The following is a 288,358-nucleotide window of genomic DNA, read 5'->3' as shown; positions in this document are numbered from 1 at the left end:
AAAACTACAGAAAAATCTATGGCTACATTCCCATCCATATCAGGAAAAGCTGAGTGTGGCACTTAGACTTCCACTCTTGTGAGCCTGTAAGGAGGTGCCCTACCACCCCTGGTGGGATGGTATCAAAGAAGGCCAAGTAAGACGTAAGGACTTTCATTCCCACTGGATGGCAACGAAGCCCATCACCAGAGAGGCTAGTGGAGATTGAACTTTTACATCTACTCAGCATTAAAAAAGTGCCCTACCCACTCCCCACTGGAGTGGTTTCAGGAGAGCCTAGTGGGGATAATGTCTTTCACCATCACCCAGTGGTTATAAGGCCACCCCCACCATAGTATCAATGGCAATCACATGGAGAGATCTAACAATAATAATGACACTCCCCTTGAGGGTCAATGGAGGCTGAGCAGAGAATCTGGACTCTTATCTCTCTACCTGGCAATAATGAAGCAGCCCCTCTCCTTCCACTGTAGGAGTGGTGTCACAGAAAGGCAGCTAACACAGAAGATTTAAATAAGATTCAGAGTCTCATACATATTATGAACATGTCCTCGTTTAAATAAAAAATTGCTCATGATCAAGGACCAAGAAAATCTCAAACTTAATGAAAAAAGATAATCAGTTGATGGCAGCACCAAGAAAAAGGAGACGTTAGAATGATCTTACAAGGATTTTAAAGCAGCCATGGTATAAATACTTCAACAGGTAATTGCAAACATGCTGGAAACAAATTAAAAATTAAAATGCCTCAAGAAAAGATTAGAAAGTCCCAGTAAAGAAAGAAAAGATATAGAGAGCCAAGTGGATATTTTATAAGAGAAAAATATAATAACCATAATTTTAAAGACTTATGTGCTCAGTGGCAAAATGGAAGGCCGAGGAGAAAACTCAGGAACTGCAAAATGAACAATAAAAATTACCCAGCCTGAAAAACAGAGAGAAACTAAACAAACAAAAAAATAAAAAACAGTTAACAGAGCCTCAGAGACATGTTGAGACTATAACAAAAGATCTAACATTTGTATCATTGGAGCTCTGAAAGTAGAGGAGAAAGAGGTCAGGGCTAAAAAAGTACTCAAAAAAGTAATGGCTGAAACCATCCCAAATTTGGCGGAAAAAAAAAGCATAAACCTACAGATTCAAGAAGCTGAGCAACCCCAAAAGGATAAGCCCAAAGAACTACATGCTAAGACACATCTTAATCAAACTTCTAAAAACTAAAGATAAATTAAAAACTCTGAAAGCAGCCATTGAAAAATGACACCTTACCTATAGGGAAAAAATAATTAGAATTATAACAGAACTCTCCCCAGAAATCATGAAGGCCAGGAAAACGTGGCACTACATCTTCTAAGTCCTGAAAGAAAAGAACTATCAACCTAGAATCCTATGCTAGCAGAAATATACTTCAGAAATGACGGGGGAATCATGACATTCTCAGATGAAGGAAAGCTAATAGAATTTGTCACCAGCTGACTTACCTTAAATAAATGGTCAAAGGATGTCCTTTTCAATACAAAGAAAACAATAGAAGAAGAAACTCTAGAAGACTGGGAAGGAAGAGAGAACGTGGCAAGGAAAACTATGGGTAAGTAAATAGGCTTTCCTGTTGAGTTTTCTAAATTATGTTTGGCATTTGAGGAAACATTATAGTACTATTGTACTTCTAAATATATGTAGAGAAAATATTTAAGATATTATATATATTACAAACATGAGAAGATAAAGAGACATAAAGGGGAGGTAAGGTTTCTATAAATCACTTGAACTAATTTATACCTAAAGATACCACTAAAAAGCTATATAAAGCCATATGCTCAAAAACACTATAGACAAATGAAAATGGAATTATCTTTTAGAGATATTCAAGTAGTATACAGGAAGGCAGGAAAAAGAAAACAGGGAGATGAAGAAATGGGAAAAACAAATGATAAACACAAACTACAATGGCAGACAAGTTTAACATATTAATACTTATAATATTTGAAAGAAACACAGGAAATTTACTTTTATGTGAAAATTAAGCAACACACTCTTAAATAACTAATTATATAAACTAGATGAAATTGAAGAACATAAACTTCCAAAAGGGACTCATGAAGAAATAGAAAATCTGAGTAGATTGATAATAAGAGATTGAATCAGTAATTTAAAACTTCCCACAAAAAGAAGCCCAGGCCCTGATGGCTTCATGGTGAATTCTACCAAACATTTAAAGGAAACAACACCAATTCTTCACAAACTCTTCCAAAATGGAAGAGCACGAAACACATTTCAACTCATTCTGAGTCCAGTATTACTCTGATACCAGAGTGGACCAAAGCATTACAGAAAACTACAGACCAAATCTAACACCTATTTAAGATAAAAAACACTCAACGCTATGGAATAGAATGGAACTTTCATAACTTGATATAAATTATCTACAAAAAAGCCACAACTAGCATCACACTTAGTGGTGAGAGGCTGAATGCTTTCCCCATAAGATCAGGAACAAGACAAGGATTTCTACTCTTATCACTTCTATTTAGCATTATACTGGGGCTTCTAACCAGGTCAATGAGTCAAGGAAATTAAAGAATACAGATCTGAAATAAAGAAAGTAAACTCTATTTAAAGATTCCATAATCTTGAATGTAGAAAATCATAAGTAATACAAAAAAGCTATTAGAGTTAATGAGTTCAAGTTTATAGGACACAAGTGCAATATACAAAAATTCAGTTATATTTGTAAACACTAGCATGAATAATCTGAAAATGAAATCAAGAACACAGTTTTATTCACAATAGTACCAAAAAGAGTAAAACACTTTTAATAATCTAACAAAATAAGTGTAAAACTTTCACACTTAAATTACAAAACAACCCATCGAAACCCCTGCTGTCAGTTTTGCAGACATTGACAAGCTGACCTTAAAATTTATATGGAAATTCAAGGGACCTAGAACAGCCAAGATACTCTTGGAAAGAAGAATAAAGTTGGGGAATTTATACTCTTAGATTTCAAAAATCTTCTACATTACTACAGTAATCAAGACAATATCGTACTGACATAGGATAAACATACAGATCAATGGAACAGAACTGGAAATCAAGAAAAAAGCTCACATTTATTGTCAATTATTTTTTGGCAAGGATGCCAAGACAATATACAGGTGAAAGAATAGTCTTTTCAACAAATGTTGCTGAGGCAACTGGATTTTCACGTGCAAAAAAAAAAATCAAGTTGAGCCCCTACTTCACACCAGGTAGGGGAATTAACTCAAAATGTATCACAGAACTAAGTGTAAGAGCTAAAAGTGTAAATCTCTCATAAGAAATCATAAGTATAAATCTTTATGACTTTTGATTAAGTAATGGTTTCTTAAACACGACACCAAAAGCACAAGCAACCATATTAAAAAAATAGATAAATTGGATTTCATCATAATTAAAAATTTTCATGCTTCAAAGTATACCATAAAGAAAGTGAAAAGACAATCCAGACAATGGAAGAACATATTTGCAAAACACCTGAAAATGGTCTTATATCTAGAATACATAAAGAACACTTATAGCCCAACAATAAAAAAACAGTTAAAAATGGGCAAATAATTTGAATAGACATTTCTCCAAAGAATATACACAAATGCCTGATAAACACATAAAAAGATGCTCATTAGCTATTAAGGAACTGTAAATCACAACCAAAGTGAGACTTCACTTCACACCCACTAGGATGACTATAATAAAAATGACAGACAATAGCAAGTGTTGACAAGTATGTAGAGAATTCAGAACCCTCAGACATTAATCACAGGGATTTAAGATTGTGCAGCCATCGTGAGAAAAAATTTGACTCAAAATATTAAAAACAGAATTACCACATAACCTAGTATTTCCACTCCTAGGTATATACCCAGGAGAGTTGAAAACACATGTCCACACAAAAGCATGTACACAAATGTTCATAGCAGCATTATTCATAATAATCAGAAAGTGGAAACAACCCAAATTGCCCTTCAGCTGATGCCTAGACATACGAAATATGGTATATCCATACAACATAATATGATCCAGCCATAAAAAGCAATAAGGTATGTGGATGAATCTTGAAAAAAGTATGCCAAGTGAAAGAGCTCAGACACAAATGGCTAATTCATACGAATAGAAAGTAGTTTACTGGGGGAAGTGACTGCTAATGTGTATCTTTTAGGGTTTCTTTTTGAGATGATGAAAATGTTCCAAAATTAGATAGTAGTGATGATTGCACAACTTTGTGAGTATACTTTAAAACTTCGAACTGTACTTTTAAAAGGATGAATTTCATACTGCGTAAATGATATCTCAATAAAGCTGCTATTTTTAAAAATGCATAGGCACAAATAACATCCCTCCAGTCATGGAGCTTTATAAAACCACTTTACATAGACTTTCTCAGTATAGATCACTCAGGAAATACAGTGGATTAGAAACATGAACACAAATAGAGAGAGCTTTTAATAAAATAAAACAACCATTTCTTTTAAGATGAGATATTAATAAACTACAAGTTCCCTTTGTGCTTCCTACTTGTACAATAGTCTTAAATTTATTATTTGGCCAGCAATGCCAATAGAAGTTGACAGCAGCAATATTCTCAATAAACCTATTAGCTGATTCTGCTGAATTTTAGTTAAACATACTCCTGCATATAGCTAGTTTCATTTTCCTACTTTGTAAGTAGTTATAACTCATTAATACTTTTAACAAATATAACTCATATTCCCATCGATCTCTTTTTTATGATTCCATTTATTGACACCTCACAATAATTCCATTGTTTTTTTTTTTTCAATTTATTTTTGGCCACGTTGGGTCTTTGTTGCTGTGCAGGCTTTCTCTAGTTGCAGCGAGCAGGGGCTATTCTTCGCTGCGGTGCATGGCCTTCTCATTGCGGTGACTTCTCTTGTTGTGGAGCAAGGGCTCTAGGCGTGTGGGCTTCAGTAGTTTTGGTGCCTAGGCTCAGTAGTTGTGGCGTGGGTTCTAAAGTGCAAGCTCAGTAGTTGTGGTGCACGGGCTTAGTTGCTCTGTGGCATGTGGGATCTTCCCAGACCAGGGCTCGAACCCGTGTCCCCTGCATTGGCAGGCAGATTCTTAACCACTGCGCCACCAGGGAAGTCCCTCCATTACTTCTTAAGTCATGCTAATAACTTACATTCAAAATTAACTTTTGTTTATAATGTATTTTATCAGAAGGTTAGCTGTGGTTTATTTAGGAGAAAATGCAAGACACAAGGCCTAAACACTCTATTACTGTAATACTATTCTGTTTCTATTGCTTTTAATTCTACATTAAAATTTAAGTACTCTAACTCTTGGGAGAAAGAACAATTTACTTCATACTACATATCAGGTAAGACTGAGAAGTTCAGCTTAAGTCAAAAAAAACTGTATTCTTCTCTAACATAAAAGAAGTCCATGACTGGTACAGTGGCCTCACAATGTATACTTCTAGCTCTCTTCATTCCATTCTTTCATTCAGTCACAATTTTACACACACTTATAATTCTAAGAATAAAAAGGGCAAACCATATTGAAATGATTATCATCCTCCATAAACAGTGAAATAATTGTCCTCATTACATATGCATGAGATGCATATCATTACTTCTTAAAAATTAATTTTTAAATGAAAATATATCTACCCAAGTTTAAAAATCAAACATTATTAATATGTTTATTATACTAATAGTAAGAAAAATCCTGATATTAAAAACCGTCTTCTGGCCTGTCCCTCCCTATTTACCAGTTATTACCCGGGGGCAACCACTTTCAAGTCTTTAGCTGTTTCTTCTGATATTTATATCCACTTATCTAAATAGAAAATTTATACTATTTCTTCTTAATTCAATCATTTTCTCATTATCTATTGCCTTCCCCTTATGGTAGTTAAGAAGATATCTCTCTACTCTACTTCCTCTAATCTCACCTTCCCCATTCCCTCAAAACAGTTGTATCGATTAGGGGTTTTTTTGGTTAAAGTAATAGTCACAGTTCACATTATTAAGACACCTATATCACTCCTTGTATCTCCCTTCTTGTCCAGTTTTTTGTTTCTGCTATAGTTATTCATTTTCTCATCGGCTTAGTTTTCTATGTAAGCATTACAATTATTCCATGCTGCTGTGAATTTGTCAAATAAGCTATCAATAATTTTCTCCTAATATTCAAACACATCAAATAATCTATCATTTGTATTTACTTCCTGGAACATCCTCCCTTCCTCATGCAGCTTTCTGCTCTGATTGTAGAGTTGTGTTCCCTAGACAGAGAACAGAGGCTTTCCAGGAACTTCCTTTGCTATTGTTCTCTCTAGGATCCTTCTTTTCTGGACCCCTTGCCTTACTTTCTTTTTTATTGAATCCCTCATTTTGCTGAACGAGGAACATCCTCTTGCTTGAGTTGTTGTTGTTGCCATTATTATTACTGGATGCCTAGAAATGACACTTTTATGACATTTTATTTTACCCTTATACTTGATTTATTTTTTTTGCCTGGGTACAGAATTCTAGGTTAAAAAAATAGTGTTTGTTTTTTTTTTCTCAGAAGTTTGAGGGCATTCACTTCTAGTATCTAGTTGAGAGTTGTTGGTTAAAAATATGATGAAATTCTGAATCCCATTTTTTTGCTAATTGATGTATCCTTCACTTTGGAAGCTGTAGTGACTTCTCTTTATCCTGGTGTTTGTCTTGGTGGTGTGACTTGCTGATGGTCTTTTTCATTTGTTTTCCTGGGACCATCAAGGAGCCCTTTCAGTTTTCAGAATGATGTACTTTCCTTGATATATTCTACTGATAATTTTGTCCCTTCTTTTTTTCTGTCCTTTTTTCTGGACTTGTACCTACTCTTACTTAGATATTGGACCTCCTAGATCAGAATAGTCATTTTCTTATTTTATCTGACCTATTTTCCATCTTTTTGTCCTGTGTTTCCCTTTGAATGATTACCTTGACTTTATCTTCCTTGGTTTCAGTGCCTTACCCTCACACCATCCTGTTTCTGTGCTTGTTCTGAACTGTCCCTAGTCCTGCATAAAGGATATATTAGTCAGTGTTCTCCAGAGAACAGAACCAATAGTGTGTATATTATATGACAGAGGAGTTTATTTTAAAGAATTGGCTCACGCAATTGGTTGGGGTAGGGGTGGCGGGGGGGCGCTTTAAGCCTGAAATTCGCAGAGCAGGCTGGCTTGCAGGCTGGAAGTTGTAACAGGAGTTGATGTTGTATCTTGAATCTGAAAGCAGTCTGGAAGCAGAAAAACATACCTAGGTCTTGCCTCTTAAGGCCTTCAACTGATTGGGTGGGGCCCACCTACATTATGGCAAGTAATCTGCTTCAGTCAAAGGTTATTAAAACATAACCACAAATCTGATTTCTTTTTCTATGAGTTTGTTTTTAAAGTATAATTGACCTGCAACACTATGTTAGTTCCTGTTACAAAATATAGTAATTCAGTATTTCTATACATTTCAAAATGATCACCATGTTAAGTCTAGTTACCATCTGTCACCATGCAAAGATACTATATAATTATAGACTATATTCCCCACACTGTACACTTCATACCCGTGACTCATTTATTTTGCAGCTGGAAGTTTATACCTCTTAATTTTCCGCACCTATTTCTCTCCTTCCCTCTCTACCCCCCTTTCTGGCAACCACCTGTTTGTACTCTGAATCTATGGCTCTGTTTCTATTTTTTTATGTTTGTTCGTGTGTTTTGTTTTTTATATTCCATGTATAGGTGAAATGATACAGTATTTGTCTTTCTCTGTTTGGCTTATTTCACTTAACATAATACCCTCTAGATCCATCCACATTGTCACAAATGGCAAGATTTCATTCTTTTTTATGGCTGAGTAATATTCCATTATATAATATATCACATCTTTTTTATCCATTCATCTATTGATAGGCACTTAGGTTGCTTCCGTATCTTCGCCACTGTAAATAATGTTGCAATGAACATAGACATGCATATATCTTTTCAAATTAGTGTTTTCATTTTATTCAGATAAATACCCAGGAGTGGAACTGCTGGATTGTATGCCAAAATATAGTTCTATTTTTAGTTTTTTGAGGAATCTCCGTACTGTTTTCCATAGTGGCTGTACCAACTTACATTCCCATCAACAGTGCAGTGGGCTCCCTTTTCTCCACATCCTTGCCAATATTTGTTTGCTGTCATTTTGATAACAGCCATTCTGATAGGTGTGAGATATCTCACTGTGGTTTTGATTTGCATTTCCCTGATGATTAGTGATGTTGAGCATCTTTTCATGTGCCTGTTTGCCATCTGTATGTCTTCTTTGGAAAAATGTCTGTCTAGAACCTCTGCCCATTTTTTAAATCAGGTTTTCATGTTGAGTTATATGAGCTCTTTGTGTATTTTGGATATTATCCCCTTGTCAGACATATCATTTGCAAATATCTTCTCCCATTCAGTAGACAGACTTTTCATTTTGTTAATAGTTTCCTTTGCTGTGCAAAACCTGTTTAGTTTAATGTAGTCCCTTTGTTTATTTTTGCTTTTGTTTCCCATGACTGAGGAAACAGACCCCCCAAAAATATTAATAAGACTAACGTAAAACAGCATACTGCCTATGTTTTCTTCTAGAAATTTTATGGTTTCAAGTCTTACATTTAAGTCTTTAATCCATTTTGAATTTATTTTTGTTCATGCTGTCATACATATATATTTTTTAATGATACTTCCAATTCCAATTCAATGTCACAGATTTTTCCCTCTTCCATATTTGTATCTTTTGTTTTCCACAGTGAGAACCTGGTTCCTAACAACGTCAATATCTGTATTCATTTGCTCATACTCCTATGATATTTCTAAAATAGATTCTGAGTTTCTACACCCATATGTAGACATTCCCTTCCTATGCTGTAAGTCAAACTTCAAAACTAGCATAACTTTTTTCAGGACACTAACAAATGATTTTATCAATTAGTCTGCTTTCAGCTATAAAAAGGAGAAAACCCTGATTCAAGGTGTCTTTAAAGTAACAAAGTTATTTATTTATTTATTTGCTTGACAAATGCTGAGTACCTACCATGCACCAGCTACTGATCTAGGCTTTGGAGATATAACTGTGAACAAAACAATGTCCTTGCTTCATAGTGTTTACATTTTGGTGGGAATGCAGACAATAAGTAAACAAACGAATGAATACAATATTTTATTATGTAACTGGAAGTTCATTGTAGGGTATGTGCTCCAGAGTTGGTATGTGAATTGTCAACTATGCTCCCACTCACCTTGCTCTAATCTGTGATCCTTGGTACCAGCTACATATTCGGGTAGGTAGCAATATGGATGCAAAATTGCCTGATATCTATCCTTTCAGTGAAAAAAGGTAAGCTATTCCTTCTTGTTGCTCTCATTTGAGAGACAGAAAAGTTTTCCCAGATCCCTCAGTTGCCTTTTCTTCACAAGATCAGGGTCACACATCCATTTCTGAACTAATTATTAGTCAGGAAAAAAAGGAATTATTGGCTTAGAAAAATAATCTAAGATGGAATGGATGTTGGTGAGTCAACTGCACTGTCTACTTCAATGGCTTTACACTAATGTATGCATAATAAATAGATTTTAAATGTAAAGGTAGTTTTTAGTAAATGGCTTTTTTAAAAAATATATTTTCTCTATTATAGAAGTCCCTGGAGAGAGAGGGGAAAAATGGATTCAGAGGATTTCATCACCCCTCTTTTATTGATTGATAATAAACAAATATTAAATAGCTCTCTTTGAGAATCTTCTTTGTGTCTTATTTTATTACAATCTTCCTGGATAATTTTTCCTTCCAATTTCAATTAATTTGAAAACAATCTAGTCATAAATTTATTATAAGGAGAAGTCATAGCTTCAACTAACTTTTTAAATATATTCCCAGTATTAGACATTATGTGGAAAGTACATTCATACAAGGAAGTCATTTAATTTCTGACACATAGACCAAAAGGCAAACTAATTAAATTCAGTTTGATAAACATAAAATGTAGCTATTTTATAGTAGGAATGGGTACTTTTTCTGTATTTGTTGCTGAGAATACATGATTTATTTTATATTTATTTATTAGAATCCATACCAGTTGAAACAGTTGAAAACTTCACTTGCTTTGCTTGAGTCCACTTTGCATTAATATTATGGTTGGTTTCCAGGAAAGATATTTATTACTAACAACAGTGAGTATTTTTAACTAGCACTACATTGGTTGCATCTAAGTAATGCTTCACTGCTGTGCCAAGAAAACACTGGCAACATTGTTTAAAAGCAAACTAATTTTTAAAAGAGTATCTAGTATAGATATTTAATATTTACTAATGTCATCTTTATTTCTGGATTTAACGTTTATAAAGTATGCTAGTAGGCTTAACTCTGAGTAACATACATACTTAAGAGTGTAAGAAAAGAAGGTAGAGAATATTTCTGATTTTCACTAATTATTATGTGTCTTTTGAGTACTACAAATGAGTGAGAGCTAGAAATAGAGAGGGTATGAGTGCTAAGGAATTGCATCACATATAGGTTTCCTTTTAAAATCAACACACAAATTGAAAATCAAGATGAGAATACTATTGAATATGATGTTAGCTGTGGGCTTATCATATACGGCCTTTACTATGTTGAGGTATGTTCCCTCTGTGCCCACTTTCTGGAGAGTTTCTGTCATAAATGAATGTTGAATTTTATCAAAGGCTTTTCTGCATCTATTGAGATGATCATATGGTTTTTATTCTTCAATTTGTTAATGTGGTGTATCACACTGATTGATTTGTGGATACTGAAAATAGAGAAAAGCTGAAAGCATTTCCTCTAAGATCAGGAACAAGACAAGGATGTCCATTCTCGCCACTTTTATTCAACATAGTTCTAGAAGTCCCAGCCACAGCAATCAGAGAAGAAAAATTTTTTTAAAGGAATCCAAATTGGAAAAGAGGAAGTAAAACTGTCAGTGTTTCCAGATGACATGATACTATGCATAGAAAATCCTAAAGATGCTACCAGAAAACTATTAGAGCTCATCAATGAATTTGGTACAAGTTGCAGGACACAAAATTAATACACAGAAATATCTTGCATTTGTATACACTAACAACAAAAGAAAGAGAAATTAAAGAAACAATCCCATTTACCATCACATCAAAAAGAATAAAATGCCTAGGAATAAACCTACCTAAGGAGGTAAAAGACCTGTACTCAGAAAACTATAAGATGCTGGTGAAAGAAAACAAAGATGACACAAACAGATGGAAAGATATACTGTGTTTTTGTATTGGAAGAATCTATATTGTCAAAATGACTATACTACTGAAAGAAATCTACAGACTCAATGCAATCCTTATCAAATTATCAATGGCATTTTTCAAAGAAATAGAACAAAAATTTTTACAATTTGTACAGAAACACAAAAGACCCTGAGTAGCCAAAGCAATCTTGAGAAAGAAAAATGGAGCTGGAAGAATCAGGCTCTCTGACTTCAGACTATACTGCAAAGCTACAGTCATCAAAACAGTATGGTACTGGCACAAAAACAGAAATACAGAGCAATGGAACAGGATAGAAAGCCCAGAAAAAAACCCATGCATCTACAGTCAATTAATCTATGACAAAGGAAGCAAGGATATACAATGGAGAAAAGACAGTCTCTTCAATAAGTGGTGCTGGGAAAACCGGACAGCTGCATGCTAAAGAATGAAATTAGAACATTCCCTAACACCATACACAAAAATAAACTCAAAATGGATCAAAGACCTAAATGTAAGACTAGACACTATAAAACTCTTAGAGGAAAACATAGGCAGAACACTCTTTGACATAAATCACAGCAACATCTTTTTTGATCCACCTCTTAGATTATGAAAATAAAAACAAAAATAAACAACATGAGACCTAATCAAATTTAAAAATTTTGCACGCAAAAGAAACCATAAACAAAATGAAAAGACAACCTACTAAATGAGAGAAAATATATGCAAACGAAGCGACCAACAAGGGATTAATCTCCAAAATACACAACAGCTCATGCAGTTCAATATCAAAAAAAACAGACAACTCAATCAAAAAACGGGCAGATGATCTAAATAGACATTTCACCAAATAATATATACAGATGGCCAACAGGCACATGAAAAGATGCTCAACATCACTAATTATTAGAGAAATGCAAATCAAAACTACAATGAGGTATCACCTCACCCTGGTCAGAATGGCCATCATCAAAAAGTCTACAAATAATAAATGCTGTAGAGGGTGTGGAGAAAAAGAAACCCTCCTACACTGTCGGTGAGAATGTAATTTGGTGCAGACAGTATGGAGGACAGTATGGAGGTTCCTTAAAAAACTAAAAATAGGGCTTCCCTGGTGGTGCAGTGGTTGAGAGTCCGCCTGCCGATGCAGGGGACATGGGTTCATGCCCCGGTCCGGGAAGATCCCACATGCCGCTGAGCGGCTGGGCCCGTGAGCCATGGCTGCTGAGCCTGCGTGTCTGGAGCCTGTGCTCTGCAACAGGAGAGGCCACAGCAGTAAGAGGCCCACGTACCACAAAAAAATAAAAAATAAATAAATAAAATAAAAATAGAGATACCATATGATGCTGCCATCCCACTCCTGGGCATATATCCAGAGAAAAACATAATTCGAAAAGATACATGCACCCTAATGCTCACTGCAGCACTATTTACAATAGCCAAGACATGGAAACACCCTAAGTGACCATCAACAGATGAATGGATAAAGAAGATGTGGTATATTTATACAATGAAATATTACTCATCCATAAAAAAAGAATGAAATAATACCATTTGCAGCAACATGGATAGACCTAGAGATTATCATACTAAGTGAAATAAGCCAGAGAAGGACAAATGTCATATGATATCACTTATATGTGGAATCTAAAAACAAAAAAAGAAAAAAGATACAAATGAACTTATATACAAAACAGAAAAACAAAAACCAAAATTTTTCTTTGGCCAAAGAAAAGAAATTAATGGTTACCAAAGGGGTAAGGGGGGAGGGATAAATTAGGAGTTTAACATATACACACTGCTATATATAAAATAGATAACCAACAAGGACATACTGTATGGCACAGGGAACTATATTCAATATTTTGTAATAAGCTATAAGGGAAAAGAATCTGAAAAAAAGGTATATATGTATGTATAACTGAACCACTTTGCTGTATACCTGAAACTAACACAACACTGTAAATCAACTATACTTCAATAAAAGAAAAAAAATATGAGACTTCTGTAAGTATAAAGCCTTCAATGCCACTAATAATCTTTGTTTTAGCTTTTTGCATATTATTTATGAGCTAAGAAGATTAAAATGATATTAATCTTATCAGAAATTTCTACCTAAGTTAGTGCTGCATTCTACCAAATAGTTATCTTGAAAAGCAATGCTTCTCCTTCAGTGATGCTGCTTTTCCATATTATTCCATTTGTAACGCCTCTTTTTAGAATCCTTATGGTATACATGAGAAACTGGTTTAATTGCATTAAAGTCATGTCTTTTTCTCCCCACAAATGTTATTTTACAGTTTGATCACCACATAATCACACATCGTTTGCTCATGTCTCCATTAGATTTGGATCCAAGTGACATTCAGTCATTCAAAAAATAAGTAGATAAAATCTATCCTCAGTAGAGGAAAGTTTGCTTATCTTGGTCATTACTTTGAAGATAAAATACTCACTTGAATCTCACAATACTGAAAGTTGTGGGGAAAAGACTCATTTTCAAATATTTAAACACTGAACACATAAAAAATCAGTGCCTCAAGTAAATAATGGTATCGCCTGGAATATTACATATACGTATATTATTCCTACGATCATAAAGGATGCTGATAGGGAGGGTTAAGTGTGGTTTTAGTATTTGAAACAAATACTAAATACATATGACAGGAATTGCAGTTCTCCCAGTTGGTGCCTTATTGGACACTCTCCCACTCTCCCAGCCTTTCTGGGAGCTGAGATTATTTTTTGACACTTGCTTATATTTGTAGCATGGAGAGTTGAGAGATGTTTTATCTCAGAACTTTTTATTCTGTAACACACTCTTTTGTGTCTCGAGAAGATGGTGTAACAAGATGTGAAGTGGAATTATTTTAGTCTTAGTTTGGTTAAGTCCTGAAGTCAGCATTTCTACTACTCCTCGCAATAAGACTGCCTATGCACGACTTAGAAAGGAGATGCCAGAACACTAGTTCTTGACCCTTGGTTCCTCACTCCTTCAAGGTTTATAGTATAGAGGCTAAAACACCGGAGACTAGAAGATTTGTCCACAGAAAATTATCTATGGGCTATGAGTTCCATCCTACCCTCAGTAGAGGATAGTGGGGCATTTGAACCTCATTTTAAGTCTAGGAAAAGGTGCTTCAAGAGACCATGTGTCTTCTGGATGTTCAGTGAGGTACTTATGGGTGCGGGACTCAAATCTGAAAAATCTAAAGCTTTATGGTTCTAGCTGCCCTGAATGCTGAGTAAGATATTGAAGATGGCCAGCATTCCCAGAGCTTGTTGAGGTAAAGGATGCATGACTACTTCCTGTGGAACAAAAGTGGGCCACTCGAGCAAGCAAGCAAACTGGGGCCTCACTTAGATCTTGGCCAAGAGAGCCGCATGGAGGTGTGAGGCGACACTGCAGAGCACACGGGGAGTGTACTACTGGTGCCTCAGGGCGGAGCAAAACATATAAATGACTATTGGAAACACATAAATCGATTTTTGAAACAGATACAGTAATTCATTGCAAAAGATCTTGAAGAGAAAGATTCCCAGTATTGCAAGGTCTCTGGAGAACCCAAAAATCATCCCACAAGAAAAGTGTCAGTTTTAAACCTCTACCAGACACAGAGGACACTACCACCAGCTCAGGACAATCTCAGTCAGGTGAGAACTTAAGCTGCCATTCACCTCTCCTGTCTCGCAGAGACAGTCAGATGGTGGGGGAGGGGCACTGTAGGCAAGAAAATAATAATCACAAGACCACCAGGCCCTGTTTTCCACTGCAGTTAGCCCACTTGACATAGGCATGTGTTCAAAGTGACCAGAAAAAGCCTTGAACTTCCTCTAGGTTTTATTCAATGAGGAGTGGCCAAAAAAAAAGTATAGTTGCCTAGAACAGGTTTGAATATGCAGTGGGAAAAAGTTTAAAATACTTTTCTTATTATCTTTGTGAGTCCAACTTATTCTGTATAACTGTTTCAATAGTCTTTTTGTTGATATAATGCCAGAATTATACTTCTTTTACTCAAATCCAAAAGTTGTTTTCAAAAGAAGATGATACCCTCTGGGCTGAAATCAATGACAGTGCTAGGCCGCCAAAATAGGAAAAGGAAGAAGATAACTTGCCACATACACCTACTATATGCCAGGACCTGTGCCCAACAGTTTACATACATTATCTGATCCTCGTGGTGATTTTAGGGGAAAAGTGTCATGATGCCCATTTTATCATCGAAGAGACCAAGGTTCAGGGAAGTCATATTTTTTTTGGTCAGGTAGCTAATTAGTGCCAGAGGCAGGATTCAATCCACATCTGTCTAGCCTGCCTTTCTCTTTACATCCTATGAGACAGCATGCAGCCAGCCCCCAGGCCCCAGTCCTTCCATCTACCCATCCTGCGGAATCCACCTTCTACTCCTCTCCCCTCCCCTTCCACTTGGTCATGATGCAGCCTATCATGCCAGCCCTTTCCTTGTAGAACTAGGGAGAAGGAAAAATGTAGAAAAGGACATAAATAGTGAAGAAGAAAGCCACAGCAAAACAGCCCTGCCAGCCCCTCTCGGACCCAGTGTCCAGGTACCCTCTCCCCTGATTCTCTATACTCCACACGTACTGACTGTTATGAGCAAATCAGGCATAGTCCCATTTTGGATCTTTTGCACTGAGAGCCTTCTCTTCCTCCAAATATATGCAGGGCTAATTCTCTCATTTCCTACTCCTCAACGAGGCAATACCACCTCTTTTAGGTCTGTACTAATCATCCTACTTAAAATTGTAATCGGTTCCACACTCTACAGCTCTGATTCCTCTTGCCTAGAGCTGTTGTTTTGTTTTGTTTTTTCCATAGCCTTTATCACTTTCCAACAGTTGCTTATTCATTATGTTCATTATTTATGGTCTCTCCCCTTCACTAGAATGTGAAATCCGTGGGGCTGTTAGGAAACCATTGACGGAAACCGCCCACCCTGGCCAGGCATGATAATAACTGCTTGCATGAGTTGTCTCACAACAGGAGGTCCTGATAAGGAACACAGTGCTGCTGCCACAAACAAACCAGAAGAATTCGGGTGGGGCCAAAAGGAGGGAGGAGACGCCAGCCCATAATATGTCCTGCCAAAATCCCAGAAACCCTCAAGATAGAATCCATCTTGACTGAGAGATGTGCGTGCCACCAGGAAGGATCCTGAGTCAGACCAAATATGGGCAGAGGCAAGATGATTGGCCAGAGACAGCCCATAAACTAAATCCATTACCATAAAACCTGAGACTGCGAGCCACATGGCAGAGCAGTTCTCCTGGGTGCCCTTACCCCGCTGCTCTCCTCCCAGGTGCACCTTCCCAATAAAGCCTTTTTTTTTTTAAAGAAATATGCTTTATTTTTTTATTTCCAATAAAGTCTTTTGTTTTGCCAGTACGTCTGTCTCTTCAGACAATTCATTTCCGAGTGTTAGACAGGAGCCCACTCTCAGGCCCTGGAAGGGGTCCCCCTTCCGGTAACAAGGCCACAGATTTTGTCATTACTCTACCCCAACCCTCTAAAAGATTGCCTGGTACACTTGTAGGCGTGTACCATATATTGAGGAAATGAATTACTGAATACTAACTTATAGCCCCTACAGGAATTATCACAACTACTTTGACTTCCTGGCACCTTGCTTTTAGTTTTTTGCTCTGCTTCACTTGTTGGGATTCCAGTAATATTCTTGAAACGGCTCATTCTGAGGTTTCCACTTTATCCTATCAGACCTGTCTAGGTTTCAGCTGTAAAGTCCCTTGATTTTGTTCATCTCAATATTGATTGAGCTCCTGCCCTCATTCCGATAAGTATTTGTTAAAGTCAAGTGACATGAAAAAGATCTTAATTTTCATAACACTTAATACAGTAAACATATTTTAGGTTTTATAAATTATGTCCACTGCTTTTGATAGACGTGTAAATGTCAACAAAAAACATACTAGTTTTTATCACAATAAATTTTGATATATGAGTAAATTCTAGTATTTACTAGGTAAGCTCTTTCCAAAATTTTACATTGATTTCTGATTCCACTTTATAATTAAAATATAGGCATGAACAAACATTTACATGTAATATTTGGTAGCTGAATTTGCATAAAACTCAGAAATAAATATGTGCATGTGAGATTGGAATAAAATAAGTTTAACATTGTCTATGGCTGTAAAATTCATAATCTTTGATCCTACAATGAAAGATTTGCAGAGAAAATTATGTATTCAAGACCATTCCCACGTGGATCCATTTAGTGCAACTTTACTTGCAAGAATCTGTAAAAATGCTAATAAACCACATTTCTCACCAGCTTAGATCTAGCTCTTTACTTGTTTCTGGCTTTGAGGTAACTTGAAATAGGCAATATAGTGTCACCATGGGTAATGAATGATGCATGCATGAAATAGTGACCTTAAAACAGCACATTTCTCTTAAAGGAATCAATTTACACATCATTGCTTCTTAAATTTTACGAGCAATTATGTATCATGTCTTTCCTATATAAATGATAGAAAATCTATTTTAATCAACATTAATTTCCATGAAATTGTAAATTTGTTAGTGTCCATTAACAAGGATAAAGCAGATATTGGAAATAGTTTTAAGAAAATAAAGAATTTAAGGAAAAATACAGCAAATGTATAGGAAAAATGCACTTTGCTTCAAAAGTTAAATGTTTCGGGAAAAATACAGGAAATCTCAGCAATGTACCTGGGGAAGAACATTATTAGCAATCCTAAAAGATTCTCCAAATGCAGGTATGTTCAGAAGGTACTTTTGTAAATTAGAAGAATCTCCATTACTTGCCAAAACAGAGCATATTACTATATTTCAAGTAACTAGCCACATAGGATTTTTGTTTTCTCCCTTTAAATACTTTCTTCCAGTTTCAGTCTTACAGAATCAGAGTTTGATGCACTGTTATTAATTGGTTGCTTAACCATAGTAATCCAGTAATTCCTGTTGGCAATGCAGTGAAGGTGAATAAACTGTAGATAGATTTAGATTTCCACTCTTGATTTGCTATTCCTTTGCAAATATCCTCAACTTTCTTTGCAAATATCATCAACTTCCTTGCCAAAACAAAATAAAAACAAAACCATTCTAACCCTAATGAACCCAACTATCCACTTCCTTTTTTCTGGACTCATTCAGCATATTATAGAAGGGGTTCGATCACAAAACCAAGCAGACTGGTATCACTATAAATTTGTTCTCACAAAACTCAAATGAGTACTTACCACCACCTGAAAATCTCACCACAGTCCTGTAAGTTTACTCTTCCATTGTCTCTAATCATTATTTCATACATTTAATGATCTCCCTTTATGTCCTTTACCACCACCATCCCTGCATTCTTCAGTTGATAACTTTGCCTTATACATCATGTAGGAAGAAGTTATCAGACAAGAAGGGATTCACCTTCCTTCCAGCAGGTCTGCAGTTTTGAGCTTAGGCTCTGGGTCAAATCCCATTTCATTATTTACTAGCTGTGGAACCTGGGCAAAGTGCTTATACTTTTTGTGTCCCATGTATGAAATGATGATAATACCAATCTTACAAATTCTGATGTAAGAATTTCTTCCTTATCATTTTGTTTATTAACCTATAGAGCAAATTTTACTATATAGCATGAGTTTGTTTCAAAAAAGTATTGCTTTCTCTGTCCCATCTTCTGCCCCATCCAAGCCAGCAGCTGGACTTCCCACATAGTGGAAACTTTGATGTAACTAGATTTAATTTGTTTATTTTCCAGTCATTACCTGTGTAACTCTGGTAAAGTTATTTAACATCTTTGAGCCTGTTCTCTCATCCATAAAGCTGATATGATAATACCTATCTCCAAAAGATTGTGGTTAGGGTTATATCAATGACATGTACAAAGCATCCAGTACGTAGACATTCCATAGATGTAAGTTCCCAGTTCCTAAATACCCAAGATACCATATATAGTGTAATTTCCCAAGATTTTCATCCAAATCCCCATCGATTTTTCACGTTTAAGCTCAAATGTTATTTTAGAAGGCAAATAAACCTGAGAAGTGTGTCAAATCTCTTTCTTCAGAAGGCCCATGAAGCACCTGGGGAGCTTACTCAAAATGCAAATTCCAGGGCCCCCACTCACTGACATTTGATTCAAAAGACGTGGAGCGAACCCAGGAATCTGCATGTTGATAAAGCCAACAGGGTGAATCATGTTCCATTAACTTCATTCTGAAGACCAGTTTTATGATGCATCTAAGTCTGGGACATAGAAATATTTTCAACCCTCCAAGTGTTCGAGTTTGCTAAAAGTGACAAATGAGCTGACGCTTCCTCAACATGCACGTTTATTTCATTAAGAGTTGAGGGCTTATTCATGCTGCTTTATGAAATGAACTTACCATTAAACTTAGGAGAAATAGAGCAATTCCCTTCCCAAAGGCACCTCGCATCAGCCTATAAATAGGCCTTCTAAGTTGTACATGAATCTTAACCCCTATACCTGTACTTACTCTCTAGGAAGTCTACCCACCAATGAGAAGAGTGATATTATAGATTTATATGTTTCAGAAATAATACATTTCCTGAAAAAAAAATCTACTAGTTCTCATAAGACCGACGTGTAAGCTTGTATTTCATAAAGGATATACGTTAGAATAAGCATTACTACATAGTAATCATGGGATATAAAAATACCAAGAACAAGAAATGGAAGAGTGAGGTAGATAAACATTTTATGTAACTTAAAAAAAAATTCGGGCTTCACTCGTGGCACAGTGGTTAAGAATCCGCCTGCCAATGCGGGGGACACAGGTTCGAGCCCTGGTCCGGGAAGATCCCACATGCTGTGGAGCAACTAAGCCCGTGCGCCACAATTACTGAGCCTGCGCTCTACAGCACGCGAGCCACAACTACTGAGCCCGCGAGCCGCAAGTACTGAAGCTTGCATGCCTAGAGCCCTTGCTCCACAACAAGAGAAGCCACTGCAATGAGAAGCCTGTGCACTTCAACGAAGAGTATCCCCCACTCGCTGCAACTACAGAAAAGCCCATGCACAACAATGAAGACCCAACACAGTCAAAAAATAATAATAAGATTTTTTTCTAAAAAGTCACAAACATCTCTTTATAAATCAGTGCCAAACCACCACCTTATTCTTTTAATGATTGACATCAAACATTTTAAATATCAAAGACTTCATAGGTAAAAGTCATTTAGTTGTCTCTTTTTGAAACCAAAAATGAAAAAGAAAATTGAATATCAAGTTATTATAAGCATAAAAACCTATTAAGACTATAAGAAATAACCCTCAGATGCCATATGTATGCAACAAGCATCCCAGAGTTGCTTTGGCTTTTTTATAAATATATGATTGATTTTTGCTTACTCCATAAAATATTTTTAAAAAGATGATTAAACTGCATAAATGTATAATACTTACATTGATAAGTATAAATTTAGTCTGTAAGACATGAAAGATGAAATTTATATGTTTCCATCTTACTTTATAGGGATGTTTTTCTCCAGATAGGTGGAATAGTGTTCTGATTTTTGCATTTATAACTAAAATGACTCAAAGACATGTTGTCTTTGGTTCTTGAAGTGTCAGAAAAAATATTTTAACCTCTGGAAGCTGTCTTAGATTCTTGCTTCTTGATGCTGAAACTAAGGCAAATTTTCTCTCATGTAATTTAGAGAAACTGAAAAGTAAGGCTGAAAAGAACCCTGGTCCTTGAAGGGCCTGCTCCTTTCCATGTCTGACTTTAGAAGTCTACTTGTCCTTTAGGATCCAATAGAAAGGATTCCTCCTATGAAATCAACCCAGTCAAAAGTATTTCTGAACACCTTTAACAATTTTTTTTTAACACAAATGCCAATGCATTGCCCTAAATATTCTAAATCACCCTTGATCTATCACAGACCATATCAAATTGGTCACCAAACCCCAAATCTCAAAAAGATTTCATCTATCTATTCTCCACTTGCCATTCTCACTGGTGTGCCCTTTGTGCCAACACTCTCTTATTGACCACCTGAAAATAACGCACCCATCTCTTACACACCCCTAGGCTTTTGGTCTCTCGTGCTGTGTATTCTGTCTTAACACTGCAGTCATCTTAAACTATACTAAAATATAAAAATGGACACAACATCTAGTCTTCATGGTCCAGCCCATGCTGCATCCATCTTCTCATGTGCTCACATACACCAATCTACTTTCTCATCTCACAAAGCTCCTTGCCTCCCAGGATACCCACCCAAGGTATTCTGTTTATTTTTGCTTTTTTATGAATGACTTTGCATATTATATTTTCTCTCCCTCAAATGACAGTATTTAGTTTATTTATCGTCTATCCTGCAACACCCTTGGGAAGTTCCAACGAACATTTCAAAAGAATATTCCAGCATAAGGGATAGCAGGAACAAAGAACCTTAAAAAATGAACTTAGTATCTTCAGAGTTATTACAAAAAGGAGGCTAGTAAGGCTGAAGTAGAGTGAGCATGAAATGAGAAGAGGAGGGAGACGAGCTGAAATAATATCTGAGATTTGAAGATATATAGTTTTGGAGATCATTATTTTATTTTACTATTCTATAAAGAAACAAGAAGGAGTTGGAGGGTTTAAAACAGGGAAGTGATGTTATCTAACATAGATTTTAAAAATCGCTTAAATTCTGTGTGGAGAATAGATTGTAAGAAACATAGGGAGTTGTCAGTGAGGAAAAGGGAGAAATCAACGAATATTTACAATTTATACTCTTCATCAATATCACACTGCAGAAAGACATATGTAGACAGGAGTCAGTTAGTTATTCAGTGCAATGATATTAAGTGCCTACAATGAATGAGAGTCTGTGCTTGGGGGAAAGAGTGTTTAACTTGGAGTTGGAGAGGTATGATTCAACTCCTGGTTCCACTGCTTGCAAGCTATGTGACCCTCGGAAAATTATATAACCTCTGAAAGCCTGAGTGTCATCACCTACAAAATAGATGAAGATTCGATGAGGATTAAATGGACAGATTTAGCACGTTGCCGGGCACTTGATAATTATTTTGCTAATTTAGTGTAGTAGTAACTACATTAAATCAGTGGCAGTTGGACATTTTATCAGTTTTTAGGAATGCTTCAAGATGCAACAAACTCAATGAAATTACTGCTCCTCTCAACATACATTTAACAACCTTGGTTCTACAGAAAAGATCAAGAATCATGACTTGCTCTTCATTTTCATTTTCCTTGGGGACTTTTGTCGTTTTTTCACTATGACACATTAAAACAAAGGAAAGAAGTTCTTCTGTTTCATGCTCGTTGAGGGTAAATATCTGCAAATAGAATTGAATTTGATGTACCAAGTTTCCACATAAATTAGACTTCAATTTTTACCATGATATTCTTTCCAATATCATAGAATTGGAGCATGGAGAAAGAACTAATAATACACTGTAACTGCCACAAATGTCATTTTGTTACAATTTAATACAGCTCAGTAGTGGGACTTGTCCAGAAAATTTTATAATTTTTCATATAAAACATAACTGGTAGTATTCCAGAAAATACATATTCCTCTTTTTGATAAAACTATACTTGAAATGAAAATAGTTTAGAAGCATAAACTTTACTGTAGGATGTTCATTTTGCATATTAATAATTTACATGTAAAAAGAGTTGCTTATTCTAGAAGAAAAAATGATAGTTTTCTGTTAATTTTTGAAGAAAAATAATGTCTACAAATAAATGCCCAAATTTTAAGACCAAGAAACAATTTGGCCATTATGGAAGCTCTAGTTACAAGCTTTGTAAGAAATTAACTAAAAATGAAGAAAAGGGTGTTGTTCCCTTGGCCTATCTCTAACCCTACCCCATGCCATGTGCATGGAAATGGGCACCAGGCACACACATTTTGTGTTCTGAGAGGCATGTTTCCTTTCACGTAGGCTGTAGGTAGGAACAGTGATGACCCGGGGTGGGGGACAAAGAAATTGTAAAGTGAAGCTAGAAGTGTTTGGATCCCTAAAGAAAATGAGTCTGTGAATACTTATGACCCTGAAAAGAAAAGGGAAAGGAGAACATTCACTTTACTGATTATCCAAGAAAAATACAACTAGAAGAAGATATGACAGAAGTAATTTGTGGAATAGCTGAGATAGATTTGAAGTGGCCAAATCCAGAAGAGGTGTAAGAGCACAGTGCATGGCCAGGAACAAAGGACTCAAAGATTGGAAGATTCATTGTCTCTCCCTGGTAACTCTGAGGTGAAACGCATTCTGGGACTTCAAGAAACTGTGTGACCCAGTAGTACTGTATGTCACTGTAAGACTGTAAGACAGATTATTCATTATTCCCTGGCAAATTTTGTGTGAAGAGTGCTTACAAATGTAACACTCCCAATCAAGTTGTCCAATAGAATGTGCTTTTGTTGCACAAGTATTGTTTCTATCCTACCATATGCCAAAGCTCCTATAGGTAAGAGGCACCTCCGGTAGAAAAGAAACGTGACTATAATTTTTCTTTATTAATTATCTATTTTATACATATTAGTGTATATATGTCAATCTCAATCTCCCAATTCATCCCACAAAATGTGACTATAATTGATGCACTTGAAGAAATATTTCTGGAAGAAATATTTCCCACCATGGACCCAATATTATCTGCTATCAGTTGTAAGGAACTTGAAGATTAAAATATATCTTCTCAGTATCTTTCATTCTTTTAATGAGTTTGAGAAATAATGAAAAAAATTCTTGGCTTTATATTCAAAAGCCCAGATTTAGGTTTACAACAGAAAAGATTCTGAAAGATACATGATCCAGTGGTTTGTGTGCTACCTCACACACTAAACTCAATATACCTGAATCTTTTTCAGATTATCTCTAGATTCTGTTCCATATTCTACAATTATTAGGACTTAATATATAGTCCAAGATCTACAAATAGGTGCATCAATTTGGATTAGGCAGGTTTTGGGGGATGCAATCTTATTTTGGATAATAAAGGAAGACAACTATGGCTGACAAGAATTGAGGAATGATAGAAAATAGGTAATTATCCATGAATGTGACCTGTGTTTGGAGTGAAATAACTCAACATAATAGGGTTTCTTGATTAAAATGATGAATTCAAATATAAGTTTTGTTCTTAGTAGGTATATGGCATTACTAAATTTACTTAAATAATTTACTTTAAATTTACTTATCATCTCTGAATCTTTTAAGTAACATCTGGAGACGGAGGATTTACTGAGTTCTTTGATTGGTTTTAAATCCTCTGACATTAGGAAATATGTAAGTCTTATTCATCCCTATAGTTTCAATACCTACCAAAAACACCTGCCCAACGTTCAGCACAGTTACAGAGTCCTTAAAATGGCCTATAACGTCTTAGATGACTTTCTCACTTTATCACCTATTCTCTTCCTCCTTTACCATATGGGACTCTTCCTTTATCTCAAATACATCAAACTTGCCACTACCTCAGAGTATTTTATTTGCTGTTTCCTTCTCCTGAACTCCCTTCACCCAAATATCTAACTGATTCACTTCCTTACTTCCGTTAGACACTGCTCAAATGACATAATTATCACAAGGTCTTCTCTGGAAACTGTAAAAAAAAAAAAGCACCTACCACATACTTTAACCTTCCTTACTCCCTATCCTTCTTACCCAGTTTTATTTTTTCATAGAGCTTTAAAATATATGGTATATTATATATTTCTAGTTCATTAATTCACTGTTTACCACTGGAATATAAGATGTCAAGGCAAAGTATTCGCTAATTGATTTGTATGTATTGTCACTAGTAAATGGAAAAGCCAGGATGTAAATATAAGCTTGATTGAAAAGCATGTATCTGTGTGTGTGTTCTGAGGTAATACAGTTTCCCGTAATTTCCTAGAGTGAAACATTTCCACTGCTTTTGTGCATTTATATCATATTGTAGCTATCTGAGCTAAAATATCACCTCATATATCTACACAATACTTAGAACAGTATTAAGTAATAGTTTGTATTTAGTAGTATATATTGACCGAAAGAAATTAATAAATGATTTTCTTCTGGGCCTTTTGTACAGAAATAAATTACTATTATATTAGAATATTTCTATTTTATGATACTTCTGTGCCTTAAAATCCATTCTCTTAAAATTTCTTAAGTACTCAATAATGATTCTTGAGAAAGAGAGACAGAGACAGAGAGAGCTCCAAATATCTTCAAAGGGCCTTTTGAGGCTTTAGCTGAATATTCATCACTGCATATGTGTGAAGGAACTACTGAAGCTGGTAAAAGAATGACTAGAAAAGATTTGAGAGACCAATCTCTGGATATCTCACAGGGCTGAGAAGAGTTCCTGCTCCCATTAGCCATAGTGGAAAATCTCATGATTTGGGGGTACTGGGGAGAATACCCAGAAGGGTTTTGTTTCAATAGTGGGAAAAATTAGGCTTGTATGAAATGTTATTCTGGCCCTGCTTAACAAAGTTTAAAATCAACATCTGAAATTAATAATTAAACTCTTCCTGCTAGGTGAATCCCAGAAAAAATGCTTAAGAGTTATTTATAAAAAATACCTTTACGCAATAAGGTAAAATTCACAATGTCTTGTCTCCAGTAAAAAATTACCAGGCATGCAAAGAGGCAAGAATATGTGGCCCATATGAGGAGAAAAATCAATCAATCAAAATCAACCCAGAAATGTTGCAGATAATAGAATTAATGGAAAAGAACAATAAATCAGCTATTATACCTGGAATACATAAATGAACAGTTTATGTAGAGAGATGAAAATCAAACTTCATCTCCAGCAGATCTGTCGTACAAAAAATATGTAGTAGAAATTCCCTCAGGCAGAAGGAAAGTGACAACAGTTGAATATCTCTATCTACACAAATGATGAGCATCAGAAATGGTAACTACATGGGTAATATAAAAGATTTTTAAATTATGATTTACATCGATTTAAAAAATTTGATGTAGAACAAAAGAAATATAACATATGTAGAAGTGAAATGTATGACACGTATAACACAAAATCTAGAATGCGATAAATGGAAGTATAATTTTGAAGGTTGTCATACTAAAGGGGAAGAATATAACTTGAGTGTAGGCTGTGATAAGGTAAAGATGTGAACAGTAACACTGAAGCAACCACTGAGAGAGTTAATAATCCAACCAAGGAGATTAAATTAACTTATAAACAATACTCAATCCAAAATAAGGCAAGGAAAAAAAAAGAAAATGAGAATTAAGAAAATTAAAAATAAATAGAAAACAAATAGGAAAGTATTATAATTAAACTTAGTCTTATTAATAATCACATTAAATGTAAATGGTCTAAACACACCACTGCATAGAGCTTTTCAGAATGGATAAAAAAAAAAATGAAGACCCCATTCCATACTGCCTACAAGAGATCTTGCTTTAAATATAAAGACACAACTAACTTGAAAGTAAAAGAATGGGAAAACATGTTAACAGTAATCAAAAGAAATCTGGAGTTTATATATTAATATTAGACAAAATGTATTTGAAAATGATATGTGAGTCAGTTCATACAGAGAATACAACTAAATACTTATGAACCTAATAAAACACATGAAACAAAAACTTATAAAACTATAAAGAGAAATAGACATATCTATAATTTTAGTATAAAATTTCATACTCCTCTCACAATAATTGATAGAAAAAGTAGTCACAGAAATTGGTAAAGTTATAGGATATTTGAACAACGTTTCAACCATTTTAACCCACTTCATATTTACTGAATGCTCCACCCAGGAAAAAGTAGAATAAACATCTGTTAGAAGTGCACCACGTACCATAAGCTAACACATATACATGGAATCTAAAAAAAAAAAAAAAATGGTTCTGAAGAACCTAAGGGCAGGACAGGAATAAAGACGCAGACATAGAGAATGGACTTGAGGACACGGGGAGGGGGAAGGGTAAGCTGGGACGAAGTGAGAGAGTGGCATGGACATATATACACACTACCAAATGTAAAATAGACAGCTAGTGGGAAGCAGCCGCAAAGCACAGGGAGATCAGCTCAGTGCTTTGTGTCCACTTAGAGAGATGGGATAGGGAGGGTGGGAGGGAGATGCAAGAGGGAGGAGATACGGGGATATATGTATATGTATAGCTGATTCACTTTGTTATACAGCAGAAACTAACGCACCATTGTAAAGCAATTATCCTCCAATAAAGATGTTAAAAAAAAGAAGTGCACCAAGTAAGATAGTATTCTGTGCCATAAAAAGACTAAGTAAATATAAAGGCCTTCATGAAAAGCTCAAACGTATATCTACCATATGACACAGCTATTACACTCAAGTATTTACTGAAGAGAAATGGAAATGTATTTCTGTACAAAGAATTGTACACAAATGCCCATAGCTATTCAGTTGTTAATAGCCCAAACTGGAAGCATCCTAAATGTCAACAACATGTAAATAGATAAATAAATTGCACTATATCTATAATACTTTTCAGCAATAAAAAGCAATGAATTCTTGACACACACAAAAACATAGATAAATCTCAGAATAATTATGCTGAGGGAAAGAAACCAAAGAGAGTACATATTGTGTGATTCCTATTATATAAAATTCTAGAAAATACAAACTAACTAATAGTAACAGAAAACAGATCAGTGGTTGCTTAGGGAAAAGAAATAAGGGCAGGAGGAATAAATTGCAACGAGGCCTGAGAAGCCTTTTGGGTGTGATTAATATTTCATTTTCTTGATTGTGGAGTTAGTTTTATGGTTGTACATATACATCAAAATGTCAAACTATACACTCTAAATATGTGTAGTTTATTGCACGTCAGTTATAACTTCGATAGAGCTGTTCTAATAAAATAGCCATCTATATGACCTCCTGAAAAACATCATTGAGGTATTTGAAATTTATACACAAAAATCTAAAGAATACCATGGTCAAAAGAAATGACCAACAAAATACAGGATCACTTATTTTCTAAAGTTGCCCCTTCATTAACTTATCCAGAAGAAACAAAAATAATGGAAGGATTTTATCATGATACTTATGAAATATTCCCTGGGAATAATTCAGGCTTACAGGAACATGCTTTCATGATTTAAACCTCTAGTGACGTTAAGTGCACAGCAGAAGTAATTCATTTAATGGTTCCTCAGTGACCTAAAAGAATGAACACACCTGTCAAGGTTTCTAACCAAGTCTTATGCCAGAAGAAGGAAACTGACAAAAAAAAGCTTTTCCTTTTTAATTTTCATTAACCCTCACAAAATTACAAAGGCATATTAGTCTAATGTAGTTCCAGATTTACATGAATTACACATAGATTAACAGTGCTTATTTTTTTTTTTTTTGCGAATTCCTGCATCAAATTACTTTTGTTTGGGAGTTGGATATAAATTTTGCATTTCTTATAAGTAATTAAACATAGGTTGTCTTTTCTTAGATTACTAATGTCCTTTGGATCTTTCATTTTAATAAGCTTGGTGACTTTTCCTTGTTTAGCTCTCATGTGCCAAATGCTGAATTCTCTAACAGAAAGATAATTAGAAGGAAAAAAAAATCCTGGTGGCACCAATAAGATTTCAAACAGGTTTAATAATGCCATTCTACCAATATTCAGCATATCTTTTGCTACTATATTTTAATATCTGTATCCTATATGTAAAGATGCCATAAGTCAATAAAAAAAACATGAGTAAACAGTGATTTAATGAATGTGGAACAAATGAATAAAAACATTCGACTAAAGTATAAATTTCATATTTATGGTTTAGTAGGGCAGAACTGGACTAGGTATTAAAAGAACTAAATTTTGAACCATGATTTACCCTTTATAAGTTATGTGACTGAGCAGTGCAATATGCTATTGCCATTCTTCTCAATGTCAGAATCATTGTTTTAAGATTATTTCATAATATTCTGTTTCATGAATGTACCATGATTAACTTCACAACTTCCCTAATTTGGGACGTTTAAGTGATATCCAAGCATTACCTCCTCCACCCATAGAGTTACAAGTAGTAATATGGTAATTAGTTTTCATAGTGGTCTGTACACAGCAATATTCTCACTTCCATAACATTCATATATCAAGATAGGCCACAAATCCCATTGATGTGAAAATGAGACGCATGGTCAGTCAGAAAACCAAAAGCTCCTCAAGATAGAAATTAAACAAAGCACATATGACCCAAAATGGTTCCACCTCTAATTCCCGATTCTTTCATCATCAGCCTCTCCAACACCATGCCTTTTGTTCCCTAATGGGCCATGATCTTTCGTGCTTCTGTGCCTTTGCACATGTGGCATCCCCTCTCCTAGAAACCACTTCCCTACTCCTCCACTCCACGTGGCAAAATATGACTTACTTTTCAAAGTTCAGCTGAAATGTGCCTTTTTGATTACTCCCCAGTTCTCCAAATTGATTTAGTTACTTCTTCCTTTGTTGTCCTCAGTTTTTACCTCTCATATAATCCTATATGCTCAGTAAGATTTAGACCAGATTCTTTGAAACAACATATGTCCAGTTCTGAAGACTCACTAGTCTTGCAGCTGAATAAAAGTCAATGATTTTGGGACTTCCCTGGTGGTGCAGTGGTTAAGAATCCGCCTGCCAATGCAGGGGACATGGATTCGATCCATGGTCTGGGAAGATCCTCCATGTCATGGAGCAACTAAGCCCGTGCACCACAACTACTGAGCCTGTGCTCTAGAACCTGCAAGCCACAACTACTGAGCCTGTGCACCACAACTACTGAAGCCCGTGAGCCTAGAGCCAGTGCTCCGCAACAAGAGAAGCCACCGTGATGAGAAACCCACGCACCACAATGAAGAGTAGCCCCCTGTTGCTGCAACTAGAGAAAACCCGTGCAGCAACAAAGGCACAACGCAGCCAAAAATAAATAAATAAATAAAATAAAATTTAAAAAGTCAATGACTTTAAATTTAATTGGTGTAATGGACTGAATGCTTATATCTCCCTCAAAATGTATCTGTTGAAATCCTAACCAAATGATGGTATTATGAGATGGGGCCTTTGGGAGGTGATTAAGTGGATCCTTCATGAATGAGATTAGTGCTCTTATAAAAGAGTCCCAGAGAGCCCTCTCCCCCCTTCTCCCATGTGAGAACACAGTGAGAAGATAGCCACCTATGATCCAGGAAGTGGACTGTCACCAGACACAAAATCTACCAAATCTCCTGCCTCCTTGATCTTGGACTTCCCAGCCTCCAGAACATGAAAAATAAATGTCTGTTGCTTAAGCCACCCAGTCTATGAAATTTTATTACAGCAGCCCAAACAGAACGTATTGGTGATTGACACAAAAAAAAAAAGGAGAGGAAGACATGAGATAAGGAGGCAAAGAAAAGTTTATTATCCTACAGGGTGATTTGTCCTACAGGGTGGAATAATTCACATTCCCTCCACACTAGTTCTTAGAATATTTTAATTTGTTTGTCAATGTAAAAATCTACTTTTTCAGAGCCTTAAAAAAAACCAAGTCAGAACTTTTTCTTCAGTGTCCACCAAATGAGCAAAAAAAAAAAACCCCAGAAAACTATCCTCTAACATTGAAATCAACAGTGCAGAAACCTGGGGGTGAAAGTGAGGCTGAAGGTGGGGGACAGAGCAGGGGAGCAGAAACATGATTATAGACCACAGACAAGCTTGCCTTTTCCCATCTTCCAGGAGAATGTGAGTGTCAAGGACAAAGCCTATAATATTAGTAACTGGACTTCGGAGTATGGAGAGAGGAATAATGGGTATGATTATTAGGGCAAGCAATGACAGTCATTTCAATTAGCACAGGCACCAATAAAAACAAAATTGGAAATAAAAACAAGACAAAATCAACATGAAATTAACAAAAGTAGCCCCTCCCACTCTTACATGTCAAGAGTGTAACCTTACTGGTTTCTGAGCTGATAAACTGTCCTCAGAGTTGTATACTTTGCTTTACAAATAGCAATAAATAGGTCTGCAGTTTAACCCAAATCTTTAGTAAAACAAGTTTTACATTTATTTTTATAATAAGCTTATTATTTGTTTCTGTCTAGAGTACCTATTTAAGAACCAAATAGATTTAAGGTTCTTAACACCTAAATGTATAGACCCAATCTGATGACTGCAACCATACCTCAGAAAAAGCCAATTGCCCCTAATTTGGTTGATAGTTATGGAAGACCTGAAAATTGATTAGGTGCAGTTATGGAAGCCTGAAGGAGTTTCCCAGGGGAAGCCATATATCTAGATAATTCCCAAGGAACTTGAGTTTCATAAGAAATTATTACTGAAGAGTTTTGGGATCTAATGGTATTTATTATATTAACAGAAAACACATAAGCTCTAATTGTAGGTCAGAAATTAAGATGTGAAACAAGGAAGTCTGCTTCCTCTTAGAGAATCTTACAGTACAGATCTTACAAACTACAGAAAAATCTCAAGTCTGAGATTTAAATTTCTATCTGTGTTCTAAAAAATACAGAGTCAAAGTCATATGCTGCTAGGAAAAAGTGGTCAAAATGTGAACCTTCAAAAAGGAGTATTGCATATTTATGGAGAATAAATTTTATACTGTAAATTATAAATAACGTACTATAAATTAATTTAATATGATAATGTTTTAAGTACTTTTATCTTTATTATGTATTACATAATACATTTTAATATAGGAAGATAATTTTTTATTTAAAGTTTGGCCATCCATCAGGGATTAAAGGCTTTTTAAAAATCTGCCTTTTTGGTACATGTTTTTTTTTTTTAAATCTCAAGATAATGTATCTGTAGGTCAAATATCTACAATTTTACATGGTTTAACCCCCAAATAATAATCTAATGAATATAACTGCAAACACAATAAAAATAATTTTATAAAATATAAAAAGAAATTGTCCTCCAAGGAGGACAAAATGAGAATGTTGAGGCAGCTAAACTGAATAATTACAGAAAGCCAAAGGCCAAAATATGCTGCATATTGCATTAGTATTTTTAATATATTCTAAAACTGAATTGTATAGCTGAGCCCATGGGTTGCATTTTAAAGAAAGAAAGAACCTGCTAAAAATCAAATTTTCAGTATTTCCTCTGCTTAGGGATTTAGTCACAAAACTGTCAATATCATCATTAAATCAGCATCAACAATATGAAACATTTGTATTTTACATATTATGTCATGAAGTGGTTCATAGTAAATCTCTCAGTGATAATGGATTCCAAAGTGTCAGATATGTTAAACATATTTTCCTCATATACTATAAAACTTACCTGCAAACGTAAGAAAATTATACCATGAATTGTGTTAAAAATTGGCTAACCAGTTGTTTTATAAATCAAGTCATTCATATTATGAGAAAATAGAAATTGAATTTCAAATAATAAAAAGTATATATTTGGGGGCTTTTGGTTACATACAGTTTACGAAGATCTTTTAACCATAAATACACACTTTGTCTTTCACCTTACATGTTTTAATTTGAGCTAGCCACAAAGGATCTCACTTAAAATGTCCTAGGAGGGATATTCTGTTTTATTTTCACTATATTAAAGTCTTTCAAAGTTTTTCTTTTGCCATGTCTACCAGAAGGAATCCCATTACACAGCTACAGGAAGAAAGACAGGATGTGAGAGAGAGGGCAAAGTAGGAAGGAGACCTTCTGAAGTCAGATTGCTTTCATAGGCAAAAAGTTCCTTCGTAGGAGTAAAAATGGTGAAATTATGTTGATATGTCACATTTATCTAGCACTCAATTTTCAAAATACTTTCTGTACTCTACCTTATGTGCAGAGAGGGTTAGATGTATAGTACGTTATCAAGTATCAAATGTCAACATGGCAAACGACAGACAAGGCACTGGACCGAGATACAAAACAAACTAATAGGTAGATAAGTAGGTAGGTAAGTGATAGAGGAGATTTCTTCTAGAGCCTATACCAGGACATAAAAATTGGTTTGTCTAGAGCATGAATTAATGCTATATGTTATTATATACTATATGACTATGCAGTCATACACAGTTAATTTTCTATATTATATTTTAACACTTTATAGTCACATGTAACAGTTATTTTCTACACCCAAAATTAGAGTACTCTTGGCATTAATAATTAACCAAAGCTATCTAACACAAACACACAGCATAACCTAGTCTTCATAATTAAACATTAAATCCAAAAAATCTATTTATAGTTGATTATAAAAGATTTAAGTTTTCCATTTATAAAATTTATCACAAATATCTTAGAATATTAAACAATTGTACCTTAGGCTTCCCTGGTGGCGCAGTGCTTGGGAGTCCGCCTGCCGATGCAGGGCATGCGAGTTTGTGCCCTGGTCCGGGAGGATCCCACATGCCGCGGAGCGGCTGGGCCCGTGAGCCATGGCCGCTGAGCCTGCGCGTCTGGAGCCTGTGCTCCGCAATGGGAGAGGCCACAGCAGTGAGAGGCCTGCATACTGCAAAAAAAAAAAAAAATTGTACCTTAAGAGACTAACTTTAAAAATAAAATTACAATTTTTACTGTCATAGATAAGAACAAGTAAAATACTCTTTCACTCAGGAACACAGCATTTGTTTCCCAAGTTTAAATAATAAGAATATTTCAATAATTTCCATTTCATAGATATAATTTTTTACTGTAACATTTCTGGGGAATTTGATCTGTCACAAATCTGAAAATATACACTAATTTGATAAATCAAGTTCTCGATATATTTTTCCATGATGCCCCACTGACCTTTAGAAAAGATATGTTATTTTCTTTCTAACATCTTATCTGATCTCGAGAAGAACATGAGTAAAACACAAAAAGGCTTTGCACTCTGAATCTCAAGGTGACATTTAAGACTGACATCCAGGTAGCAGAAGATCTCAAAATTTTTTCCTTGTCCCATGGGGATAAGCAAATCATTAATATGAGAAGGTATCAGGCTAGTAAGTGCTTTAAATGTCAACAATAAAACTTTAAAATCAATGCAAACCCTGACAGGAAGCCAATATGAAAACTGGAGACAAAAGTGATGTACTTTGAACAGGTAAGTAGCCTCACGCTGAATGAACTGAACCTTAGAGATTGATTTATCAAGAAATCGAAACATCAAGATGTTGAACCAGTCCAGGCTCAGTGATTATCACATTGCAGTAGTTTCAGTACCATTTATACTCCTCTTTGCTCTACTCAAATGATGTGCTATAGAAGATAACTAGTTCTTAATAGATTTTAATCATTTTACACTGAAACCAATGACTAGACTCAAATTAATAGTAACACTAACCTTCATCCCAGCTTACCCTTCCCCCTCCCCGTGTCCTCAAGTCCATTCTCTACGTCTGTGTCTTTATTTCCGTCCTGCCCCTAGGTTCTTCAGAACCTTTTTTTTTTTTTTTTTTTTAGATTCCACGTATATGTGTTAGCATACGGTATTTGTTTTTCTCTTTCTGACTTACTTCACTCTGTATGACAGACTCTAGGTCCATCCACCTCACTACAAATAACTCAATTTCGTTTCTTTCTATGGCTGAGTAATATTCCACTGTATATATGTGCCACATCTTTATCCATTCATCTGTTGATGGACACTTAGGTTGCTTCCATGTCCTGGCTATTGTAAATAGAGCTGCAATGAACATTGTGGTACGTGGCTCTTTTTGAATTATGGTTTTCTCAGGGTATATGCCCAGTAGTGGGACTGCTGGGTCTAAGTGAGAGAGTGGCATGGACTTCTATATACTACCAAATGTAAAATAGATAGCTAGTGGGAAGCAGCCGCATAGCACAGGGAGATGGGCTCGGTGCTTTGTGACCAACTAGAAGGGTGGGATAGGGAGGGTGGGAGGGAGACGCAAGATGGAGGAGATATGGGGATATATGCATATATATAGCTGATTCACTTTGTTATAAAGCAGAAACTAACACACCATTGTAAAGCAATTATACTCCAATAAAGATGTTAAAAAAAATAGTAACACTAACCTTTGCACAATATTTTATTTGCACTAACCTTTGCACAACATTCAAATAGAATTCTACATGATCAAGGAACAAGGAGATTCACAATTGAATTCACAATTGAAAGAATATATTTACACACTTACTTTTGTGCTATTATTATGATAATAACTTGAAATTGTTGAATACAAATGTTAAAAAGTGAGAGCTATGTGGTTCTAAAAGTTACTCCTGGTGTGCAAAATTTATGGAGAATTGTTCCAATTCCTTTTCAATATATTATTTTCCATTTCATACCTTATGTAATCATAATAATAGAATCAATAATATTAGTAACAATAATAGCTAACACTAACTGACCATTTATTGTGAGACATGCATTGACTGATTTAATCACCATTGTTACTACCCACATTTTACAGATGAGGAAACTGAGGCAGAGACAACGCCAAGTGACTAAGATTCCACAACCTGTAAATGTTAGAACTAGGATTCTGACCCCAGAAACTACTATATCACATTTGTCATATATACACACACTATTTTAATATATATGCTAAGGTATTCATATGTGTGTTAAACTTGAAAATCATGATATAATTCTCATATTGCAAACAGTAAAAAAAAAAAAAAAAAAAAAGCAAAGTGAGAAGTAAATACAGTCTGCAAAAAATACCACCCTTTTCTTAGTGAAAAAAATCTTTTGATGCCAGTGTTCATACACAAGTGACTAATGCATACATCATTCTATTGGGCTTTGCTTTATTGCTCTTTGCAGATATTGGTTTTTTATAAATTGAAGGTTTGTGGCAACCCTGCTTTGAGCAAGTCTGTAGGCAGCATTTTTTTCTGACTTTGTGTCTCTGTGTCACATTTTGGTAATTCTTGCAATATTCCAAACTTTTTCATTACTGTTATATTCGCTATGATGATCTGTGATCAGTGATCTTTGATGTTACTACTGGAAAAAGAGTAGGACTTACTGAAGGCTCAAATGATGTAATAAAGCAGTTTTAAATTAAGGTATGTAGATTTTTTAGACATAATACTACTTAATAGACTACAATGTAATGTAAACATAAATTTATACATACTGGGAAACCAAAAAGTATGTGACTCGCTTTATTGCAATGGTCTGCAACCAAACCTGCCATATCTCCAATGGATGTCTGTATTTCAAATGTCAGTGACTGGAAAAGTAGTTCTGTGGGCTTTTTTTCTTTTCTTAAAAGAACCCTACGGAGTGTGCTTGCATTTATTACATAGGATTGGGTAACTGCAAAACACACAAAACTCCTCCAGGTGTACTTACATAAGCCTTTGTTAAAAGTAAAGGATGTGGTACAACAGAAGAACGTGCAGGCAACTGTCCAGGGCTTCCAGCCCCAGGGTCCTTTCTCAGTCACATAGAATGTACTTTGTTTTCATATTATAAACTGCCATGTTATGTACCAAGTACCTTGATTTCAAGAGAACTCAGGGAAAATTTACTCAGGGTAGAGCTCAGGGTCTTTCATAACCTGCTACTCAGGTAAAAACAGCCAGGCTCTGTAACCAATTAAAACAGGTACAAAACATCAATATAAATGTTTCTACACAGTGTAGACAAGCGTGCCCCCGGCGCCTCCAGGAAGTTTGAACTTTTAACACCACATTACGTATCACTAATTAATACATCTCACCCTTACCTTAGCCAAGGATCAGTTGCAGATTTCCAGGCATCCACAGACATAAGTGTAAAACTTTCCTAGTCCAGTTGTAAGATAACAAGATCTAACACAGAGCTCACTGTTGAGTGAGGCAATTTATCGAGCAAGTGCTCAGAAAGTACCAGGGGCTCTCTGGACACTTAACTAAAACAATAACTTCTCTCTCTTTTGGTCCCATGTCCTGTTACAAATATAACACCCTCCTTTGGAAGGAGTGATGGCAAAATTAAGAAGTCGGTATTTACTACAGAACTAAGCGTGGGGGGAACGCCCACAGTCAAAAAAATGAATGACAAAGTGAAACCCATTAAAGAGAGGGGAAAAGTGAGAACATGGGAGAGAGCACCCTACGCTGGGGTTGGGAGATGTAACTTCAGTGCCCCTTTTCTTTGCTTCTTAGACAGATGCAGACACAAAACTAGATGATGGGATTATCAATAGGAAGAGACAAAGCATGAGACAACCCATCTAAGCTGGAAACTGAATATTCACTTATTGCTCAGAAACTGTAACATAAAATTCAAGCTCTTCCAATGTGACTGGTGCCAATATAAATTACGTGACAGCTCAGAAGCATAATTTTTCCTAGATGTAGAAGAGGAGTTACAAGTCAGAATGTTGTTATGGTCACTTTTTCTCTGCACTGTATGTAATAAACATGTTGCATTCACCACAATCCCTACCTGAGGATGCTAACTATATGTTACATATTGACTCTACGTTATTTATTTATTGCTGATGTGGTAACCTTATTATGCATCTGATAAATATTATAACATTCCTTTTTATTTTAAAATAAATATTATAAAGTGAAATTCAAAGACAGCGAGGCTTTTTCCCCTATCGTGAGGGCTGGGTAGCTCTACAAGTGTTCAAGCCTATTGTTCAAGTAGGTGGAGGCTGATGGAGCTGGTAGAAACATGTAGGTGGTATGCATGGAGAAACTAAAATGGAGACACACGATCCTTTAAAAAGAGTGAAATGTGCAGTCAGACTATCATCTCTACTGTTACTTGTAATATGAATTATATCTTTTATAGTATATCTTCCAATGAACTTGTTATATATCTTAAAGGAAGCTGAAAGTGTTAATATCAAGAGTCATACTGACCAAAACAGCTATGATAAAAGCAGCAAACTGTCTTTACTGCTATAAAATTTCCATATCCTCATTCATATCAAACGTGAACGTGAAGCAGCAGGACATCAAATTACTTTTGCCTTCTTACAGCCACTCATGCGAAGTTTATGAAAAAGCTTGAATACTGATCATGCTGCAGGGAGTGTGCAGAAATGAGTCTTCTAAAGTAGTGCTTATAATCAGTGAGCTACATCTTTTACTATCATCCGTTCATGCTGATATCTCCTTGGTAAGTAATTTTCTATTTCTGACTTTACTCTTTATAGCTGGGGTTGAGAGCCCTACAAAAGTAGTCAGTGGAGGTCCAAACAGTAGAAAGTAGAATGGGTTGAAAATCATCCAGGAAATGCACATGAGGGATATATATTAGTAAGTAGTGGGCATCCATCCACGAAGACTGGAGTATGAGGCAGAAGTCATGGTCTCTCAAAAACATGAGATACTTTGGAGAAAATACCAACCTCCCTTCCCCGGTGAGCAGAAGCCAATGTGGTCTTGATCATCAGGAACAAAATCTGGGCAAGGGAGTAGATGAGGCAGGTTTGGTTGTTGTTGTTGTTTGTTTTGGGGTTTTTTTATAGTAGGTTGGAGCAAAGATGAAATGAATCATCCTGCCTGGGTCAGAGGGTCAACAACAGAGATGGACTGATATATTGAATGTGGTAGGATGGTGAGAGAACAAAACCTAGATCCCAATTGAAGGGTCTACAGCAGAACCAGACAAGTTAGTAAGGCTTTAGAAAGTACAGAGGGGGTTTAACAGAGGAAAATGTAAGTTGAAAGTTGGAGTAGGAAGACTTTATTAAGTACCTTGGATTGTAAAGTAGCTGTGAATAGAGCTGAGAGTTAAGGCAAGACTGATGTCCCAGAGATAGTGGAAAACTAATGTGGCATTAATTACAGGAGAGGAGGCAGAGACCAAGTTACTGGAAGCACAAAATAAGACTTTATTTTACTTTACTTTGAGACTAAAGTAAAAGAGCTATTTTTAAAATATTACTTACAGTAATATTAAGAATAGGTAAAACTAGTCACTTATACTCCACCCAATGACTCTCTGACAAATTGTTCCTGCCTTTAAGTAGCTATTTCAAAACAAGAGGAATTCCTTTAAAGATGGAGAAATTTTAGAGCACTCATTTCCAAAACAATACAGTCATTCATTGTTAAGTTGGAAAGAATTTCTTAAAGATGAATGTCTCAGATGCATATGCTTGCCTCATTTCTAAATAACACAATCATATTTAGGAAATACGTTTGCCACAAGACTGAACATGAAAGTGTCTGTAATTATCTACAGATATAATAGTATGGAAAAAAATAAGGGACACACCCAGACTTGAATATCCAGGAGAGTTTGTATCTGTTTTAACTGTCTTTTTACCCTGGAGTAATATTGACTTGGTACAGGTACAGTAATATTGACTTGAAAATGGTTTACCATTTTCAAAATGTTTCACAATTTTAATGCCACTTTAAAGTTCTTCTTTTAAATATGTGGCAAGCTTGAAATTGCAAAGCCAAACTATCAATAAGAGAAGGATAAAAGCCATAAGAGCCAAACTAACAAAAAAGCTATCTTTGCCATCTTGTACTTTTGTTACTGAGAAAGAGAAGATAATGTGTAAAGATCATCTGAGATGAAGACATTAAGAAAGGGGTAATTAAATGAAAGCATCTGAAATACATCTGGTAGTTCATTAAATACAGTATTGTGTTTTAACTAAAGACATACATGATGCTCTAGAGTGGTGCTTGAGATGTGGCTACTGGAACTGAGGAAGTGAATTTTTATTTAATTTAATTTTAAATAGCTACCTATTGAACAGCATAGGTCTAGAGAAAGTAAAAGTTGATCTCTAAACAAAGAGAGGAAACGTTTTCTTCATGTAGCACTTCATTTAAAAGTTGAGAGAAAAAATTTGAAAGCATCTTACAACATGCTCAAAACTCTCAAAATAAATTGAAATTAGTAGAAAGAGTAGTTTAAGTCAAACATACATGTCAAAAAGTGAGCATTTTGCTATATACTCACATATATGGGGTTATAGGAACATTTTATAGAATGGTCAACCATCAAAAGAGAGTATGAAAATTTAGAAAATATGAGATATCAACATTAACACCATTGCGTTTATTTGGTAAATAGTTTTTGTGAAACACACTTGCTGATCCTAGCTCTGCTATGAAGCTATTAGGGCAATATCATTACACAGTGGTTTAAACGTTCCCAAAGTTACAAACTGCCCATCTAAGACCTTCAATCTTACTCGAAATTGATATCTTTATTCAAGCGACAGCTCTTGATTTTTCACTATATGCATACCTTTGTACCAGGTAGTGATGGGAACTGCAAGAAAGAAAGAAAGAAAAGAAAAGGAGGTAGGGAGGGAAGGCGAAAGAACACTAGAAGATATAGAGCACTGGTTCCAAGAAGTATTTATAATCTAAGTAGGAAGCCAAAATTTACACGTCTCAAATGTTTGGTGAACTCCTAAAAAATGGCATCAGTAATAAGGAAGTGATATGCAAAGTACCTGGGAGGGTTTGCAAGCTGTAGCAGTAGGAGACATAGCTGAGTGCTTAAAAAAAAATGAGAAATGGGGGTGAACAAACAAACAAAAAAACCCTGGGTCTTTTAAAGCCTCAAATGTACATATATGTGTACTTCAGCATGAGTACAAACACCTATGAAACAGTCCATCCTCCATAATTTATCTTTCTATAATCTGCCTTTGACCTAAACACGAAATGGTGAAATCTGATTAGAGTTGACAGACATTGAAGTGAGAAATAGGATGGGTTGTTATTGTTCCTTTAAGTCTTGTTCCTTTGTTTTGTTTTCCACTTTAAGCACAAGCAGCAAGGTTATGTTGTGACTGAAATGTCTTTCAGTGAGCCCTCTGCCTGACAATCCCTATCACCGAAACTTTGTCTCAGATCTGAATATAAAAACCCATGTTATTATTAGGTTGAACCATTCAAAACTGCCAATACTCGATCATTTCTTTATCTACAAAAATGTCAGTTTCAAATATTGCAACTTATAGAATCAGTAGGTGCAATTCAAAGAATCTTGATTTTAATAATAATAATCAGAAAAACAAAATTATACATTATTGTTTCAAACAGAATATTGAAATAAAAGCAGTTTTTATTTTTGTATAACACTGTAAATTGTTCCCATTTGCAGATTTTATTATTAAAAAATAGAAAATATTCCAACATGTTCTCAATTTCTTGTCTAAGTCCTGCTTTCGTTTGTTTGTCGTATAGTTTAATACTCCCTCCTTCATAAAAGAAAGACCTCGGTTTCCTAAAAAACAAAACTAACCAGTTTCTTTGGAACTTCAACTTTCTTAACTGGATCATCTACTCCTTAGCAATATTTTTTTAAATACTGTAATACATTGTGAAGTATTATCAAATATCAGTAATTTAATAACAGAGAAAACCTTTTAGCTAAAAAATAATTTAAAATATTTAAGGAGTGGTAATGTATACATCACAAATATGAAAAAATCTTCAGGAAATATTAAATGACAAAAGCAAGGCACAGAACAGTGTACGGTTTGCTATCTTTTGTGAAAGAAAAAAGAGAAAATAAAACTATATCTATAAAAATGCTAACAGCATACACAATAAACTAAAAACAGTGATAAAAAGGATGAATACAGGAGTGGGAGGAAAAATAATAACTGTGTATCTTTTTATACTGTTTTGATTTTTTGAACCATGTGAATGTACTACCTACTCAAAAAATTAAATTAAATGTTAAGAAGTATATAAAATAGGCACCAGTTTGCCCTTGTATTGTTTTCAAAATAAGAGTACAGCAGTTACAAAGATGCCTGGGTTTAACTATAGCAGCAATTTAGGAAAGAAATTCTCAAAAATGTTAGGTAAAAGATAACTAGTATATAGTACAGCAGTTCTTAAATTTTATTGTGCATAAAATATCCCAGATGCTTTGCTAAAAAATCCATAATCTCGGGGCCTAACTCTGATTATAAATGACTATGTTTGAACTGGAGTTTAAGAACGTGCATTTTAACAAACCCTAGGTAAGGGTCATGTAAAAACTGATTGACCCTACTCTGAGTAACCTTGTCTTAATGTTAGGGTATCTAATATCTTAAAATTTTATGCTATTACAATATTAACTAAAATAGTATTTCTGAAAATAGTAATTTCCTAACAGGCATTATTTTCCTTTTTAAATTTGATATGATTTTACTGTGTTCATTAGTTAATTTAAAAAGTTATTTGTGGGCTTCCCTGGTGGTGCAGTGGTTAAGAATCTGCCTACCAATGCAGGGGACATGGGTTCGATCCCTGGTCTGGAGAGATCCCACATGCCTTGGAGGAACTAAGCCCGCACACCACAATTAACTGAAGCCCACGTGCCTACAGCCCTTGCTCTACAACAAGAGAAGCCACTGCAATGAGAAGCCTGTGCACCGCAAAGAAGATCCAGTACAGCCAAAAATAAATAAATAAAATAAATAAATTTTTTTAAAAAAATTTAAAATAGTTATTTGCAAGTCCAAAGTTTTCTTTATATTTAATATTAACTGGTAATCTTATACAGTAACCCATAAGAAGATACTAAAGAACCTTGCAGGTTTATCATTAAAAACAAAAACAAACAAACAAAAGGCTCCGTATCAATTTTAGAGTGCATTTCAAACTTTTTTAAAGTGGAGTAATGGATATTGTTAATCTTTGTGATCACTCATCCTCTGAGCCTCATTTCTGTTTGGGAAATCCTCTACTTTGTGAGTTTTGTTGACAGGCAGAAACTACCTTTTAATACAGAAGCTGAATACTCTTTTTTTCAAAACAGTATTTAGAACTGCAACCAAACTTCACTCAGGTTCAGGGTCACAAAAACAAACTGCATTGACGGCATGGCCTCCAAGTCTGGTTCTCTGGCCCTACCAGACAGTGAGCTACCCAGAATCCTTTTAATATACTCTTTCTCTGCTTAAAAAACCAGAAATATGTTGATTCTGATTTTTTTTTTTTTTTAATGTCTAAGAATCCTAGCTGATACCTGTGGGCTTAGGTTTGAAAAAGCAACTGAAATATCACATAGAAGAAGTAAGACCTAACAGCAGTTCATGCAAAGGAAAACTAAACATAGCTGATTTCAACTTAATACAAGTCAACAATGCTAATGTGCTTGTCCCAAAATATTCATATAGACTTGGGGAGGGAGGCGGCACTGAAAGGATAGAGACCAGGACAAGAGAAAAAATGTTAAGACTGATTCTACAGCTCTGCCCGGGCCTGTGCACATGTGGTGCAGAGTCTTAGGCTCTGGGTCCCACTTCTTAGACAAACCTTTATAAATGTGTGTTTCCAGTGAAAGGCTTGAAAATTATAACTGTCAAAGCAAACAGATATTTAGCAGTTTAAAGACAAGATTTGATGAAGGATATAAGAGCATCATCTTTCAATAACAATCCAGAGATTTTTCCAAAGAAATTAGAAATTTAAACTGGTACCAATGGGGGTATTTTCACAGGATATGATCTCATTGTGAGACTTACTTGACAGTTAAAGCTACATAAAGAAATAATAGAATTCAATTAAAGAAATTAATAGCAACAATAGAGGCCTAATGATAACTTCTCAGCATGTTCAAAGGACATGTTACCATGTAATGAAATTTACTTAATAAACCCCAAACCTAATTGTCTATTTACTATGTCTACTTTACGTTGTCTATTTCACCAGAAGATATATTTTTACTCAAAGGCTCTTGCTTGCCACAACACTGGAAATGAAAAATAAGCTTATAAATCCTTCCCATCGTACTAGTGCTGAGGCCACGAGCAGCCACTGTCATCACAAAGTGACAAGTTCAGTCCACACAGATCATCTGTAAGTTTTTAGGACGAGGTAAAGGGCTTCTGAAATAGTCACGCAGAGTACAGTTCTGGAGGATCTATGAACGGTTTGGTACATGAGATTTCATCGGAGGAGGCAGTGTCACTATGTATAAGGTGATGGGCAGGACTCAAGAGCAGTAGGGCTTCAGCCAATGGAGAGAGCACTTGAAAGTTATGGCTGAGTGACTCACAAAACTGAAGGTGGAAAGTGTGAAATACAAAGAGAGCTGTAATTCAGCAGCTAACGTTGGAAGCCAGCGGCACTCACTGAGATACAAAATGTTGGGATCTGCTTGTGAGTAAAGGGTAATATGGGGCTCCGAAGATCAGTGTTGAGATCCATGACCTGGGACCTGGGTTCTGTTATCTGGACATGTGAAAAATCCAAATTCGTGGGAGGATCAGAGATTCAAAGCCAGGTTTAATTCTTATGTGCCTAAGTCAAAGAGTGCTGACAAGATAAACTTCCAGAGTCACGGACACCACTGGATTCAGGAATGAGCCCAGAATTCTTACCAGCACTGAACGCACTCCTTTGATGATCTCATCTAGTTCCATGAGTTAAAAACTATCTCTGTGTTTATAAACGTATCTTGAGGCCTTTCGTGTCCTCTTAATTCCAGGCTCCCCTTGGATATTTAACATGTATTCCAAATGCAATATATCTAGAACTCCCAATTTCCATCTCTATAGTTCTATATATTAATTCAAATAAGAGCAACGGTTTTCCCTCTAGAGAGTTCTGTATGGTTTTCCATCAGGGGCAGTACCAGAATTTCCATGCAGGTGTCCCTTTGGAACAATAATCTGATTGGAAAGGGGAGGTTGGCTAGGGAATTTGAGAAAGATGTTTTAGAAGCACTGGCATTGCAAGCACACATTTTCACTCAAATTGTATACTTATTTTAGTGAAGAGAGATTGGGGTATGATGCTGAGATGCCCCCTACCTGCAGCCACCACTTTGCGTACTTGAATGAATTACCATTGACCTTAAAATAAATGAAGTATTTACATTTTATAGTTTCCCGGGCACTACTTGGGCTGGCCTCTTGCCTCCTTCTCTGATGTCATCTTGATCCACCATCCATCCCCTGCTTCACCTTTGCCAACTACATTCCAGCTAAAATACATGTGTTGCTCACACTAGACCTCGAATTTTTTCAGCTTTTTTAGTATTCCAAGCACATTCCTGGTTCAGGACCTTCCCACGAGCTGTTCTATCTGCTTGGATTACTTTTCCTTCCACTTTTTGAATAGCTGTCTCTGCCTTGTTATTTAAGTCCATTTCATTGTCACCTCTTTCTCAGAAAATGTTTCCTAACTATCTAATCTGAACTCTCTTTTCTCCCTCATCTAATATTCAAACCTGCAATTTCTATCATATCGCCTTTTTTGTTCATCTTAGCAGTTATTTATTTTTGTGTTAACTAGTGAATTTTTGTATTTCTCTATCAGAATGTAAGCTTCAAAGACAAGGAGATGGTGTATATCAGGTTTGACACTAGACTCCCAAAATCTGAAACAGTCAATAGGTGTTCAATAAACATGTATAGAAAGACTAGAAAAAGCAGAAGTAGGTAAATATGCAAAAGGATAGGTAAATCAATTTTTCAACTTTAAATACAAGTTATTACAATGTTAACATTTTATTTAAAAGGAAGGGGTAAGAATTGAAACATTGCAGTGTCAGAAGCCCTTTGATCTGTGTTAAAGGTAATGGGTAACCCCTGATATTTACTTGATGACATGGTACCCATTACTTGAACATCTCTTCAGCGTATCATTTCACACAGGGTAACAGTGAAGTAGTTCCTGCAAATGGTTGCAGTTAAATGTCTATATATTTAGTTTCTCATTGTTATATACTATAAATCGACTTTTAACTTATGATTAATCTTCCTTTGACAATAATTTTTAGTTACTAACAGATAAGGGTTTTTTCTCCACACCTTGTCAAGAAGTTAATTACATGAAAATATTTTAAATATGTAACTGGTACTTCTATTTTAACATACTTTGCTTAAATATTTTTAAGTGAAATAAGCATAATTTATCTGTGAAGAGAACTATGCTAGAATGTTTCACGAATGTTTTCATAAAATTGTGGTTTATATACTAAGTTTTCTCAAAAGAAGGGTAATCATTGCCATATATTCCATTTTGAAAAATGAATATAGTCAGGTGATCCCAGAAAACATGGATTATAATATAATTACACGTAATATTACTGACTTAAAATTGTCCCAGGCTCATAGAAAAAGGAGTATTGTTTCAAAAGGAATCCAATTCAACAGATTTTCAATACAGGGCTTTCTTATTGTCTTCACATGAGCTATTGAAGAATTCTCACTGGGAAATAAGTAGATATTAACAGAGCCCCGGCAATGAAAAATCCATTTAGACCACTTTAAATATCACAGTAGATGTTATTAGACATTTATAAAGTGAATCGTGTCAACCCTCAGGAGTTCCGATTTATTTATTTTACGTAATAAAAATACAACTTTCCATGAAAATTTGATGCAATATAAGAAATCGCTCTGAAAATTCAGTTTCCCTAATTTAAAAAATTCCAATTGACTTACACCTTCCAGTAGAAATATTCATAAAGTTGTCAGTTTGTGTCAGTTGCATGAGAAAGATGATATAAATTTTCAGAGAAGGCAAATTTAACCTATCATTTATAACAACTTTTCTTAAAGCCATAGTCTAAATATTCTATTTCTCATATTCACATTTCTTAAAATCCAATCCTGATGAGATATGGATTAATAAGAGTTATAGCTAAATATGTTTAATAACTCTTATGTTAATTTAATTTTGATGAAAGCTAGTATACTGCAGCAACTAGAGTTATTTTACAAAATTCAAATTCCTAAGGGATGTCCTTTTAGACTCTCTATCAAACAATAAAACACTGATCACTATATGCTAATAGACAATGTCTTAGTTCAGCTCTGGTTTGTTTAAGTATTGGGAAATAACAATCCTCCTCTTCTCTACTGTCATTTAGAGGAAAATGTCAAAATTATATAGTGAATAAACGATTTATAAAATGTTTTTCTACTGTCTACTCTCTTTAAAGGATGATAGCATTCCTGAACTAGAATTAGAAAATCTGAACTCTAGTCCCCAAATCATCTTTTAATAGATTACTCTGAATAAATAACTTTAGCTTTCTGTGCTTTCCTCTTTTTACCTATAAAATGCTGACAGCCACATTGTCCTTTTTAACCCATAAACTCTTTTAGTGGTAAAATTAATTTTAGGGTCAAATCGTGTCTATGATTTATTAAAGGAGACATGGGCACAATCCATGAAGAATTTGCTGTTTCAATGATAAAAAAGGAGAAGACATTATTTTGGATACTGGTTCAATTTTTAGCTACTTTTATTGAAATATACATACTGGCATATGTATTTTTTTTGAGTGTGTATACGTTTTATTGCATAAGAGTGGATAGGTTTTAGTTCTATGTAATGCAAACTATGCATTTTGGACCACAACTTCCACATAAGACAATTTAAAAACTATACAAAATATTTGAAATACTTTCCTTAGAACATCAAAGAGCAAACAACTATAACTCTTACTGTTGAAAAGTAGCAACAGACTGACAGCTATCTCCTCAATAGCAAAAAGGAAGTCAAAAGACTGGAATAATTTACCAAAATGCTGAAACCAAACATTTTCTATCTAAAAAAAAAAAAATCTCCTTTTAGAATGAGACCTGAAATAAAGGTATTCTCACAAAAACCAAAAAGCAAAGAATTCATTACTAGCAGACTGATGTTAAAAGAAATTCTACCAGGGCTTCCCTGGTGGTGCAGTGGTTGGGAGTCCACCTACCGATGCAGGGGACGCGGGTTCGTGCCCCGTCCGGGAAGATCCCACATGCCGCGGAGCGGCTGGGCCCGTGAGCCATGGCTGCTGAGCCTGCGCGTCCGGAGCCTGTGCTCCACAACGGGAGAGGCCCCAACAGTGAGAGGCCGTGTACCGCAAAAAAAAAAAAAAAAAAAAGAAATTCTACCAGATGACAAGTTAGTAATGCAGAAAAAACAAAGAGCACAGAAACTAATAAACATGTGAAAAAACTAAGTTAACATTGGTTTGTAAACCAATACATATGCCCATAATTTCCCATAGATAATTTCTATTATCTATTTAATAATAGATATAATAAAAATAATGTTTAAGTGCGTCTAAAAGTATATAATGTGATATTGGCTCAGGGATACAGAAACAGATCAATACGATAGAGGATCTAGTAACAGATCCAGTGATCTATAGACACTTGGTATATGTCAAAGATGGATTTGCATAGCAGTGCAACAATAAATAGTCCCCAGATAATTGAGCATTCATGTGGAAAAATAATATTGGACCTACTTCACATGGCTAATATTTATAGAATTAAATGTGGAAGGGAAAATAATAGACAATAAACAGTAGAAAAGAAAACAATAGACATAATAAAGGAGAATATATTCAGAATATTAGGACAGGGAAATACTTCTAAAACAGGACATAAAAATAAATAATACTAAATAAATGATTTATAAACTGGGTTACATTAAAATTAAGACTGTCTGTTTATCAACGGCACCATTAGGGATGTAGAAAAATGCAAATCACTTAATAAGAGAATACAGTTAACAACATATGTAATTGACAAAAGTCTTGTATCCAGAACATATAAAGAATATCTACAAATCAGTAAGAAAAGACAACCCAATGGAAAAATGGGAAAAATGAGGAACTGAAATTTCACAAAAGAGACTGTGTAATTGGCCATTATACATATGAAAAGGTACAACCGCATTATAAATCAGGGTAACTCAAATCTATAACGAACTATCACCTTGCAAGCACCATAATGGATGCAATGTAAATGTATGATGATACCAAAGTGCTGGAAAGAATGTGAAGCACCAGGAATTCATACAATGCTCATAGGAATATAAACTGGTACAACTACTTTGGAAAAAAAAACAAACAAACCTGAAATTATCTACTGAAGTTGAAAATATGCAAAGCCTAAGGCAAGCAAACCTATCCCTGTGTATTCAGCCATGGAAATTATGGGCATATGGTACATTAGGGAATCAGCACCAAAAAAAAGCTAATAGCAGCATTATAGGCATAAACTAAAAGTCCATTAATAGCAAAATAAATAAATATATTTTGATTCATTCGTGCAATGGAATCGAGTAAAGTGAAAAAAGTGAATGGACATGTAACATTACCAGTGAAATTATAAAAAGAATGCTGAGCAAGAGATGTCAAACACAAGAAATACACATTGTATGATTTAATCTATGTAAAGTTTTAAAACAGCAAAAACTAAATTATAGTGCTTAGGAATGCATTTTTGGGGGTGTAGAAATTATACAGCAAAACAAGGAAGTGTTTACATAAAAGTCAAGCAAGGGAGGTGAAGAGTTGAAAGTGGCAAGTGGGGAACTTCTGGGGAGCTCAAAATGTTCTCTTGACCTGGGTAGTTTAATTGCTGATCACTTTTTAATAATTTGAAGCTGTATACATTTATGTTTCATGTACTTTTCTGTGTAACCTTATCACATTTTAAAAAGATAAAAATTGTAATAGAAACAGCTCAACTCTGGAAATCAAATGCTTAGACAAAAAGCTAAAATGATGTAAAGAATGAGAAAATAAAGGAAATCAAGAAATTATATGACATATATACACATGACATATTTCAAAGGAGACTGATAGATCTAAAAAGGTAAATTAATGCCTTGTTTGGATAGAACATTTAAAACACCCTTAACATGTCACAGGAAAATTGTAAGAAATGTTTTTCACATCTCAACTTTCTGATTTAATAAACATATGGGAAGAAGAGCCTGCAACCCGAGTGCAACCCGAGTGCATAAGAAAATTAATTTGTCTTCCACAATGCAAAGGGATTGTGAGAGGGGGTAATATAAAGAAGCTACAACTAGAGAAAAAGGGTTTATGGCATTAATATTATTTTTAATGGTAAATGCAAATTAGGATAATAAAGAATGATGATTTTGTGATTAAGTGGTGTCTGGAGGGAAAATCTTAGACCATAAATGTGCTATCTAAAACTGACCAGAGAAGGTAAAATACATTAAATAAAACGGGCAGAGATAATGCTGTAAGAGAACAAGGAAAATTTGCACGTCGTATTTTTAAAAGATAGATATATGGAATGAATACAAACTGTGTGTGGTATTTCCATCCATTTCTTCAAGAAGGAGAAAATAATTGTAACTATATACAATATTAAATTTCCTTTTACAATAAAAAGTGTGAACATTAAATGAGGATGAAAGAAGAAATGATATAGTAAAGTGAATAGTAAAGGGCTGTTAACAAGAAAATAGGCTCAAAATGGAGTTGTTTATGCTAAGCCTCAACTCACCAAACTGAGACTTAACTTAATTACAGTTTCTGTTCTCCCAGAAACAGACTGTTAAACTGTCTATCAGGAATCACCAGATGAGCACAAGTTAGTTAATCTGCCTGATGGACCCCTTGCTGTGCCCCAAAGGAAGGTAACCTTGCATGCAATAAGCAACCAACTTTTTTTGCATAGTATAGCTTCTTTGTTCCTGCTCCCTTCTGCCTATAGAAGTCTTTCATTTTGTACAGCTCCTCATAGCTCCTTTCTATCTGCTAGATTGGAATGCTGCCCAATATATGAATCATTGAATAAAGCCAATAACATCTTTAAAATTTACTTAGTTGAATTTTTTTTTAACAGGGCCAAAGAAAAAATTTTCTTTATCTTCCAAGGAATCAACCTCTATCTTCTCCTACCTCCATGAGAATTCCTTATTTAAGGGGTTTCTGCTCTTCTGCTACTCCTTAAATGTACATCTATTCCATGGTTCCATCCTCAAGCCTCTTCTGTTTTGTCTCTATCTGCTTTCCTCATCCTTTCTAGTGATTTAAATCACTTACATATCATTGACTCCCACAGTCCTTATTGCTTTCTGTTGTTCCACTTGCCTGCTGGACATTTCCACTCAAAGTCTCAATTTTCCATTTCCAAAAAGGAATGCATAACTTTTTTCTTAAGACAGAATTATATGCCTGATTTTGGCAAACAGCATGACTATCCATGTAGTAATCCAATTAGAAATTTTGAAAATTTCCTTAGCTCTTTTTTCTCCTTAGGAACACTTTCAACCTTCTTCTTTGCATACACAGAGATCATCATCATCACCACCACCACCACCACTGTCATCATCATCATCAGTCTCCAAATAATTCTGTTCTCTATAGTGCTGCCAAAGTTCCTTTATTAAAAACAAGCCTGAATATATAATACAGTTGCCCACTTAACATTCTCTATGACTCCATAATTCTTCCAGTTGACAATTACAGAATTTTTGACACACCATATAACAATCTAGTTTCATACTTTGTTTACGTGTCTATCTCCACCAAATTGCAGATTCTTCAAGAACCAATCATAGGCTTCAATCCTTAGAACAAGCAGTATTGAATACAATAAATATGTATGGAATGAATGCATTTTTTTGCATGGCTGCTCGCTATAAATTCAGCATACTCTAATTATTAACCAAAGGTCCTTGGATCCCCATGGCATCCATGTATAGAATTTCTGAGTCATCAAAGTTGGATCAAAAGATACATACTTAATTTTTACTAACCTCTGATGAAAGTGAGCATTGTCTTCAAACCATAAACTACAGTAGTACCTACAGCTTTGACACTAATAAAATCAGAGAATTACTCATATCAGATATGAGTTATTACAGATATATTAAAATATCTTTAAGACCATAACAACTTTGGAATATGGCAATTATCGGGTCCATGCTATACCATTCTATGCAATATGTTAACAAACACGTGCACATATATTAATGTATGATGATTTTAAATATTTTGGTAAACATATTCCAAAACAATACTTTTCCTTAATAACACTATGCATTTAATTTTATTTATTTAAACCTGAAAAAGAAGGGCTCCATAGGTTTCAATAGATGCCCAAATGGTTCATGACACCAAAAATATTAAGAATCCCTATTTTAAAATGAAGTGAATAGAACACACCACTAAGAGATACATTTTAATTCTTCTATTAGATAAGGAGTTCATCCTACTATGCAAGAAATCACTGAAGACGGACCAGCAAATCAGTTGGGGGGAAAAAAAAAAAGAGAATGTGAAGGTCAACAGTGCAAGTGGAAAGGAATGGCATTCCTATCAGTGACTGAACAAGGAGACAAACAGAGGTATGAATAGAAAGAAAGGTAAAATATAGAATTAAAGTTAAAATATAAGAATTTATAATAAGAACTGAAAACTCTTGTATAATGAAAATGATTGGACATTGAGTATTTGATTAGAATATCTAAGTCTCCTGGAAAATATAAAACAAAAGACAGAAGTATTACCACAGATAATGGTTTGCTGAGATAAAAATATAAACAATTTTGAAGCACTTAAGAAGAATACAGGTGAAGACCAAGAAAAAAAAATAAAAAGCAAAATAAGACAAAACAAGTAAACACAGATATAATTTGTAAGTTGTGAACTTTTGCAAATTCCACATGGAAAAGAAACTGGTTGCCAAAAACCAAATTGTAATTATATATACAGGAATATCACATTTTATTGCGCTTTGCAAATACTGAGGTTTTGACAATTTGAATTTTTGTGTCAACCCTGCATTAAGCAAGGCTATCAGCACTATTTTTCTAAGAGTATTCGCTCACTTTGCATCTCTGTGTCACATTTTGGTTATTAGTGCAATATTTAAACTTTTTTTTTTATTATTTTATTTTTTATGATGATCAGTGATCTTTGCTGTTACTATTACAATCATTCTGGTGGGGGGGGGCACAAACTGTGCCCACATAAGATGGCAAACGTAATAAATGTATGTGCTCTGAGTGACCCATGGACTAGTTGTTCCCTGGCCTCTCTCCCTCTCTTCAAGGCCTGTCTGTTCCCTGAGACACAACAATATTGAAATTAGGCCAATTAACAACCTTACAACGGCCTCTAAGTGTTCAAGTGAAAGGAAGATTCTCACATCTCTCACTTTAAATCAAAAGCTAGAAATTACTAAGCTTAGTGAGGAAGGCATGTTGAAATCTGAGTAGGCTGAAAGCTGGACCTCTTGTGCCAACCAGTTAGCCAAGTTGTGAATGCAAAGGAAAAGATCCTGGAGAAAATTAAAAGTGCTCCTCCACTAAACATACAAGTGATAGGAAAGCGAAACAGCCTTATTGCTATATGGAGAAAGTTTAAGTAGTCTGGGTAGAAGATCGACAACTTCAAACCCTTCTCTTAAACCAAAGCCTCATCCAGAGCAAGGCCCTAACTCTCTTCCAATCTATGAAGTCTGAGAGAGGTGAGGAAGCTGCAGAGGAAAAGTCTGAAGCTAGCAGAGCTTGGTTCATGAGGCGGAAGGAAAGAAGCTGCCTCCGTAACATAAAAGTGCAAGATGAAGCAGCAAGTGCTGATGTAGAAGCTGCAGCGAGTTATCCAGTAGATCTAGCTGAGATAATTAACAAAGGTAGCCACACTAACCAACATAGTTTCAATGTAGACAGAACAGCCTTATATTGGAAGAAAGATGCCATGTAGGACTTTCACAGCTAGAGAGGAAAAGTAAATGCCTGGCTTCGAAGCTTCAAAGGACAGACTGACTCTCGTTAGGGGCTAATGCAGCTGGTGACTTGAAATTGAAGCCAGTGCTCCTGTACCATTCTGGAAATCCTAGGGCCCTTAAGAATTATGCTAAATCTACTCTGTGCTCTGTAAATGGAACAACAAAGCCTGGATAACAGCACATCTGTTTAAAGCATGGTTTACTGAATATTTTAAGCCCACTGTTGAGACCTACTGCTCACAAAACAAGATTTCTTTCTAAAGATTCCTGCTCATTGACAACACACCTGGTCATCCAAGAATTCTGATGGAGATGTACAATGAGATTAGTGTTGCTTAGCACAACATCCATTCTGCAGCCCGTGGGTCAAGGAGTCATTTCAACTTGCAAGTAATACTGTTTAAGAAATACATTTCATAAGGCTATAGCAACCATAGACAGTGGTTCCTTTGATGGATCTGGGCAAAGTCAACTGAAAACTTTCAGGAAAAGGTTCACCATTCAAGATGCCATTAAGAACATTTATGATTCATGGGAAGAGGTCAAAATAGCAACATTAGCAACAGGAGTTTGGAAGAAGTTAATTCCAACCCTCATATGATGTTGAGGGGTTCAAGACTTCAGCAGAGGAAATAACTGCAGATGTGGTGGAAATAGTAAGAGAACTAGAATTAGAAGTGAGGTCCGAGATGTGACTGAATTGCTACAATTTCATGATAAAACTTGAACAGATGAGGAGTTGCTTATTACAGAGGAGCAAAGAAAGTGGTTTCTTGAGATGGAATATACTCCTGGTGAAGATGCTGTGAAGATTACTGAAATGACAACAAAGGATTTAGAATATTACATAAACCTAGTTGATAAAGCAGTGGCAGGGTTTGAGAGGATTGACTCCAATTCTGAAAGAAATTCTACTCTGAGTAAAATGTTATCAAATAGCATTGCAGGACTTCCCTGGTGGTGCAGTGGTTAAGAATCCGACTGCCAATGCAGGGGACATGGGTCCAATCCCTGGTCCAGGAAGATCCCATATGCCGTGGAGCAACTAAGCCCGGGCTCCACAACTACTAGCCCACGAGCCACAACTACTGAGCCCGCGTGTCACAACTACTGAAGCCCGCGTGCCTAGAGCCCGTGCTCCACAAGAGAAGCCACCACAATGAGAAGCACGTGCACCACATCAAAGAGTAGGCCCTGCTCGCCACAACGAGAGAAAGCCTGCACGCAGCAACAAAGACCCAACACGGCCAAAAATAAAAAAATACATAAAATAAATTTATATTAAAGAAAAACAGCATTGCATGGTACAGAGAGATCGTTCATGAAAGGAAGAGTCAGTCAATCAATGTGGCAAGCTCCACTGCTGTCTTATTTTAAGAAACTGCCACGGCCACCCCACCCTTCAGCAACCACCACCCTGATCAGTCAGCAGCCATCAACTTTGACGTAAGACCGCACCAGGAAAAATTACAACTCGCTGAATGCTCAGATGATCGTTAGCGTTTTTAGCAATAAAGTATTTTTTAATTAAGGTACATACACTGTGTTTTAGACACAATGCACACTTCATAGACATATAAGTATATGTTAACATAACTTTTATAGGCACGGGGAAACCAAAAATATCGTGTGACTTGCTTTATTGCGGTGGTCTGGAATCAAATTTGCAGTATCTCTGAGGTATGCCTGTAGTTTCCTTAAATAAAGCGGCTACTAGTTTTATGCATTTGACTAGACTTAGTAAATTAAACTGCAATTTTATTGTCGATGCTACGGAATTATTTTCAAATTTCCTGCTTTAATTTATTCACATTCAAATATAGGTCAACCACTCTAAGCATCTGGTATTTACTCTGTTCACCAGTATCCAGTGATGAAGTGTTCTTGAATCTTTTTATCTCTTGGTAACATCTCTTATTACCAAGGTGAACAGAGAATGGAGAAGAGATGACAACATAGATTTACACAATGAAACAGGGGCAATTTCAAAAACACCGGGAAAATATGAGCGACTATACTAAATTATTATTTAGGGAATAGAAATATGCCACCTACCATTCGTTAAAATCACAAGATATATTATGTATTATTCTGTGTTTGTCAGGCTCTGTGTTAGATACCAATGATTTAAAAAAAAAAATGATGACACCATCAGTATCTTCATGAACCTACCATCTAGGGAGAAGGAAGAATTTAATCAGATTAACACATAGCATATAGTTTAATATGATCAGTGCTACAAGCACTATGAAGGAAAGATACATTCATGTAGGACAGGGAAAATAAACTAGTCTAGATCTGTAAGGAGACAATATTGGAGCTGAGATCTGAATGATGAGTTGGCTGGAGGATGAAGGAAGCAAACTGCACAATGAGGCAGTACAGACCCAAGATAGGAAAGAACTTGACATGGTCCAAGAAGTGAAAGATAATCAATGATGTGTACTGAGCATGATGGAGGTGGCAAGAGGGAAGGCAGGGTATACCACATAGGACTTTATAGGTAGGATAACCGTATATCCCAGTTGCCTAGAATAGTCCAGGTTTAAGATAAGTAATAATTAATAATGATACTTAGTAATTAATGTCCTTTTCTACTCTCTTAAGTGTCCCAGTTTGGTGACATATTATTATTCCACTTTAAATGAGTAGGGTAGGATCATGGTATCAATTAGCAATTGCACTTAGCTGATAGTATCCCTTGTCAGAAACAATAAGAGCTCAAAAAAAGATACAGGTTTAATTTTCTCTCATTAAAAAAAAAAAAAGTACAACGGTAGGAAGCCCTGCCCTGATCTGACAGTTATCTTCTATATTTGTGTCTCAACATTCCTAGGTAACAGCTTATCATGTCATCTCATGATTCAACAAGACTTCTTAAACCTCAGCCATCTGGTCCACATTCCAGGTAAGATAAAGGAAGAACGAGGAAAGAACAAAAATGTCTACACCCTATTAAGGAGCCTTCACAGAAGACCCAGACTACAAAACTTCCATTTACATTTTATTGACACAGTATCACTTAGTTGCAAGAAAGGTTAGAAATTGTAGTTTTTAGCTGAGCATATTGCTACCACACCAAATAAAATAGGGTTCTGTTATTAAGGAAAATGGGGAGAATAGATATTGGGTAGGGAATTAGCCATCTGTGCAAAAGACATACTAATAGTTTTAAATAAATAAATAAATATATATATATATATATATATATATATATATATATATTCTAAGTGAAATGGAAACCATGAAGAGATTTATGCAGGGTAGTGCATAACCTGATCATAGTTTTAAAAAATCTTTTGGCTTTCATATGGAAAGTAGGCCTGAGGAGGGCAAGTGTAGAAGTGTGGAGATCAGCCAGGGGACTTGAATTGACATGACGTAGGAAAAATATGAAATAGAGCAAATTCTACTGGAGACAGAGAACGTGTGTAGATTAAAGAGTGATTATGGAGGTTGACCAAGAGGCAGATGTTAGAGAAGACAATTATTTGTGGCTTATAGGACTGAATGAATAGTGTTACCATTTGAAGAAACACGGAACCTTGGGAGAGACACAGATTAGAGGCTAAAGAGCACAGGTTTAGCTCTGGCCATGTGAAGTTGGAAGTGCATTTGAGATATTGAAACGGAAATATCAAGTCAGTTGTTAACATATAGGCTTAAAATAAGTTGGGAAATTATTGGCATATAGATGATCACTGAACTTGCAGATATTACTAAGTTTACTGAAGAAAGGCATATATAACATGAAAAGATGGCCTGGGGACAACCATAAGAAAGCACAACATCTAATTGTAGAAGATGATCTTACAAGAAGACTGAAAATATCTGGCAACGAAGTTCGAGGAAAAACAGGAGAGGGCATTGTAATGGAAGCCATGGAAGAGAGAGTTTCAAGAAGAGAGTTTACAGGTGTTACATTCTAGTGAGATATCAAATAAAACAGCTGAACAATATCCAATGGAGTTAGAAAATGAAGGTTATCAAAACTTGATTCTGGAAAGGGGAAGTGAGAAGCGAGTACACATTATCGAGGAATAATTGGAGGTGATGTGATAGAGGTAGTAGACCCGGGTAGGACGAATAACTTCTGCAAAGGTTTGCACTGCAAAAAAGTTTAAGCATTGTGTAGAGAAAAGTAGGATCTAATGAGTATTCCTTTGGTTCTTTTTCTAAATGGTAGGGTTTAAAGCAAGTTTAGATGCTGCTGGGAAGGATTCTATAAACAAATGGTTTATTAAATAAGCAAAACGTGATGGGACAAACAACACATTGTTTCATATTTCTTATTTCTCTCTTCAAATACACCAAATCAGATTTACTCTCCCTGTTAAGGACATCTCTGGAAGATCCCACATTTAGCCACCACTTTCAAGAATTAAGAAGTCTGATTCTGCTTTATATTAAACATCCATCTCATTCAAGTTAAAGTTTCTTCTCGTCCTTCAATGTAGGCCTATCTTTTTTGCCTGGGGACCTGTTCTGGCAAAGAAGTAATTGATCTGGTTTTCCTTCACTTACTTTTCTGCTATTTGCACTGCCTGGAGCAGAGCAGGGATTGAAGGAAAGTAGGCAAAAGTTCTACTTGGTTAGTGCTATTTAATCCAGCCCTGTGTGAACTGTTTCCTGATGTGGGCAAATGCACAGCTGACTTCTTGCTACCTTTCTTCAGCTTCTGTCTCCTGGAGGTATTTACATCATAGAGTTTCTTAAGTGGGGTCCCTTTGAGACAACTCAAGCCCAGGTACATTCCCTGGCATCTGATTGACTTGTGGGGGATCTTACGTATCTTTGGTTTACCAAATGGTGGATGTACGGCTTCAGAAATTAGCACTCTTTCATTCTCTTCCCTGCTGTCTAAGTTTCCTTCACCAGCTCCAGCTTCAGACTTCTGCAGGCAGGAAGTAGGTATGGGTTTCACTGTTTCTAAGTCCACATACATTTCCAAGTATTTGAGAACCTATATCCAGCCCTCCCAAAAGTACTCCCCCAAACTCTCATAGTGTACAATTAAAAGGCCAGAAAAGGGAAAACAAAAGTATTCTCTACTTTTACAAAGTCTTCCTTTAACAAACCTCCTTTTAAGTTTCTAGTCTTTCATCTAAGCTGTGGAGGCTGTGATCACTGTGTGCATTTTCTCATTTTGCAGTAAGTTCTTCACAGGTGTATCCCGTCCTGTTTTCCAGAATTCTGAGACTACTAGAAAAGTGGATTATGTCATGTTATAAAAACAGTCAAAATAGCAGAGAGCGGGCACAACAGATATATTGGACTGCCAAGAAAGTGCAGAGTGAGTGGAATGATTCCCCCTCAGAAAGCCAGGATCATTCTGTGAGGGATTAGACACGGAGGTTCTTCTGTTTTTTAAACATGGATTTCGTTCTACTGGTATCATGAGACTGTTGAATATATGGCCTGTGAACTGAAAGATTCAAATATATTCTTTAAAATGAAAATGAAACAGGGGGGAGGGTAGTGTGTGTAGGGCGGAAGAGAGAGTGTTATGGGAATAATTTAAAGGGAGTGGTAATCCTTAATAAGACAGAGACAGTTGGAAATGAGAAGAGAAGGTAGATTCAGGAGAGATTATGGAGTTACAAATGGCAGGACCTAATGACCAGAGGAATATGAAGAAAGAAATAGGCTTAAAGGCAGTGGTAGGAAAAGGGAACTTCAGAGTTGATTTGTTTATCACTCAAATGTTATGAATTTGAACTAGTTTTGTCATATGTGTGCTATGAATTTAGATGCAAATATTACCTCTCTGAGTCATAGAATTTTACTTTAAAATTTAAATCACTTCCATAGTGACTTGAAGGCTCTAAATTCACAAAAATTGCTAATTCCTACCTCATTTCATTTTTCTCCATGTTAAAAGGAAATTTTCTTCCTGTTTTTTAAGTTCCTGTTCAAAAATTTTTTAAAACAAATAGACAAATATTATGTGCCAGGCATGATTCTACTTGCTTTATAAATATTGGCTCTTCCAGTTTTCACAATTGACCCTATAAAGCAATTGTTATCACCTACATTTTGCAGATGAAGAAATCGAACCCCTACAAGACACCCAAGATCATGCAGCTAATAAGTAGCAGAGCTTGGATTTGAATTCAAGTAGTTCATGCTTGTCATTACTGTACTGTACTCTGCTACTTTTCTCTCCCACAAGAAGCCCTAGATTCTTTCAACCACCAGAAATTGCTCCACCGTCCTCCCACTCCCAGCCTGAATTGCTATACTGCTTAACCTGGACTCTCATGTTGGTCGTTTCTTTCCGCCTTGAGTTATAATTATTTATATACATGTTCTAACTAGATTATATACTAAATTCTCTGAGGTAAGGACCACTTCTCATTCATCTTTGTACCTACGGCCTAAAAGAGCATAATACTATAGCGTGCTGGGCTATAGTACAGCACAAACCCTAGAATCAGACAGACTTGAGTAGAGTGGATGTTACTGAGTTGCTATATGACTTGAGCACAGTCCTAAAATTCACGTTTCCATCTCCTTGCTTGCAAAATGAAGAAAAAGTCTTTCTCTTGTGTTTGTTATGAAGATTAAATAGATAGTATAAACATTGCAACCTAGTTCCTGATACATAGTGAGCACTCATGAAATACCTATTGTTTCCGTTTTTATTGCACATAAACCCTCAGCAGATGTTTGTCGAATTATTGATTCTGTTTTTGAGATTACATACAGATCTGGCTGGTAACAAGCACAGAAGAGGCCTTGCCTATTTTAAGTCACAGGTGAAGTGTTTTAAAATAATTGCAATCAAGTATTTCTACGTTCAGGTGCGTTGATTAGTCATCCATTCACGTTTTAAATTGTAAGGAACAGCTGTCAACTATTACCCAGTAGTTTATCCTTGTAAATATAAAAATTATGTTCATGAGATCATATCAGATAGGAAAGACAAAGGGACAGTTTTGTTTCAAAATTTACCCAGAATATTGCAACATTTCCATCTGTAAAAGGAATAATACATCAAAACTCAAGATTAAGGCTAATTATATTTGTAATTTAGAAAACGAAAATAAGAAATATTAAGCATAATTGTTCAAATTAAATCAGTTGGGACTGAGAATGAATGGGTTTATGAGCTGTTTGTTGTTCTTAATAGCAACAAGAAAACCAAATATTTTCTATGAAATAGTAGCGGATAATTATTTTCATCCAGCCCTGAATTATAGACTTTGTAGATTGCCCTCCTTGGATTCTTATGTGGAAACACTTAATGAAGGATGTTATGACTCAGTAAGGCAAATAGTACTGCATACTTGGACTTCTTTTCTCAGACTATGGAAAGGTACAAGAACATATGATTTCCCTAATCTCCAAGCAACACTCTCCTATTATATTTATTTCTGGCTGGCTGGGAAAATATTATATGAACTACAAATTGTTGCTATAATGGAATTGCAAACATTGTATGTCTATATTTTTTCCTTGAAAAGGCTTCCCCAAAGAAAAGCTCTTGTATTACATTTGGTGGGGAACAGAGGTATTGCTTTAAGTCAATCTGCATACCATTTAAAATGTCACACAGGTGGTTTCTCTCTAACCTTCTCTTTCTAATCCTTCACTTTCATTGGAAGATTTTAACAGGAAGAAAGATAATACTGATGCCTTTGCAAAGGATAAAATGCTGAAGGTGGAATAACATTAGAGATAGGGCAATCATTTTGAAGAGTATTTTAATCATCCAGGTGTAGCTTGATGAAGTCTTGAATTAGGATTAGTTCCTATTATATAAAAATAAACTTTTTATCCTTTATAATTTTTCAGTTCAAGTTCTAGTAGTAAAGATGTTTCCTATTAAATGGACTTAATGTTTAATGAAGCAGAAAGCCATTTAAATCTAAAACTTATAGGAAGAAAGTAGGTGATATATAAACATAAACTCATTTGATTTCATGAGTCCTGGAGCCTCTATGTGATTACTCAGTTCAAGTGGGGAATCTTTGAGAACCTTAAAGCAATGAACTCTGAGAAAGGAGGAGCTAGCTTGACTGATTGGAAAAGGCAGAAGATAAAGCCCCAGAGCTAGGTAATATGGAAGCGGGATTAGCACATCATGTCATGCAGCAGCAGAAATGCCCTTCAGGTGAGTATAAGATGTTCCAGAAAATACAAGGGAGCCGTTTCCTGAGGGTTTGCCTTGTTGACACTGAATTGGAATCAGCCTAAAATTCCGGGCATGATGGTGAAAGAGGATAAAGTGTCAAAAGAAAGGAAAAATGTTGCAAATTTTATCAAGATAAAATGAGTAAAAGGAACTTGAGCTCACCTGCTCTCATGAGCACACCCAAATCACAACTAACTGCTGAACAACCATCAGTAAAAAAGACTGGAACCTACCAAGAAAGATATTCTACATCCAAAGGCATAAAGAAGAAACCCAGCGAGACGGTAGGAGGGGGTGTATTTACGATATAATCAAATCCCATACCACCCAGCTGGTCGACCCACAAACTGGAGAACAATTATATCGCAGAAGCTCTCCTGCAGGAGTGAGCGTTCTGAGCCCCATGTCACGTTCCCCAGCCTGGGGTTCTGGCATTGGGAGGAGGAGCCCCCAGAGCATTTGGCTTTGAAGGCCAGTGGGGCTTGAGTGCAGGAGCCCCCCAGAGCTGGGAGAAACAGATACTCTACTCTTGGAGGGCACACACAAGGTCTCAGGGCAAAAGCAGTGACTTTACAGAAGCCTGGGCTGGACCTACCTGCTGGTCTTGGAGGGTCTCCGGGGAGGCAGGAGGGCGGCGGCTGTGGCTCACTGTGGGAACAATGACACTGGTGGTGGAGGTACTGGGGGAATATTCATCAGCTTGAGGTCTTCTGGAAGTCGCTATTTTGGCAACAAGACCTATCCTCACCCAACAGCCTGTAGGCTCCAGTGCTGGGCTGCCTCATGCTAAACAACCAACCGACAGGAACACAGCCCAAACCATCAGCTGACTGGCTGCCGAAAGACTAAAAAGCCCACGGCTGCCTCTGGACACGCCCCTAGGCACGGCCCTGCCTATCAGAGGGCTAAGACTCAGTTCCACCCACTGGCCCCTCCCTCCACGAAGCCGGCCCAGCATCTTAGACCAGCCTTACCCACCAGGGGGCAGACACCAGAAGCAAGAATACTACCAAGCGGTAGCCTGTGGAACAAGTCCGCAAACGCAGATCAGAGCCTCCCCTGGGGCCAGCTGGTCCCTGGCCCTTGGGAGACGAGAGGGGAGTGCGGTGCTGGGACACATAGGACATCACCTACAGAGGGCCACTTCTCCAAGGTTAAGAAACATAACTAACCCTCCACATACATAAAAATAAAAATAGAAATCTAGACAAAATGAGACAGAAAAGGAATATGTTTCAGACGAAGGAAAAAGATAAAACCCCAGGGCTTCTCTGGTGGTGCAGTGGTTGAGAGTCCGCCTGCCGATGCTGGGGACACAGGTTCGTGCCCCGGTCCGGGAAGGTCACACATGACGTGGAGCAGCTGGGCCCGTGAGCCATGGCCGCTGAGCCTGCACGTCCAGAGCCTGTGCTCCGCAATGGGAGAGGCCACAACAGTGAGAGGCCCGCACGCAGCAAAAAAAAAAAAAAAAAAAAAAGGTGATTCTTCTCTCGGGAGAACAATGGATGCACAAAGTGAGAAGTTACAAGAAGTCTTTTAACAGAGTTAGAAAACATAAAGAATAACCAAAGAGAGTTGAAAAGTTTCAGAGTGAGTAAAAAAAAAAAAAAAAAGAAAACAGTTAGAAGGTACAAAACCAAAACCCAAATCGGTAGTTGCCAGGGACTGGGAATGCAAGAAGTGGATTGATGACTTGATTCTGGTGTGAGTTACAGGACTGTACACGTCTGTCAAAATTCATAAGACTATTTGCCTAAAAAGGGTAAATTTTCCTGGAGGTAAATTATACTTCATTAAACTTGAATTTAAAAAGTTAAAAACAAATATTATTCACTTAGAAAGATGAGCATGCTAGTAGAAGTAAAAAAAAAAATTATGTGAGTGATTTAATTCACAACAATTTTAAATTATAGCATGTGGATTAAGAGATGACCAGAGTTTCAAAAGAGGAAAGGGATGGGAAATTGCATATTAACTTGACTTTTCAATTGCTGGCTTGGTGAGACTGTGTATTCTTTATGTGCAGGAATTTCACACAATTCTGTGTCTTGAATGTGGCTCCTGAGGCAGAAATAAAAGATTGTGCCCAGTTTGCCTTTATAAACTGGTATGTCATAGGTTAGGTGCTCCAGAAGTAAATGCCACCACTGCATTTAGTGAGTAACGTGTTTATTAGAGAAGGGGAAAAGGGATAAGCAAGATTGGGTAGCAAGAAGTTCCGTTGTGATGGACCCAACAAAAACTTGGCCAATTCAGCATGGAGCTCCAGAGAGAACTCAGGTGATCACCATGGACATCTATTGATCCTTCCTTAACCAAATGTGACAGTAAACAGGTAGGTCCACCAACGCCAGGCTGCCTAACATGTCCAGTGGTCCAAATGGCCAGGCCTTTCCACCCGTCCCTGCCTTGATCAGTCTTTAGGTGCAGGTGAAGCAGTTTTCTGCAGCTGAGGCAACTCTGAAGAAACTGACACTGGGAGGCTGCCTGGTGATGGCATCCCCACAGCAAGACGGTCTCTGAAGAGCATCTGGGTGGTATAATCTTCACATCTGTCACAGTTCACCCTTTGTACCACTGGCATCTACTTCTCCATATTTGTTCAAGTAGCAGCTCCTAGTCGAGCAGGATTCTGCTGGGTCTCTCCCCTGAGGCATCTCTTAGAAGTGGGAGGTCAGTGAGACAAATGATAGCCCCTCTCATGGCAGTTGGGCCTGGAGCCACAACTGATATTCAATTAGAGTCTTCTCTTTACCTCAAACACCAAGGATCCAATGTGGGAGTTGCTCCAACTGTCCAGTGTTAAAATCTTGGATCAGAAATGACCACTGAATGAATCCATTAACTTAGTGAACTCACTATAAGCTGGATCTTGGCAATACTCCATTTATTATCTGGAGCTCACGTGTCCAAATTCTAGGAAGGGGCATGATGATACTTCGGGTTTTTAGTTGTCAACGTCCACTCATTCACTCTGTCCTTCAGTCTGCATAATATCTAGGTTTCCCCTTTCCCGCGTTCCTTTGGGGAAAGACCTGGGGAATCATTCAAATACAATTGTCATGTTGTTGCAGGGTTGTTTCTCCTAAGAACCAGCCATCTCTGTAGTCAAAGTGTTCCAGTTTTAAAAACTGGCTCAGGTCTGGAAACAGGGCAAAGACTTATGATTTTTTTTTAGTGGGGTGACTTCCCTCTGCCTCCTCACCCAGTAATCCAACTTTGATTTCTTCTGCTGGCTCAAGACGAGTAGTGCCTTTGTCAGCTGTCCATCTATTATGCCCTTTTGTATGTCATGTTCTATGAATCATCTGAATAGCTTTCTGCGGATGAGCCCCCCTAGGATGCCACACCAAGTTAATTAGTCATTGCAATAGTCTTTGTATGCTGATTTTTGGTAGTTAAGCACTGCTATCTGAATTACATTGTTTTGAGGCCTTTTCAGCCCCATTGTTATCAGTGAGCCAAGTTCTGTAACTGCCTTGTCTAAACTACAGAGGAGAGCCACCACTGAACATTCTAGTGATGCTGGTGCCCCTTGCACCAGCACATTCCTTATGGCCTTGTTGAATACTGTGCTCTGTGGGTCTCCCTATAGAATACAATAATTGGTGAGTCTTTGGGTAGTATATAACATCTACATTCCTGCATAGGCACTTCCCTGAGCTTTTAATGATTTCCTTCACCATCGGCCATGGAAATTCTGGCATTTCAGCTTTGCTCATCGTGATGGTTAATTCTGTGTGTCAACTTGACTGGGCTACGGGAGCCAGTTGTTTGATCAAATGCCAGTCTAGATGTTGCTGTGAAAGTATTTTTTAAATGCCAAACATTTAAATCAGTAGATTTCTTAAAATTATAGCCATCTGTATCTATATCCATATCTACATCTATATATAGAGAGAGACACATACTGCTTCTCTGGAGAACCTGACTAACACACTCATCTGTGGGCTACTGCTTTTTCTGTGTTTTTCTAGGAGCCTTTCTAGTAGAGAGTTCACATCATCTCCTGGGGGTAGTTGCCAGTGTGTTAAATCCCATATCAGGAGAAACACTGCCAAGTTAATCAACTCTTTCCTATCTAATTCTAAGTTTTGACCCCCTTGATTAAGCGTTCTTAGTATCCAGTGACACAAGTACTATACCAGCTCCACTGGCTAAGTCTTGTGGCTGCTTTGGGGGTATAGTCCTGTAATCCTTAAGATACCAGTTACTCCATACATCTAAATAATCTGATACTTCACTTTCACTAGCGCAGAGCTTCCACTGGTACGCCTTCCAACATTGCTGAAAAGTTTTAATAAATGAACCACCACATTGTTCCATAAGCTGTCTGTGTTGGGGTCCTCCAGCCAGGTGATGAATAATGCAGGTCTAAAAGTCTGTAGTTACACCTGCTTTCTCAGATCCTTCCTGGTACCAACTTTCAAAGGTTGGATTACCTAAAAGCAGACTCTGAGAAGTTTAAGGTGCAACATATTTATCAGCAGTCAACATGTAAGAAGGGAAAGGGGAATTAGCATGACTGGGCAGCAGAGGAAATCAAAATGACTGGGTTTTAATACATCTGCCACCCTTGGTCACCAGATGCAGGCTACCCAAAACAGGAGGTGACATCAGACAATGTGACTTCCTGCAGCTAAGGCAGAACTTGAAGTTGATGACATGTGGAGGCTTCCTGCTAACCCCGTTCTCTGCATCTGGGCTGCATCTGGGGTCTAAGAAACACAACTGTGTCTACCACATGGAATTAAATTTTCAAAGGCAGAAGACAAAACAACAAAAAAACCAAGAAACAAACAACAAACCACCTACCTCTTTCTCTCTATATCAGACCTGACTTTTCTAAGGAAAACTATAAGCAGGTCCATTTGTTGTTTAGCAGTTTTTGTTTGTTTTTTGCGGTACGCGGGCCTCTCACTGTTGTGGCCTCTCCCGCTGCGGAGCACAGGCTCTGGATGCGCAGGCTCCGGACGCGCAGGCTCAGCGGCCATGGCTCATGGGCCCAGCCGCTCCGCGGCACGTGGGATCTTCCCAGACCGGGGCACGAACCCGTGTCCCCTGCATCGGCAGGCGGACTCTCAACCACTGCGCCACCAGGGAAGCCCTTATATGTACATATTTTGTATATGATAATACCACCTTTCATTTTTGTTAAGCTTTACAATTTAGAAATCAATTCCACTTATTACATAATCTGGTTGACTCTTAATAATCAAATCAAGTTTTTTACTTACAAAGAAAGTAAATTTTAAACATATTTGTGTCTTTGCTAAAGTAGTGCATTAGTAAAGTGCCCAACTAGGCCTATATCCAGTTATTCAGATGCCTAGTATCTGAAATACTAATTTCAGACATTGTATTGCTTTTTTAACACATTTTTTATTTTATGTATTAAAAATCAAACTTGATATGATAACACATGTCCACAGAAATATTTTTATTTAAATATTCATAGAGGTATTTAAATAATAAAAATCCAAATATCTTCAACATGTGAACTGATAAAAAAAATTGTGGCATTTCCACACAACAGAATACTAACCAACAAGGAAAGGAAGAACTACTGATGCATACACACAACTACATGGATGAATTAAAGATAAATATGCAGAATAAAAGAAGCCAAATAAAAAAGAATACATATGATGTCATTCTATTCACATACCATTTTAGAGTACGGAAAACCAACTGGTCTATGATGATAAAAACCAGATTAGCCATTGCCCGGGCTTCAGGGAGGACTGAATAAAAATGGCATGAGAGAACTTTCTGGGATGATGGAAATGCTCTATATCTTGATTAGAGTGGTGATTAAATGGATATAATAATTTGTCAGAATTCACCAAACTGTACACTAATTAAAATGCATGCATTTTAATGTAACTTATATGTCAATAAAGTTTATTGGAAATAAAATAAAGCTGGTATTTTGACAGAGAAATCCACAGTTGTTGTTTGAAGTCTTTGGCATCATGGAAGAAAGCTCATTCTCTTTCATAAAGGCTTCCGAGGAAAAAACTCTACATGTCTTTTTGAAACATGTTTCTGAATCTCTGGATAACCCTTCAGCTCAATACTGTAACTAGTATAGTCAATTCCAGTTCAGACTGAAATTCCAGTTCAGATTGAAAAAAATTATTAGTATCATAATAAGTACGAAAATTAAAGAAATAGTGTATAGTCTGCTTGAGAGAACCACTACTTACATCCCAAAAGCTTATCACAGTGCCTATCATGTAATAGTTGCTTAATAAATACGTCTAATGAATAAAACTCATGAAGATTGAATTCCGTGACTCAGGACATGCATTGAGAAATGAAATTCTGGTGAATCAAGGAAAAAAAAATACAGAATCAATAAACTTCAGGTGACCACCTACATGCTAGGCTCCAGCAAAAACCACAGGGCTGGATTGGAAACCTACATCACATTTCATATAACAAATGTTATACAGATTATTTCTTGGGAAAAAAATTTATAACAAGTGATAATTCAAGATCACAATCAACAAACTCCCAGAAAAATGAACCAACAGTAAGAAATCAGTTAGAATTATACAGAGAAACAGCAGAAAATAAATAAGCAGTTTGAGTCAATGCCTGGCAGATGCAAATCAGCAAAAGAGCCTCTGAATGGAAGACAAAATGGCAAAATGGCTCTAACTTTAGGCAAATAAAACAAAGTAAGGGCAGCTGAAAATCTAGTTTACTGAGAAGCAGGCAGCTGAGAGTGTTTTAGCCTGAAACTATCTTGTGACCTACGAGGCATTATGTAAATGCAAACAATGACTAACCCTTCAAGGACAGTTCAGGCACAGGGCAAGTTACACCTGGTTACAAGTTAAGCAGGTAACTTTGTGGTCGCATTCTTATGCATCTTGATCAAAACTACTCTCCAAAATGTTTACAGTAAACAGTTATTTTTGGTTAATTAGAAAAAAAACCTTCAACATACATAAATATTTTCTTCATTTGTTAACAGTGTGCATAATATCTGTAAATCTTTGTGCCCTTGAAGTGCTTGAAAGTACCAGGGAGTTCTAAAAAGTGAAGCTAAAGTTAATAGACCCACCTAAGACCACATGTACAGGAGAAGGCACTGAAACCTAGGTTCCTTGGTACCATATTCGTTCATCACTCATTCATTTGATAAAAGTCATTAAATATTAAATGCTTATAAGCCATTATTTACAAGACCCTGCTAGGAAAGTTTATAGTTTATTGTAAAAATTTTTAATCCAAGTTTTTAATTTTATATGCTTTCAGAATACTTAACATATTCAGATGAAGGCATCTATAATTAGGTTTATAATTAGAATTCATTAAGTTTACTTTATGGATAACATTAAATAAATTGTAAAATTAGAAAAATCCCAGTGGACAGGACTTTAAATGCAGAATCCACGGAGAGATTTTTGGAGCCTCAAGAGTCATTTCTTTTGACAAAAGACCTCTCTGGGCTCTTGTATAGTTATTGAAAGGCACCCCATACAACCATGTCCAACATGATTGTTTTTCCTTTTTTTATTCTTTGAAAACTGAGACTAGGTTTGCATTCTCCTCAATTCTATGGGAGGCTTCCATAGAAGAGATTTCCAAAGTAGCTGATCCGGTGCACTCAAGATATAAATCTAGAAGCAGTGGAGTGATGTCTTTCATATTTTGTATATTGTATGAAACCAGGTCAGAGCAATCATATTCACAGCTGCTAGCCAGCTACAATCTCAGTCACAGTATGCTGCCACTAGATGCTGGATGGCAGGTGCACGTTCATTTTCACTCAGGCTGAGGGGAATACTGGGACATTTGGTCTTTTGTCCTTAGTTAAAACCAATCTATTGTGTGTAGTTAACACACACACACATGCCCATGCTTTGGTCTCACAGAGTCTTGCCAAGAAAAGGCTGTTATATGTTAAGTTCGGGTTGTGAGGATATGTATTTTTAGCCTTGACTTAAGAACACATTAGAGCATTCTCGTAAGCTCAATGTTTCATTGGGTTGTTATGCCATTATGATTTATAATCTTATTAAATAACATCTTGTATTGGTCAGAATAGGCTAGGCTATGTTCTCATGACAAATAAATTCTGAAATCTCAGTGGCTAAACACAATAACGGTTTCTTGCTCACACAGAGTCCAGTGCAAGACAAGCAGCCTTTCTTTATCTTTTAGTGACTCCACGTTACAGTGACTCCATATGAAACATGAGGCTATTAGAGCAGGAAAGGCAGGGATAAAGGAGAATTACTGGTTCTTAACGCCCTTCAGCCAGAAATAACGTAAGTTGCTTTCATTCATACTCTATTAGTTAGAACTTGTCACATGGCCCCAATATAACTGTAAGAGAAGCCAGGAAATGTAGTGACATGCAGATCATGGATACTATTAGTGCCAGCAGCCTCTACTACATATCTGTTGCAAAAAACTCACACTGTCATCTCTTTCCTCCCTTGGGCAAACATTATTGATTACTTTCTATCTACAGGAATTTGTGCTGGATGCTGGAAGATTACAGGGAGGAGTAAAACGTCATTTCTACCCTCCAACAGCCTAAAAGATAGGGGAGACAAAAAAATTACAATATTGCCATACTGTGAAGCAGAAGAAAATCCCCCAAATACAGACATACACCATGTACTATAGGAACATGGGAATTAATTCTTATTGAAGGAATCCTTGAAATGCTACAGAGGTGATGACATTTATGCTGGGCCTTGAAGGACACGTTTAATACAGAGAAGAGGGTGGGGAATGAGAAAAGACATGGCATGGCGGAGGAATGAAAGGGCAGAGAAACTGGAAATGAGGCTGTGGGTGTGTAATATGAGTTTGGGCTTTATTAATTTGTATGTTATGTATATATTCACTAGTTCACTTATTTATGGAACAAGAGTTGCTGGAATATTTAGTATATTGTTATCTTTTGTTTCTCCCATTGTTATTTCATCTATGAGTAGAAATCAAGGCAGAAATTTTACCATAAAAATTTCAAGTTCTGATCATATGATTTGCTTTTCCCCTAAATTGTATTTTTTCCCTCAATTTCTGAAGAATATTAAGACTGCAAGTCATAGGAGAAACTGACTGGATTTATTCCCACCTAATTCTCTTTTCAGATTCCTTTCTAAGCCAAGCAAATATTTACATAGCATGTCTAGCCATAGCAACAAGGCAATTTAGAAATGAACACCCAAATACTAATACTGGGGCAGTAGATAAATTAGATCCAGAGTTTTAATTGTTGGAAAAACAAGACTTAAAAAGACAACTTGCTACAGTTCTGATATAATACTATGGGTAGTGATGTTTAGGAGTTTGTAAATAGGTTAAAAAGGCCAAGAATATGAGGCTGTGAAAAATACAGGACGAAAAAGAAATATAGGACAAAAAAGAAAAATCAAAGAGAAGGAAAAGGGAGAGTAGGGTCAAAATTCAGGAAATATATGGTCTTTCTCCTTCTTTCTCTTCTTTGAAGTAAAATAAAAATGATGTATGAATGAGAAAAATGTCAGTAGCGAACACTCAAGAACATGACTTTGAAGTGTGTATCTTAATGTTGTTTCTTTTTAAAATTTAACATTCCTTTTTGTAATGAAAATGAAGCATTTATAGTCACTGCTAGACATTCCATCATTATCAAAAGTATTATACCTTATACAAGTGTCAATTTACAGATTTCTTCCTTAAAAGAAGTCTAAAGTTCTTCCTGGAGTTTCTGTCTTCGTTCCTTAGTTTCCAAACTACCCCTTTCTCTGTAATACCGTCTTCCAAACTTTCTGATGTTACTAATAATGGCCACCATTTATTCATCTCATATTATCTACCATCAACTTCACATATATCATTTCACCTAAATCTTCTGACAGCCATAAAAAGTTGATATTATTACTATTTTGTAACTGCAGAAACTAAAATTCAAGCCTACAGACTAGCTGTGGCAGAAGTAAGGCAATGTGAATTCAGCCAAATACTTAATTTGTTTCCAAATTTGTAAAATGTGAATCATCTACCAGCTACAAATGGTCACTTGCCACCTACCTCTACAAGATTGAATCGTGAGCTGCTGCAGCTGCTGACCTTCAACACCCCCTGAAAGGAGTTCAGGGTGGAGATCAGGAATGAGGCACTCTGTGCTCTGGGAAAAACTGGCAGAACAGGCCTTCAGATAGATATTTTCAGGAGAAGATTTTATGAGTCTGATTTTTGCACCTCCTCGTATCTAGAAAAGCACTAAAGTCTTTTATGGTGACGTCTGCTCCTCACGACTAGCAGAAACCTTCTGCAAAAATGTGTGCTTGACTGCATGCACCCCGCCTTCACCACAATCACATATATACCGACCTTCCGCCCGCCTCTTCAGAGCGCTTTCTCCGAGCTTTCTGAAACGCTGTTTCCTGGGCTACAGACTTCATTTTGCCCCAAATAAAACAACTCACAGCTCTCATGTTGTGCATTTTTTCCAGTCAACAAATCTCATACGGCTACTGTATTGAGAAAATCCATATAAGTACTTAGAACAGTGCCTGACAATGATAAGCACTTGATAAATAAGTAATTATAATGATTATTACTACCATATTGCCATTTTGATTCTTTGTCCCTTGGACTTCAAAATTCCACTTACTTCAACTAAATTACCTTGGCTTTTTAGAAATGATTTAATTTCTAGAACAAACAAGAAAAGCTTCTAAGAAGTTATATTTTTATCTAAGGTTAATGCAACATTTTATCTTTTTCACTTTTTTGGAGCAGGAAAGGGGGGTGGGTCAGTTAAATGGACAGAAAAGCTGGAATATGAATTCTCAAATCTAAGCCCCCTCTTTTTTCTCCTGGATTGTTTCTTTTCCTCTAAGTAGTACTTCAACTTTAAAAACATTAGAGGAACCAATGTAAATGTTCATTTCCAGCCCTTCTTTCCAACTTCCCCCAAAGCATGTTCTAGACAGCGGGGAAATGTAAAGGTAGAAGAAACAAAACCAAGACTGGTATTACCATTATCCCTAGCATTATGTATTGTCAAATAACTAAATCCTATTTTGAAGAATTAAATAATTTGAGAAACTAAAACTGATTCATTTATAAGTGACCTTCTTTCACTTCTTTCCTATTTTCGAGTTCTTGCGCTACGCCTCCACGCCCCGGGGTGTAAATTTTATTTTTCCCTTAGTGTGAGGGATTTGGTTGGCAAGCCTAATCTCCAACACTGAAGTCGCCCCTCCCGCCTCCCTGCCCCGGGCGCCCCCCTCCAAAGACCTCCAGTGAAAAAAGGCCCAGCACTTTGCCTGCAAGCTCAAGTGAGACTCTTCTCTTCTCCCTGCCTTCGGCCAGGTTCCTCGCCTTTGGCATGGCTTTCCTCACCCCTAGGTTGCACCACTCTCTGCGGTATCTAAACAGAGCTACCACACACCTGGCTGCTAGGTTAGGTGCCAAAGTACTTCGGGTAAAGCGTGTTCCGACTGATCTGGAGCAACAGTTCTACCAGACTTGTGTCTTTCTCTCAGGGTCAAAACTAAAATCCGAAGTGGAGCGCCCCGAGCCACAGAGAGAGTGTCTACAGCGTTGACAGTGGCCTGGAGCATGCTCAGTCCGCCTGGAGTCACTGGGCGGCGGCCGGCCCCCACTCGCGGCCCCCGGACTCAGGCGGAGCCGCGGGAGCTCGCGGCCACCCTCCTCCTCCCCGCACCCCCCTCCCCCGTCCCCCCGCCCTCCGCCTCCCCCAGCGGCGCGGCGCGCGCTCCCAGGCATCCACAAGGGAGCTCAGCCGCCTCGCCTGCCCTCCCCGCCGCCTCCACCTCCTCCTCTTCCACCTCCTCCGGCTGAGGCGGGCGAGGACTCGTCCGGGGACATAAATAAATAAATAATTCCATTCACCCGGGGACAGCGAGGCGAACCGGCGGCGGCCGGCGGGGGACGGATCGCTGCAGCGCCCACCCTGTGCCGGAGACCAGGTAAAGTAAGTTACACCCCGGGAGGAAAAGAGCAGAGGACTGGGCGCCACCGGAGAGGAAGGCGAGCGCTCATCAGTCACCCGAGCTGCCCGGGGAACCGCACGCGTGTGTGTAAATAATGGCCAACATGTGACACGCACGCCAAAGCCATTAGCCGGCGAGCCCTTATATAGACAAAATTCCCCCAGGCGGCTGCCGGAGGAGAGTTCGCGTCACACGAGCGCGGACCTCAGCCGGGTGCAGCCCCGGGGCGCGCGCGCGCGAGCGTCGGAGAGGGGGGCCAGAGGGGTCTGGGGCGGAGAGCGCTCCGTGCGCCCGCGTGCTTCCGGCCAGGCGACGCCAAAGCTCCGAGCTTCTGCGCAGAGGCTCTGCCGGCGCGGTGCTCCCCCCATCCTTACCCCACGAGTCCCTCCGGCAGGTTCCCGCCTGGCGTGTGCCGCTTGCGCTTCTCAGCAGCATCCCGCCCCTGGCCCGCCAGCACCCCGGGGTGGCCTCGGCCGCAGGAGCTGGGGATGGGGGGTTGGTGAGAGAGTGTGTACGGAGCATCTTCTCTTTTAGCAGATGGTGGGGGCTCGGAGAGGCTGGAAGGAGAGGACGCAATACCAGGGGGTTCGAGTTTTGTTCTTTTTCGGTCCACAGGTAGCGTGGCGGGGGCGAGGCCAGTCGGGGGCAGAAAAGGAGTGTGACTTGACGAGGGCGGAGGAGGGCCTGCGCCTCCCGGGCTCACGCTGGGTTTCCTGCGTGAGCTGCTGCGCCGCGCTGGGGGTGCCAGGCCCGGCCAGGTAGCGCGGGAGGCTGGCGAGGTTCCTCCTTCGGGCGGATGCTGCTTCGCAGCTGCTCCCTCCACCCCCATTTTCTCCCTTACTTCCGCGAAACGGGATTGCAGACTGCCTTGGCAGGGCTGGGGGGGGGAATTTTGTGGTCTACGTCAGGGATGTTAAAATTACACACACACACACACACACACACACACACACGAGGAAATGTGCGGTTTCCCTCTGCCTCTCCTTCCTGAAATAGTACTGAGTGGGGTAGTAGTACGAAAGCTAATGTTTCGTGTCCTCCTTTCTTGGGTCTGTTAAGGGACGCAGCAGAGGAATAAAAGCACGGGCAGTGGTGAGGGTGATGTGAAAAAGCCTGGAAACAGTGGGCACTAGGTGCCGTTTACTGGCACCTCATGCTTTATGAGTAAATCCAAACTGGGAACTCGGGAGGGCTGCAAACTTTCAACAGACACGTCGGCTTGAATGCGCTGTGTCATTGAAACCTCAAGAACTACGTGTGCATTTGGGGGAGAGTGGCTGAAAAATTAGAGCTGGGTGGTGGCTGCAGAGAATGATGAGGATTGGACAAGGTGACCCTTATTTGGCCCTGGTGAGGCAATCCTAGCTCCACTTTCTGCCTCTGACCACAGTGCATTTGAAGCAGTCTAAGTCAGCTGGCCTGAATGATCTCAGTAAAAGGGAAGGATTACGGTAAGCAACTCAGTGTGTTGCATAACAATTCATAAAGTCAGAAATTAGTTTTTGCAAAATTCATAGCAACAGTTTGCAATTAAGTACTGCTCCCCCCACCCCCGCTCGGACTATTTTAATAATGGTAAGCGATCTGAAATTTTAACACCTTCTCCCCAGTGTCCTAGTTCGTTCACCTTCCTTTAAATGCTCAGTTTATTTCTAGACATGCATTTACTCTTCTATAATATCTGGCTGATATCTTTGGCCTTGAGCCCTCCTGAAGGGAAAGAGGGCAAAGAGGCTTAAAGAAATATACTTTATCCAGAGTTATATTCCTGGTTCATGTATCTAAAGTAAAAGAAGTCTCCTGCAATTGCTTTTCATTCTGTATTCATTTATCAAACATGTTTTTGAGACATTCACATGGGAAAAGGTAATTAACTTTAGAGTTAGACCTAGATTTCAAGCTCAGTTCCGCACTTTTGTAAAATTGGGTAATTATTTAACAATCTCATCGTCAGTTTTTCTTATTCATAAAATGGGATTTGTGGTATCCACCCTGAAGTGCTATGGTGAGGAATAAAGTATACGGAAAACACTTAATAAATAAACTAGCTATTCTGAACCCCTAAAATCACCCCAGACACTGTACTGTGGTTCCCAAGATGAAGGAGGTTGGAATTCTGCTCTCCAAAAACTCAACGTCTAGTCATCTAGGATAATCTTCCTCCTGTCCTCTTTGTTATCAGTCAGTTTCCTCTCAGTGGAAGAAGCATATATGTCAAATAATTTGAAAGGGATGTGGCAATTTCAAGAAATTAAGATGTGCTAAAAGGCAAATTTGAGAAGGGTACCTTGCCTCAGAAACCTGTGTGTTCAGCCCCATCCATCTGCCCATTGAGAGTGACCCAGTATAAACAGGTAATGGAGGATTTTCTCTTGTTATGAGGGCAGGACATCCCTTCCCCGAAGAAGGTCTTTGCTAATGAATTGATTTCCATTTTTTTGAGAGACTGAGCAGCAAGTTTTTTCTGCACTTTGGACAGACTGATCCACTCACTCTGAGAAGCCCAAGAGTATAGTAACTATAACAACATTTCTGTAATGCTACCATGTTCTGGGCACTGTGCTACCACTGTCTATTAACTCCTTTTATCTCCTTAACAATCCTGAGGTAGGTCTGTCAATATCCACATTTATAGAAGAGCAATTGAGGTACAGAGAGTTAAGAAAGTTGCTCAGTTTGCACAGCTAGCAAGTGGCTGAGTTGGGGCAAGCACCCAGGCAGGCTGTCTGATTTTAACCACTGAGTGGTACGGCGTATGCTGCACGAAGCTGAACGAGGGCAGGGACTTTGTCTGTCGTGTCCTCTCTTCTCAGTGCAGTGCCTGGCAGGTGATAGTCCTGAACAGCTGCTTATAGAAAAAATGAAGCGCGGAGGGACAGGAGGAGAAACAAACAAGGGAAGAGTGAGCCTCCTTTCCTGCCTACAACTCTAAATCTGGCAGGGGAATCCCTCACGGACTTTGCCTGGGGGACAGGATAGTTGAGGATCTTTTGAAGAGTTGTTTGCCTGGTCCCGCATTATTTATTCTGTGTAAGCACATGCATAGAAATAATTCATGGTAGCTAGTGTCAGGTATTAAATGTTTGGCATTAAGGCTACTAGGTTGTTATAAGGTTCACTGGCTTGTTTTTCTTAACAGATTTTTGGGAACCTTTTGGAGAGCCAAGTTTCTCAATAGATGGCATGATAGTGCTGGATTGCATAATAAGCCACTGAATGGACTCTCATTGTCTGAGAGGTCATCCTTGTTTGTTCGAGGCTTTCTCAACTATTTGGATCAAAGTGTGCAGGAAATGTGTTGGGAAACGACTGCTCACTAAGTTTCAGTGTGTAATAGAATTTTTTTTTTAACTGACGGAGCAAGCTTCGTTTTCTCAGTTGGTCCCTTAAATGGTGAATCCAGGGTCCTAATCTGCCTACTTGGAAGATCCAGTAGTTTTTATTAATCTTTATTGAAATCCCAAATAAGTTCTTGAAAATTTTACAGGACATTTGGGTGACAACTACAAAATGCTGGTGTAAAGATATTGTTGTTAAAAATTTTGTACACTTAGGATAGCCCCACAAAAAAATGACATACTGTGTGGTTCAGATATCTGAACTGGTGATTACTGTTTATTTGGCATTAAAACAGAAACTTTCAATGGAAAATATCTAGTATGGGTGGTAACACAGAGAAATATTCGTTTAAATAAATAAAGATCTGTACAAACTGTTGGTATTTTTAAAAAGCAGTTAAATTAAACATTGGCTGTTTCCTCACCTAATAACACAATGAAATGTATTCTTATTAATCATGTACACCCCTAAACAGATTCTGATTAGAGCTAATACGTAGAAGAGTTATAGATTATAAGAAGCTGCCCTACTAAATAATTTACTTGAAGACCTATTTCTTTTGGAACTAGATTAGATATGAATAAACAGTAAAACTAAAAGGCATGTATTTGCTTGAAAAGTTTCTAAGGGATGAACTGTATTAATGATATTTGCCTGTTTTTGAAACTGATTCTCCAAAATTTCAGAATCTGAAGTTCTATCAGTTTTTCTCAAATATACAAAAGGTGCATTCAGTGATAAACAGCATTATGTGACAGTGTTTCTAAACAGGTGACACTGTTGGCATTTTGGGCAGGGCTCCTCTACATGGATTAGCAATGCCTCTTCTATTGCAGGACATTTAGTGTGTATGGCCCCTGTCCTCCATATGCTGCTAGAGTCCCCTCAGTCATAATTACTGAAAATGTCCCCTGAAATACCTTTTGGAAGAGTAGTACTAGATGGGATTGAAAACTATTGGCCAATAAGATCAAATTGAGAATGTTTAAGGAGATTATCCTTGAAATGCGTGTACCTTCCAATAAGAAATTCTTTTGTTTTTTCTTCAAAGGATAAAAAGAGTAATCTCCTGTGAAACTACTTTGATTTAAAGGAGTGAGTCCTTCCCCCTAAAGTATATTAAGTATTAATATTTCAGAATCAGGTTATAATTGGCCTCTGAGGGTCCAAATCTTCATTCGCTTCACACTGTCAACAGCCTCTGGTAACGTTGGCACCTGCTGCTTCTTAAACTCTTCTCTTCTGTGTGCTCTTTGTGCCCCTCTTACTTCTCTGACTGCTCATTGGTGGCTGCTTCTTCGGCTTTCCTTTCATCTCCTGCTCACTCAAGTATGTGTTCCTCAATTTCCGTTTGAGTTCTTCTCTTATCTGTATTTGATCCATTGGCAAAGCTCATCCTCTCTTGGCCTGTGTTTTGACCTCAGTAGGAGTAACGCCCAAGTCATTATCTTCAGCCCTGACTTTCCCATAGCTCCAGGCAGCCCTTTCCAAGTACCTGCTGGACGGCTTACCTCTTCTGTGCTTCTGACACGGCTAACACCCTGTGGACTCTTCTGAACACTGTCTTTCCTTTCCAATGAAAGCCCCTGTTGCTTTCATTGGTATTAATATTCTCTTCTAGAAGCTTTTGAGACCCTCAACACCCCCAGCCTTACGTCTTACAGTCAGGTGCTAAGACCTGATATCCAAAATGCTTCTTTCACCAGTTTCCTCTTTTCTGATGCTGCCACAGAGTTCAGGCACATTTGACATACTACCTAGAGTCATGTCCTAGTCTCTTAGCGGGTCTCCTCATTTCTAGTCTCTCACTGTACCAGTTAATTCTGTACGTACCACGAGATAGTCTTACTGAAATACACCTCCTTTTCCTATTTGTTAATAGCACTTTGTGACTCCCATTACCTAGGTCTAAGGACCAAGGTTTCAACCTCTGTAATTCCAAAAAGGTTTTCCAGGCTCATCTCCCACTGCCACCATCCTCGAGTCAAATTGACCTGTCCCCTGTGCCTCATTTATCTTCATTCTATTTCCTGACACCACACCTTTGGTCTTGCTGTTCTTTCACCTTAAAATGCTCTAACCTCCTGCTATTTTCATGTCTAGCTTCAACCTTCAAAGCTGAGCTTAAACACCACATTCAGATTTCCTCCGAAGCCTCTGGATAGGTAGAAGAAGCTTTTCTAAAATTTCGGTAACATTGCATTGTAATCTGTCTTGTGTGTTTTAAACATTGTATTATAGTTGCATATAGATTTGTATATCTTTGGTTTCCCTATATACTACAAATTTCTGGGTATTGGGAATAATAACATATCCATATTTACATATCCTTTAGCACTTTGGTGGATTACGGAGTTACATGGGACTTAGAGGACATTGGTTTCTGCTTTTCTTTATTGTTTCTTCAGCATTTTCAATATACCACCATCTATTTTTATTTTAAGTATGTTCACTGAGGCAGCCTGTTCTTTTAGATACAGTTCCAGTTGTGACTGCATTCTTCTTGCTTCTACCTAGGACCCTCACACAGCTTTCCAGGGCCACGCAAAATAAATCTTGCTCTGGGTTGATTGAGAGCCTGTACCTATGTGGTGACAGCTCACGTTCTTACGTTTTCGCTCTGAATTTAACATATTCCGTTTTTCTACCTGTTCTTTACGGGACCTGGTGAAGCTATTTTTTAAGGCCATTGTGTTTCTGGAAGCATTCAAGTTTAGGAAAGTCCATATATGTACAAAAGAGTTCAAGGATGAAAATGGTTGCTTATAAATATAAATGTTTGAACCCTTGTTCGTGAGCCCATTGGTCATCAATATTATCTCTTTTCAGATGAAGTCAGAAGGTGGGAAATAAAGGCATATAGAGGGATCCACTTTTGGAAGAACCCACTGTTACCTCAGGGCTGAACATTTTCTTTCCGTGGCCCTCAGTGTAGTGAATGAATGAATAAACCACCGAAAGGAAGGAAAGAAGGAAAATTCACTTTAAATTTTGGTTACAATTAGATATTAGCCCCTCAGTTAAATTATTTACCTTTGTAGATTAATGCCGTAAGAGGTAAAGCACCTAAGATGCTGTGTGTATCTGTGTGTGTGAGTGTGTGTGTAAGAAGTGAGTTTAGAGACCAAAGATGTGGCTATTAGGTAAAGCTATAGAGATCACTTTGAGTAAAAATAGCTTGCCTTTATCAAACACTTCTATGTGTCAGGCATCATTTTACATATTCATTTTACACATTTTAACTCATTTAATCCTCCAAACCTTATGAGGAAGCATTGTTTTGACCCTCATTTTACAGGTGAGGGAATTAGGGCAAGAGGTTAAGTATCTCGCCCAAGGTGTGTACGTCTTGTCAGTGGAGGGATCTGGATTTGAATATATTAACCACAATAGACCTTCTCAATATTAGTATTTTAAAATATGTAGTTCTGCAGTAGATTTTAAGAGATTCTAGAGGAAGGAAGTTTGAGAAATGTTAAAAAAAAAAAAGACCAGTCAAGGATAACGAATCTTGATCTGTTAAAACACAGAGTCAGCAGAATGATAAGACTTCCTTACTGTTTAAAGGAAGTATCTGGAACCAAACTAAGATGCTTAGAAAAAATAATGACTTCTTATCACGCTTAGAAAAAATGATGACCTCTTATCGCCTGTGGACTCAGGGAGGCTGGGGAACCATTAGGGACTGAAGAAACAGTAAGTCCCGGATGTTATCCCTTTAGCACAGGTAGCAAGATGATAGGGGTGGACTGGGCATGGGGTGGCAAGTCTCTTGTGGACACCCCAGGCTGTGGGCACCAGTGGGTACATGAACAGAGTAGTGTCTAGAGAATTCCCATGGATGTATAGATGTCAGATCTGCAGTGAAGTGGGCTTTTGAATAAAGCCTATGACGTATTTCAAGCCAGACAATGTAATCCTTTAATAACAACTATTTATTCATCCACTGCGCTCCCAGACACCGTTTTAGATGTTAGAGATGGCAAACAGGTAAGCTCCTTTTAGTCTTGAGTCCCACAAATAAAGGAACATATTCTCAAAACAAGGCTAAGCAATTTATGTCCTTCAGTCAGCTTTTTGTAGACCTCCGATGTCGTCTTCACTCTGTAGTTTGTCTCAGTTTGTGGTTCTCTCTTTTCTCTTTTCTCCATCACAGTGTCACATGGTAGATCAGAGGCTTTGTGGTTAGTTAGATAGACCTTGATGGAACTTTGACTTAGCCACATCTCAGCTGTTTAACTCAAATCAAGATACGTGAACCTTCAGAGCCCCAGTTTCCTCATTTTAAAAAATGGAAACAATAAAACCTATATCACAGGATTGTTGCTGGAGAGTAAATAAATAATGCAGGTAACTTAGAAATGGTAATCATAATCATTTTGCTTTTATCTCTACCAGTATTTTTGGTGCATCTTGAGGCAGGGCCTCTTTATTTTTGAGGAATTCTTTTCTGTGCACAGGTATTTATGAATTATAATATTACTGTTCACAGCCTGAGCCAAGTAGGAGATTCATAAAACAACAACAACTCATTGACTTTACAGTTATGTGGGTCTTTCCCATATAGACAAAGCTCTGGTTTTTGGTACATATAGGAAGACAACTCAACACTGATATTGATGCTGCAAAAATATTTCAGTGCTAAATTTTTCACTTAAACACAATGTTAGTAACATCAGTTGGGACTGTATCCCAAGGGAATTTTAAGATGGAAATTTCTTATTTTCCACTTAGAAGTAGCAGTGCACATAAGCACATTTAAAAGCTATGACAAAGAGAAAAACAATAGTCATTCTATTATCACGACTTAGAGACATTTATTCATATTAAGATGCAAACTTATGGCAACGTAATTATTGGTACCATGTAAGTGCTTCTTATGTGTCTGATCTCTTAAAAATAGAATTTCTATTCCTCATTATTACCAAGTAAGATATATTATATTCATTTACAGGTAGAATAAAGACTCAGCAAGATGAGGCTGCCCATTAGAGAACCCTAAGAGTCAATGTCTCAGTAGATGTTTCAATGTAGGTAGGATGCTAATGGCAACTAGATCTTGCTCCCAAATCTTAAAATCAGTTTAAATCAGTAAATAATTAAGTATTGCTCCATGAAGTAATATGCACAGAGACCTGAAAAGATCATGTATAAGACATCTTTCCTGACCCCCCTGAGGAGACACTAATTTCAGAGACATTCTCTATGTGTGTACAGTTAAAGGTACAATCCAGAGTAGGACTGAGTGTCAAAATAAAATGATAAAGCAGTGATTGTCTACGGCAGAGGTTGACAAAGTATAAATAACCCTTGGGCCACATCTAGCCTGCTACCTGTTTTCATAAGTAAAGTGTTTCTGGAATATAGCCACACCCATTGGTTTCTGTATTTTCTGTAGCTGATTGCCTGCTGCAGACAGAGTTGAGTAGTTGTGACTAAGTCTGCAAATCCTAAAATATTTACTATCTTTCAGTTTAGAGAAAAATACTTGTTGACCCCTGCTCTAGGAGTCCAGAAGAAGGAGACTTTACTATGTAACGGAGCAATCAAAGAAGGCTTTAATGAAAGAAGTGGAAATGTTTTTAGAGCTGAGAGATGAATAGTCTTTAAGTGAAACGAGGAGATGGTCATTATAAGTGCCCCAAAACTCGAGAGTAAAAGCAAAAAACACATGGATAAATACAAAAGTCTGCTGAAGTATAAGGATTATATTTCTGTATATAATTCATATAATACTCATTTATCTTTGAGTATACTTTTTGTAAGTATTCATCTAGAACTGTGATTCTTAAACTTGATGGGACATTTGAATCAATTGGTAAAAAATAAGATATATTTTTTTACTCATTGATCTGTGATACTGAACTGTGGAAAATCACTAATCTAGAATACTTATTCATTTGCTATTTTCTGTTGAGGACAGAGAATATTTTTTTCTCAAATGGTATCTCTGCCTCCTTAAAGTACATGCATGCTGGACATACATTAATAATTTTGCTAATCACTAGTTATAATAAAAATAATACTAGCTATTGAGCACACAGCTAGGTGCCAGCACTATGCCAAGAGCTTTTTATACCTTCTCACATTAAAAATTTACAGTAGCCCAATGAGGTAGATGTTATTATTCCCATTTTGCAGAAGAGAATACTAAGAATAGATGGAACAAGTGATTAATTGCCTTTATACTACAGTAGTAGTAAATAGACCCTCTTTAATATCACCAAGAAATTGACTTTTTTAAAAAGAGAAACTTTTTTGTGTGTGTATTTTTTTTTTTTTTTTTTTTTTTTTTTTGCGGTACGCGGGCCTCTCACTGTTGTGGCCTCTCGCGTTGCGGAACACAGGCTCCGGACGCGCAGGCTCAGCGGCATGTGGGATCTTCCCGGACCGGGTCACGAACCCGCGTCCCCTGCATCGGCAGGCGGACTCCCAACCACTGCGCCACCAGGGAAGCCCTGTATTTTTTTTTAATTAATCTATTTTATTTATTTTTGTATGTGTTGGGTATTCGTTGCTGCGCGCGGGCTTTCTCTGGTTGCGGTGAGCAGGGTCTACTCTTCGTTGCGGTACGCAGGGTTCTCATTGTGGTAGCTTCTCTTGTTGTGGAGCACGGGCTCTAGGCGCACGGGCTTTAGTAGTTGTGGCACGCAGGTTCAGTAGTTGTGTCTCGTGGGCTCTGGAGCGCAGGGTCAGTAGTTGTGGCTCACGGGCTTAGTTGCTTTGCAGCGTGTGGGATGTTCCTGGACCCGGGCTCGAACCCTGCATTGGCAGGCAGATTCTTAACCACTGCGCCACCAGGGAAGTCCCTAAAAAGAGAGACTTTTGGAGGTAGGGCATAGATAGGAATGGGCTTTCAGAAATTTAAAAAAAGTGAATTTGCCAATTTGTTCTATTATGTGACTTCTTTTCTTTTAAAAGCATTGTGCCATATTTTTATAAAAGTTGAGTCTGCTTTCACTACAAATTATTCTACAAATTTTTATTGAACATACTGATGTTTTTTTGGACTGGAACTTTCTGTACCCTTTCTGTTTCTCTTGTTTCTGTCACTTTCTGTCCATAGATCTTAACCTTGTCTCTTAAGGTTCAGTTATTTGTAATGTCCTTCCTTTCTTCCTTCTTTTTCTGTAGTATCCCTTCCTAATATCATATAGATTCCAGTTACTTATTGCCTGGTGTCTTCAATGTAGCAATAAAATGCTTGAATGCATTTTCCTAAAGCCATGGTCTCTTTCAGAAGAAAAAGAATCGATGCAACTAAATACCCGTTTCTTTTTCTGAACTTAAAAAGTGGCAGGTACTGCAGGAATATTTGCATATCACTAATTGGTATGACAACATAATAAGTAGATAGGAAAAGGTGAATGATTCGGAAGAAACCTCAGGGAATATAAGAAAATGTAAGTCCATCCCCTGTGGACCACATTAGCATCTCTGTGGGGAGTCACCTGGCCGCTGTGTCCCGGGGAGAACATTAATTACACTCAGTAATGGCCTGCTACTGGAGGATTTACAGATGTCAGATCTCAAGCTCGTCTAAACATTATTTCCCTTTTTATCGTTAATTTTCTTAGTAATATGTGCTGTAATTTAAGGGAAAGAAAGCACTTCAATGAGGAAGCATGCAAATTTTTATTGCTTTAAGTTTATTTTTATCAGTAACAGATATATTACTCTATTAAGCTATCTGGGCCCATTATCTACATTTATTTTCAAATATTCCAAAAAAAGGGCCTATGCACTTCTATAGCTGTATCACCAAATTAAAAGTCTTATTTTAAATGCTTAGAAACCTAATTATTACTGTTCATTGGGTTACTTCAGTACTGATGATCAAAATTATTATGCATATTTGACCTATAACTTTCACTTCAGAGTGAACGTTCCATCCAACGTTTTTAGTCTATAATCTATTTTAAATTATTTCACATTTTATTAGAACTCTTATTTTACTAGCTTTTGTCTTGAAGCAGTACTACTAATGTCTCCTCAGCTATACATTCAGATATTGAGTTGTGGTCTATAAAATCTAAATTTAAAAATGTAATTTTTTGCTATTCTCTTGGTGTCCAAAGGATTTACACACTCAGATTTTTGGGATTGGGAAAGGGAAAAGAGAAGACACATATCATACTTGGTGCTGGCTGTGTGCCCGAGATAAAGCTGCGGGCGCTTTACATGTATCACCTCACATAATCCAGAAAGTCATTGTCTGACCAGCAGCCCTATAATATGGGCATCTGGCATTGTTATCACTAAGTTAGAATGAATTGAAGTATCTGATATCTCAAGTAGGTTAGGTCACAAAGCTCTATTTTCAAAATCCACATTTTTCCCTATGTTCCATGTAGTTGTCCCAGGTAGGAGTAGATTCCTCCATCTTTGCATAAACATATTATAGAAAAGGGAAACTGTAGGGAAGATAAAAGAGAAATACTTAGGATTCTGTCCTTCTGAATTGTGCTACTTTTTAAGAGTCATGCTTTTAAGTATCAGAATCGCACCTGGAAGTCTTTCACAAAAAAACAAATGACAAAATTAAAAGGACAAGAAAAATGTTGGCAAAATTGTATTTTGTCCCTCTTCTACATTGTCTCAGTCTGTTTGGGCTGGTATGACAAAATACCACAGACTGGGTAGCTTATAAACAACAGAAATTTCTTTCTCAGCGTTCTGGAAGCTGGAAGTCAGAGGTCAGGGTGCCAGCCTGGTCGGTTGAGGGCCTGCTTCTGGGTTGCCGACTTTTAGCTGTGTCCTGGCGTGGTGGAAGGGACTCTGGAGCTCTGTGGGGTCTGTATAAGAGTACTAATCCCATTCATGAGAGCTCCATCCTCATGACCTAAGCACCTTACAAAGGCCTCACCTCCTGAAACCATCACACTGGGCATTAAGATTTGATCATGAGTTTATGGGGCCACGAGCATTCAGACCATAGCACACATACATAATCCTTCTTTCAAAAATGTCAGCTCCATGAACTGTGTATACTGGGACTGAAGTTAGTACCAAGAAATCGAGTAGGCACGGATAACACTATTGAATTAAGGCTATGTTTAAATAAATTGGGATCCGAATATTGTTTACTTTTTTCTAGTACTTGAGTATGCTTTTTTAAATAGGTACATTCAGCTCCAATTGTACCTTAATAAGAAAAACAATTCATGACACATTAAAAAAAATCTTAGTAATAATTGGTTCATTAAAGTACTGTAACTTCATTATAACTTGAAATTCAGTGTAAGAGTTCGTCTTACACAGAGTCCATTTCAAAAGTCCATTTCAAAAGGATGTTTTAGAAGGAAGTCCCCCACTATAAGCAATTTAGCTCTTTACCTTAGCCTTGTTATAGGAACGGGAGCATTCAGCTGTAGCACCTTGAAGATGGTGCTGTAATGAAATCCTAGCATCATTGTTTTAAAATGTATTCCTTTTGTAGTAGAACAACTTCAAAATATATGATTGAGGTACTACATGTTTTAAAATGTGAGACAGTTGAATTGAACGCTATGTCTTATTTATCCAGTGTCTGATACACTTACAGTGTGAATGGGACTTTTCTTTACAGTTGAAAAGAGAATATAATTGGTTCATTGCAATTAAAATGTCCTTTCCTTGACTCCAAAAAGGAGGTGTGGGAAAATTTATCAGGTATTATTACCATCTACTGAATAGTATTTTATAGGACAGAGTTGATGGGGAAAACAGGAAATGCTCTGATGTTAATTGAACACTTGTATGGACAGTTTAAGAGCACAGACAACCTATGTCTTAAACAATCTATAGCATTTAAGTTGTAGTTTACCAAAATCAAGAGTCTAAGGCCAATAATTCAAACAAAGAGAAATTATGCAACTAAGGTATTCCTGTATGCAGAGGGCCTCTTCCACAAAGGTGGAACTAGAGATTCAAGTTGAAAACATACAGGATTATGATCAATAATCCTATGAATAATTATTAATTAATCCTGAACACAAATATAATATCCCCAAACAGTCCATTGGGGTTAGAAAAGTTTCTACATGGACTGTTTTAGCTCCTGAGAAGGGCCATCTTTTGTAATCAAATCATTAATGATTTCAAAGGAAGTGGTTCTGATATGCTCTTTATGTTATTAAAAGGCATCAGAATAATATAAGGTAGTTGAAGTGCCATGATTTTTTTTAATTGAAATACAGTATAGTTGATTTACAATGTTGTGTTAGCTTTCAGGTGTACAGCAAAGTGATTCAGTTATATACATATATATATATATATATATATATATATGTATATATATATATATATATATATTCTTTTGCAGATTCTTTCCATCATAGCTTATTATAAGATATTGAGTATAGTTTCCTGTGCTATACAGTAGGTCCTTGTTGTTTAAATATTTTATGTATAGCAGTGTGTATCTATTAATCCCAAACTCCTAATTTATCACCCCTCCCCCTTTGATAACTATAAGTTTGTTTTCTATGTCTGTGAGTCTGTTTCTGTTTTGTAAATAAGTTCATTTGTATCATTTTTTAGATTCCACATATAAGTGATATATATTTGTCTTTTTTTTAAATAAATTTATTTATTTATTTATTTTTGACTGCATTGGATCTTCGTTGCTGTGTGTGGGCTTTCTCTAGTTGTGGCAAGCGGGGGCTACTCTTCTTTGTGGTACTCAGCCTTCTCATTGTGGTGGCGTCTCTTGTTGCGGAGCATGGGCTCTAGGCATGTGGGCTTCAGTAGTTGTGGCTCACGGGCCCTAGAGCACAGGCTCTGTAGTTATGGCGCACAGGCTTAGTTGCTCCATGGCATGTGGGATCTTCTTGGGCCAAGGCTTGAACCCATGTCCCCTGCATTGGCAGGCAGATTCTTAACCACTGCACCAACAAGGAAGCCCCCATACATTTGTCTTTCACTGACTTACTTCACTTAGTATGATAATTCTAGGCTCATTTTTTAACTTTATTTCATTAGAGAATCAAACTTTGTTTTAAAAAATTGTATATTGAGGAAACTTGCACAAGCCTTTTGGATAGCCTTATCCACCAGAGGGCAGACAGAAGAAGCAAGAAGAACTACAGTCCTGCAGCCTGTGGAACAAAAAACACATTCACAGAAAGATAGACAACATGAAAAGGGAGAGGGCTATGTACCAGATGAAGGAACAAGATAAAACCCCAGAAAAACAACAAAATGAAGTGGAGATAGGAAACCTTCCAGAAAAAGAATTCAGAATAATGATAGTTTAGATGATCTAGGACCTCAGAAAAACAATGGAGGCAAAGATTGAGAAGATGCAAGAAATGTTTAACAAAGACCTAGAAGAATGAAAGAACAAACAGAGGTGAACAACACAATAACTGAAATGAAAAATACACTAGAAGGAATCAATAGCAGAATAACTGAGGCAGAAGAATGGATAAGTGATCTGAAGACAGAATGGTGGAATTCACTGCTGCAGAACAGAATAAAGAAAAAGAATGAAAAGAAATGAAGACAGCCTAAGAGACCTCTGGGACAACATTAAATGCAACAACGTTCACGTTCTAGGGGTTCCAGAAGGAGAAGAGAGAGAGAAAGGACCCGAGAAAATATTTGAAGACATTATAGTCGAAAACTTCCCTAACATAGGAAAGGAAATTGCCACCCAAGTCCAGGAAGTGCAGAGAGTCCCATACAGGATAAATCCAAGGAAAAACACACCGAGACACACAGTAATCAAATTGGCAAAAATTAAAGACAAAGAAAAATTATTGAAAGCAGCAAGGGGAAAATGACAAATAACATACAAGGGAACTCCCGTAAGGTTAACAGCTGATTTCTCAGCAGAAACTCTACAAACCAGAAGGAAGTGGCATGATATACTTAAAATGATGAAAGGGAAGAACCGAAAACCAAGATTACTCTACCTGGCAAGGATCTCATTCAGATTCGATGTAGAAATCAAAAGCTTTACAGACAAGCAAAAGCTAAGAGAATTCAGCACCACCAAACCAGCTCTACAACAGATGTAAAAGGAACTTCTCTAAGAGGGAAACACAAGAAAAAAAAAGGACCTACAAAAACAAACGCAAAACAATTAAGAAAATGGTAATAGGAACATACATATCGATGATTACCTTAAACGTGAATGGATTAAATGCTCCAACCAAAAGACACAGGCTTGCTGAATGGATACAACAACAAGACCCATATATATGCTGTCTACAAGAGACCCACTTCAGACCTAGGGACACATTCAGACTGAAAGTGAAGGGATGGAAAAAGATATTCCATGCAAATGGAAATCAAAAGAAAGCTGGAGTACCAATACTCACATCAGATAAAATAGACTTTAGAATAAAGAATGTTGCAAGAGACAAGGAAGGACACTACATAATGATTAAGGGATCAATCCAAGAAGAAGATATAACAATTATAAATATATATGCACCCAACATAGGAGCACCCCAATACATACAGCAACTGCTAACAGCTATAAAATAGGAAATCAACAGTAACACAATAATAGTGGGGGACTTTAACACCTCACTTACACCAATGAACAGATCATGCAAACAGAAAATTAATAAGGAAACACAAGCCAAAATGACACAATAGACCAAGTAGATTTAATTGATATTTATAGGACATTCCATCCAAAAACAGCAGATTACACTTTCTTCTCAAGTGCGCATGGAACATTCTCCAGGATAGATCATATCTTGGGTCACAAGTCAAGCCTCAGTAAATTTAAGAAAATTGAAATCTTATCAAGCATCTTTTCTGACCACAACGCTGTGAGATTAGAAATCAATTACAGGGAAAAAAACATAAAAAACACAAAAACATAGAGTGTAAACAGTACCTTACTAAATAACCAAGATATCACTGAAGAAATCCAAGAGGAAATTAAAAAATACCTAGAGACAAATGATGATGAAAACACGACGATCCAAAGCCTATAGGAAGCAGCTAAAGCAATTCTAAGAGGGAAGTTTATAGCTATACAAGCCTACCTCAAGAAACAAGAAAAATCTCAAATGAACAATCTAACCCTACACCTAAAGGAACTAGAGAAGGAAGAACAAACGAAACCCAAAGTTAGCACAAGGAAAGAAATCATAAAGATCAGAGCAGAAATAAATGAAATAGAAACAAAGAAAACAATAGCAAAGATCAATAAAAGTAAAAGCTGGTTCTTTGAGAAGATAAACAAAATTGATAAACCATTAGCCAGACTCATCAAGAAAAAGAGGGAGAGGACTCAAATCAATAAAATTAGAAATGAAAAAGGAGAAGTTACAACAGACACTGCAGAAATACAAAGCATCCTAAGAGATTACTACAAGCAACTCTATGCCAATAAAATGGACAACCTGGAAGAAATGGACAAATTCTTAGAAAGGTATAACCTTCCGAGACTAAACCAGGAAGAAATAGAAAATATGAACAGACCAATCACAAGTAATGGAATTGAATCTGTGATTAAAAATCTTCCAACAAACAAAAGTCCAGGACCAGATGGCTTCACAGGTAAATTCTATCAAACATTTAGAGAAGAACTAACACCCATCCTTCTCAAACTCTTCCCATAAATTGCAGAGGAAGGAACTCTCCCAAACTCATTCTATGAGGCCACCATCACCCTGATACCAAAACCAGACAGAGATACTACAAAAACAGAAAATTACAGACCAATATCACTGATGAATATAGATGCAAAAATCCTCAACAAAATACTAGCAAACAGGATCCAACAACACATTAAAAGGATCATACACTATGATCAAGTGGGATTTATCCCAGGGATGCAAGGATTCTTCAATATATTCAAATCAATCAATGTGATACACCATATTAACAAATTGAATAAAAACCATATGATCATCTCAATAGATGCAGAAAAAGCTTTTGACAAAATTCAACACCCATTTATGATAAAAACTCTTCAGAAAGTGGGCATAGAGGGAACCTACCTCAATATAATAAAGGCCATATATGACAAACCCACAGCAAACATCATTCTCAATGGTGAAAAACTGAAAGCATTTCCTCTGAGATTAGGAACAGGACAAGGATGTCCACTCTTGCCACTATTATTCAACATAGTTTTGGAGTCCTACCCATGGTAATCAGAGAAGAAATAGAAATAAAAGTATTCCAAATTGGAAAAAAAGTAAAAGTGTCACTATTTGCAAATGACATGATACTGTACATATATAATCCTAAAGATGCCACCAGAAAACTGCTAGAGCTAATCAGTGAATTTGGTAAAGTTGCAGGATACAAAATTAATGCACAGAAATCTCTTGCATTCCTATACACTAATAATGAAAAACCTGAAAGAGTAATTAAGGAAACACTCCCATTTACCACTGCAACAAAAAGAATAAAATACCTAGGAATAAACCTACCTAGGGAGACAAAACACCTGTATGCAGAAAACTGTAAGACACTGTTGAAAGAAATTAAAGATGATACCAACAGATGGAGAGATATACCACGTTCTTGGATTGGAAGAATCAATATTGTGAAAATGACAATACCACCCAAAGCAATCTACAGATTCAGTGCAATCCCTATCAAATTAGCAATGGCATTTTTTACAGAACTAGGACAAAAAATCTTAAAATTTGCATAGAGACACAAAAGACCCCAAATAGCTAAAGCAGTCTTGAGGGAAAAAAAACGGAGCTTGAGGAATCAGACTTCCTGACTTCAGACTCTACTACAAAGCTACAGTAATCAAGACAACATGGTACTGGCACAAAAACAGAAATATAGATCAGTGGAACAGGATAGAAAGCCCAGAGATAAACCTATGCACGTATGGTCAACTAAACTATGACAGAGGAGGCAAGGATATACAATGGAGAAAAGACAGTCTCTTCGATAAGTGGTGCTGGGAAAACTGGATAGCTACATGTAAAAGAAGGAAATTAGAACACTCCCTAACACCATACACAAAAATAAACTCAAAATGGATTAGAGACCTAAATATAAGACCAGGCACTATAAAACTCTTAGAGGAAAACATAGGAAGAACACTCTTTGACATAAATCACAGCAAGATCTTTTTTGATCCACCTCCTAGAGTAATGGAAATAAAAACAAAAATAAACAAATGGGACCTAATGAAACTTAAAAGCTTTTGCACAGCGAAGGAAACTAGACACAAGACGAAAAGACAACTCTCAGAATGGGAGAAAATATTTGCAAACAAATCAATGGACAAAGGATTAATCTCCAAAATATATAAAGAGCTCACGCAGCTCAATATTAAAAAAACAACCCAATCCAAAAATGGGCAGAAGACCTAAATAGACATTTCTCCAAAGAAGACATACAGATGGCCAAGAAGCACATGAAAAGCTGCTCAACATCACTAATTATTAGAGAAATGCAAATCAAAACTACAATAAGGTATCACCTCATACCAGTTAGAATGGGCATCATCCGAAAATCTACAAATGACAAATGCTGGAGAGGATGTGGAGAAAAGGGAACCCTCTTGAACTGTTGGTGGGAATGTCAATTGATACAGCCACTACGGAGAACAATATGGAGGTTCCTTAAAAAACTAAAAATAGAATTACCATATGACCCAGCAATGCCACTACTGGGCATATACCCAGAGAAAACAGTAATTCAAAAAGGCACATGCACCCCATTGTTCATTGCGGCACTATTTACAATAGGCAGGTCATGGAAGCAACCTAAATGCCCATCGACAGATGAATGGATAAAGAAGTTGTGGTACATACATACAATGGAATATTACTCAGCCATAAAAAGGAACAAAATTGGGTCGTTTGTAGAGATGTGGATGAATCTAGAGACTGTCATACAGAGTGAAGTAAGTCAGAAAGAGAAAAACAAATATCGCATATTAATGCATATATGTGGAACCTAGAAAACTGGTACAGATGAACCGGTTTGCAGGCCAGAAATTGAGACACAGATGCAGAGAACAAACGTATGGACACCAAGCGGGGAAAGCAGCGGCAGGTGGGGGGGTGGTGGTGTGATGAATTGGGAGATTGTGATTGACATGTATACACTGATGTGTATAAAATGGATGACTAATAAGAACCTGCTGTATAAAAAAATAAATAAAATAAAATTCAAAATAAAATTGTATATTATTTGCCTATTCAGACATCTCCTTTCTACATTTCTGGGAATTCTCTCAAATTCCTAGAAGTCTGAAAATAAAAACATACACAACCTCATAATTTCTCAATTTGACTATGTGATTTTTGTTTCCAATATGTCAGTGATCACTAATAAAAACTTTCTTTTCCTTCGCTTGACATTGAGTTTTATCTTTTTTTATCCCCCCCCACCCCCCCACACACAATCTCCTCTAGCAGTAGTTTCCTGATAGGATTGAAAAGAGGTATGTGGAGAGAAGTGTGTGCCAAGACTGGCAAGAACTCAGATGCTGCATTTGTTGCCTCTGTGAAACGGGTGCACCGTATAGTCACGTAATTGCGCCGATAATAATACCAGCGAAGTGACCAGGCATTCTTATCTTTAGTGACTGTTCCTGTTCTCAGAGTGTCATGGGTGCTGTTGCCATTGCCCCAGAAATCTGCCTTTGGCATGTTGCTGAAACAGTGTCCTAAGCAACATAAAGACACTTGTGCCGCTGACATTTGTGTTTTCTGAACACATAAGATGTGGATTTTTCTGTGAACTTTAAAGCGCTGGAGAGTCTAAAAAGATGCGCCTCTTGGAGCCTGCTTGTTGCCTCATCCTGGACCCAGGCCTCGCTCCTGCCTCGTGACTTGACTTTGTTGGATCTTGGCATTGACCCAGGCCAGCACCTAGTGACTGTGCCCTGAAACGCCCTTTGGTTTTACTGGAAGGGGAAACTACAAATAATAGTCGTGGGAACCTAACAGTTGCCAGAAGCCAGACTGACAAAGAAAACCATAAGGACCATGCAACAGCATGATGCCTAAAGTAACTGGCTTTTAGCTTTACCACCCTGAGCCTGTAACCTTTAGCTATAAATACATAGAGTAGGGATTTCATTGTACAGCATTTTACTTGTCAGAGAACAGTCGGAAGCACTTATTAAAGTATTTACTGAAGGTGGGAAGCACTCTGATAGTTCCTAAATAACATCTTTTTATGGGAATTCTCTTGTTTGCTTCTGACCAAACCATTTGATCATTTACTTTGAACAAAACTAAAAAAATTAGATGGCAACAATAATCATTTGTCATGCAATTCAGATATTCTGGGTAGACCACCGGAAGTGTCGAATTTGTACTTATCCTCTATAAGTAAGCTCTTAGTTTTCCCTGAGTTTATTTTAAATTTTGATAGATATTTTAGTTTTTTAATGAAAAAAATTCCAGATATTTTTTCATAAATACAAAAAAGAAATATTGTGAGTTGATTTTAAAGTTACCTTATTTGCCTTTTATTGTGTAAAAATTACCGTTATCTTCTTAAGGCTCTGCTTGATTCTGTTCTTTAGTTACTTAAGTCGTCTCAAGTCAACTGTTAATAAGGGTAAAAATAATGTTCAATAGACTGAGGAAGGGGAACTGGGTCAGTTTTATTCTGGAGAAAATTATAGTCCATAGAAATTAAAGGAATTTCAGCATTTACAGAATAAGCCCATTACATGAGGAGAGCTAAGCTACGTGTAATGTATTTCCATATTCCTGTAACGTTCATTATTTAAAAGGTAACTAGAACTCACTTCTATTATTACCCTTAATAGCATATTTTCTAGCATCATTACCCAGTTAAAAGTTAAATTCTGCCTGGGAATTTACCTAAAATCAGTGAGATTTTAATTGTTATATGTTTTGGCATAAATGTATTCTTTGGAGAGGTGGCTGGCTAACTTTATTAAATAATTAATTTGATTTTTTTTCCTACTGCATAGAATTTTGAGTTAATACGTAGGGTGAATGAAATCAGTTTTTTTTTTTTTTAGGATTATTAGTAGGCCCTCTTCTCCATAAAGAATGAAATAAAAAATTTAATCTGCATATGTTCTTGCTCTATTCTACAAGTCTTTAGTCATGTGAATGTATCACCTAAATTAGCGCACATTCATAAGATTTATAAAATGGTTTATTCTTATTCAATATATATACACTTCTCATCCATCATTATTAATGTACTATAAAATGCTACTTGGCTTTGGACAGGCACTAGCCTCCGAACTATAGTCAGTTCAGGGAATGCCTAAATTCAGAATTTTCCAAACTTATTTACAGATGCCATTTTTGAACAGAATTTCAAAGCGTTGGAATTTAATGGAACACCACTGAGAAAATATTGCCTTGAGGAAAAGACCTATGTGTTTAAACAAAATAGAATTTTTTTTTTTTTTTTTTTTTGCGGTACGTGGACCTCTCACTGTTGTGGCCTCTCCCGTTGCGGAGCACAGGCTCCAGACACGCAGACTCAGCAGCCATGGCTCACGGGCCCAGCCGCTCCGCGGCACGCGGGATCTTCCTGGACCGGGGCACGAACCCGTGTCCCCTGCATCGGCAGGCGGACTCTCAACCACTGTGCCACCAGGGAAGCCCCAAAATAGAATTTTGAAAGTACTATTCATAAAGTCATGCCTGTGCCTGAAGAGTAACTGAATTTGGATTTCATTTTCATAATTCAAACATGTGATATATTCTCAGGTGTTTTACAGTGCATATCAAAGTAGGTAGCCCACTGTCCCTGTTTTCATAATAACACTACCAACATCAAAATCACATGGGTTGGGCTTCCCTGGCGGTACAGTGGTTAAGAATCCACCTGCCAATGCAGGGGACACGGGTTCAAGCCCTGGTCCAGGAAGATCCCACATGTCGCGGAGCAGCAATGCCCATGTGCCACAACTACTGAGCCTGTGCTCTAGCGCCTGTGAGCCACAACTACTGAAGCCCGCATGCCTAGAGTCCGTGCTCCGCAACAAGAGAGGCCACCGCAATGAGAAGCTGGCGCACCGCAACGAAGAGAAGCCCCCGCTCTCCGCAACTAGAGAAAGCCTGCACAGCAATGAAGACCCAATGCAAACAAAAATAAATAAATTAATTAAATAAATTTATTTAAAAAAAATCATACGGGTTACTAAAATTTTTATATTAATATAACAATAATAAAAACAAAATAATGTATGGAATTATTGAGGTGGGGAATTAATTGTTGAAACCCGGGGTCTGGCCTAATCTACTCAAAATAATTTAAATATAACTTCATTATTAGGGAGCTAAATGAACACTTCTCATGTGAGGTCACTATGGTTACTTTGTTTATTATTCATAGAATCACTCTGCCTTCCCAAACCTTGAGGTTTTAATCATTAGAAAAACATTTATTTTACTAACATCTGGTTCCCTTATTTCTATGGATTGCCACATCATACACAGAGGCATTCTAAAATTTTGAACGCCTTTGCTAAAAGCTCTTAAATGAAATATAGCTTTATTTTACTATCGTTAAGTAACTGACCAAATTTTGTGCAATCCTTGAGGGTTTTGTGGGGTTTTTTTTCTTTTTTTGCTTCACAGGAAGCAAAGACATTTACTGTGTATTACAGAAATATTATGAAAAAAAATATTGGAACCATTCCCTGACATCTGTAACCCATTTTATCTTCCATTTTACAGTTATAGCATTATAGCTTGTGGCCATGTCACTGAGTTGCTTAATTATCAATACCATTTATATGCTCATCTGCTAAATAGACTTCATAGATTTCCTTAAACACACGACTCAGCATCCCTAGATCATTTTTCTCACCATATTCTAAAGCTTTATTCCATATATTACATACTCAAACATTTGTTAAACCACATGGCTAACCAACATAGATTGCTATGTTATTTTATACAATAGATTTTAAAATACAGGTGCTTAGTATGTTTTTGCTAATTGTGTTTCCATGTAAGCTTATTCCATCTTTTCTAGCATGACTGAGACCAATGAAATGAAAAATATTGTTGTACTCAATAATGGGGTTAAAAGATGAATAAAAGTCACCTGCATTCAAGCCCAAGAACAAGGCTTCCTAAATTCTGACTAATGTTTGCCAGTCTATGAAAACAGCACACTGGACTTTCCTTCCACATTTCCTGTACCCTTCAAGGAAGGGTGAAAATAAAGATTATGCAAAAACTAATTCTTTGAAAGTAGAACATTCCCCTCCAAGTCTAAAATGCATGACAGTTAACAGTACTAATTGTTCAGTAATCACACCCTTATTGGGTGTGATCTTCCTTTCTTAATAGTGCCTCTGGTAATAACGTACACATAGATATTAAGGTCGGGAACTTCCAAAGAGAAATGGTTGACTCTTGACCACTGACACCATCATCCCCATCTTCCTACCCATAACTCACTTTTTTCTTGGTTTTGTGGGAGTCACCTATCTACAATGAAATTTTGGTATAATAAGTGATATCTTTGATAGTAGAAATGCTGTTTTACTTGGAAGTTGGCTGTGTTTTCTATGTAGAATTTTATGCTGATATAATTTTGTGATTTATATATATTTTTACCTGTTCCTATATATTCCCATTTACAACACCTGGTTATAAAGAAAATTTTCATGGAAATTTTATTTTATATATTTTTTTTAATTTTTCAACTACCCTGAAAACTCTGCATGTTAGATGTATCTAAACTGAGCATTTCAAGTCACTGAGTGACTTCTTACTTAAACATGAAGATTTTACCAGATACTTTCTATTGAAGTGGGCATTTAACCTTTACCTAATCTGATTTGTGAGCTAAACCCTTTTCCTTTTCAGATTTCTAGGATTCAAACAAAGGCAAATTTAAATTGCAGACTTGTATCGAAGACTTCCAATTTTACACAGTCAGTCTGTGTAAACTGAATCATTTACTCAAACAAACTTAGAGTTATTTAAGCACATTATTTCACCCCATGTATTAATCCTACTGAATCCATTGAAAGTGATTATCTAGCTTCAGTTGACTGCTTTGCAGGCATATAGTTACTCACCATCTTACAAGCAGCTCATATGTTTCTTAGCCAGCTTTGTTTGTTGGTAAGTTTATATTAATATTAACCTGAGAGGGAAAGTGCCTGTGAATTTTATTAATCTATGAATTGGAAACGTTCACACCAGAAAGGCAGATCTTTGGCTCCCTGCTGACAGATCCTGAGGGAATCTGTCCCTTTCCACAGCCCTAGTGAGGATAACCATGTGTACATCACATGACGTGGGCTGAGTAAATCAGAAATGATGGGCACTGGAGTTGTGAGAAATCAGTAACTCTGATCTAGTGGCTATGTTGGCACGTATGCAAATAGAGGAAGCTGCCAGGCAGAGAGAAGACAGAGCATATGCTCAAAAGAAGCAGTTACAATTATGTTATCATAATGACTTTCGTTTATTGAGTGCGTACTGTCTCAGGCACTGTCCTAAGCCTTTTACATGCGTTATCTTGTTTAATCCTATAAGAAAAGTACTGTTACTACTTTTTTACAAAAAAAGGAACCGAGGCACTGAGACATTCAGTGACTCACCACAGTTCACAAAGTTAGTAAATAATAGAGATAATGTTTGAGACTAGACACTCTAACCTCAGATTCCACATTTTATCACTTAGATTATACTCAGCATCTGAACCCGTTCAGGGCCCTAAAGAGACAGAGGAGGCAGCTGCCTAACAACTCTACAGTTGAGTTCTGTGTTGATAATGTTTTTTTTTTTCTTTCTCCCCTTTTCCTTAAGCTACACTGAGTGAATTTTGATTCCTTGCCGCCATAGATCCCTGCCCATGAAATGGATTGGATTATTCATGTTATTCTAGGTTTTGCCCGCATAAAGAACTCTGAGTGTTGTAGATTCATTGCTGGGATTCTAGATGCAAAGCAGAACACATCAACTTGGAAATTATTTACTGCTTCATATAAAAACCCTTTTTTCTGAAAAGGTCCAGGTAACTACTGAATTTATAATGAGGGGTGTTTATGAAAAATTTGCACATGAAAGCAGCACAATGTGGTCTGCATTGGAATTAATATTAAGGACGCAGACATCAACCAAGTGGTCTTACTTATGGATTGAGAACAGTTTTCGCTATGTAGTGCTCAAGAAGTTATAACATTTCTCTTGGCTTTTTCATTAGTCAGGAACGTTGATGTCCAAAGCCCTTCTAATCACTTCCTGCTCTCTGTTTTGCAAAAATATCTGTCATTTTACCACTATAAAAACAATATTGAATTAGACATGTGTGTCCTCTTTGGAAGGCACAGAAAACAGGAAATTGGCAAGAGAAAATGAATCAGAGCACTGTAGCAGAGGAGAAAGTAGGAGGCAAACATTTGTGAGGAAGAGAAATCAAGTGTACAATAAGAATACATCTCAGAAGGGAATCACATTGGATCATTGATCAGAACATAAAATTATGTACAAAAGTCCACCCCTTCCAAACTGGGAGAAATATAATATTTTGTTGTAGTCATAATATTACTTTAAAAAAATTACCCTTCACACCAATGTCTGAGTTTATGGCCTTTCGTTGGCTTTCCTTAGCTATGCAGGTGGCCCACTGATTGTATTTACAAACCCAGCCCAAACATATTCTGGTTTTGCAGGCCAATCTGAATAGAGGCAGAATATGGAATTAGTCTCTGCCCAGGATTCTAGGAAGTGGTGAGGCTAAGCTGGAATGGGGTGCTCCATTACTGACAATTGTATCCTCTAATATTTAATATGACTTGAATGTCCCATTCTCTTGCAGATGTCTAACACGATTCACCGTGTACCAGAATTGCCAACCTACTAATTGTTTTCCTCTCAGTCTTAGATTACAAAGACCTTGAGAGGTGAAATCACGTCATAGTTTCTTGAGATCCACATACAGAGTGTTCCCCATTGTTTATTTCTTTCTGACAGACTGAGTCAACTTCTAGAATCATTGGCCCTTACACTTGTCTGGGTGTGAGCAAACTATCACATGTTACTGTTTGGTATTTTGTGGTACTAACTGATAGCTAGTTTAAACTTTTTTTGAAGTTGTTTAGTATTGTTATTGTTTTACCATATGCCAGAATAAAAGGTCAACATTCCTTTAAATGCTTCTCTTACAATTTGGTTAAAACTAAGACAGTGCAAATTAGACCGTTTGGGTATGTGGTGTGAGTGCAGTTTTGTTTCAGTGTTTAAGGTACATAAACATCAGTTTTACAAATTTGTTTTATTAAAACATGAAAACTTTTTTTCTATATAGAAGCTAAGAAAGTATGATTTTTTTTTTTTTTTATCCTGTCCATTTGGGGGAGGGTAAGGAAGTGGATGGTACACAGAGAAATACCTATTCATGTTAATTCAGGGATGAAAATTTATCTTTGCTTTGAGGAAATTGCATTTGAGTTATATTTTCAGTATTTCCTCATATGTTTGTAACTTTATTTCCTTTACCATTCCATCCTCCAATCACACACGTCTTTGTGTTCTCTGACTCTTCTGATTGAAGTAAATGTGAAATTAATGCCTTAGTCACCATATTCTACACTCAGAGCGAGAAGGTGGTATAAATGTACTATGTGCCTCCCACGTATGAGTGCTCAAATAAGGTAAAGATAAATTGTTAAGTAAGCTAGAGAACTATCTTTTAATTAAGGATAAGCTAACATTAGAAGTATCTATTTAATTACATGTTCAAACATAATGATCAACCTACTTATATGTTGCTGGGATGGTGTCCAAACCAGTATAATCTTCCTTCCAGGCTGAAAAGTATGTTGTTGTTGCCCTCTTACTCTTGGTGATTTAAAATAGAACACAGAAATTTGTCAAACATTTCAATCTAACCTACTCCATATATGGATAAGATAAATCAGGCTATAATTATTTTTTTGGTCATCAAAGAGAATGAAGTACCTAAGTCTTTTATCCATTTTTCTATGTGATTATCTTTTTGTTGCTTAGAGTCTTTATATATCCCATGTATTCTATATATATATATATATATATATATAAATATTACAGATACCTTCCTTCAAATTAAGGCTTTCTTTTTCATTTTCTGTAGTGTCTTTTGACAAATGGTTCTGAATTTTAATAGCTGAATTTATCAGTTATTTTCATCCTTTTCTGCTTGTTTGTTTAATTTATTACTCCTTGCTTAATACATCCCTTCCTGACCCCAAGGTCATAATGATACTATTGTAAATGTCCCTCAGTACTGTCCAATAGACCTTTCTGCACTGATGGAAATATTTTATACCTGGCACTGCCCAGTATGGTAGCCACTAACCGCATGTTACTTTTGAGTACTTGAAATGTGAACAATGTGACTGAGGAGCTAAATTTTAAAATTTAATTTCAATTAATTTACGTATAAATTTAAATAGCCCCATGTGGCTATTGGCTATTGTATTGGCTAGATGAGCTGTGGCTTTGTTTTATCATGAAGGGTGATTCACCTTATGTTCATTTTTCTGCAGGGTGTGAGGGGAAAACCTAGGGTCATATTTTCCCATATGGATGACCAGTTGGCCTAGAACAACAGTTTTTTTCCTACTAACTGATAATACCAGTTTTGAAATAAAAATAAATTATGTGTGTGTGTGTGTGTGTGTGTGTGTGTGTGTGTGTTTCCTGGCTTTCTGTTGTGTTCCTTGATGAATTCATCTACCCTGGTACCGGTGCCTCTCACTGTCAGGCACCAAAGCTTTATAATAAGCCTTGATATTTAGTCATGCTCATCCCAGTCCTTTGGTTCTATTTCAGAAACGACTTTGCCATTCTAGGCCTTTGATCTTTCAATACATTTTATTTTATTTTATTTTATTTTTTGCTGCACGCGGGCCTCTCACTGTTGTGGCCTCTCCCGTTGTGGAGCACAGGCTCCGGACGCGCAGGCTCAGCGGCCGTGGCTCACGGGCCCAGCCGCTCCGCGGCCATGTGGGATCTTCCCGGACCGGGGCATGAACCTGTGTCCCCTGCATCGGCAGGCGGACTCTCAACCACTGCGCCACCAGGGAAGCCCTCAATACATTCTACACTCAGGTTTTCAAGTAAAAAAAAAAAAAAAAAGGCATTTTTCATTGCATTTGAATCAATACATCTACTTGGCATTTTTATGATATTGAAACTTTCAATTCATGAGCGTGATTTATCTCTATTCATTCAGGTCTTCTTTCACGGGCTCCATTTGTTTTTAATCTATAAAGGATTTGGTATATTTTGTTATATTTTAAAGGAAGAACGATATGTTGAAGATACTATGTTGCCTTTTTAAAACCACATATTCTAATCTCTCAAACGGGTAACATTAAGTATGATGTTACAGATTTTTGTTTAGTTTTTTGTTGTTTTTATAGATAGCAGATTGAGGAACTTTTCTTCGATATTTAGTTTGGTAGAATTTTGAGATGATTTTAAAATTTTTCCTTTATTGTGGTGAATTATAGTAATTGGTTTTAAAATATTTACTTACTTATTATTTGTATGTTGGCCCTCTGGTATTCAGAATTGAATTAAAGACTAATCATAATCTTTAGGTTGTGACATGCTCTCCTCATTCATAGCTGTGTTTAATTATTTGTTAACATAATGAAAATGAATGAACCCACCAACCAGTTCAAGAATTCGAATATTAACAAAAATGTAAACTTACCTGTGTGCACCTCCCTGGTCTCATTCTTTGATCCTTATCTACCCATCCCCCCACCCCTTCCCAGAGCTAACCACTATTGGAAATTTTGTATTTATTATTCATTTGCTCTCCTTTTCTTTTGTTCGGTTTTAGTAAGTTATATTTGGGCAAAAGTCTTTTTTTTTTTTTAATGTTTAGTTCTTGTACAATTATTCGTGGTCTCATACTGTTTAATTATATTTTAATCCTGTTTAAAGCATGCTCAATTTATATTTTCTGGTTGATAATTTTGTTATCTAATGTATTTGTGGACCAGATTCTACTATCTGTAGTTTCTCCTGGTTCTTGCTTAATAATGCCTTTCAAATGAGTATTACTTGGATCTCCATCATGCAAGAATTATCTGAAGCTTGGACTAAGCTGGATTTCTAGTTGAGAGAATTTGTGTTTCCTTTTTCCAGGGCCTGGGATATTACCCGATACTCTAAACTGTTTTTAGATGTTTGAACCACCTTGACAGTACGAAACTGGAGGGCAAAGTCACGTGAGGGATTACTGTTGGTTATGAATCCTCAGGTGATATTTTTTGTTCCCTGTCACCAGTGCCAAATTTAGAGGCAGACTGGTTTCTTTGCAGTTGCCAGCAGTGTGTAGTGTGTGTGTCTGTGTGTGTGTAGCATTGCAAACTTGCAAACTTATTTCTGGTACAATGACGGTACAGTTTTATTGGGTCACAGGAGGGAGTATCACCTTTTAGACTTTCCATCTCTGGCTGACCTTGGGCCTTGTGATCTGTTGCAGCTCTTTGGGCTGTGAAACCCCAAGTCCAAGTCTACTTCGTTGATCAAATGTCCCAAGAGGAAACCTGAATAAAGTACTCTTCTTAACCACTTGGTTTCCACTTTCAGTTAGTTTCGTTTTCTGGATGTTTCTTACTTTCTTCTAGTTTTCCTGTTTTATGTACAATTTTTTAGTTGCTTTCAATGGAGGGATTTTTATACTATAAAGGACAGAGACTTGCACAAATTAACTCAAGTTGGAAACACAGGGGATTTTCTTGGAGCCTAATTCAGGAAGTATAGTTAGATCTGGCTGGAAGAGTAATGCAGCCCTGACCTTCCCCCATGGCCTACCGATTTTCCTTTCTGTTGCAGTGCTAAATGACCTCACACTTCTAGTGTCCAACAGCATCCAACTGACTCAGTCTCTCCATGTATCACCTCAAATTCTTGAGATAGAAGATAAAATTGTCTTTGCCTCACCTATAGATGGTAGTATGGTGGTATACTATCTAAGGACAACATGCCACAATGGTTAGAGCTTGGGTTCTGCAGCTAGACTGGCTGGATTTGAAGCTCAGCTCCAAATCTTGCTAGCCTTGTAATCTTGGGAAACTTTCTGTGACTCAATTTCTTCATCTGTAAATGGGGATGATAATAATATTCACTACCTCACAGTTGTAATGAGGGTTAAATGAGTGACTGCATGTGAAGAGTAAAAAGCAAGAGCCTTGGATATAGTGGCTACTCAATAAGTATTAGTTATTTCTTTCTCCTTCTCACTCGATGTAAGCCCTGGTCTAATTGGCTATGGCCTGGGGTTAGGATCATGTGGTACCTAGGTATGTTCTACCTAGCAGGTCTACCTAGGTATGTTCCTTTATCATCATTGAGAAGCAGACTGAAAGAAAGGAAGGCAGTAGCAAATGTGCCTAATATAGATTGGTGAAATAGAAACAAAACAATTTGTCAGTTTAGAAAAAACATTTTTAAATATAATTTGCTTTATATAAAAAATATACTTCAATGGTAGAATTGTTACCTAAAGAGATAGTTTGTTTTTTAATTGGTGTATAGTTGTTTTACAGTGTTGTGTTAGTTTCTGCTGTACAGCAAAGTGAATCAGCTCTATGTATACATATATCCCCTCTTTTTTGGATTTCCTTCCCATTTAGATCACCACAGAGCACTGAGTATAGTTCCCTGTGCTATACAGTAGGTTCTCATTAGTTATCTATTTTATACATAGTAGTTGTATATACGTCAATCCCAATCTCCCAATTCATCCCACCCCCCTTCTCCCCTTGGTGTCTGTACGTTTGTTTTCTACCTCTGTGTCTTTATTTCTGCGTTGCAAATAGGTTCATCTGTACAATCTTTCTAGATTCCACATATATGCATTAATATACGATATTTGTTTTTCTCTTTCTGACTTACCTCACTCTGTATGACAGTCTCTAGTCATGTATACAATGGAATATTACTCAGCCATTAAAAGGAAAGAAATTGGGGCATTTGTAGAGGGACAGATGTTTTTAAAAAATTACATTGACTGAGCTATATTATGTAACATTTTACACCTGAAAATTTTCCTGTTGCAATTAATCATATACTTATTGACAGTCTGTTGTGTATGAAACACTGTATTATATGGGAGGAGCAAAAAGGAGGTAAAAGCAGAATATGTTAGTAGGTGTAATTACAGATTATAGGAGTAGAATCATGAGCATTTTACAGAAGAAAGTGTCATTCTTTGCCTAAATATTTCTAGGAAAGCCTTAAACATTTCAAGGACTCATTTTCTCTGTCCTTTTAAGTTCCTCAGGTTTTTTTGTTTTTTGGCTTTTTTTTTTTTTTTTTATTGCTTTGTTAGTTTCTTAAGAGAAGAGCATGTAACATAAAAGTGAAGGTCTGGACTCAACCTAATTCCCTACAAATTAGTACATGCAGTTATGTTCTGGGTTATTTCCAGGCCCTTGGTAACTTAAAAATGAATTAAAAAAACTAACCATGATTTCATTTGCACAGTGTTTTACGATCAACCCAGTGTTTTCATTGATTCATCTCGTTAATTCAGTGAGGTGGATCAACGTGATAATTCTCTCCATTTTACGGATGAATACAACTGAGGGACTTTAAGTGACTCACAGTCACATAACAGATACTCAGGAGAAAGAGCCTGACTCAAACATAGGAGTTCCTGCTGCTTGCCAGCAACCAGTCCTGTCACAGAAATGCATATACTGCTGTCAGTGTATTAGAGGATGCGCCTGAGCTCAGAATGTTGCCTCTGGATTCAGCTGATGACAACTTGTTCAGATTGAAAAACAGGGAAAGCAAGTCTGGTAAAAGCAAAAGGGATATAAATTGGAACAAGGACAGTTGTAACTCCTTTGACACTGAGTAAAACATGTTTAAACTTTCCATCTGAATATATGTTATATGGGAGCTCAATGTGTACCAACAAGAGACTTTGTTCTTATAACATTTATAAATGTTATTTAATATTGGTTTCTTCTAGTCTCAAGAACATGGAGAGAAGTACTTGACCTTTAAATGCAGAGGGTGTAAATTAATTCATGTTATTACTTCAGCTGAGTTATCTTGTAAATAAAACTTTTCCCTCATTAGAAAGGAAGCCAATCTTGCAATTCCCCATAGGTCTCATATCACTTACACCATGCTGTGCTTCGTACATTGACCTGGAACCCAGGAGAATTTATGCACAGTTCGTGATTTAAACCAGAAGTAATTTCCTGTGGCATTATGTCACAACATCAACCGTGGAAACAAAATCCATTCTTTTTTTGTTTCATTAGAAAAATTTAAATAAATTCCTTCAGAAGTTCATAAAATTTGGTAGGCCCCTGTTTAGAGTTCTTGCACTGTGTAAAGTGCAAATCCATTTCTTATGTAAACCATGGTATCATGCAGTTATCTATATATGTGAGTGTATGTGCCAATCTTTTGATTTTTATTTATTTATCTTAGTGTCTGATGTTTGTCATTAATTTTCCTAGAGAGAAACTGTAGCTTCCTGAGGAAAAACTTCCTACCTTGAAGTAATGAAATATTTTTGCTCACAAAGCTTCAGAGAAAGTAAGGTTAAATACGGGGACTTTCTCTGGATAAATTTGTCTTTACTCAGTCCCTGCTCTTTTTTTACATTTTTGTGCATTTAGGCAATCTTCCTCCCCGCCTTGGTCTTTTCCCCAGACTTTGCTTTTTCTATCACCTAACACTGTTTATTTCCAAAACCTCTGCTCTTTCCTTGCTCATAATTTCAGTGACATGCCTGTCTTCAGAGTTTCAGCTCCACCCTCTAAGCTGGTGGTTTCTGAGTCTACAGCCCTTACCCTGACTGATCTCTTGCTGCAGTCCTGCATGGCCATTGCCTGTATGATGTTCTTCCATTCATCCTGTGCCAGAATTGCAAATCCATTAATATCCACCCAGTCTTCCACATTGGGAACACAAGGTCGTTCTTGACATTTCTTACCATCTAGTACAACCACATTTTCATCAAACCCTTACGACTCAAGCTATAACCTTGAATCCAACATTTCTTCCCATTCTTGTTGCCACTGCTTTTGTCGGTATCTTTACCATCTTCTACCTGAACTACTCCGCAGTTCTTCCCTGCACTTCGTAATTCTCCCCATTGCCCTCAAAGCAATTTTACTGAAAAGTAAATCTAATCATATCTTTCTCAGGCTTAAAAGCCTATATAGACCTCCCTTTACTGTTGTGATCCGTAGCCTTGCTTTTGCTGTCAAGCACCATCGTACGTTTTCAGTCTCGATTCCTGCCCTTTCTGATCAGGCCTCCAATGATTCAGGGCCATCGTTTGCTACATCAGGAGTCATACCTTTGAACATTCTGCTCGTTATATCTGAAATGACTTATTCTTCTTCTCTAACTGAATGTCTTTCATGACTCTGTTCAATTCTCATTTCCTCTATGAAATCATGCCAGAGTCGTATAGGAAGCATTTATTGCTTTCATAGGACCTTAATCTACCCCTGCTGTAGCTTTTATCACATTTGACTATAATTATACGCTTATATGTCTATCTCCTCCACTATGTAGTGAGGAAAAAAACACATCATTTCTTTGTGTGTGTGTGTGTGTGTGTGTGTGTGTGTGTGTGTGTGTGTATTTTAACCCAGCACCTAGCTTAGGGCCTACCATATGGGATGTCCTCAGTAAATAATAACTGAATAAATAAATGAATCAATTAATTAATGCCCCACCCAGCATTCAGATTAAATTTTCCCATACTTAGGTTAGAGATATAAATAACTTTTTAAGACTACATTGATTCTCAAAAGACTCTTCTCTATCTTCATTTATATAACAATTTGTTTGTTAGTTGGTCTACTTACCTATTTATGTCTTAGCTCAGGCTGTTATAATAAAATACCATAAACTGGTGGCTTAAACAACACACAGTTATTTCTCACAAATCTGGAAGCTGGGAAGTCCAAGATCAAGGTGCTGGCTAATTTGATTTCTGGCAAGAGCCCTGTTCCTGGCTTGCAGATGGCCACTGTCTCGCTGTGGCCTCCTATGATGCATGCACACGTGTGACTGAGATTGGGACCGGGAACAGGAAAGGGAGAGGGAACAGATAGATACGGTTTTCTGGTCTCTTCTTACAGGGGCGCTAATCCCATCCTGAGGACCACCCCACCCAGGACCTCATCTAACCCTAATTGCTTCCCAGTGGTTCTACCTCCCAATGTCCTCACATTGGGAATTTGGGGGGAACAGAGACATTCACTCCATAACATTTTTCATCTAACTGTATCTATCTGTCTCCATTTCAGCATTATACAGTGATAGAACAATACTTGGAGAACTCAGATTTCTCAAATGATAATCAAATTTTCTATCCAGAAGCTATATGCCTAACTATTAAAATGATATGCTCTAGCACACGGAGATCAGCTCGGTGCTTTGTGACCACCTGGAGGGGTGGGATAGGGAGGGTGGGAGGGAGGGAGACGCAAGAGGGAAGAGATATGGGAACATATGTATATGTATAACTGATTCACTTTGTTATGAGGCAGAAACTAACACACCATTGTAAAGCAATTATATTCCAATAAAGAAGTAAAAATAAAAACAAAAAAAAACAAAAACAAAATACAAGTACATATATAATATATGCATATGTGATTATATAAATATCATATAAAATCTATAAAGATGTGTAAAAAAAATAAAACGATATGCACTTCTCATACTTGTTTAAAATACTATATTATGACCAGTGTACCTATTACATATTAAACTACAAAAATTATCTACTCATAAGTAATAAAATGAAAGGAAATAAATTCATTTTTATGTGCAACTTTAAAATGAAAGTAGTAGATGGTATTTATAAGTTGTTGCTATAAAAACCTTCTGCTACAAAGCATTTAAGAATGTGTGCCTGTGTAGAATTTCTTCAACTTCAAATTTTATTGTCATTTCCCAAATATGCTTATATGCCTTTCTGCATCCAAACTTTTGATCTCTGAATTTAGTATATTTTCTTTTGCAGTCTGTATCTATTAATATTTAGCCTGTCCTTCAAGGGCAGTTCAAATTCCACCCTTTTCAATACTGCCTATCCTGATGACCCCAGCTAGAATAATCTGTTTTCCCTTTTGAATTTTCATAGCATTCCCTGATTGAATAATGTTTTTGGAACTCATATATTATCTTACTTTTCAACTTTTTATGCATTGCATGTAAACTTTCTGAAGAAAAACATGTTTACACCTTTCTATGCTATGCAGTAGTCACTAAAGTATCATACACCGTAGGCCCAGATCATCAGTTGTTGAAACAAGGAACAAAGGAGTGAGAACTGGATTAACTTTGTGGGAATTGTGATACCTCATGGCTCTCCCATCCTTCTCTCTCTTTTTTTTTTTTTTTTTTTAGTGGTACGCGGGCCTCTCACTGTTGTGGCCTCTCCCGTTGCGGAGCGCAGGCTCAGCGGCCATGGCTCACGGGCCCAGCCGCTCCGCGGCATGTGGGATTTTCCTGGACCGGGGCGCGAACCCGTGTCCCCTGCATCGGCAGGCGGACTCTCAACCACTGCGCCACCAGGGAAGCCCCATCCTTCTCTTTGTATACACCACTGATACTCCAGCAGAATGATGGCTCCCTGTTGCGGTCTATTTCCTTGATGGGGTGCACTTCCTCTTTGGGAAGCTCCTAGTCCTTGCTTTACCTTGAACGTTATTACGCTTAACATCAAGTGGCATATATTGGTTCACTAGTGGAACACTCAAAATATGAGGAGATTTTCTGCCTTTCATAGGTTAAAATGTAATACAGAACAGTCTTCAGATAGCAGTATTTTGACATAGTTGGAAGATAATACTTAAGAAGCACTGTTTACCAGTGTCATGAAAATTGGCACCTTGCTAAACATCTTTGGAGCTGTTTCCTTATCTGTAAAAGGCAGGTGGTGAAACCTCTCTTAGCAGGGTTGTTGCAGCTATTGAATGAAACACACATGGAGGTTACTTGGCTTTTACTGGGTGCTCCAAATAAGTCAGCTCCTTTCTCCCAACTAATGGCTATGGACTAAACAGTGAAAATAATTCTTACTTAGCATAGAATCAGCTAGCACTATGAGAAAACTTAACATAGTAGTTTTGTTACCTCGAGTTTTGAAAGTTATGTTCATGGAGTATACATGCATTTAATCTTCAATGATTTTTTCACGATAACTGTTTCGTAATAAACTCGTAAGATTAGAATTGTATCTTTCCAGGTGCTAGTTAAACATTAAGCTAATTCTCTGATAAGAGGATTAAATGATTAAAATCAGTGGTTTTTTGGTATCCATTAGGGAAAGCCTTCAATTTCCTTTTTGTCAAATCACATATTTAGAAACTAAATATATAAGATATTTGTTTCGAGGACAAATAGCTGGGAAATTTGATTGTATATGTATTGTATTCTTTTTCAATAGAAGATATTTATAGCTATGTATTAATTACTTAGGTAGCCAGTTTATTTTTGGTTAAAATTCAAAATCAGAAATTTCGAATTCAGACTAGTTTTAAGGTTGAGGGTGAGGTAGAGGGTGATGGAAATGTGTTTTCATGCTGCATCAGTTTGGCTTCCTGAAGAGTTTGACATACTACAAGGCTATTTCTTCAGCTTTTATTAGGAATTGGATTTATTTTCTTCCTGAGTTTAGGCTCATAGCTCAGGCAAAGACATAAGCTCTTCTGCTGCTAGAACAGGTCTCTGGGAAGAAAATACATTCCATTCTGTGCTTTTGTTTATAGCAAAATGTCAAGTCAGTTACCTACTGAACACAAACCTCAAGAATTCTGGGATCTCAAACTTGAAATAGATGGACACATCTGCCAGGAGAAGAAAATTGGTACTGGATTCGACAAGGCCTAGTAACACAGTGTTATATTTAGATTCAGATAGCCAACAGGAAATATTATGGTTCATGCTATCATGTATTACTGTATATAACTGCCTCGTTGATCCAGTTAAAACATATATTGAGTTCTCTACATGTTCAAAGCACTGTTCTACATAGAGGTTCTCGGGAAAGTAAATATAAAGCAAACCTGATTCATGACTGTAGGGAGGTTAAGTCAGTGTGTGTGTATTTGTGTGCATGTTCATATGTGTGGGTGGGGCAGGGTAGGTCAGGGATAGGGAGGATTAAAAAGGCAAATAAATGACTATAGTGTAATATAAGATACAGAGAAAGATACGCAAGAGAGAGAAACAGATCTGAGAAGGGAGGAGTCACATTTTGATGGGAAGGTACCCTTGCATCTGCCCCTTAGAGGTAAATAGGGTGAGTGAGAGATGCACCCGCAGAGGGAAGGCTGGGGCCTAAGTACAAAGGCCAGGAAGGAAATGGGTCGAGTTAATTGAACTTCATTGTAGGCTATGTGGATGGGAGTAAAATGGATTAAAGCTACCTGGTAGAATTTGGTATTATTTCACTATTAGAGACGTTAGATTTAACAGAGTGTGATTTAAAATTTGTAACTTAAAGTGGAAAAGGGAGGGAATCATGTTTCCAACCCTGATCTTCTTTAGATTCTTTAAACCAGTCTGGGTTTCTCAGCCTCAGTATTATTGATATCTTGGATTGGATAATTCCTTTTATAAGGATGTTTAGAGGCAACCCTGCCCTCAACCCAGGACTGGGACTAGAGGGAGGCAAGGGAGGAAGGTAAGCCATGGTTTTAAGGAGGCACTCGCTCCCAGGGCCCTATGAGCTTTAATCTTGTGTCTGGGTGACCCTAAGGGTGAGTGAGTGCCTCCTTAAATTTTGAGCCCCAGGCACCTCCCATGCCTGCCACAGTCCTGGCACTGCCTCCGTCCACCAGAAGCCAGTAGCACCCTCCCAGTTGTGACAGCCAAATAAGTCTCCAAAAACCTTCCAAGTTAAGAAACACTGCAGTCTAACTGGAATAACTCAGCAGATTTCTTTTTCATTTGTAAAATGCCAAGAGGAGCAGCCAGCAGTGTGATGGAATTCAACTGAAAGGTAGCAACTAAATACAGGTACAGTTTGGGCTGAGACACACTTGGGGAGTAAGATTTGAAGAGAGAGCTGTGGAAAGAAGCTGCTGTGATTAATGGGCTGATAGGCATTGGCATTAGGAAGAGACAAGGGTTTGTATGAAAGTTACCTGAAGGTGAAGGATCCATTCTGCTGTTAATAACATACCTGACTTCTAGGCCTTGGCTGCACTGAAGAATAATAATTCTGCTGTCAGTCTTGGGGTCGATATAACAAGACTTCCAAGTATGTTTTCCTGGTGCTCATACAAATGCTCAAAAAAGTCTACAGCATGCTTGTGCTTTATTTTCTTTTTACAGAATTAGGCTGTCTTCTTGGTTAATACGTCACTGTGCTTATATTTGCTGTTATCAATTCTACTCTATTCTGTTTTCTTGGGCTCTGGGGAAGCTGTGGCCTTGGTATTGTGCAGTTTGTGCAGTGTGGTTGCCAAGATTACAGATACATCAGACCCTAGTGGACTACTAACCGTATCAGTTACTATGAGATCACAAAGACACGTAATATTGTGTGTATTTTCATGGTAGGGGTTAAATACAAGTGATATGGTTAATTAATGTTTAGCAATAGAGTTTAAAGCCTGAAATTCCAGGTGTCTCACATTCAATAATGTGTCAACAGCACATAGCTCTATATATTTTTGTGGCACTTAACCACAAAAGTTGGTATGTGATAATAATAACCACAGTTGAGTTTTATAGCTCGCTAACATCTACCAGGCAGTGTCCTATGTGTTTTATTTGCATTTATTGTTCCGGTAGCCTTTGGTGGTGGCTAATATTATTATCTCCATTTTATGGATATGGAAACTAAACTTAACCAGTTTCATTAACTTGCCCACAGTCATACGGTTAGGATCACTTGATTCCAGATCTGCCAACTCCTGAGTGCATGTTCTTAAATATTGCTTCAGGGCTGCCTGTAAATGACCTTGTAGGTTGTGCAGGGCACAACTCCAGGTGTCCGCCTACACACTGTACACATTGTGAGTGCTCCAAGACTGTCCTGGTAGGTGCACACACAAAGAAGTGAATTCTAATGCTTTTAAGTGTTATTTATTTTTACATTTTTATTGCATGGTATACAGTGAGTGATGGGAACCTGGGCAGGGATTTCTTTCCCTCCCTCCCTCCTTCCTTTCTCCCTTCACCCCCTCCCCCCCTTTCCCCCTTCCTTCCTTTCTCCCTCCCCCCTCCCTCCCTCCCTCCCTTCCTTCCTTCCTTCCTTCCTTCCTCCCTCCTTTCTTTCCAGCAAGGACATGCCTGGATGTAAATTCCATTGAGGAAAGGATGGAATTCAACCAAAAGGTTGTTTCTTGCCTGTTGTTATTTCCCATATTCTAGTGCAGCTAATGCTCTTAGGAGAAGGAAACTGCCCCTTTAGAAGTCCTCCTTCAGGTAGTGTTAGTGAAAATCGTATAATGCCACCCATTCTTTTTCTGAGGCCTGAGGCCAGAATATTCTCTCACTATTATTTATTATTGTCATGGAGCCATTAGCTTTTGCCATTAGAAGCTATACTTATACTAAAGGTGTTAACAGCTGGATGTATGTGCTCCAAATTCTCATTACATGCTGCCGACCTCTCCCTATAAATCTCAGCTTGGAGATATCAGCTTTCTACTTGTTGGCTCTAATTGGAAAGTTCTCTGCTATATCCAGGTACAGAATGTACTATCAGAGCTTGAATTTCTGCCCCTTATTAACATTGCCTTTGTGACTTATTTCCTCAATTCTCTTTCCATTGGCAATCCGGCTGAAACAAATTCCTCAGTTTTATATACAAAGTGAGCTTGTGGTAGAACACATTACAAATCATGCAATGCAATAAAAGAGAGCACAGTCTAATACTTTTACCATTAGAGAATATTAAAATGTCCTTTACTAATTAATTACTTGCACACCATTTTTTCACTTAATAATTTAGAAATAAATTCATGCATTTTTCATCAGTTTGAAACTCATTTTACAGTTAAAAATCCAGCTGTCAAGTATGCAATAGGAAATTTCATGAAGAGTTTGTGAGGAGTTGTGTTATAATTTCCTGAAACCTACCTACACTTCAAATGGTTTCTAATTTTATGGATATGGAAACTAAAGACTCTTGTGTAATCCAGAGGTGGCAAAGGGAACGTTTGTGACTTGATTCATCTGTCCATCAGGAAAAATATTTCCCTGAGAGAATCCTTTAGATTTCCCATATATTTAAGCTGGTGACTTTTCCGATGGTGTATCATTATATCCTTTTTTTGAAGTAGGAAGCCTATATACCATACTTAAAAACTCTTAAACACTCAAACATTTCTGTTCTAGGTTCTTTACATATGTTAATAATGACATACTAGAAATCAGTGTTACTCAGAAAGATTCATCTTAAGTGCATACTTAGAAGTATTTTTGTCTTCAGTAGATATTTAAATATTTAAACAGTTACTTCTCAAATTTCAATCAAAAAGCACTTACTTTGAAATAATTGTGTAGGGTATGCTGAATGTGAGTTTTGTTCTCCTTGGGTTTTAATTTATTTTTTCTATGAAAAATTGATTAAACAGTTTTCAAATAAATGAAGCTCAAGCTTCATGAGGCCATGAGGTAAAATGATCAAAACTGTATAATTTCTAAATTAAGATCTATGTAGAATTATGATATTTCCAAGAAATTAAACACGAACACTTCCTTTTTCCTCAAATGAACTTATTTTCCCTAGCATTAATATCAAGAAAATAGGACAAATTTTAACTTAGAAAAATCTTCATTATTGAAGTTTGAGGTTAAATAATCATCCTCTTTTTGGAAGAGGATGGAACAAAATTTTTCCAGGCCTTTTCTGATTAAGTTATTCTACAGAACATTTAGACTATGTGCTTCTCTTATATTTGGTGACAAAATATGTGTACAAAATAGGAATTTATTATTGGATGTTGTTACTTTCAGAATTAGAGGGGTGCTGGGCAAATTCAGCTGAAGAGACAATAGGTATATTAAAAGATAAACTTCACTCTGTATGACAGACTCTAGGTCCATCCACCTCACTACAAATAACTCAATTTCGTTTCTTTCTATGGCTGAGTAATATTCCATTGTATATATGTGCCACATCTTCTTTATCCATTCATCTGTTGATGGACACTTAGGTTGCTTCCATGTCCTGGCTATTGTAAATAGAGCTGCAATGAACATATTGGTACATGACTCTTTTTGAATTATGGTTTGCTCAGGGTATATGCCCAGTAGTGGGATTGCTGGGTCGTATGGTAGCTCTATTTGTAGTTTTTTAAGGAACCTCCATACTGTTCTCCATAGTGGCTGTATCAATTTACATTCCCACCAACAGTGCAAGAGTGTTCCCTTTTCTCCACACCCTCTCGAGCATTTGTTGTTTCTAGATTTTTTGATGATGGCCATTCTGACCGGTGTGAGATGATATCTCATTGTAGTTTTGATTTGCATTTGAGTGAAGTAAGTCAGAAAGAGAAAAACAAATACCGTATGCTAACACATATATATGGAATCTAAGAAAAAAAAAAAAAAAGGTCATGAAGAACCTAGAGGTAAGATGGGAATAAAGACACAGACCTACTAGAGAATGGACTTGAGGATATGGGGAGGGGGAAGGGTAAGCTGTGACAAAGCGAGAGAGTGGCATGGACATATATACACTACCAAACGTAAAATAGATAGCTAGTGGGAAGCAGCTGCATAGCACAGGGAGATCCGCTTGGTGCTTTGTGACCACCTAGAGGGGTGGGATAGGGAGGGTGGGAGGGAGGGAGACACAAGAGGGAGGAGATATGGGGATATATGTATATGTATAACTGATTCACTTTGTTATAAAGCAGAAACTAACACACCATTGTAAAGCAATTATACTCCAATAAAGATGTTAAAAAAAAAGATAAACTGAGGCATATTAAAATTCTTAAGCATTTGAGCAAAAAGCTATTGGAATTAGCACCAAACCAGAAGAGGTTAGGAGTGCTCCGCCAACAGGAGCCTAGGAGACACTTTTATAGAGAAAAAGCAGAAGCAAAGTAAGGAAGTTGTTGGCTGGCTACGGCTTACAGCCTAGCCGGCTGCTTGTGATTGGTTGTCTTTCGTGTTTTGATTTCATAACCGTGAGGCACTCACAAGCATAGATTTTGTTTGCTTACATAGACCTCCGCAGCGTTACAGCCAGCACAGTCTAACGGCCTCCCTGTTTAATTAATTTAACAAGAAGTACACACTTTGGATATGTATTATATTATGAATTTGATTGCATGGATTTAAGAGAGATTTCAGCTTTCACGTGGCATCAAACACACTGTGTTAATCCACATGTTACTCTCTGAGCGCATAGACCTGACATTATTTTTCAGATAATATGTAGATTGTGAGAAAATAATTCCTGATTTTGAAAACTTAGAAAATTTTGTTCCTATTTCCAAAATGGATCTGTGCTAGTCAAGTACCACTGACCTCTTTGCTCATTTCTTTATATAGCAAATGGAGACCATGGTTAAGAATAGTCAGCTTCTACCTTTTGAGTATTAAAGAAGAAACTATCACCAGGTCACACCGCTTAATTGTAAACGTGGTCTTTTCTGGTTTAGTAGAAAGGTTATCTTTGTTTCAACCTCAGATTGCCCTTAGTAAAAGAAGCAGCTCCCATTCTGATCTTTTTGGGTGCACATTGGAAGACAAAGGAAGAAATGTGTCACAAATATTAAAAACTGTTAAAAGTGCATAAACGTAGGATACCACTGAATGTGAATCTGTAATCTGTAATACCCACATAAATGTCTCGGGCTCAAAGGACACTACCAGAATGCATTTGGCGACAAGAGAATTTTTTCCCCAAATACTTTTAATACAACAATAATCTGATATTTTATAGTGACTAGTCATTTCCACCTCTTTGCCTCCCTGCTCTTTTATCATTCTATTTCTCCGTTTCCTCCTTCTTCTTTCTGTCTTGGCATTCCCCTAAAAATAGGAGTGTATTCTTTTATCGTGGTCATTGCCTTTTATTTTTTTAAGTTGCCATTATTTTCCAATCTTGTGATTCTTGTTTTATAGGAACTACAATTCTGGATGGAGGAAGAATTTTAAAAATAAAGTTTTTAATAGTACTTCCTTTTTTGTTGCATTTCAGTGGGTTAATAACTTTTTCTGAAAGAAATATAATTGATAGTGCTGTGTGTTATCAAGTGCTAAGCTGTCTGCAAGTAGTATATCATTTTATTATTTCAATGACCTATGAAGTATTTCTATTTTGCAAAGGAAGAAACTTTGACTTTCGGAAGGTTAACTAAATTTTCCAAATTCACATAGCTTGTTAGTGGTTGGCCCAAGAAAAGACAGATCCTGACTCTTAATTTTTAAATATTCTGCAAGTAATTCTTGGATGTCTTAGAATTAAGCATTACTTAAATAGTTTCTCAGTACATCAAGTATAAATATTAAAACCTCTTCCATGATAATCTTTTAGAAAAAAAAGTTTATATGTTTCTAAAAAAGTGGACTAGAATCTCTGATAACTGTGTTTGCTTATAATTAACATAGGAAACATAGTATTAAGTACTTGTATGAATATCAGATTATAAGAACAGCAAAAGTATTTTCATGTGTTCGTATTTCTGTACCTTATCTATTAATACATGAGTTGCATTATACCTTGGTTGTTGACATGATCTGAATTAGCAGAGTTCTGTTTTCAGCTTCAAATACTGATTTGGTAGTTTGCAATCCAGTCCAGTTTTTATCTATCATTGGGAAGTATCAACTCAGTAATACACACCTGACCAAATTTTATAATCCTTTAGGCTCATGGGCTCTGACTTTGAAGCCTTTAAAAAATATGTTGGGGCTTCCCTGGTGGCGCAGTGGTTGAGAGTCCACCTGCTGATGCAGGTGACACAGGTTCGTGCCCCGGTCCGGGAAGATCCCACATGCCACGGAGCGGCTGGGCCCATGAGCCATGGCCGCTGAGCCTGTGCGTCTGGAGCTTGTGCTCCGCAGCAGGAGAGGCCATAACAGTGAGAGGCCCGCGTACCGCAAAAAAAAAAAAAAAAAAAAAAAAAGTTGGTTTTGTTTTCCAAAGATTCTTAGCAACTCCAAGACTTGGTCCAGGATTTGAAAGCTAATTTTTCATAATGCTCTTGCAGTTCTTACCATCTTTCTTTGATTTTATCATTCCCTATCCTGGAAATTAGTCTTTAGTTTGCTCTGTTACTTTTTGTTTGCTACAGTGTATTGTTGTGCCCCTGTCTTATTCCTCCTCTTATAATGTTCTTACAGATTATTACTGTTTATATGCAATAAAACAAACACAAAAACAACCCAAAACTACAACCCAAACTCTTTGTGATAGTGAGGGAGTTGAAACCATGCTGTAAGACCAAAGTGATGTAGGAAAAGACAGTGTTGCCAACAAAGAATGGCAGCCATTGTCACTGGCTCATTCTCATCGTGGGCTTAAAATTCACATTTCTACTTAGAGCAACATCAGCAGATGCTAACCCATGTTTCAGCCTTGTGCCAAATTTAAATGCTTGTAAGGAAACTCAGAAATACTGCTAGAAACGAAGGAGGCATTAGACTTATGCAATTTGTAAGCAGACCGAAAGGAAATTTGTGATTTACTCTTTGTTTTTAATATTTGACTTTTGGGGGAGGGTAGATTTCATGATTGCAACTTATACATTCTATTTAAATTTTGGTGACTGTCCCTTTTTTGTCATTGGAAATAATATGTTAACTTGAACTCTGCACTCTGACAGAAAAAAACACCTCAGAATTTCATTTTTCCAAACATTGAGATTGTTCTTTTCATTTTCTACAAGAAATTAAATGACTGAAATTCTGAAAATAATGTAGTGCTTTCTCTAAAATACTCTTGCATTCCATCTACCCAAATAGCACAAGGATCAATGCCACCGTTGGCTACTAAAGCCATTTATCATGCCAAATGTTTGCAATTGTGTAGGATTTATTTCAATGATTTTTTTTTTCTTTTTTACTATTTGACTGACAGATGTAATGAAAGTCATTGGCAGCCCCTATCAAAAACAAGTACTGCTGTGTATTAGCAACTGAAAATACCCCTTTCATCTTGGCAACCTAATAGAGAGCCTGGTATTCTAAATGTCTTCTCAAAAAGAAAAAAACAGAAGAAAAGAAAATTTTAAAAAGAATATTTTGGTGCTCAGGCAAAGTCTCCTCAGAAACCTTTAAACTTCCGTTGTATGGGTTTCTTGAGAGGAGCTGCATGTATGAAAAATGACTTACATGGGCAAATTGAGAAGTCTACAAAGGTTTCTAGTTGAACAAAACACTGAGGGCAACATTTGTATAGAAAAATTTTTAGTATATGTTTGTTTGTTTGTTTATTTTTACAGCTGACCCTTGAACAACAGGGATTTGAACTGCGCTGGTCCACTTCTACAGGGATTTTTTTCAATAAATACATACTAGAGCACTACACAATCTGTGGTTGGTTGAATCTGGATACGGAACCTCAGATACAGAGGAACTGCGGGTACGGAGGGCCGACTATAAGGTATACTGGGATTTCCAACTGCATGGAAGCTCAGCGCACCTAACCCCTCTGCATTGTTTAAAGGTGGATTGTATATACATACACGTATTACTTGAAACAATCGTGTATAAACTCTTTAAGCTTTTTCTCTGCCTTTATATTGGAGCTGTGGTAGCTGCCAGGATACGTTGTAGTAAAATAGCACACACAAAGTATTTGTTTAGGTAAATCTGTATCCTGCACCCACCTCTTCCATCTCAGAGGCCTTCCCTAGTCACATTAGCTAAAAGGACCATTTCCCCCAACCCCTTATTCCTATGATACTTTAAAAAAATTTACCTCATACAAAGCAATCCTTTTAATTTGTCCGTTTGTATCCCCTACTAGGGCAGAGTACATTGTGTGTTGATTTTCTGCCAGATTCTCCTGAGTCTAGTCTTATACATAACATGCACTCATGCACTATTCATTCATTCAAAAATAATTCTTAGTACTTGTCTTGAGATGGGGAAAATGTGACGAACAAAAATGAAGACCCTGCCCTTATGGGACACGAAACTCTTTGTATTAAAAAGTAAATTTTTTTGATAGTTCCAGATTTATTCTATAACCGTGCAATAGTTTCTAGGGCTCTTATTATATATGTGTCAGAATAGAAATAAAGCTAGTCTCTTTTTTTTTAATGTTCCCTTTATAACTTTTCTGCCTTTATTCCAGGGAGTCACTTTAGCATGGGTAAACATTACCGGTTATCATTGTTTCTTACTTTCTCCATTTGTGAAAAGAGGGAGCCAATTCCAAGGCTTTTCTACAGCCCAGGGCTTAATAAACCATTATCAATTGTGCTTTCCAATGTGTGTCAGTTTCTCTTTATAGAGAGCCTTTCTGGCCTTTTCCTACATGTTACTAAGAAGGCAGTTTAGAGTTTGTTTGGTGGGAAGATGTGCAGTAATGTTAATAGTCCACCATTTTGGAATATCGGTATTCTATCCAAGTAACCTGAAACACTGAATAAAAGTCTAACAAAACAGACGTTTCCTAATGTTGCTTTAAATGGTGTTTTAAGAAAAAAATGTTTGAATTTACAGTTTCCTTTTTAAATTAAATTTATTTATTTTATTTTTGGCTGAGTTGGGTCTTTGTTGCTGCATGCGGGCTTTCTCTAGTTGCAGCAGGCGGGGGCTACTCTTCGTTGCAGTGCGCGGGCTTCTCATTGCAGTGGCTTCTCTTGTTGCAGAGCATGGGCTGTAGGTGCGTGGGCTTCAGCAGTTGTGGCGCGGGGGCTCAGTAGTTGTGGCTCACGGGCTGTAGAGCGCAGGTTTAATAGTTGTGGCTCGTGGGCTCTAGAGCACAGGCTGAGTAGTTATGGCTCACGGGCTTAGTTGCTCCGCAGCATGTGGGATCTTCCCAGACCAGGGCTCGAACCCGTGTCCCCTGCATTGGCCGGCAGATTCTTAACCACTGAGCCACCAGGGAAGCCCTGAATTTACAGATTTTTAAGATTGTAACCTTAATTTATTTTAACTTAAACACAGTCTAATATAAAACCTTTCCTACCCATTTTTGTGCTGGAGTAATACTTTATGAACTGATGTGACAAGAGTTGCAAAAGTTGCTGTCTTAGCGTTTCCCGTACGAATACACTGTCATTTGTTTCTTTGCTTCATACTGACCCTTGGGCCTGGAATGTCCTTCCCCTTTTCCTTTTAGTTCACTGGTTCCTTTCTATCTTTTAAGAAACATTGCTTTTTCTAGGATTCTGTCCCTGTCCTTACTTACCTGAGGCTGGTTAATTATCATAAAGCCATGCACATCGTTATTTCTCAGTGTTTTCATAAAGCCATGAGCATAGTTATTTCCTTTATCACATTTTTCATAATTATTTATTTCTAGCTTTGCATCCCCTAATTAGTCTGTGAGCTCTTTGATCCTAGAGACTTTATCGTGCTCTGGTTTGTAACGATCTAACCCAACACGGTGTGTGGCACAAAGATTGTCGGAGACTTTTCAGGTGGCTATAACAAACTACCACAGACTGGGCAGCTTATAAACAACAGAAATTTATCTTTTATAGTTCTGGAGGCTGGAAGTCTGAGATCAGGGTGCAACATGGTCAGGTGAGGGCCCTCTTTCAGGTCGCTGATTTCTTATATCCTCATATGGTGGGGGAAGTGAGCTAGCTTTCTGGAGGCTCTTTCATAAGGGTCCTAATCCCATTTCTAATAACCTTCCAAAGGCCCTACCTCCTAATACCATCATCTTAGGTGTTAGATCTTCAACATAGAATTTTGGGAGACACAGACATTCAGAACAGCATAGATCATGCTCAGTATATGTCCATAAATGGATGAATAAAAATTAAGGCTTAAGATTGGATCCAATTCTTTGTGCAGAGGATAGAGCCTCAAAGAAGGTATAGTCCAGAAGGGAGAATACAATTCAACAATGATTACTTTTTCCATTATGATAATCGCTGAAGTTATGAAATATAGGGGCAATAATGAAATGAAAGTTGATTAGGGAAGAGCATGCAATTTAGGCCAGAAAATTGAACTGACAATGAACTCAGATTATGGTTATGGGGACCAATTGAGAAGGATTCTTGAATGATTATGAAGAATTTGCAAGGAGTGTACCGAGTAAAGAATGATGAAATTTAATTGAAAATAACTTGTTGAAACTTTATAATAATTGGGAAAATAGACACGAAGGTGTAGGAAAATTCATTTTAATGCTGTAAATTATTGATGAATTATCACTGCTAGCATATGCTCAAAATAGACTTATGTTGTCAATTTTTAAAAGCCCTTGGATAATTTAGATTAATATAATTCACTTAAAATCTATATAAAATATTAATAAGTGACATTACCCACCACATTAAGACCTTGCTCCATGTCATGGACTGTGCTGCATACTTTTGTATACATTATCTTTAATACTTAATCCAGTGCAATTGTTCACATTTTACAGATGAGAAAACAGAGGGTTAGAGAGTTCATTCCACTTGTCTTTGATCACACAATTCATTAAATACCAGATCTGGCATTAAATCCATTCCATTTGAATTGAAAGTTTGTGCCTCATTACACTACACTGTCATATACGCCAGTGAGTCCCTGAAGTATGTATACATTTTCAGCATGAGCTTAAAGTGTCAAGCATAAGTGTATATAATTTAGTTATCTTTTACATGGTCACTCATTCATTCATTTATTCATTCATCAAACATTCATTGTCTCTCTAGGCACTGAGCAAGGTACTGCATATAAAACACATTTGCATGCTCTTTTGGAATTTATAGTGGAAGAGAAAGGCATTTAGAAATATAAATAACTATGTAATAACAATCTTGATAAAGTCTATGAAGAAAAATACAGTGCCTTTTGTTAAGTAGATTACAGAGCAGGGTTCACATGTACTTACTTTCCCGTGGGCAAAGGTAATTAGATTTACAATATAGCTTACTGTAACTCAAGAAGATGCTTAAAATAGCTCTAGATAAGTGGTACCACACCAGTGTAATCAAGCCGAACAGTTTGAAAACATTGCTCTTCCAGCAGTCTTTCGACAGTACAAAGGGAATTTTGGTGAATTGAAGAAAATTGTCCTGACAGGTTTTGAAACTTTACCAAATGTCATGTCTGTATTTCAGCTTTGGAAGGTGACTTTGGAACTCTCTCTACAATGACCTACATCTGTTCACAAAAGATAATAAATATCCATGAAGATGATTATTGCGCTGCCCTTTAGAGAGCAGTATCTATCCCGCTGCAACTCTGAGTATGTGGGAGATTTTGAACTAGACATATTGAGAGAGTACTCGATAAGTTTGAATATTTGGCTTCATGTATTGCTAACATTTGGCATAAAATCTAAACAGCAGTAGAACAGGAGAATTTATATCATTTAAGACCTACTAAAGCTGAATGGCCAAACTAAAACAAACAACGAAAAACATTTTTAAAAGGCAAACAAAGCAAGGCAAAACAATGTGAAACTTAACCAGGTGTTAATAGCAACTTAGGTCCTGCCTTTATTGTAGTTCAAAGGTTATGACAGCCTAAATTTCAATTTCAGAAGTTACCTTAGGCCTGTGTTATAATGATGTTATAAGTAACTGGCACTTAAGGAATTTGTGAAAATTGCAGAAAAAGCAAAGTCAGTGATCTCTGTTGTTTTTTTTCTCACCAACAAATGTGTGTTGTAGTTTGACTTTTCTTTCTGCCTTCTCCGTTCAAAATCTGTTCATAAACCGATGGAAGTCTGGTAATTTCCTGACAGTTGGAGGTACTTTTGTAATTATCTGTAAATCTGAAAGGCTTGAGACTATTTATTAGCTGTCAGGGAGCCATTGAAATGCTTTTCATGAATTAAGTGGAAATGTATGTTAAAGATAGAAGTTAAGCAAGAAATCCGATATCATAATTGAAACTCATTGTTGTCTATCAACTCTAGGTATTGTAAGTCTATTATCACCCTATTATCACCTTTCCTGAGAGTTCCTTATCCTGTCAGTACTTCTCAGTATCCTCTCCCTTGTCTTTCTTTCCTCCTCTCACAAAAGAGGAATTGTTAAGTTGGGTCTTGAGGAATAAATAGGAGCTTTGCTAACAGAAAAGTGAGAAAAGGATTCCTTGATAGGCACTGACTTCTACCAAGGCAGTAAAAACATGAAGGTATGAAACAGCATGGGCTAAGCTGAAAACTGAATTAATTCAGTGTTGTTAGAACATATAGTGCAAGGCAAGAAGTGACAGTAGAGAACGATGGGGGAAGGGGTCAAAACAGATGGCAAAACCATCCAAGATCAAGAAGAACTTATCGTATATTAGGTGAGGGCCTATTTGGTGACCAGGAAGGGGCTTACCTCTACTACCAGGGCAGGAGGGAATGAATGAAGGATTAATAGAGATACAGAAATGTGCACAGATAAGAACACATTTGTGAGATTTCATGCCTGGTCAGATGGTTTTCATTTTCTTTGCAAATAAGAAGCCTGGTTAACCACAGGTGATGACAGAGTGGTTAGGAAACTTGAGGAGAGAGGAAGCTGTTTAGAACTGTATTAGAAAGGAGAGGAAGGTACCAAGAGGTGTGAAAACAGCTTACTGGGAGAGGCACTGAGAGTCCTGCTAAAACTGAAATCTATGAATGTGTATTGGCATCCGTCTGTGCACTTAATTTATATTTTTAGAGCTCTACTTAGTACTCTAATTGTACGGCCCATTTTTGACTTTGGAATTTTCAGGTTCCTTGTTACCAGAAGACAAAGTTGACTTGAGAACATTGATGATTATAGATGATATTAATATTTATTGAGTGCTTATTGTGCTAGGAATTGTGCTTAGTACATTATGGACATTGCCACATCTATTACCCTCTTTCCTATGAAGTATAAGTATTATTCCCATTTTAAAAAACAAACTGAGAATCCTGTTAAGTAATTTTCCCAAGGTATTTTACCAATGAGAAGCAGAACTAGGATTTGAATGAAGATCAGCATTGCAGCTGAGTAGAAAAAAAATTGAGGTTAAAAAGCGCTAATAGTTTGGGAGAAGATGTAAGTGTCAAAACAGTGGAAAATTTCAGGGAAATTCCAGGACAGAATTGGTGGAAATAAGGTTTTTAGTGTTGTATAAAAGACGGGAAGCTAATTGGGAATCGGAATGTCAATGCTTAAGACTCCAGTAATAGAAGCATTCAGAGTGCCCATTAGCTTCAAGTTGGAAGTGAGTTACTGAAAGGAGAGTAGAAGTGGAGGTTGTGGATTCTCTGGCTAGGTTATTGATCACAGTGCATGATTATTGATCAGTATTGATTATGGTGAGACTTTGGAGTGAAGAGAAATGGATTTTGAAGAAATGATCTGAAGGATGATAAGTCCTAGTTTTCAGGATGATATAACTTGATGAAATGAACTTAAATGAAGAAAGATTTCTTTGTATGAGTTGAAAAAGTAATGACAATAAGATGGAGAGTGGAACTAGGATTATGGTGAGCCTCTGTTCTGGACCTAATGATATGGAATTAGCATGTATTCAGGAGGACTCAATATAAGTCAGGTCTTCAAGGAGAAAAGATCATGGAGAGAATGCAATGTCTAGGTTAGGAATAAGGAAATTTATTTGAAAAAAATGGGAGCTCTAGAGGATACAGTGAAAAATATTGGGAAGGACATCAAGAGGGGTGGAGTAGGGTGGAGAGTATGAACCAATAGGAAAAAATAGTGTAGTTGTGTGAGTATGAGACTGAGAAAGAGGATTAGTGATTAGAAGAAACAGTTAATTTAGGACCTGAGAGTATCAGAGACAGAGGCATCAGTGGAATCTGATGGCTTCAAATTTGTAAATGGAGCTTTGGTTTAAAGGTGTTTATCTATTTTGATTCCAAATAGTGCCATGATTTGACTTCAGCCGCATTAATATTTGAGCTGAGTGTGGCGCTGTCCAAAGTTCTGTAGGTGTTGAGCTGATGGAGGTACCTTGCTGGTCGGTCGTTCAATATAAGATCTGGATTAAAAATAACTGGATTTATGCTTCTGGTTCTGTCACCTGCTTAATAATATTTTACTTAAAAAATCTAATATTGATATTAGTACATATTACTTAGGCATCTTTTTCTAATATTTCACTTATTCAAAGCATCACACTGCATTAATATTTAGTGTTTAGGATTGTATATCATCATCTTTTGATTATTAGGACAGGTTCCTACTTAATGATATTAATTTCTATTGCTATATTTAAAAACAACATAGTCTTACCTAAGCACTTGAATAACTGTAACACAAATTAAGAAATATAAATGGGGTCTGTAGATTTACTTTTTCCAAAATGTATGGAAAAGAAAGGTGGCTTATAGAAAATAAAGTAGATACAACATCCTCAAGTGGATTTTCTCCAAAAATTCATCAGATTTTAGCACTGCAAGTGTTTTTACACATCACATAGTGCATCCACTCATCAATGCAAGCATTCAAGGTCTTTTTTTTTTTTTAACATCTTTATTGGAGTATAATTGTTTTACAATGGAGTGCTAATTTCTCCTGTATAACAAAGTGAATCAGCTATACATATACATATATTCGCCATATCTCCTCTCTCTTGCATCTCCCTCCCACCCTCCCTATCCCACCCCTCTAGGTGGTCACAAAGCACCGTGCTGATCTCCCTGTGCTGTACAGCTGCTTCCCACTAGCTATCTATTTTACATTTGGTAGTGTATACATGTCCATGCCACTCTCTCACTTCGTCTCAGGGTCTTTTTATGAAAGATATATCTTCTAACTGTATGGTAGTTGTGGAAAGAGTGAGCAAAATTGAGGTGGGAATGTTGGCTCCTGCCCCTAAAATTGTGTAACCCTGAAAACTTGGCTTCTCCAAGCCTAATGTTCCCTGTTCTATAAAATGGGAATGCTAGTATTATCAAAGAGTAATTGAGAGGATTGCAGCAGCCCATTTAACTTTTAGACACCTCTAGCTATCAGAGGTTATATTTACATGGAACAAAACTCTGTCTCTCTCTAGTTTTCTAACATATTTGCTGTACTTCAACTTCCTGGAATTGCATTAGGAAGCTGAAAAATCATCTTAACACTAAGTTTCACACAGAGTTTAATTTTTGATGTTTATGCAGCAATCAGGGCTTTGACAACTCAATAATAACAATGGTTTATTTTCCCCAAAGATAAGTATTGAACCCAACATACATAGGCAATGCTATGTGGAAGCCCCCCCAGGCAAAATCAGTCATCAGAGGAGTCATGTATATCCCAGGAACCATCTGCTTTCATGGCCCTGCTGTGCTCAGGTGCAGGCTGGGAGCAGCCTGTGGGAAGTGTGGATTCTGTGCAAATCCAGCAAAGGGTTTCAGAGCTCAGCAGATTGTGCCCTTGGTCACTTACACTGCATCTAGCTGGAGGTCATGGAAGCACCTTGTTCAGGACACCACATCATATGTGTCCACCCTAATCATATGTAAAAATAATATTGCTAAAGGGTCTGGTGTACACTTTGTTTCACAGAAGAAAAGATAAATGTAAATTTGGCTGTAGGGAAGACAGCAGCTAATAGGAGCTCCTATACATTTTGCTTTCTTCACATTTCCCCATGCCAGCCCCCTCATAGCCACCTCCACATGCATCATAAAAGTATGGTGACACCAACAAGACAAACTGATTAAGACATGCTTTTGCAATGTGGTTTGGCTTCAGCCTTCTTCATGGTTAATTTTCAATACAATACTTAAAGAAATTATATTTGTTTTCAATGCTGATCAACTTTCTTTCATTTTTGACTTCTCACTTATCAGGCTGGTGATTTACATCTCCATAACAAAGATACGTGAGCAAGAATTGTGCATCGATATTTTTGCTAAAGTTCTGCAGTCACAAATTTCTGTTCTTCTGTCTTCTCACTTTATGTTTATTCTAAGATGGTTTCAGTCATTTCCTTGAATTATGTAATTTTGGTGTACTTGTTTACAGATTTTAGGTTATACTACTTATTAAGGAGTGCAATAGAATTTCTTCAAGTCGGCCATGAAAATGGCTACTTACAGTAGCTGTAGATAGTGTTTCTGTAGTTGTATATTACAAGGCTTTGGAGAATCTGCCTCCTGTGACTTTCAAAGCTCACCCTTTGAATAAGAAGGACTTACTCTTTAGCTTTGTCCTAATGCCTTCACATTCTACAACCTTGGGTCAGTCAGCCCCTTGTCAGCTGATGTGATTCTACATTTTTGCTTTGATCATTAATCACTCACTTTAAGTTCTCCTTTTGTACTGTTTGCTATTTGCTTCCAAAACAAACATGCTTTCTGTGCTTGTGAGGAAAGGAAAGGAGAAAGAGAATTAAAAGAAAAGAGTAGGTGGGTTCTCAGTTATTTTTTGCTTTATTGCTAATGCTAACTACTATCATAAAGTTTGGAATTATGATTGAAGTATTCGTGAATAATTCATTCAAGGAACTTTTTCTTAAGCCCTAATGAACACTGAGTATTTCCAAATACGACTGGATGATGCTATTAAGTTAAAGGGGAAAACTCTCTCCTAGAAGAGTAGGTTTATCTGCTGTTTCTTCTGAAAATTTGAATGTGGATTTGCATAGTACTAAATATTCTTTTTAGCTCTACTATGTTTTCTAAAATAGCTTCTTATTTTTGGAGGGCTTTTTGTCCATTTTGTCAAATATATCAATAAATTTACCTATTTTAACTAATGTAATTTTTAATTTTTATCACTCGGTAGTAACCAACCATGTGTAAACATGAATGATATATTTTCCTCCTCTACATCACACTTCTTAGCCCCTTTAATAAGAACCTTTATAAAAATAAGATCATGAACCCTGGGTAATGTATTTTAGTTGCAACAAAAATTCCTAAGTTAATTAATTATGAGATGACTGTACACCAGACATAGAACTTCATGACACCATGAAGTATTAAAATACTGAATTAGCTGCTGGTTCTTTCTAAAAAGTATGGCCATTTAAATCACCTAAATAATGGCCTCTGAAATTACAGAATTAAAAAATTATATTTTTTCTACCTGATAATTGGATAAGAGATTGGAAATTAATATAAACTTCCAGGGGCTGAGAGATTCCTGGGTTTTTTTTTGCTTCCTTTTCTTGTTTGTATTGATTTTCACTATAATGGATCAAGGAATTTCTTTTAGCTTCTGGACTTTTCTAGAAGTGCGCTAAGTTTTGGGTATTGGTTTTATAGTAAGGGACCTATAACACAAATTGTTTTTTTCAATAAGTAAAAGCCTTTGTCAAACTTCTCTGTGATTTAGCCATTCATGTTTCAGAAGGTCACATATACTAACTTTTGTACAAGGTGAAGTTTACTCAGAAGGTCAAAAGGCATGCCAAAACAAATAGAAAGCATTTTATTTCATTTTAACTACATCTCTTTAAAAAAAAAAAGTGTTTATTTAATGGATATGATCACATGACTGTCAAATTAGTCCTTTCTTTTTTTTTTAAACATACCAGCTCACAAGCACGTACCTTTTAAGGTCTGTGGCCTGTTTCTGTTTAAAAAAAATAATAGTAAAAGTACTCAATAAAGCAAATGAGAAAACTTTTGCTGCCCTATTTTTCACAACAAAATACTGTAAATTAAGATAATTCTGGTACTCTGATGTTCTAGAGTCAAATCAGGGAATTTCTAAACTCAAACTGTTAAAATAAGTTTATAGTTAAGATACAAAGGAAAGAAAGAAAACTTCCTTATCTCATTATTCTCAAATGTTAGTAACATTATTTTATCTAACATGAGAATCAAAATATGAGAGACATTGCTTTTGGGGCATGGGGTAAATAGTGAATTACTCAAATAATACTAATATATCATTGTATCTACACATGAAATGAATTCAGAATTATGTATTTCAGTGGTAGTCACTGAAGCAAAAAATTAAGTGTAGTAAGATGTTATGTCCTTAAACATGTTAACTATATTATATAAATTTTACTTATTGTGGTATAATAATACCAGTAATTTTGTAAAATATATTTTAATATTGATTCTAAATTCAAATAAATTTAATTGTCACTACAAGGAAGTTCTTCACATATATTATAGAACTGACAAATTTTCATGAGATATTTACTAAATGAGACAGTTATATGTGCATAGTCTGCTTTTTATAGTCTTGGAACTTCCACAGTAAGCAGATTGACTGCCAGTCTGAAATTCCTTCCGTTTTAGACTACAATGACAAAGTTCTCCGGTCAAACCAGGTAACATTGCAAGTGCTATCTCAGTGACATTGTATTATCTCTGTTCTCTCCTCTTAGTCTTTGCTCCTGTGAAATATATTTCAATAATCTTTGCGCTACACCATACTCTGTAAAACAATCTGATTTCTCTGGATCATATCTAAAAGTTGATTAATTATATTGGTTAATAATAAGACAAATAGGACTTATGTTCGTAAATAAATCTCATATTTTTCAAGTCAGGAATAAGCAAGGATCTAATATTTATTCATCTATATAAACTAATATTTTTCATTGTTTCAAGTACCAACTATTGATAATAATAATAGTTCTTATTATATTCTTCTTTTTCTTCTTCTTATTTTGTTGCCAAACACTATGCTAGTATTTTACAAAATATTAACTGACTTAATTTAGTAGTCATGATTCTGAGTTAAGTACTACTACATCCCCTTTTTTTTCCAGGTAAGGGGATTGGACAGAGAAGTCAAAAACTTGTCTTAAGGTCTATATAATCAAAGAACATACAAAGAATTGATGGTCAACTTTTGACGATCGTTTTCAATATCGTCAATATTAATATCAATATTAATAATCTTACTGAAATTCTCTTCAGTTTTCAAATTAATATATTTAATGTAAATAGCCTTAATGAATTTATGTAAAAATTTCAAGTTATTGATTTATAAACATACACATACACACACATTTATTTATCATCCTACCAAAAGTGGAAAGAAAAGCCTCGCAAAAGTTAAAGACAAGTTATTGTTTGTTTTGAAGTCCCTGATACTTTGGGCTGAAGTGAATCTCTTTGATGTTTCCACAGGAATTCCTCTACACTTTGGGAAATATGACTTAGGACAGAAAATATAAAGGCAGGCACAAATAAAGGCAGTCACCATAGTTATGATGGGTTAGTGGTGATATGAAGTAATTTAACTAAACAGTCTGTCCATATCTAAAGAGGGCCTTGAAATAAAACCTTGGAGATTTAGAAAAGGCAAAGAGCAATTTCAGCCAGTGCAAGAGAAAGCTACATGCTATCAACTCTTTCAGAGATGGAGTTGGATACCTTTTTCATTTTTCTTTTTATCATGCATCTCGATATTTGGGTGATTATTCTTTCATTCTTTTAGGAGTCACTCTTAAGATGTGATGCTTTCCTGTGAAACCTTAGACACAGGAATCTTGGAAACCAAAGGACTCTAGGACTCTGTGCCAATAGAGCTGCTTTGTGAGTACCCTCAGCGTATAATAACGTTTTCTTCTGTCTGAGTCATTCTAAGTCATGCCGCTGTGGAACTGGTGGATCTTAATGTGAACGGGAATGTTAGCTTGGCTGGTGTTTAAATCCATTTTCAAAACTAGAACAGATTTCAAAGTTGGCACTTTTAGCTTTTAGTCCTTCTATGAGTCTATATTCTGTGTGATCTTGGTCAAGAGATTAAGCTTCAGTTTCTCTGTATATAAAATAGAGCTAAATATAGACTTCTTTCACTGAAAGGATATTATAAAAGTAGTAAATTTCAATAATAATAATTATATTATGTTATTATTACTAATATGAATGCAGGTTTTAAAATAAAGGTGGAGGCTTTAGGTATATACTTTTATTATTATCTTTGTCATTTGCACCCTTTAAAAAATAACTATATTTTGAACAAAAATGTTTATGTTGGGAGTTCTCGTATTCATATTTTATTTGTATTGATACATACTCTTTATTACTCACAAAGATTTAATCTAACTTGACCCTCAAAACAATCCTGGTGTAAAGGAGGTCAGGGATTATTATCCCCACTGTGCAGATGAGAAAACTGACCCTCAGCACTGTCAGTGTCTTGTTCAAGACTGTATAACTAGTAACAGAGAGAATTTGAAGTCAGATGTTCTTAATAACCAGTCTATGCTCTTTTCAAAAACTATATTTAATTGGCCGAATTTCCTTTTTGCATTTGGATTGCTACATGCTTTACATTATGAGTATTGTGATAAATTTACGAAGTTGTATCACCTGTTTGTCAAGAACAGTTCCTAGACCAACTGTATGGTTATATTCTGCCTTCATTTTCATGTTCATGAACACATCTTCGTATGTCCAGGTGGTAGGCAGAATAGTGGCTCCCCACATCCTAATGCCTTCACCCTGTGAATGTTATGTTGCATGGCAAGGGAGAAGTAAGGCTGCTATTCAGATGACCTTGTGATTATCCTTGATTGTATGTATGGGCCCAATGTAATCACCAGGGACCTGAGAAATGAGAGAAATGGCATGAAAAGGATTCAGCCCAGTGTTGGTGGTTTGAAGATGGAGGAATGCAGCCAGAGTCAAGGGATGTGGGTGGCTTTTAGGAACTAGAAAAGGCAAGGAAACAGATTGTTCCCTTGGCCTCCCACTAACACCCTGATTTTAGCCCAGTGAGATTTCTGACCTCCAGAGCTATGAGATAATAAATTTGCATTGTTTTAAGCCAGTACATTTGTGGTAGTTTATTACAGCTGCGATAAGAAGCTAATACAGCCTAACACTGTGAGATTAGGTGACGAAGCTTGAGAGTAGAGTGGTTTATGCCAGGGTGACTGAAATCAGTCACGGGGAGATTTGCCTCTGTGGTGTGTTCATTTTATTGTCCCATGCTAAGCATATAACTGTTGAAGTAGGTTGTAATATGTCATATAGTTCCTTTTGGATACATGGTTCACTAAGGGAACGGACTTGTCCTTGCCTATTCCTTATTAGTTAAGAGCACAGACTATGGATCCTGAGTATATGAGTTGACACTCTGGCTCTGATTCTTACTACAGGCATACTTTGTTTTACTGCTTTGTACTTTATTGAGATTCCCAGATATTGCATTTTTTTTCAAATTGAAGATTTGTGGCAACCCTGCATCAAGCAAGCCTAGGCACCATTTTCCCAACAGCATTTGCTCACTTTGTAACTCCGTGTCACATATTGGTAGTTTTTGTAATATTTCAAACTCTTCACCAGCAAAATGATTACAACTCACTAAAGGCTCAGATGATGATCAGAATTTTTTAGCAATGAAGTAGTTTTTAATTAAGGTATGTACATTTTTAGACATAATGCTATTATTGCACACTTAATGGACTACAGTATAGTGTAAACATAAATTTTATGTGTGCTAGGACACCAAAAAATTTATGTAACTTGCTTTATTTTGATATTCGCTTTATTATGGTGGTCTGGAACTGAATCTGCAATATTGCTGAGGTATGCCTGTAATTATGACCTGCCAGAGCGTTCGACTTTTCGTCTGTGAAGCAAAGACAGTAAAAAGCATCTTTTTCATAGGGTTGCTGTGAGACTGAACTGTGTTAATTTATGTTACGTACTTAGAACAGTACTTGGCACATAGTAGGAGCTATATAAATATTAGCTATTGTTATTATTATTACTTTTATTCCTTAAATACTGTATTCTCTAGGGTCACAGTCTTTGTTTTCATGGATAGACAGGAGAGTGTCCAAAATCTTGGGGGGAATGCTTTTGGGGTAGAAGGATTTTAATGAAACTAAATTCTGTCAATTTCATAATTTATCTAACATAATTTTTAAAAATTATATATATTTGATAGCTAATATTTAATATATTTTAAAATAACATATATTTTACTTTTCTTTTTTTAATTGAGGTATAGTTGATGTATAATATTATATACGTTTAAATGTACAAAATAGTGATTCACAATTTTTAAAAGTTATATACTCCATTTATCATTCTTATAAAATAGATTAAAATCTTTTACTTTTAAATAACTCCCTTCCTTGTCTGCTCTCATTATCACAAACAGGTAGATGGGGCAAGTTTTGCATATTCTATAATTCACGTCATTTGTCTTTCTATTTTAGACTCTATTGTGAGTCTTTAGGTTGTTTTGATGTCACTGTTTAAGCATGCAGATTTCTTGGTGCTAGGAAAAGTATGCAGCACCCTGTAAAAAAAGGTCTTAGATTAAAAAAAAATACTTTGCAAGTGAGAAAAACCTAGTCTGAATTTTCAGACATTCTATGAAGAGAGGAGCCTCTGAACTGGGTAAATAGAAATTGCTACTTCATTCACTGTGTCTGGCAGTGGTGTGGTGGATCTTCTAAAGGCCTGGTAGGAGCATATCTTTGATTAACTTTTTAGACTGTGGGCACAGTAGCTATATTGCAAGGCACAATATATTAATTAATTCAGCCAACATATGTTACACACTTCCCAATGTCAACAGATAAATGATGTCTGTTCAAGGCTTTCCCAGGACAGTGGGGAAGAACCGATGATCCCTGAAATAGCATCGATTCTAGTAGTAGAGTTAGGCAGGGATGCAGGATCTGTTTATTCCATCTACCGCCCTACACACGGAGGCCAGTAGCAGCATGCCATGATTCCTTACATAGTTTTTAATCATGCATTGTTCTTATGGAATAGCTTGTCTCTGCCTGTTTTCTGACTCCCTAGGTTATCTCTGGTAATTGGATCCTTAAAAACTATATCACAGACCTATTGAATATGTGGTTTAAAAACACACCAATAATCACATTGTGTGCTTTTAATTAAATGTTATTTCTATTTTCCCTGAAATTTATTTGGCATCTTTGTGGTGTCCTTTAGTCTGTTTCTTCAACTTCTAATTTACAGCCTCACTGCTCCTACGCTTCACTAATTGGCGTCTCATTTGCCTGCATATAGATAAAAATCACAGAAAATTGGGAGGGGCTTTCCCCAAGGCACTTAACTATGTGGAAATATATAGATCTTTGTGTGACCTCAGAAACTTTTGAACACTGAACATACAAAGGATATCACTCTTTCTTAACTCTGCTTTAATTTTAATCTGAGATTTGACAGAAGGGTAGCAGAAAAAGAGAGAAATTATTTGAATAAAAAAAGTCACTGGAATGAGTTAGTGGAAGGTTTCAAGAAAATTACATACCAAATACCTTGTCATGTCTTCTTTACCTCTATATGCCTTTCTACCTTGAAATCACATCAAGAAATCAGTAGGGAGGTAAGCTGAGCACACTCCACAGTATTCTTCCATTAAAACCAATGCCACTTACTCACTCACTGTGTCCTCATTTCTTTTACATAGACTGTGGATTCTGGGGGTTGATGTTAATGCTGAGAGCAAATATTCAGGCTGAACTGACATATATTTTTGGCCGTCTCTTTAACCCAATTTTTAAATTAAATATTTAGTCTTCACCATTCATGTTATACTCCAGAAATAATGAATTGAGAATTCCTGTTAAGAGTAAATCACTCACTTTTGCTAATGTATCCATGAAAAATGTGGTTAATAATGAGTACATTGGTTTCAGATACGGGGAATATTTCTAAGATATTAAATTCTGATAATCAAATCCTAACATTGCTTAACAGCTTTATGATGTTATGGCAGATGCCCTGAGCAGATAATTTTATGATTATGGTTCTTATCTATAACATGCAAATGTATGTAGAGATGAGTTAAATCACACAAGATTCTACAGTATATGACAACTCTCATAATACTTTACATCTCTATTGTAGGTTTAATAATTAGGCCTTGTTAACTGTGTATGAATCTATTTTCCATCATGGAAGAGTGACTGTTTGAGAAAAGAGAACCTGTTTTATTTATCTTGGCATTCCTACTATTCATAACATAAGACCTTTTGTATGCTAACTGCTTACTAAACGTTGGTTAAATTGATTAATTAACACAAGGGAAAAATAGATTGGGCTATCCCTTTGACTCATTCATTTAATTATTAAAATTGATGCTAACCTGGAGAATGTGGCTTGGCTATGTGGTCAAATGGAGTTTCTAATGGAACTTTTCTCCAAAATTTAGGCTTTCCCTTTGTAGGAGCGCAGCCTGCCCTAGTATATACATGGTGTAAACCAGACCAGAAGGCAGCTCCTCTGTAGGAAGGCACATAGGGAAAAGAGAGTGCCCAGAAATGTCTGTCCTAAGCGTGCATAGTTTGTTTGTTTTTTCTCTTTTTCCAAATTCAGCAATCAGATGTGGAACAGACTGAAGTGTTATTTTACCAGAAGTGTCTCCGTAAGGAAACATGAAGCCAGTAGGTAGGTGAGAAGCCTGAGACTCAGAGGGGTTAGGTCCTTTGTTCAAGGTCAGAAGTCAAGTGTAGGTCTGAACCTAAGCTTTCTAACACTAAATCAAATACTTTTTAAAAAAAGAATCCTTTAGAATAGGGTGAAGAAGGACAGCAAGGAGTTACGCTGCACCACAGTAGGAAATAGCTGGTTCCCCAGGGGGAGGAAGCCTAATGAGTAGGCTGGGGCTCATCACAGGGCCAAACAAAGGCAGAGAAGGTCCATGTGCTCTGTCTGTTGCTGAGGAGGACACCAAGAGAGTCGAGCCCACACAGGGAAACCAGAGACAAATAAAATAATTGAAGCCATAGGATTTTCATCAAGCCCTAGGGTGTGGTGGTGACTCCTATAAACTTTACCTTTGTCATATGACTTTACATTACTTTTCTTTTTTTCCAGCTCTACTGAGATGTACTAAGTGACCTAAAACATTGCGTAACTTTAAGGTGTACAATGTAATGATTTGATACACATATATATTGTGAAATTATTGTCATAATAAGGTTAGTTAACACATCCACCACCTCACATAATTATCATTTTGTTGTTGACATGGTGAGAACATTAAAGCTCTACTCACCCAGAAACTTTCAAGAATACAATATGGTATTCTTAACTACAGTCACCATGCTGTACTTATTCACCAGAACTTATTCATCTTATAACTGAAAGTTTGTACTCTTTGACCACCATCTCCTCATTTCCCCTAGCCCTCAGCCCCTGGCAACCGCCATCCTACTGTCTGTTTCTATGAGTTTGAATCCACATGTATGTGACATCACACGGTATTTGTCTTTTTCTGTCTGACTTATTTCACTTAGCATATTGCCTTCAAGGTCCATCTATGTTGTCACAAAAGGCAGAATTTCAGGCGTTTTTACGGCTGAATAGTATCTAATGTACACATATAATATATATACCACATTTTCTTTATCCATTCACTTCTGTATCTTGGCTGGTTTGAATAACGCTGCAGTGAACTTGGGTGTGCAGATATCTCTTCCAGATAGTAATTTCATATTCTCGGGATGTACACCTAGAAGTGGGTGAACTACTGCTGTATCATACAGTAGTTCTATTTCTAATTTTTTGAGGAACCGCCATATCGTTCTCCATAGCGGCTACACAAATTTACATTTCCACCAACAGTGTGCGAGGACTCCCTTTTTCCAGCATTTGTTATCTCTGGTCTTTTTGATAATAGCCGTTCTACTTTTTAAATTTATATGTCATGGCATCAACAATTAAAGATTTTATACTTTCATTTAAAGTAACTTTAACATGTTTTAAAGTTTTTGTTAACTTTTACTAAGGATATAAACTTATTTTGAGGTGTGGAAAAATCTCATACCTGGTGAGATGTGACTGGGCCAGTAGATGTAATGTTGCCTTAAGCTCTATTTACTCATATTTTATATTAATGTCTAATGCTTTTGTAGCTTTTTTTTAAAACCAGGAGAAATAATGGCTTCTAATTTACTAATGGCCGTGAAAAGCCAAAGCACATTAAAACTCCAACGTTAGTATTACTGACTATAGTAATAGATGGAAACTACACACTTGATCATATTATCTTATAACATATCCCCCAGGCATACTTGTGTGTGTGTGTGTGTGTGTGTGTGTGTGTGTGTGTGTGCGTGCGTGCACAAAGATGGCTGTGGGGTATAAGGGTTGGAAAGCAGCAGTGAGGAGTTATTGACCACTGTGCCATGGTCTGAACTTGTACTAACTGTCCGATTTAGGCAAAGATATTGAGGCTTCACTCAAGTAGAGAAATTGGATGCCGGTATAACAATTGGAAAGCTACCAAATTTATTGAAATAAAATGGTACCTGTGGGAAAGAAGGGAAGGAGATGGATTTGAGTCCTTGTGGAAGTAGACTTTACCAGGATTGGTAATTTGATTTGATGTTAGAGAAGGGGAGACAGTATTGGTGATTCTGACTTTGAGCTGAGTCACTGGCAGGTGCTGCTGCGTTTACTAGAAAGCTGTGAGGCCCTGTGCACGCTGAGGGCAATGGCAGGGAGCTAAGAGGAGTCAGAGGTTCTGAGCTAGAAGGGTATTTCCAAAGTACTCTCTCTCTGAATGTGTTTCCTGTATTGGCTGACTATAGTAAGATCTATTAATTGGGTAACAGTCAAAGAAGGAAGGGTCTTAAATGTTCCCTATACTCAAATCATGCTTCCAGTAATTCTGTTCTATTAGTGAGCCGCTGTCATCAGCAAAAAGAGGGAAATCTGTTGAAATGGTAGAATACCTCTATATTATATGTTTAGGACCTCTTTGATCCCATTATATTTTCCTGTGATATTTTGAAACCATAACGGAATTATTTTATGCAAGCAAATTTAACTAAAGACTTATTTTCCTTTTATGCTTATCAAGGTTAAAAAAAAAGGATTTCTTTTTACATTATAACTCCAAAGGATAATTAACTCAGAATAGATTTGGGTTGTTTTCTTCTATTATATGCTGATTTCAAACTCCATTATAATTCTAGAATTCAGAAAATAATGGGATCACAGTCAATTATGCTAAATGAATGTTAAGCTTACAGTACTCTTTCCAGGAAAAGAATAGGAAAAAAAATTTATCCAAATGAGAAAAGCAATCCATTAAAAGATTCCCATTGTGTTTGTGAGGTGTTTGATTAGTCTTTTGACTAGTTCACTGCTTTTCCTCACCCAAATATCTGTATCTGAGCTTTCCGTCTTGCAGAATTTCTTGCAATTTTTATTCACATGAGAAACTTGGGTTTTCCCCACGAACTCAGTTTTCACTCCTTAGTCATAATGCGAAAAACATCAAAATCTCACAAGGGAAATGTGCGAATGCTGCCTAGAACTTGGGAATAATGTTATAAACAAATTCATTGCCAGGAACTCATTGTCATATTTCAAAGGCAGAATTAATAACCTGTTCCAAGAGCACACATGCTGTTTATCAAGGTTTTCGTCTGAGAGCGTTTCCTCTCTCTCTCATCCCTGAATTATTGAAGAATTTTGGAAACTGGAATTTAAAAAAAAACTCACATTACCACATTTATGGAATTACTTTGAGAATTTGTAACCTTGGCAAAGGTTAGTCACCTTCAGCCATTTTCTCCCCCGGGCTCAGGGTGTATGAGTCTGTTTTGTATTTGGCTTTCCTTTCTCGAAGGTTTATGTAATAAACATCACTGTCTTTGAATAGTAATTTCTTAAGAATTTAATATTGTTGTAACAATAAGCAAAATCATACAAAATAAGTACAAAATGTATTGTTCGCACTCCTGTTCACACTCCTTTAGAATCTAAAAATTCTAATTTTTTTAGATCTTGCGTTATCAGGTTATTTTCTTGATAATGTAATTTTTACATATCAATCTTAGAATATATCTTTGTATTTCTCTTTTTATTTAACTTTAGAACTTTTTGTAATAATACTAAGTAAAAATATTAATCACACTTATGAGAGCTTTTTAAATTTAGCATTCTTGGTATAATTAATGGCCTGTTTGCTTAATAAAGTTAATAATCATTTATTTGCATAGAATTAAGTCTTATTGTCATTTGGCTTTATAGAAAAGTAGTTGATGAAGCAAATGACTAATGAAATTTTATTCTACCACCTTTTTTGAAAAAAAAAACTACTTCAGGTATATCTACAGAGTACAGAGTGAAGTTATTATTAATTGATTAGTCACCTATGTTGCATCAGGTAATTTTATCCCAAATAAATGTATTGAACACTTCCTAGCTACTAAGCACTTTGCTGTGTTGGGACAAAGGTATTTGAAGAGTTCTCAGTAAAGACGTCATCTGCTTTTGATTGCTATATGTACTATATAATTGTGAAATCCACATTACAGTTTATTTAGTGTGTTAAAACTTCAGTGTATGCCTAATTTTGTACAAGGCAAAATTTCCTAATGCTTTTATTTTGTTTCATTATAGTTTTTGAACTTAAGGTTTTAATAGAAGACATAAAAATATCACGTCTTATTTTTAAAGGCATTTGCATTATTTAGCTAAATAAATTAGAGGAAATGTCCAGAGATTATTTGTTACTACCTGGTTATTGTAACCATTATATATGTACATTTAGAAATGCAGCCTATTAAAATCTTTGGGAATCATATTTTATAAGTCATTGCTTATTACCTAAGTCTAAATAATGGCATCTTTCATGTAGGAAATCAAATTCTCCTCATCCATTGACCGTAGAAAGGCTGACCTGCTGTTCAGTGGAGAGGAACATGGACCTTGGACCCACATAACCAAAATTGGAATCCAGGACTCAATGTTTACTAACTATCTGACCTAAGTAACCAAACTCTGACCCTCCGTGTCCTCATACTTTAAATATGTATCATAATGTCTATCTTATGTGGTTTAAAGAATCAGGTCATGGATGTAAATTGTTTGGTACAATAACCTACGTAGAATATGGGAAACACCCACTAAACGATAGCTCTTCATTTCTCCAGAACTTATTGTAAGTTCTTCAAATCCAAAACTGGCAACACTGACCCACCATCAGATTCCCCAGTTCCTGTTGTTGTTTTTTTTTAATTTATTGATTAATTAATTTATTTTTGGCTATGATGGGTCTTCGTTGCTGCGCGTGGGCTTTCTCTAGTTGCGGTGAGCGGGGGCTACTCTTTGTTTTAGTGTACGGGCTTCTCTTTGTGGTGGCTTCTCTTTGTTGTGGAGCACGGGCTCAGTAGTTGTGGCTTATGGGCTCTAGAGCACAGGCTCAGTAGTAGTGGTGCACAGCCTTAGTTGCTCTGAGGCATGTGTGGGATCTTCCTGGACCAGGGCTCGAACCCGTTTTCCCCTGCATTGGCAGGTGGATTCTTAACCACTGCACCACCAGGGAAGTCCCCCCAATCACAGTCTTAGGGGAGGACCCTTTGTGACAGAGGGCAGACATTTACAGAATGGCTGGCCAAGTAAGGCAGGTAGTTTATGATTAGGCAACAAAATGAAATTATCTGCCTCTCAAGGGATTTAACACATGACCTGGGCCTCTTTATTATTGTTCATAACTGGTCAAGTTATCTAGTCAGACTAGGTGAAGATTCACTGACAGTTTAATTTATATATTATATTACTTTTGCAATGTGTTCTATTCATGATATTAAACCACATCATTGTACATACATTTGAAAATATGGTTATATAAACATCAGAGAAAGAGAATCAGAAGGTTAAATTTAGCAGAAATTTAATCAGAAGATTAAATTTAACCAAATTGCGAGACTTAGTTACCTTCTTTGACCCAGAATATAATTTAAGCCAAGTTAACTTTACACTATAAAAAGTATGAATTAATGGTGCATGTCAAAGCAAGACCTTCAAGAAGAGATAGAGCTACCTTTCCCCTGATTTGAGAGAAGAAAGAGGAGAGGGCAGAGCAGAGAGTCTCTTGAGATATGTGTGCAAGTTTGCTTCCAGCTAAAAGTTAATGATCAGTTGCCTCTGTTCTCAGCTCTGAGCCCTGAGAAGTGGCAAACTCATGTTCTCTCTCTATTCAGGTAACTTTTAAATTATACAACTTGTACCCATGTTAAGCTACACTTTATTTCTTTTTTTGAATTTTATTTTATTTTTTTTATAAAGCACGTTCTTATTAGTTTCTATTTTATACATATTGGTGTATATATGTCAATCCCAATCTCCAAATTCATCCCACCACCGCCCCCGCCCCGCTTTCCCCCCTAGGTGTCCATACGTTTGTTCTCTACATCTGTGTCTCAATTTCTGCCTTGCAAACTGGTTCATCTGTACCATTTTTCTAGATTCCACATATATGCGTTAATATATGATATTTGTTTTTCTCTTTCTGACTTACTTCACTCTGTATGACAGTCTCTAGGTCCAACCATGTCTCTACAAATGACTCAGTTTCATTCCTTTTTATGGCTGAGTAATATTCCATTGTATATATGTACCACATCTTCTTTATCCATTTGTCTGTCGATGGGCATGACCTGGCTATTGTAAATAGTGCTGCAATGAACATTGGGGTGCATATGTCTTTTGGAATTATGGTTTTCTCAGGGTATATGCCCAGTAGTGGGATTGCTGGGTCGTATGGTAGTTCTATTTTTAGTTTTTTAAGGAACCTCCATACTGTTCTCCACAGTGGCTGTATCAATTTACATTCCCACCAACAGTGTAAGAAGGTTCCCTTTTCTCCACACCCTTTCCAGCATTTGTTGTTTGTAGATTTTCTGATGATGCCCATTCTTACTGGTGTGAGGTGATACCTCATTGTAGTTTTGATTTGCATTTCTCTAATAATTAGTGATGCTGAGCAGCTTTCCATGTGCTTCTTGGCCATCTGTATGTCTTCTTTGGAGAAGAAATGAACCAATCTATCCTAAGCTATACTTTAGATTATAGACATTTTTTACTCCTTTAATATCAACTGATTTCATGTTCTGAGGTTAATGAAAGACAGTGAGAAAGTCTGTAAGCGTTAGCTGATAGAAAAAGATTTTGCTTTTGAGTGGTACTGAGTCAAGGCTAATGAGGTATTCTATGCTTGTATTAGGGAAAGAGAGTTTTTAATGTTTTTATAAAACTAACTGTTGTCATACTTAAGCCTCTTGGCTGAAAGATGTATTAGTCACACTTACACTATATAGTACATTATAGAGTCGGCCGAGTCTTCCTTAGTAAGAAAATCTAAAATTTTACTTAACACTGGAATTTTGAAAGTAACTCTGAATCTTTAATCCCTAAAATGTCATTTTAACTTGATATTAGATAACACTATCAAAAGTAATCTTATTTTTCTTATTCTAAATCATAACGATTTATAAATGTCTATGTGTACTTTGCTAAGAAACTGTAAACATGAATTGGGTTTCATTATGAGGCTTAGGTAATTTGTTCCCCAAACATTTGGGACTATATTATAGCAAGATTTGAAGTTATTTGGGGTGATGCTATCTGTATAATTTATATGTAATTAAACACATTGCTTATTAATTTTACAGTTTTCCAAGCTGGTTTCTAAAAATAAAAGTATCTACTCTATACATTTACAGAGTACTCATATTCCGTACTGAGTTCCCAACATAAAGAGATACATTACTTATGCCACTGGAGCCATAAATTAGATAAATGTATATATTTTCTGTTCTTTCCAAAGTGTCTGGCCATTGTTATCTTTATTCAGCAAGCATCCAAGGCCAGCAAAACTTGTTTTGGTTGTATTTAGACTCACATGATAAAGACAAGTAAACCTCAAAAGCTAAATGTTATTGTGGTGCTCCTTATTGCAGATTTCCATTTATATTTCTCTTGAACTGAAATTAAATGTCAGACAGTGATTGATGATTTTGCAGTTGAAATTTGGAACTCATAGAAACCTTGAAGAACCATCACATTTTATATATGAGGATCTGGATCCAGAGAAGGAAAGTAACAAGCGCTATTGAAAGTGCTGGCACTGGTATCAAAAACTCTATTTACTGGGTGACAAATAGAGTTAATGGTTTCTTAGTGTTCACGCTGTTTTTGCAAAGGAAATCATTCTTTAGTCCTCAATACATTTCCATTTGGAGGAATAGCTATATAAGCACTGGCATTTAAGGTGTAGTTGTGCAGTGATATTTTCCAGATGCACTCTAGTGTGGCTGAAACTTTTGTTATCAATTTATTAAAACTTATATAATCCAGTCCTTTGTCTGTATATGGATTTGCTTAGGTATGTGTATGTTCTCAAGGTTAGAGAAGAGAGTTTTGCCACTTCTCCTTCTGCTCTACACTAAAGCCATGCTGACAGGTTCATAATTTATAACTTAAATATTCAGGTGGCTGAAGTTTCACTAATTAAGGAAATTTTAAATATGAGTAAAATCAGCATTTGCACATATATATGAAGCATCTTCATGTAAAGTTTGAAACAATCTGCATTCAATCTAAAGATAAAACAATTATTTGACTATCATGGTCAAAAAAACTAAGTTTGAGATCCTGACAGTGTTTTTTTTAAGTTGGGTATGTATAAATTTCTTATCATGTTTTAGCAGACTCTTCAATTCACCTTTGATTATTAGATATTTATATTCAGAACCTGGCTTGCATGTATTAATATGTAGGTGCTAGTCTAATTCACTGTGTCCATTGGATATTCACCTACTTCTCAGTTTTCTACTGAGAGTATGCAAATCAAATTACCATCAAAAAGTTTGTCTCTGTTCCTTTAGCTCATTATCAGATCTACTCCAAGAATTGCTGAAAAGGTCACCAAGGTCCTTTGACAGTTACCCATAAATATTAACACACACACACATATATATATACACACATGCACACACACATGCATGCATGCATACAGACACATAAGATCCGTCTAAAAGGGAAGGAAACAGAGTATCAGTGCTTTCAATTCTGTAAAAGGTCTACACCCAAGGGGTTGGAAAACTTTGCTTAAAGTCCCAGCATCACAGTTAACTTGCTTTGCCAATCATGGGTAAATCACATAACCTGTAAGAGCCTCTGTGAAGTAAGCTATAAATGGGGGTTATAACAATAATAGGGCTTCCTTCACTTATTTTGTATGAGAATCATGTAAATTTATATAAAACCTTAGCTGGTAGACTCTAAATCCTTACTGAGCACTTGCTAGGGCTGCCATAACGAAGTACCACAGACTAGGTGGCTTGAAACAACAGAAAGGTATCCTCTCTCAGTTCTGGAGACTAGAAGTCTGAAATCAAAGTATTGACTAGGCTGTGCTTTCTTGCAAGCTTCTGGGAGAGGATCCTTCCTTTCCTCTTCTACCTTCTGATAGACCCAGGTATGGCAGCATAACTCCAATTTATGCCTCCATCTTCACATGGCATTCTCCCTGGGTTTCTGTCTTCACATGGCCATCTTATAAGGACACCTGTCATATTGGATTAGAAATCCATCATACTCCAGTATGACCTTATCTTAACTAATAACACCTACACTGGCCCTATTTCCAAATAAGGTCATATTCTGAGATTGGAGGTTAGGACTTAAACATATCTGTTTTGAGGGACACAGTTCATTCCAAAACAGGTTGCCTTCTGATACTCCCAGAACTCATGTCCTTCCTTCCCATGTAAACAATATGTTCACCCAATCCCAGTATCTCCAAAGTCAACCATTCCAGCATCAACTCTAAGTCCAAATTTTATCTCAATCAGTTGTGGGTGAGGCTTGGGGTATGGTCCAGCCAGGGCAAAATTCCTCTCCATCTGTGGTCCTGTGACGCCTAGAAAACAAGTATTCTGTTTCCAAGATACAACAGTTAGACAGATATAGAATAGACATTCTCCTTTATAAAGGGAGAAATTGGAAGGAACAAAAGGATCACTAGTCCAAAACTCTAAAGTAGCTTTTCAGCTTAGCTGGACAAATTCCATTAGTTTTAAAACCCGAGAACAATTCTCTGTGGCTTGTTGCTCTGTCCTCTGGACCTGCTGGGGTGACCCCACTGCTAAGCCCTGCCTCCTAGAATGGGAGAGGCAGCTTCACCCTCTGGAACTGAATTGGTCCTTAGCTGAGGCATCTCCATCTGTGGTTCTCCCCTCAGAGTCATTCTTCCTTGATTTCATCTTACCTCCATTCCTTTGAATCCATGCTGACAGTATTTCTGCTGGTACAAAATGTTTAAAACCATTGTCTGCCTCTTGTGCAATTCACGGGGGTTCTCAGACAAGACAGAGACAAGAGGGTTCTCCACAGATCTTTTCTGGATTCCTGCATCTTGGTCCCTGGCTTCTGACGAGTTGGTTGATTGGATCCATGAGTCACACACCTAATCCCTTTAGGAAATGGTTGCTCTTGACTGTTTCCAGAGTACATTATTTGGATAGGCTGAGGATTTTCCAAATCATCACGTTCTGGTTCCTTCTTGCTTAACCATTTCTTCAATTGCTTCAATTTTTGTCTTCTCCCATTGTACTATGCAAAGCAAGGAGTGACCAGGCCATGCCTTCCACACTTTGTTGGAAGTGACATCCTCAGCTCAGTGTCCAGTTTTATCACTTACAAGTTCTACTTTCCACCCAAAAGAAGAACACAATTCAGCCACGTTCTCTGTCACAAGGTCATCTTTCCTTCAGTAACCAATAACATATTTCTTATTTCTATCTGAAACCTCAGCAAAGGCATCTTCAACATTCATATTTCTAGCAATATTCTGGTCAAGACAATCTATGCTTTTACAGTCAAACTCCTCAGAACTCTTCCAGCCTCTACCCATTACCCAGTTCCAAAGCCACTTCCAAATGTTTAAGTATTCTTCACAGTAACTTTCCATTTCATGGTACCAAAATTTGTCAGGGTTCTCCAGAGACACAAAACCAAGAGATTAATTGTAAGGACTTGGCTCACATGATCATGGAGGCTGGCAAGTCTGAAATTTACAGGGCAGGCTGGCAGGCTGGCAATCCATGTAAGAGTTGATGTTGCAGTCTTGAGTCCAAAGTTCATAGGGCCAGCCAGCAAGCTGGAAACAGACAGGATTTTTATGTTACAGTCTTGAGGCAGAATCCTTTCTCCTTTGGGAAACCTCAGTTTTTGCTTGTATGGCCCTCAACTGATCAGATGAGGCCCACCCACATTGTGGAGGGTAATTTTCTTTACTGGAAGTCAGTTGATTGTAAATGTTAATTACATCTACAAAATACCTTCACAGCAATATCTTGACTGGTATTTGACCAAACAGCTGGGTATCATAGCTGAGTTGACATGTCAAATTAACCGTCACATGGGGGTAGTATAGGAGAAAGGATATGGAGAAGCATTTGATTTTTTTTCTGCAAAATGCTTCTTTCTTCCTGTCATTTTTTTTTAGATAAGAGACTTGACTGGAAATTTTCTAGGGAAACTAATATTTTGCCACCTCAGCCTTCCTTCCTTCTTTTATGACTTATTCTCAGTGTGATACCGGCTGCTTAGAAGGTATTGGAGACTTGAATCTGTATATTGGAGACCAAAATCCATGTATAATGCATTTTTCTGTCTCCTACCCAACCAGATAGTTCTGTTAAAATAACTTGAACATTATCGCTATTAAAGAATAGTTATATAACTTTTAACTTTTAATAGCAATATAACTTTTTATTGTTTACTGTGTGCCTCTACATCTCTTTCATTTTGAACTTGTCATGCACACTGCAGCCTCAGGACTTTTGCATATGTTCTTCCCTCTACCAGAACTCTTCCTCCAGGCAACCTTATATTTTATACTGACACCTATTTCTGGTTATTTGTTTAAAAGTCACTTTCTCAGTGAGGCTGTCCCCGGGAGGCATTCTCTGACCAAAAGATTTAACATTGCACCATTCTACCCCCAGCTTTCCATTACTCCCTTTTGGGTTTCATTTTACTCCATAGAGGTTATCATCATGGGAAATACTTTTCATTTAGTTGTTTCTTCTTTGCCTTCACCTATTTTTCTACTAGAAGGTAAGCGGTACGCGGGCCCCTCACTGCCATGGCCTCTCCCGTTGCGGAGCACAGGCTCCGCATGCGCAGGCTCAGCGGCCATGGCTCACGGGCCCAGCTGCCCTGCGGCATGTGGGATCCTCCCGGACCGGAACACGAACCCGTGTCCCATGCATCGGTAGGCGGACCCTCAACCACTGCACCACCAGGGAAGACCAGCCTGTTTTTTTTTTTTTTAATCGCTATTCTCAGTGCCTAGAATAGTGCCAAGCACGTAGAATGTACATAATATGGTTACTTATTGAATAATTAAATCTTATCTTAGTTCCTTAAGTCCTAATTCCTTATAGATGCAATGGAGACCCATGCTTTTCTCCTCTGCTATTGCTCCCCTTCCCTCCTTCCCTGTGCCCTGTAATAATAGCCTTGCTGAATTTGGGGTTTATCATTCTCATTCGTGGTTTTATATTATTACTATATATGAATGTTTCATATATAATATTTTATAAAGTTTCTATTAGTTATCAGACCTCATATATTGGTGTACTGAATTTGTCCTCTTACCACATGCTTCGTTTATTTGAGATGGCTCAAACATATAACTTGAGCTCATCCAATTTAACTCTGTATATTCCATTCTGTGAATATACATACTTTAATTATCATTCTGCTATTGATAGACATTTAAATTCTTTCTAATTTTTTAAACTCTTATTTCCACACTGCTATAAACATTTGTTTACATGTCTTCTTGTGCAAAAATGTGCACACCTAGAAGACAAATTGATGATTGTAAGATATGCATAGCTTCAACAAGCAGTTTTTGAAGTATAGGAGAGTAACCACTGCTCCACATTCTGTGCTTGTTTGGAAACTATAGACATCTAGGATGTAAGCCATGGAGTAGCTTCGTTTGATTTTTGTTGCAAAGTTATGCCTGGGTCCCATTGACTCCAATGTAAAAAAGAAAAACAAAAACAATTGTCACAGGTGGTGATGGGCAACAGTTTTATTTTTTCTTCCTCCATTCAGGAGGGATTAAAGAGGGTATGGAATACAGCCCAGACCAGCACCTGGCTTACATCAATGAGCCAGACTCTCTTGTCTCCCATTTTGCATGGAATCCTTTAAGTCCCCTCTATCACGAAGATGAACTTCTGCTTCATTGACGGTTCCAGATTCCAGCAGCCTCATTGTTTCACCACACTATGCTTCTGACATGGAGATGTTTATTGTTGTTGTTACTATAATTATCATTTGGTTAGTTATTTCATTTGATTATCCCTTTTCAGATTTTATTTTTCATCACCATTATATCCAAACGAAAATTTACAGAAATATCTTGACCTGTTGGCTGACTTTTGACTAAATTTGAATAGCAGATAATTGAGACTAAAGAGGTGGGCAGTTCTGTATTGCCTATTGTAATAGGATAGATCTGCTTTGTGTTCTAATTATGCGGGTTGCAAAAATGACATTATTATATAAAAATCAAAGAGCCTTGCTTGTATTCTTACCTAGATAGAAGGCTGTGCCGTGTCTGTACTAATATGGTTTTGCAAGAGTAGTTTACAATAGTACAAGAGCTTTAATTCAAATGCAGTTTTGGATCTAGTCAGCTATTTGAACCAAAGCTTTGATAAAGCTGTGGAATTCTATACTATAAAGTATAAAAGAGTTGACTCTGACTTGGGGTATTTTGTAAGCAGGAAGTTTCCATTTCTATTACCTCTATCATAAAATAACTTAAAAGGCTCTTATAAAATTTAGGAATTTTGAGCAGTGTAGTGAGCATGTCAGGATGATTTTGCTACATAATCTTCCCATGTATAATGAACCTAACCTGTTGGATAGAATTTTTAGCATTTTATATCTGAGTGCAGAAGAGCAACAACCAAAAATGATGAGTTAGTTTTGGCATAATTAATATTGAGCTGATCTTTCTGACAGTAATTGCTAAATAGATTCACTTGTTTCTCGAGACTAGTTGTGGAATATACTAGTAGGACCAAGTCATCAACATAGAATAAATACTGAAGATGAGACTCCCATGATGTTGAACAAAATTAAGCCTAACTCAGGAAGGAGATGCACTGTGTTACTTATAAACTAGAGCAGGTGCCAGTGAATATGGGTTGTCCACTAGTGGTCATTATTAGTGTATTTAATTTTTTTTAGCAGTAAAACATTTTACATTAATGTTTATTGATACTTTTTTTCTCTTCATTGTAGGCTATAATGATAGAAATAGGCTAAAATGATAGAAGTGTGAATAACTGTCTCATATAACCTAGGAGGATATTGGCAACAATGAAGAAAATATCACATATCCATTTCTTACCCATGACACTGAACTTAATATTGGTAACACTTTATAAAGATGAGACTACATGTTTCATTCAGTGTATCACTTCTTCCAAGTGACTTCAGCTCTTTTGGACTCTGCTGTAACATTTTCTGCAGCATCATTCGTTGTCTAACAGAAAGAGTCAGTTTTATCTGTTAGCTCTCTAAGTATCTCTTTTACTTGGAAGCTTTGCAAAACATTCTTGTCAGAATCACTTTTTCTCATTTCTTTTCACTTGACTAAATCATCTCATCATTCAAGACTCAACCAAAATATGTTTATGATCTCCTCAGGCTGGTTTAATTGTACCTCCAAATACAATAGTTATTATCATAGACCAGTTTTCCTCAACTAGAGTTTGATGAAAAAAATTAAACCTTTGATGAGAAAATTAAACCTAATGACATAAGTCTTAGAATGGATTAAATTAACTTATCTCCCATGCATTAAGGTGCATAATATTTATGTAACATCATTAGGAGAACTAAGAAAATGGTCACTCAAATCATTTTCTGTGTTTGATGGTTCAGATAGCTATAATTTTCCTCCTTATTTGTTGTTGTCTTCAAATAACTGTATACTCTGTGAAGGAATGGACTGCATCTTGTTCCATCATTGTACCCCTAATGCTAACACATTGAACTCCTTCCATGTAGGAGTTGTTTGATAAGTATTTGTGAAATGAATGATAGAAAGAAAGAAGGTTCTTCTGGAAGAACTTTAATGGTAGAACTGTATAAGGTGATTTATATCTCAGTGTCCAAGGAGGGATATGTGAACCTAGGTCACATACGAAGTAGTGTTAAATTTGAAGGGTCTGGTCAGGTGGGGAGAGTGATTGTAATCAGTGGTTACAGTCCTGAGCTCTCAGGTCATGTTACTCATAAGTGAGCTAGTCTGGGTCAGCAAGAATGAAGATGGGACAAGGCCACATGTCTCATTATCCAGCAGGTTAGCATTGGTTCCTTTCAGGTAGTGATGACAAGGGTTCCAAGAACAGCAAGAGAAGAGGGGCTGAAATACACAAATGGTTTTCAAGTAACTACTTGTTTCATATCTGCAATTGTCTCTTTAGCCACAACGTCATGGACTGAATATTTGTGTCTTCCCCAATTCGTATGTTGAAGTCTTAACCCCCAAAGTAATGGTATTTAGATATGGGGGCCTTTGGGAGGTAATTAGTTTATGAGGTTGGATAAACAGAGGCACCAGAGAGCTTAATCTCTCTTGGTCTGTACCCATGTACCAAGAAAACGCAGTGTAAGCACACAGTGAGGAGGCAGCTTTCTGCACACCAAGAAAAAGGCTTTGAGCAGAACCTGACCATGCTGGCACCCTGATCTGGGACTTCTAGCCTCCAGAAGTGTGAGAAAGTAAATTTCTGTTGTTTAAGCCACCCAGTCTGCCACCCAATCTATGATATTTTGTTATGGCAGCCCACACAGACAAATACACATAGCAAGTCACATGGCCAGGCCCAGAGTAAATGTGAAGAGGAATCATTTAAAGAGGTAGATACTATAGGGAGGGGAATAATTTGAGGCCAATTTTGCAATCTATCATAATTGCATCATAGTCTTTAAGTACATATGATGCATGTAGGTATCATAAATTAACAAATTATGCTTCTTTAGATGTAGACTTTTTTTTTTTAAAGTGAATCCTTTAGGAAAAATGACCTGGAGTCAGATATTCTGATGTTCTTCAGTGCTTACACATTATGCACTTACTTATAAAGTGCGCTTCAGAACTATTATGTGTTTTACCAGTTTTGCAGGCTATCCCATATTTCCCGGTGGATACATACATGAGACCAACTGACAATGCAAGCTAAATTACTCATTAAATCCGCCTTCACATAATCTGTTCAGAACTTAAAGTTTCTATTATTTCATTGTCTATTGACCTTCAGGCAAATCGTTAAGAAATTTATGAGGGTAGCAGCATGAATATGTGTTCCCAAATGTCTCTTGGGTAAAATATGACTCATGGTTTTCTTGCTCCTGAAATGATTAAGCAAGAAACCTGAAGTTGACAGCAGAGTCATTGTACAGATTGATGTTTTCAATGACTAATATTTGACAGAGTTTGCTTCTGATTTATTATGCTGCTAGGTAAAAACAATTTACCTCAAGGTAAATTTTTTAGTATTTTTACTATGCTCTTTCACTAATTGGATGAAAAAGTTCAATTTCTTTTATATTGAGTAACATGCATTTTGAATAAACTAATCATTTTAAATTAAACTTTAATTTTTTAAAAATATAATTTTAATGTGTTTTTTTAGTAGGTTCATGTGGTCCTGCTCTTTTCTTTTTTGATGCCATGTAGCTCCTGCTTTTCTTTTGCTTGTTCCTAACAGTAAGCCTAATACCTATATAAAATCTATTTAGTAATTATTGGATTTTTATTATCATTCATTTATTCAAGCACAGCAACTATACTTGAAAAACAATCATAGACAATAAGGTCAGCCTTTACTAATAACTGAGCTTGTAATTCCTGGAAAATAGAAAACTAGGAAATCATTTTTCTCTTACTCCTTAAGAGTACTTTGAATAATTATAGTGTTTTAAATTTATGTTTTAAAGAATTAAAGTACATTATGTTAAGAAAGGAAACAATGCAATAAATGGAAATGGAGGAAGGGAAGATAATATACAATTACTTCCTACAGTATTTTCATCTACTAACCAGACAAAAAAACATTAATATTTATTATACAGCTTCTATACCGCATGTATTTTTTGATAATTATGGATTTTAAGTAACATTTACATTAATTAGAACATTTCTTAAAGCTGAAGTGAGTCTCTTATAGGAAGCATATAGTTGAGTCTTCTTTTGTCCATTTAGCCATTCTATACCATTTGATTAAAATTTTAATCCATTTACATTTAAAGTAACTATTAATGGATGAGGACTTACTAACACCATCTTGTTAATTATTTTTTGACTAATTTGTAGCTCCCTTATTCCTTTTTTCTGTCTTGCTGTCTTCTTTTAGGAACTGATGATTTTCGTTAGTAGTATGTCTTAATTTAATTCTCTTGACCTTTTATGTGTCATCTGTAGCCTTTTGCTTTGTGGTTACCATGAGGCTAACATAAAACCTCTTATAGATATAATGGTCTATTTTATGATGATAATTTAACTTCTGTTGCATACAAAAACCCTTTACTCTCCATTCCCCACTTTATGTTTTTGATGTCACAAATTACCTCTTTTTATATTATGTATCTATTAACAGATTTTTGTAGCTATTGTTATTTTTAATAAGTCTGCCCTTCTCTCTGTCCCCATGGCTCCTGCTTTGTGATGGCTTTTCTAGATTACTGCAATAAAATTTAACTACTTTGTTGATACATCCTCTATCTCCCTTCAACCATCTTCTCTGACCTATCTCCAGGATTATTTTCTAAAATACAAACTAACTAAATCATTCCTTTGCTCCAAAAGCAGAATATAATTTCCGAAACTTTAAGATGAATGGACTATGTACCCTTCTACTCTTATTTCTCTCCAGTCATATCATGGTGTCATGCTGTCTCTCATTTCTAGAACATACCAACTGATATTTTTTTTTGGTCACCTAACACTCGCAATCTCAACCTATCTCAGTCCATCCCAGGAGAGGCTCCCGTTCATCTTTCAAGACTCAGCTCACCCAAATCAGATTTACTTCAACTCCTCTTGAGACTGTTTCTTGACTATCACCATATAGTCTAGGTTTTCCTCCTCTTAGCCTCATAGAAATCTGAATTTACCCATCTAATGATGTTTACTGTAATCATCTACTTCATAATTTACCTACTAGATTGAGTTATTTTATAGGTCTGGGACAATATCTTATGTCTTAGTCATCTTTATATTTCCAATGTCTGGCCCATTCTTTGGCATGAAATGAGATGCCCAGTAAATGTTAAGCGAGTGAATGAATGAATGAACCCTGGAAACAAGATATGAAAAACAATGTTCTACTTTGATTTCATCATCAGGGAAGAATTAGAATAAAGGAAGAAGCTTGGTAAGGTTTATCGCTAGGAATAAGAGCTCAGAATAGAAAGAGCTCATTTTCACTTTAATTATCATCTCAGAGAGAGGCAGGATCTGTATTGAAGACCAGACCAGCACAGTTAATACAGCATAAGCAGTGAATCTTATACATTTTAATAATTTTTACTATTTCCATGTGTTTCCCCACAGTGATGATTAGTAATAACCTGAAAAAGAAAGGAGGAATCAAGGAAAGGCAGGTTTAAGGAGACTCTCCCACTTGAGTTCACGACTGCAAAAGTAGAACTTTTACAAAGGACAGAGAGGCAATGGGACATGAAGATTAGAAAGCAGGCTGAGTCCCTGGGACCCACAGCCAAGAAAAAGTGAAGCAAGGGAGAAGTGAGTTTGTCCTGAGAGCTTTCAAGAACACTGGGGCTGAGCATCGTAGAGCATGGGGGGCATTTTCCAATATAGTGTTTCCATATAATAGTTAACCGGATTTGAAAAACAACCTTGAACTTTATAGAAATTATATCTAGTCTTATTTCTCTTAGACTGAGAATGAATTATCTTGATTGCTGCTGTATTTTGGATTGAGAAGAAGGCAGGGAGGAGAGAAGGACGTTCTTCAGCTTCTACTCCCTAGAAGCAAGTAAAACAAGAATTCCTTCACATTTTACTTTTATCGGCTGCAATATTTGCAAACCCTTTTTTGTTTACCCCTACCCCTGGACAAGTATTCTCTATCATAGTACCCTGTTTATCTTTTTATACAAGGCATCAACCTGTAATTATCTTGTTTATATTTGTAACTTTCTTTTTGCATCTCTTCTTCACTAAAATATACGTCCATGGGTCAGAATTTGTTTTGTTCAGCACTGTAGCCACTGTGCTTGGCACATAGCAGGCTTTCAGTTGATATTTGTTGAATGTTGACTGAATATGGAGTCAGATTGCTATTAATAATCTCAGTTTTTCTGACTCTTCACCCTTCATTTGACTTCACAAGGACCTTGGATTCTCCAAAAAGTCTCCTACCAAATATTTCTGGGAATCACATGAGATCAGAGGGAGATGAAATGAGTTTTCCACTACTGTTTCTCACCATTTCTAATGCCCTCAGTGGAAACATTGCCGATAGAAAGGACCATATTTCCTGATGCTTCTGCAGTAAGTAATTCCCCAGGACCCAAATCTGGGGTACAGGCTATAATGGCCAAATTGCCCCCTGTCTAAATCTTCACCAAATTTTATCATCTGAATCTTAAACCATCACTGTGTAAAAGCCTCAAAATCTCTCAGGAAAATAGCTGCTTTAGCTTCTGTCTTGAAACTCTGTCCCCTGGAACCTTCAGGCTGGACAGTGTGGGCACCATGCCAACCATCTTGTCTATTGTTTTACTCTCTCCTGGGTATCCATACATTCTTTCTCTACCTATGGCCACATAGCACAAGAAATAAAACAAAATTGTCAATTCATGCAAATAGATTCCTAGAATCATCTTCAGTTCACTAGCTCTGTAAGAATAGTTTGGAACCTCAGTTTTACCTGTTTCAGAACAAACTCTCTGCATAAATAAATATACTGTTCTCCTCTGAATCTAGAAACCTTCATGGCTCCTTGCAAACATTTTAAAAAATAGAACTGCTTCAAAAATTGTAGAAAAATTGTTAACGTTTTTTCCTAACCAAATTATCTACTATAATAATTTCCCTGTTCACCAGGAGGAGCATACAAACTAGAGCAAGGTGCAGGCATGGTGGGGAATGAAGAGGGATGAAGAGTGGTTCTCATTTTGCAGCCCCTTTTAAGGTCAAGTGTGACTGAACATAATATTGCAAATAGTTATTCAACCTACAGCATTTCTTAATCTCTTATATTTGGATGGGGATCTCTCTGTTACTCCTTTGAGGGGGTCAGCTGTGGGAATAACTGGAACCAATGACATTCAGGTCATTTTTTTCTTAGGTCCCTGAGGAACATGGCTTAGTCAGTGCAAACTCCTCCCAGGATAGGGTTAGGTTGAGAGAAGTACTTTTGGGAGATTAATTCTGAAGAGAAGCTTGGTGTATGGAGAGGTGTGGGAGGGAAGGATGGGAAACTGAAGTTGAGAGAGTCCCTTAGGGGACTGTGAGGGGAACAGGGGCGTGAACCATGGTGGTAAAGAAGAGGAATGGAAAGAAAGACGCATTCAAGAGCTATTAAAGAAAAAAGACATATGCAAGAAAGGGGAAGAAGAAAGGACTCAGGGTCTTTCAGCCTAGGTACCAGCTCTTATTACAATTAACAGACTTAGGGGCATTCAACATTTCCGTGGGGACATCCTTCTGAAAATGTCTAGGAAGCTATAAGAAATGAAGAATTATAACTTAGGAAAAGGACTGACACAGGGGATGGAGAATTGGAACACACCAAGTATAAAACATTAGCTGAATTTATAAAGGTAGAAGGTATCATGGAGAGCATGTAAATAGAGAAGAGAGTCAACAATATAACCTTTATGAGAACTTACACATGTTGGACCTGAAGAGAAAAACTAGCCGTGGGAGAAGGTGTAGGGATATAGTGAGATAGAAGCCAAAGTCTCAAGTACAAGGTCCAATGAAGTAATTGCTAAATACCATATAAAATTTTAATGAGATGAGGCCTAGTGGATTTGGAGATTAGGAAGTCATTGCTCATCTTTAAGAGAAAATTTATTCAGTAAAGCTTGAGAGAGAGAAGAGAAGGTCTTACATTAGCAAGGAATTAGGAGTAGGTGGTAAGAAAAAAGAGGTTACAGAGAAGGATGGCCCTTGTGTGAAGTTTTGAAGTGAAGATGAAATATAGTGACAGCACAAGAAAAATAGAGGCTCTAGAGAAGGTTATGCTTTCCTACTATTTTTAGGCTTGAGGAGATTAACATTTTGTAAGCTAAAGAAAAAAATAACAGAAAAGACATTAATTAAAAGTGTGAAAATTATTGGAGCCAAATCCCATATGACAGGCAAGAGAGACTTCATTAACAATGAAGAGAAATATCTTACGATATCGCTTATATGCTGAATCTAAAAAGAAATGTTGCAAAAGAACTTATTTACAAAACAGGAACAGACTCACAGACTTAGAGAAGGAGCTTATGGTTACAGGGTGGGGGGGGAAGGGGGGAGAAGGGTTAGATTGGGAGTTTGGGATTGACCTGTACACACTGCTATATTTAAAATGGAGGCTCAAGAGGGAGGGAATATGGGGATATCTGTATGCATATGGCTGATTCACTTTGTTGTACACCAGTATTGTGAAGCAATTATACTCCAATAAAGATCTATTAAAAAATAAAAATAAAATGGATAACCAACAAGGACCTACTGTATAGCACAGGGAACTCTGCTCAATATTATGCAACAACCTAAGTGGGAAAAGAATTTGAAAAAGAATAGATACATGTATATATATCACTGAATCACTTTGCTGTACACCTGAAACTAACACAACATTGTTAATCAACTATACTCCATATAAAGTAAAAAGTTAAAAAAAAATGATAAGTAAATGGATAGCATGAGAAAACAAGAGGGATGCCTTTTTCTCTAGGACCCAACTGGAAGGAAAGGTTTGTTTCCAATGGCGGTAAAACATAGGAATCCCCTTCCTGTTTTTCCCAGGTTTGGAATGTTGGCATTCCTGTGAGCAGAGCAGAAAGGATGGCAGCCTGTGACTCCTATCAGCTACTTCCCATGCTGTCTGTCAGACTGGGATGTGTGGGACTGGCAAACAAGAAGTCAGAGAAAGCATCGCGCTCTCTTGTGGAGCGTGAAGGAATGTAAAGGAAGTGTTAGGGCAAGGAAGTGAGAACTCTTCATCCAACCTGCAACAAAGTTAGAACAAACCTGAGTGAATAGCCTGGAACAGAATGGTCTGCAGTCAGGCAGGAGCATATCTGGTCTGGGAGAATGAGTTGATGCTAGGATGTAAGGGGAAAGGGCAAGGCGGAAACAAAATTAAACTAATAAAATAATTTAAAGGTAGAGAAATTAAATTAGGATCAAGATGATGCTTGGGCTTATTGATATCTTCCCTGCCCAGTTGGCAGCCAAACCTGAAAGAAGGGAGCCTGCAGGCCTTTAGGAGAAAGCTAAGGGGGAGAAAGATGGATGCGGCGTGCAAAGGCGAAACGTTTCCCGTAATTTCATTCCTTCTAATTTGGTGTAGTACAAGTGTGTCATCAATTCTCAGAGGACTGTGTTTGTTTGTGTATTTTTGTGGGATTCACAGTCTTGACTAATACAGTAAGGAAGAGGGAAGGAGAAAGAGTTTTTCTTTTCTCTGCATTTGGGATGATGCTCCTTTCTGGTGACCTTCTAGAAGTGACAAGCAGGATTGAACCAATTGATTTCTTTTCAGCGGCTCCTGTAGCTCTTATCTAGGTTATATTTAACTTTGGGTTCATTTTTGTTCCAGTCAGCACGACTTCATTATCGGTGTTCACTGAATATCATAACAGTAACATCCAGTTCTAAATACGAGGGCTTGAAATAGCGAATTCTGTGGAGCTTCACAGGGAGGTTTCCTTAGAGAGAATCGTCATGGCGAGTCTTTACGATGTCATAAAATGTGACGAAAGTGATCACTTTCAGCTCTGCCTGTTTCAGCTAGGTTTTATCGATCCTTCATAAGAAATGACTGCAGTTAACATTCCCACGATGTCACTGTCATAAAATTTATATATGTTTGACAAGAGGAATACCTTTCGGCATGTTTGTAAATAGTCAACTCATACATTATTAATGATACCTTTAGTGACTATTTAATTTCTATTGAATGTGATACTTTTATCGACCAATACATGATTGACATGATTCCGATTTGGTAGTTGTACAATATAATTTTTTTATTTAAGTGTATAAAATTTGGCAAATATGGGAACTAAAAACATATAGTGTATGAATTGAAATACTACATCATTCTTTAAAACATTTAAAATATATAATAGGTGAGGTGCTGTTTTCATTCTATCTTTGAAAAATATCTTCATGTGATTTATTGGCAACACTGAACCAAACTGTCCCACTTTTATGGGAACATATTCTATTAAAGAACATGGAAGTATGCTTCAATATTTTATCTTAATAAATAAATGAAAAACTATTCAAATATATACCAGTTCCTTTGAGGATCTTGTACAATAACTTTTATGGTAACTAAATTGTGATTTGGGAATTGAATAAAATTCCAAGCACACTTAAGGAACTAATACTTGGGTTCTAGAAGCCTCTGTATTTCATTAAACACGTGACCCTGTCTGTGTATGTAATGGAATTCCTTCAGATGACTCTTTCAAAAGAACTTTTCTCATTCAGCCCATAGTCTGTAGAATCTTGTAAAACTTGCTCAATTAATGTCTATCTGTTCATTACTTGTTTTTGAACAGCAGATTTTTCCCAGAGAAGAGAAGAAATTTGTATTTCACATGTTAAGAAAGTCTATTAAATAGAACTATGTGTTTTATAGAATCAAAATCAAAATCATAGAATCAAAAATGAGCTGAAAGGGACCTCAGATAACACTTAATCCTGCTCTGGCTTTTCACAAATAAGGAAACTAAGAGCCAACGTGAATGTCACTTGCTTATAGGGTTACAACACTTTTGTGACATTTATTATATGTATTTACATTTTCCATGGTGTTATATCCTGTACGTGACATAAAGCAAGTTACAAGATACTGGAGTTATTTCAATCACTTGGTCATTTGACATTTCCAACAGTCACTCTTCCTTTCCGTCCAAGGTGATAGTACATTTTATAGTATAATGTTTTGAAGAGTATTTTTTAATTAGTTGGTTTCAGTTAGTGCAAATAGTAACACTCTCACTTCTTTGCGAGGCTCTAAATATACTGAATTATAGAAAATCTGAGTTTGTTAGAACTTCAGGGACTACACCATTGGTCTCTTTTCTACCCCCGCTCCTAAATATTTTTCAAACTGAAAGAATTTACTGGGATCTGACTTAGCCTGTAAGAGATTCTAAGAAAAGGTACAAAAGCCACACCGTTGGTTTGGTCTTTTCCTTGCTTTAGTAACCTTTGGATTTAGTTTTTGCCCTGAGGGAGTGTCTTCACTTGAGAAAGTTTTACCAAGCGAAAGATGGGTGGGGGGCTGGGGGATGTGTCTTTCAATCCTGCAAGTCCTATAATACATGCATTGTGCCTTTTCTCTTCTCATCCCTGCTTGCAAACAGATCAAATCTATCATGACTTCATTGCCTCTCCTAGTACTTATTAAACAGGGCTAATAACCACCAACTAATGCTACCAACATATTTTCTCCTTATCTCTTGTCCCAGAACCCCAACTGCATTGTGTGTATTTTCTGCCTCTTTTAAGATATCATAGGCAAAATTTTACCAAATATTTTACGTTTTTCTAACCTCTTCTAACAGGGTCCTCACCACCAGCTGTCCATCTCTAAAGCCAATGCCACATATTTTAGGATTTCGTTTTAAACACCCAACCTCAAATTTTGCTGGGGCTGACAACAACAGATATTTATTTCTTGTTTTTGCTACTTGAAAGCTATGGATCAGCTATCACTCTGGTTGTCTCTGGTGGGCTTGGCTGACCTCCAAACATACTCTTATTTTTAGCGACCCAGACTAAAGGGACACGTTCTCAGATTGGAAGGTAAAGACTACAGGTGTAAAGTCAAAACATGCAAACATTTTAAGCTCACTCTTGGACATGGACTATACATCATTGGCTTATATTCCATTGACAAAACAAGTCCAAAGTCAGGGGGTATGGAGTATACTTGGCCTGCAGAGAAGCATGACAAGGATGGGTAGGGGGCAAATAATTACTATCAAAAAATAAAATTAAAAATTTAATTCACTTGTAAGTGTATAGTAGAAGAAACAACTGATAACTTGACTAGTTTCCGAAGAGTTTCACAGCCCTTCTCTTTGAAGTTTAAATCCTGACCACTAATACCATTTTCTTGAATCTGCTGAATGGTTACTTTTCTGTGGGCTCCAGCTTTTGTTTCCTCTTCCTATTTTGGCAAAATTACCAAATTAGCAACTAATTGAGTGTCTCCTGAAGGCTTTGGGAAGCACACAGCTGGAATGGATGGAGGGCAGAAAACTCAGGCAAGTGACCACAAGCAAAGCAAGTATTCGAACAGGCAAAACACAGGAGGGTGGAGAGGGGGTGGTGATATGAACACTTCAAGCAGTTCATGACTGAAAATTAACATGAAGACAATAGAAAGTGTATAGCTCTTAACTCTGTAAGGGCCTAGTTCAAAACAAATGCTGCAGGTGGACTTAAAAGATAGTTGACATGGTTGAATTTCATTTTCATTGTCTGAAAAATGGAGGTAATAGCTACTAAACAGAATTACAAGGAAATTTATGTTAAAGTATCAACTGTCTTACTCAGTGATGCTTACTTGTAACAAAATAGGTAACAGTAAATGTTATTTATATAGGTAATTGGTAATCAGCTAATGTAATTTATATCTAAATTTAAGTGTGGGGACCATCTCTGGGTATATTCTTTACAACTTATGCAAGAGCCTCATAATCTCATTTAGGCATAACTAAAAACAAAATGACATAAAACAAACAAAAAGGGAACTTAAAAAATGGAGGTGAGGTCTTTAAATAAAATACAGCTTCCAATTTCACTATATAACCTTACATTTTTTAAATGGTTGTAGACTAGTTAAAATTAAAATATTTTTCAAAGTAGTTATAAAACCCCAAACTAGGGCAAATCATTAAACGTATAATATTAACTTAAAGTATTTTATATATCAGGATATTACAGGGGACTTCCCTGGTGGCGCAGTGGTTAAGAATCCACCTGCCAATGCAGGGGACACGGGTTCAATCACTGGTTTGGGAAGATACCACATGCTGCAGAAAAACTAAGCCCACACACCACAACTACTGAGCCTGCGCTCTAGAGCCTGCGAGCCACAACTACTAAGCCCATGTGCCACAACTACTGAAGTCCGCGCGCCTAGAGCCCATGCTCCGCAACAAACAAGAGAAGCCACCGCAATAAGAAGCCTGTGCACCATAACGAAGAGTAGCCCCCACTCGCCACAAGTAGAGAAAGCCCGCGTGCAGCAACAAAGACCCAACACAGCCAAAAATAAATAAATGAATAAAGTATGCACTATGATAAATCAAAAAAAAATAATAGTATTATCCTAAATTTGAATAGAGAAATATAATTTTTCTACAATCCTCACCCTCTTACTGTGTCCTATTTTTTTCTTTTTATGTATCATTTTTGTCACATATTTTGAATTTTGCAGACATATGAGCTTTTCATTAAATATTATATAATAAATATTTCCCATGTTATAATTTTCATAACTATCACTTAATGTATGTATAATGGTTTATCAAGTAGATGACCGTAATATATTCACTGACTTTCCAAATTTGGGTCTTTAGGTTGTCTTTAGTTTTCCCATACCATAAACATGATTATTCAAGAGACATAAGGGGCAGCGGTCATAGAATCATGAGGTTACAGGGGCAGCAGTCATAGAATTATGAGGTTACAGCTGACAAAGTGCTATGTCATAGATGGAACTGAGTATGTTCAGGATTCTGAAAAGAGCAGTGGTTCCCAGGTAGCTTCAGCCGTTTGGTAGGCAGAGGAGTCAATAGACCACGATGGCTCAAGAACTGCAGTTTATTACATTTACTGCAGCCAACACTTGTAGGTGTGTTGGAGGAAGAGCTAGACCAGCAGCTTTTACACATTAGTGGGCATCAGGATCACCTGGAGGACTTACTAAACTACAGTTTGCTGGGTCTCACTTCCAGAGCTTCGTGCAGTAAATCTGAGGTGGTACCCCAGAATCTACATTTCTAAAAAGGTACCAGCTTACGATTATTCCGCTCAACTGGAGCCGCACTATGAGAGCTACTCCATAAGATCTGTAAGCAGGGGCCAATTCCTTTTTACCTTAGTTGATTAAAATTTAGCTAGCAGAAAAAAAAGCAGTAGAAAAAAGTTATGAAAATCCTATGTAAAATACAAATAGAACTACCTGCTACAACTCACAACCAGGTTAACAACTAAGGGGATATATTTATATTTCATAATAAAGGTTTGTGTTTCAGCATTTTTGTAAAGTTTTGGAAAGAAAAATGAGATATACTTATTATGTAATTAAACATTTCAAAAATATATAACTACTTTCCAAAGTCACCTATTAATAGCTTTTTAGTATTGCTCTAGATAATTTGTATGCAAATAGAAATATGTACACCTAAGTCTTCATGTGTAAGTCTTTATGTGTGTATTTAGAATAAATGGAATCCTATTTTTTTATAGCTTGCTGTTATTGCATTTGTTATACTTTTAACGATATTATGTATCAGTGCCTATAGATCTACTTCATTCTTTTTACAGTTGTGTAGTACTTTATTATGGAAGTGCAGCAATTTACCCATTTTCCTAGTGACTTTCAGTTTGCCACAGTTATAAATGATGCTCCCCTGCACATCCTGTACATGTTTCTTTGCAAAGTTGTGCGAAAGTGCTTATAAGAGAGACCTCTTTGGAATTGCTGGGTTCATGACTTTCATAAACGATGCCATCACTACTGCTGTATTAGTTTCCTAGGGCAGCTGTAACAAATTACTACAAACTTGGTGGCTTAAAAGAGTAGATATTTTTTTTCTCACACTTCACAAGGTGTCAGCAGGACCACACTCCTTAAAGAGGCTCTAGGGGAGAATTTGCTCCATGCCTTTTCTTGCTGCTGGCACCAATCAACATTCCGTGGCTTGTGGCTGCATCACTTTCTGCTCTGCCTCATTTTCATATCACTGCCTACTTTCCATGCCTTTCCTTCTGTGTCTGTCTCTAAACTCCCTTTGCCTCTCTCATAAGAATACGTGGCATTTAGGGACCACCTGGATAATCCAGGATAAACTCCTCTCTTAAGATCCTTACTTTAATCACATCTTTTGCCCTCTGGGCTGCTATAACAAAACACCATAGACTGGCTTTCTGGAGGCTTGAAAGTCCAAGATTAAGGTGCTAGCAAATTCGGTGTCTGGTGAGAACGGGTTTCCTGGTTCATAGGTGGCCATCTTCTCATGTCCTCACATGGCAGAAGGGAGATTTCTTGGGCCTCTTTCATAAGGGCAATAATCCCATTCATGAGGGCTTCACCCTCATGACCTAATTGCCTTCCAAAGGCCCCACCTCCAAATATTATCACACTGGGGATTATGTATCAATTTATGAATTTGGCGGGGGCAGGGGGAGGGGACACAAACATTTTCAGTCTGTAGCATTCCATATCTGGTCTTCTAAAATTCATGTCCTTTGCACACACAAAATATATTCATTCCATCCCAATAGTCCCAAAGATCTTAACTCATTCCAGATTCAACTCAAACTCTGAAGTCCAAAGTCTCATTTGTATCATCTAAATCAGATACGGGTGAGACTTAATGTATGGTTCATTCTGAGGCAAATTGCTCTCCATCTGTGAACCTGTGAAATCTTCCAAATATAATGGTGAGACAGGCTTAGGAGAGACATTCCCATTCCAAAAGGGAGAAATGGGAAAGTAGAAAGGGGTAACAGGTCCCAAGTAAGTTCAAATTCCAACATTAAACCTTAAGGACCAAGAATGATCTTTGACTGGATGCTCTACCTATGGACCCACTGGGGCTGCAGTCTCATCCACACAGCACTCACGGGTATGAGTTCCCTGGCTATGACTTTCCTGGGTTTAAAATCGCATTCCAGTGACCATCCCCAGGGTACACTGGGCATCACCCCAGTTGGGGCTTTCTGTAGTAGCCCCACCCCTGCAGTTCTCTGCCTGGGCTCTGCCCCTGTAGGATGGGCTCTTGCACCCATAGCTCTCCCTGAGTGAGAGCTCTGCCAGGCATCTTTTGGAATCTAGGTGGATGCAGCTATGCCCCCACGGCTCTTGCACTCTGTACACTGGCTGACAGAGACGATAGGAGAGTGTGGACACTGCCAACGTTCGCCACCTGTGTCCTCCATAGGGGTGGCCACCATGACACCAAACCGCAGCCCATTGGATCTGCACCTGAGGCAGCCAAGGAGCACAGAGCTGGAGTGCAGAGAGCAGAGCCCGTGTTGTGAGGCAGCACCTGGCAGCATACCCTAATGTCCCATAGGTTCAGGCAGCCCCTCCTTTGAATTCACTGTGCCCTTGGGGCCCTTTTACTCTGGGCCTGTGATGGGAGGGGCAGCCCTGATGATTTCTGAATTATCTTTGGGGTTATTCTTCCATTGTTTTCCGCAATAGCTCCTGCTTCTGCTGAGATGGCCGACTAATAATATGAAATGGTGTTTTGTCCATACACTGAGTTTCTTCCAATCATATATGCTCATTCTGTTCAATATGGATGGGCTGAGAGTTGTTCAAATCTTTAAGCTCTGATTAACAATTCTGTCCTTTTGTCAATTCTCTCTTCTCTCATTTTACTGTAAGGCGTCAGGAGGAACCAAGGACACTCCTTCAACACTTTGCTTAGAAATAGCTTCAGCTAAATATCCAATTTCATTACTCACAGTTCAACACTAGAACTCGAAGATGAACACAATTCAGCCAAGATTTTTGCCACTGTATAATGAAGATCTCCTTTCTCCCATTATCCTGTAACATATTCCTCATTTACGTCTGAGGCCTCATCAGAATGACCTTTACCCTCTATAGTTCTACCAACATTCTGTTCAGGATTACTTAGGAAAGCTGAGGTTTTCTCTATAGCTCTCCTCTTTTCTTTCTTTGCTCTCACCAGAATTGCCCTTAATGATCGGTCCACTTATGGCTGTAGCCTTTTTCTAGCATGCACCTCAAAACTTCTCCAGCTTCTACCCATTACCCAGTTCCAAAGCCATTTCCACATTCTTAGGTATTTGCTGTAACAGCACCCCATTCCCAGTACCAACTTTTATCTTAGTCTGTTAGGGCCGCTATAACAGAATACTATAGACTAGGTGACTTATAAATAACAGAAATGTAGTTCTTACAGTTATGGGGGCTGGGAAGTCCAAGATCAAGGTGCCAGCAGATTCAGTGTCTGCTTGGGTCCTCTTCCTTATTCTTAGACATCCGTCTTTCAATGTATCCTCAGTTGGTGGAAGGGGCAAGGGAGCTCTCTGGGGTCTCACTTACAAAGGCACTAATCCCATTCATGAGGGCTTCACTCTGATGACCTAATTGCCTCCCAAAGGCCCCACCTCCAACTATCATTAGGTATCAATGTATGAATTTTGTGGGGGGTGGGGTGGGATATAAGCATTCAGTCTATAGGGTCACATAAAGTATATTACAGGTCCTGGAAATTAGGACATGGACATATCTTTTTGAGGGCCACTATTCAGCTCACTACAACTGCTTTTACACAATTCTAAAAGTATAGTATTATAAATCAGAGGAATTGTCTGATATGGGATATTCATCCAATTCTTCATAAATAATTAGGTGCTGGTTCATATTATTTGTTCTAATTCTCCCATTACAAAAACATCTTCAGTTAGTTTGACCCTTGTTATCAATTAGCATTCTCAGAGTCCTTTAACTACAGCACGAGTTTACACCTAAAAACAGGTTTTGTGTTACTAACATTTTGGGGACTATGCACTATTGATATCTCTGCTGTCTAGCTGTCAAAGTAAATCAGTCGGTAGGATGTAAAAGGTGGCCCACTTTGAAGAATAAAATAACCTCCCAGGATTAGATTCCAATTTGAATTCAATTACATGTTAGAAAAGAAAAGATTTGGTTCTGTTTAATTCCCATTATAAAACTGAGTGAGCTGCCACCTAAACTTAAACATTGTACATTAATTTGATGTTACTGTATCCTTTGTATAAGAAAGAGGGAATGGAGAGCAAAAAGACCAGTTCATTATTCTCTAAGGAACGTACTAATTCCTATAGGTGAAAACATAGTTCACGTTATAGGTAGGATGTGAAACACAGCTCATGCTTTATCTATAGGCTACCTAAAAGAATTTATAGTGAAGGCGGTAGTCTCCAAACATCTATTGATTTAATTTGGGACTTAGTTTGCTAAGTACATTATTTCTGGGCTATTTTGAAGCATAAACTTCTGGATTGCGTAGACTGTTGATAAGGGTTCATAAAATTGATACAGCCTGGTTAGATTTAGGAAGTTTAAGAATTATTATTCACCAAGTATATAAAGGCACATTCTGATATTCTGTACAACTGAATGAGAAAAGGGCCTTGAATATAGCACTAGGATCTAAGCATTGACCATCACTTCAATAGTTCCTTTACTCCTTTGTCCTACACCTTCTTCTCCATAGATTAATCAACCCATATTGATTTCTAGAAGGGAAGGCGCAATTCTTGGGCTTCAGCACGTCCTACCACATAAAGTTTTTGAAAAACACTTGAAGCAGACAGATGTTTTCGGTAGTCATCAAGCCACCTTTTTGTTAACGACAATGATATAGTCTATATACTCAAAAACATTATAGAAAGGACATGTAAATAAGCTGGAATAATGATGCATTTTCTAAAGACTCTGAAGGATAGTTGGCGTTTAGTATTCCAAAGAACAGGTATTTGAATTCTGATGGACAAGACAGACAAGCATATGTGCAAGAATAGAAATTTGGAAATTCACCATAAAAATAAAACAGAAGGAGTATATTTATAAGCAGGAAGAGCAGCCTCCAAGTTGGTGTGTTAAGGTGGAATCAGTAACAATGGGCCTAACAGAAAGATACTAGTCATGGTATCAGTGTGATCACTTATTGAATATTACACTTTGGAAAAATCTCTTCGTACCTCCGATTCCTTATGCTCTTATCTATAAATGTGATTAAAAATACCACTTCCTCTTAGTTCGTGGGATTATGATAACTAATGGAATCTTTTTAAAAAACTGAAAGCTCTAAAGCATTTTTTAAGTTCCCTGTTATAAGTAAAACCCATCATAAAACATGTGGCATATATGTGAATTGCTAACAAACCAAATTATTGATAGCTGATAACCACAGCCCAGCTTCTAGCTATAGTAATTAACACTGCTTTTGTAGGGGTGAATAAACTTTAAGCTTTATGCCTACTTGGATTCAGTCTCCAAAATTGTTTCTTTCCTGAATTAAAGGAAAGCTTTCCTATATTAAGGATTGTTGTTTCTTCTCTTGGTTTTTTCATCAGACACACAAATTTTAAAACACTGACTTTCATTTTTAAAACTAAGGACCAATCTATGCACTGTACGAGTTTATTTGCCTAAATGTGTATAAAAATATGATAGTTTAATAGGTATTGAGAAAGAGATGTAAAATAGATTAATATAGTTATAACTATCACAGAGGATTCCTGGATTGTTGGCCAATTAGTTGAAAAAACCTCTGGTTGGTCTTTCTGGAGGAAACTAGACCAGTCAGGTTAATAAAGCTCTGTGACGATTGTGTAGAAATGTTGGTGAGCATTTAAAATGTGGCCTTGTCATGTTCGCTTGTTCTGGCCCCTATGCTGACCTCCGTGAACCATGATGATAATTAAGCATAGATGGAGGGTCGGAGCCCAGTTGTCAGGAATGCCTGAGGCTTTCCTCTGAGGCTTTGCCCTAAACTCCAGGCAACTCTCTCTGCCAGAGGGAACTGACAGAAAATGTATTTCCTCCAAATATAAGAAGCGTTTTCTGCATTTGGATGGGCCGGTCACTTGTGGTAGGGTGGAGCTACCACCCTTAAATTCCTCAGCTTAAAAAACTCACAAAGGCTCCCAAGCCTCTTGGTAGGTCCAGAGCAGAATGTAAGCCTCTTCTCCCTGCTGTTATCCCAGATGTAGGAGACCTACTGAGTGTGAACTCTCCATTCCTAGCATAAGTTAAAACTTTAATTCCAGCCTTATCTATTTCTCAGATTTTATCCATGACTTTCTAATTCCACTACTAATCTTCATTCTAATCCCCACCCTCAGTTTCTCACTGACTAGGCAACTAGATCACAGGCTTTCCTCATCCTCTCATACAGACGTCATTTGGCCTGGTGGTTGCATCGACTTCAACACTTTAGGATAAGTGGCCCTGGATGCAAGGCAGGCAACTGGGTATTTAACTGACAGAGTTAACTTTTCCTTAGCTTTGATCTCGGCAAAGGAATGCTTGACCCAAGCAAAATAAACCCTAAGTACTAGCATCTGTATACTCAGTACCAGATTTAAGTTGAAATAAAGGCATTTGATGTATTAGGGAGATTTATTAGCATATTCATCTATCACCCAGATCTGATTAAGACATTTGGTTTCTAAATCATAAGATTTCTAAAATACTTTTTGTTTCATTTGCATGACTCAGTGTGTCTCATTGTAAGGCATGTATATTATTGATAGTGTTTCTAATAACTCTCTTTTAAATTTTATATTTATTTCCATTGTCAATAGATATTTTATGAGTTGAATTTTAGAGCAAATTATTTAAATGAGTATAGGGAATTATTTGAGTGACAGCTAATGAATGCCAGTAAATTTCCTTCTCACAATGGTAGATATGTAATTTACCGTTATTTATTAAAAATAAAACTAATCTTCATTTCATACTTCTAATTTTTTTTCTCCTGCACACATTTCATCATTGTGTTCATACCTAATAATTCAATCAATAGATTGACAAATATATATGCACATATATATATATATATTCAATTTTGTTAATTATTAAAACAGGGTCAAAATTTATTGGATGAATTAAAGGTAGTGACCCTAATGAGGCTTCTGGACCTCAATTATATATGTAACGCCTGTTTTTCTATTTCTTTAGATAATCCAGAGTCTGCTCTACCTCTCTTCGTTTGTATTGCCTTCAAATATCACACTTCAAGCAATAGTGACAAGGTTTAACAATATCACACATAATCCAAAGAAATCTGTTCAAGAGAGCATCTGTCAACAGGTAAAATTATACTTTTCACTCTGTTTTTCTTGATTATGCCCACAAATAAAAGGAACAAGACACGACAGACATAAGTTGTATAAAATATTACAGAATTGTGCACAGGAAAATAACGTGAGGCCAATGAGTGTATATGAATTGGGTCTGAACTATTGGTTAACTCAAGAGTTGTTAATAATGAACAGGTGATAATCTTGGAAGTGGCATTTTTCAAGGGTTAATTGATTTTGGTCTACTCTGCAATGATTCAGCTAAGAGATTGTAAGATGTCAATTTAAATGGAAGAAACAAGACAGCTGGAGATAAGGAAGTGAAGAGGTATCTGAGTGGTGACTTGCAACCAGGAGGATGCAATTATAATTAAAATCAAGTAAATATGCTGGAGAAAGAGTATAAAAGATCATATACTGAGATAAACTGGTGAACTATGAAAAAATAATACAGAAAACAAAGTATTGAGGAAAAAATAACTCCATCATATAATGCTTTTTTAAAGGCCACTTCACTTTTCTATGAGCATAGATTTCTGTCTATAAAATGGAAATCCCAACATTAACCTAGATCATTAGTAAATTTCAATATTAATAGTAATAACATGATTTGAATATTAGTAAACTTCAATATTTATATTGATATAATGATTTTAAAATAATGGATTTAAGATTATTTAGAAATGTTATTTATGATTTGTGAAATGGCTGAAAAATAAATCATCCAGTTGTATTTCTAAGTGTTTACTCCAGAATATAGAGGTGATAAAAGGTACAATAGTTTAAAATCATAAATTAATAATGAAAGATGTTTTAGATTCCTTTATGCAAGCAGGAAAATCGCAGAATGAGGACTTTAAACCTCATGATAGTTTTTATACTCTGATAATACAACAAAAAGTAGTTTACCCCTTACAAGTGCCATTTGGTATTTCTTTAGTATTATTCTAGATTTATTTGATTTCCACGCAATAAGAAATTTGTCTACTTTAAAAATATAGTAACAAAATTCAATAATATATAAATTCAGATTATTTAGACAACTTTCAAAGACCGAGTGCTATTTTCAGCTGGTTTAGCCAATACTTACAATCTCTCTCTTTCCTCCTCTGTCTTCCTTAAGTATTATACTTTTTAAAAGATGCTATTTCTGGGCTTCCCTGGTGGCGCAGTGGTTGAGAGTCAGCCTGCCGATGCAGGGGACACGGGTTCGTGCCCCGGTCTGGGAGGATCCCACATGCCGTGGAGCGGTTGGGCCTGTGAGCCATGGCCGCTGAGCCTGCGCATCCGGAGCCTGTGCTCCGCAACGGAAGAGGCCACAACAGTGAGAGGCCCGCGTACCGCAAGAAAATAAAAAATAAAAAAAAATAAAAAAAAAAAGATGCTATTTCCAGTGCTCATATGCTGTAAATCCATCATGTTGGATTAACTGATGACCAAAGAGAAACCAAATTACATAGATAGATGATAGATAGATAGACAAATTTTTATTGTTTCCAATAAGGCAAAAATGATTACAAAAGTAGACCATAAACATTCTGAAGACATTCAAATCTTTTCAAAATCATTCTTTGACAAGGTACGGTGTTTTGGATCGATCTGAACAGTTGGCATCTGTAGAATATTAATGAGCTTACAGAAGGTCCCTGCTGTGATGTGTCCATTTTTGAATAGGATGTACACTGTGTGCATTATTTGTCTGTGGTGAAAGCTTCTCATTTGACCTTAATGCTATAGTTTTCCTGACATTTTGGGTAGGTTTCTAACATACAAATGTATCCATGGAGAGAATTTTTCAAGTTATTTTCTTACAGTCTTGAAAATCGTCTTTGACTCTTTTGACCCATAAGAATATTTTAGACATGCAGAGAAGACATAATAAAAAATACCTAGTTTTTTTTTTTGCTTGTTTCCTCTTCTAAATACATTAACCAAGAGTATTATTTCTAATTCTATTTATGTAATTTTAAGAGTCAGCAGTGATTAGTGAAATCCAGTCCCTGACATTATTGTTTTACTTGGGTCTAGTTTCCAATATTTCCTGAGGTTTAGTCTTATTTGAAAGATAGGTACAGCATCTTATAGGGCTTTTGTGGAAATTTAACTGAGCAAATAAATATTTAATAAGCACTTAGTTAGAGTACTCAATATTTGAGTCAGAGATCCCTTTATTCATTTTTGTATACCTATAGATTAGGTTATAGGTTAATTCGATTATAATACATTTAAATCAGTAAGGTAAGAGACAAGCAATTTGAACTTTTGAAACTATTCCATCTAATTAATGTCAGTATATCTAGAGCCATACTGTCTGTGTGTATGTAGTCAGAGAGAAGTAACTTGTTATCATGCTTTTATTGTATCTTCTTGGAAAAATAAAATGGATTTGCCTTGCCTCTACCATTTAAAACTTTTTAAATTAAAAACATTTCTATTCACAGTCCCTAATAAAAAGGTAGATGCCTTTGTCACTTCTACCCCAACTTCTGAAATAATAATTTGAGGTGGCTTTCCAAACAGCACTTCTAAATGTATGGGTAAAAAAACAGATGTAAATGGATATAAAAAGAAAAAACGGGAGGGAGAAGATACTTTCTCTGTAAATCATGGTGGCAATTGAAGACTTTATTTGATAGTATTTTATTCTGGTTTATACTTTTGCATTTTCCATATTTTGTAAAAATTGGAATGCGCCACTTATCTAATCAAAACAAGAAAAAGAACTTAAAGACAAATAATAAAAAATAATAATGAAAAAGCAGTATATACAATTAGATCTGTATGATCTATATGATTACAATATTATTTAAATTCATCAGAAATATAGGAATATAGAAAAATAATGAAAAGAGATATGCAAAATTGCTAATAATATTGTGTAAGGTTAGTGTGATTATGTACAATTTCTTTCTTTTCTTGGTTTTCTAATGGTATTCTATTACAGGGATCAGCAAACAATAAACCTTGGTCTAATTTGTAAATAAAAGTTTATTAGAACATCCACACCCATTTTTTTATAGTATTGTCTGTGGCTGCTTTTGCACTAAAACTATTAAGATAAGTAGTTATGAGAGAGACCATACAGCCTGCAGAGCATAAAATATTTATTATCTCACCCATTACAGGAAATGTTTGCTGATTCTTACTTTATAACTATATCAATGTTATAAAGTGAATAAAATAAAATAAAATGTAATTGTTGATCTAATTCAAAAATAGAATAGAACCTTTACCACAATTATCCAAAAGGAGAAATAAAAGAAGGCAATAGAAAAAGCCAATAGATATGCCAACAACCTACACGAGGATTATTCCATTCCTTGGTTCAGCATTAAACTGGAAGGAAAATCCAGAACTGTAAGTGTCAGTTAACGAGATCGGGACAAACAAATGGTGATTAAGTACTCGAAATCCTAGTCAGAGCAATTAGGCAAGAAAAAGAAATCAACATCCAAATTTAAATGGAAGAAGTAAAATTGTCTGTTTGCAGATGACTTGACCTTATATTATAGAAAACCCTAAAGACTCCACCAAAAAACTGTTAGAACTAATCGACAAATTCAGTAAAGTTGCAGGATACAAAACCAATATTTAAAAATCAATTGTGTTTCTAAGCACTAACAATGAATTATTGGAGAGAGAAATTAAGATAACAATTTCATTTACAATAGCATCAGAAAGAATAAAATACTTAAGACTACATTTAACCAAATAGGTGAAAGATCTATACACTGAAAATTATAACACTGATGAAAGAAATTGAAGACAGAAATAAATGGAAGGATATTCCGTGCTCATTAATTGGAAGAATTAATATTGTTAAAATGTTCATACTACCCAAAGCAATCTACAGATTCAATGCAATCCTTATCAAAATTCCAATGACATTTTTTGCAGAAATAGAACAATCAATCCTAAAGTTCATATGGAGCCACAAAAGGCCCCGAATAGCCAACCAATCTTGAGAAAGAACAGCTGGAGGTATCACACTCCTTGATTTCTAACTCTATTACCAAACTAATAAAAACAGACACATAGATCAGTGAAACAGGATAGAGAGCCAAGAAATAAATCCATGTATTTTGTCAATTAATTTTTGACAAAGGTGCCAAGAATATACAATGGGGAAAAGACAGCATCTTAAATAAATGGTGCTGGAAAAATTGGATATCCACATGCAAAAGAATGAAACTGAACCCCCATCTTACACTATACACAAAAATCAACTCAAAATGGATTAAAGACTTGAACACGACCTGAAACCATAAAATTCCTAGAAGAAAATATAGGGGGTAAGCTCCTTGACATTGGCCTTGGTGATGATTTTTTTGGATTTAACATCAAAAAGCAAAGGCAACAAATGCAAAAATAAACAAGTGAGACTACTAAATGAAAGCTAAACTAAAAGCTTTCTGCACGGCAAATTGTCCACAAAATGAAAAGGCAGCCTATGAAATGGAAAAAAATACATGTAAACCACATATCCAATAAGAGGTTAATATCTAAAATATACAAGGAACTCATACAACTCAATAGCAAAAAACACAAATAACCCAATTTTAAAATGGGCAAAGGACCTGAATAGATATTTTTCTAAACGAGATATATAAAAGGCCAACAGGTACATAAAAAGGTGCTTAACGTCACTAATCATTAGGGAAATGAAAGTCAAAACCAAAATGAGATATTACCTCATACCTGTTAGAATGGCTATTATCAAAAAGACAAGCAATAGCAAATACTGGCAAGAATGTAGAGAAAACAGAAGCTTTTATGCTGTTGGTGGGAGTGTAAACTGTTTCAGCCTCTATGGAAAAAAGTTTGGAGGTTCTTCAAAAAATTAAAAATAGAACTACCATATGATTGAGCAGTTCTACTTCTGGGTACATATACAAAGGAAAGGGAATCATTATCTCGAAGAGATATCTGTATTCCCATGTTCACTGAAGCATTACTCATGGTAGCCAAGATATGGAAACAAACTAAGTGTCCATTGACAGATGAATGGATAAAGAAATGTATACACACACACACACACACACAGCAAAATATTATTCAGCTTTAAAAAATGATGAAATCCTGCCATTTGGGACAACATGGATGAAACTGGAGAGCATTATGCTAAGTGAAATAAGCTAGACAGAGAAAGACAAATTCTACATAATAACACTGTAGAGATGGAGAGAGGATGGTAAAAGTGTACAAACTTTCAGTTATAAGATGAATAAGTTCTCGGGATCTAATGTGTAATATGGTATCTATAGTTGATAATATTGTACTGTATAATTGAGATTTGCTAAGAAAGTAGAATATAAATTGTTCATACCAAAAAAAGTAAATATATGGGGTGATAGATGTATTGATTAATTTGATTGTGGGAATCCTTTCATAATGTATATGTATATCAAATCATGTTACACATTAAATATATTATACTTTTATTTGTCAATTATACCTCAATAGAGCTGAAAAAACTCAAGAAAAAAAATGTGATTAAAGCTGAATGTCACAGAACTTCCTTGCAGATATGTCTGACTCACATAATGTAAAATAAGCATATTAATCTTCAGCCCTGTTATCTGTTAATTGCAGATTATATCGATTTCCCTCCATCTATGAAATACTGTAAAATATTATGTTAAAAAGGCTTAAGTATATTTGCCAAAATTAACATTCAGAAAAAGAGTGAAGGTAATAGTTGTCTGCATTGTTACTTCCATTCTAATACTCATCATCATAGTATTTATTCTAGGAAAATGGTGCTCTACCTATTTTAAGTTTCATTTTTATCATTTTGCCTATATGAGTTTCTGAAGGCAAAGTCCTTGGGTAGAACTATGGACAAATTAGAAAACTTTAAAGAATGTTTTCACTCAAAATATGGAAGGTGCGTATAGAAGATCACCAAAAATATCTTAGATACAGTTTGACATCAAACAAAAATTAAACCTCTCTGTCTGTTCATAGATACCTGTTTAGTTTTTTTGGTAGGTTTCCTGAATTAGTGGCAAATTTAGCTTTTATTTGCTTATTTTCTATATTGTCTTACCAAACAGACAAGCGTTTCCTTTTTCCTCTACATTCCAATTGAAAAATATTCACAAATGGAATGAGAGTAGTAAAAGGAAGATGCTGAGAAATATTGGCAATTACAGCTAAAGACCAAGCAAGCAGCATCGCTCTACAAAGGAACATTGATGTTAGGGAACCAAGATTTTTTTAATTCAATTTCAGTTGTATTAAGCTATTTGTGATCATTTCTTCCACAAGAGAGTGGGTGCTCTGTACCATAAAGCTAGCAGTTAAGTGTTCCTAGGCATATCCAAAAAGAAAGTCCTTTTCTTTGAATAAAAATAACATACCATCCATTTGATTGGGAGCGTATCATTGCTATGAAGAATTCGTAAAATGTATCATTCATAAAATGATAGGTATCACCAGTTTTGGAAGTGCATTAAAATTAATTCATTAGAATCACACAATTTCTAATCCTATAATTTTAGAAAATAGATCTATGCTAAAATGTCGTTAAGTATTGTCAATTATTAAAAGTGGAGGACTTCCCTCGTGGCTCAGTGGTTAAGAATCCTCCTGCCAATACAGGGGACAAGGGTTTGAGCCCTGGTCCGGGAAGATCCCACATGCTGCGGAGCAACTAAGCCCGTGCGCCACAACTACTGAGCCTGAGCTCTATAGCCCACGAGCGACAACTACTGAGCCCACGTGCCACAACTACTGAAGTCCGCGCCCCTAGAGCCCACGCTCCACAACAGGAGAAGCCACCGCAATGAGAAGCCTGCGCACAGCAACGAAGAGTAGCCCCCACCCACCACAACTAGAGAAAGCCCGCGCGCAGCAACAAAGACCCTACGCAGCCAAAAATAAATACATAAATAATTTTTTTTAAAGTGGAAAAATTCTAAAATATGCTTACTATTTAATTCTGTGAAATTCATCAGATGTAATGTAAGGTCTTCTTAACCTTTGTATAGAAAATCTTAAATGTTTCGGATTAAGAAATTATTCTAAGTGATGACAGCTTCATTTATCTTAGAAATCAGACTGAGATAGCTTTTGTTTTTTGGTTGGTACTTTAGTATAATCTGAATTCTTAACGTCTCTTTGAGTAATTGTTGTTTCCATAAACAAAATGCTTTCAATTTTTAACCCATAAGAAAGTTACATACCTCACTCCAATTTTTTGGTTAATTTTCTGATAACTTTCTGAGTACCAGAGTATTAAAAATATTTACGAAAAAATTACATAGTTGTAGTTAATAGAATAAAAATATAATAATAATATTATTTTGATAACTACCAAGAGTGATTTATGAAAATGGAAATATGGCTTAAACTGTTATTTCATTTTTTTAATGCAGGTTACTTGAATTCCAAATAGAGGAGTGGAAATGCCACCCCCAGCAGGCTCCCCACCGCCGCATCCACCTCCTGATGGAGGATGGGGCTGGGTAGTGGTTGGAGCAGCTTTTATCTCCATTGGATTTTCATATGCATTTCCCAAAGCTGTCACAGTTTTCTTCAAAGAAATTCAGCTAATATTCAACACTACCTACAGTGAAATAGCATGGATATCATCCACTATGCTAGCTGTTATGTACGCAGGAGGTAAGGTTCTTTGGACTAAATACAATTCTGGTTTAAGAAAGCAATTGCTCCATGCCACAGTATTTTACATGTAGTGCCTTGGTACATTAAAGCCCTGTTTTCATATTATCCTCACTTAAAACCAACCAGAAGTATAATTAGGACTGAAGTTTTAGTGATTTTAGTAATTCAACATCTTAAACTATTCACTTTATTCTGAGTCTTACTAGAGTATTTATTTGAATGAGGATGTCTTTGCACAAACTAAGATTTATTAAATTATGGAATTTTCAAGGGTGGTACCTTTCCATTTAATTTGGAATAGAGTCTATACTATAATGGTAGTATCATTTCCTAATATTGCTACAGTTGCTTTCTTCTGAATGAAACTCAAGTTGCTGACAATCTATAAGCCTAGAAAGTAATTCACTTTAAGTTGCAAAATAGAGTGTTATCATGTACGTTCTGGATCCATTCAAGTTCGTGTGAATAAAATAATTCCTTATCTCTGTAGTACTTACTAAATATGACATTTTTTAATTTAAATGGTTGCCTGACGATTATCTTGTTACATTCCATGTTCAAATGAGGGTATGATGCATAAGGAATAATGAATAAACAAGTACCGTATCACTTCTGTTAAAAATTATTGGAATTATTAGTTCATTGCTATGTCACCTATCTGCTTGAAATCAATCCTTACAGCAGACCAGACTGTCTACAGTTTTCTTTTAGTCACTACTTAAAATATTTAGATTTTAGGGTTTTCATTTTAGATTTTTAGGGTTTTCATTTTCAGCTGGATATTTGACTTTAAGATACAGATATACACTCGGAATATAAGCACTTAAAGAAATTATACAAATCATCTTTCAATGTCTTACTTTACAGGTGAGGATAATATGGTTCGTAGTGATGGGGATATACCGTTAGGAGCAATATCCAATGCATGTTCATATTTACTTTCAGTTAAGGCCTCTCTAAATGCTTGCTATGTGTCATATGACCTGATTCTTTTAACATTCTGTGAAATAAGAATTACTTCTTTCCATTATATAGCCAAGGAGATAGAAAGATAAAGTACTTTTCCCAGGTCAAGCAGCTCATTAGTGGCAGATAGAAATTGAGACCCCACACGTGTAATCACTCTGCTCTTTGGCCTTTCTCTTACCTCCATAAAGTAAGTGGCAGAGCCAGGTCTGTGCAAGGCCTTCCACAAACCTGATTTAGGTACTGCCCCACCAAGGTCATTTGTTTAGTGACATAATAATTATTCTTTAGGGTATTATCTTTTTATTGTACTACCAAGGTAAAAATTTGATCCCCAAATAATCCTGCGTGTGTGTGTGTGTGTTAGTGGGTATTTTCTACTTTCTGTATGTCAGTGATTTTACGTTAATCCACTGTATGTCTCCATTACCTTTTTGGTTAGGTTAAATTGATGCATTTCTGTTCCTGGACCAAAAGGTAACTTTAAAGTGCTATTTGGATATGTCAGTGAAAACCTTTGCTTTTAAAACACTTTCTGAGATTCTCCACTAGACAGTTGCTTTAAAGGTCGTACCTGTGTTATCTCTGATGACTGCAGAAACAGTAGATACTGTACGCTGGTCATATGACGTTCTTCCACTCCCAAGCTGGCTCTAAAAGGAGGCTTAGAATGAAGAACAACGTAATTACTTTTCTCAAACCAATAAATCTCAATGCCAAATTATAAGTAAGTAAATATATATTTATCATTAAATAACTGTTTTTATTTTATTTGTGCTCTGATTTTCCCATTTTTAATACATACAATATAAACGTTAAAAAACACAAAAGAGAAGTTTTTTGAAGTTCATCAAGAAAACTTTAGTTTGGTAAAATAGCAATTTAGAAAAAACTGCCTTAAAATGTTTAGGGTAATAGATGAATAAAATAGGTATAAATTAAAGATCCACGGGGATTTTGTATCTAGTTGTTTTAAGAAAGCAATGCTAGACACATGACAATACTTAGTACGTAGTGATTGAAGTTGATAATATCTAGGTGAGTTCTGAGTAAGTAGTTGGAAAAAGTGCTTAGAGTCCTTACTCATTAGACCTGAGGCATTTTGTACATCATCTCTGCTATGGAGAAGAGTCATCAGAAATTCACCTACCCTTTGGTCTTTCCCTTAAAAGTAGAAAAGTAGGGCTTCCCTGGTGGCGCAGTGGTTGAGAGTCAGCCTGCCGATGCAGGGGACACGGGTTCGTGCCCCGGTCTGGGAAGGTCCCACATACCGCAGAGCGGCTGGGCCCGTGAGCCATGGCCGCTGAGCCTGCGCGTCCGGAGCCTGTGTTCCGCAATGGGAGGGGCCACAACAGTTAAAGGCCCGCGTACCGCAAAAAAAAAAAAAAAAAAAAAAAGTAGAAAAGTAATTCCAGGTCCATTGCCTGCTGGATAGAACAGTTACTACCTGCCATGTCCACTGTTGCATGGAGAACTCATACACTTACATGGTTTGTTGGAAATAACATCCATGTCTTACCTTGATAATTAGTTTTTAATTTTTCTAACAAGAAATATTGGTACATTTAAAACTGTAATCTCATTATGAAATCAATTCCCCTTATGTGGGTGCAGATAATTTTTTTCAGAAACATAGTAACTATTTAAAACAAAAAGTCTGATAGGCTCAATTAATCTAAGACACAGACCTTGGTCCTGTTACTAAAGTGGCAGTGCTTTTCCAAGTATGGTCCACAGATTTTCTGCTTCTGAATCATCGGTCTGTTATTAAAAATGCATAGTTCTGGGTCTTATCCCAAACCCTTTTTTATCCGAATTTCTGTTGGTAGAGTCCAGAAACTTACATTTCAACAAGTATCTCTGAACTGTTGTAAGAGCAAATCAATATTTGATTTAAAAATATTGTATTTAAATTTTTCTCTAATATTTGAAAAACCTCTACTTATAGAGGCCTTTTAGGCTGATAATTATGAAATAAATTCAAAGATGTAAAGCAAAAAGGCATATAGTTTACTATGAAGTATAATGAGTCTCTCTACCAAGTAACTGAAATATTGTGTTCAACATAGTGCTAATTACATTAGCCTAGAGAACATCTAAGATCTGACACTCATTAGGGCTTAGCACTCAACCTATTAATCACCATGGTGGGGTCACTGGGTAAGGCGGAGTATGTTCAGAGGCTTGGCCTGTGATGTCAGGGCCGGAGTCTCTTGTAATAATTAGTTGGCATTTGGGCCTTGGTAGCAAGGTATTATTTTCCCTTCTTATGTCTGAATTAAAAATGAAACTAATAAAAGGCATGCAGGAAGGATGGAAAAGAATGCAAATTATGTTTACCCTTTATTTCATCCTTAGAATAACGGCATTAAATTACAGTACCCCATCTGGCCATCCGTATGGTCTCCTGGAGCTCTAACGAATTTCAGCAAATAGGTCAAGGAGAGTGGTCACCCCATTAATAAAGCACTAATTAGAGGTAGAAAACATATTACGATTTAAAGTTTCCACATTGTTTAGACAGATATAAGGATTTATTTTGTAAACAGTGATTATGTTGGATTATCTTTTAGTGCAATGTGTGTCTTTGTTACTATACCAAAAGATAATGTGAACATGGTTAGCTACTCAATGACAGAACACAGATTTGGTGCTGCCAGTCTGTGTGAGTACCTCATGTTATTTTTCTGGTAATATCTGTTATGACTTGGAAGAATCAGCCATTCTAAAGTGGAGAGTTGGCTTTATCTCCATGGCAACTTACTCTTCTGTTTTACGTGAGCAGTACCTGCCAATTGTGCTAAAGGAAGGGTGATGGTTTTATGATGGACTACTATACCCAAGGGACCAAGCATCAGACCACTGAGCTTATTTGACTGGAGGCCAACAAGCAAAAGGTTTTAGTCATAGGAGGTTGGTGGCCATAGTATATAATGTGTATTTTTCTATTCTTTTTAAAGTCTAAATAAGCTCACTATATTATTTTGCTCTGTGCTCTAAATATGTTTGCAGAATGAAGGAGACTATGAAAATAAGTCATATGGTGTTGTATCTTAGCAGCAATTAAGATAGAAAAGAAGTTCATTCTAACCTTGCAATTAAGATACCTAGGACTTTCAGCTTAGCTTTACAAAACCCAGCGTACCCAAAGTACCAGGTACACTTGGACAGCCCTGTGCAAGCAGGCTGTGTTCTTCTTATACCTACACCATGGTGGGTTATTTTTTCATCCACTAATGTAGATATTGCTAAGGTTTTCCTAGGAAATATGGTCCAGTGTGGCAGAAACCATTTTGCTCACCAAATTTCCATGTGCTCTTGAATATTTCCCATCTTCCCTTTTATTTATTTATTTATTTTTAAATTTTATTTTTGGCTGCATTGGGTCTTAGTTGCGGCATGCAGGATCTTCACTGTGGCATGCGGGATCTTTCGTTGCGGCGGAAGGGCTCTTCATTACGGCACACAGGCTTCTCTCTAGTTCTGGCCTGCAGGTTTTCTCTCTAGTTGTGGAGCGTGGGCTCTGTAGTTGTGGTGCACAGTTTCCAGAGCGCATGGGCTCTGTAATTTGTGGCACACGGGCTGTCTAGTTGAGGCACGTGGGCTTAGTTGCTCCGTGGCAGGTAGGATCTTAGTTCCCTGACCAGGGATAGAACCTGCATCCCCTGCACTGGAAGGTGGATTCCTTACCACTGGACCACCAGCGAAGTCCCCAAGTGACTAGTTCTGACCAATGAAATGTGAGTGGAAGGATGTTTGTCATCCCTGGACACCTGGACAAGGCAGTTCCAGCTGGCATGGATCTTCCTTTTCCTTTTTCCCCACAGCCTTACTTCATATGATGTGGCTACAAGGGAAAGATCCTTGGTCCACTTTATACTTTGAATGAGTAAGAAAGAACTTTTTATTAAGCTTCTGCAGTTTTCTTATGTGGAATAAAACCTAGATTATACTGATCAGTACAAACATGAAGGCTTCGATTGTTGTGTAACCACAGTATAAATTATGTAAATTTTAAGTAAGGACTAGAACAGACGATGGGATGTCCTTAGTCATTGAGCTTATATTATGTCATGAGAAGGTTTGTACATATGCTACTTTTTCAGATCTCTGTTAGAGAAGAGGAAGCCTTCAGTATCTCAAATAGAAAAGGAGTCGTAAGTGGAAATCCCATTGCCATTTTTCATGGGAATACAAGTGAGAGGCAGGCGCTTCAAGGCACAGAAATAGGGATCAAATAATGCCCACAGAACTTTCTTTGTCCCTCTCAAGGCAGGGATGGAGGAGGCAGGAATCAAGGGCAGATCCCAGGTATGTTTAGGACTTTGAGACTAGTCAAGGAAATACTTTCGCTACAGAAGGCTGCTGATCCAGTCCACATACTATTGGGTTATTACTAAAGGTTATTTTCAACAGAGAAAATTTAAGAAACTTTACTGAAATCCCTTTTGATATGTGTGCTTTAGACAGTGAACATTTTACTTACGGACTTACGAAAAGAACCTACTTACTAATTTATGGCCTGGCAAGAATAAGAATATCTTTCCTGATTTTTGGCTTAAAATTTCTCTAAAATACACTATTTTCTCATTACATATTTTATGCAGATGTGTTTTGGTTGCAAATAAACCCCCTAAGGTCTAAAGAGAAAACATTCCTGCATACAGGTCAGAGGAGGGACTTGGGTACCAGAGTCTTCCAGGTCGACTAGCACAGATGATTTCCATCTGTCCATCACATTGTTCTCTCCCCTCTGCTGCTTCTCGTGGGGTAGCCTTGTCTATTTGCTTCGGTATCCTCCCCCTGACACAAGGAAGATGATTACCGGCTTCTCCATCTCATATTTCAGTCTCAAATTTGACATGAGAGAGATTGCCTCTCTTCCCTAAGTTATACTTAGACAAATTCTAGGGAAGACTGCTAGGGTCTGGCCTCCTTTCATCTGCCCCTGCAGGCAGTGGATGAATGAGGAGCTAACATTGGCAGGCTGAGTGGAACTCTGTATTTGGTGTAGGAAAGGAGCAGTTCCCTAAAGGAAGGATGACACTCTTCCCAGAGGAAGGAAGGCTTTTGAAGAGACAAAACAATAACTGCTCACTACCCTTTTAAAAATAGAGTAATAGGGCTTCTCTGGTGGCGCAGTGGTTGAGAGTCCACCTGCCGATGCAGGGGACACGGGTTCGTGCCCCGGTCCGGGAAGATCCCACATGCCACGGAGCGGCTGGGCCCGTGAGCCATGGCCACTGAGCCTGCGCGTCCGGAGCCTGTGCTCCGCAACGGGAGAGGCCACAACAGTGAGAGGCCCGCGTACCGCAAAAAAAAAAAAAAAAAAAAAAAGAGTAATATATGATTTCCCAAGAATAAAACCACGTGTTGCTTTTACTAATCACTCATGAGTAACTTTACAATTAGATAATTTCTCTATAGCTAAGTGGCTATCTAGGTATATGTCAAAATGCTTATACCAGACTGTCTAATGAAATATAATATTTAGTAGCCAACCGGAGGACTCAACTGTACCTGACAAGAGTTGGCCCCTTGAGTGGAGCTTCGATCTGCAAAGTCCTGGGATCTCTGGAGGGTTTATTAATGGCTTAATAGCAGAACAGAGAGGCAGAAGAACATTGCCATTAAAATAATGAGCTCCAAGATAACAGATATGAAATGTGGACTTGGCCACTTCGTTGTTTGGGCCACACATTTGACCCTGGATCCTCAGTTTCCCCATCTGTAAAACTGCAAACGAAAGAAGTGTTTGTATATGTACATATGGTATCCACAGGTCAGGGTCGTTGTCATGAATAAATGATTATAATGTATAGAAAGTACTGAATTCCATGCTTAGGAATTTTTAGCATTTGATTCGTGGTAGTTGTTCCTGTGTTCCTGTGTTGATCTTGATATTAACCATTATAGAATGAAACTGCAGATTAGGTTCACGCAAGATAGTAAATCTGACTCGAGCAACCTGTGCCGATAAGGTTTGGAAACAGAGGGTGAAGCAAGAAATAAATAGGTCAATAATCAGTTCTAAAAGAATACTATGGACTTCACTCACATTTGCTGTGGCATCTCCCCTATGCCTCCTACTACTCAGATGGTGAAACGGACATAGATCATTCTTTGGGGCCATCATAGATCTCTGAAAATCCTTCCTGTAAATAGGGGATTCCCAGCTTCGTGATTTCCTGCATCCCCAGGTAAAAAGCCAGAAATTTACTTTCATAGAATTCATTTCACCTAGAGTACCCAGGACCCATTAACCCAGTGTAGCAAGGCCAGGTTTGATTCAGAAACCACTGATGTGAAGAAACAGATGCCCCAGAGAACACATTCAGAGGAGATGGTTGCAGATAGTCCATGATCCAAAAGCAACACAAAAATAGGGTCAGTGTTGAGAGTCAGTGGGATTTGTGGTATAGGCGGTACGGTCTGTGGTCATTGGTGGCAGCAGTTGGTATGCCTTCTCTGGAGCAATCCATTTTATAGTGTGATTTAGGCTGTGCTGAATTGCGTCTTCTCCGCAAATCCATAGTTGAAATCCTAACCCTCAATATCGCTGTTTGAAGATAGGGCTTTTAGGAGGTAATTAAGGTTAAATGAGGTCATAAGTGTAAGGTCCTACTCCAGAAGGATTGGTGGCCTTATAAGAAGAGGAAGAGATAGATCTCTTTCTCTCCATGCCCACACACCAAAGAAAGGCCATTTGAGGACACAGCAAGAAGGCAATTGGTCTGCAAGCCAGGAGGAGAGCTCTCATCAGGAATCAAGTTGGCTGGTACCTTGACTTTGGGCTTCCAGTCTCCAGAACTGTGAGAAATAAATTCCTGTTGTTTAAGCCACCCAGTCATTGTATTTTGTCATGGCAGCATCCAAGCTTGTTTTTTTTTATCCTCTCATATTCTGTGAGTTACTTTTCATGTCCTTGTTGAATGCTTTCTTCCTTAACTAACTAGAAAAGATCTATGATAGATATATGTGGGTTAAATTTCTAAAAGGTCCTAGTGAGGTCTAGCATGAAACACTTTCCTGAACTATATTGGTTAATTTGCAAACTATTTCTATGAATGTTTCTTTCAAAAGAAGGAGCCGTTCTCTGCCCCCTCAAACAATATATATATTAGGATTGGGAATATGCAACAGTTTTTTTTCAATTAACTATTTTAAAAGGACATTATGAAAATTAAATTTCATATTTTCGTGTGCTGTGAGTGACTTAAGTTTGACAAATTATGTTAGAAAATTGGAAGTACCCTTTGAATACTTTTTTCTTTATTCCTTACAAAAATAGTGACTTTGGCAGAGTAATTGATCTATTCCAGAGAGATTTTTAAACAATTAATCTAGATGGCTGTCCCTGAGCAAGAATTTGCTCAGCCAGCTAGAATTACATATGCAGATGTGTGATTCATGGATCTGACCCTAAGATGAGATCCCCAACTGTGGCAGAAATACCAATTATGCACAGTATTTGTTTGTGATCAACAGAGGTGGGGATATGTAGGTAATCCAGTGTCATAATTGGGGACTAAACCTTATATAATTTCACTCATTCATTTACCTTACAGATGTACATTGAGCATCTACCATGTGCAAAGTAGTGGCTTGGCACTGGAAAGCCACACCAAGCCATCAGACACCAGATATGCTTACAGAATATGAAATAGATACTTTCACCTTTCTCTAATAACAGTTACGATACACATGAGTAAAGAAACATAGTAGTTGCCATGAAACTATATAAAAAGGAAACAGATCTCAAAGCTGTGATCAGGAAATGTTTCTTGAGCTGAACTTGAGAGTGAGGATACAGCACTTATCAAAGGAAGGGAAGTATTCAAAGCAGAAGAAATATTATAAATGAAATCTCTAAAGGGGAAGAGTTATAGAGAGTTCTAATAGCAAAGGAGGTGAATGTGATTAATACATGAGGGCAAGATGGAGAGAGGTGTGGTTGATGGCCTAAAAGTCCACTGAAATGATCCTGGGCAACATATTTTGTGTCCATACAGACAGAAGAGATCAGAAGATGGGCATCTAGGATACCAAGATCACAACTCTGAGTACTCTCTCTGCTTTTGTTCTATTTTAAGAACATATTCATAATTCGAAAGTGCTAAGATACAGTTGATTCTCATTATGCCAATTAGTTAGTTATGTTCTATGAAATTGACATGGACACTGAAGTATTGATTACTGAGCTCCCGCTCCTAAGAGAAATACAGGGTTAGGTTCCTACGATCCGCTGGTCATAGTTTCATCAATCGATCAATACGTAACTTTGTTTTATGCGCGTTTCTGTTTAAAGACACCTTATTTAATATGTATCATTGATTCATTAACATGGAACTCATGACAAACAGTATTATAACTCATGCCTGAAAGAAAAATATATAACATATATATTTTCTCTGTAAGGCACATCACAGTCTTCTTGTGCTTAAGAACACTAGCCAGCACTTCAGTGCTATGCTTGAAGGCCATTTCAAACATCAAAATCACTAATAAAAAGTACAAAAGTGTGGAAAATGTGGCACTAAATAGGGAGACACTTGTTTATAGTATGAGAGCTGGAAAAAGATGGCAGAGTGTCACCTTCTTTGACCTCAGCTGGGAACATGTGTAGCTGCTGGTTCCAGTTTGTCCCCAGTCTGCACATCTCTGTGGATGACAGTGAAAACACTGCAAGCATTGATTTGGGGGTTACAAATACATTTTAGTGAGTACTCAGGTTCAAAAATATGGAACCCAACGATAATGAGGATTGACCATACCTTTAGACTTTCTGTGACAAAGTTACTGTTTCTTGTACTGTATGAAAAGATTTGGAGTTACCCAACATTTTTATTATAATTGTTTTATCTGTTGTTTTTAAGAATGCAATAAGCCTGCACAATCACAAGGCTAATTTACATTAATGTTTATGATTACATATTGATTATCACCCTCAATTTTACTGAAGTTCTTACTAGAGGAATATAAATTTCTCAAGCTATTGAAGTAATAATAATTACACTTAGAATCTTTCTAGTCACTAGGGGGGCATTAAGTGGAAAGCTTTGGGCAGCTTCTGTGGGAGCTCTGATAGATTTTGGAAGCAGTGCTCTCTAGCCTTACACTGTTCTCCTTAGGATGTGCTCTGCACTCCCTAGGAATGTTTGATGGTCATAGCGTGTTTTTGATTCATGCCATTCTTCTTTGGCCTCACCTCCCATGCAATCAGTGATTGGATTAAAGATTCATCTGAAGGACTAAATGGAAGCAACCTATATATTTTCTCAGCACCCCAGCAATGAGTGTGCATTTCCGGAAAGCTGAATAGGAATAAAACCCAAGAAGTAGAACTTGGATCTACTTTGGATTCATCTGTTCTCTTCAGATGATGAGCGAAAAGGATCTGTGAATAAGAACATGAGTGAAATCCAGATAATGAAAGGAGAAACATTACGTGTGTGTTAGTGATTTGGAGTTTCTTTTAAATTTTCCAGACGTCTACCAGGTGACACAATGTTCAGGTCCATGACTTACGTTGATGAAGAAGAATCATGTAGAGACCAAAAACATTTAGAGCAACCTTTTAGTCCTATTAATTAGGAGAAAAAAAAAATCAGAGTAAGGTAAAAGTATTTGAGATTTTATCTCATTGGTTGTAAGCTGTTATGACATTAGTGGAAAGATGCAATGGTATGTGCTGTGGAAATGACAGTTGTGAAATCCATGTGGCAGAAATAACAGTTGCTAATATGACTTCTGGGCTAAAGAAACTGTTTTTGAAACAGAGTTCTTTCTCAATGTTGCAGATTTCTGTCATCTTCCAGAGTGGACATGGATCTAGAGATTGAGAAACTTTTTAAAGTTTCTCAATTTCTTTGTCCCTTGTTGTCTGGAACAAATTTTCTTTGTCCCTTGTTGTCTGGGACAAACAGACAACAAGGGACATGTGGGATGCGTGAGGTGCCAAGTCCATCCCAATTGCAGAGAAGTTGTTGTGTGCCGTCATTTGCTGTGAATGGCTGCATATTGTCTGAACAGATTTTAACACACTAGACACACAAAGTGAGCATCATACTTGGTAACATAATGCGGCCAGAGAAAATTCAAAACAGAGAAGCTAGAAGGATCAGAAACACATATTTGTGAGCCTGTATTTGTTTTTGAAATAGAGAATACCACTTCTATCAAGACAGACAAATCAGATTTTGTCTTTATAGGGGGGGAAATACCAAGCCTGAAAAGGGAGATAATAAAACAATATGAAGTCCTGAAGGGTATGAATTGTGTGAATAGTTGTAACTAAATTCCACAATATTGGAATCGCGGTGCGAGAGAAGGAAATGTGGGGCCCAAGACAGCCTGAAAAAGGGAAATTTTATAATATGACAATGATAAGCCAATAGAATTTATGATCCCAATAAAAAAATGAATTAGACCAAAATTTTAACAGAATCAAACTTTAGATGAATGCATGAATGGTAGATCTAGATATAAATGAAAACAAAGGTCTTTAACATATATTCCTTATCAGTTCACCCATATTGGGGTTGTTGAATTGTGAATTTACTGGGAATAAGATAGCATGGTAATCTTTCAAGAAAACGGGACTCATAACTTGGTCTCTCTGACTTTCATGCTCATATCTCTGTTCACTTTTCAGTTTTAGTGATATGAGAACCTTATCCTTTTCTTTCCTGCTCTCCAGGTTGGGGTAACGTGCAACAGCCGTATATTCCGTCAAATCCATTATGGCATCACTGTCAAAAGAATACAAAATTGGAAGGAGAGTAGATTTGTCCTAGTTTGGAATTTTCTTACTTTATTGTTATTTGTATATTTATAGTTGACTAAAATTTCTAATTACATCACTTTTTTTTTCTTGTAACATACGTTCATGAATTTGGCCTATGTTTTCTTGCAATAGAATGTGGTCAGACTTGTGAAGGCATAATTAGTTCTCATGCCAATAGAAATATATCGTTCTATTATTGAAAAGGACCAGACATGGTAGTATGAACTTCCTATGTCACTAAAAAAACAGAGAGAGAAAAGTATAACTTTGAAGTCAGATAGGCCTAGGAATGTCCTGTGTCTAATACCTCCTGAAGCGTGTTATCTATCCCTCAAAGCTTTAGTACTTTCTCTACAAAATGGGAGGACGTTATGGATTCCAACCTGGACACTTTGTTGTAATAGAAAAGATAGTGCTGGAAGTAGTAGCTATATCGTCATCATCGTAATCATCATCATCATTCAGTCCCTCTCCAGTGAGAACCTAACTCCGATGTTCACATCCTTAAACTTGTCATTACTAGTAACTTTTAAACCCTTCATAATCTCAATTTTCTTGTATTTTACTCTCCAGCACTAGGTTCTATCAGCCCATGTCCTCTAGCACCCCAACTCTAGTAATCCTTCAGCCCACTGGTACTATCCATCTATGTACTGATACTGCCGCACTTATCAGTGCTCCCCTTATGCCATCTTCACCCTCCTTACTTAGCTAAATAGCGGATTCAATGATTATCACTTCTTTGCGTACGTTCTCGTTTACCTACCTACCCATTTTCCTGCATGCCTTGATGAAACCAGCTGCCTCTTCACCTGCTCAGTGCCTGCATCTTCACAGCTCAATGTAACTGAGGAAAAACACGCTGCAGGATGTACTTGTCTCTTAATTGATGATCGGTAATCTCAAGAAGGCCCTTAAGCTGCCTGGTAACCATACTCTATTTTCTGTTGCTCTAACCCAGCCTCTCTCCCAATCCATGAGATGACTATTTCTCACTGACTTCTCATTCTTCAAGTCCACTATCATCTCCTCCTTTATTCTTTTCCTTTAAACTTTCTTATTGAAGTATAGTTGATTTACAATGTCATGTTAGTTTCAGGTGTACAGCAAAGCAATTCAGTTATACATACATATATGTCTATTTTTTCCCCTTATAGGTTAGTACAAAATATTCAGTATAGTTCCCAGTGCTATACAGCAGCTCCTTGTTGGTTATCTATTTTATATATTGTAATGTGTATATGTTAATCCCGAACTCCTAATATATCCCTTCCCCCTCCTCCATTTTTTTTTTTTTTTTTTTTTGCGGTACACAGGCCTCTCACTGCTGTGGCCTCTCCCATTGCGGAGCACAGGCTCCGGACGCGCAGGCTCAGCGGCCATGGCTCACGGGCCCAGCCGCTCCGTGGCATGTGGGATCTTCCCGGACCGGGGCACGAACCCGTGTCCCCTGCATCGGCAGGCAGACTCTCAACCACTACGCCACCAGGGAAGCCCTCCTCCTTCATTCTTTATCCCAAGTGATAACTTTGATTCTCACTTCATTCGGAAAGTTGAAGTAATCAGAAGAACTGTCACGTGCTTTACACCACATTTTCCCACCTGTGTACGTGTGAGCCTGTACACTTTACCTTCTCACCTGTACTGTCTGCATCCCAACTAAGGCCAACCCCTTTACTCATGTGCTTCACCATTTATCTCTCACCTGTTCATCACTACAGATGAAATTCTTTCTTCTCCCGCCTTCATTAACAATAGTGTCTTTACAAGAGGATCACTCCCATAGCACATAAACATGATATTTCATCTTCCAACTTGGGAAAGAAATGAAACAAGACAAATGAGAAACATTCTCTAGACCCATATTTTCTGTCAACCACGCTCTATTTCTTTCCTTCTCTTTAAGCAAAACTTCTTTAAAATGTTGCTGTATTTTTATCTCTAGTTTCTCTCTTCCCCATCTCTTTGCCCCCATTCTAATCAGATTCTTGGCCCCACCACTCCTCTTAAATTGCTGTTTTCGAGATCAATCGTGGCTTCCATGTTATCAGTTTAGTGGTCGTTTCTCAGTCCTCATTATACTGGACCTTTCAGCAGCATTTGATATAGTAGTGATTGTTCTCTTTTATTAAAATTTCTTAATTTTACTTGTAAAAGACCACACTTGTGTTTTTTCTTTTGATGCCATTAGCCACAAATGGCATCTCGGTATTTATTTCTTGTATGTATTTCCTTAAACTCTCAACATGGAAAGGTCAGTTCCTGTATCTTTTCTTTTTCCACATGTACTTGATGTGTAGGTGACTCACACTTTCTCATGACTTGTGCTATTATTTATAAATTGATGCCCCCCAAATCTCCCAAGTTTATGTCTCCAGTCCCAGTCTCTCCTGACCTATAGACCTATGTATGAAGCATCTCTTCAACAGTTCCACTCAAAAGCCTCATAGGCATTCTCACTTAAGTTATCTAAAATTGATCTCCTGAAATTCTTCCCCAAACCTGTTGATGAGGCCAAAAAGATTGGAGCCATCCTTGATTTCTCTGTTTATTTATTTATTTTTCTTAATCCCACTTAGCCCACCTTTTGGTTCTACCTTCTAAACAAATCCAACATTTGATCACCTCTCACTGCCTCTGCTGCCATTACCTGGTCCAAGGCATGGTTATTTGTGGTCCAGATTGTTATTGTAGCCTATGATTTGGTGTCCCTGTTTCTGAATATAGCTGCCAGTGAAATTCTGTTGGAACCTAAGTCCGATCTTGTCCCTCCTCTCTGTAGACCTACGCTAAGCTTCCAAAGCTTCCCATCTCACTCTGATTATCACCTCTCCTTCGTTCCTTCCTGACCTCATCATTCTCCCTTTTGCTCACTCTGCTCAGCTACACTGATCCACCTGCTGTTCCTAAGATATGCCAGCCCCATGGGGACATGCTTTCACCTCTGGGATTTGTACCTGTTCTTCCCTTTACCTGGAATTGCATTCCCTTGATGAATATCATTTATAGTATGGCTACCCCCATGCCTCCACTTCTTTCAGGTCTTTACTCAAAATTCACCTTCCCAGAGAGGCCATCTAGAGCTATCCTATCTAAAATTTCAACATCACATCCACACAGATCTGTCCTCTGTCCTTGCATTATTTTTCCCATCTGTGGCACTTGTCACAATTAGTTTTTTTATTAGAAAGCTTTCTGTGATGATACAAATGTCCTTTAAATCTGATTGTCCAATGTATGTTATCTATTAGCCACATGTGGCTTCTGAACACTTGAAGTTAGTTTGAGAAAGGAACTGAATTTTTATTGTATTTTATTTTAATTAATTTAAATTTAAAAAGCCTCAGTTGGCTAATGGCTATCCTATTGGACAGTGCATGTTTAAAAGATAAACTTTCACACACACACACCCCCCACTGGAATATCCTCATGAGAGCAGGGATTATTTTCCCTCTTTTGTTCACTGTTATATCCCCAGTGGGTACATATGCCCTAGAACGTAGTAGGTGCTTAATATTTTGAAGGAATGAACAAATGGATCACTGTCAAAATTATTGTAAAAATCATAAAATAAGCCATGAAAAACTGGGTTCTCTTCCTGGCTATGGTACTCAATAATGGTGTGATATTCAGGGTCACTTACATTCTCGGAACCCAAATTTCTTCATTCATGTTTTTTCTTTCATTTAATAAACATGTATTGAGCTCTTCTGTGTGCCAGGAATTATGCTATATATTGATGTCCCAAAATGAAAAAGACATGGTCCCTGACAAGGAGTTTCATCCAGTTAGGACAAAAGAGAAGTAAAAATTATTAAATCTGTGGGATACTTCTAAAGACAGAAATATGAACTGCTGTGAGAACAGAGAAAAAACATAAAAGGCAACCTTAATGGTCAAAGGAATAGTTGGTATAAAGGGGAATAGTGAGACTTCCTGGAGGATAGAGAGGATTTGAAATGTTTAGAAAGAATCGGTATTTTAGTATAATGGTAACAGAGACCATATTCAAAATTAATTCCTTCTGTAACATAAAATATGGAAACATGAGATTTTTGAGTGCAAGGCATTGCATAGTATGGCTTTGTGTGCTATTATGAGGTCATAGTGTAAGCAGAAGATACTCATAAATTCTGCAAATCCTTCAACTACCTTCTATTACGAAGTTCTAAAATAATAGTTGTTTTCAACTGTTGTTCCCCTGCTCACATTGCTTTTTTAAAAATGTCCATTGCCTTTCTCTTTATGTACATCAAAAGGGATTTCTGGCTTATAGTTAGTGAATATTTTACAAATTCCTAAACAGGCATGCAGGTTACAAAAACTGACAACGAACATTTTAATTGTGGCGATAAAGAATATATGTATAAATAATGTCTATGTCATAGAATATCCATCTATATGACTTTAATATTATAGATATCTCATCAGCTTCATAAGAGTTTGTATACATCTTCCAAGAAAATTTTAGAGCAGAAACACCTGAAAGGCCGTGGAAGTGCAGAGCAACTTCTCTTACATCCTCAATACAGCTTTTGTGTCCATCTCATTCTAGCGCTGAGGATTAGGTGACAGTGGAAGAAAGAGTACTGTTAACCTGGTAAAGCAGGGTGCTGTTTCCCCTTTCACACCAGCCAAAGAACATATCAGGTGTCTCCCCTGAAGGCTAAGCTTATTGTCATAGTTCAATATCAGTTTTCAGGCACATACATCTATAAGGAGAGAAGAAAATACTATTATTAAATAAGCATAATAACATTAATATTGACAATGTGCTTAAAAATCACATTTCAGTTCTTTCTTGAGGTTAGTCTTCAGGCTTCTATAACAATGATAAACAATTAAAAGAGAATTATAATTGCAACTTGCTAATCTGATGTATTACTTCCCAGGTAAATATATGTTGTGTTTTATACGACAGAATTTATAGTAGACTTGCTGGAACTAGTTGGGTGCTTATATCTGAGATGATTGTCGAGTTGCAAAACTAACTAACTAAATAAAAATGAATAAAATGGGGTTGGAATTTAAGGCATAAATGTGACTGTAATTTAATTATATGGATCATTATAAGCAGTTAATATTGTCATTAGAATATTTTTATTAAAAGTCCATTTAAAGAGATGGTGGAGGGTCTTTTTGCCTTTTAGGGATAATTTCTTTAAAGTTGAGATGTAGGTGGAATTTCTGCATTTGAGTAAAACAATGACAGAAAGTCCTATATAAGTTTTTTACCTGTGAAATAAAGATGATAATAGAACATTTTTAGTTTATGAAAATACTAGTAAATTAAATTATGGAAAGTGTAGTATACTTCCTACTATGTAACAAATTGCCTAAAAAATGATAGCTATTGAAATTCCAGGGCCAAAGGATAATAGTATATCTCCAAAAATATTGTTGAATAAATGCTTTTTCTCAAGAACACATCCATATTTAATCACAGAGATACAGGGAATAATTCTTTGATCATATTCATAACTAAACAGATAGAATGTTGTTGTTGAGTTTATGTTAATGTCATGTTATTGTATAGTTTATCATTAAACTCTAAATATTAAATAGCTAAAATCCACTTCTAACTCCATATAATTCAATATTTTTCCAAGAAACATTTCACACTTTGAATCATAATTACACAAATTCGTAAACCTTTACAAAGTGAAGGAAGGTTTTCTTCACTCTACTGCTGCTTTACTTTACAGATAAGAAAACAGACTAAGAAATTTATGAGTTTTCCAAAGCCATCCAGACAGAGGCAGTGGTAGGCTGAGGACATCTGCTTCTGACTTCCAGGCTTCTGTGATGCCATGTTTCATTCTTTAAGGATTACTTCTCCTTGTGAGGTCAATCTCCACCTTTCCTATGAAAAAAAAAATGTAATAACTTTCTTCCACAAGAAATAACTTCCCTCGGTCAAATTATTTTCACCACCAAAAAAAAATGTCTATGGATTTAAAATAATTTCTGCTCTGAGATATGTCAGATGTATTTTGAAAATTATGCTAAAGAAATGTCAGCTATATAGTGATTATTATTATTATCCTACTTGGTGAATAATAAATGCTTTTAGTTTTCAATATGTTTAAGCATTTCTTTCAAAAAATATGAGCCGTTATTCCGTCACCTTCCTTAGTATTGTTTGATCAACCTATTCATTCTTTGTTCTCTTAATCACCCCTCATAAATCAGTCCCTCATCTTTTTAGACATTTCACTTGTTTCTCCCTGAACTGCCTCCTACGTGTTCTTATTACTGTACTTTATTTTTTGAGTGTTGACAGTTTACTTGGCACTGTTCAAAACATAACATCTTTCTTTTTAGAGAGGTCACTCAAATTGCCACATTGTGTTTAGCATGGTCTCAAGAGACCACAGAAGGAATGTGGACTAAACCATCCCAGTAGAGTTTGGATTATGAGAAAGAGATCAAAACCATTAGTTAGAGGGTAGAGTTCAGAAGCATTTTTCACCTCAATCTAATCTTTCCCCTATGTTTAAAGTTATCTCAGTTATAGTGAGGCATGAGTACATGTGGCTAATTTGGGTTGCCTTGTACCTATGGATTACCAGAATGGTACCCTGAATTCCAGCAGCATTCATGTCTAAACTAAAAGCAACTTGAGAGAGGGAGACGCAAGAGGGAAGAGATATGGGGATATATGTATATGTATAGCTGATTCACTTTGTTATAAAGCAAAAACTAACACACCATTGTAAAGCAATTATACTCCAATAAAGATGTTAAAAAAAAAAGCAATTTGAAACTCCTTTGGGAAAGGTCTTTGGAGTATAAAGAATAGCTATTTTCAATTGGTCAAACTGTGTTTTTTAATCAATATTTTTAACTGTTTTGAAAACAGAATATTTAAAGTTTTTAGGTATATATTGATAGACATACTAAGTATATGGCTTTTTTTTTAAACACCTTTATTGGAGTATAATTGCTTTACAATGGTGTATTAGTTTCTGCTTTATAACAAAGTGAATCAGCTATACATATACATATATCCCTATATTTCCTCCATCTTGCATCTCCCTCCCACCATACTACCAAATGTAAGTATACGTCTTTTAAGTAGATGTTCCAGTTTAAAAGATAGAAAGGAAAGAAAAGGTAGAGAAAAAAAGGAAGAGAGAGGAGGATACTGATTTCAGAAATTATGTTTCTTCTCACTAATCTCACTGCCTTTTAAGTAGCTTGATATCTAGAATCTTATTGGCCAATTTCTGATCCACTAGATTTTAATGACTCTGTTAATAGTGAGCAAGTTAGTAAATAATATTGAAAATTAAAAGGATACTGAACTGGGAACCAGGAAACCTGACTTCTAGCCTTGGATCCTCCATCTTCAGGCTCTCAGCGTAGCTGGCTGTGATGGTACAGGTTGTGCTCTGTTCTATTTATCTTAAGACCTAGTACGCTCAATTCAACTCCTCCCCAAACTCACCACTCAGTAATCATTACTTACATTTCTGGAAACAAAAAACAATTGGGAACTTTGTATGATACAATATTTGGAAATAAGTTTGTCCAGAGATTTATATTTTATGACCAATGCATAAATGGATCAGAATAGAGATATGCAAAGTCACCTTAAATAATAAGAAAGAACCTCTAGGCTGTAGTAGTAATCATTCTAAATCCTTTTATTCATCTAAGTAAGAATGATACTCAAAAGGAGTGGTCATGAGGCAAAACTTGTCAGTATCTATCCAAACACTGTCCAATGGCGAAGGGACTTTAGCCAACTGATACTGAGTATTACACTTCTGTTAGCAAGATTGTTGAAAATATGAGGTGGATATAAATGTTGTATTGAGAAGAAATATGAGTGCATGTTTAGGTAGAGTCTGGTGTTTAGACATGGAAAGGTGAGTTAATCCCTGTGATGACTTCTCCGGTCTCCACAGGCTGACTGTGGAGAGGTGGGTGCTCGAAGAGGGAGGACAGGTGCTTTGAGGACAGGTGCTTTGAGGACAGAGGGAGTGGTGTGTGAAATCCCAGAGGGTGGAAAAGCTGGATTATTAGAAAAGTATATAGCAGCACTGGGATTCCATTTGCAGTTTGAGATCATGAAATTTAAAGGCACCAGTCAAGACAGTTTTATGATTTTTCTACACCAATTTTCAGGTCTTTAGTGTAAGTGTGGGAAGGCGAACCTGCCGGGAACCTGCCTGAGTTCATGCTGAGTTAGGTATTTTCCAGATAAACATTATGGAGGAAGGAGTAAATGAGTCAAGGATGCTTTTGAGGGAGTTGTTGTAAGCATTAACCATCCAATTTAAAATCTACAAGGGAAAGAAGTGTAGGAGAACTTGATAAATGTTGGAGGTTGGAGGGGGAAGCAATAGCATCTACGGATTGGAAACCTTGATGAGACTGAGAAATTGTTAATAGTGAGAGTAAGAGCAAGTGAAATGAAAGGTTCAAGCTGGTGAGAGGGATGTTTACACTTGAATTGTGGGGGGAAGGTAGTGCCGTATTGGTTGATGACAAATTCCAACTTACGACCATTCAGTGCATCACTGAGGTAGAATTCGACAAAAAAAGAGAAAGAAAGTCAAAAGGTCAGGGGAAATAAAAAGGTCAAGAAACTACAAAGCTACACGTATATTGATGTTCCTAAGAAAGATGATCGGCAGTGAGGTAGAGATAGACTCTTTGCCAGGAGCCAGCCATGAAAGTGAGTGGGTGAGACCCAGGTGACAACAGACAACAGCAAAAAGGAGGTTGGAGAAGTTGGCATAACTGGATGGAAATAGCTTCAAAGAAGCACAGATTTATAAAAGCTGGATAGGAAGTTTAGAGGTTGATAGAAAACAGGGAGAACATATATGCAGCCTCCTGGCCCTGAGTACTTCCGTGGGAGAGAAAACGTTTTGAAATTGAAAGGGCAGCAAGGGAAGTAGTTTTATAATGGAACAGCCATGACACTCGAAAAAGCCAAAACAACAAAAAACAAACAGACAAAAAATGGGAGCTCCACAGTGCACAGGAGAAAGGTAGAAAATAGAGTATCAGGTGATAGATTTGATAGAACGGCAGGGCTATGAAAGATCACTTCTAAGGTGATTAGAATGAAGAAGGATTTGATGCAAATTGGACTAGGACCAGATAGAAGAGTGCAGGCACTCACTCACTTCTAGTTCTCTGTTCCTAAATATTTGTTTTGTGACATGGAGGCATCCGCCGCATATTCTCCTCTTCGCTACACACAGGGTATATCCCTGATGGCTGTGTTAATGGCTGGCAGCATTTAACAGTCTGCCAATAAACGATGATGTCTTGAACTAGCATGGCGAATAGTCAAAATGAGTTTGCCCAGAGGTGATGAATATGCTCTTAGATTACTGACAAAAATAAAATTTGAGTTTATAAGACTCAGAACCTATCCTCAAACCATGTTCTAGATGATGACAGCCATGCTGTGAGACCTATGGGGTGATATTCAGCCATATTCTCCCCTGAAGGGACCCACACTTCTAGATATTGTGGTGTACTTTTCTTTTTCTATTACACAAGAAAGTAGAAACCTAGAAATTCTGAAAAGTTACCAACTTCTGAAATAAGGAAATATCAAATAGGTACATGCCCTACCTAGATATTTGTCTGAGATTGTTTTTCCAGTTTGTCTAAACTTTTACCTTCTAATTCATTTTTGTAAATTAAAAATTGTGAAGTACTTTTCCACTTCAGATTGTTAGTGGCGCCATTAAGTTGGGTGAAAGTCATGCCCCCATACGTATCATCAGTGGATACTTAACGCATTCTCATTAATCATGCCCGTGCGTGGTTTGGATAATTAAGTTCATCATTACCCAATTTTCCCCTTAAAGTCATTTTTTCTTAATTTTGAGCTTAATATTAAAAGCTACACAATTTTAGAAAACCCATAGGAGGTGAGGGTATCTATTGGTATTATAACCAATAATAATAGTTGATTACCAGGCAGATCAAGTGAGTATTTCCTTCCCTTTTCCCATCGTCTCTTTCTGACTTCTTTGTGTAAGTCTTCTGTGACAAAAAAAGAAAAATTATTGTCTGGAAAAATGGTGTCTTCACTCTCTCTGTGTCTCTTTTGTTTCTTTTTATTAAATGTCACTTTTCTAATTCCCGTATCATTATTAATTCAACATTTTCATTCCTTTCATTTGGTTATAATTTTATAGCCTTAATTCTTTAATTATCTGTGAAAACGAATGCTTTTATGACTCACCTTTCTCTACAGGAAGCCCAGCTTTTTTTTTTCATCCTAGTGAAGTTGAAGAGTTTTATAGTTAGAAGGTTTTATTAATCAGATGCCTTTATGGTTTTTAAAGTGGTCATGTAACAAAGGGATGAATCCTCACCTTGTAAAAAGATTTGTTTCATTAATTTTCCACTTAGACCAGTTGTTATTCGTCACTTAAACTCAGCCGGATCAAAGTAGGCATCTGAAAACAGAATGATAGTTCAGGAGAAGCTAAACACAGCTTTCAAATAGCACGATAAGGCTTGCTGACACTGTGGCTGACTTGGATACCTAGGTAGCGCTATCCAGTTGTCTGCTTCTGTGAGAAAAGTTAAAAGTAGATCTGGAAAGAGATTCATTCTTTAAAATTATTGAGAATTATTGAGAATCTACTTTTGTTGTAGTTGGTGGCCTTCAAGCTTTCACAATTGTAAAAACACTGCAGTGTCTACACAGAGGTCAGTTGTGACCCAACTACTTGTGGGAATCTAGATTAATTTTCAGGAGAGAGGTTCTCAACCGTTAGCTCCACATCTACCAGCAATGATCGAAGGCTTACCCAGCAGGTGTCCACATCACTTATTGCTACCATATTTCCTTACTGTAGTCAGTGTTCTTTGGGATCCTAATACAAAAGGAAAAAATCCTGCAACACTTACTTAGGTACATCTCTGTGAGCACCATCTACCAAAAAGAACTCAATCTTTTAGTCCCATCCACATAAATATTCTTAAATCTGCTCTAAAACCCTGGGCTCTCTAAAATTAAAAATAACAGCTCCTAAAATGATAAACTGCTGGAGTTTCTAAAATTTTTCTCTATTTCCTATGTTAGTATATAAATACATTTTAAGTGTGAGAATTAAGTGAGTATATATTAGACTCACTGTTATGTAGTTGCAACTGAGTAAAATATTAGTGAAGCAAAAAGCAGTATTATTAAGTAAACCAAGGAAGTCACCAAAAAACACAGAGAATGACTTAGCTAAGGAGCACTAGGTTGATGGCCATATTTCAGACAACATTTTGTCTGAGTATCTGGAACAAGTCCATATATTTTACTTTTTCTTTTCCTAATTTATTAAGAGATGTATTCAGATTCCAGGTGGCATATTTATGCTCAGCAACTCTCTCTTGAACTACATGCTTCTCAGAATGGAATGGTTTAGTACTTTTCTATTCCACTGAAATATGACTCTTAAAAGAGCTAAGGAACTTTCAAACTCTGAAGTCTCTTCACCACCTATGCTATCTACAGCAGTGTTTATCCATCCAGCCTTCCTATATAGAGCCCAAGACCCATAGAGAGCTTTCTTTATAGATCATAAACAAAAGGGGACGAAAATCTATCACTCTACAAAATAAATAATCATGAAAGTGTAATCTAAAACAAATAAGTTGATTAAATTTCTGCTGGACAGGTTCTAAATGTCTTTAAGCCAAGTGTCTTTTCTTGTTTTGTTTTGTTTGGTGTGATGGAGGGGCCGATCTAATTCCTTTTATAGAATAAATAGTTAATAATGCATACTACAAGTTAAATGCAAAATATTCAAGCTCAAACATGTTTAGATATTTTATTCTTACATACGTTCAAAACTGAGTCAAAGAAGAAGCTACCATTAAGACTTTTTCAGAAAACCTTAAATTGAGTGACAGAAAGCAGTGATATTTTATATTTGTGTAGCATTTTAAAATTTCTAACATTCTTTAATATGCATTACCTCATTTGAATTTTGAACAACTTTTGAGTTTGGGGAAGGATATGATCATCATTTTCTGGGTTACAGAACTGAAGTTTAAAAGGTTAAATGACTGGCATAAGATCACAGGACTAGTTGTAGGAAAGCAAGCCTCGTAGCCCCAAGCTCGGTGCTTTGAAGTCTTTGGCAGCAGGATAAGAGCCCCAGCTATGTCTCATTAACTTTTATCTCTACTTTTTCCAATCCTTGAGTTCATTGGCTATCTAAGCACTTTAGACTTAAAATAAAAAGACTACATTCTAGTCTTTACTATTGGTTAGCCATGTGACCCTCACGCAAGGCACCTAAACTCTGAGCCTGACCTATTCATCTCTACTGTGGTTAGCATGCAGTTCCTGGCTCTTTACACAGAGATCATGTGATGCACACCCAACCCAGACAGTGCTCTGAAAATGACTGGGTGCTGCTCTTCTAAAATATAAATAAATACTATTTCCTAGTACTGTACATTTCACCTTAAGGTAAAAGTCATAGGGTCAAACCTCAACTCCACCTTTGGGAGCTGTGATTCCAGACAAGTCCTTGAGCCAATGTGAGAATCTGGTTTTTTCCACTGTAAAATAATGATTTTTCAAGTGATACTTATTTATTTTTTTCCAGTTTTATTGAGATATAATTGACATACAGCACTGTATAAGTTTAAGGTGTACAGCATCATGATCTGACTGAGACACCTCATGAAATGATACCACAGTAAGTTTGGTGAACATCCATCATCTCAAATAGATACAAAATAAAAGAAAAAGAAAAACAAATTTTTTTTCCTTGTGATGAGAACTCTTAGGATTTATTCTCAACAACTTTCATCTATAACATACAGCAATGTTAATTATATTGATCATGTTGTACATTACATTCCTAGTATTTATTTATCTTATGACTAGTAGTTTGTATTTTTTGACTGCCTTCATCCAATTTTCCGTGATATTTATTCATTACAGATTGTTGTGAGAAGTCAAATGGAATAAACAAAAGAGTGAAGGTCTTCATGCACTGAAATGGTGCTGCCATGCAAATACACACATATTGGAGAAAAGCCTCATGAGCATGTCGTATACTTTAAAATGTTACGTTTTTGAGTCCGTATGTCAGAAACGTAATGGTTCTGGTATCTTTATGGGTTCTAAAGGAAATAAGCCAAAGCAGGTACATGAAAGGGTGGAGGAGGACCGTCTATGACTAAAGTATAATGTGTGACTTTTAACTGGCTTGTCTTCATACTTCTGCCCTTCTCAGGGAGTTTCAACCTCCTCCTTCCTTTATTTCTTAATTTTCTCAAATACCCAAGGTTCTTATTTTTCTGCTGCTTTTTAAGGGACTTCATAAAAGTTGAACTGACATTCCATACTGACCCCTCCCTTTATGATTCATCACCGTTCACTCCATTAAAGTGACTGAGTGCTTAAGTGAGAGCCAGTTACCCTCCTAGACTGGTTAGCTCTAGGCCTTCTTACCCACTCTTGCCAGCATCTATCTTGCAAAAGAGATGGTGTTGGATGAAGAGCTAATTTCTGTAAGAGTTGACATAAGAGATCACTTTTTTTTTTTTTTTTTTTTTTTTTTGCGGTATGTGGGCCTCTCACTGTTGTGGCCTCTCCCGCTGCAGAGCACAGGCTCCGGACACGCAGGCTCAGCGGCCATGGCTCACGGGTCCAGCCGCTCCGTGGCATGTGGGATCTTCCCGGACCGGGGCACGAACCCGTGTCCCCTGCATCGGCAGGCGGACTCTCAACCACTGCGCCACCAGGGAAGCCCAAGAGATCACTTTTTAAAAAAAATTATTTATTTTATTTATTTATTTTTGGCTGTGTTGGGTCTTCATTGCTGTGCGTGGGCTGTCTCTAGTTGTGGCGAGCGAGGGATACTCTTCGTTGCAGAGCCGGGCTCTAGGAGCTCAAACTTCAGTAGTTGTGGCACATGGCATGTGGAATCTTCCCAGACCAGGGATCGGACTCATGTCCCCTGCATGGTCAGGGGGATTCTTAACCACTGCGCCACCAGGGAAATCCCAGAGATCACTTTTTAAATGTCTTTGTTGAAGAAGTATGCAGTTTATTCTCACTAGTATGTGAAAGATGTCCCTGAGGTTGGCCACACTAGGGAGACAAAAGAAGGGATCTAGGAGGTGAACAAACATATTTAAATGGTAATTTTAAACCCTAAATGTGCAAATGCTGCCAGTTGTCTCAATTCAAACCTGACTTTCTGGCTATAGAGGGAATTCACACAGTAATCTGAGAGATTCAGGTTAGTTAGAATCACAGATCTTCCTAAAATTTCCTTAAGATTATAATTGGTGATGTGGACTTGGAGACTTTGATGGTTTAGATTATTGTAATTATTTTATTTATGTAATTAGATACTGTTCAAAAGTTATATTTGAAAGAAAAATTATGACAAGATTAAGAAGAGTTGTTTCATGAGATTTATAACCATATTTTTAAAAATCCTCATATATTGCTATAAATTCATACATTCGTGCATTACTCTCTAGTTTCTTAAAATTCAGCTGGAAGTTTCCTTTTCTATGACACCAATAATAAAACCCAATACATTTCCTGTATAATTAAATCATCTTGAAAAGTGTTTAAAACATGATATAAAAGTGAAAGCAAAATTGTCTTTTATAGCTCATGAATATATTTTGAATGGTCTCTGTGTGCTTTGCGATTTAGGTGGCAAACAGCTAACATATAAGTAGTATACCAGTGCTAGGTTCCTGAAAAGTCATTTTGATTTGAGACATATTTAATTTCTACCTCAGAAACATAGTTTTTATAATGGAAGAAATGCTTTTGCTACTAGGAAACCTAAATAATATTCTCATCACAAGCATAACATGCTATATATCCTTCATGAAGTCGGTGTATTTCATTGGACCGTTTTAATGTGCTTTGACTGAAGAATATCAATTTCATTCTTCAGATGAAAGGAGTTTCCAGTAATGCCTGATGTCTAAGCATCATTTGTAATACAAATGATGGGGAGCCTGTGGCTTAATGGCCACTAATTCATTTTGAATTTATGATGCATTGCGGCCGTTAGAAGTAAGCTGCTTTACATCAGCTCATGGGGAATAAGAGTTCTCTTTATGGTGGGTTTTATTTCTTGATGCCACACAGGAAAATATGCCATTTTAAAATGAAAAAAAAAAAAAAAAAGGAACAAGTCTGCAATAAAGTGGGATAAAGTCAGAAGTCTACCAATTCCATGTAACCATTCTCAAATATCACGCACATCACTGTGCCTTATCGTAGGTAACCATGAGGGTATTTTTAAATGAAATACTGTGTGGCCCTCTGGTTTTGCATTATATTCAAACATAAATTTAACCTGCAATTTCCACTGGCTCTTTTAACTGCTGCTTCTTAATATATATTTATCATGGACTATTTCAGAGTAAGTAAAATATAAATTTTATGTAATGGAGGTTACCATATATTTAAATACACACCAATATTAGACTAAAATTAAACTCTCAAGTAACACTTATCAAGTATAAACTCAAGTAACACATATCAAGTACACTATTCTATGACTGGTACCACAGAAAAAGAGAGAAGCAGAATGCATTCATTTGTACTTCAAGGAGATGACCATCTACTTGAGATAACAAGATGTGGGTAGAAAAGTATACTTTAAGGCATGGTTTTAATAAGAACTCAAGGCAAGAGGTGGTGAGATTTATTCCCACAATTGACAATAGACGGCGTCAGTGGTTGGAAACAGGAGAGCAAGGCTCCAAGGACAGACCCTCATAGACATGGTGGAGTTTGAGTCTTAAAGGAAGAGCAAAACATGAGTAGAAACTTGAGTAGAGAGCAAAGGATAAGAGGAAGATAATAGATCATGAAAGAATGTAAAAAGCAAAGTGGAAAACTGTGAAATTGAAGACAGGTAACATGATGAATGGGCCATATCTCATTTTTAGGTATTTAGTATTTATTCTGAAGCTGATAGACAACAGTTTTAAGAAGAAAAACCATGATCAATAATAAGCTTTTTGAAAGATCACTCTGGTCATCTAGTTGTGTCTTGTAATAGGCAGTGCAGACTTCAAGTAAGAAAACAGAACAAGGATGGAAGAAGAAAATGGTTTTAAAGTATATTTAGGAACTAGAATTGACAGTACTTTGTAATTAATTTGATGTCAGATACGAAACACAAGGAGTAATTTAGGATGATGTCTAGCTTTTTGGCTTGATTGAATGGACAGTGATGTCACTAAATATAATCAGAAATACAGGAGCCAAGAAAATTTTATTTTAGAGGCTTGAATGAAGCTATATTTGTAACTCAACTAGTTTTGAGGTGTCAGTGATATACACAGCAGAAATGCTAGAAAGGGCTTGCTGTCCTGTTCCGTAATCATTAAAGAGTTCTAGTTTGGAATTTTGGATTTGGAACCTCTATAGTAAAGTCTAAAGAAAGCTTAGAGAGTAAAATAAAAAGAGGGTTTTCACATTTAATGTTAAGCCGAGCAAAAGCAGACTGTAAGTTAGTGTATCATTACTATTGTTATCTTCATCAAGAGGACCCATAAGGGCTTCCCTGGTGGCGCCATGGTTGAGAGTCCGCCTGCCGATGCAGGGGACACGGGTTTGTGCCCCGGTCCGGGAAGATCCCACATGCCGCGGAGCGGCTGGGCCCATGAGCCATGGCCGCTGAGCCTGCGCGTCCGGAGCCTGTGCTCCGCAGCGGGAGAGGCCACAACAGTGAGAGGCCTGTGTACTACACACACACACACACACACACACACACACACACACACACACACACAAAAGAGGATCCTTAAGAGTATCCCAGTTTAGTTCTAGCCATATCGGGATTCCTCAGAGGCTCTACACCCCTGCATTTGAATCTAGCAGGAAATTATTTTAGTTTTCCTTCAAAGAATATTGACAAAGTAGACACCAGAATAATTAGGGATTTCATGGATGAAGATGTCCTTGCAATGCTCTTTTTCCCCAAAGTCAGGCAAGCAATATTTAGTGTTCTTTGTGTTTAAAATGAATGACAGTTCACTACTAAGAAATATACATACATACATATAGTTACATAGTAATATGAAAGAAAGGCTCTAACAATTAAGTTACCATTTAAGCAGAAATTACTACAACTATTAAACTATCTTATAATAAAGTCATTGTTGTGCTACATATTTGAATAAATCAATTATTAATTACAGTTGACCTTTGAACACAGGTTTAGGGGCACCGACCCCTTGCATGGTCTAAAATTCAGACTTCCCTAAAACTTAACTACTACTAGCCTGCTGTAGACTTACTGATGACATAAACAGTTGATAACCCATATTTTGTATGCTATATGTATTATATACTGTATTTTTATAATAAAGTAAGCTAGAGAAAAGAAAGCATTAAGAAAGTCTTAAGAAAGAGAAATACCTTTATAGTACTGACTGTATCTATCGATACTGTAAGTTTACGTCATTTGTTTACGAGATGAATCATCTGTCAGTACCTCTATCAACATTTGTCTTACACTATACAAAACACTGTAGATGTTATATGTATTACTAACAGATTTCAAAAATGAAAAGATATTGTGAAAAAGAAATTCATATTTATTTACAAGTATATTCATGCATTGATCATGAAGAAGCAGCAGTATGATTGCTTGATGGTAGCCTAGTGTAATTGATATGATTGTTTCACCATAGCCTAACCTATACACAACTGAATGCATATTATAAAATTTTTATGGCTATGTTGTTGCGGTCATATTCATAATACAATATTGGAAACATTGTTACATTTTTTTAAAAAACCACTTACCTGTGATGATAGGCTGATATACATGCATACTGTACAATAATGTAATTCTTTGAAAGCCAAGTCATAAAACAGTAGGAAAATAACATATTATTTTTATATTAAATATTACTCACCTTATGTCTATATAAGAATAAACCAATATCTACATATAGTTTAGGCATTCATGACATACCTTTTTCTTAATTTTTTGATATTTCTAAGCTGTATGGTTCATCTGCAAGTTTTTTCAAATCGTCCCAAATCTCCAAAAATTTTTTCAATATATTTATTGAAAAAAATCCACATATAAGTGGACCTGCACAATTCAAACCTGTTTTGTTCAAGCCAGTTCTGTCAGCTAGAGACATATAACAATGAAATTATCATTTAATACAAGGATTCAAAGTATATATATCTCTATGGAAAAATAATACAGTATATTTATAATTTTTTTCTAATTGTTTTCTAACTCAGTGTTCTAATGAGTTAAAACACTAGACTGTATCTTCCTATTCCCTGATCCCCACCACATATCTAGATCTTGTGATCTTACCCGCTTCTGTCTGGCTGAATGACACAAATCCAGTAAGAAAAGAGGAGCATAGAAGTAAAACCTCATGATTAAGAGGATGCAAGGTGCCTAGTTCACATTTTTTAAAGCAGATGATACCGCCAAATAGGTTCAATCCATTCTCAGACTCTAACCAATCAGGTTTGTAATTCCTTCTCTCTAGGTTTGACGTAGGAAAAGTGTAGATGGAGCTGTATAACTGAAAAGGGTGTAAGCAGAGGTGATCTTTGTGTAGGAAGGGGAAATAGAACTTATTTCTTAAACAATTGCAGAACTCTTTCCTATTCATTACCTCATTTGATTCTCCAAAGATCCTGTGAAGTAGTCTATAGACCATAGACGGTAGAATGAACACTGAGTTTCAGAGGCGCTGTAATTACCCTGAGTCACTAACTTACAAAGTTGATCTGAGACTTGATGATAAAGATTTCCTGATTTTTGTAAAGCATTATATCAGAGTGATTGTGCTGTGTGCTATATTAATATACATACTTCACTTTCCATCAGATACAGCATATCCATAAGTGTGTGCCTTACAGTTAACTGATTTGGGGGCATCTATGCCTGAAAAATAAACGCATCTTCATTGGTTAGACTGCCTTAAAATAACATTATTTTAGTAGTAATTTTTTCGTTTTGGGGTCTTGTTGCTATTTTTAAGGCTGTCAACTTTATTATGTAATTTGATATATAAAAATATTCTTGGGTTAACGACCAGATTTTTCATGACTCTTTTGGATGGATTTTTTTCTATTTAAGGAATGACTTCTCTATTTTCTAAAAGTAGATATATTTTAATCCATTGTGTGATAATTACTGGCTATGAATATAATGACAAGCATGTAACTTGGAACTTTCATCCTTATTCAGAATGGTAAAACTAAGCAAACATCCTATCCTACTATTTATGATAAAGTGTAAAGAAGTATCTAGTACAGTACCTAAATTAAAATCTGTCTATCTATCTACCTACCTGTCTATCTGTAGAGCTCCACTTTTCATAGGCAATTACATTCTTAGAAACATTAAAATAGTACCCTATTTTCTTATTCACCAAGTAAAATTTACTTCCTATTTATGGGCTTTTTTCTTAATACCTTTTGGCCATAATTAGGGAATTATTAAATTATAAATTCCACTTATGTTCCATTGCTCCTGCACAAGTTATTAGACGAAGGAAAAAATCTAGACTCCAAAAAAGGGATACAGTTTTTTTTAAATAAATAGAAATCAACATCTCTCTAGAGACCTATGGATTTAAGACTCACCAAGAAATATTTTATTGGATAACTTTGGAATAAATTCAGAGGAAAACATACTAGTTCAGTATGCTTTGATGTTCTGCCTCTGAGTGATAGAACAATGGTCTGTTTAGGGGTGAATTATGCAAACATTGAAAGCTGTGTCTTTTCAGCAGAATTATTTTAGGTCAGTCCTTATAAACTTCTTGTTTCTTCAATTGTAGTCGTTATTAGAATAACATTAAACCTAGCTATTATGTGTTTCTAATGAGATTTATCTGTGGATCAGAAATAGATGGCCTGTTGTTTTCAGTGGCCATAGAGAAACTTAAGTGTTTTTGTTAGGACCCTGGGATTTTTTCACCTCCATGGACCACATTAGTTTAAAAAAATCATAGATTATAGCAGCTAAGAAGTACACAGACAATATAACTCTGCTATTCCAAGAACAAAACAGTCCAGACTTAGGTTTTGTGAAACTAAAACTGTCTAATCTTGAGATTTTTATTTATATTGCAGACAAAAAATACTGGCATTTCTAGGAGTAAATCTAGATTTCGTTGTTCCTGAAATATTGTATCTTTTGGAGGAATCTCTTTGAAAAAAAATATAAAAGCATCTTTTCATATTTTACTAAGTATACGACCTTGTGGATATATCTCTAAGCCTTTAGGCCTTGCAAGGAACCCATGCAAGTACAGGGCTCTGGAGCTTAAGTTGCTTTAGCTTTACAGTAAACCTACATTTGGAAGTAGTAAAAAGATGTGAATCAAGAAGTAAATTGGTTAATGGCTTCATTACCATTAGTTAAATATTTGATAAGGTTGTACATGGATTCGCTTGTTAAATATTAAACCAAATGTATTTGTAACCAGCTAGTTTCCAATATTTCCAATATTTAACTCCATTTGTAAGAAATTCAGATGTCTCTTGACAATATGATCTTTAATTGCAGGGATTACTACCAAAGATGCTTGTATTTGCAGGTAGAATATTTTAAACTTTTCTTGATCTCTACGGCCTTCATTCAGTGCAGCTTAGTCAGAGTGAGTCCCGGGAACATGGAACTATTCATTGTTAAATAATCAGTAGATAAGATTTAGGGTTTTTTGCTTTGTGTTGTTTTTTCTTTTCCTGTGTTAGAAACATTTGTGTCCTCTCAATGTCTAACAATAGGTCTGTAACTCTTCGAATATTTGGTTCATACATTTAGTATTTAAGTTCAACTTGGGGGATATACAGAGGCATTCTTTATTGTTTGTAATGGAACATATAAAATCTCAATGCATTTGTGATTCTCCCACTAGTAGCCTGTTATAAAGATGTAAAGTTTGTTGCATCTGAGTCTATTTATTCAACCCTTCTACTTCCTTTACCTTTGTTTGGCTAACATAAATTATTTTATGTTTCTTTTTAACTAATCAGCATGACAAATCTTAATATACAGTTTTATTTGAAGCATAGATTGCTCTCTAGAACACATACCATGAGTACCTGTGTGTATCAATGAACACCTGTATTTGGCATTTCTAGTTAAGCAATAACTATTCAAGTGAACAATTCACATTCTTAGCAAGAAACAGAAGAAAATGCTGGATGCTGAGTCATAATTCCTTGGAAATAACAATGCCAAAATGCCCAAGGAAACTCTGGGCAGGGCTATACATTTTCACATATTTCTCTATTTGTTCCCTTGGTGTCAGACCTCTAAACCAAATTCAGAGCATTTGCATGGTGTTGGGGCATAATTCCAATATTTACTCAAAGAGAAATTCTGAAGGTGGTCATTCTACGGAAAGAATAAGTAGGATGGGGCTTAGGCTTGTTGTGTTTGATCTTACCAGTTTTGCTCACTATATTCTGCTAAGGGGCTTCTTTCTTTCATTTTTTGGGCCCTCACCATATCACCCCCATATAGGATGGGTGGTACACTTTAGCTCTGGCTGAACTGTTTTCTAATATAAACTGACTCAAGCTAACACATGAAGAAAGTTTACCAATCTGCTGCTTTTTATGAACTGTGTCTAACTTTGGAGTCAAAGTTGCTCTGCCTTAATTTTGGGGAAATTCCATAAGTTGTGTATCTTAAGCCAGAATGGCATGGATAAATAAGGAGCCTTTGTCTTTATACCCTCTCTTAGAATTCATCATGGAAAGCTTTCTTATTAAGTTGTTTCATTCTACCTTGAATATCTAAATGGAATGTCTCAAGATAAATTCATAATTACATTTTCTTTATTATAATAGTATGTATATAGTATGACATTGACTGTGAATTGGATGTTAGGTTTTATAAAATTTTGAAAATCTGCATCTGAGCTTGTGTATTATTTCTATGTATGCTTAAAATTAGCCAGTGACCTTGCAAAATGTCCGTTAGACACATTCACTATCAAGCAACAATTCCCAGAGCTCAAACATGTCTAGAGGTTTTCTTAGAATTTTCTCTCTACTACAAATTATTGTGCAAGGAAAGAATAGAAATGGTGACTTCTTTCTGAAGCAACAATGGGATCTAAATACCAAATGATTTGATGACCACTGTCATTCATATAAATGAATGAATGAGCATAGGACCATGAAATGGTAAATTTTGCATTCTGTCTTTATTTGAACTTACATTTCTATTATACTTCTGAAAATTATTTTTGTGTTTTTAACTATTTCTAATCCCTTTTTGCTTTCTTTGCAAAAACACTGCATATAAATATAAATTTTTAAAAAAATTTTCTGGGATCATAAGGCACTACTTGTTAACAGAATTATTCTTACTGGGCTTCATTATAATATTATTACAGCAAATGTGATCAAAATAAGATAATTATTAAACAAAAAGTAAACATTTAGTGGAAAGGTATCTTTTAATGAAATAAATGGGCCTCCTATGTATCTCCAGATAATAATCTTTGTTGCTAGCTAAGCAGATACAAGGTTTCGTCTCAATTATATTCCCTTTTTGTTTTGTTTCATTTCTAAAAAAGTAAGCACTGAGTAAATTGTTCACATAATAAAGTAAACAATAATGGAAATTATTTGATTTTAGCAATATCAGTCAGTTCTTTGAAAATTGTTTGTAATGATCTATTAGCTAGCAATTCAATTAAGTCTTCCCTTAATTTTATGAAAAACAGAGAATTGGAAAGCATCTCATTTACAAAAGGATTATTTTTCAGTCAATAAGTTTCTCAACTTCTGAGAAGTTTACCAAAAACATTTACCAAATAATAAATATCTACACTGCTCTTTTATCATTTAGAGACAAATTTTTAATCCAATAAGCTTATGAAGGGTAGAGAAATTAAAATATACACCTTTTTCAATACAGTATTTGTAATTAAAAGTTTTGTCTGTCACATGTTTTAAGTCTATATTTGTGAAAATTTTGGAGATGCAGACTTAGGTCATTCAGTGTGTGGGAAAATGATGCCCTCTAACTTAATTAGTAAAGCCAGTCCCTACTCTCAAACTGATCAGTGAACTGAGATTTAATTTGTCCGAAAATGTCTGAATTGATTTTTAAATTCAAAAACATACTTTAATATGCTTTTGAGGATTATTGTAAAAGCACTGAAAATCAATATAGTATGCATCTTGTAAAAGTTAAGTCAAAATTAAAATGATAACATGAGCTCTAACATATTCATGTGTTTTTGCAAAGAGCTTAATAACAAGAACAAATCTATAGGCTGTTTCTGATACGTATTTTGAAATTATTCGGTGTAATATGCAAATAAGATTATTATTTATTTGTGAAGTAAGAATATGACAAAAGACACAATATTACTTTAGTAAATATGTATCTGAAAGTGTTTTAAGAATCAGGTGTAAACATTCAAAAATACCTTACTTTATATATACGTACTTATGAGCAGATTGCAGTTTTCTCTAATTATTTCCTTATGTGTCTGAACCACTCTCATTTACTAAACTCAGTTCCTTTAGAATATGACCACCACCACTCTTTTAGTGTGAGGTAGGGTCATTTTACCCCCAGCAACTAAGGAAACTCTTAAAATGTCTAGCATGTAACCAGCGCTATCTGTATTTGTTGATTGAATAAAGGAATTCCAGAACAAGTTACAAGGGCATAGGATTGTCAAACTTTATAAAGAAAGCTTAAAAATCACTTAGCCTAGTGATTTTCAACAATCATTCAATCAAGTGAATGGAACCCTGACAGAAATAAAAAGACTTGCTTTTTCTGGGATTCTTGTAGATATGAGAACCCACCTCTGTTTGAAGATAATATCCCCATGATTGCTTGAGCGCAGATGGCTGATTGCATGATAACTGGGGATATTCAGAGATATGCCCGAGGTTGTAAAACCACAACCAATTTTTTGCTACCTTATAACCCACATTGCCATTTATTCATTTCTCCATTTGAAACGAGAAACTAGTCATCTACTACGTAGCTTCTCAGAGAGCATCCCCCTCACTACCTTCCCAACAGAGTGATAAACATCTAATTTTTTGATGAGCAATTAATTAATGGAGTCAATTCCTATTAACTTAAACAGGAATGAACTGTGAATGTTCCAGAATCTAGGAATTCACGTGCATCTTTTCAAAGTTCTGTGCTTTTCTAGCATTCTTTCATAATCATGTTATTTTTTAATGCTACAAATGAAATTATGATCAATATGTCATGAATGATAACCGTTAATATTAAAATAGCAAGATTAACAGAAGGTAGAAAAGCTGATTTAGCACTTTACCTAATAATGAAACTAAAGATTGCCTATTTATTGTAGGAAACAATTTTTGATAAGTAATGTGCATTATTTTTTTAAGAAGTGTAAGCCGCTCTGGTAGGCACCATAGCAATTAAACTTAAAAACTATTTCAAAACTAGATCCAAATTAGTCATATAAGAAATTTATAGTTTAACATATTTTAAATTATAGCTTTTATTACTAACATATTTTAAAATTCTATTTGAAAATCTTGATTGAAAAAACATAAATGTCTAACCAACCTTCAGTTCTTAAGTCCCTCTACAATATTCTTAACATGTGGTCACATACTTCTGCTTGAACAGTTTAAGGCCAAGTAACTCCCTTTCAAATAATTTAAAATATCTTTCCTATACAAAAATCAACCTTCTCTAACTTTTGTCCTGTCTACTAACTCTCAATTGAAACTTTTTCAGATAATGAAAGAAAGCTATTGTTTTTCCTAAATCATCTTTATCCAAGATAAATATATACATTTTTTTCAACCGTTCCTTATATAACATTATATCAAGTGTTCATGTGTGAAATAACTCTCCTCTTCAAATAATCCACTTCTATTTATCTAGCCCAGAGTATTTCAGTGGGAGCTTAATGGAATTTGGGTTTGGACAATTCTTTGTGTTATGGATCTTGCACATTGCAGGAAGATTAACATCTCTGATCCCATCCATCAAACATTAAAAGTGCTCCAAATTCTAATGAAAACAGATGTGTTCTCTAACATTGCCAACTGTCCCCTACAAAGAATAGATTTTATCTCAGTTAAGAAGCTCTGATGGAAAAAAAAGTATATCAAAATCACAATGATATTATCTCACAACCCTTAGAATGTTTGTTATCAAAAAGACAAGAAATAATAAATGCTTGTGAGAATGTGGAGAAAAGGGAACCCTTGTATACTGCTGGTGGGAATGTAAATTGTTATAGGCATTATGGAAAACAATATGGAAGTTCCTCAAAAAATTTAAAATGGAGCTACCATATGATCCAGTAATCCCACTTTTGGGTACATATCTGAAGGAAATAAAGTCACTATCTCAAAGAGATATCTGCACTCTCATGTTCATTGTATTATTCACAGTAGCCAACCTAAGTGTCCATTAATGGATGAATAGATATAGAAAATGTGGCATATATATAAAATGGAATATTATCCAGCCTACAAAATAGGGAAATCCTGTCATATGCAACAGCATGGATGAACCTGCAGGACATTGTGCTTAGTGAAGCCAGGCATAGAAAGACAAATACTGCACGATCTCACTTATATGTGGAATCTGAAAAAGTTGGACTCATAGAAGCAGAGTGGAACGGGGGTTGCCAGGGGCTTAGGAGAATGGAGGAAATGAGATGTTGGTCAAGGGTACCAACTTTCCATTACAAGTTGAATAATTCTGGAGATCTAATACATCACATGGTGACTTAGTTAATAATAAGGTATTGTACACTTCAAATTTGCTAAGAGAGTAGATCTCAGGTGTTCTCACCACACACGCACACACACTCAAACAGTAACTATGTGAGGTGATGGGTATTTAATTAGCTTGACTATGGTAGCCATTTCACAATGTATACACATATCAAAACATGTTGTACAGCTTAAATACATACAGTTTTTTAAAATCACCTCTGATAATGTAGGTGGAGTTTTTGCTTTTCTGTTTTGTTTTTGCTTTTGGTAGTCACAAGATCTCTGTTACTTCAAGTCAGCACAAGGATGTTGACCTGGGTGGGACTTGCCAATATTAATTGGTGGACCACAGAACACTTCCTATAATCTAGGTTAATATTAATCATTACCGTTCTCCTAATATATCTATTAGTCCTAAATTCAACCTGTTTTTCCATGTTGTGTGTTAGAATTTCATTAGGGATATGCTAAAATGTCTTGAAAAGATTGATGTGCTATTGTCTGTATTTCTTTGACATGAATGTACAGAAAGAAATGATTTTAGCTTTAGTTGATAAACATGCTGGGTGATCACAGTTTCTTATTCTAGATTTTCATAAAAATTCCTTTAATAATCTATTCTAATCTGTTCTTAGAAACCCTCAGAATTTATGTCAAATTCATTAACTTTTGAAAAACATACTTTTGTTTGTTTTGGAGAAGTGGATTTATATTTCCATTATTCTGCTTTTCTCTAACGTATTCTCTGTTCTTTATACTTTAGCACATTGATTTAATTACCTTATCAGCATCTATCCATGTTTAGAGATACTCCTTTTTCATATTTTTCCATAAAAAAATCTTCATTTTCTGAGATTTGATTCTCATGCCTATCAAGTATCTCAGGTGTTACACATTTGCCCGTCTTGTCCCTTCTTTGGGTTACTATTCACGACTCTAGTTTTAACTTCCTCATCTGTATTATCCCTCTTCTCTTGAGTTTCCATTTCTACTCCAAAAATCCACACTTGGCTTCTATTTTAGTGATATTAAACTTATTTTGTATTTGTCTAACTTCTCCCTTTTCTGTATCAAATGATTAATATACTTCTCAATCTAAACTCATATTTCTAGATGTTTACAGTTACTCCTTTGTTTTTTATATTATTTCCTACATTCTGTATAAGATTTTTAAAAATCTTTTTAAAATCAAAATATACTACAAATACCTTTCTCTTTTCCTGGAGTATTGTGATGTTTGCTTCTGAAAACCAGTGTTTGCATCTCATATATCCAGTTAATTCTCTTTCTGCGTGTCTTCACTGCAGGTGCTGTTGCTACAAGTAGCATATGGTATTTTCTGGAGCTTGTTGTTTCCTCATTCAGAACATACACAGTTTATTTGTTAAAAATGGGGCTTTTTCATTCATTCATTTACGCTTGCTTTGTGAACACTAATATAGCTGGATCCACCCATAGAGGTTCTAGATGATGCCAAAAGATATAAAATGTCTTAATGTAGCTTTTTTTGGATAATATTGTCTTCTGGATTAACAGCAAAGTTACATAGATTAGAAAGTATATGCCCCACAATTAATTGTAAATAATGAGACTTCAAAGACCATTCTTAACCTTTTAAAAAATTGTATTGTGAATTAAGTGTGTGTGAGAGTGTGTGTCTGTGTGTGTGTGTGTGTGAAGATAGTTTGTGTAAAGAGGTTAAATGTAAGCTAAACACAAAGACAATGTCATATTTTATTTAAATCGCCATGAAGTTCAGAACACCAATAAACCCTTGTCAACTTAAAACTCTCATTTAATTTATGAATGTGTGTAATGCAATAAATTTGCATGCCACTTATTTCAGGAAACCTGTAAAACAAGCTATCGAACAAAATACCCAATTCTTCAAAGTAAAATTGAACAACAGCTTCTCAGTTGGACATGTGATTGAACCAAACCTTTTTATTCTAATTATTCTTGGTATTTCCAAATCATTATACCACAATATTTAAGGAAAAGTCATCTATTTTACTACAGGTTTATCTGCTGGGATGCTTTCAAGGTGAATACTCAATAGCCTTCCACACTAACTAAACACATTACCTCATTTAATAAGAATTTTAAATATAGGGTAACCATAGAATGGCATCATTCGGGTTCCAAGTCTACTGTGATACTCTTGGAACTGATAGCTTCTGTGTTTCAGCTTTTTCTTCAGGCCAGCTCTCTTTCTGTTCACAGGATGGCTGTTGTGGTTCAAGGCAACATATGCAAATGAGACAACTTTTAGGGATTTCCTGGTAACTCCTTTTAAGCAAAGGAAAACTGTTCCCAGAAATTGCTAATAGATTTCCACTCACTGGCCAGAACTGTGTCCTAAACCCAGCCCTCACACAGTCAGTGGAGAAGGGAATGAGATTACCATGATTGGCTGTCTTAGTCAATCAGGAGTGACGCCCACCTCAATACAGAGTTTAATTCTCTGAGCACGTGGCTGCACAGTAAAAAGCAGATTCCTGGAAGGAATCAATGTTCTCCCAAAAGAGGAAGTAGGAGAAAATGGAAGCACAATCAATAGCAAAGAGTGTTAGCCAAGGGAGGACTCACTTAAATATGTTATGATTTCTCTGATGATGACTATTTATACTCTGGAATAAGTAGAGAATACTAATTGTTACTACTCCATGGAACTTCATAACATGCTAGAACTTATATAAAATGTGCACAAAGAATACTTGGAGGGGCTTCCCTGGTGGCGCAGTGGTTGAGAGTCCGCCTGCCGGTGCAGGGGACACGGGTTCGTGCCCAGGTCCGGGAAGATCCCACATGCCGCGGAGCGGCTGGGCCCGTGAGCCATGGTCGCTTAGCCTGTGCGTCCGGAGCCTATGCTCCGCAACGGGAGAGGCCACAACAGTGAGAGGCCCGCGTACCACAAAAAAAAAAAAAACAAACAAACAAAAAAAAAAAACCACGAAAAAATCATGTGTGATGAGAATTTATTTCCTTGAAACTTCATTTTTCTTGTTAATACAATAAACCGAGTTGCTTTTAAGGTCGGAGAGAGATGTCAGATGGTGTTGTGTTTTACATCTAATGTTAGATGTCTCCTCGGGCTAATATTAAGCATTTAGAGATTTTTTACAAAATAAGCTTATTTTATTCTGTATCATAATTTTAATTTTGCCTCCACAACTATTACAAAGTAGAAATAATTTATGACATTTTATAAGCATTTAATATTAAGGGGTATGGAGTGTTGATTATTTCTAAATAAATCACTTATGGAAGTATATCTTTTTTGTGCTAGAAAAAGATTACATATAATTAGGTAAACATATCCCTTACAGGATATCATTTAACTAAGATATATAATTTAAAATAAAGTTACTTGTTAAAATTAGAACTCTCATTGCATCTTGACTGATACCACTGTAGAATTTATCAAAGCTTGCTCAAAAGAAGTGCCAACACCTCTCAATGTTGTCTTTAGTGGCTACTCTTAATCAGTCACAGTAATGGGACACAGCTTTGACGTGGTTGTCCCAATCTATAGCTATAATTATTTCCCATACATTGCAAATGAGGTTGTGATTCATAGACTATTTTCAAATTTAAATTTACACTATTTAGGCAAACACATTTATAGAATATAGTAATCAGTTTGTTAGTTATGTGGGCATCACGTAGAAAATGGAATATGTAATATCATATGTAATATCAGTGATACTGGGAAGAAATTGTTATTAGTCCAAGTATTGATAAATGCGTTTGAATTCATTCTGATAATCTAGTATTTATCAAAGCATCCATCACAGTTCTTAAAATAACTTTGTTGATTATTTTTTCCTCTGGAAAATAATGCATTCAGGATTATATTTGTGCTTTCATTATTTTATCCTTGGAGTCTGTCAACTGGCTTTATACCAGGAGCTCAAGAAATACTGCATTGAACTGATCTGAGTTGAATTGGTTAAGTAGTTTTAAGACAAGGAATTGACACCTAAATTCAGTAATTAATCAAGCTAATCAATTGATTCTGACTCTCCCGCTCTCAGAAAGGCTATTTGAATTTAACTTCATGCTTTTAATTAAAATGTTTATTTCCTAAACCAATGTATACGTTATAATAAATAACTATATTTTATATATAATAATATATATTATGTATATATATAATTTCTTCAGATGAGTTTTACCATATTAGGGACAGAATTCTATTCTTTTCACATCACCTTGTACAATTTTCATTGATTTTTTTCCTCTAACCCTGCTGTTCTTATAGAGCTGTCTTATATATGGCCCTTTTTAGGTTTATTTTGTTTGATATTAAATGCAAAATGTGGTATTTTGTTTTTGAGTTCTTTTTCTAAAATTATGTGTTATTATCGATATCCTTTCAAAAGATATTGTGGAGTAATATTAAAGACTGGCCACGAGTATTTATATTTATAGGTAAAGAATAAAAATATTAAGTATAGTTGTGTGAAAGAATAAGGTTGTATTGACAACTGAATCTCAATGTGTTTTAAATACCATCCATGTAGAAGCTCTCAAATGAAATGCAAATTTTTAAGTTTTAATATTAACTAAAAATTAGTTAATTTTTTCTAGGCTAAAAATTGGACTGAGAATTCTGACCTAATGTAATTTTTTTCCTCAAAGCAGTGCCCCTAGTTTCAGATGAAATATAATTTTAAGTTAAGAAGGAAATGTCAAAGCAAATAATTCACACTTGGACAGGTCTTATAAAGTGGTATACGGACTTTCATAGAATCTAAGATAGCCTCGATTGTTAAGTTGCACCACTATTTTATGAAGTACCACTAAAGAAAAAAATGCTGCACGTTAAAATAAGACACACCAACTCTTTCTTAATATTTAGATTTTTATTTTATAATTACTAAAAGAGCTTTTTTAGACATAGATTATTTTAATCATTTTAATCACTCCTGAATATTTATATGTGCACACACACACATACAAATATATCAGAAAATGTATGTTAAATACATTGCATAAGGCATTCCTAAAACTTCATCCTGTTTAGTATCTAGCTCTTCTACAGTACGTTTTGAGTCAGAGCGCTCGATGTTCATGTTTCCCACATTAAGATTTTTCCCTTTGCTGGTGAGGCAGCCTGTCTTAATAGAGAGAGCCGCCATTTTCTCTGGCAGTTCTATCTAAACTGCTGCACCCGTTCTGTAAATTTCGATGGTGGTACTTTCTTGACCTTACCGGAATGTATCAACAGAAGCTTTTTCAAACAACAATCAGGATTCATATTCATTTCCTTTTTCAAATGGTCCTTAAATGGTCTGACTGAAATATGAGGAATTTCCATTATCTAACCAAGCCACAGAAATAACAACCAAATTCAAGCATACCTAAGCCATGGTAGCAACATACTACCTATGACTGCCCCCCGATGGACAGGAATTGTTAAGAGACCATCAGTGTAAGACATCCTCATTTCTAATATAATGAGGTATGTAAACAGTTGGTGACTTAGAATAAAAAAAATATAGTATTAAAGAAAAGTCACAGTGGAGTATAATAAAAAAAATTCAGCTGCAATTAGGGACATATGTGTGTGTACAAACATACATTATTCTAGAAAATAAAATTCTAACAGATAAGTCATTTATATAATCCCTAGATTTTTGTTAGGTAAATTTACCTGCATTTATTAGGATATTTAGGCAGTTTAGCTATGTCCTTTTGAAAAACTTTTCCATCAAAAGTTGAATAATTATGGTCCTAACAAACTCTGTGTTAAACAATTCTAATTTATTATTTTATGTGCTTGTATATATATGGGTAAAGATAACCAGTCAAATTGATTGGAAAGTATTAAAAAGTTTTCATGACATTCCATGTGACCTAATATTTTTCTTTAATCATTAAAATGTGCTTTCTTAAATTTCAAAATTAACAAATGTTACGAATAATAAATAAATTAATAAATAATAACCCAGCAACTGAATATTTCTTAATGTCCTCTCTACCTCAGGTCCCATAAGTAGTGTTTTGGTGAATAAATACGGTAGCCGGCCAGTGGTGATGGTAGGAGGTTTGTTATGCTGTTTGGGAATGGTCACAGCCTCTTTCAGTACCAGCGTAATAGAGCTTTACATCACCATGGGATTCATTTGTGGTAAGTCAAGTTTTGTTTTCATCTTATTTTCTTCTTAACAGTCCCTGTTGTTTACAAAGCTCTGTCAGAAGCACGAGCAATAGAACATTCTTATTGTTTCCTTTGAATTTCTTTTTTATATCAGACACTATCTTAAAGTAATGTCCTCTGGTACATCAAAATACTGGCTATAGGCTGGCCAATCAAATTTCAAGCAATGGAAACAGCAAGTTATCAGACATGTTATGTGTTATGATGTAAATGTCAAAAAGAAAACCTCTTTGGTTTGTTTTTACAGTTTCAACATTTAATATTCAGCCAGACTTGTGGACACAGACTTCCTGGCATATAAATAGCTTCATTAAAGAAAATATTTTCATTACTTATTACTATTAGTGTCTGACTTATCACTCATACTAGGTTAAAAATGGTGCCAAAAAGATATTTCCTGGATTCACTGATTAGCTTTAACAATAGAATTGTTGTTGCCTGTATTTTGATTAGTGGTAGAGCTCTGCATGGATATCCCTTCTTTTTCTTACTAAAGGATTCTGTTTAAAAGCTCTGAAAGGCACATTTGCCACTAAAGACAAATATTTTAAAATGACATCCCGTCACTTGATTATAGTTGCTTCTCATGCATGTCGGTAGACGCTAGCTGACCTGCATATGTACATTTGGAAAATACTATCTTTATTAGCCTCAGCAGTAAATTGCATTACACAAATCTACACTCAGAATTTTAAGAAAAATTAGACTTCAACATATAAAGAAATTGAATCATTTCCTTTTGCCCACAGATAAAAAGGTAAATGTATTTCTCTTTTTATGACTTTAGATCAGTCTAACCTTGCATTAATGTATTATTTGATTAAAAAATTAGATGTATTAAAGCCTACAGTAATAGTGATGTTAAAATCTTTCTCTTTACAACCTATGGACAACTCTCTTCTTTTTTGATATGGTAAAACACCTTTGACATTTTTTAAAATATTTATTTATTTATTTGGCTGTGTCAGATCTTAGTTGCGGTATGCAGGATCTTTCATTATGGTGCACGAGCTCTTCATTATGGCGCGTGGGCTTCTCTCTAGTTGTGTCATGCGGGCTCTACAGCACACGGGCTCAGTAGTTGTGGCCTGCGGGCTTAGTTGCCCTGTGGCATGTGGGATCTTAGTTCCCCGACCAGGGATCAAACCCGCATCCCCTGCATTGGAAGGCGGATTCTTAACCACTGGATCACCAGGGAAGTCCCTCCTTTGACATTTTAAATGAGAATCTTCTTATATCTAAGAACTGTCATGGTGGAGTGAATGCCCTTTCCTTTGTGCAGAAATACTACATACAGGTGACCTTGAACAACATGGGTTTGAACTGCAGGGGTCCATGGTGCTACACGATCCATGGATCCATGTTTGGTTGAATCCTGAGGAGAGATGGCTATAAATGATACATAGATTTTTAGCTATGCAGAGAGTGGGCCCTCCTAAACCCCACACTGTTCAAGGGTCAGCCATATGTCACTTGGCCACAGAATTCAGGCTGGGCCCACAAGTAGATGTATTAGGGAAAAGATGGTTTTGATGTTACTGTGTCACAAATAACAATAGCATTTTATGTTATTCTAACTTCAGTTCCCTTCCTTTGGGCCTTAACGGCTTTTGGTGCTTCTAGTCAGCCATTAAATATACCTATAAGGGATTTATCTTAAGTCATTATCAGCCAAAACTTATTGGTGTCTGAAATCAGACAGGTCTAGCTTTTAAACCTGACTCAGCACACATGAGCCGTGTGATCATGGATAAATAAACCCCCATATGCCTCAGTCTCTCTGTCTTTAAAATGGGAAAATAATACCTCTTTCCTTTGGGAGTTGTTGTCATGATTAATGTAAAAAATGAATATATGGTACTTTACAGAGAGTACCCAGCATTTTGTCACTTTTAAATAAATATTAGCATATAATAATAATCACATCATCATTATATAACATCTTAAAGTTCTAAACCTTACTCGATTTTAGCAAAATCCTCTTTTGTTATTGACGGAATTGGAACTCAAGACTAAGTATTTACCCAGTAGTACACGTAGGTAAGTAGTCGAGGCAGATTTAGATCTTTTTTTTTTTGCAGTAGGCGGGCCTCTCACTGTTGTGGCCTCTCCCGTTGCAGAGCACAGGCTCCGGACGCGCAGGCTCAGCGGCCATAGCTCACGGGCCCAGCCGCTCCGCGGCATGTGGGATCTTCCCAGACCGGGACACGAACCCGCGTCCCCTGCATCGGCAGGTGGACTCTCAACCACTGCACCACCAGGGATGCCCAGATTTAGATCTTTTGATTTCAAATCTCCTGTTCCTTTTACCATATGCCAGACAGGAAATAGATGACCACAATCTCCTAAGGAGAACTGGCATTAATATCTGAAAGCAAAATTCCCGGTGACAGAATGGGGGCACAGGCAGGGAGGATGGCTTAAGGTAAAGAAATTTGAACTTGGAAACTCAATTCCTGGGTTTTAATTTGTGTTCTTCCACTTACAAGCTGCTGCCCATAGTTTTATTATTTAAATGTTGGATCTAATTACACTCATTCTGCATACATCACAAGTATGGCTGAGGTAGAATCAGAGAGCACACTGCCCTGTCACTCTCCAAAGCATGTTCTTGGTTCCTTCTTGTCAGTTTTTAGAAACCCTATTACAAATATTTAATACAACTATTTGTATTAATTTGTATTAGAGGTGTGCAGTAAGTACTTGTACTCAGAGCTCAGTGTTCCAGAATCTTAATACTTAACCAATTTGCAATACTGTCTCAATTTACATAAACTGGTAAATGCAGAAGAATTCCTACTTCTATAGATCCTAAAATAATGCAGAATAATGCCCAGGCTAAAGGGGAAAGAGAGGTATCAACAGTTTGTATAAATCAATTGTATTTACTTTTTAAACAAACATTTGTTTCTGTTGCCAAATAGTACCTTGGAGAGCTATAAGAAGTAATTCATTTCTCAAAGGCAATACTCAACACTGTCAAGGTGTCCCTAGAAACAGTAGAAACTTTTGACTCATATAAACAATCAGCTTTAATCCCTGAAATGAGAATATGTTTCAAGCAAAACAAAAGTTACTTAGTTTTTAGTTAATACGCATGTACCTCTGTAGTCATGAAATGTGGAATGTGAGGGATAAAGAGCATGAAATCTTTGATGGCATGAATTGATTACTCTTTTTTATTATTTGCATAGCTTTGAAAGAAATATCTCTGGGAGACCTAAGATTATTTATAAATGACAACTTTTTTAGTCTGTTCACTCTATTCCACTCTGAAAGAAAGTATTCACATTTTAAATGCACTCTTGCCCACAAAGAAGATATTTATTCTCTATATGTGTATATAAATATAGAGAGAGGTTAATTTGTTTGTGGAATTAAGTGATTGTAACTAAGAACGAATGAATTCTGTCCCGGTTTCAACCTATTCTATGATTATTGCAACAGAAGTAGAAGTTCTTGGTTTTATTTTTGTGTTTTAAAAAGAAAGGAATATGAACCTGTCATGCCTCTCAGGTGTCCAGTTATGAGAACCTTTTTGTTTACGTGCCATCCTATTGAATACATAATTATTAAAAATTACTACGTGCTGTTGCATTTTTAGTTCTGCCATTTTCACTTGAATGTACATTTTGAAGAGTAATTTCTTTTGAGTGGCATAATGTGTTTGTGTTTTTCTTCCTTTTGTTTTTTTTAGGTTTAGGTCTAGCCTTCAACCTGCAACCCGCCTTAACAATCCTTGGCAAGTACTTCTATAAGAAACGGCCTATGGCGAGTGGCCTCGCAATGGCAGGAAGTCCTGTTTTCCTAAGTACACTGGCTCCTTTCAATCAGTACCTCTTTAATACTTATGGCTGGAAAGGAAGCTTCTTGATTTTGGGAGGTTTACTGTTGAACTCCTGTGTGGCTGGGTCCCTTATGAGACCTGTTGGACCCAAACTAACTACTAAGAAGTCTAAACAAAAGGCTGGTGAAAAAGTGACTGATCCAGGCATGAAGAAAAGACATAGGAAGAAATCAGTATGCGCAAAAATTGATAAGTATTTAGATTTCTCTCTTTTTAAGCACAGGGGATTTCTGATATACTTATCTGGAAATGTCATTATGTTTCTGGGGTTCTTTGCCCCCATTATATTCTTGGCTCCATATGCTAAAGACAAAGGAATTGATGAATATTCTGCAGCTTTCTTGCTGTCTGTTATGGCTTTTGTTGATATGTTTGCCAGACCTACTGTAGGATTCATTGCAAACTCCAAATTAATCCGACCCCGAATCCAGTACTTCTTCAGTTTTGCGATTTTGTTCAATGGAGTGTGTCATCTCCTGTGCCCGTTGGCTGAGGACTACACAAGCCTGGTGGTGTATGCTGTATTTTTTGGCCTTGGATTTGGGAGCGTTAGCAGTATCCTCTTTGAAAGTCTCATGGACCTTGTTGGTGCTCAAAGATTTTCCAGTGCTGTGGGTCTCGTCACAGTTGTGGAGTGTTGCCCCGTCCTTCTTGGTCCTCCTCTTGCTGGTAAGAATATTTCTCATCAAGTAAAGCAAAAAGCATAAAATTAATATCCACTAACCAAGACTTTCTTTGTAGTGTAAAATGTGGTTTGTAATAATAGATACTAATTGCCTAAAAGACTGTGGTGTGTTAATTTTAGCCTTTACTATGTGTTTTTAAATTTCCTAATTAGTCTATTTTAGACAAAAATTTCATTCAGAGCCTGGAGTTATGAACTTAAGAATTTAAATTAGACTGATAATTAGCATAATTTTCAGGTTTTTACCTATATCAACTTGTTTTGTGTTTTTTAAAAATGTATCATAAAAATAAAATTCCACTTTATTTTATCATTGATAAACAGATTTCTCTTTTTTATTAAAATGAGTCAAAAATTTGAAGTAATGCTCTCAAAAGGTCAAGATCTGTTTTTTGTTTGTTTGTTTGTTTGTTTGTTTTTTGCGGTATGCGGGTCTCTCACTGTTGTGGCCTCTCCCGTTGCGGAGCACAGGCTCCGGACGCGCAGGCTCAGCGGCCATGGCTCACCGGCCCAGCCGCTCCGCGGCATGTGGGATCTTCCCGGACAGGGGCACGACCCCGTGTCCCCTGCATCAGCAGGCGGACTCTCAACCACTGCGCCACCAGAGAAGCCCCTGTTTTCTTATTGGTTATATTAATATAGAATTTGTTATATGCTTAAGGAAGGAATACTTTTATAATATCACTAATTGGAATATATGAATAGGAATGCAAGAATGAAGGGAAGTTCATTCAAAGTCATTTTCTTGATCAGATACTTATATTCCATATTTATAACAATTACCTTTAGATTTTAAGATCTAAAATACCGTCAGTGATGCCTATAAAAAATCTCTATGCTAAATTATGTAGCAAGGATACTGAGTAAAGACATATGTATAAGTTCATTTTTGAAGTTAAAACTTTGTTTAGTGTTAGACTTAAATGTTATAAATATTAAATACTTTTTGTTGTCCAGTCTTTTTCAGTAATCACTGTATAGCATTGCTTTAGTTAATGCTAAACGTAGGTATTTACTTAGACCTCTTGGCCTGCCCCCTAATGGTCACAATAATTGCTGGGCTAAACATAAATTTTTTTCGTGTATTTAAAATCAGTGTTTAAAGTCTTCCTACATGACATCAAGGAATCATTTTGAAAGTGGGAAAATTCATGCTTAAATTGTTAATCTTAAGGCACCATTGACATGTACCTTTTGCTTTTTCATTTGGTCAGGAATGAGTGGTATAGTTGTTGACTTTTTCTGTCCACCAGGACTGTCCTCTGGTATCTAGTACAGATGCTTTGGATGGTATATCTCTCATTATAGATATGCCAGGGCACCAAAACAATTTTCAAAGTGAATGAAGCCAGTAGGTCTTATTCATTTTGGCCAATATATGCCTATCTTTTCATACAGAATTAGTTTTACCAAATGGGTTTTAGAAGTCTATTCATTACCAATAAAATTCTTAGTATCAACAGAGAAAAATCTATTTCACCAGCCATGGTGGGATGAAAAAATATCAAGTCAGCTCAATAGGCATAGTGGATGGGTGCTATGGAAATGAATGAATCTGATTTGGCCATTTCTACCTGGGCTGAGACCTATTTTAATAATATTTACATCAATTTCAGTATCCTTGAGGGCTTATTTTGTTAATATTGCCAAACTATTGCACCAGTGGGATCAGTGGCAGTAATTGATTTGAGGCTCATTGTTGAAGCTTTCAGGCTATAGCCATAACAGAGTAGCCTTTTTTTTATCCTGTTTCTGCCTTCTGTTATCCCTGATATTCCTTGACTTTTAGACTGGCTTTTCCTCTATAGCATTCAGTCACTGCTAGCATGGCATCTGGCTTATAGTAGGCACTCAATAAATACTTTCGAATGAATCGCTGTTGTTGCAGTTACTTCTTACACAGTTGCTGCTGCTGCTACTAGTCTTGTTAGTACAACAGTGAAAGGCAGGGAGAGCATGATTTTTATTTTTATTTTTTTCAACTCGAACTTCCACTGCTACATTCAAAAAGAGCTGAAACTTTAGTTCTGGAAATCATATCTGCTTTCTTGATGCTAAAAATTCCCAAAACATTTAGAAACTATGTTGATTTGGCAATACAAAGTGATGATATAATTCTGATGGGGCAAAAGACCTAATGTTTTTGTATTTAGATATGTAATAATCATTGTATGAATAGGAATATTTGACTAAAGTTAGAATGGAAAATTAAATTACACAGTTTTTGTTCTGTTTTTTATGTATATATCGTACTTACTCAAATTAACTCCAATAAGTCCATTCTAACATTTACCTAATTAAAGCAGAAAACTTTGTTGAAGTAAATAATTTCACAAGTAGCTAAATTTAATAACAAGCCACTAACTAGATTCTTGTCAGAGTGATGGAAATTATTATTTTTTTAATTTAATTTTATTTATATTTTTATACAGCAGGTTCTTATTAGTTATCAATTTTATACACATCAGTGTATACATGTTAAACCCAATTGCCCAATTCATCACACCACCATCCCCACCCCCCCACGGCTTTCCCCACTTCCTGTCCATACGTTTGTTCTCTACATCTGTGTCTCAACTTCTGCCCTGCAAACCGGTTCATCTGTACCATTTTTCTAGGATCCACATACATGCATTAACATACGATATTTGTTTTTCTCTATCTGACTTACTTCACTCTGTATGACAGTCTCTAGATCCATCCACGTCTCAACAAATGACCCAATTTTGTTCCTTTTTATGGCTGAGTAATATTCCATTGTATATATTACCACATCCTCTTTATCCATTCGTCTGTCGATGGGCATTTAGGTTGCTTCCATGACCTGGCTATTATAAATAGTGATGCAATGAACATTGCGGTGCATGTATCTTTTTGAATTATGGTTTTCTCTGGCTATATGCCCAGTAGTGGGATTGCTGGATCATATGGTTATTCTATTTTTAGTGTTTTAAGGAACCTCCATACTGTTCTCCATAGTGGCTGTATCAATTTACATTCCCACCAAAAGTGGAAGAGGGTTCCCTTTTCTCCACACCCGCTCCAGCATTTGTTGTTTGTAGATTTTCTGATGATGCCCATTCTAACTGGTGTGAGGTGATACCTCACTGTAGTTTTGATTTGCATTTCTCTAATAATTAGTGATGCTGAGCAGCTTTTCATGTGCTTCTTGGCCATCTGTATGTCTTCTTTGGAGAAATGTCTATTTAGGTTTTCTGCCCATTTTTGGACTGCGTTGTTTTTTTAATATTGAGCTGAATGAGCTGTTTGTATATTTTGGAGATTAATCCTTCATCCATTGATTCATTTGTGAATATTTTCTCCCATTCTGAGGGATGTCTTTTCGTCTTGTTTATGGTTTCCTTTGCTGTGCAAAAGCTTTGAAGTTTCATTAGGTCCCATTTGTTTATTTTTGTTTTTATTTCCATTAGTCTAGGAGGTGGATCAAAAAAGATCTTGCTGTGATTTATGTCAAAGGGTGTTCTTCCTATGTTTTCCTCTAAGAGTTTTATAGTGTTCAGTCTTACATTTAGGTCTCTAATCCATTTTGAGTTTATTTTTGTTTATGGTGTTAGGGAGTGTTATAATTTCATTCTTTTAAATGTAGCTGTCCAGTTTTCCCAGCACCACTTATTGAAGAGACTGTCTTTTCTCCATTGTATATCCTTGCCTCCTTTGTCATAGATTAGTTGACCATAGGTGCATGGGTTTATCTCTGGGCTTTCTATCTTGTTCCATTGATCTATGTTTCTGTTTTAGTGCCAGTACCATGTTGTCTTGATTACTGTGGCTTTGTAGTATAGTCTGAAGTCAGGAAGTCTGATTCCTCAAGCCCCGTTTTTTTCCCTCAAGACTGCTTTGGCTATTCAGGGTATTTTGTGTCTCCATACAAATTTTAAGATTTTTTGTGCTACTTCCCTAAAAAATGCCATTGGTAATTTGATAAGGATTGCATTGAATCTGTAGATTGCTTTGGGTAGTAGAGTCATTTTCACAATATTGATTATTCCGATCCAAGAACATGGTATATCTCTCCATCTGTTTGTATCATCTTTAATTTCTTATATGAGTGTTTTATAGTTTTCTGTATACAGGTCTTTTGTCTCCCTAGGTAGGTTTATTCCTAGGTATTTTATTCTTTTTGTTGCAGTGGTAAATGGGAGTGTTTCCTTAATTTCTCTTTCAGGTTTTTCATCATTAGTGTATAGGAATGCAAGAGATTTCTGTGCATTAATTTTGTATCCTGCAACTTTACCAGATTCATTGATTAGCTCTAGTAGTTTTCTGGTGGCATCTTTAGGATTCTCTATGTATAGTATCATGTCATCTGCAAACAGTGACAGTTTTACTTCTTCTTTTCCAATTTGTATTCCTTTTATTTCTTTTTTTTCTCTGATTACCGTGGCTAGGACTTCCAAAACTATGTTGAATAGTAGTGGTAAGAGTGGACATCCTTGTCTTTTTCCTGATCTTAGTGGAAATGCTTTCAGTTTTTCACCATTGAGAATGATGTCTGCTGTGGGTTTGTCGTATATGGCCTTTATTATGTTGAGGTAGGTTCCCTCTATGCCCACTTTCTGGAGAGTTTTTATCATAAATGGGTGTTGAGTTTTGTCAAAAGCTTTTTCTGCATCTCTTGAGATGATCATATGGTTTTTATTCTTCAATTTGTTAATATGGTGTATCACATTGATTGATTTGAATATATTGAAGAATCCTTGCATCCCTGGGATAAATCCCACTTGATCATAGTGTATGATCCTTTTAATGTGCTGTTGGATCCTGTTTGCTAGTATTTTGTTGAGGATTTTTGCGTCTATATTCATCAGTGATATTGGTCTGTAATTTTCTGTTTTTGTAGTATCTCTGTCTGGTTTTGGTATCAGGGTGATGGCCTCATAGAATGAGTTTGGGAGTGTTTCTTCCTCTGCAATTTTTTGGAAGAGTTTGAGGAGGATGGGTGCTAGCTCTTCTCTAAATGTTTGATAGAATTCACCTGGGAAGCCAGAATGATGGAAATTCTGACTAAACAAATAGGTGTATTTCAGAATCACCTGGAATATGCATATGATAAATAATATGGATTTGTGTATACTAAATTTTGCCAGAATTATTGTTAAGAATTAGATGCCTGCATAAGCAAGAGGCAAAACTAAGTACAAACAGTATAAACTGAAGCGTGTTTAAAAGTCAGTAAGCTTTGCAATTATATGGCAGCAGGCTTGGTTTTCAATGTTCTCAATATCAAATGGATATGGAATTCAAGAAAAAAAAAATGTCCTGAAGAACCTAGGGGTAAGGCAGGAATAAAGACGCAGACCTCCTAGAGAACGGACTTGAGGTTATGGGGAGGGGGAAGGGTGAGCTGTGACAGGGCGAGAGAGAGTCATGGACATATACACACTAACAAACGTAGTAAGGTAGATAGCTAGTTGGAAGCAGCCGCATGGCACAGGGATATTGGCTTGGTGCTTTGTGACAGCCTGGAGGGGTGGGATAGGGAGGGTGGGAGGGAGGGAGACGCAAGAGGGAAGAGATATGGGAACATATGTATATGTATAACTGATTCACTTTGTTATAAAGCAGAAACTAACACACCATTGTAAAGCAATTATACCCCAATAAAGATGTTAAAAAAAAAATCAAATGGAACAAAAACTTTCTTCCTGATTAGTTTGGCCTTAATAATTTAGATTCAGACAAAGTGGAAAACTGTGATTAGCCTAAAAAGTGACATGACACTTAACCAAGAGGTTTGGTGAAGCCATTTTACAGAGTAGTTAAGAATACAAGATGCAGACACACTGGTTAGAGCCCAGATCCTGCCACTCACTCACTGGCTGCGTAACCATGGTCAAATTACTGCGTAGTGATCTTGTAAGGATTAAATGCAAAATTACAAATAAAGCATTTAGCCTAGTGCTAGGCATAGAGAAAGCATTTAGTAAATATTACCCCCACTAGGAACCTTATAAAAGCCTCTGAATTTGTCCTAAAGAATGTAATTTTTCCTCTTTATCGAAAAGATAGTAAATGTGGAAAGGTTGAAGCAATCTCAATATGTATGCTATAAATCTATTCATATATATGTTTACATTTGTAAATATGTATATGTATTTCTACACATGTAGGTTTAAAAATGTATCTCACACATTTATGTATCTATGGATATATACACAAACACATATATACCTAGCTTATCTTGGTTGTACACTTTTATTGAGGGTAGTAATTTTCAATAAACTTAATATACTAGTAATATAATGCAGAATGTGCCTGTAAATGCCTTTACTATGCATATGTGGAAGTCATAATCTAGAATATTTTTTTCTTTATTAAACTCTCATTTAGTATTAACTTAAATAAGAAATAGATATGCAGTGTGGAGAAGAATTTATTTGCAAATGTTAACATTTTATGGCTGATTTATTATGCTGTCTTAAAAGACATTCTTTGTCTCTTAGGTAAACTGGTGGATGAAACTGGACAATATAAATACATGTATGTGGCCTGTGGAGCTATTGTAGTCCTAGCCAGCGTGTGGCTGCTCATTGGCAATGCTATCAACTATAGACTGCTCGCAAAGGAAAAGCTGAAAGAGACAACGAAGAAAACACATACACCTGAGTCCCAAGAATCTGAATCCTTGAAGCCATCTAAAAGTCCTGATGTTAGTGTCAAAAGTCAAACGGCAAAAGGATCAGGGGTTAATCCCTCAGAAAGAGAAACTAATATTTAACAAAAATCACATCTCTCATTTCAGTGTTTATGACTTTCTTACGAGTATTTTTTTTCCAACATATTAGAAGGTTTTTAGTTGAAATGAGGAGTCATAAGTAAGTATGGAAAAGAGGTTTTCCTTAATGGCAAAATTTTAAAAAGTTTGTTTTGTAAAATTTATTTGGGCAGTTAAAATTTGAGATTATGCATATAAAGAATTCATGCAATGGGCTTATGTCCATACATGACTCTGGCTGCGGTGGTTAAAATGATTTTAAAGTCTTCCAGTGACTTCCATCTTGGTTATAGAGATCTGAATCCCAAACCACTGGATTAAGTAGTTAGAAGGAGTATGTTTAATCCTGTTAAGACTATCCTCTCCACATTTCATTTTTTATTTGTTATTAAAGGGTGAAATGGAATTGAAGGAAATGAATTTTACCCGAACATACACACACTGACACTCACACACTACTTTACAGTGTGGATTTTAAAGATAAGAACATGGGTGAAAATGAGGGTGGCCTTAATTTGAAAATACAACTAACTGCTGCAAAAAAAAAAGCATATGCATATATGAAATAAATTTGAAAAAACTCCATTTTAAACTATTATTTCTGAGCATTGTCTGATTTGATTCATGCATGCATGTGATTTCTTTGAGGAGGACCACAAGTACCTGGTGCTAGTGAATAGAACCCTCAAATAATTTTCAGAATTTACTAATATGTAAATCAAATTAAAAGCCTAAATGACTCCTAGCAATGAGCTGTCTATTGATTTTAAAAGGATTTTAGTTAGTAATCCAGAAAGTAATCAGGGACTTCTTTTAACCAAACTCAATTCAGACTCACTGTTATAACTGAGACATCGAAGTGGAATCAACCGGAATCCTGGTTGACAGGCTTACACATAGGCAAAATTTTAATTTTTCCCAACATACAGTGGTGATCAGAGGGTTACTGTTATCAGTAATCCATCTGAGTAAAGCTAAGAGTGGGAGGTGCTTATAGTGAGCCCTCCAAGCTCTCTCATTTCCCTCTCCTCCATGACAAGCAAAAGCAAAAAACAGAAATCCAAACAGGCTTTTTACTCAGCCACTGAAAATATCTCATATTATAGGAAAGGTAGCACTTGAAAATTCCACCCTCTACCGATAAGCTTTCCTGCTGCCTGCGAGCATAACTAAACCAGGAGACTTAAAAACGGCTTCTAGAACTGGAGGTTGTGTATGATTTGATATATACTTGGAAAGTGTAGATTTAGTTTATAGCTTGAGAGAAAGAAGCCTGTAACATGCCAACCCAGGTTAATTTAGCAGTTTCTCATTTTCATAACTATATGAAAACATTTGGGACTGAATCACTCTTGAATACAGAGGCATATGATAGATCTGTGCATTCAGAATTATAAATACCATTTTGAGTAAGTACTTTTAAACAAGAAAGAATTTATACGTTAGATATAAAGTTATAAATATTCACCTTTATAAATCTGAAGTTTAAATTAAGGTCATGATTAATAAAAAGAATTTAGTTCTTGATTATTGAAGTAATGTCATTCTTAAGATGTCAAAAGGAATCTGCCGTTCTTCTTACTATTATTATTGCAATAGAGGCAGGTGCTATTCTTATTTCCTTTAGGATTGCGCTTGGATTCCAAGCATTTGTGATAGTTAACACTAGGGATTTGATTTGTAAACTTTAGGCACTGTTTAAGCATGTGGCTCATGTTTAGCAAGCTATATAAAATTCCATATTTCAATTAACATTCACTTTTTTACATAAAGATATTTGTATTTTTAAAATATTAACTAAAACAATATGTGCCAATACCATAGGTAAATAAATCAGGGAAAATGTGACAATATATATTTGTTCTTAATTTAGTTTCACCCAATCTTGAGTCTTGAATGAGCTATTTTCATATTATTAGCGTTTGTATTCAACTGTGACTTGTCATAAAAAGTGTGACATCATAAATTGTTCGGTAGCTTTCCAATCTTAAATGTTTCCCAAAAAGTGCCTTGAATTCTCTGAAGATACACATTTAAATTAATATAGATAATAGACCTCTGGGACAAGTAATGATCATGGGGTTTTAGGGCTAAGGCATAGTCCTTTTTATCACCTGCTGGTGGGTGCATTCCAGTGGCTTTCTCCATGGAAGGAGGTTTATTTACTTGCTGATGAGGTTCTTGTCAAGTCAAAACCAATTTGTATTTGTTCTATTGCTCTTTGATCATCTTCTTTAACTTTTCATTCCTAACACTGATTATATTAAATTGTTAAAAAAAGAAAGGGAAGTGAAATTGCACATTCAAAGCACATGACATGATGTATAGTCATGCCTGACAGTAGCACTGCACAAAGTTACAAATATGTATGCCTCTTAATTCCTATACATAAATGTTGAAAGTTAAATCACAACACACTTGAAACAGTGATATAAACTCACATACAGTTTTCAGAATTGTTTCAGGGTAAAATAAATGTTTCAAGTTGTTTACTCTCCCAAATCTCTTGAACTTGTTAGAATATTTGTTGCTTGAACAGAATCTTTCAGAGATTGAGAAGAAAATATCAACCTAGAACATTTATTATTATAAAGTTGCCTAAACGAAGGAGAAAATATAGTTGGCTTTCTGCAACAATTAATGATTAGTCAGAAAGTATTTCTTCCCCAAGGGAATGACAGGTTTTAGATGATCAAGACACCGTGAAGCAAAGTCAGAAACCATTAAAATACCTTTCAGTCCATTTTTCTGTTATGGAATTGTGCAGAAGGAAGGTTATCATAAACCTGGGTACCAAAATAATTCATGATCATTGGCTAGTTTAAGTATTTTTCCATTTGTGATAACAAGACTCCTCGTATTTTTCACCATTTAATCTTAAATGTTCCTTCACTAATTTATGAATGCAATATGGGATATAGACATGTCCTGACACATGCCCATCCTCTTTCTTGATCCTTTTTGGAGCCAACCAGCACACATTTAAGAGGCAGTTGGGTCAGGTTCTGGTGTCCTTCACATTGGAAGACAGGATGTTTTCTCAGTGTAAATTGACATGGCTCATAAATTTCACTTCTTTAGTACCAAGTTCTAACCACCTTATCTCATGGGTCTCCCCTGGACACTAGGAAATAAGTAAAATAATTTGGTTTGATATATTTGAAAGTACACTTTAAAAATCTAGGTATTTTTTACTCATCCGTCTCTGGCTGTACATGGCAGAAAAAAAAGACCATAAGACGTATGCTGAAAATGTAAGTTTTTATATTGATGTTATAAAATGTAGAGATATACTTAATCAGTTAGTTGAAACTTATTTTCCATCCAAAAATACCTTTAAAAAAAACCCTCTTATATGTACAATGTTGCAGGCTTTTAATAAAACAAAATAATCATGATTGTTAGGCTCAAATTAATAGGGAAAAAAGATGTGAAGTGGGAAGGGAATGGATATTTATGTTTCCTGCATTTTGCCTATTTGATATTCAAATAGAATCATAGGTAGAGGCTATTGGCCTGATATAATAGATGAGTGAAACAAAACAAAAAACAGATATACAAAGAAGTTCACAAATTACCCAAAGTTAAAAGGTAGTATGTGACAGAACCAGAAGAAAAACTCAGGTTTACTTAAAAGCAGAAAGAGCCCCTAGGGTGTTCACTGCCATGTCACCTCCCCCTAGAAGCTGTAGATACAATGGTAGATAAAATATAGATACAAAAAAATTAAACACTGTGGTAAACCAATTAGATTCAACTGCAATCTGTATTATGATTTATTTAGTGTTTATTAGAGACTGCATTTGCTATAACCTGAATATATAATTTCAATTTGCCTGCTTTTCTAACCAATGCAAATTATCCCAAATAATGGTAATGATTATATAATAGCTGTAATTGCTTCAATGTGACTTTTTTTAATAAAAATAATGAAATATTTATATGACTCAGGCATAATATATTTTCCCTTAGGTTGGGTTTAGAGGAAAAATGCTATTTTCTTTATGGATAAGTAATTCCCATATTAGTTGCTACTTATTATGACTCAAAAATTAAAAGTACTTACTATGAAACATTATGTTCAGAATTATAGTGATTCTCACTTATAGGATTATCCCAACCTACCAAAAATTTGTAAAAATCTTATCAGATACAAAAGATTTGGTTCATCTACACAGTATATATTTATTGGCATCACTTAATGCAACTGCCACTACACTGTAACTAATTTTTCAAGTTTCCTGAACATCTGGATTGTTATTCTCCTTTCCGTCCCTTTGTTCTACAGAGAGAACAAATGCCATTGCTTTTGTCTTCTTCTTCTAGACTTTTGGCATCCTTAGAATATTGTTCTCTTTAGCTCTATTTCAGATGGTGCACTTCTAATGTCATACATCTTTCACAAAGTCACTCATGCTGCATCTGGTCCTATATATTGGGTTTGCAGCAATGACCATGTTCCTGGAGTCATCAGTGTATACTTTTGGCTAAGACCACTCATCTTCACCAGTAAGGGAACTCATGTGACTGTAGGCTTGAGGTTTCCTGGATAAGGAGGGTGCTTATATTCTAGAAGAGTTTTTGTTATTATGAATCTTCCTTATGCATGATAAATAGATAACTGAATATGACTTTTAAGAATCTAGAAAAATCGATCTTCCTGTCCTTGACATTTACTATTCTGGATGTTTGTAACTCTCTTAAAGTGCCGAAATTTTGAGAAACAAATCTTACCATCACAGCATAGCATCATTGTATGTCATCCTGTAGGCTCTTTCAATGCAATTACATCACAGATACATTATAACAACTAGATTCTTGCCATGACAATTCACAATACCAAAAAGCATCAAAATCATTGAGATAAAAATTGAAATTAAATCTTTACTCATCCTACTTATTTTTTAGGTTTTGATTTCTACATATTTATGTGCACGATCTCACATTTGAGAAATGCACTTAAAACCTGAAAAGCCCAATTATTAGTAATTAATTATAATGCCTGTATAATCAAAATCACAAACTATCTTTATTGATAGTTTTTAAAAAATGAATAATTTGCTGAGTTCACATTCTCTTTTGTAGCTCTGATTTTCTCTTCTTTGTTATCAAATTGTACAACTTTAGGTTTTAATGCTTCAAGGTCCTATGATCTGGTCTATCTTAGTCTTCTGCTTTGCCTTCACTTTAGTTCACTTATGTTCAGTTCATGGAAGAATTATTATAGCAATGAGAATCATAACTTTAGGTCTCTACTTTAAGAGGAAAAGGATTATTGCAAAAAAGAATTTTTTACTTTAGTGGGACATATGAAAACTTTTAGACCAAATTATTTATCCCATCCCAACCCCATGCTATGTACCTTCCTCCCCTCCTTTTTTTCCCTATGCTTATTTTTTAAAATAATTTTTAAAAATTATTTTTCTTTCATCATTTTTCATAATGTCTAGGCCAACTTCTTTAGCATTTTTTATCTAATTATGGACATTTTTAGTGCAGCATTTTTGTTTCTTTGGTGGGTTTAGTTATATCTCCACTACTTGCATAATCTCCATGTTTTTCAGTCTTCATATGTACTTGTTAATAAGGTGAGTAATATTCAGGAGTATTTCAGTAGACTATGATTCTGTGACCATAAATTCATTACCATATCAGCAAATATTTTTCTTTACATGGTAAAAAGAAAATTTTTTTTGTTTCAAATTCAAATATGGCAAAATAAGCTAGAGAGCTCTGTATGAAAACATTGGCATTCAACATTCTATTAAGACATAAGTCAGTAAAAAGTTCTGTTCAGATGAACAAAAGAATGGGATTCTTATTGCATATGAATTTCAGGGTGAAATTTTCAAACATATTCTAAGTGTTTTATTCTGAGTTTTTAGTTGTTTTACATTTATATGCATCTTAAAAAAAACGTTTTTCAGTTAAACTCAGTTTATATAACTTGTTCATTTGAGTACAGGTTTCTGATATATTATTTAATGGACTTTATTTTTCTGCCACATGCTTTCTATTTCTAACTAAAGCATGAATATTTCTGGATTTAGTGAGAAAGGACATGTAAACTAAAATGTTTATTTTCTAAGCATTATATGTAATTGTGTTTTGATTTGTATTGCATTTTTGTTTTGATATATTAAAGTTAGGTTTGTTAGATATCTGCATTTTGACAGAATAAGACTAGAGCAGGTAAGGTCTTTGCCTAAACATATACATGTCCTCTGAGTAAATGCAGTCTTGGAAATAGAACCAGGTCTTTTAACTTCTAACCCACTTTTTTTCTCCATTAGCCATCCTACTTGTAATAGTGAATTCTATAGGCTAAATACATATTTCTTGGAAACACATATTCTAATCTTACTTGATAAATCCTTTATTTCCAAAATGAATACATTTCTCCTAATTGAATCATCCTTTGCAAAATGACGTTTATAAATGTAATTTGAAAAATATTTGCTGATTCCCACAGCAGATAATTCTAAGTGAATTGGACGTAATAACTACTGGGATGAAGGATTTTGCACAATATCTGTTGTTATAGCAATATGTAAGTCATTAAAATAATACTCAGCAGTAACCTGTTTATAGAATCCATGTGTCCATATTCCATTAATTCCTTTTATTTTGCTTATGTTCATATTTTGTTTTAGAAGCATTATTCACTCACTTCTTTTCTAAAAGTATAATGCCAGAGCACAGAGTGTGCAATACAAGTTTGCTAAATTATTAATTTGTGAGAAATTTTCGCTATTGTGTAACCTTGAGGAGAAGGGAAGACCCCCACCATATTTTTTGATCTAAGAATCTGAGGATGAGTTAATAGAATAGAATAAAATCTATCTCAAAAGTTCTTGCTTTCTAAATGGTCATTTCACCTACTTAAACAATACTGAAATCTACAACAGGTGTCTGGCAACAGTAAGACTACAGTTTCTTTTATTTTAGAGATACCATCTACTTGCAGCCCCATCTTACCTAGATCTTATTTCTAGATTTTTCCCTTTTGCTTTCGTTCAAAAAAAAAAAAAAAAAAAACACTCCTAAGTAAAATCCCTGGTGAAGGGAAAGAGTGGTTGCTAATAGGAATTCACTCTGTAAAAGTGTAAAAACAGGAATCTGTACTATTTGTTTGCTTAGTTCATCAAGGATATTTACACTAAGAACATACTTTAATAAAAGTTTTGATAAACTGATGTGTCACAGTAAGCTTTTTCATAAAAAGGGCCTTAAACACACTTACAGTCAGTGACATGTCTGGATGTGTTTGGTTAGATTCAGCTAAACTGACATCCAGATGCTAAATGTGCATTGTCATTGTGATGGCGGGGTGGAGTCTGTAGCTACAGTGAGTACATCAACTTAATAACATAAGATTCTTTCTTAGTAATGATGGTAAGAATGGCATTGCACATTACTTAGATATTAGGCATAGAAATCCCTCTTTTGAAGATGGAAGAGCAGGATCTTTTCAAATATTTGCTAAACTTTTACATTCGATTTGAAGCTTTTTATTTAAAAGCATGTTCCTCCAAATATTTTAAACCAGCATGTTGGTTAACATTTCCTAGAATGAATAATTCCCCATTTTTAAGGAATTTTGGAAAACATTTCATTTACTACTTATATTTCTTCAACACATGTTTTTTTTTATACCATTATTACATTTGGGCAAATATTAAAAGTAACATTATTGGGATAAAAGTTATACATAATGACATGTTTCTAATAAGACAGACATAAAGCATTCCTTGGCAATAGCTGAACTTAGATAACTTTTGCAAGAAATCTTTAGGGATTGGATTTAGGGGTTAATCTATAGAATTATTTTTTAAATATAAATTATATTTTAGGTTGTATTTTTATGAGTTTTAAGTGAAAAAAATTTAAATGTAGTCGATTTGTTTGTTCTGTAGGCATCTTCAAGACCACTGAACAAATGGTCACACTGTCACGTGGTCTATCAACTACAATTACTATGTTAGTGAATTAAAGAGAAAGGTAGCTTTGCTTGACACCAAAGGTGATCCAATCAGTTGTTTTTACATGACCTAAATCATCACTGTACATATTTCATTTTCTTAAAAAAATCAAAAAGGTATAAAATAATTAATATTAGTGCCTGTCAAAGTTTAAATATAGAACCCTCTTCTTTTTGCCTTCTTACAGATGAATGTACTTAAAGTGACTGTGATTTGATCTTGGAATATATATTTATGTCTGTACTTTTTGTACATGTAGTAGTTCTGAACTGGGCAAATAAAATATGTGGGACCAAATTAACCAAAAATGAAAGAACTGGTATTTTCATACAAATGTGTATTTTGTTTTTAATATAAATATAGTGTACATTTATTTAAATCAGGAATATATTATATTGTTGATCATTTTAAAAGTTTATTTAGTTCAGTATGTTCCGACTTCATTTTTAAGCAAGCTTGTTTGACTACTGAACCATTTACTGCCGAACTTTCATTTATACTATGATATTATAGGGACAAAATGTTTTAGAAAAATCTCTACTGTGGTTTTTAAGTTTCACTATATAACTAACTTGGAACCAAATGTTGAATTACTCTGTGGGAGTACATATTTTGCCTGTGGTTCTGAATGTATTTTCAAATTTATCTATTTCTTACTAGACTGTGAGCTCCTTGTGGACAAGGATATTATCTTAGTTATAATAACTTTAATGCCTAGCAAAGTGCTAGGCACAAAATAATTCCTTAATTGAAATGAACTGATGGACCTAGATTATTAAATGAATACTACAGTATTCTATGATGGAGACTGAATATATATTAGAAAATTTCTCTGGCTAATTTTCAACGGCTCAGTGTATATCAAGGGAATTCTCTAGCTAATTTTTAAAAATGGGGAAAACAAACATGTAACATTTGCTTTATCTTAAAATTGATACTCTGTTTTGAAGGTTTATTTTTATTTTGTCAGTAAACATTCTATGCAAATGCTGAAATATGCAACAGCTAAACTTCATGGTACATATTAACTAGTTTTATTTTCTTTAGAAAATCAGAAATGCTCAACTTAGGCTTCCTGGAAATAAATGTTGACAATCATTTTATTAACCAAAGGTGCTACTTGTTTTCCAATATTTCCCTTGATCATAAGTGCTCCTGTCTGCTGAGCTTTATTTCTTCCTTTCTGGGGGGAGTTGCAGGGAGAGGAGTGCAAAAAAAAATTACATCTTTTTTGTCTGAATTATGCAATTTAGCACTGTATGTGTTCCTTTGTACTCTATTATTATTGTATTTTAATTATTATTTCTTACTGCTCACTAATTTTTATTTCAGGCCTAGGCTGTTTCTTAGAAAGTATATGCATGTATATTTATATAATATGTAAGGAAAAAACCTGTATTTCTTATTAACTTAAAATTAAAATGACGAATAAATGTTTATGTTAAACTTTGAAATGAAATCTGCACTGCCGTTTTTTTTGAATGTACATATCCGATTAATGTCAATGGAAGTCAGACACAGCCAAAATGCAAGCCATTCCTAAGGGCTGAAATGAATGTCTATTGTTGTTTTCACGTGTATACAGTTTACTAGATTTACACAGAGGGGACACATTCAGTTCAAGAAGAGAACATTACCTGCACCACAGAAGTTTCCCCTCAAATCCCGTCCCGGCCTGCTCTCCCTCCTTTAACTTTTTAATAGACTTTAGTTTTTAGAGAAGTTTTAAATTCACAGCAAAATGGAATAGAGATACAGAGATTTCTCATATATGCCCTGTCCCACACATGCATAGCCTTCCTCATTATGAGTGTCCCCTTTCAGAGTGGTACATTTGTTACAACTGATGAGCCTACATGGATGTGTCATTATCACCCAAAGCCCATAGTTTACATCAGGGCTCAGTCTCGGTGTTGCACACTCTATGGGTTTGGGCAAATTTATAATGACATGTATCCACCTTTATAATATCATACAGAGTAGTTTCACTGTACTAAAAATCCTCTTTGCTCTGCCTCCCTCCCTGGAAAATGTAGATAGGGTAACATTTGCATAAAAACCAAAAGGCGGTGAAGGAATAAGACAAGCAGATTTCTGAATGAAGAACATCCCAAGCGAAGGAAACTGTAAGGTGTCAAAGGTCTGAGCCAGGATCATATCTGGCAAGTTCAAGAAAGGGCAAGATGTTCAGCCTCACTGGAACAGAGAAAATGAAGGGGAGACACAGTAGATGAGATCAGAGAAGGGATTAGAGATTGATTTTAGAGACATACTGGTCAAAGGATTTTGACTTGTACACCGAGGGATAGTAGCATTTTTTAATACTCATTTTTCATCAAGATAGAAGATGAAAATAAGAAAACTAATGCAACTGTAGAAGAAACCTACAACCAAATCAATAGTGTTCTACCATCTTCCTCTACTATACTGCCGCACTCCACCTGTGGTCTCTGTTCTAGTTTACATAGGTCTAATCAGCCTTGAGATACATGACCAAAAAAAAAAAAAAAAAGCCTATATTTAAGGTGTACGATGTGATGTTTTGATATACATCATGAAATGATTACTACAATCAAGCTAATTAATATATGCATTGGCTCACATAGTTACGTTTTGTGGTGAGAATACTTAAGATTAACTCTTAGCAAATTTCAAGTATACAATATGGTATTTTTACCGACACCCACCATGCTGCACGTTAGACCTCCAGAACTTATTCAGCCCTCAAAACTGAACCCATGCACCCTTTTAACAGTATCTCCCCATTTTTTCCATCCCCCAGGCCCTGGCAACTATCATTCTATTCTCTGTTTCTATGAGTTTGAGTTTTTTAGATTTCACACATCAGTTAGATCATGCAGTACTTGTCTTTCTCTTTCTGCCTTACTTCACTCAGGATAATGTCCTCCAGTTTCATTCATGTTGTCACAATGGCAGGATTTCCTTCTTTCTTGTGGCTGAATAATGTAATAATGTTCCATTGTATGTATACCACATATTCTTTATCCATTCATCTGTCCATGGACACTTAGGTTGCTTCCATGTGTTGGCTTTTGTGAATACGCTGCAATGAACATGTTTATACAGATATCTCTTTGAGATATTGATTTCATTTCCTTTGGATATACACGTAAAAGTGGGATTGGTGGATCAGGTGGTAGTTCTATTTGTAATTTTTTGAGAAATCTGCATGCTGTTTTCCATAATGGCTATACCAATTTACATGCCCACCTACAAAATACAAAGCTTTTTTTTCCACATCCTTAATCAGCACTTGTTAACTTTTGTCTTTTTGACAACAGTCATCCTAACAGATATGAGGTGATATGTCATTGTGATTTTGATTTGCATTTCCATGATAATTAATTATGGCGAGCACCTTTTTACATACTTGTTGACCATTTGTTTGTCTTCTTTTGAAATATGTCTATTCAGGTTCTTAGCCCATTTTTTAATTGGGTTAATTTTTTTTGTTGTTGCTATTGGTTTGCTATTGGGTTAATCTGATATGAACACCTTATCAGACATATGGTTTGCAAATATTTTCTGCCATTCTGTAGTTAGTATTTTTACACTGTTGAATGTTTCCTTTGCTGTGCAGAAGCTTCTTCATTTAATGCAATCCCTCTTATCTATTTTTGCTTTTGTTGCCTTTGCTTTTGGTGTCATACCCAAAAAAATCATTGCTCATACCAAGGGCAAGAAGATTTTTCCTTATGTTTTCTTCTAGGAATTTTATGGTTTGGCATCTTAAATGCAAGTCTAATCTATTCTGAGTTGATTTTTATATATGGTATAAGATGTGTGTCCAGTGTCATTCTTCTGCATGTTAATATCCAGTTTTCCCAACACCATTTATTGAAGAAACTGTTTTTTCCACATTGTACGTTCTTTGCAACTTTGTCAAAGATCAGTTGACCATAAATACATGGATTTATTTCTGAGCTCTCTAGTCCAGTCAGTTTAAAACATAGAGCATCTCTTTCTAGTGGTTCCCTCATAAGCCCTGGGATTCTCTTTTATCGCATGAATCTGGGTCATATGCTCATCTTTCAACCATTCCCTGTATCTAAAGCAATGTGTTTGTCCAGGCTAAATCTCAATGCAGTCTTGCCTCTTCTCAACCTTTTTGTCTGGGTGTGAGTGTAGTACATTTTTTCAGTGGGAATCTTAAATGCTGTACTGGAAAGGAGAAGATGCTGGGTAGGCAAAACCAATAATGGCTACTGTATATTAAAAACAATTGATGACTTCTAGTTGCTATGTTTGTATTGATTATATTTTTTCATTTCTAATTTGCTTTCATTGAGATAACTGATGCCTCATGAGGTTCGAATTAAGAACATTATCATCATTATTATTATTGTATCAAACTTCTTGACTTCTGTATGAAAGGCACACTACTAAAATGAAGTTTGCTCACGACCTGAAGTTGAAACTCACGTAACTATTTCCTATTTTAAGGAATAATTGATTATAAAGCATAACTATATTCACTATCACAAAGTTAAACTTTTACACTGTATTTCACTCTTCAAGCTTAATTACCAACAAGAATATCTACTTCAAGAAATTTTCCGTATTTTCTTCTTTATAAATATGGTTTATACAACTTTCATTTTAAAATTAAGAAGTCAATTCAAAGCTTGAATTTGTTAAGTTTTTTTTTTTTTTTCCGGTGTGTGGGCCTCTCACTGTTGAGGCCCCTCCCGTTGCGGAGCACAGGCTCCGGACGCGCAGGCTCAGCGGCCATGGCTCACGGGCCCAGCCTCTCCGCGGCATGTGGGATCTTCCCGGACCGGGGCACAAACCGGTGTCCCCTGCATCAGCAGGCGGACTCTCAACCACTGCGCCACCAGGGAAGCCCAAGTTTTATATAATATTGAGTTGACCAAAAAGTTCATTTGGTTTTAAGTAAAAATAAAAGACACATTTTTCATTTTCACCAAGAATTTTATTGAACAATGTATTCACTAACTGAAATCAACTTTTTGGCCAACCCAATATTAAAACCTGATGTTCTAGCAAGTAAAAATTAAATTGAAAACATAATGATCTGATACAAATCATTTGAATACTCTTTTCAAAAATATATATAACGAAATTGTATATATACATAAGGAAAATAGTGGAATCATACATATTTCTCTAAAGTGCTACTCTGTCACAGAATTTTTCATACAACACATTAGGTAACAGGTACTTTAACATAAATAGTATGCAGAGAAAGAAGTTGTGTAGCGATATCACTAGAGCAAAGTGGGGTAGAAAGATGCAGCTATCTTCAGGCTTATATCTGTTAAAAAATAGCCCGTGGAATATAAAAATAAAGTCAGACTTATAGAAACGGAGACTAGAAAAATGGATGCCAGGAGTAATTGTTGGGGGAAATAAGGAGAGATTGCTAAAAGGATACAAACTCTCAGCTGTAAGACGAATAAGGTCTGAGGATCTAATGTAAAACATGGTGACTGTAGTTGTTAACACTGTGTTGTGCAATCGAAATTTGCTAAGAGTAAAACTTACATGTTCTCACACACACACACAAAGATAAATGCATGCAGTAATGGATGTGTTAACTAGAGGGGGGCAGTCCTTTCACAACGTGTACCTGTATCAAATTGCCATGATGTACACGTTAAATATTTTATCATTTTATATGACAATTATACCCAATAAAGCTGAAATTTTAAAAAAAGAAACAGATGAAATATGATGTATGCTTCTGTCCCCAGGAAAACTTTCCCAGTCACTTTTAGACTGAGTTTTGCACAGACCAAGGTGTCTTTGCAGACAGTAGAGGAGTCAGTTCTGGGGCAAAGGAAGTCCAAGAAGGTACTTACAAGACCAGGATGCTCTTTACCTGCTTCCATCTATGCAACTATTTTTTGTTGGAGGAGGATGCATCTACTATTGTATTTGAAAAAGATTCCACTGCTTTAAATAAAAGTTTGAAGACCAAAAATAATAACAATAACCTGAAATTCCTAATAATTGTATTCACCATTTCAGTTGAAAGTGACTGAGGCCCAACTTGATCCAGTTTAATTAAAAAGAAAATTTACTGACATGACAGCATACACAGCTGAAGGAAGACCTGTAGGTATGAGGATATCTCTGACATATTGAAACCTGACACTCTCAGCATAACTTGTCTCTCATCTCTTCTTTTTTCTGTGTGTATCTTCATTCTGTCTGTGTTAGACAGGAGTGTGCTTAGGTGTTCTATACACACAACTCTGACCACAGGTAAAAGAGATATCCCTCATCCCCTACACATGCATGTGTACACAATACCCCCAACTCCAACACACAGGCATGACAGTTCCAGTTAAAAATCCAGGGGAATGATTCCAATTGTCCTTTCTTGGGTTATTATGCCCGTCCTTGGACCAATGTTTTGAATCTATTTTACGAATATTCCAACTTGGGTCACATGGCTGCCCCTGGGATTGGGGACCAGGTTCTATTATCAGAAGGAGGGAAAAGGACTCTTGGGCAGATAAAAACAATAGGCACTACAATAACCAAAGAAAAAAGATTGATTAGAATAATTTGAATAATTGCTTTAATTCCTTATTTATTTTTGCTTCCCTCTGGGCTAGAAGTGTAACAAATTATTTAAGTACATAACAAGCTTTGGAGTTAATGAGGGCAAGACATGAGGGGAGTGAGCATGGAGGGAGGCATGTTGGAAACTTTGAGAGCAAATTTAATTTCAAAAACTATTTTCAAAATTGTTAGTAGCTTAATGTTTATTCAAATATTTAGTCATTTTGCAATTTCAAATTTCATTAAATGAAAGATTCATATTTTTATGTTTATCAAAAGAGTCCATGGGTTTGTAAAGATTTAGAAAATTGGTGTAGCAGGACTTGTTCTGATGACAAAACATAAACTCTCAAATTGATCCCAGTGTAATGCTTGGAAACAAATTTGCTAAAAATCAGTAAATAAACAAAGGATTAACTTTCTACTCATTTGCCATCCTATATCTAGGGAATATTTAGTAAATCCTTTGCCTACTGCTCAATGACTCTAATTTCTAATTGGATGTGAGATTACATCTCCAATCTCTTTTCTTTTGTCCTATTGCATAATGACTAAGAAAAATAGAAAGCACAGTAATAGCAGCATTCCCAACAGGATTCTCAAATACTTATTTCATTCCTTGCACTTCTTTGTGAAATTTCAAATTATACCAATTGAACTTAATTTTTACTTATTGAAGATACATACTGAGAGAAGGATTTTAATGAGCCAATGCAGCTCCTGAAATATTTAACACAATTTTGCACACACATTTGTGCTTGTTTGTGAACACACATATATGGAGAGGGGACTCAGCTTTTATCAAAATTACTGAGGCATTAGTGGAAACAAAAACAACTTAAGGACCAGTAAGACTGTGGGAAACAGAGTTACTGTTTATTTGAATAGAAATATATCAAGAATTTTAAGATTTTGGTCCTAATTCATTCCACTGGGGCCTACTAAATACTCTGAATATTAGTTCTATTCAATCATATTCTATCATATTCACAGGAATATGTCAAGTGCTTGCTATGAGCTGGCCTCTGTTACGTTCTGTACATTAACTAACTTAATACTCGGCACCAACTGTGAAATAGGTATGATCAACCTCATCTAGCAGTTGAGAATACTCCAACTCGAAAAAGTGAAGTACTTGCCAAGATCACATAACAATGAGTGAAAGAGCCACAACTGGTATCTATTTCTGATCCTCAACCCTGTCATCTTGCCAGGAGTAAATACAGTAAACACTCAATAAACATGTATTGAGTTAAATGAAAAATTTGACATGAGGAAGGTGTAATAGGATAAGAATGAAACATATTCACCTCTCATTAAACTGTCCTTCAAGTAAATATACTATTCCCTTACTCCATCCCCATTCCATATGATAATTTTATTTAAAGTTATCTCATCATTTTGATCATTTAGAAAAAAAAAATGAGTCTCCAGAGTGAGGCAGAAACCTCTAGAAGTGCAGAGAGCAGTTGAACTATTACATCCTTTCTTCTGTGCCCTCTACTTCTATTAATGTAGCTTAAAGTAACATTAGCTCTTAGTCATACATATCACATTGTTAATTATAGTCAAGGAAACCTAATTCATTTTCATGTAAGATTCTGTAAAACTACGTCTTCTTCATCTATATACCTGCAGTAAGTTTTTGGATACAACTATAGTATTTTACATTTATTTCTATGACATATTCAAATATTAGATTCAATTCAATTCTAACCTAATTAGAACTTTGAGATGCTGGATGAGATCCATATTAGTGTTCCTTTTTTTTAGAGCAAAATGATTGGATTTATAGACTAATCCAAGTCAAATAGAGACAGATGCAACTTTGGAAAGGGAGAAATTGTGATTATTATCTTTTTCATCTCATTACTACTAGTTACTAATACTAATTACATCTAATTACTACAATAAAAAAACATTTTGTTTCCCACATTTCTACTGGCCATTCTTAAACTTATTACTACTCATTACTACTAATGATGAAATCTGTAAGTAGTTATTTAGATAATACCTTCTCATTTGTTTGCAGAGGAGAGAGAATGATCAAATCTATCCACCTAGCGTTAGCCATAAAACATGATTTCATTGTTTCTTGCTGAAGATGAAAGAAAGAAAGGAAGAAAGAAGGAAGGAAGGAAGGGAGGGAGGGAGGGAGGGAGGAAGGAAGGAAGGAAGGAAAGAAAGAAAGAAAGAAAGAAAGAAAGAAGGGAAGGAAGGAAGGAAGGAAGGAAGGAAGAAAGAAAGAAAGAGAAAGAAAGAGAGAAAGAAAGAACGAGAGAAAGAAAGGAAAGGAAGGAAGGAAGAAAGGAAGAAGAAAGAAGGGGCAGGAGGAAGAGGGAACACAGTGTTGGAGAAACTCCAACAGGATTATGGGGTGGCTGAGGTAATAGAGAGGGTTGTAGATGAAGACATCACCTATGACTATTTTCTTTCAATCCCTGCTATACCCCTGAGGCAGCACAGACAACAGGGACTGATTAGACTTTGGCTTATTTTAAAGCCATGTGAGAAATTAATTAAACTGTTAGAGTCATTCCCAACTCGAATCACCAAAATCTCCTGCAGGCAATGATGGGAATGGAGATTAAATATGTATTTGTCATCTTCCCAGGGGCTGTCCCAGCCCAAGACACAAGAAACGCAAGTGGAAAAAAAAAAAAAAATCCATGGAACGAGTTTGAGAATTACATTTTACCTGATAAATAGTTGTCAGCTGTCAAGGGACAAGAGCCAGAGTTGAATAAAGTGTGGGAGGAGGGGAGGGGCAGGGTGCTGTCTCAACCTTCTAGGTGCCTGCTTTTGAGCTCGATTAGGGAACAGATATATATTTTAAATGCACCCTGCAAAGATAAGATAGAATTTGGAGAGACATAACCTTGGGGGCACAGATAGGGAAGTATTGTCAGTATTAAAATGAGAGATTTAAAATCCATAAAGTTAAGGATACATTTTATTAAACGTCTCCTTACTCTCCTTAATATCCTGTCTTAATTCTTAACTGAAAAACTGTGTTTTGGAACTGGGAAATGAAGAGGCAGATGTTTGGGCCTTATTTTAACTTGAAGATAAAAATAGATCTCCTGGTTTAAAATTAAGTTGGAAAGAACAAGAACCATAGAGGTATCCCTCTAATATGGTTTTTCTATTTAATATTGATACTTTAAATACTCATTTATCTCTCAGTATAACTGAATTTGGAAAGGGACAATTCAACACCTTATGGAATTGCACATATGTAAGATATGCAGCAAGTTCACACTGATAAGCTATTTGGATCAGTTAGAAATGGTCAACAATCTATTTAATAGAATCATGGCCTTTAGCCCCGTGCCTTTGGTAGATGCTAAAAATATATAATCTCACATTATGCCCTTCATCTTATTTTCAGATGAGATAAATAAAAACCATTCACTCATAGATGAAATAAATAACAGAGAGCAGTTATGGCAGGCTCAAATTTGCAAATCATGAAAGAGAAAGAATTTAAATATCCAGCTTCCTCCAAGTACACAAAATTGCCTCAATTTTTCCATTTAGTTGCAGATTGGAAAATGATAACAGAGAGATAATATAACTACCGATTCTAATTAATAACTCATACTTGATAGAAATACAATATTTGCTTTGCTGACTGAATGAAAATGCTTATGTTCTTTAGTGATGAAAGAAAATAGTAGAAAGAAGCTAGGATAATCAAGAATATTGGGAAACCATGGGAAGGAATACATTAAAGGACAATTTCCATATCAATTAACTATTTTTTTTAGGTCTATGTGTATGACTCCAGCAAGAGCTATTTGTAATAGCGAGGCCAGAAGAAATTTATTTGTAAGTCTTACCTTTTAACCTCTTAACTGTGGAGCCGAGCATTAATAATACTAAATATTAATTTCCTGTGGGGCTCTCCAGGTAATAATCTTTAGAATTATCATCTATTTCATTAGTTAATAAAACATCCTTAAAACTGACTTTCTCTTTCAATTTTTTTTTTTTTTTTTTTTTTTTTTTGCTGTACGCGGGCCTCTCACTGTTGCGGCCTCTCCCGTTGCGGAGCACAGGCTCCGGACGCACAGGCTCAGCGGCCATGGCTCACGGGCCCAGCCGCTCCGCGGCACGTGGGATCTTCCCAGACCGGGGCACGAACCCATGTACCCTGCATCGGCAGGCGGACTCTCAACCACTGCGCCACAAGGGAGGCCTCTCTTTCAATTTTTAAAGCGTCCCTCTGTAATGTAAAACTAGTGATTAAGAATCTATTTTTATCCTTCAGATTTAGGGATGTAGAGTGGTGGTGCTGTTCTTTGTGATGTATGCTGAAACACTGACACACGAGACACACGACTGTTATGTCCCAAATAGTTATAATACATGGGTCTGGAATCAAGGGGTATGCATAGAATTAGTCCTCTTGCCATTACTCCCAGAGACCCACTTGGAAATGTGTCTCTCCCATCCCCATAACTTTAGTCTCTACTGAATTAGAAGTCCTTATTTCCCAGGAGAGGAACAATTCCACCACTGGACACAATAATATTTTCACTGAAACTGAAGCTATTATAGCTGCATGGTCATTTGGGGTATCATATGTCAGTAGACTAGCAGACAAAGAAAATAGTTACCATGCTGGTGAGGGAAAAATCAACTCTGATTATCATGAGGAGCTAGACTCACGCTACATAATCAGAATGGTGAGAAGATCTTGGGGAGTTATTGAAGCACCTCTTGGAGCGTCCATGCCTGATAAGAGTGAAAGGAAAATTACATCTTCCACAGCTTGACAAAAGCAAAACAGCCGCATGCTCACAACCTTCAGGAATAAAGATCTGAATCAGGCCACCTAGAATATGGAGACTTAATAGATCATTTGTCAGCAACCAAACACTGATAGGAAAACGGCAACCAAAGTCTCAGACTCCTCAAGGAAGAAGCTCTCCATCATCTGACTGGACAAATACCTAGAACAGCTGCAGTGCTGGACAAAGGTAAGAACAACCTAGAAAGGGCAATATAGAGGATGCAGATAATAATCATTATTTACGGCCTCAGAGAAAGCTGCGGCAATGGGTACTGGAGCTTGTGTCATTAATCTGATTGCTTAGTCTTATTAAGAGAATGTAATTGGTTGCCACCTTAAAGAGTAATTGACAGAGTATAATTAATGTGGGTTACAAGTAGATCTTCGTGGTGTAAGGGTGGGTTGGAGCAGATGCTTTTGCTGGCCTGAAATATATCCTCTTACCCCTGTCCCCACTTTCAGTTGCAGGGGTGACAGACATTCCTGTGTGTGCTGACAGCACCCCGTCCTCCAACATGAGCCATTCGTCTTACTGCATTTCTATCCTGTAATTTTCACTGAAGATGCAGAAGCTGACTCAGCTCACATGCAGGCATTGCCTGGCAGTACAGTAGTTCATGTTGGAGAATTTGGGATCTGAAGCGTAATTACCCTAGCCATCCTCTCTATGGACACTGTTCGGAGACATTTTGTATATTTATAGGCGGACCTGGCTGAGTACCTGTTGCCTACAACTGTGACCTCGAGAATGTGCCTTTTATTGGCTCTTCCTACTTCATGTCACATCTCCCTGTAACAGCTTTCTGGAATGTACTCCCAAGTGAAATACCTGTACCAAAATTTGTGTCTCAGGTCCTGTTTATGGGAGAACTCAAACTAAGACAATTTTGATGTAACTTTGGAAAACAAGGATATGTATACACGGTAGATTGCATATAACAACGGACTTATGTGTCTGGGAAGCCAAATAGGACAAAGAATAGCAAAGTACGATTATTTCACAGGAATAAAGAGTTTTACATAAGTTGGACACTCGGGAAGCATTTTAGCGGTGGAGGAAAAGTCCATCTGTCATTTGTGTTAAGATGTTGATTATTAGTTGTCCTACACTGCTGTGCTTTGTGTACAAAACTAAAATGGATTGAGCAGAACTGTGAGCCTCTTATCTCCTCAGTGTTTTTTTAAAAAATACAGCATTTATTCCTTGTTTTCCTATTTATAAAGTGATATATATTCACCATAGAAAATTTGGATATTACAAAAATATATAGAAATACTACTTGTAAGCCTACCGTCCAAGAATTTCCATCAGGTAGTGTGAAAGAAGTTTAAAATTGTATGCTATCTATATTTCAATTTTGTATATGTAAATCTAGGATGGTATTTATGTCATGTGGATATAAAGTAAAAAGTCCACATTTCAGACTCCGTGAATGTGAAGCTCAAATACTGGACCTTTATTCCTTGTCCAACATCAAAACTCCTGTCATAAACCTGAAAATAGTATTTCAGCCTACAAATATGCCATGATTTATTGACCTACTCGTAGATGATCGGGATTTTTTTTAGTTTAATTAGTGAATTATTATTATGTGGACAAATCTACAATGAGACTAATAGGTGAAAAGTTAGAAACATGTTGTTTTTAATAACATGGCCAAATTGCTTTTCTGAAAGACTAAATCAATCACCTTTCTATCAGCTAGCAGTGAGTGAACCCTCCCACCTTCACCAACACTAGGTTTGGTTTTGTTTTTCTTAAACAGTGATAGGCCTGGGTCATCAGGGGTGTCATATTAAGAAGATATTAATGTGTTTTAATAGTGTAGCCCTGGGCCTTACCAGGTAGCCCTGGGCCTTACCAGGTTCCTCCTGGTAAGAATGAATCTGAACACTTGATGAGACCTTCACATGGTACTGTTGTGACCTGAACTAATCAATGGGGTTTACATCTAATTCATAATCACTTACCTATTTTTATATGTATCTATTTGGTTTTACAACAGAGAAATCTATTAAAAAATATGACCTTAGGGGTGTGACATTTTAATAAGAACTAAAACTTTAACTTAAAAAAAATAACCAGATCATCCTCAATGCTGTTTAGCCCTCTGAGTCAAACTCAAGGCCTCTCTCATGAGTAATGCTGTCCTCATTAATTTTCTTTACTGCCAGATGGCGTGCTAATTTAAAATCCCTGAAGTGATAGGTGTTTTATTATAGACAACACACTTGGCTGGGAAAAGTAAGACTGCAGCCTTTCACACCTTCACTGACGAAGTTAATGAGTTCATATCAAGTTTGTGAAACTCATTTCACTTATTCAGACTTGCAGAATTGGATTCAGGGAGGATGAACATGGATTTCAAGTTCCAGGAATATTTTGATTAAGTCCATCCAGAAACAGATATGGAATCAAGAGAAAAAATATATAATATTCTTTTCCATGAACATTACCAATATTTTTAGTAAAGGCCTTTATTAACTCACAACCAGCCTACTATCAAAGGTTCTTATTGGGCTTCCCTGGTGGTGCAATGGTTGAGAGTCCGCCTGCCGATGCAGGGGACACGGGTTCGTGCCCTGGTCCAGGAAGATCCCACATGCCGCGGAGCGGCTGGGCCCGTGAGCCTGCGCGTCCGGAGCCTGTGCTCCGCAACGGGAGAGTCCACAACAGTGAGAGGCCCACGTACCACACACACACACAAAAAAAAAACAAAAAAGGTTCTTATGTCATTCAAGTCATCCATCCCTAAATTACCTTTCTTGAATTTTTCTGTACAAACCTGTCACTTTTGCCAAGATGAGTCCACTCACAATCAATCCAGTCATGTTAATTTTGACCAGTTCAACTCTTTTGCTTATATTTCTGGTCTTTGTTTTTCTACTCCTATTTTATTGACACTTACCATCTGAAGCCCAGCTCAGAGGTCACCTCTCTTATTAAGCCTCCTTTATTTCCTCTTCTAGGAGTTATCTCACCTCTTCTATATCTTACAGAACTTGTTTTCTGCACCACCTATGGGTAACAATTGACATATTGTCTTTTATTGTAGTTAAATTTATATGTGGTCACTGCAGATTACAAGTTATAAGAGTGCAGGAAATATGGTTTATGGATTATTTATATTCCTTATTGTACTTGCAGAGAACTTGCAAAAAGTAGGTGACAGATGAATATTTATTTATTGCAAGTCCAAATGTATTTTCTAGGTAATGCTGATAATTCTTAAATGATTCATAATAATACAGAACAGTGAGTTGCTTATTACAAAACATTCCAAAAAAATTAAATAACGTACTTTCTCAATGGCGCTGCTAACTCAGGTGCACAAAGTAGAGTTTTCTAATAACGGATCTAATTCAGGCATGTGGATAATTTTAAAGTAAGAATTTAAGTATATGCTTAAAATAGTTCAGACCTAAATATGACATTTCAATGAATAAAATACCAAAAAATTAGTTACAGCATCATTGTGTAACTCAGTTGCAAGTAGAGAAAACTATACTTAAGAAAATTATATAATTTCAGTTTACTGAAAGAGTGTTTTCCTTCATTAGTTAATTAACTATTAGGGAGAGGTTCAGAATTTTTTCAGGCAGTTTTTAGAGGGTCTGTATCTCTTTCAACACATTTTAGGAGAGCTCTAGCCTAATTTATATACTATGATAAGTTTAAATACAAAGGTTCTGCCTCTTTTTTCTACATCATTTACATCTTTATCCAAAAATTGTGTTCCATATTAACTATTATTGCTGAAATATTAGAGTATAAATACAGAAAACCATTTTTTAAAAATTATTTATGTACTTATTTATTTGGCTGCATCAGGTGTTAGTTGCAGCACGCAGAATCTTCATTGCCACGTGCGGGATCTTCGTTGCTGCATGTGGGATCTTTAGTTCTGGCATGCGGGATCTAGCTCCCTGACCAGGGATCTAACCCAGGGCCTCTGCATTGGGAGCATGGAGTCTTAGCCACTGGACCACCAGGGAAGTTCCTAGAAAACCATTTATCTCATGAACTTTGAAATAACTCCTTGCTTATCAAGAACTTAGAAAATTAAGGTGATCAAATATTCATTTATCAACAAATGTTTATTGGGCGTCTATATGTACCAGGCAGTATTTCAAATGGCAAAATATTTCAATTTTTTGTTACCAAAGTAACATGTTGTACAACTTAAATATACACAATGTTATATGATAATTTTTTTCAATTAAAAAAAAATTCTGTTTTATCTGCGTCCCCTTTTTAGGTCATTAGACACCATGTCAACAGGTCAAGTAGTGAGTGACCCATGAACCTGGGATTCTGGGAAGAAGTCAGGGCTGGAACTCCATACCAAAATCAGTTTTCTAAACTAAATAAATAAATAGACTTCAAATTTATGTTAGAGGTTTCTTTTGGAAATTATAGGTATATCACTCTGATTATATGCTCCCAAAACTGCACAGTTTGTGGAAAATCTTGGGCAGGAGGCACTTCCGGGGAGATGATAATCAAAGGCTATTTTTTAAATTGAAATCATACGGTGGGACTGAAGAAAGTGATCTTACAACTGCAAGTGTCCTTACCACACTTATTGTTTCAGAATACAAATGAGTTGTCTATATAAATTCAAACATTTTTTATAGAGCCTTTAACAGTTAGGTGAAAAATTTTAATTTTAGCAACCTTTAAGGCTTTTTTGCAGGAAAAAAATAAGATCTTAACTGAGGAAATGTAATCAGTATTATCAAAACCAAAGGAGAAGAACTGAAATACTTTGTATTTTAATGAGCTAATGCCTCATTGACCCCAACTTTCAATGGTTAAATCTATTTGCTTTGCTTTGCTTTTTTTCCCTTTGAAAGAAAATATTAAATTCTAAGCTCGTCAAGGGGAAATTGTGTTCATGGTGTCAGTTCATTATTTAGGATATAAGAATTATTAATACTGCCAGAATTATTTTTCCTAATTAATCACATTAAGTTTCATATTCTTCAGAACTCTCACTTTTTTTTAAAAACACACTCTCTAACCACAGATCAAATGGGTCTTGGATAATATCCTCATTATACTATTTCTTTCATTTTACTTCTGTTTGACTCTAACAAAAATCTCATTGCTGCCAATTTTCAAAGAATTAATAGCTTTATACTCTATCAATGTCATTAAAAAAAAAACATGAGCTTTGGAATATATTTAGAACTAGAGTCACACTAATTTTGCTAATTGAAATCTTTAGCTTGAAAAAGTGAAAAGTACATATTTTAATGTGTTATCATTTACAAAACTTTTTTTTTAAGGCTAAAACATTCTGTAAACTGTAAAACTTGGGGGGATATGAAACAGATTAGGAAGAAACCCTGTGTTTAATATATTTGATTCCTTTAATCTTACTGTCACCAAAGGCAAACTTATACTCATTAATTAATGACTATGAAAAATATCTGATTGATGGTAAAACACTAACACTTGCAGCACTCACCTCCAGGACAGAGATTATGGAGCATTTTAGGTTCCTTTTAATCCCTGCAACAAACACTTGCTGCTATTGGTATATAGCTGGACCATTCGCTTCCATCCCTTTTTATCTCTTCTGTGACTTTTTAATTTTTATTGTACATTGCATATTCCACTACTTTGAACCCATTGTGGTGGCCTTAGAAGAATCAAAACAATGAAAAATTTAATATGTATATGAACCAGTGCTGTTTTGAGTAGAGCATAGTCATTTTCCTGTGAAAAAAAATGTTTTTGTCTTCGTAACCTACTCTTTTTGTTTACTTCCCCCTTCTCCACAGAAGATACCAACTTTAATGCAAGTTAGTAGAATAGGTAGAGGAAATTTCAGTTTTTGTTCTTTATTTTAAGATTTCCTATTTAATTTTTATTTAACCTTATCCAAGTAGGCCTAAAAGTCTTATCATAGATTTCTACGTATGAGATGCTAAGAGATATCTGGTATGTGCAAGAGAAGTTTATTTTCCCTCTATTTAAAACTAAAAATGATGTTTATAGTCTAATTTCCCTGAGGAAAAAATCAGGTATTTAGACCTTGCTTGTTATTTATGAAATTATCTTCTTTTTGTCATAAATAAAACATAATACATTTCTATGAAACAACTGGCTTCAATCAAAATGAAATTACATATTTCTAACGGTAAATTTAAATTAAAGGTAAAGATATATTTTAATTTACGTGATTTACAACAGGAAAATTAATGGGAAATAATTAATAGTAAGTCTACTAAAACCTTTTTTTCAAAGCAATATAAACAAAAATTTAATGTTTGACCAAACTTTTTATGACTCTGAAAAAAAATTTTTTTCCACTGAGTAACATACCAAGCTCAAATATAGGCCCAGCAGTTACACAATTAATGTGTTTTAAAATATCTTCTGTAGAAACACACACATACACAAATATATAAGCATTATTTTTAAACCAAAAATAATTAATTTACCTCTTTGCTAAGAAACCCTTGCTTTATTTTATTTATTTATTGTTGCAGAATCAAACTTGAGATAAGTGCACAACTTATCAACTGACAGATTATTTCTATCTTAACTTTTGGTTCTTATTAAGAACAAACTTGCAGAGTTCAGGTCTTTTGAGCACGAGCCTCCCATTCTCCTTAAGTGGCCTTTGGAATAAATCTTTCTCTGCTCCAAAAACAAAAACAAAACAAAACAAAAGAATAAACTTGCTCACCCATGTAAGTGTTGTAAACTACAGCAAATTGTTCAGCACTTTCCTATGAGTAGCAAGTTATTCTCCTTTCACAGAAGTTGAGATCTTGTCTTGGGACAGATAGATAAATTTCGCCTTAAATGTATGATCAGACAGCAGTTCACAATTTCTTCCTCTTTTCTCCAAGTGAAGTTCCCAGGCTGAGAATATTCAAGGAAAGGGTTGTCACCATGTTAAGCACTTACAGGGATAGTGGGTTCTGGGGGTGATGCTGTTCTTTTATACTGTGGCTCCTCCAGAGAGTTTTCAAAAAGACTTGAGAGCTACCAGTATCTCTCCTCACTCTTGGGACCAAGAGGCAGTGGAAACATTTCAAAATTTCCTTTTGCAACACAATTTTTCAAAAGATTTCATTTTCTTTTAAATCTGAGACTCTCATCACTTGAAGTCAAAACATTTTCTGAAGAGCCTTATAGGGGCTTGTTCAACTGATTTATATGATAAAAAATGTGTGCTAAGCAGACAGGTTTTTGTAGGCATTCTTCATCTTCAAAACACTCAGCAACATCTGCAATTTACGTTTCAACTCAAACCTTCTGGTAAGAATTCTGCTGCTAAACCAACAGATAGCTGTCGGCAGCAGGAGAGTTCTGAGCTCTTTTCCAGGTTTTTGCAGGGTTTTTATAGCATTCCCAAGGGAACAGCCATTGTTTAATAAAGTTAACCATTTTTGTACCATCATCCACATGTTAAAAAACCTTCATTTCCAAGAATATCAGCACCTATCTGTGAAGAAAGCAGTGCATTGTGACATTATTTTACAGGAGGTGAAATGTTTCATGAGGTCAGTCATTGGATGGACACTAACAATACAGATGGCAGCCCAATTCCTTCAAGACGAATCTTTTGTTTATGAAACTTTAAATATATCTTGCCTTTGCTTCTTTCATGCAGTTCTTTGCAACAGAAAAGGTTTTGTTGAATTTCAACATCATTTACAAATCTTACAAATGCTATAGCGTGGCATTTATTGGTGAAGTCTGTTGACTCATCAACCTGGAGAGAGAAGCTGTTGTTTTTCAGTTTATTATATCCAACCTTTCCAGCATGATGTGACGCACCAAATACATCAACTGATTTACTATTTCAAAGTGGAACCTTTCCATGTTATCATATTGTATCTTGTCATAGCATTTTACTATTTCTCAGTTTACATGCTGGCATTATTAGTTTTACTTTTCTGGGCAATACGTTTTGCTGTTACTAAGTAAATTATTTCCCATGCCTTTCAAATCTAGGCTTTTATTCTATTTGTTTTGGGATTCCAATAGTTGTTTAAAATGATCAGCACCTTTATTTATCAAATGGCTGTGAATTTGGTGGAAATATTAGTGTATTTGAAAGTTGTTTTCCACAGACAATGTACAATGGAATAGGAAGACTTGAATTACCGACCCACGTAAAATGCATTTTTAAGTAACTTTCATTGTAGAAACAGGTGATTTTGTGTCTCCTGTTTCATTACTGCAGTAAAATGACACATAAGATTTAAATTCCTCATCATTACCCTCATCAAAATTTCCCAGAGGCCTACAACTAGAATCCTCCTCTTCTGACACCTCATCTTCAAAAACTGTCACATTAGACTTCATATGTTTGTAATATTATATGTGTATGTCATATGTAGCTAATTAAATGTGAAACAATAGGGCATAATAAATAACTAAACAAAAAATTGCCCCCCAAATACAAAGTATTCAAACTATAATTTACTTCTAACTGACACCATCTGCATTTTGTAACATTTAATTTGAGTAAAGAGGTAGAGGAAAGTTGGGGAGGGTAAGCAGATGAATCATGACCCTTAAGAATTTCTTCTAGAGAATACAAATCTCTGTCAGGTCTCTGACCTCACAAACCATCTCTTGGTTGCATGCACCTGGGTTAAAATCAAATATATTGGTGCCAAAAAGGTCTTGCTACATTTAACATAAACATGAGGAGTGAAGGAAGACAGGAATCTCGTAAAGAAAACTCTGAGTATTCCATATATTGTTTAAGGAGAGCCTACTTTAGGACTGGAGGGAAATTCCTCTATTATGCTAGCAAATGCTTTACAGTTTCCATTGCTTTTAATGAGCTGGAATGGAATGTACAGAAAGCCCTATTGGAAATATTCAGGAAAGCTACACAAGAAACCGCAAAACCAGACTCCCCTACTGGCTCTCAATAATCTAGACTTCAGTTCTCTCATCCATAAACCTAGTAGTTAACAGATGAGGGAACTTCAAATCCTGAGATCCTATAATTTTGCTTATTTGTCTCAACAGGAGGCTTAAATATATGAAAGAGAGCCCATTTCTCCCTTTATCATAAACTCAGATTTTGTAAAACATCCCACTTAATGCTACATTGAAGAATACCACTCCATCTGTTTTGTTCCTTGTAAAATAAGGAGGCATAGCCTTCTAAACTGTGGTATGCAGTAACAGAGAAGGAAAGGGTTAAGGTAAAGTGTCGCAGAAATTAAACAGACTAGCTGTGGTCTTGATATCACTTCTTCCCACTACTGTTCTGCCTTAGGTTTCAGATTCTGCATTTTCACGTCCTGGAAAAGATGTGGGGAAAATATCATTTGAAATGTGCTTGCACATAGGTACTCAGCCTGTTTATCTAGGACAGTCATGTCATGGCTCAATCCTCAAACTGCACGACTGAATATTCAGCATCTGTTATACTCCCTCACACTTTATTGTTGACTGGAAGCCAAAAAAATCATGCCTTCCTCTCTTCACACAACAGAAGGTAAACTGCTGGCACTCAGATGTTAAATAATGTCATTATAAAGCATGTTGTGCTTGAAACATAATTAAAAAATAAACTCATAAACCACTTGAAAAGTTTTTTTTTTAAATGTTATGCTATAGTAAAAACAAATAACTATTGATCACTTTCAAATCTCTCCTAGGTGTATTAACCAAAAAATCAGGAGTTTCAAAGTTAAACTTCATGTTAGTAAACTTATTTTTTGAGCACCCATTCACTCAGATTTGCCCTTTAAAAACACTGGATTATTTATATTCATTGACATGAATAAAAGCTGGAACATCACCTTGTATATTTCTCTCTAGCTCTAAGATTGTATCTAACTTTTAAAATTAAGATTTAATTAGTTGAACTTGGAGGATACTCTGACAAGTTCATTAACAATGGTTATACAGAGGTCAAGTAATAATAAATGCAATATCCTATGTGCTTTTATATTAATTTGCTAGTTGGTGGGTGCAAACTCCATTCAAAGCAGTAGTCTAATAATAGAATTAGCACCAATAACTGTCATAATATAAACCCAAGTAGTAGAAGGTTAATATAAGAAGAAGGCTCAAACTTATATAGGATAGTAATAAAGACGAAAATCTGTCATCAGATATGTTGGGTTTGAATCCCAGCTCCATCTCTTACATGCCGAACAAGTTATTTATAGTTCTCTCATCCTCAATTTGTTCTTTGCAAAAGCAGTGATTAAATACCTCTCTCATTGGGTGGTTTAAGGATTAAAGCACACGTGTATCTAAAGTAGTGTCACACTGCTTGGTACTTAGAGAGTGTGCAGTCTATGGAAGTCGATTTTATCTGCTGCTGCAGATCACGCAGCTCTGTAGAGAAGGGTCAGTACCCCACTAACTTTTGTATTTTCATTGTGTAATCTCATGTCTGACACATAGTGGATTTGCTCCTGTTAATGTTTTTCAACTCACTTTTCTTTTTGTATTCTGTGGCCCCACCAACATACTATATTCTAAAAATGAAAGCCCTAACTCTTACTACATTTTCTTCGATTCTTTCCTCCAATTGAGACCAGTTCCTAAGAATATGGAGAAACAAAGAAACACATATTTAGAAAGAGGCTAACAGTTGTTTTTCTAATCAAGGACATTCTTGAGAGTATGGCCCAACACCTGGTTTCTAGCAGCCCCTGGGTTCACTGTCCTGGAGAACTAAATATAAGAACCAGTATCCTTCCAACTTCGTGCTGAGTACACACAAGAAGAAATCACATTTCTCTCACCTATGCATCTTTAATAATTGTTTCTTTGTAATGTCTCCTTGATTATGAACCATGTATATCGAGCGTACCACTTGGCTATAGCCCTGCAAGGCTACACTTGTCAGCAGCCCTTGGTACCACCTCTGACACCCAGGAGCTTGGATGCCAGTCTGAACGGTAACTAATTACAAAAGTTAAATGGTAGCCAGGTTTCCCTTTCCTCTCTTTCCTGTGTATCCGAGCTAGCTTCCATTCTTTATGGATGAGTCTTTCCTTGAGTTCCTGGAGAGTTATTGTTTTAAACTTTCATGGCCAGTGCTCAGGATTGGCACTACTATGGTGGCTATTAGGACTTTCACCTAATCACTACTATTAGCAAAGATGGACGAGCATTTCTCTCCCCACCTACTTTTGGCTTCTATAACGTTCACGTCTTGTACCCACGGAAGAGAGGACATGCGTGCTGAAACCCATCCCACACTCCACTGATGAAGCTCTGTGCCCTCCTCAAAGCTATGCCCACCTGGAGGCGTCATCTTGTCACAATTTCACAGAGCCTCCTGGGCCACTGATGTACCTGCTTTCTTTCTCCCTGACATCAATCCCAGAGTAAGGACAGCTTTCAACTTAATTTTAATGGATCGTTGTTTAAGTCACAAACAACTATTTTTGTCTAATCATTAATTGTTACTAGTAACGAAAGCTTTTTCCTTCTTCATCTGCTAATTCGTATCAGTGCCCTAATCTTAGAGAGGCAGAATCTTTTGAATTTGGGGCAAGTTATCTGATTATACACTTTCTGACACAAATTCAGTGCAAACCTGTTTCAAAGAAACACAGTTTCATAATTTTTATTGGTATTGACGTTAAAGGTATTAAGTATGTCTTCTTAGTCTCCTCTCCAGCTTGCCTTCTTCTCTTCTCCACAGTGTTACATTACAAAATGGAAAAGGAAACAATTTCTGACATAAAATTCTTAGGCCAATTCAGAATTACTGATTCCCCAAATGTTTTATAAAGTTCCCACCTATATACATTTTTTTCTCATTTCAAAAATTAGCAGGCTTCCCTGGTGACGCAGTGGTTGAGAGTCCGCCTGCTAGTGCAGGGGACACGGGTTTGTGCCCCAGTCCAGGAAGATCCTACATGCCACGGAGCGGCTGGGCCTGTGAGCCATGGCCGCTGAGCCTGCGCTCCGCAACGGGAGAGCCCACAACAATTACCACTGTAATTCTGTACTCACTGAGAAAAGTATTTTCCATGATAAAAGAAGTGTTCAGAATAAGCTATTGTGAACTTAGAATAAACTAAGATAGAGCTCTAGCAAGTCACTTGCATTACCTTGAACCAGCAAGTCATGGTCTTCTTTCAATCTATGCCTTTGTCTATATGGTACTGCCTACCAAGGAAGATCCTTTTTTACGCCACTCTCATCCTCCTCTACCTCTGTCTTCACAGGATTCCAAATTTGGGTCAGGGTTCTCTTCCTTTGAGAAACGTCCCTGGGTTAAATACTGCTCTTCTGTGATCTGAGACTCCCCCATGCAGATTTCTACTAAAGCACTGACTTCTGGCTTCCTAAAAGCACTAGGGCTACAGCTTTATGCAGAGTTCTGTATCTCATCTTGCTATTATTCATGTCTTCATTTAGTAAGCATCTATTGAACGCCAGTCCACTATGTGGCTTATAGGGGAGGAAAATAATTCTCCCTCTACCCTTCTGAGTTCTTGGCTAAGACCCCTGTAATAAAAGACAGATTAACAAGAAAAAAAAAAGCAGATTTATTAACATCTATACCTCATGTATACTTGGGAGATACCCAGATGAAAATTCGTAACTCCCCTGGGGTGGTTTAAAATTCCAGCTTATATAGCACCTTACACAAAGCATAATAAATTTGTGGAGAAATGACAGGACAAAGGAAAGCAGTCTCAGGCTTCCAGGGGCAGAGATACAGGCTACTTAGTAAAGTTTATTATGTAGATTCCTTTGGTGCCTTCTCCAGGCTGATAGGATCTAAAGGTGTCTCTGAGGATTAACCTTTGTTCCTAATGGCACAGAGGGGAGAAGGGACACCTTTGTTAATTTATGCCCTTCTTTTTGGCAGACTGAGAGAGGACACAGAGCTTTTCTCGTATCTACTTCTTCTCAATTGCCTTTAGCGCAAAACAATCCTTATGCCAACGTGGCATATTTTGGGGCATCAGGTTACAATGCTAGGTGCTAAAGGGATAAATATGAACAAATAAGCCACAGTCTTTGGTCTCAAGAATTGATTGTCTAGGACCAGAATTTGGCAATTAATAAAAGTGGTAATAATAATTTTAATACTAATGTAATACTAGTAACAATGAAAAAATATGTCTACTATCTTTTACTGAGAACATATGCCATGTGCTATGCTTATTCTTTTTCATGCATTATCTTTACTGAATGAATGACTTGTCTACTTGATTCAGCAGTTGCCCTAGCAACCTGCCACTTTCCTGTCCCTCATTCATGGTGGTGCTTAGCTGCATTTGTGACCTTTGTGTACCATAAGACCAGGCGTATTTGAGGGCGAGTGTAAAGTCAGGAAGTCCATCCATGGAGAAAGGGCATCAGAATCACTTCAGTGATGGACTCCTCTGAAGTTCTCCATACACACATACTCCCACTTTTCACTTTCTTCTTTTTTTGCCAGTTCTTGATCTTCCACTTTTGGCCACATGCCTTATTTTTGGAACTTATTGTCTTTGCATGTAGCAGTCTCATATTCTCTTCTCTTTTCATCATCTGGCCTTGAAATCTCAGTAGCCATGAATTTCTCTCTGGCTCTGACATATTGCTCCTCTCTTTCTTTCCCTAGAGATAATGTCCACACAGTTTATTGTCCTCTCTTGGATCCTGTTGCTAAGCCCACAGAACAATCTCTGAGATTGACAAATACCATACCTCACCTAGAAATCCTAAAATCAGAGAAAGCACTTTCCACTTACATAATAGACTCTAGTACTGGAATTATCTAATAAGAACTGCTTATGCTTTATTCATGATTAACATGATACACAATTTTTTTTTTTCCTCAACATTTGATGATCCTTTACCCATTTTCAACTTCCAATTTAATAGACTCTCCATCCTCACTTTGGCAAAAAATCCATTTTAAGAACTTGTCAGGCAAGTAACTGGAAATACATACACTGTTTTATCTCATGCTTGGGTTTGCAAATAATAAGAATAGCATTTTAATATTTTATACTTAAATGCGTACATTGTCTTGACATGTCTCTCTCTCCTGCTTTGGATAAAAAGCAGAGAATTGACATTCTTCCAATTTAAATTTACTCTTGTAGACAGTTTATCTCCCAAATATCCTTAGTCAAGAGCTGTGGAAGCTTTATTCTGTCTTGTAACTCTGTTCTATATATTTTCAAACTAGGAAAAAATCTCCACCATGTTCAATTGGATTGCCCTCTATAACAAAGTGCTCTACTAGTTCAGCAAGATTTCTCTTTAAGCATTTCCCACTAAGCCCTAGATTTTGATATTAAAGATACTAATTTGGTTTTCCAGTTCACTGTCTTACTGACTAAACATTTTTACGCAGCAAGCTGCTTTTACCATAGCCTCTTGCTTAAGTCTGAAGCCTTTTTCCTCCTCTCACAGCAGCCGAATTTGCTGACTTCATTCTCCATGATTTGCTTTCATAAACAGGTTACCACATAAAGGTCAACAGTAAGAGTCTAACATCCTGAAATTGAGCACATGATTATTATTTAATGTGCCTCTTTTTCTCTGATTCAGGTATGATACAAACCTAATTTGGAGATAGGATACAAGAATATTTTGTTTTACCACATGGAACAAATATGTTTGCTGAGAGCTTAGGGCCTGAATGCTTTTACCCTCAGAATCCTTTATAGATGGCCAGAGCATCTCCATTCCAGACAGAAACATTACAGCACAAAAAGATACTTTCTATTATAACTGGCATTTTAAAATAAAAAATTAAGGGCTGGGAAGAGATGCCAAATGAACCATCATTTGGTCTGCCTGTCTGTCGAATAAGGCACATAGCATTGAAGTCAGGCTTCCCTGCACAATTGTCCCATTTTGCTTGAGTTCTGATCCAGAGGGATCATTGCTGAGAATTAAAGGGCCGGCCGTTTTCAGAGACCGTTGATTACTTTGCTGCTCTGTTGAGGACTTCCAGCTTCAATGTCATGTAGAAGAAGGCACACTCCAATTCACTGGGCCCTGCATTAAGGCCAGTGTGTTTCCCTCAACAGACCATTAAACAGATAAGCTCTAATATGCCGTTAGGCCACTGTCGCTTTCAGAATTAAGCTGGGACTGTAGGAGCTTGTGTCACTTGTCAAGGAAAATATATATTAGTCTTGATAAAAACAGATATTCTTATGGTCAATGGAAGTGCAAAGGCTCTTTAACATATGAGAAACTAGAGTTATATAAGTAAAGGTATCACGTTTCAAATAGTGTGTTTTCTGGGACTTCCCTGGTGGAGCAGTGGTTAAGACTCCACACTCCCAATGCAGGCTGCCCAGGTTCAATCCCTGGTCAGGGAACTAGATACCACACACATGCCTCAACTAAGAGTTCACGTGCCGCAACTAAGGAGCTGGCGAGCTGAAACTAAGACCTGGCGCAACCTAATGAATAAATATATAATTTTTTTAATAGTGTGTTTTCTTTGGTTTGCTTCTCCCTCAGAAGATCGATAGATTGGAATGAGATTAAACTGATTAATGACTGGGCTGAATTCCTCTCAAGTAAACCTTTCCATCTATTGTTTCTCACAATAATCTCTGCCCTTTGGCATCCGTGATTTTTTTCTCCCATGCTTTCATCTGCCCAAGTTATTCCTGTGTTCACGCCCCTTCTTCCTTCTCCCTGCTGATTTCCCTGAACCCTCCTCTTTTGTTTCTGCATTCCTTTAGCATTTATTAAAGGGCAGGAACATCCAAGGTGGAGCTGATTTGGATCCTTTTCCAGACACTAAAATAGGGTATTGAACGCGGTAATGATGAAATTTAACTAATAGCAATAATAGCTAACACTGCAAAAGTACTATTCTAATAAGCATTTTGCCTTATTCACTCATTTAATCCTCATGCTAATCCACTGAATAGTTGCTATTATTATTCCCATTTTACAGAGGAGAACAGTGAGGCACAGAAAAACTAAGTGTCTCTAAGTCCACGCAAACTAGAAGGTGGCAGAGCTAGGATTTGAAGCCAGGTAGTCTAGGGCCAGAATTCTTATTTATAACATCACATCAAACTAGCAGTTGGGTAGCAATGGTGCCTATCCCACAGAAGGCTGGTCAATAAATATTATTTCTCTTCCCATTTTCTTTCCTCTTTCTGAACCTTTAAAAACAACATTTTTGTTCAACTAATTCAAACAGTAAATACTGGGTGCCTCCTATATACCAAGCACTTTTCTTCATGCTATAGATAACGCGATGACAAAGGGAAACGTGAATATCACTCATTAGATCATGCTTGTAATATTTTTATTCTCATGAATGACATTTGTGGAATGATGTCTATTCCTCTCCTTGCATTTTACCCACAGCACAGACACCGCAAGCAGAGAGCAAGCTGTGTGAAAAATGGGCAAGTTATTTAAGTTATTTGCACCTTAGTTTCCACATAAGTAATTTGGGGATAATAGTGCATACCTCTTAGGGCTGTGGAGAGTGTTAATGAGTTAATTCATGTAAAGCACTTACAGCCATCACCAGCATCTATGCAGTGCTCCTTTGCTCTATTATTGTTCATCCTGTTTGTTCCCCCCACCGCCCCAAGTGCTTTTCACATAGATTTCCTCCAGTAATTGTGGAATAGATGGACACAAAAAAAGCGGAACTACTCCCAGAACCGCTACAGATAATGCGATTCTTTGAAAGCTCTTTCTGCTTCGCTAATTTGCTTTGATTTTTTATTTCCTTCAGCACATAATGCTGAACACAGTATATATGCAAAGGTCTGCGTTTTGCCTTTACACACTATTAGTAAAAAGTGAGCTTTCATCATTAATCAGCTAATGAATCAGTGTTCATCCATTGCTGGAGAGCTCTGAACTCAGAAGGGAAAAAGGTTATTCTTTTTTTCATTGTAATGAACCTATTTACATGAGAACAGATCATTATGTCTTTGGTATGAAGTCTGTGCTTTCTGAATAGTCTCTTGAATTTTATTCCCTTTATCAGTCTCTTATTCATTACGCATTCTGTTTGAGAAAGGATACGTTCTTCCTAATGTCCCAGACAACACAGATTCAGTCTCTTGCTGTTAGCTAGATCCCATTACACTTGCCAGAGAATTTGGTGGGGACATATTTAAACTTGACTTAAATTATTTAATCGTAAAAATTCCCCAAAGTTAAAAGAATTTACTATAAAAACTTCATCCAAATCACCTCTAGGTATGTTCATTACAAGGCAAGCTCTCAAGGGGTCCCTCTCCATTTATGTATAACTCTGTTAAGTCTTCTGTGACAGTGATGGTTTCACATTGGATTTGAAGCAAAGTTTGAATCAGCTAATAAATGTGAGAAATTTCAGGAAGTATTTATAATTGACCAGAAAACATTATGACATGAGTATATTCATTTAATCAAACACATTATTGCACACGTTATAACATGAGTATATTCATTCAATCAAACATATTTCGAACATCTCCTAGGCATCATGCCAAACATTGTGCTAGGTGCTGAGACCAACGATGATGAACTTACATCCTCTGCTCTAAATAAGCTCTCAGAATAGTATGGGGAAGCAGACTTGCTAACTGATTGTTTTTATTGAGAAAATGGTATTTACAAAGATATGCATAAGACACTGTAGAAACACCTAACCATCCTGGTGGTGAGAAATATGTCAGGAAAACTTGGAGGAGATAATGCCGAAGCTAAGTCTTATAGGATGACAAGCATTTTAGACCAAAGATCTAGCTGGGTAGGCTATAGCACGCACAAAGACACGGAAGTGAGAACTAGTTTAGCATGCCTACAGAACTGCAAGTTATTCTTTGTCGCTTGAGTATAAAATATATGACATGTCATGAGGTAAGGTTGGATAGGCAGGAAGAGGTTGAATTGTGGTGGCTTGCTTTTTGTTTGCCTGTTAAGGAGGTTTATCTTTAGGCTAAGGGCTAGGTGGAGCTAGTTGTACATTTTAAACCTGGGAATGACACGGTCAGATTTGCATTTGGATAGATCATTCCATAAATTGTGTGTAGACTGGATCTGAGAAACCCAAGATTGGATGTAGAGGAGCTCATAGAAAGCTGTAGTTTCAAGAGACAGTAAGATCTTGAAATCAGGCTGTGTAGTTAAACTAGAAGGGAACAAATTTGAAAAGTATTTAGTATACAGAAACAGCAGAGCTCAATGCTTATTTAGATTTGGGGGATGGTCCAAGATTTATCATTTAAGAGGTTAAATGGATAATAAGTAAGAAATAAAATATTTTAAATTAATTTCTTTTAAGTTTATTATGCAGAACACATTCCTAAACACTGTCTAAAGAAAACAGTAAAACATATATGTCATAATAAGCAGAGCACAATTCCAGAATGGTCTTTTTAATGGTCTTTTTTTTTTGGCTCTAATGTAAGTAAAAATAGACAAATTGAATACCTAAGAAAAAACAAATTGCAGCAGAAAAATTAGGCATTTTGTACAAATGCATGTAAATGTACCCTTGGATAACTGAAACTAAGACATGAATTAGGTGGATTTATGCTGCCAACTGTTGTCTTAATGCCACACTGGCAATGAAGCCAGACTGTCTGGTCTTGGTTTTACATTTTTGCTGCATTGACAAACCACAGAAAACCAAACAACATACAGAGTTTTGATCCAATTTCATGATAGCTGCAGAAACCTAGCCTGAGGATTTGTTTACTATTGCTGGTGTTCAGTTTCTGCTGATGCTCCAGGTCTGGCTCAATTAGATACTATTTTAGTTGGGTTGAGGTTCCAACTGCGCATTCTTTTCCTCTGATGACAGGAAATTAATGGCCTTTATTTTTAATCTACTTACAGTTGATATTTATTTCCTTCATTCCTTATAAAAACTCCAGTAGCAGCCCATTATACAGGTAAGTAAATGGAAGCCAGAGACATCATAAGGCCAGATGAAGGAAAAGTCCTTCCGGAGTGAGTGTAAATGTCCTTATGACACTGCCTCTGACAAGCTTGGGTGGTTTCGTCACTGGGCAGAGAGGACAAAAGAGACCAATTGTCTCCATTTATTTTAACTGACCAAGCAGTTTTTTTCCTTTTTTTTTTTTTTTGAATAAACACTAACATTTGTTTAAGTTAAGGGGAAAACAGGATAGGAACTAAAATATATTCGGTGCTAACCATGTGTCTCACACATGAATTAGGAACTGGAAGTTGCAAAGGTCTGTGGACATGGGTTTGACTCCAGGTGCTCCTGTGTGGCTCCAGGCATTCATTTAAACCTCTATGAGCTGCAGTCTTATTTTCATAAAATTGAGTGTTGTAAAGACTAAATGCAATGTTCCAAAAATGTTACATAAAATAGGTAGCTTCTAAAATTTCTTCTTTAACCGTTTGTCTGGGTTATTTCACACATACAAGTCTGTAGAACAATTCAATGAGGTACTTAAAAAATTTTTTTAAAATGTTAAGATAACTGAGACTGGGACTTCCCTGGTGGCGCAGTGGTTAAGAATCCGCCTGCCAATGCAGGGGACACAGTTTTGAGCCCTGGTCCAGGAAGACCCCACATGCCACAAAGCAACCAAACCCATGCACCACAGCTACTGAGCCTGCGCTCTAGATCCCGCGAGCCACAACTACTGAAGCTTGTGCGCCTAGAGCCTGTGCTCCGCAACAAGAGAAGCCACCGCAATGAGAAGCCCCCACACCGCAATGAAGAGGAGACCCCACTCACTGCAACTAGAGAAAGCCAGCACGCTGCAATGACAACTCAACACAGCCAAAAATAAATAAATAAATAAATTTAAAAAAAGATAACTGAGACTGAGAGATTAAACAAAAATGTCAATGTTATATTATTAGAATGAAGCAGAAGCAAAATTTAAATTTCAAAGTAATTCCCCAAAATATACTTTTTCTACTAAAATATGAATTAGAATATATTTATTAAAATAGTAGATCATATTTATTGTTTACTTGAACCAAGCACTTTGCTTAATATTTGATGTATATATTTCTAATTTAATTCTAAAAACAATCTTTTGAGGTAAATAGAATTTTTGTCCCTTTTTTTATAGATGAGAGAACTGATTTTTAGGGAAGTTAATAAACCTGCCCAATGTCACACATTAAGAAAATAGTGTGCAATTCAGCATCCTAAACACACTATTGTAAAGATACATGCTTTAAAATAGATATCTTCTATGATCAATCTATTTTTGTCAATTCATGTTTAAGACCTGTAAATACTCTAGAGAATTACAAAATTAAGGCGGAAAATTATTGCACAAGTGTCTGTAACCATATATACTCCAACATATTATTTGCAGGCATCATAAACTGGTTCCAATCCATTAAGGCAGTGAAAAAAAAATTTATGGAAAGAATATTGAGTAATTTACAGTCTCACCGGGAAGGCTAAGACATGGGAAATCGTCAATAATATAGCAGACAGAGCAACATCCACAGTCAAATATCAGGAAACCAGTGCTGTGAGGCCCTCCTGCTATGAACACTGAGCCCTGCCCTCCACAGGTAGGGGCTTGGCCACCTCCTGAGCTGCCCACAGGCTACCACTGCAGGACTCTGAATCCCCTGAATTCCCAGGAACGTGTACACCTCCTCTGAAGTTGTACTGCTGGCCTCCAAATTGATTTTCCATGAGCTCTGGCCAGCTTTGGGGGAGACTGACAAAGCAAGTATCTGGCAATTTAAAATTCTGTTGTTTCAAGTGGTCTCTGCCTCCCTCTATCCTCAGAGGATAAGGGTTAAGATTCTAAGAAGCAGCCCTTCCCTACAAAAAAGACAAATGTTTACTCCACTGCATAAGCAAAAATGATCAGGCAATTCAACTTTATTTTAAATTTGTACCCATCGGGTCTTTCTGTAATATATCTGCCTGTGCCTTGCGTTTTTATTTTTAAGGCTGAGCTGATAAGGAATGTACAAAATCATTCTGTAGCATACATTTTTAATTGACCTCATGTGCTTTATTCTGTTTGTTTTTTTTTTAACGTAACTTGAGAATTTTGGAAAACTTTGTGGCTCAGTAACAACTAACCCAAAATACTGATGAGTAATATTCATAAGGCTATGTATTAGTCAGTCAAGTGACTCATGGGAGTCTAAGCATTTAAGAACAAAAAAGTCATTAAAAGTTAGTTATCCTATCCCAACACCATAATTTTTCAAATAAGCAGAAAAAAGCCCAGAAATGTAAAGGGAATTTTTCTAGATTCTATAGCTAGGTAGGGACAAAATAAAAAGCTTATTTATCTTTGTACCCTTATGCCAATCACAGTAGTTGCTTCTTGAACTAAATTGGTGTGATCCAAGTTTTCATGCCTCTCCAACTTTTCCACTATGGATGGTATAATCCTTTAGGTTCTTTTCTCAACTTTTTACACTCATCATTTAGTAACAGAAACTGAAGTGGTATAATTAAACTAAAGTCTATATTGAGAGCACAAGATCAGCTAAACCAGTCATGTATATTATCAAGCTCTTGAAGGTACATATGTATAAAGAACACTTAATTATTGTTTCCATAACATATTACAGTTTTGGACTAACTGAATACTGTTACCATAAAAAGAGTAACTTAAGATAAGAGGGAGCTTGCAATCTATAGTATCTTACTGAATGAACAAATGTGTGTGTGTGTCTCTCCTTTGAATATCTTACTAATCATAACCATTTCTATAAGCTATAAACTTTCCAGATAGATCACAGAATGTTGAAAGATGCAATCTAATGTTTGAAGGTTAGCATTAAACCTTCTTGGGAGGAACCAAACATCTTTAAAAAAAAAAATTCTACCTGTGAAAACAAGTTGAGGCAAGCTGGCATATTATCCAAGGGATATTTATTATAGTTACTGAAGCACCCAAATTGCCTTCTTATGAAGCACTCCCACTAATGAGGTGGTATCTTCTCTGGAGAAAAAGATATAACAAAGTTCCTTTGAATTCTAATTTTAAACCATGATCTTTGATATTGCTAATTCTATAAATTTAATCTATAAAGATCACTGAAACTTGTCTTAACATCGCATTGTGTCTATTAAGGTTATAGTAATTATCCTTCTTCCTCACGTAGCCACATCCACAATTCCAACAGTTTACCTTTATGAAGACACTCAAGATCACTGTGATTATTCTAGAAATCTGTCTCTTCAATAGATTCTCAAGAAGCTTTATTATTCCATTCAAAAGTCTTCAGTCTTAGTGAAAGTCACTGGCTAGCTATGATAATTCTTTCTTTTTATCTGGAGTCAGAACATTAGGAACAGATTCTTTGTGCTCCATCCTGAAGGTCTACAGCTACATAATCAAAATATATTGATTCAGTCTCCTCTAGATTCCAATACCAATCCCGTCCAGACATGAAGAAGCTTAATGCTCTTGGGCCAACATTAACCCAGTTTTGCTTTTAGTCCTATCCAATTTTAGTTTCTCTTTCTTAATGCTTGCATTTTTCATTAACTCATTCACCAAAAACTGAGTGCATTAGGTAATGTAGACTAGAAAGACCAAATATATGATATGCATGTTGCTATTCCTACAACCAGTGCCCAAGACAGACATCATTAATCAACCATGCCACTTTTGCTAGTGTAATCATCTCAACACACTGTCTTAGATAGCTAGTTACTGCCTGGGAGTTGGATTGCAAGTTGAAACATACTTACCATCCCTGTACTAGATATGGCAGGTGATAAATAAAGAACACTCTGACCACACAGAATAGTGGGGAAGACAGAGCAATAAACCATTACATAAAATACAGTACTTAATAGTTTTGAACGTAAAAATGGCAACACATAAGAAAATTCAGACTTGGGAAGGAAGATGAGAGAATAACAAAGTCTTTTCCCATGTTAAGTGAAGCCTGAGTTTAATTTCAAGGAAAAGGTTGGAATCGTCTAGGGTAAGTGGAGGTGGGTGAAGGGCAATAAAATGTGCAAAGCTAATTAGACCTGAGAGACCAGGGCTCCTCTGGAAGCAGCAGCATGCTTAACTGTGGCTGAGGACAAGAAGTTGTGACAGATTCATCAGAGTTAAGGCATAGCCAACTCTGAAAGCCATGCGAGAGTTTGGCATTTCATTCTAAAGGCAATGGGAAGCCATTGGTAAACGTATGACGAGGAATTCCTAATGGAGAAAGATCACTTTTATGCAGTGTGGAGAACAGGTTAGAAGAAGGTAGAGCAGGAGATAGGGAAACCTGTAGTGAGGCTTTTGTAGTGACTGAAAGGAATGATGTGGGCAGTGATGGACAGAAGAGTTTTTAAGTACTAAGTGATAGAACTTGGCGACCCATTAGCTATGGTTAACAAAAAAAAAGGAAGATAAGAAATCAAAAGGGAGTTCCAAGTATGACCCTGGTGCTTTATTTCTGTCCCTGAATTTTAGGGTTCCATGCACTGGTCTCTAAGACTTTTGAACTCCCACTATGGTCATACCTGTTGCTCTAAGCCCTTAAAGTTTCCCCATTTATTGGAACCTTGTCATTTGAAATTCTCCTGCTGCTTTAGAGTCTCCCGTGAACTTAGACTTAGTTTGGACCTAGGACTAAGTGTACACGTGATCCATTTGCCCTTCTGGCAGGTAGCCTGGTCCTCCAATTAGTGTTGAATTTCACGACAGGCATATTTTTTTAAAATTGAAGAGATTTCAGACACTCAAATCTCTGGTCTTGTCCTGTGTTGCAACCCCTAGTTTCTGCCTTACATGGTGTTTGTGGAGACTCCTCAAATTGGTCTCCCTTGAATTTTTAGCCCATTCGGTTATCACCTCATCCTGCAGTCTTTGAAAGGAACGCTTCTATTAAAAAAATGCGAAGTAACTGGTCTTTACAATGATTTTTTAATTAAAGGATAAGAATGAGATAACAGGCAAGCAGCTACCTAGCACATTTTCAGGAACCGTGTTTTACTTTTATAAGTATAGTCTGCAAAATCATAAAGCTATTATAGAGGATAATGGAGAACAGTTACATCATCTCCTGCAGGCAAGTACCTGGAGGAGAAAAAAACAAAAGCTGTGGTTTCCACAGAGAAGGATGTATCCTCTTATGTCAATTAGGCTTTCTCGGGATTATTGACTGCAGCTGCAGAAAATTTATTTAAAATACTGCAATGCAGTTACCAACTATCAGAAAGCAAATACAGATTGTTTCTATAACTCACTGCAGGCTTTTCCAGCTAGGTCATTCCTAGTCCCTCCATTTTCATGTCACCAGCACCCTTTGTGAGGAAGCCAGAATTTACTAGTTTTCTGACTGCACTTACTGGGTCAGTTTTTCAGAAACAATGGAACAGTTTAAGAATACTCCTCAGTTGAGTTTAAAATTTCACAAATGGCACAAGAGAAGCAAACATCTTGTTTCTGCTGTAGTCTGTCACATGTATGTAATGTGCCTTCTCATAACCATTCAATGCAAAGGAATTGGTTCATTCCTCTGTATGACTGTGAATGGCAGAATACGCATCTGAATGCTGGATGAGACAGGGATGCAAAGGAGGTGAAGGTAGAGCTAAGGTGTTGGTTGGAAACCTCTGGAGCTTCTAAGGTGAAATTGGAAACTGCTCCCTGTGCACTGGAGAGCAAGGAGAAAGGGAATAAAGAGACAGACCATTTCAGATTGGTATGGGGAAGGTTTAACAAGCACCGGAGCTTACATACCAGGCTTGTCTTGGGCAGCCACGAGACAAGTAAATCTTTGAACCCGTCACCAGGATCTCTAAAGTTTATACAGAAGTCTTAACCTTGTCAGTCATGTACACTGTCCAGATGGTCTCCACACACCTTAATCTCTCAAGGATGTGTCCTTGGAACAGCTCCTAGCGTGGGCACGGTGGACAGAACATAATTCCAGAGACAGGGGAGGGAGTGAGGGGCCTCTGATTGCCTGGTTCCAGCTCTGGGTCAATTAGCGGGCACATCCTCTCGATGACCAACTCCAACACAAGGTTGGAAAGAAGGTGCTTGGGAAAGTAGGGAAGTATTAAGGCCATCTCAGAAGAACTAAATCTGTACCATTTCTTAGCAGCGCATCTAAATAATCCTCAAAGTGATATTTTGAGAGGCAATGCTCTGTATCAAATAAGCACTAGGTTTAAGTCAACAAGGTAAAGTTGATTCTCTGTTCAAAGTTCAGGATCTCATACCACCCTGACAACTGGATGACTAAGAAACTGCTTGTAATCAATGAATCAGTGCATAGCCTCAGGTTAAGTCTGGCTTTTGGGGGATACAGTTGACCCTTGAACAACGCAGGGCTCAGGGGCACCTCCGGGAAGTGAAAACCCAAGGATAATTTACAATCAATCTCTGTATACATGGTTCCTCCCTATCTGAGGTTCCAAGTCCATGAATTCAACCATGGATCCTGTAATACTGTAGTATTTGCTATAGAAACAAACAAACAAACAAAATCCATGAGTAAGTGGACTCATGCAGTTCAAACCCACATTGTCAACTGTATCTGAAACTCTGGTGTACGCTATGGTAGTAGCAAACTGCATTAAATAAAACTTTTTCTGTGAAACTATCAGTAAACAGTACAAAAGTCAGGAAAGTGAGAAAGAAGAATTATACTGTATTTTATTCTGGGCATCTGGGAAAGTCTAACTAGGCAAAGGGGCCCAGATACTAAACCCTTTGGCAGACAGGTCTATTTCCTTAATCAAAGATAAGTGCCAGGGGCTTACTTAGATTACCAGAATTCTTTGTTCTAATTCTGTATCTATCAAGCAGCCTTTTGATTACAATTTAACTTCCCATGTACTTTCCCAGAGGGCAGAGAATATAACTGATCTGTGAGCACTTGAGGAAATATAACTGTTTTATTTGCTATGTCCCAATGCTTGAGTGTTTTTTTTTAAAGCAGCTTTATTGAGACATAATTCACATACCATGCAATTCAACCATTAAAAATGTACAGTTCAATGTTCTTATTGCTATTTTGTATATTCACAGAGTTTTTCAATCATTACCAAAATTAAATTTAGATTTTCTATTACTTTTATCACCCCCAAAACTGTCATTAGCTGTTACTCCCTGGTTTTTTTTTTAGGATTTTCTTTTCCAGATTTATAGAACTATAATTGACATATAACATTGTATAAGTTTAAGGTGTACAATTGAATGATTTGATACACACATATATTATGACATTATTATCATAATAAGGTTGTTAACGCATACTTCACACCTCACATAATTACCATTTCTTGTTGTTATGGTGAAAACACTTAAGATGCATTTTCATGGCAACTTACAAGTGTACAACTTGGTACTTTTAACTATAATCACCATACTCTACATTAGATCCTCAGAATTTATTCATTTTTTTCACTGAGAGTTTGTACTCTTTGACCAACATCTCTTCATTTCACCACTTTTTACCCATTCATCACTTGATTCGTATTTGGGTTATTTCTACTTTTTGGCTATTATGAGGATTGTTTTTATGAATATTCATATACAAGTTTAGATGTGAGCATATGTTTTCAGTTTCGGGGGTATTACCTAAAAGTGTAATTGCTAGGACCTATGGTAACTCTATGGTTAATATTTTGAGGAAGTGCCAAATTGTTTCCTAAAGTAACTGCACCATTTTATATTCCTACCAGCAATGTACGAGGGTTCCAATTTCTCCACATCCTTGCCAACACTTGATAATGTGTGGGGTTGTTTCGTTATTTTTTTTATCCTAAGTATCTGTCTTTTCTATCATAACCATCCTAGTGGTTGTGAAGTGGTATCTTATTGTGGTTTATGATTACTGGCCATTTGTATATCTTTCTGAAGAAATGTCTATCCAGATCTTTTGCCCATTTTTAATTGGGTTATTTATTATTTTTTTATTATCGAGTTGTAAAGGTTCTTCATATATTCCAGACACAAGTCTTTTATCAGTTATGTGATTTGAAAATCTTTTCTCCAATTCTGTATTTTTCTACTTTCTTGATGGTATTGATTGATTCCTACCTTTTCTTTTCTTTTTTTTTTTTTTTTTTGGGCCATGCCACGCAGCTTGTGGAATTTAATTCCCCAACCAGGGATTGAACCCAGGCCCTGGCAGTGAAAGCACTAAGTCCTAACCACTGGACCACCAGGGAATTCCCTGATTCCTACCTTTTTAAGCTTAGCAGAAGTGTGTCAGAATGCTCATTTTCAGTAAACTGATTATTAATTTTTTCACATCTATTTCTGCAAAGACCTCTGATTTGGGAAGCAAAGACAAATAAGATTTATTCTTTTTTTCTTTAAGGTTTATTCTTTTTCAAGGCATTTAGAGTCTTGTAGGGAAGAGGCAAAACACAGGTATACACATAAATAATGTGGAAAGTGTAGTCACGGAGATTTGGTCCATTGTTATTGGAATACTAAAGATGAGATGTACAACTCAGTTTGTAGAGGTCAAGTAAGGCTTCCTGGAACAACTGATGGCAAAACTGAGTCTAAGGTGAACCAGGTAATTTAGAGGAATATAGAGATTTTAGGTGTGAGCAAAAGCAAGAGAGAGAACGATGAATAGTTTGATGTTGTTGGATTATGACATGAAAGGCAGGAAATAACTGTAAAATGTGATTATAGAGGGATTGGTAGAAGCCAGATACCATCACATTGTATGGCCAGTTATAGAGCTTGAATTATGTCCTGTTATTGATAGACTGGAACTTCCCAAATTAAAGAATCACATAACTTAACTCTAAATACAAATGCATACACACACACAAATACAAATACACCTGAAAAACTGCAATAGAGAACTGGCTTAAATTCAACAAAAACATTCAGCTCTTTCTAAATGCAATATCTTCATTTATAAAACTCAATTTGAAAATTACTTTAGCTAATCTACTCTGCTGTATATGACTACAATGAATTTATTCACCAGTACTCTCAACAATTTTGATCTTTCTCATAAATTTTTCTTCACTTTTGCCTATGCACCTTGAACATTCTGCTAGACTTTCCCAATTTTGAACGTGGTTATTTTCCTGTTTGTTTTGGAGCCTTTAAGAGGGCATACAGTACTGCACTCATTTTGGTATCTTGTAAAAACCTGGTACTAGGGCAGGTAAAATAAATCTTTGGAGCAAGATGATTAGAGGACAAAGGAGAATCAGATAGATTTATTCTCATTCGAAATGCTATTTGCCTGAGAGACATCAGCAAGATGGCAGAGTAGGAAACTCTGGGTCTTCCTTCCCCCCACAAGCACACTGATTCAGCAACAATACATGGGCAAATTTCCTTTATGAAATTTCTTTTTTTAAAGATTACTTGACCATATATGCATAGGTCTATTTCTGGGCTCTCTATTCTGTTCCATTGGACTTTGTGTCTGTTTTTATGCTAGTACCATACAGTTTTGATAATTATAGCTTTGTAATATAGTTTGAAATCAGGAAATGTGATGGTATCAGCTGTGTTCTTTCTGAAGATTTCTTTGGCCATTTAGAGTCCTTTGTGGTTTATATGAATTTTAGGACTAAGAGAAGTATTTCTTTTAAGAGCAATTTGTATCATTTCTTTTAATACCTCTTTATCATGTTCAAGATAACATTCATCCTCCTTAACTTATCACCCAGTTCCATGTGACCTGATGTCTGCTTCTAATTTCAACTTCTGCTACTTGCAGGCATCAGTGCTCCATTTCAGGAAAATCCACTACATTCAACTCCTCCTTCAATTACTGGCTTGGTTGTAAACCTCCATACTTTGGCACATACTATTACATACCTTCAAACCCTTTGGTTGCTTCTTCACTAGGCTTCTCATCATTCAGCAAAATATCACTTTATCTAAGAAGTATAGGTCAAAAATTGAATTTAAATGCATTGGATACATACTTTGTATCAGTGTTCATGATTATGCTCTGTTGAAGTATTTTATTGACCATCTCTCCCATCTCTTCCATTCCTTGTGAAGAGTTTCCAAATTATCAATCTGAGGCTTCCTAAGTCCTAGTACAGTGCTTAACACATTGTCAGTGCTCAACCTTAAGAATAAAACAGCCAGTTATTTTACTAGAAAAATGGGTTTATTGAGGATTTGAAGAGAATTGCAGAGAATTGTAATTCAGGATATAGGCAAGCTATGGTGAATCACAGGCAAGTCTGAAGAACAAAGGAGAGGGAACTGCTTTTACTAGGTTTTAGGAGGAAATTGGGGAAGGTTGTTTTGAACAAAAGTTCATTGAAGAAGAACAAAAGTTCAAGATTGTGGTGGTTGCATTGACTGCAAGCTGTGGTTAGAGTACTGTTGCTGGGTTCGGGAAGGATCTTCCTTTGTTTTCTTAAAAGCAGAAGATCAAATTCTCATGTGATTAATGTCCTCCCTTGTCAAAATAATTCTTATCTTTTCTCTTCTTGCTGGTTATGCAGGTTGCAAGGAGTGGTACTAGTGTGAGAGTTGCCCTTTCAGGGCTTCTTGACTCCATTTTAAATGAGGTTTTCTTTATTTATTTTCACAGAATAAATATAAACAAATAAATGAATATAAATAAATAAATGAATGGATGGATGAATTGGTTATGGCCCAAAAGAGAGTGAAACAGGAAATTTATATCAATATTTAAAATCTTTTATGCTTCACTCAAAGGCATCAATCAAGATGCCTATTTCAACTCAATATTGTGGACACATAGCAGGCATTCCAAGTTTACTGAATTGAAACATTTTTTAAGTTGGCAAGAACCTTATGAAATATAAAACTTTATGTTCTGCATTTTTGTTTTGTTTTGTTTTTGTTTTTTGGTGGATGGTGGTACTGAAAAATTTACTGATCAAAAACTGGTTACTCAACCTTTGAATTGTAAGCCAAGGGATTATAATGGATTTCTTTCTCTAGAGTATCTTTTACAAATATGACAAATTATTTTTTATTGAGGGTAATTGAGATAAAAACTCAAGTCAATTGTAATCGGTAGAAAAATGCATAGTTTTTTTTGACTTTTATAGATGATAATGATTATGTGTATGGCATAACCAATCAAATAGTTGAATTTCTGTGTGTATGTTTGCCTGCCAAAATGGGTGAGAAAAAAGGGTAAAAGTTGCTCTCTGTATATCTGTCTCCCTGCCTGGTGATTCTGATTTAATATTATGTTTAAAAACACTATATATGTATTTTTATTTAAGATTGTTTGGCTTCTTTTATAATGTTACTATTAGCGTATGGCATGAGAATAATACATTTTCATACACAGAACATTTGTGAAAAACAAATATAATGCAATTAATATATATTAAGTAGAAAGCTTCAAAAGTTTTCACAACTTAATTAAAATTAATCATAATTATGAGTTTTAGCCTCCTGTAACTTGAGTATTTATGACAAAAAATAAGGTTGTGATAAGATACCTGCCAAATCCTAACATTTGTAGTAAAATAAAACAAAGGGTATATTGAGGCAGATTCTTCTTTTTTTGAGATTAACTATTTGCTAGATTTCCCTAATACTGAAGAAGATCCCTTATAATTACTATGAATTGGCATTTAAAATATTTAACATTATTGTACTCTTTCAAAATCATTTGTAAGTGTTGCTTAGTGGCCTATTTTCAAAAATAAGGAAATTTGGAAATGTATTTTTTAATAGAAATGTGGTATTTTTCCCCACAACTCAATCCTGATGAACTCATCTGAGTGCAGTGCTATCTCTGCAGTCAATTAAAGTGATGAACTGGGATCCATTTTATGGATCACAAAACTGAATGAGAAAGGCCTCCTTAGAGCTATAAGACTCAACTATAATTGGTCACCTTATTTTTCAATGAAAAATAAATGTTTGGAGGATAAACTCATTCAACTCCAGCTACTTTAGATCAGGTCTGACTTATAGCTGAATTTTTCCTGTAATATATGGCTTAAAAATTGGCTGCCAAAATTGAACTACGCTGCTAAAGTATGCTTAGTCACAGGCCTGATTTGTGACACTTTTATTATAAGAAATTTTAAAAGGCTGATAGAAATCAATACAAAGAGATAATTTGTATTTGAAGAGATAACTTGTATTTGTACTGAATTGGATAGGGAAACTGTTTTCGTACATGGGGAGCTATTGTTGATATAGAGTATCAGCTTTCCATTTGTTGTTGTTTGCAGGAAAGATACTTGGTTTGCAAATATTTAAATACTGTCTGACCTTTCTAAGTTTGAGTGATAATCATTTTGTTTTCCCTTTTGTCCCTCTGCTTTATCTCTTTCATCACTCCTCCTAAGCATTTTTCCTTCTACCTTTATCCCTTTTTCTCTACCATGCCCCACTTCAGCTTCTCTTTCTATTTTCCTTGTAATCTTGCTCTGCACACACTACTTTTCCAGAGCCAATTTGTTTCCCAGAATGGAAGGGACTGCTTTTCTCAGGGAGAGGAACTTTGCCCCACAGAGCTGTTCTGGTCAGATAAGCAGGCAGCTGCTGATTGGACAGGACGAGCTCAGCTGTGGTCTCTTCTGGCTAGACCCGAGTAGCAGAAGTAGAGTCACCTGATGATGGAGCCGGGAGCCACAGACAGAGCTGAAAGTAGGGGATATTCGGGGGTGGGACAAACATTTCAGAGATTCTAAACCTAAGTATGTCTTGCTTGAGTTGGTCATTTTGTCACAGGTTTCTCTCTTTGGCTGCTATTCAGCATATTCCTAATGGATTTCCTATGGTAGCTCAACAGGCGCTATCTCTTGTACCTGCATTTTGAAAACATAAGTCTTCTTCAGCAGGCCCTTATGAAATACCCCCTGTATTAGCAACAAGCTTCCCATGGTGTCTCATTACTGTTCTTTGTTGGAAAATGGCTCAGGATTTGATTTGATGTATTTTCCACATTTCACAGTTGATAGGACTTTTCATAATGATAAGTTAAATACCAGTGGATCGTTTTGTTTAGGTACATAACAGGCATTTTAATTAAGAAATTATGTTTGGCTCCTTGCCAATAAAGATGATGCTTCTGACCCTGCAGCTGTGTGCAGTGGTGGCCAAATCTGCTAATCAGTGACCCTTGCTCATCACGTCACTGCTTGCATACATAAGTTAGCTTGACAACTGAGGCTGGTGCCTCTTTTCTGGCTGCCTTTCATTTTCTCCATAGGATTAGGCTATTGCCATATGCAGACAAGGCATATGAAATGGTACAGGTTGTTTATGGGAGGATTTCCTGAAAAGAGCCGATATTACCATGCAAATTGTTGTAATGATTCAGATCAATAGTTCCCCGATTTGAGAGGGCATGAGAATCACCTGGAGGGTTAAAATACCAATCCCTGGGCTCCACCCATACAGTTTCTCTTTCAATGTGTCTACAGCGGTGGGGAGGTGGCTGGGAGCGAGAACGTGCCCTGCTAATATGTTCCTAGGTGATGCTGACGCTGCGGGTCCTGGACCACACTTGGAGAATGTCTGGAATAGATGAATGGATTATCCTAGAGATGCCTCAGCCCCCACAGCTGTATCTCATCCTCTGGTCCACTTTATGTTTGACTGCAGCCATCATTAACACTCAGGATCTTGCCATTGCTCATCAGCCCTCCTAAGCATCATTTTATAACTAGAGGCCATGCTTCAAGCTAATTCTATAAGTTTATAATCTGTCCTCATCTTCCCATTTCTGGGATGTGTCACAGTGATTCATTTTCTTCAGACAATACACTGTGTATGAATTTTCTCTCAGAGGAAAACAATTATGCCCTTTGAAGATGGACGAGAGGCTATAAGAACTTGTTAGTGGTGATGTGTCTTTTGAATGCTGAGCTGGGCACGTAGACAAGACGAATCAAAGTGTTTGACTAAATGGGAGCTGCAGGTCTATTACCTCAGTTCTGCTCCTTGAGAAGGTGAGTGACATTAGAGATTCTGATAAGTTTGACTCAGAGATTGAAACCTCTGTTGTCTGACTGTAGGCCAGTGTGTAAAAATGAAGTATTGATTTTTTTAATTTTTTTTTTTTAACCTCACCATCTAGTTTTGAAAAGGTCTAATAAAGTCACTTCCTTAGCTTTGAAGCTGTTGATGGGGATGTTTGCAGCAGATATGATCTGTCTGGGAATGTGAATATTTGACAAGTTTGAGTTGTATCCTAGGCCCTTGCCATTTTGTTAAGATAATTAATTACTGGCTACATGTTATTCAGACAGTGATACTGCCAGAACACGGGATGGATGAAAAGTACCCCTGGAAGGATCTGGGGTGGGGGCATAACTTTGAAGCGCCCAAAGTAACTAGATTTTAAGTTCCTAGAGGGCAAGAGCCATAGCTTCTTCCTTCTCAATGATCGTATTGACAAGCCTTGACTATATTGTGCCTTCAACACCCACACTTAATTCATTTATTAGACAAATGATATTAACATAGTCTTGAGAAAAGGAAATCCTGAGAGATGATGTATCTAAGTATTTCCCAAAGTTGAAAAAGTGTCTTGGAAAATCAGTGTCTTAGAAATTGTGTTCATTATCAAAGAATTTTAGAAAATTTAGAACAAAATATAACTAACCAACTCCCCACTCAAGTCATAATACACATAAGCAAAATAAAGTCCCCAGGAGGTCCTATAGGAAAAAATGTAATAAATATCTTAAAATTAAAATCGTATCTTTAGGATTGTTTAACCTGAGAGTCTTTAAATTTATTTAAACACAAATCTTGCTTCTATCATGACATTAAAATATATCCCTTGAAACCAATGTCATAACAAATATTATTTTCACTTCCGTTTTCTCTCCAGTCCTGTCTTCAAACAAGAATATCACTGTTTTCTAAAGTAGTATTTTCCTCTCCACTGGCTCCATCCAATCTCTTCCCTAGAATAATGCAATGATCTTCTCCTTGGTCATTCTAATTCCGCTCTTGCCCTTTAACTCTCCCAGATCGTTTCTCTAACTATCACCATTAGTCATTTAGCAACCGTAAATAAGATCATGTGACCACAATTAACTTTCGTGATGGTTCAAATAAAGTTCAAATTCTTTATCATGGCCCCCACTGAAAGACCTATATAATGTGACCCTTACCCGCTAATGATGCCTTATTTTATACGATTCTACCCCTCACTAAGAATAATAGAGACACACTGATCTTTTCTCAGGTTTTCAAAGAAAACAAACTCATTCCTTTTTTTTTAAATTTTAGTATAGTTGCTTTACAATAGTGTGTTAGTTTCAGGTGTACAGAAATGCAGATTACTTTGCATTATAGGTTATTACAAGACATTGAATATAGTTCCCTGTGCTATACAGTAAATCCTTGTGGCTTATCTATTTTATGTATGGTAGTTTGTATCTGTTAATCCCATACTCCTAATTTATCCGTCCCCTTCTCTTTCCCCTTTGGTAACCATAAGTTTGTTTTCTATGTCTATGAGTCTGTTTCTGCTTTGTATATAGATTCATTTGTATTATTTTTAAAATTCCACATATAAGTGATATCATATAATATTTGTCTTTCTCTGTCTGACTTACTTCACTTTGTATGATATTCTGTAGGCCCATCCATGTTGCTGCAAATGTCACTATTTCACTCCTTTTTTATTGCTGAGTAATATTCCATTGTATATATGTACCACATCTTCTTAAGCCAGTTGTCTTTTTATGGGTACTTGGATTGTTTCCATGTCTTGGCTAAACTCATTCTTTCTTTACGCTCTTTGCAATGGTTCTTCTCTCTGCCTGAGATGCTCATCTGATGCTCTTTGCATGACCAACTCCTCTTCAATTTAGGTTTCAACTCAGTTGTGCCTCCTTCAGAGGGAGCTTCTGTGACTACCCTAGCTATCCCTAAATTAACTTTCATCATATCAACATATTTCATTTTCTTTGTAGATTATCACTAGTTGAAATTATTCAATACGCTTGCTTTCATTTGAATTTTTGTGTCTTCCTCAACTGAACTGTGGGCTGCCTTCTGACTTGTTCATTTATCTGGTTGTATGCTTTGCCTTGTATGAAAGCAGAATTACAAAATAATAGCTAGATAATGAAAGGCAAAATATAAAGTGCTCTCAAAACAAATTGTATTATAGATGCATAAAAATAATGTACAGCAAAGAATGTTGCTCTCTAATGGGAAGAGTCGATTGTGTAAGGTCATTAAAAAGTAACTCAAACTCTATTACATTAACAAAAGAATAAAAGTCCATTAGGCAAGAGCTGGGAGGTTGGCTATTAATTAAACACTGCAGTGTTTGCCTGCATACATAGTCCTTAGAAACCCACCTAAAAGTTTCCTTGAAGTAAGTCAATGTAGACTGATCTTTGGCACTTAATAAATAAGACTTTTACCTAATGAAATAATGGAGCTGGCTTACGATCATCAGTGGATGCTAAAACATTAGAAAGATTGATACAGAACATTTTAATGGAAGATTTAGGCTAATAATTTAGCCCTCATTAGCCTAAATGCTCAAAACTATGTTAACATCACTAAAAGAGGAAAATTTGCATATTATGTGCTTCCTGATATGATCTGGGGGGGGGAACCCTCACAAAACAAAAACAGAATTAAATTAAGTCTCTAGATGTAACTACCAGCTAATAGAAATATGTGGGGAGAGAGGAACATGTGAAATTATACCACAAGGATAAAATCAGCCATACCTAGAAAACTCTGTAGCACAAATGATGTACTATCTTATAATTGGAAGATATTCCATCCTTCTGATTCTGAGATTTTTTGGAAAAAAGGAACAGGGGCGTATTTAAGGAGATTAAACAGGTAAGGTACCACGTGTGTGTGTGTGTGTGTGTATGTGTGCGTGCGTTCACGCGTGCATGCATTCGGGAATGGGAGAAAGCCTGGGCGAGGAGCATGCTCTTCCCAGTTGGACACCGCCTACCTCTCAGGTTCCAGTTACTCCATCCACCCCAGTGCCATGTGCCTGTGTATTCGTTATGGCAGCCACTCCACTTCTCACCATTCTCCAGATACATTTCCCCTTTCTTTGTTAAACCTTGCTTTCTTCTCCCCAAATTGGATGCTACTCCATTCATTGCATCTCAGGAACACCATTCTCATATCTCCAACAAATCACATACCCCCCCCTTGTAAACTGCCTCTGCATCTGTATCAGCCACTAGTTTGTGAGGACAAACGGGCATAGACCACATGGTATTATCATCACTAGCATGGGGTCTGTCCATATTGCTGAGTCAGCTGTTAAAGCCCCAGATGTTGTTTAAATTAGCCAGTCTTTGGCATTCTGTTGCAGCAGCCTAAAGCAAGACCATATTTATACATGGACTATATGTATAGTCTGCTTTCTCTTTCTACCTCGGAGAGCTTCTCAGAATACTTTGTAACTCCCTGGGCTGCAGGTAGTAAAGCATGTTAACATACGCACGTACACATAGTTAACACATAGTTAACATATACAGTCAACATATAGTTATGTCCTTTCCTTTCTTTAATGACAAAAATGGAAAAACCATGATGTTAGTGCTTTTCAAAGAAAGTCAGGCCCTGAAAAATTCATCCATCCTCAGAATTTATTCCCCAAA

At 36.4% G+C, this 288,358-nt stretch overlaps 1 protein-coding gene across 5 annotated transcripts; it reads left to right on the top strand.

The window, feature by feature from the left end:
- Positions 1–73,329: 73,329 nt before the first annotated feature.
- Positions 73,330–236,426, top strand: SLC16A7 (solute carrier family 16 member 7). Of its 5 annotated transcripts, XM_079936627.1 has the most exons (8): positions 73,330–73,699; positions 119,367–119,527; positions 131,379–131,476; positions 169,930–170,061; positions 177,431–177,677; positions 221,154–221,297; positions 225,025–225,843; positions 232,324–236,426. In XM_079936627.1, the coding sequence occupies exons 5-8, from the start codon at positions 177,461–177,463 to the stop codon at positions 232,596–232,598; spliced, it is 1,455 nt and encodes a 484-aa protein (XP_079792753.1). In that variant the 5' UTR covers positions 73,330–73,699; positions 119,367–119,527; positions 131,379–131,476; positions 169,930–170,061; positions 177,431–177,460; the 3' UTR covers positions 232,599–236,426. The 5 variants fall into 5 exon arrangements, with proteins under 5 accessions (XP_079792753.1, XP_079792754.1, XP_079792755.1 ...); XM_079936628.1 differs by lacking the exon at positions 119,367–119,527; XM_079936629.1 differs by lacking the exon at positions 131,379–131,476.
- Positions 236,427–288,358: the final 51,932 nt, after the last annotated feature.

This window comes from Stenella coeruleoalba (genome assembly GCF_951394435.1).
Source record: "Stenella coeruleoalba genome assembly, chromosome: 11".
Taxonomy (NCBI): Eukaryota; Metazoa; Chordata; class Mammalia; order Artiodactyla; family Delphinidae; genus Stenella; species Stenella coeruleoalba.
Note: the sequence above shows the minus strand (reverse complement) of the source record. Positions and strands in the feature narration are given on the sequence as shown.

Excerpts from the sequence above, each read along its gene's own strand:
- SLC16A7 (XM_079936630.1), top strand. The coding sequence starts at position 177,461 with ATGCCACCCCCAGCAGGCTCCCCACCGCCGCATCCACCTCCTGATGGA. Across the intron at positions 221,298-225,024 it reads CACCATGGGATTCATTTGTG|GTTTAGGTCTAGCCTTCAAC; the intron begins GTAAGTCAAGTT and ends TGTTTTTTTTAG. Across the intron at positions 225,844-232,323 it reads TCTTGGTCCTCCTCTTGCTG|GTAAACTGGTGGATGAAACT; the intron begins GTAAGAATATTT and ends TTTGTCTCTTAG.